Source organism: Acomys minous, assembly GCF_964271855.1.
Source record: "Acomys minous genome assembly, chromosome: 3".
NCBI lineage: Eukaryota > Metazoa > Chordata > Mammalia > Rodentia > Muridae > Acomys > Acomys minous.
The window spans coordinates 29,567,514-29,850,205 of record NC_140485.1 but is presented as its reverse complement, the minus strand read 5'-3'; the positions used below and the strand labels follow the sequence as shown (position 1 = coordinate 29,850,205).

The 282,692-nt window shown below is 45.8% G+C and overlaps 12 protein-coding genes and 1 long non-coding RNA gene across 22 annotated transcripts; 8 read left to right on the top strand and 5 right to left on the bottom strand.

The window, feature by feature from the left end:
- Positions 1-1,692: 1,692 nt before the first annotated feature.
- CCDC32 (coiled-coil domain containing 32) lies at positions 1,693-14,916 on the bottom strand. Of its 2 annotated transcripts, none has more exons than XM_084776403.1 (4): positions 14,831-14,916; positions 12,750-12,999; positions 6,193-6,349; positions 1,693-2,674 (listed from the first exon to the last, which is right to left on the bottom strand). In XM_084776403.1, exons 2-4 carry the CDS (start codon positions 12,991-12,993, stop codon positions 2,533-2,535), a joined length of 543 nt encoding a protein of 180 aa, XP_084632529.1. In that variant the 5' UTR covers positions 12,994-12,999; positions 14,831-14,916; the 3' UTR covers positions 1,693-2,532. The 2 variants fall into 2 exon arrangements, with proteins under 2 accessions (XP_084632529.1, XP_084632530.1); XM_084776404.1 differs by having other exon boundaries at positions 14,840-14,906.
- A 7,310-nt stretch (positions 14,917-22,226) lies between these two features.
- On the top strand, positions 22,227-27,166 carry RPUSD2 (RNA pseudouridine synthase domain containing 2). Of its 2 annotated transcripts, none has more exons than XM_084776320.1 (3): positions 22,227-22,748; positions 24,909-25,205; positions 26,253-27,166. In XM_084776320.1, the coding sequence occupies exons 1-3, from the start codon at positions 22,245-22,247 to the stop codon at positions 26,973-26,975; spliced, it is 1,524 nt and encodes a 507-aa protein (XP_084632446.1). In that variant the 5' UTR covers positions 22,227-22,244; the 3' UTR covers positions 26,976-27,166. The 2 variants fall into 2 exon arrangements, with proteins under 2 accessions (XP_084632446.1, XP_084632445.1); XM_084776319.1 differs by having other exon boundaries at positions 22,231-22,931.
- A 14,789-nt stretch (positions 27,167-41,955) lies between these two features.
- On the top strand, positions 41,956-100,683 carry KNL1 (kinetochore scaffold 1). Of its 4 annotated transcripts, XR_014778185.1 has the most exons (26): positions 41,957-42,264; positions 44,318-44,357; positions 45,549-45,608; positions 48,902-48,963; positions 52,865-52,917; positions 54,689-54,722; positions 55,875-55,912; positions 56,581-56,633; positions 59,242-63,696; positions 68,587-68,725; positions 69,321-69,388; positions 71,420-71,518; positions 78,023-78,138; positions 82,040-82,130; positions 84,008-84,124; positions 85,452-85,539; positions 88,062-88,139; positions 88,299-88,338; positions 89,544-89,645; positions 91,294-91,394; positions 95,327-95,395; positions 95,959-96,068; positions 97,229-97,347; positions 97,794-97,916; positions 99,402-99,599; positions 100,043-100,683. XR_014778185.1 is itself a non-coding variant. In XM_084776548.1 (25 exons), the coding sequence occupies exons 1-25, from the start codon at positions 42,230-42,232 to the stop codon at positions 99,499-99,501; spliced, it is 6,390 nt and encodes a 2,129-aa protein (XP_084632674.1). In that variant the 5' UTR covers positions 41,957-42,229; the 3' UTR covers positions 99,502-100,683. The 4 variants fall into 4 exon arrangements, 3 of the variants coding, with proteins under 3 accessions (XP_084632675.1, XP_084632674.1, XP_084632676.1); XM_084776548.1 differs by having other exon boundaries at positions 99,402-100,683; XM_084776549.1 differs by lacking the exon at positions 71,420-71,518 and having other exon boundaries at positions 41,956-42,264; positions 99,402-100,683.
- A 10,916-nt stretch (positions 100,684-111,599) lies between these two features.
- LOC311594671 lies at positions 111,600-112,050 on the top strand. The gene is made up of 2 exons (XR_014778188.1): positions 111,600-111,722; positions 111,911-112,050. It is a non-coding gene; the product is annotated as an uncharacterized lncRNA (long non-coding RNA).
- Positions 112,051-112,666: 616 nt separating this feature from the next.
- RAD51 (RAD51 recombinase) lies at positions 112,667-138,403 on the top strand. Its single transcript, XM_084774610.1, has 10 exons — positions 112,667-113,584; positions 116,659-116,747; positions 122,432-122,569; positions 126,255-126,372; positions 129,374-129,465; positions 131,463-131,557; positions 133,557-133,670; positions 135,290-135,419; positions 135,593-135,714; positions 137,663-138,403. The coding sequence occupies exons 2-10, from the start codon at positions 116,661-116,663 to the stop codon at positions 137,784-137,786; spliced, it is 1,020 nt and encodes a 339-aa protein (XP_084630736.1). The 5' UTR covers positions 112,667-113,584; positions 116,659-116,660; the 3' UTR covers positions 137,787-138,403.
- Positions 138,404-141,946: 3,543 nt separating this feature from the next.
- Positions 141,947-163,083, bottom strand: RMDN3 (regulator of microtubule dynamics 3). Of its 2 annotated transcripts, XM_084776552.1 has the most exons (13): positions 162,945-163,083; positions 162,439-162,632; positions 159,571-159,763; positions 159,066-159,209; positions 151,665-151,950; positions 150,638-150,740; positions 147,844-147,904; positions 145,010-145,085; positions 144,799-144,876; positions 144,106-144,204; positions 143,796-143,849; positions 143,312-143,392; positions 141,947-142,694 (listed from the first exon to the last, which is right to left on the bottom strand). In XM_084776552.1, the coding sequence occupies exons 2-13, from the start codon at positions 162,623-162,625 to the stop codon at positions 142,641-142,643; spliced, it is 1,416 nt and encodes a 471-aa protein (XP_084632678.1). In that variant the 5' UTR covers positions 162,626-162,632; positions 162,945-163,083; the 3' UTR covers positions 141,947-142,640. The 2 variants fall into 2 exon arrangements, with proteins under 2 accessions (XP_084632678.1, XP_084632679.1); XM_084776553.1 differs by lacking the exon at positions 144,106-144,204.
- Positions 163,084-173,372: 10,289 nt separating this feature from the next.
- GCHFR (GTP cyclohydrolase I feedback regulator) lies at positions 173,373-177,514 on the top strand. The gene is made up of 3 exons (XM_084776560.1): positions 173,373-173,625; positions 175,076-175,170; positions 177,087-177,514. Exons 1-3 carry the CDS (start codon positions 173,590-173,592, stop codon positions 177,208-177,210), a joined length of 255 nt encoding a protein of 84 aa, XP_084632686.1. The 5' UTR covers positions 173,373-173,589; the 3' UTR covers positions 177,211-177,514.
- A 131-nt stretch (positions 177,515-177,645) lies between these two features.
- Positions 177,646-211,069, bottom strand: DNAJC17 (DnaJ heat shock protein family (Hsp40) member C17). The gene is made up of 11 exons (XM_084776558.1): positions 210,910-211,069; positions 190,117-190,186; positions 189,585-189,643; positions 189,249-189,336; positions 187,737-187,822; positions 187,403-187,499; positions 186,738-186,781; positions 185,724-185,801; positions 185,192-185,272; positions 184,015-184,125; positions 177,646-177,835 (listed from the first exon to the last, which is right to left on the bottom strand). Exons 1-11 carry the CDS (start codon positions 210,985-210,987, stop codon positions 177,716-177,718), a joined length of 912 nt encoding a protein of 303 aa, XP_084632684.1. The 5' UTR covers positions 210,988-211,069; the 3' UTR covers positions 177,646-177,715.
- LOC311594667 (uncharacterized protein C15orf62 homolog, mitochondrial) lies at positions 177,842-181,762 on the top strand. Its single transcript, XM_084776559.1, has 2 exons — positions 177,842-180,005; positions 180,074-181,762. Exon 2 carries the CDS (start codon positions 180,316-180,318, stop codon positions 180,859-180,861), a length of 546 nt encoding a protein of 181 aa, XP_084632685.1. The 5' UTR covers positions 177,842-180,005; positions 180,074-180,315; the 3' UTR covers positions 180,862-181,762.
- An 85-nt stretch (positions 211,070-211,154) lies between the features above and the next one.
- Positions 211,155-217,968, top strand: ZFYVE19 (zinc finger FYVE-type containing 19). Of its 3 annotated transcripts, none has more exons than XM_084776556.1 (11): positions 211,155-211,217; positions 212,821-212,942; positions 213,095-213,145; positions 213,460-213,578; positions 213,675-213,820; positions 214,178-214,286; positions 216,157-216,366; positions 216,769-216,848; positions 217,136-217,234; positions 217,332-217,459; positions 217,547-217,968. In XM_084776556.1, exons 1-11 carry the CDS (start codon positions 211,188-211,190, stop codon positions 217,623-217,625), a joined length of 1,173 nt encoding a protein of 390 aa, XP_084632682.1. In that variant the 5' UTR covers positions 211,155-211,187; the 3' UTR covers positions 217,626-217,968. The 3 variants fall into 3 exon arrangements, with proteins under 3 accessions (XP_084632682.1, XP_084632683.1, XP_084632681.1); XM_084776557.1 differs by lacking the exon at positions 211,155-211,217 and adding an exon at positions 211,229-211,420 and having other exon boundaries at positions 217,359-217,459; XM_084776555.1 differs by lacking the exon at positions 211,155-211,217 and adding an exon at positions 211,229-211,420.
- Positions 217,969-219,403: 1,435 nt separating this feature from the next.
- Positions 219,404-226,171, bottom strand: PPP1R14D (protein phosphatase 1 regulatory inhibitor subunit 14D). Its single transcript, XM_084776546.1, has 4 exons — positions 225,677-226,171; positions 220,172-220,255; positions 219,927-219,959; positions 219,404-219,724 (listed from the first exon to the last, which is right to left on the bottom strand). The coding sequence occupies exons 1-4, from the start codon at positions 225,935-225,937 to the stop codon at positions 219,659-219,661; spliced, it is 444 nt and encodes a 147-aa protein (XP_084632672.1). The 5' UTR covers positions 225,938-226,171; the 3' UTR covers positions 219,404-219,658.
- An 11,260-nt stretch (positions 226,172-237,431) lies between these two features.
- Positions 237,432-250,625, top strand: SPINT1 (serine peptidase inhibitor, Kunitz type 1). Its single transcript, XM_084776387.1, has 11 exons — positions 237,432-237,703; positions 237,828-238,370; positions 246,558-246,685; positions 246,897-247,035; positions 247,130-247,300; positions 247,661-247,687; positions 247,974-248,099; positions 248,221-248,271; positions 249,104-249,274; positions 249,445-249,492; positions 249,889-250,625. The coding sequence occupies exons 2-11, from the start codon at positions 237,914-237,916 to the stop codon at positions 250,086-250,088; spliced, it is 1,518 nt and encodes a 505-aa protein (XP_084632513.1). The 5' UTR covers positions 237,432-237,703; positions 237,828-237,913; the 3' UTR covers positions 250,089-250,625.
- Positions 250,626-265,695: 15,070 nt separating this feature from the next.
- RHOV (ras homolog family member V) lies at positions 265,696-277,491 on the bottom strand. 2 transcript variants are annotated; one of them, XM_084776393.1, is made up of 4 exons: positions 277,389-277,491; positions 267,403-267,727; positions 267,171-267,229; positions 265,696-266,988 (listed from the first exon to the last, which is right to left on the bottom strand). In XM_084776393.1, the coding sequence occupies exons 1-4, from the start codon at positions 277,404-277,406 to the stop codon at positions 266,545-266,547; spliced, it is 846 nt and encodes a 281-aa protein (XP_084632519.1). In that variant the 5' UTR covers positions 277,407-277,491; the 3' UTR covers positions 265,696-266,544. The 2 variants fall into 2 exon arrangements, with proteins under 2 accessions (XP_084632519.1, XP_084632520.1); XM_084776394.1 differs by lacking the exon at positions 277,389-277,491 and adding an exon at positions 276,880-276,948.
- Positions 277,492-282,692: the final 5,201 nt, after the last annotated feature.

Sequence of the window (282,692 nt, the reverse complement as noted above, 5' to 3'; positions counted from 1 at the left end):
ACTTTGTTTTGTTTTGTTTTGTTTTCCAGACAGGGTTTCTCTGTGTAGCCTCGGCTGTCCTAGACTTGCTTTGTAGACCAGGCTGGCCTCAAACTCCCACCGATCCACCTGCCTCTGCCTCTTGAGTGCTGGGATTAAAGGTGTGTGCCACCACGCCCAGCTATATTGTGTGTGTGTGTGTGTGTATGTGTGTGTGTGTGTGTGTGTGTGTGCACTTCTGTGTGTGGGTGCCCTCAGAAGGAAGAATAGGGTGTTGGATCTCCTGAAGCTGGAATTACAAGCAACTGTGAGCTGTCTGGTGTGGGTGAGGGGAACGGAGCTTAGGTCCCCTGCAAAGGCCAGCAAGTGCTTGTAACTGTTGACCTATTTCTCCAGCCCCCAAAATGTCTATTTCTGAGGTAGAAAATAGGAGGTAGAGGAAAGAAAAGGCTAGGATTTTGCCTTAATTATAGAACTACTTTCTGCTGTTAAACAAAAATATGTCCGACTCTCCTAGGACCAGCTGCTCTTCGTGAAGAGTGTCTCGGGGCGGTGTTGAACTTCTTCCTTGGTGTTACTGGGAAGAATGGCTTTCTCTTCTCATATAAGAGGAAGAAGCACCTTAGCCTTCTCCCTCTAATCCTCTCCATTTGGCTGAAGCCATCAGATGGCCCTGGGGGAGGAGCGAGGTCTGTCATCTGACCCCCAGACAGAGATGGCAGCTTGACAGCTTGGTTCAATGCGGGATTCCACCCGTGTTCAGGCTTCCCTGAGGTGCCACCCAGGGCCACTTTTTACATCGGACATACCCATCTGACCAAAAGTAGTAGGAATAAAGCTAATATCAGTAATTAATGAAAAAAGGAGGCAAGAAAAGCATATGTGGAAATTATAAAGTATTTCTTTCATTAAGCAAGTATATGGTATGGCTTATTTGGCTTCTATCTTCAATAAGGCAAATCCTAGATTTAGAAATAGTCAAGGATTCTGGGAAAAATTTTGGGTATACTTCTCATCATTATGGATTTGGACATTGTTACCTGGCAGGCACAGTCCCAGAACCTTAACACAGAACATTTCAGTTTAAACTGCTGGAGGGTTATGCTACAAACAAGAGGCCTGGGGCTGAAGAGATGGATCAGCAGTTTTAAGAGCATTTATTACTCTTGAAGAAAACCTGGGTCCAGTTCCTAGCACGCACATGGCACCTTACAACTTCAGTTGCAAAGGATCTGGCATCCTCTTATGGTCACCATGGGCTCATGCGCATATGTGGTACACATCAACTCACACAAGCAAACACACACATACATAAATAAAATAAATAATTAAGGGCTGGAGAGATGGCTCTGAGGTTAAGAGCACTGACTGCTCTTCCAAAGGTCCTGAGTTCAGTTCCCAGCAACTACATGGTGGCTCCTAATCATCTATAATGAGATCTGGCGCCCTCTTCTGGCGTGCATGCAGGCAGAATACTGTATAAGTTATAAATAAATAAACTTTTTAAAAAAGTAATTAAATAAAAAAAATATTTTCTGTTCTGAGACAGGGTCTGTCTATGTATCCCTGGCTATCCTCAAACTCTCTCTGTAGATCAGGCTGGCAAAGGTCGCTAGCTCCCCTGCCTTAGCATGCGTTTGTCTGTCCTTCCCTCCTTCCTAGGTGTTCATGTGAGAGGAAATGGACAAGGGTACCGCCCACACCACACAGCTGTTCCAACGAGAAAGTTTTATATAGACAAGTCAAACTTTACATGAAGTACAACACAAAAAACAGGGAATATAAATGCTCAATCAGGAAAGTTGCCACAGGGCGCGAGTTTGGAACTAACCAAGAGCTGTATCAAACACTGAGCCGTGTTTAGAAGTCTGCTGTGGAACTTGGTACAAGAAGCTGAGGGAGAAGCCATGAAAAGGAAAATATATCTACACAGATATAAACACACCCACAGTTTCCTGCTTCTTTTTTTTCCCCCCTCCATTTCTGACACGAGGAACAAATCAAAAGGAAAACCCCATTTCCCTAGAGTCCTTCCATTTATGATGAGAATGTGAGAAAGCCCCAAGAGGGCTTGGACCCAAGGAGACTGACTCCACTCCTCTTGGCTACACTTGCTCCTGTCTACTTAGCTATGGAATGCTTGAGACACAGGCATGAAGACCCAGAAGAGGGCAGGGGGTGGGGGGGGGTGGGAGGATGGCTCACTTAACTGGTACATCATATACAAGGGTTCCAATGTCCCCAAGCACTTTCACATCCTGTTCTTCACTGGATCCTTACAGACCTCTAACCTGCAGCCACAGAGCTCGGTCAAGCTGTGAGACATCAAGGAAAGCAGTGTTTTGATCCAGCACACACTGGGTCAGTCACTTCATCCAAGACAGTCACACATGCCAGCTTGAAGCAAGTCCCCAGGGGCCAGCAGCTGTTTGCTTTGTGGAGTGGAAGGCTGGGCTTTTCCCCCTGCCTGGATTTCTCCTTGCTGCCGTGCTGTCAAGCTCTCCACGGTTCCCCCTGGGCCCCAGACAGCTGCTTGGCGGATGTGTGTGTAATTTATTGTTCTGCTGCCGCGGCTGGCTCGTCCCCGGCCTCCGGCTTCTCAGCTTGCGACTCTGGAGGGATGAGCAACTGGACCTCCTCTGTGCTGATGGCAACTTTATCCGGCTGGAGCCACCGTCTGAAATGTTCCAAGGTGCTACAAAGGAGTAGAAGAAAGGAACGGCTGGGTCAGACCTCGGTGATTAATTACTTAATGATTAGCTCAGTTACGGGCATACCGCCTTCCCGCCCACCACCAATTTCTTCCCACCTCTGCTTTTCCCTGCTAACACCGGGAGAGCCATGCTACTACTCTGACAGCTCCACATCCTGGGAGCTCAACAGCATCATTTACCCCCTAGTGGGCACTTGGGCTATAAGCAGGGCCTCTGCAGGCTTGATCAGAATAGCTGAAGAGCCTGGGCCTCAGTCTTAGCTTTTGTTCCCTCTAGCCTGAAGGGGAGAGACATTGTCAAGAGGTGAAACACTCAAATAAACATCAAATTATGGGTGAGACAGAAAACCTGAGATATTTCCTATCTAAGACAATGTGAAGCTTGATTACACAAACACAGCTTATTTGTAAGAACTGTAATTTCTGGGGGGTAGTGAGGTGGGTAAGATCTCAAGATAGAAACATCTGAGCAGCCGATGTTCCCACCAAGGAATGGCCCTTACGCCAGGGCTCTCTTCATGTGCTGCCGAGAGAGGGGGACTAGTTGGTTGTCAGGGTGATCTCTCTCCTACCTCCCTTAAGTACCCAGGATCCTACACCTTACAGTTATTACACATTCACAGTAAAATAAAATGGCTACAAAGAATATAAACCCATCGTATGCTCTTCAGGAACTCTCAACAATTAGGTATTGGTGGCTCAAACCCACAGTTCTCAGCACTCAGGAGGCTGAGGCAGGAGGCCTTGTCACAAGTTCAAGGCTAGCCTCGGCGACAGAATGAGACTATATCAAAGAAACAAACAAAAAGCACAGAACCATACGGCTACGTATTAAACAGTAGCATCTCTCACACGAGGAATCTCCTGGTCCTCACGGAACACAAAGTGGCCTGTTTAAAATGTGTACTTTGAGTTTCAAAACAAATGCATAGCTACTGTCTCCCAGTGCTTGTTCTGCATAGTGACAGAAGCGTTCCTGCAGACGTAGGTAAGAGGGACAGAGCCCCAGGTCAGAGGTCAGAATAAGCAGTAGGTTGACTTAGGGCCACAGCTCAAGAGAATCAGGTGAAAGAGACGTTTACTCTTCATCTTCTGCCCTTTTCATGGATCTGTTCAAATCATTTTTTTTCTTTTTAAAGATTTATTATGCACACAGTGCCCTGCCTACATATTTGCCTGCACACCAGAAGAGGGCACCAGATCTCATTATAGATGGTTGTGAGCCACCATGTGGTTGCCAGGAACCGAACTCGGACCTCCAGAAGAGCAGCCAGCACTCCCAACCTCTGAGCCATCTCTCCAGCCCCTGTTCAAATTATTTCTATAGAAAAGGGAAAGTCAAAACAAACAAGGAGGTCACTCGGCTTGATGTATGCTTATGTAAACAGTAATGTGGTTTCAGAAAGAAGGAATTCGTAATTGACCATGCAAGAGAAAGTTTTGTCTTCTGAGAACTGGAGCTGGGCATGGTGGTGGCGCACGCCTTTAATCCCAGTACTCGGGAGGCAGAGGCAGGTGGATCACTGTGAGTTCGAGGCCAGCCTGGTCTACAAAGCGAGTCCAGGGCAGCCAAGGGCTACAGAGAGAAACCCTGTCTTGAAAAACAAAACAAAGCAAAAACAAAAACAAGAACTGGAGTAGAGGGGGCTTTTCAGGAAGACAGAACATTATGCCGAGTTATGAATGGGTCAGGAATCTTCAAATCACCTGTTTGGGGCAACTTAAGACTCATTTATGTTAAGCCTTTAGAGATAGAAAAAAATTATCTTTTGAGCCTTCTGTGGGGAGTTCGGCTGACCTTAAAAATATCACCGTTTTCTGAAGGATCTGAGGGTGTGCTGACTCAAAATGTGAGACTGCAACTCAACGTGCTTTGTAAATTAAACAAAGTGTGACTCTGAGGTGTGATTTAGACACTGGCCTTGATTCCAGCAGTAGCATCTTCACACGACACAATGGGACTCTCAAAATCAGTATTAATTGTGTGTTGGGAACTTAAGTCATAGTCCTCTAAGACCTTTACTTAAAATTATAGTTGGTGCCGGGTGCAGCGGCGCAAGCCTGTAATCCCAGCACTCAGGAGGCAGACGTTGTGAGTTCGAGGCCAGCCTGGCCCACAAAGTGAGTCCAGAACAGCCAAGGCTACATGGAGAAACCCTGTCTCAAAAAAAATTATAGTTGTTACTATATCCATCAGTTTTTAAATTGTGTGTGTATGTGATGTACATGTGCAGTGTATGTGAGTGCAGGTACAGAGACCCTTGGGTATGCACTCAGAGGAGAAGAGAAGATATCTAGTGTCTTTTCTTTTCTTTTCTTTTTTTTTAAGATTAATTTATTTATTTTATGTATATGAGTGCTCTGTCTGTATGTATACCTGCATGCCAGAAGAGGGCATCAGATCATGTTATAGATGGTTATTAGCTGCCATGTGGTTGCTGGGAATTGAACTCAAGGTCTCTAGAAGAGCAGCCAGTGCTCTTAGCCTCTGAGCCTTCTCTCCAACTCAAGATCCAGTGTCTTGAGCCATTCTTCTCCACCTTATTCCTTTGAGACAAGGTGTTGCACTGAACCCGGAGTAGGCTGGCAGCTTTACAGAAGGCTACAGTTAAGAAAGAGATTGCCTTGGGTCTCAAAAGAGACTTTAGTCTTCAGAACAGTGTTGCGACTGAAAGACCATGGGGACTCTTAAAGTTAGACTAAACGCATCTTGCATTATGATGCAGTCACAAGCCTGTGAGGGCCAGGGAAGTGGGATGTGCTTGTTTGAATGAAGTGTCTCCAGTCAGTGGTGCTGTTGGGAAGGATTAGGAGGTGTGGTCTTGCTTGAAGAAATGCATCTCTGGGGGATAGCTCTGACGTTTCAAAGCCTCCCACCATCCCAAGTTTATTCTCTCTGCTCCCTGTTTGTGGTTCAAGATGTAAACCCTCAGCTCTGAGGATCCAGCTCCAGTCACCATGCCTACCTGCTGCCATGCTTTCCTGCTGTGACAGCGATGGACTCTGGTCCCCCTGAAATCGTAAGCCCCGAATAAACCCTTCCTTGTGTAACTTGCCTTGGTCATGATGTCTTATCACAGCAGAAGAGTAACTAACACTCTGTCTCCCAAGCACAGCGGCATCGCATACTAAGCCTAATAAACCTATTCGTTTGACCCACACACATTTATTGGGATGGAAGTCCATGGCAATGAAGATGAGGGGATAAAAAGACGTGGTCCTAGCTGTGGCCTCATTGGTTCTTCCCCAGTGCACTGCATACTTAGAACATACAGTTCACCCTCAAGTCTATTCATCTGTGGCCAAGACGTAGCTGAGGGTATTTACCACTCTGAAGAGCCTATGCTGGTCTAAAGGGCAAACTGAGCAAGTTTCCAAGGGCTGATTTCATCTCAGAGAGATATCGGTATCAACTGGTCCCAGCACTCTGATGCCACCACCCCTGAGCTCTTTAAGTGAGTGAAAAGTATTCTCAGTGAAACCAGCTGCCAGTCAGTTACCTCTCATCGGAATCAAGTCCATCCACAAAAAACTCTGATGCTAGCTTCTCCTGGAGGAATCGATCCCAGCATTCCTTCTTAGCTTGGGCCAGGGTGCGAAGCATGTCCTTGGAAGTCACTTCCTCATTTAAACCTTTGATTCTTCTCAGTTTCTTCTCTGAAGGGAAAAGAAATGGAGCTTAACATAGAGACTATAAAACGACATTTTAATTAAGTCTAAGGTGCAAAACGCTAACTGAACAATTCTCTCTAGCCAGGTGTGATGGCAGGAGCCTATAATCCTAGCATAGGCAGGGGGATCAGGAGTTTAAGGTCAGTATCAGCTATATAATAGCAAGTTCAAGGCTAGTCTAGGCCTCAAGAGACGTTATCTCAAATATCCAGCCAAATAGACTCCACCCTACCCCCCAAGAAATCCTTTAGCCTGGCGTGGTGGGGCAGACTCCAGAGGCAGAGGCAGGTGGATCTCAGAGAGTTCGAGGCCAGCCTGGTCTACAAAGCGAGTCCAGGATAACCAAGGTTACACAGAGAAACCCTGTCTCGAAACAAACAAACAAACAAACAAACAAACAAGAAACAAAAAGAAAAGAATACATTTATAGTTTCTGAAAAAAAACCCTCATTTTAAAAATTTATTTATTTATACAGTGCCTTGCCTGCATGTGTGCCTGCATGCCAGAAGAAGGCATCAGATCTCATTACAGATGGTTGTGAGCCACCATGTGGTTGCTGGGAATTGAACTCAGGACCTCTGGAAGAGCAGCCAGTGCTTTTTAACCTCTGAGCCATCTCTGTGGCCCAAGAATTAATTTATAGAGAAAACATGAACGTTGACTGAATATCCTTCTCCATATCTTACACTGTATTGAGTAAATGTTTAACCCTGGAAAAAGGAAGAGCTACAGGCTCTCATAAATAAATCAATGGCATGTTTTGCTTTGTCTTTTAATCACAGAATCCCAGCAGGTACCTCTCTAAGGAGCGCTTGCTGTCCCTGACTTGGCATGCTGTACTCCAGCTCCTGTTTCAACTCCCTGAAAATAGCGTCTCTGAGGAGCAAATGGCTTCTCTCCTTGTTACAAGGACATGAAGTGCTTTTCAACCCTCATGAGGGAGAATTAGAGAAAACGATGAGAGCCCCAATGGTTCATTAGATGCTAGAATTGACTTGCTGGGAACGCAGTAATAAGAGACCTTTAGAGGATCTCTATGTGGGATTAAATTCTTGATTAAAGAAAAATATCTCCCAACATTTTAAAAAGTTGCTCAATTTGTGGCCCGGATCTTGGAGCCTAATAAAAGCAAACATCTTGTGATCCTTTGAGGGTGATTCACAGAGCTTCCTGAGGAAAGGTGTTTAATTACTCTCCTTTGCATTTTAATTGTTGGGGAGACCTCTTTTGAAGCGCACAAGAAATGATATCACCATTACTTTCTGCCTTAATTTAGTCGTTACTTCAACTGTATAATTCAGGCATGTAGTCAAGGACAAGTCACATATGCCGTAGTGATTTCATAAGACAGGTGATGTCACACGTGTCTCACCTGGAAGAGTAAGTACTCTCTATCGGTGTTTGCTGGTGAAATCACCTAACATCACAAATCCTGATTGTTAAGCAATGTGTGAGTCGGCACACAAGTCAGAGAACGTGGTCCTCCGAGCAAAACGGCTCCCATCTTTAAATCAGCTGCCAGCTTACAGGAGATTGTGGCTAGCGGCCTGTTCACTGTTGACGCTGCCTTAGAGCAGTGGTTCTGAACCTGCCTAATGCTACAGTTCCTGGTGCTGTGCTGACCTCCCCACCCCCACCCAAAATTATTCTATTGCTACTTCACAACTGTAGTTTTGCTACTGTTATGAATTGTAATGTAAGTATCTTATATGCAAGATATCTGATATGTGGCCCCTGTGGAAGGGTCCCTCAGCCCCCAAGGGGGCCACGACCCACAGGAGGTTGCTGGACCATCACCTGGGATTCTGGCTCGCCTTCCTGCACTTGCAGCCCTCCTGCCCTACTTGCATGTGGGTAGCCTCAGGAGCTGCTGTATGATATGAGCTGGGGAAGGCTGACTGAAGGGAGACTCCATCTCTGCAGCTACTGGGAAGCCTTCATCAAGACTGGGTGATGTTTTTCAGGTTTAGCAGCTTTGGAGTCATCCGTGCTCCTGCAATAACCCCTCACCATGCTCTCTGAGTAAGCCTGATAAACTCATTGGTCCCCTAGGGTGAACTATGGTGTTATAGTACTTAGTTTTGTCCTTGGGACCCCATAAGGGAGAGGTAGACATCATCTTCCCAGGAAAGGATGCTTAAAACAACAAGAAAATGGTACCTGTTTGAGGGATGGAGATTAATTTTAGAACTAATATTATAATATGCAGTTTTGTTTCCATTTCTAAACAAGTGACACTTGTTAACAGCCACTGACCAAAACAATAAATACCTTGTATAAGAGACCACTGAGCCGGGCATGGTGGCGCACGACTTTAATCCCAGCACTCGGGAGGCCGAGGCAGGTGGATCGCTGTGAGTTTGAGGCCAGCCTGGTCTACAAAGTGAGTCCAGGACAGCCAAGGCTAACACAGAGAAACCCTGTCTCAAAAAACAAACAAGCAACCCCCCCCCCAAAAAGCCCACCAATGTATAAAACACTTGCAGTTGATGAATGTTAATATTTTTCACTTAAGGATATAAAAAGGATAATGTGTATCTAGCATTTATCTTGCTGAATTTTTAATTGTGGCTTTTACTGGTGGACTCTTTTTGGCACCGGTTTCTTTGGCAGTAAAAACAATCTTCAACCTGCCCAGCCTTAACTGCTCTTTGGGGCATGGAATGGGCTTCTGAGGGTGCTAAGTTCCCAAGCAGGTGTGGCTTTAACAGGCAGGCAGAACCAGGTACTGTGTGAACATTCCAAACCTGCCTGTCATTAGCACCCAATCCTTTCCTGGGCTGCAAAAAGGTTCTTAATTACCAGTTTCTTAACTGATTTTAGAAACGGCCAGTGGAGTTTTAACTTTCCAACCAATAGTCACCAGTCACCACCATCACCACCTCCAAGAGGGCTTCTTATAATAAACCTTGGTCACGTGCTGCCAAGCAGCCAAGGGATTGGTTCTTTCCCAGACTGTTGCCTTTCTCCTTATCGTCCTGCAGCAGAAGTCTGCCACAAAGAGAACTCTCCCAGCCCTTGGCCGTGAGAGGAGGCCCGGCTGCTCTCTGCTGGCTTCCTTACAAACCTCATGTGGACCCTACATCTTGTCTTCCACCTTCCCACCTGCATTTTTCTCATAATGTTCGCCTCTAGTCAACATTACTGAAATTCCCTTTGTTCTCCTGAGACATTTGTTAGCAATTATCTAAGTTCACTTCCGGCTCTTCCTTGTGTCCCTCTCCATAGGGTGGCCTCCTTCTGTGTAGCTCAGTGACAGAGTGATTGCCTAACTTCCGCCACTGTAAAAATAACACAAATACTTAAACACTCCATGGGATTGCGCTTCTTCAAATAATAATTTCCAGATTTAGTTTCCTGGACATATGGATTCCACCATAATGAAAAATATTTTTAAGGATTTATTTATTTATTATTATGTATACAGTGCTCTGCCTGCATGTACACCTGCAGCCCAGAAGAGGGCATTAGATCACATTATAGATGGTTGTGAACCACCATGTGGTTGCTGGAAATTGAACTCAGGACCTCTGGAAGAGCAGCCAGTGCTCTTAACCTCTGAGTCATCTCTCCAGCCCATAATGAAAAACATTTGAGCACTGGGCGTGGTGGCGCACGCCTTTAATCCCAGCACTCAGGAGGCAGAGGCAGGTGGATCACTGTGAGTTCGAGGCCAGCCTAGTCTACAAAGCAAGTCCAGGGCAGCCAAGGCTACACAGAGAATCCCTGTCTTGAAAAACCAAAAAAAAAAACAAAAACAAAAACAAAAAACATTTGAGAAGATACATTTATCCTGATTTAAACAGTACCCCATGTACAAATGAACTGAAATGTTATACGCCACTGATCAAAGAAATAAATACCCAGTGTTTCTTCAATGTACTAGCAAGAGCTCACCCATAACAAACAAAGAAAAGCCCTGCAGGTGATGTGTGCTAATAGCTAAGGGATTTTCAGCTTTTCTGAGGCATATATAATGTTTACCTAACTTTTAGAAAAAAGGGGGGTATGATTATTTAACACACTTCAGAAAGAGTAGTGGATGCGGCAGCAGTAGACTTGGCAATCTACTACTGCTCTTGTCAGTGGCTTCTCTACATGATAGGTTCATTTAACAATCTGCTAATATGGGGCTGGAGAGATGGCTCAGAGGTTAAGAGCACTGTCTGCTCTTCCAGAGGTCCTGGGTTCAATTCCCAGCACCCACACGGTAGTTCACAACCATCTGTAGCCTCTAATGGCCTCTTCTGACATGCAGGTGTACATGCAGATAGAGCACTTATATACATAAAATAAAGAAAATATGCTTGCTGGGCGGTGGGGGCGCACACCTTTAATCCCAGTACACAGGAGGCAGAGGCAGAGGCAGGTGGATCCCTGTGAGTTCGAGGCCAGCCTGGTTTACAATGCAAGTCCAGGACAGCCAGGGCTACACAGAGAAACCCTGTCTCGAAAAACCAAACCAAACCAAAAAAACAAACAAAAAAACCCAATCCACTAATATAGAGTTAGTATATAGAATTCTTATGGTTTTTATATACTGTTAAAATGTATATTTAAGGGCTGGAGAGATGGCTTAGAGGCTAAGAGCACTGTCTGTTCTTCCAAAGGTCCTGAGTTCAACTCCCAGCAACCACATGGTGGCTCACAGCCATCTATAAATGAGATCTGGCACCCTCTTCTGGCCTGCAGGTGTAGATGCAGGCAGAACACTGTATACATAATAAATAATTTTTTTTTAAAGGTGTACTTAAAAGGGCAGGGACACTAGTTGTGGTAATCCCCATTACTCAGGAGGTAAAGGCAGGAGGATCAGAAATTCAACATGATCCTCAACTACACAGTAAGTTCAAGGCCAGCCTGGGATATGAGACCCTGTCTAAAAAGCAAAGGCATTGGGTGGGGAGTAGACTGGGGATATGCATCAGAGGTAGAACTTTTGTTTGTCTAGTATGTATAAAACACATATAAAAGCAGCATAAATAAATATCACAGCCACAGTCAGCCTGTGGTGGTTTGAATGATAATGGCTCCCATAAGCTCATACATTTGAATACTTGGTTCCTAGTGGTGGAACTGCTTGGAAAAGTTAGGAGGTGTGGCCTTGTTGGAGGTGGTATGTCACTGGAGGCAGGCTTTGAGGTTAAAAGACTCATGCCATTTCTAGCCCTCACTCCCATCTCTCTCTCTCTCTCTCTCTCTCTCTCTCTCTCTCCCCCTTACAAGGTGTAAGCCCTTATCTGTTCCTGCCACTATGACTTTATTCTGCCACCACAGACTCTAACTCTCTGAAGTGGTAAACCCCAAATTAAACAAGACCAGGTGGCCTTGGTCATGATGTTCTGTCACACGCTACAAGAGTAACTAAGACGGTGTCCTAGATTGACAGTTCTCTCTCCCTTTGCATAAGGAAGTTTTAATTTCTTGTGTGTAGTCTCTTTAGATACTATGACCACAGTACCGGGCACTGAAAATGAGTTCATGGAATGTTTTTAAAATAGCCAACAGCGGCCTAGAGAGATGGCTCGTTAGTTAAGAGCACTTACTGTTCTTTCAGAGGACTCAAAATTGGTTGCCAGCACCCATGTTGGCCAGTTCAAAACTACCTGTAACTCAAGATCCAAGGGATTTGACACTAGCTTCTGGCCTCCAGGGCCGTGGGCATGTATGTGCACACGCTCATATACAGACACAGACACACAAAATAAATAATAAATCTTTTTTTAAAACCGCTATCAGAGCCAGGCAGTGTTGGCTCACACATTTAATCCCAACACTTGGGAAGCAGACGCAGGCAGATCTCAGTGAGTTCGAGGCCAGCCTGGTCTACAAAGTGAGTCCAGGACAGCCAAGGCTATACAGAGAAACCTTGTCTCAAAAAAACAAAACAAAACAAAAAACAAAAACAAATCGCTATCAGAGATAGTATGACTTTTCTGGCACACAATCCCATTAGAAAGCCCCATATGCTTCATACAAAAAAAAAAAAGGCCACCATTTATAAGCAAGAAGGTTTCTACAAAATGCCAAAAAATAAGACATAATTTAGATGAAATGATTTAAAGCAGAAGTAGACAAAAATAGTTTTAAAGATAGTACAAGAAAAGGGAGGGGTCTCCTTTCCAGTAAACAACCTGACATATCCCCTAGAATTGTATCTGGCCCACATGTGGCAAGGACAAAAAAAAAAAAAAAAAAAGAAAGAAAGAAAGAAAAAAGAAAGAAAACTACAGGTAATGCAGCTTGCCTTCCTAAAAAACACAGGGGCTGTGGGTGGGGGAAGGAGGGAGGGAAGGAGGGAGGGAAGGAAGGAGGGAGGGAGGGAAGGAAGGAGGGAGGGAAGGAGGGACGGAAGGGAAGGAAACAGAGTTACAGAGGACTTACCAAGAGATGCTAGATACACTTCTGAATCATGCAAGGGAGCCCAGGGCTTTGGGGACGGTTGGACAACAGAGTCTGTTGCTGCTATGCGGCCTTCACCTACAGGATGTGAATCCAGAAAGGAGTCTGAGAAGGCATTGTTGGCAACATCTTCTTGCTCTGGCCTTGGCAGACAAGAACAGATTTCAGCCCAGAGATCCCGGCCGGATTTTGTCGCTGAAGAGTCAAGGCTCTCAAACATTTTCATTTGGAGCTGGAAAACAGAAGTTCAAGTGAGTAAAGACTAGCTCCAGGACAAAATAATGCTGGATGTGGTGGTGCATGCCTTTAAATCCAGAACTTGGGAGGCACTTGCTGCTCTTGTAGAGGACTAGAATTTGGTTTTCAATACCCACACAGCAGCTCACAGTCATCCTTAACTCCAGTTCCAAGGCATCCAGTGCCCTCTTTTGGCTCTGTAGGCACCAGGCATGCATGTGGCGCATATACATACATGTAGAAGAAACAGATATAAAATAAAAATAAGTAAATCTTTAAAATATATATAATATAGTATAGCCAGGCATGGTGGTGCACACCTTTAATCCCAGAACTCCAGAGGCCGAGGCAGGTGGATATCTGTGAGTTTGAAGCTAGCCTGGCCTACCTGGCAAATTCCAGGTCAGGGCTATATAGTGAGACCTTATCTCATAAATAAATAAACACACACACACACACACACACACACACACACACACACACACACACCACAGATCCATAAAGGAGTTTGAGAAGTTCGTAAAGGAGCCCAAGGTTTTACAGTTGGCTGGACAGAGTCTGCTGCCTTGTGACGGCCTTCACCTATGGGATAAGAACCCATAAAGGCGCCGAAGAAGCCACAGTCCCAGCCCTTAGGTTTTACATCTCCAATAAACACAAGCATCTCTCTGAGGTTTCCACAGTGCCCAAGTGGCTTGCTACACTGTTCTCTACAGACCTCCAACACATAGACGTTCTATCACCAGGCAGTTAAAGTCTGTCCTCGGTGGGGCACAGACTGACAGCCTTACATAGTGTCTTACTCATAAAAAAAAAAAAAAGTTCCTTAGTGAAAAGTGTCTGTCAAAGAGTCTTATAATGCAACAGCATGCACACATGCAACAGCATGTAATGCATTCATTACAGTAGCAGCTGGGCTGTGTACTTCAAGTTCCCCCACACCTCCATTCATACTTGTTAACATTTTATTTTTACTATTACTATTTTAATTGCCTATATTTATTGCGGTATATTAATTGCGGTAAAATGTGATAACTCAATAAATGTATGCAATGTGTAGTCCCCCAGATAATTAGCACTGAATACAAATACTGAAAGAGAGGCATTTTCATCATTTTACAGACACAGTTAGGTGTAGTGGAGCACATCTGTGATGCCTGCACTCTGGAGTCTGATGCAGAAAGATTGTGAATTCCAGAAACTGATGAAGAATAAGTGGTGGTGCAAGAAAAGGACGAAGAAGAAGCGGGAAGACGAAATAACGCGATCAAATGAATAGTTTGCTCAAAGCTGCATTGCTGGTATAAGATATTCTGCTTCCAATTCGTTATTTTTACCCAGCACCAACATCCTGCCTCCTTGGGAAACACACCTAAAGCCGCCCACGCTGAGATACATGGGAGGAGCCGAGGGGCCTCCGTAACCATCTAGGTTTACAGAATAGGTCGACGCCTTCCTTTAAGAGGGCTTTTAAAGATCAGGAAAGCTGACAAGGGCAAAGTCTGAAAAATTCCAGCAGAGTCCAGCCAGCGCGAGGGCCCAAAGTAAGAGGGACAGATACGTCACGGAGTCCTTAGAGTCTCCACTGAAGTCTTCTGAATACACCCAAAGCCCAAATCTGCTCACGCGTGTCCCTGGGTGTAAAGACTTTTCCTTGACCCCAGAACGTTCAGAACCGTGGAGGAAACCGTGTGTCCAGATCCCAGGCCTCAGTCACCCCGGCCTCAACAACTGACTAGCCTTCACGATCCGGTCCCTGATACCCTCAGTTGTGTTCCGGGGTAGTAGGAGATGCTACACACTGAACACCGTGGCCCCTCACCTACCGCAATCACCTGCTCAGCAGTCTCCAAACACCCGGCTCAGGTTCGTCTCGGGGAGTCAGGAAGCAGCAGGGAGGGGCGGAGTCTCTGAGTGACGGAGGATCCCTCCAATTGATACCTGACGTTCTGGAATTCTGTAAGTTGATTGGTAGACTAGAGTTAGTGACGCCCAGAGGTGGGCAATCGGTGGGCGGAACTAGTGGTTGCCAGGAAACGATGGAATGGGCTACCCAGAGTTTAGTACCTTAGCGCTCCAGGACCGTATTGATTCTTTGCAGGCTCCAGAGTTCCAGCTGTCCACCACCCATGCCCGGCTCGGATAGAGAAGCCAATTTTCTAGACTTTTCTTGGTCCCCAGAGGTTCTTAAGCCCCTCTGAAAGAAGATGCCTGCCTATTGTATAAAACTGGAAGGCCCTCAAAGCCCTGAGGCTCTAGGTGCAGCCTTTTCAAACTGTCTTTGCTTGGACTCTTTTTTTGGTTTTTCGAGACAGGGTTTCTCTGTGTAGCCTTGGCCATCCTGGACTGACTTTGTAGACCAGGCTGGCCTTGAACTCACAGCGATCCGCCTGCCTCTGCCTCCCGAGTGCTGGGATTAAAAGCATGCGCCACCAAGCCCGGCTCCTTTGCTTGGACTCTTTCCAGTGTGTTTCCCAATATTGGGTAAAAATACAGATTTAGGAGCAGTAATATGTGTATCAGTTACCTCCCAGACAACTTTCTGAATATTTGTGTTACCTTTACTATGGTAATAGACCTTTGAGAGTATGGCTACCCCAAGTTAGAGCATGTCAAAGACATAGACCATCAGGGAGGGCCTCATTCACAGACTTCTGAACCTTTTCTTTACTCATTTAGTTGAAAAATACCAAGATCCGCCAGGTGGCGCACGCCTTTAACCCCAGCACTTGGGAGGCAGAGGCAGGATGATCCCTGTGAATTCAAGGCCAGCCTAGTCTACAAAGTGAGTCTAGGACAGCCAAGGCTATACAGGGAAACCCTGTCTTGAAAAAACAAAAAGAAAAAAAAAGAAAGGAAGGCAGAAAGAAAGAAAGAAAGAAAGAAAGAAAGAAAGAAAGAAAGAAAGAAAGAAAGAAAGAAAGAAAGATACCAAGATCCTATGTAAAAATAGCTTATTTTCCTGTTTCAATTGTTGTCTCCAAGGCTTCACTCTTCTGTCTGCTAATCTAGGCCTAGTCCTGGAAGCTTCTAGCCTCCAAACAATCTAACCTAGGCCTAGAATGTTTTCAGCCTCTGAGACTTATTGCTTAATAAGCTCACCCTTTCTAGTTCTTTCTGAGCTCTGGGCTGGTTGGTTCAACTCAGCTGTTCTGGCTCACACCCCTCTCCCAGCTGACTTACTCAATCTATCCTTTTTCTCAGCCTCTGAATTGCTCTGCTTGGCCTTAACTAACTCAAGCAATCTGTTCTAATCTCCTGGATCCTTCTCATTCTCTGGCTCATTTGGTCTTCACTTGTGTCCAGCTTGTTCTCTCCTTCAACCTCCCTCTGTCAAACTCTCCTGGTAAAACTGCCTCCTCCTTCTCTCTGCCATTGCCCCTTAAGTAGCTTCCCTTTCCTCTCTCTTCCTGTGAGAGTTAGGAGTATCCTTTTCTGTCACATCTTTCTATAAATTGTCTTTTTTCCCCCCTGCCATTCAATATACATTACTTTCAAACATGGGTGCTTCCTTCTACAAACTAAGTTTAACTTCACTGTTTGGCGTTAAAGGCACGCGCCACCACACCTGGACCTAAGTTTTTCTTTACCTGAGTCTTGCTCTATAACAGGCTGGCCTTGAACCCAGATCTGCTTGCCTCTGTCTCCCGGGTTAAAGGCCTGTTTGTTCACACAGACAGGATCTGTTGGGTCACGCAGACCCAGAAGGTCTTTGGATGTGATCTCTTGCCAGAGCAGCCATGTTCTGAATTAAGAGTCTACACTCCTACTCTGCTATAGGTATTGTAAATATGAATTCAGGACACAGGAGGCTGGGTGTGGGCCCCAAAGATCCTTACAGTTGAGTGTAGGAGGGGAGCCACGAGAGAGACAGATGAGTTAGCAAACGGCACCAAAGAGTTATAAAGGATGAGGATAAGGTAGTGTGGGGAGGGAGAAGGGAGGGAAGAAGGGAAGCACGGAAGAAAGGAGGAAGGGAAGTGGAGGGAGGGAGAGAGGGAGAGAGGGAGGGAAGAAGGGAAGCACGGAAGAAAGGAGGAAGGGAAGTGGAGGGAGGGAGAGAGGGAGAGAGGGAGGGAAGAAGGGAAGCACGGAAGAAAGGAGGAAGGGAAGTGGAGGGAGGGAGAGAGGGAGAGAGGGAGGGGGGAGGAGCAGTTGTTATAATATCTTCAATAGCTAGATGTGGTGGTACGAGTCTACAACCCCAGCATTCTAGATCTGAGGGCAGGAGGCTGTGGAGTTCAAGGCCAGCATGAACTATGTAGTCAGTTCCAGGTCAGCCTGAACTGGAAGAAAAGGTCCTATCAAAAAGTAAAACTGTCTTACACCGCCTCCAAAGATTATCAACATGTTTCTTTAGTTATTCTCTGTTCCCAATGATTAAAAAAAAAATCAGTTTACAGCCGGGCGTGGTGGCACACGCCTTTAATCCCAGCACTCGGGAGGCAGAGGCAGGCGGATCGCTGTGAGTTTGAGGCCAGCCTGGACTACAAAGTGAGTCCAGGACAGTCAAGGCTACACAGAGAAACCCTGTCTCGGAAAACCAAAAAAAAAAAAAAAAAAATCAGTTTACATGTATGTCTTTCATTCAGTGTCCAAGGCTGTTACTCTATCACAAAGAAAGATGTGTTGAAAGACATCAGCCAATCAGCAGTACCAGCAACTTGGCTGAGGATATTGTCTCAAGATGCATCGAAATCTCATCACTGTGGCAAAAGGAGTAGCAAACTACTATCCCGAGCAAGTGTCACCACAGAGTACTCTGTTGCTCACATCTGTAAGCATTCTTAGACTAGGCATTGAAGGAAGTGGAAAAAAAGAGACTAGAAAACAACAAAATAAATAGCAGGCAAGATTGTGGCAATGCGGCTGATGTGGTAGCTCACGCCTTTATTCCTAGCATCCATGAGGCAGAGGCAGGTGGATCACTGTGAGTTTGAGGCCAGCCTTGTCTACAAAGTGAGTCAAAGATAGCCAAGGCTATCCTGCTGGAATTAAAGGCGCCCACCACCGCTGCCACCACTGCCTGGCTCACATGCTTGATTTCTAATTTGCTCTCTCAGATACCTGGATACCACAACGAGATGCCTTTAAACAGTAGCTGTGAATAAGCCAGTTACTGAAAAACTACGTTTTCTTACATTTACAATCATAAATTACAGTTTACAACCCGACCAGTCCACCCAAGTCCTGCAAATCTGATCCCTGTGCTGGAGCCTGGTGTCCATTGATGACGGTTCAGGCTTCCTTCTTCTTCTGTTGCTATTCCATCTTGAGCAGATGTCTTTCCCTCTCCATTTCTGTGCCATGTATCAATCCCGCCTGGAAATGCCATCGCTAACATACCCAGAACTGTGCTAGATTTGAACAGACTAACCTCCTGGCTGTCTCTCAGTCACATAAGGTTGCAGCAAAAGGAACCATCATAGCCAATTTATGGCTTCTACCGCTTGGAGGCAACAATGTAATACCAGAAGTTTCTCTATACAAAAAAAGGGGGACAGCTTAGTGGGAGAGCACTTGCCCAGTATGTGCAAGACCCTGGGTGTGATCTCCAATACAACAAAACCTCAGTCGTATTAAAATGTGTAGGTGTGTTCAGAAGATGACAGATGTCTACAAAGCACAAGACATGCTGGCGGATTCTATATTAGTGCTTCTCAAGCCTTGCAGACAAATCACTTGACAATCAGGCTGGAGTGCAAGTTTCTGTTCAAACATCAAAAAGAGTCAGGGAATAAGTTTTTGCATCCCACAGTTTTGCTAAGCGCTACTGTAAGTGGTTCAGTTGACTTAGTAATTCTGTCCCAGAACAATCCAGCATGAAAAATCAGGCTCCAGGTCACATGAGACTGAAGAAAGAAAGAGGCAGAAAGGCCCCAGATTGTATAGAGAGCAACTTATTAGGGACTTGCTGATGGAAGTGGGGTCCTGTCTGGCAACAAAGCCAGTGGATACCTGTAATTTCATCCACAAGAAGGGAGACTTGTATTCTGGTAAAAGCAAAGGTGACTCGAAGGTAGAACATACCTGGTCTATGTAGCTCAATGCCAAAGACATCCAGCACTGGCTGTGCTGCGACTTAGTTTATTTACAGTGTACTAGGAAACTATGTGGGAAAGTCAACCAAAGTCACTCAGGGGCAGTCTTTCCTTTCCTTGTCCCTGTCTGTCTATCTCTCTGTCTCTCTGTCTCTGTGTCTCCCTCCGCCCCCACGCTCTCTCGTCTCACTGTGTAGCCCTGGCTGGTCTGGAACGCTCTATAGATCAAGCTGACCTCAATTGAATCCACCTGCCTCCTGAGTGCTGGGTTGAAAGGCATGCACCAGCCCTCATTGCAAATTTCTTTTTCTCTTTTTCATTGCAAATTTCTTCTTCTTCTTCTTCTTCTTCTTCTTCTTCTTCTTCTTCTTTTTCTTTTTTCCTCTTCTGAGACAGGGTTTTCTCTGTGTAGCCTTGCTGTCCTGGACTTGCTTTGTAGACTAGGTTGGCCTCGAACTCACAGCAATCCACCTGCCTCCTGCCTCTCAAGTGCTGAGATTAAAGGCATGCACTACCACGCCTGGCCTGTAAATTTCTTAATAAGGCAACTCACTCAAGAATTTTTCCAACCAGTGGAAAATTCAATCTCTCTCCCTCTCTCTCTCTCTCTCTCTCTCTCTCTCTCTCTCTCTAGCAGACAATGAGGAATTTGGCATTTCAGCATAAGGATCTCTATAGCTTCAGATACCTCAGTCTGCTCTGGAGTAAGACCAACATCTACAGTCCTTTACTTGGTTTGCTAAGACTTCTGTTTATAACTTTGAACTCACTATGTAGTCAAAGATGATTTTTAAAATTCTGCTCTTTCTATGTCCACCTCTCAAGTGCTGGGGCTACAGGTATTCACTGCTATGCCTGGCTTTGTGGGCCTTTTGATAGACAGAAGAAATTGGCTGAAAAGCTTCTCTTGATCCTCTCCAGAATGCTAATGCACAAGATAAGAAGTCTAAACCAACATTAACATTCTATGATAAATGCCCATGAGATAGTTCATGCTCACGCTCTTGAACTGGACTAGACAGTTGTCCTGTTTAGACCTAGCATCCAATTGTCTACTTTTTTTTGGAGGAATCCCAGTGAGAAGAATAAACAAAGTAATAGATTATTTACAGGTTCTCTGTAAATAAAGACAGACCTAGTCCCTTCTTAGTGGAAGGAAGCTCCCTTGTAGAATTCTGGATCTTGAGATAGAAGCCCAAAACCTTAGATATTTAGAGGTTTTCAAGGGACAAGGGGTTGTGAGACAGGGAGTCTTGGCACACTGCACGTCTCACAGCGGAAGCATCCCAACCGGGTTTCTTCTCCAGCAACAGCTACTTTCCAGAGGCCTTCCTTCCCTTGCGTTGGTCTCTTTGCTGAACCTATACTTTAGCTCTTTTATGAATTCTATGAGGCACCAATATCCTTTCAGTAATTCCCTCTCTGATGAAGCAGCCAAAGGTAGCTTTCAGCCGTTTGCATTTGAGAACCCCAGCAGGCTAGAGAGATAGCTCACTTGGTAAAGTGCTTGCCGTACAACACAGACCTGAGTTTGATCCCAAGAACTGACATTAAAAAGGTGGATATTATGGGCTGGAGAGATGGCTCCGAGGTTAAGAGCACTGTCTTTCCAAAGGTCCTGAGTTCAATTCCAGCACCCACACGGTAGCTCACAACATCCATAAAGAGATCTGGTGTCCTCTTCTGGCATACAGGCATACATGCAGCTAGAATACTGTACAAATAATAAATAAATCTTTTTTTAAAAAGTGGGCATTAGTCAGGTGGTGGCAGCGCACGCCTTTAATCCCAACCTTTGGGAGGCAGAGGCAGGCAGATCTCTGTGAATCTGAGGCTAGCCTTGTCTACAGAGTTCCAGGACACCCAGGTCTACACAAAGAAACCCTGTCTTGAAAAAAAAAAGTGGGAATCGTAGTGCAAGTTTGTAAAAGACTCTGTCTCATAAAACAGGATGGGTAACACCAGAAAAAGGACACCTGAGGTTGATGTCTTACTCCCACACACTCACACGTACAATTGCATGTAACCGGCACACACGTACACACAGAAGACCCTGGCAATAAATTTCTGATCCATTAGCAGTTCTATTGTGCAAGTGGTTCTGGATAAGAGTTCATGGAAGCCAAATAGGAAATATCTAGTTCTCTTGGTGCTGTTACTAAAAAGAACAGTTATGGGAAAAATTGCTTCTGGGGAGTGTGTCTATAATAGACACACACACACACACACACACACACACACACACACACACACACAGAATAGCTTTACTGAGGTATGTAACATACTATAATTCGCACCATTTTAAGTCATAGTAGATATAACTAAATGAAAGAGTGCCTGAGACTCTAGGATTCCCCAACATTGCCCCTCAAAAGTAAAAGCAAAGTAAACAAAACCGTTATTAGCACAGTCACAGTCTAGCAATTTTTTTCTGCTTGTTTGCTTTTTATTTGTTTGTTCGTTTGTTATTTTACAGTATTCTGCCTGCAAACCCAAAGAGGGCATCACCAGATCTCACTGTAGATGGCTGTGAGCCACCATGTGGTTGCTGGCAATTGAACTCATGACTTTTGGGAAAGCAGTCAGTGCTCTTAACCTCTGAGCTATCTCTCCAGCCTTTGTTGTTTGTTTGTTTGTTTGTTTCAACAATTGTTTTGTTTGTTTGCTTTTATTTTGAGACATGAACTCCCGATGATCCCGCCTCTACCTTTGGAGCACTGAGACTACAGGTGTGTGCTTCCTGGTCTGCGGCACCTGTTTTAAGTAAACTTTTGTGTGTTTTACAGACGCAGGGAAATAGTGTGTCCCTAAATGATATGTGTACCATCAAAATCTTCTGTTTTGTTTTTCAAGACAGGGTTTCTCTGTGTAGCCTTGGTTGGGCTGGACTCTCTTTGTAGACTAGGCTGGCCTCAAACTCAGAGATCTGACCACCTCTGCCTCCCTAGTGCTGGGATTAAAGGCGTGCGCCACCACGCCCAGCTTCATCCAAGTCTTTTACGTGGAGTACGCCAGAAGATTTCCTTTAGTAAATAATGTCTGATCTCTTCGCTGAGGGGAGTTTATGAACAGTTGCTTTCTGCGCAAGGTCACTCGTGGCTACGACTTCCTCAGCCACCAAACTCTTAATTCAACTCACCCACAATCCTTCTTGCAAACCCCGCCTCTGTAATGGACCTCCCTGATTGGTTGCTACCCTATGACGCCATCAGATTGCGACCCCAGAGCTGCTAGCCCCGCTGTCATGTGGCGGGGTGTACCCGGCTGGCTACGGGTTCTTGTGCATTGGCGGGTGGCGCTCTGGTCCCATAACTTTGCCAGGACTTGGGGTGGCTGTCGGAAGGCGATGGCCGAGGCAGTGTCTACCGAGGCCGAGGCTGCGGCCGGGCTGAAGGCTCTGGTTCAGCAAAATGGAGACGCTAGTAACGAATCGAGCGGAGATGTGCGCCTGGAGCAGGCGGCGGTAGGAGAACAGGTCCCGGGGAGCGGGGAGCAGGCCCAGGGAAGCGAAGAGCTGGTCCCGGGGGACGGAGAGCAGGCTACAACTCCAGCTCCAGTCGCCGAGTCAGGCAAGAGGAAGAAGAGGCGGGGCGCCACCGGGGACCGGGTCGTGCCGCCGCCGAAGAAACGGCGGACTGGGGTCAGCTTTGGTGATGAGCACTTTGCAGAGACCACCTACTACTTTGAGGGCGGCCTGCGCAAGGTGCGGCCCTATTACTTTGACTTCCAGACCTACTGTAAAGGTCGCTGGGTGGGCCGCAGCTTGTTGCACGTCTTCAGCACCGAGTTCCGATCCCAGCCACTGGCCTACTACGAGGCTGCTGTCCGGGCGGGACGCCTGCATCTCAACGAGGAACCAGTTCAGGACCTCAGCATCGTGCTCAAGGTGGTGTCCCATGGGCCGGCCAGAATTAGGGTTTGGCGAAAGGAGTAAATAGGTTTTTTGTTTGTTTGTTTGTTTGTTTGTTTCCAGGCTCAGCTTATAAATGCCGGTGTAAAGTGATAGCAATTGAGAAATAATCTCGTTTTCCTCCGGGGATTCGTTTGGTCCCTGCTTCCCACATCCTCAAGAAGACAGCCTCCATGCTCTAAAACTCAACCTACTCTTCCTCCCCAGAAAGGCATTTGTTTCCAAGAAACAGAAATGGAAATTTTCATGTTGCGTTTATATTTGTCTTGTGGCAAGTGCACTGCCTACTTTGGACCCTGTAAGATAGACATCTGTAAAAAACAATAGTAGTAGATATGTCACTCATGTATGTTTAAAAAAGATTTATCTGCTTGCATGTACACTTGCATTACAGAAGAGGCACCAGGTCTCTTTATAGATGGTTGTGAGCCACCATGTGGTTGCTGGGAATTAAACTCAGGAACTCAGGGCCTTTGGGAGAGCAACCAGTCCTCTTAACCTCTGAGCCATCTCTCCAGCCCACCCCGTCTCCCATTCTTTTTTTTCTTTTTAAAGATTTATTATGTATACAGTGTGCCTGCCTGCCAGAAGGGGGCACCAAATCTCATTGTAGAAGCTTATGAGCCACCATGTGGTTGCTGGGAATTAAACTCAGGACCTTTGGAAGAGCAACCAGTGCTCTTAACCTCCGAGCCATCTCTCCAGCCCCCTGCATTTTTTTAAAATATGATCTTTTTAAAAAAATTTATTATGTAGCCAGGCATGGTGGCACACACCTTTAATCCCAGTACTGGGGAGGCAGAGGCAGGTGGATTGCTGTGAGTTCAAGGCCAGGCTGGTCTACAAAAGCGAGTCCAGGACAGCCAAGGCTACACAGAGAAACCCTGTATGTGTGTGGGGGGGGATATTTATGTATGTGTTCTGCCTGCATGTACGCCTACATGCCAGAAGAAGGCACCAGATCTCACTATAGACAGTTGTGAGCCACCATGTGGTTGCTGGGATCCTTGGAAGAGCAGCCAGTGCTCTTAACCCTATGAGGCACAAAGTTATGCATTTTGTGTGCTCTAACACTAAACCTTTGGGGAGTATTGCAACAGTGCAGTTATCAAAGTTTGTGCTCATATTAACACTTAAAGTATTTGTCATAGATCCTGATCTGTATAGAATTAGGAATTCGGGGATAGATACTAGGCAGGTGCTTTGGGTTTTGTTTTGTTTTGTTTTTTAATTCCACAAGATCCCTGTCATTAAAACTGGCTTACCATGGTTGTAAGGAGAAAAGGGCAATTTCCAGATTTGGGAATTATCTCTTTCATACTGACTTTGAAAACCACAGGTCTGTTGTAATCTTCACATTTGCAGGTAAGAAAATTGAGTTCTAGAGAGTTTAAAGTGACTTGCCCAAGAGTATGCACTGAGCATGTGTCAAGTGTAGGTGTAGAGCCAGGGCTCTGGACTTACAGCTTGGTGTTGTCTGTTGGAGGTCATAATTGGTAGCGAATAGAGGTTTCCCCCTATTTAAAAAGGCATTTGCTTTGAAATATGAATTTGTATCAAGATGTTGAGATGGCTCAAAAGGGAAAGGTCCTTGCCACTAAGACTCAAAACTTCTTGTCACATGACTCAAAACCTTTACACATGCACACGCATAAATAAATGTAAAGCATTTTTACATGCAGCTTTATTGTAAAGATTATGCAAAGAAGCAAAATCAGAAAACACCCATGATCTCACCACCAAGAGATTTAATCAACTTTGTGTATATGTCAGCACTAACTGCCTGGGTGTGTTTTTACAAAGTGACATCATTACCACACCCACTTCCTTTTCTGTTTAATGCTTTACTGTGACCGTTTTTCCGTGTCTATAAAGGACAGAGGAACCAGGATGTATAGTTGACTATCTATAGGGTACCTATAGGCTATGACTGGTTACCTGTATTTTTGACAGGACAATGATTTCTTGCGGAACACAGTGCACAGACACGAGCCGCCGGTCACAGCAGAGCCTGTTCGTCTGCTAGCTGAGAACGAAGATGTGGTCGTTATAGACAAGCCATCCTCCATTCCTGTCCACCCCTGTGGCCGCTTCCGGCACAACACGGTCATCTTCATCTTAGGCAAGGAGCACCAACTGAAGGGGCTACACCCGCTGCATCGTCTCGATCGCCTTACCTCAGGAGTGCTCATGTTCGCCAAGACGGCTGCGGGCTCCGAGAGGATTCATGAGCAGGTTCGGGATCGGCAGGTGAGCCGTGTCTGCTGTAGACCGCCTCCTGGGCTCACATGTGCTTTGTGCTAGAGAGGTGTCATGAATTTCTTGAATGAAGGGCACCTACAACCTTCCTACACCTAAAGTTCCAAAGTCGGACTGTCCTGTATGTTTCAGAAGGTCTTTGGAAAATGGCATATTACTGTTTCTTGGTAGTTCTGAAAACATTAAACCGTGTCAAAGGTTTTGAGGCGAGCTCGCTTAGCAGGAAGACTGGACGAAGTTGGAAGAGGTATGGGTAAGATACTAGTGGTGATTATGGTCTTGAGACTTGGCATTCCGGATCTGGATCATAATGCATTTATTGAGCACGTGCCAGACTCATTCCCCAGCACATTAGAGTGTGTGTGTTATATATGTACCACATGGGTGTGTGTGTGTACGTGTACGTGTGCTGCATATGTGCATGGTGCCTTTAATCATCAGGAGAACAGATCTCCTGGGGCTGGACTTAGGGATGTAGAGTGTGTGTGTTATATATGTACCACATGGGTGTGTGTGTGTGTACGTGTGCGTGTGCGTGTACGTGTACGTGTACTGCATGTGTGCATGGTGCCTGCAAATGTCAGGAGAACAGATCTCCTGGGACTGGACTTAGGGATGTAGAGTGTGCGTGTTATATATGTACCACATGGGTGTGTGTGCGTGTGCGTGTACGTGTACGTGTACTGCATGTGTGCATGATGCCTGCAAATGTCAGGAGAACAGATCTCCTGGGACTGGACTTAGGGGTGGTTGTGAACTACCGTGTAGATGCTGGGAACTGAAGCCAGGTCCTCTGCAAGAGCAGCAGTTGCTCTTAACTGCTGAGCCATCTCTCCAGCCCCTGATTTCATATTTTCTAGAAGAGGTGTGGGCTGTGCAGAGCTTAAATAATAAGTAACTTACCCAGAATGGTGAAACTGACTAAGCTGCCATTTGCTTTTGAATCATCCCCTCTCGGGTGCATTGGTGTGCTCTGCAGAGGATGTGGACTCTGCATTCTCACTTTCGTCTGACTGTTTTCCTTTTCCTCCTGTGCAGCTGGAGAAGGAATATGTATGCCGGGTGGAAGGGGAGTTCCCTGACAAGGAGGTGATTTGCAAGGAACCCATCTTAGTGGTGTCTTATAAGGTAGGGGTGTGCCGTGTGGATCCCCAGGGCAAGCCCTGTGAGACTGTGTTCCAGAGGCTGAGCTACAATGGCCACTCCAGTGTGGTCCAGTGCCGACCACTTACAGGACGCACTCATCAGATCCGTGTCCACCTCCAGTTTTTGGGCCACCCCATTCTCAACGACCCCATCTACAATTCAACTGCCTGGGGTCCTTCTCGAGGCCAGGGTGGCCACATTCCAAAGACAGACGAGGAACTGCTCCGGGACCTAGTTGCAGAACATCAGGCCAAAGAAAGCCTGAACATGCTCAATCTCTGTGAGGGTGACCTGGCCGCAGGACTCGTGGACTCTACAGCTTGCTCCTCAGAGTTAGCCAAGGACAGCCTAGAGGAGTTGACTACAGCATCCCAGAAGCTAGGTGGAGCAGCTGATGCAGCCTCTCAGCACCTGGGCACAGCAGAGAAGGCCGCTAAAGCAGATGTTACGACTCAAGAAACAGACCCACTCTGTGCAGAGTGCCGGCTGTTGAGACAGGATCCCTTGCCCCAGGATCTTGTGATGTTCCTGCATGCCCTCCGCTATAAAGGACCAGACTTTGAGTATGTCTCGCCCATGCCAGCCTGGGCACAGGCTGACTGGCAAGAAGGCTGAGGGATGTGGACACTGGAAGAGTAGCTTCTTGGGTTGGAACAAGGGTGGACCTCAGGCTGGGACTGACCCCATCTGTTAATGCTCAGGGTTTGGGGAGGGGCAAGGTTTCACTGTAAGGAACCCACTTGTACTTGCTACCTCTTTCCTTCTAGCTTGTTTGGGGCTTTCAGATCGGTAAATATATCATTTTTGTCTAATGCCTTGTACGTCTATTTTCTTACAATCCCTCCCTGCTTCACCCAGAGCTTACTATCGAATCTAGGTCCATTTGCAAGGAAGGCAAGTGTAAATGCCAAGCCCCTCAGTATTTGTGAGTTTCTCTTTGTAGCTCAGGCTGCTCTTGGATAGCCTACAGCTGCCTCCAAAGCAGGAATACAGGCTTGAAGCACCATGCCTTGCTTTTTAAACAATTAAGATAAAAATTCACATAGCATAAAATTAACCACATGCCAGGCAGTGATGGTGCACACCTTTAAATCCCAGCACTTGAGAGGCAGAGGCAGGCAGATCGCTGTGGGTTCGAGGTCAGCCTGGTCTACAAAGCAAGTCCAGGACAGTTATGGTTGTTACACAGAGAAACCCTGTCTCAAATAAAATAAAATAAAATTAACCACCCTAAGATAAACACTTTATTGGTACTTACTCTGTTCACAGACTTGAGCAACCTTATCTCAAGATATCAAAACACATGCTGGGTGTGGTGCTGCGCGCCTTTAATCCCAGCATTCAGGAGGAAGAGTTCAAGGCCAGCCTTGTTCAAGACAGCCAAGGCTATACAGAAACAAAACAAAACGAAATAAACCATATTTCCCATCCCTAAAGAAAGCAGTCATCCCTTTTCATCTCTCTCAACTTCTTTATTACACATGAATGGAATCATAGAGCTTCTGTGTCTTTTTTTTTTTCTTTTCCTTTTCTTTCTTTTTTCCAGACAGGGTTTCTTTGTGTAGCCCTGGCTGTCCTGGTAGCCACCACCGCCCAGCTCCCAACACTTACCCTTTTCTGTTTGTTCTGTTGATCATATCTCTCCTAGTGAGTGTGAAGTAATAGCTCACAGTAGAGTTTAGGTTTTTGTTGTTGTGTTGTTAAAGTTATTTTTATAAAACTCTATCTATAGGCTAATCTGGTTCCCACTCGCACTTTAGCTTTTCTCATTCCAGCTCCTCTCCTGATGTCTCGGGGACCTCTCCAGATGCATCACCCCCTACTTCCTCCACTAACTCCTCCTCCCGGGGCTGGGAGGCAGTCCAGCCTTATTCTCCCAGCTGCTTAGCAATTGACTGTAAACTGTTATTGGCCTATCAGGGGACATTTGGGGAGCAGTGTTAACAACGATTTCAAGATGTGGGGTTACAGAAATCAGCATTTGAATTACATGACAACCTTATGCCTACATTGTTTATTATTTATTCTGGACTTGAGATCTTTCTCAACAACAAAAGAATTAACAGCCAATTTAAAAATGTGCAAATGCCGGGTGTGATGGCGCACGCCTTTAATCAATCCCAGCACACAGGAGGCACAGGCAGGTGGATCGCTGTGAGTTCGAGGCCAGCCTGGTCTACAAAGAAAGTCCTGGACAGCCAAGGCTAACGCAGACTCTATTTCAAAAAACAAATAAAATAAAATAAATTAATAAAAATATGCAAAGGGTTCTGGTTAACACCAAAAAACAAAAACAGTCAAAGAAGGCTGGAGGCTGCTCCACCATGCTTTGCTCAGAACTAAGTCTTAAAAGAGCTGTTGACGTATGTCACTCAGCACTGACAATTCTTCCCTGATAACTTCCTAATCAACAGGGCGGGAGTCTTCCTGAACCTGGAGCCAAGAGGATGAAGACCCATTTCTTGGCACTTAAGCAGTAAATGCTATTAATTTTTGTTTGTTTTTTTGAGACAGGGGTTATCTGTGTAGCCCTGACTGTCCTGGACTCCCTTTGTAGACCAGGCTGGCCTCAAACTCACAGCGATCTGCCTGTCTCTGCCTCCTGAGTGCTGGCACCCAGCGCTAGTAATGTTTTAATTATGTATTTTTAAAAATATTTATTAGGTATACAATATCCTGCCTGCCCACCAGGAGAAGGCTGTAGATCTCATAGATGGTTATGAGCTACCATATGGTTGCTAGGAATTGAATTTAGGATCTCTGGAAGAACAGACAGTGCTCTGAATCTCTGAGCCATCTCTCCAGACCCAATTATGTATTTTCTTATCAATCCTTCCTCACAGTCTTTCAGAGACTGGGGGTTGGAGTGTTCTGTCCAGAGTCATGTGAGGAGTAACTTTGGTTTCTATGGAGAACGCTCTTTTGAGCAGAGGCCTGTTGATGTAATTTAAAAGGTTTAAAAGTTGCAACCGTTCTTCTCATCCAAAGCTGGAAGTTGTGACTGTTCCAGCAGATGGCACCTCTCGCTCTTTTATCACTCCAATATTTATACTTTTATTTTTCTTTTTGGTTTTTCGAAACAGGTTTCTCTGTGTACACCCTTGGCTGTCTGTGGACTTGCTTTGTAGACCAGGCTGGCGTTGAACTCACAGTGATCCGTGAGTGCTGGGATTAAAAGGCGTGCACCGCCATGCCTGGCTTGTTTTGTTTCTGTTTTTGTTTTTAGTGACAGGGTTTCTCTGTGTAGCCTTGGCTGTCCTGGACTCCCTTTGTAGACCAGGCTGGCCTCGAATTCACAGAGATCCCCGTGCCTCTGCCTCCCGAGTGCTGGGATTAAAGGCGTGCGCCACCATGCCTGGCAGGATAAATATTTTTTCAAATGGGCTTCCAATTCATTTTTTTTTTCACTCTTGGTTTTTATGTTTAATCATTTTTGTTTTGTATGTGAGTGTTTGGCCTGTAGTTTTATAAGTGTACTGCATGAAGGCTTGGTCTCCAGGGAGTCCAGACCCCCTAGAACTGGAGTAACAGCCACCTAGTGTAAGCTGCCATCTGCATGTTGGGACCTGAACCCAGCCCTCTGCTGAGAAAGTTACGTGCTCTGAACTGCTGTGCCATCTCTCCAGCCCTAGATTTTTCTAGTGTATTATAGTTTTCAGAACACCACAAGCTTTTCCTTTGTGAAAATATCTCACCTGGAGCTGGAGAAAGGATTCAGCAGCCAGGATGATAGGCTGCTCGTTCAGAGGACCCAGGTGTGATCCTCACAGAGGACCCAGGTGTGATCCTCGCAGAGGACCCAGGTGTGATTCTCGCAGAGGACCCAGGTGTGATCCTCACAGAGGACCCAGGAGTGATCCTCACAGAGGACCCAGGTTTGATCCTCGCAGAGGACCCAGGTGTGATTCTCACAGAGGACCCAGGTGTGATTCTCGCAGAGGACCCAGGTGTGATTCTCGCAGAGGACCCAGGTGTGATTCTCGCAGAGGACCCAGGTGTGATTCTCGCAGAGGACCCAGGTGTGATCCTCACAGAGGACCCAGGAGTGATCCTCACAGAGGACCCAGGTGTGATTCTCGCAGAGGACCCAGGTGTGATTCTCACAGAGGACCCAGGTGTGATCCTTGCAGAGGACCCAGATTTGATCCTCGCAGAGGACCCAGGTTTGATCCTCGCAGAGGACCCAGGTGTGATCCTCGCAGAGGACCCAGGTGTGATCCTCGCAGAGGACCCAGGTGTGATCCTCGCAGAGGACCCAGGTTTGATCCTCGCAGAGGACCCAGGTTTGATCCTCGCAGAGGACCCAGGTGTGATCCTTGCAGAGGACCCAGGTGTGATCCTCGCAGAGGACCCAGGTTTGATCCTCGCAGAGGACCCAGGTTTGATCCTCGCAGAGGACCCAGGTGTGATCCTCGCAGAGGACCCAGGTGTGATCCTCGCAGAGGACCCAGGTTTGATCCTCGCAGAGGACCCAGGTGTGATCCTCGCAGAGGACCCAGGTGTGATCCTTGCAGAGGACCCAGGTGTGATCCTCGCAGAGGACCCAGGTTTGATCCTCGCAGAGGACCCAGGTTTGATCCTCGCAGAGGACCCAGGTGTGATTCTCGCAGAGGACCCAGGTGTGATTCTCACAGAGGACCCAGGTTTGATCCTCGCAGAGGACCCAGGTGTGATCCTCGCAGAGGACCGAGGTGTGATCCTCGTACCTACATGGTCGTTCACAGCCATCTGTAGCTCTAGATCAAGAGAATCTGATGTCAGCTTCTGGCCTCAGTAGGCATGTGGTGCACAGGTGCAGGCAAAACACCCATACACATAAAGTACAAATCAAATCTTTGAAAAGCATCTGTAGTGATGGCCCTGGAGTTAAGAGCTCAGTGGTCAAGAGCACAAACTGCCCTTCAGAGGACTTGAGTTTGGCTCCCACCATCTAAACAGAAGCTTAGAATCATCTATAGCTCAGTTCTGGAGTATCCAACACCTTTTCTAGTCTCTAAGGGTACCAGGCATGCACATGTTGCACAGATGTGCAGCCAGGCAAGACATTTATACACATAGAATACAAATAAATAATGAATTAAGAATAATTAACAAGACCTACCTGCTTTTTTGTTGGTGGTGGTGTTTTTTGTTTGTTTGTTTTTGTTGTTGTTGTTGTTTTCGAGACAGGGTTTCTCTGTGTAGCCTTGGGTGTCCTGGACTCACTTTGTAGACCAGGCTGGCCTCGAACTCACAGAGATCCGGCTGCCTCTGCCTCCCAAGTGCTGGGATTGAAGGTGTGTGCTACCATGTGCCAGCCTATCTCCCACAAAGTAGCTCGGGCAGGAATAGGACTCCTAGGCCATGTTCCTGCTATTTCAGCATCCTTAAATGCTTGGTTTACAATTCTGCAACTGCCCCTTCCCTGGCTTCAACTACCTTGAGACCAGGTGGCATGGGAATCAGGTTGAGTCTGGTTGGCTAGCTCAGGAGACTGCCCCCAGTAAAAAGGCTAACAGGCTTATACTATACAGATGTCTCTGTGCCTTTATTAGTGACCCCCCACACACACAAAAAAAAACAAATTCCCAAAACATATATGGGTGCTAGTATTTGAACTTGGTTAATTATTTTACCAGCTAAGTCATCTCTATACAGTCCCATTTTATTTTTATACAAGGCCTCACTAGTTCTCCGGGCTGGCCTTGAACTTTTTTTTTTTTTTTAACCCTTGGGACATTTTTCCTGTCTCAGAAAACTGCTTTTCAAACAAATCATATTGGAATGCAAAAGCAACTATAAATGTTGGAATACAAGTATCTTTTTTTTTTCTTGAGACAGGGTTTCCTAGCACTTGGGAGACAGAGGCAGGTGGATCGCTGTGAGATCAAGGCCAGCCTGGTCTACAAAATGAGTCTAGGACAGCCAAGGCTACACAGAGAAACCCTGTCTTGGAAAACAAACAAACAAACAAAAAATGTGCACCACTACCCAGCTTGGATCAAATTTCTGACACATGAAATTTGACAGATGCATTCAAATCATAGTAAGTCTAAAAGTAACAATAATAGAATACAAAAACTGCGTTCATGGCCAGGCAGTGGTGGTGCACGCCTTTAATCCCAGCACTCTGGAGACAGAGGCAGGTGGATTGCTATGAGTTCAAGGCCAGCCTGGTCTACAAAGTGAGTCCAGGACAGCCAAAGCTACGCAGAGAAACCCTGTCGTGGAAAAAAAAAAAACAACCCAAAATCAGAACCCAAAAATGCATGCTTTCTATTGGTGGCTGAAGCTCATTGCTTTATTTAAAAATGTTTTCAATCAGAGGTTATGAAAATAAGGATCCTCCCCTGCCCCTCATCCACCCCCTCCCCCACCCCCACCCTCACCACCCATAGGCTACTGAATTGTCTGCCAGGACAGAACATGAACAGGAAGACATGGCTGAAGATAACAGACTCAAAGTGCTCAGGCTACAGAGGTGTCAGCACTCTCAAGGGATTTGGACCTAAAATGGAGGACCCTGGGGGGTGGGGAGCATATAGGTTTCTTGAGCACTGGGCTAGGCATGCTCCTCATAGGAGCATATAAAACCTCCACCCCAGGGGAGCACTAAGAACTCTCCACTACCTGGTACCACACAGGACGGGGGTTAAAAGTCATGGAGTCAAGAGCTTTGGGTTCCACTGTCCTGTCTGCAGCTTGGAAGCTGTTATAGCCTTGGAGGAGTTAATCCTTCCGTGTAAAATAATAATAATAAAAAAAATAGAATATGAAACTGTCTGCCATGACCACAGGGTTCTGCAGAGGCAAAGGGACATACTCCACATAAAATGCACGGTGCTTGTAGTTATATATAAAAGATGAAGGCCAAGGCTACACAGAGAAACCCTGTCTCGAGAAAGAACAACAAAAAGATAAAGGCATTTAAATGAATTTGCCTGATAATTTTACAAGAGGAAAATCTCTGTTCTTTTCTCTATTCCGAATGCTTTTCTCTGGTTAAATCCAGAAGATTCGGCTTCTTGTCTTGTGGAAAGGCAGTCCTGTTCTTGTGCTCGAGTAGTTTCCAGATCTTACCAAGATTTAAAATGTCATGGCCATCTTGGTGATGTATACACTGAAAACAAAACCCATAGCATGCTGGAGGGCTGGACGAGGCAGCGTTTGTAATGCAACACGGTACTTCAAGATCAGAACAGGCAGCGTGGTGGGATAGCCTTGTAATCCTGGCATTTGGGAAGGTGAGGCGGGCTGGTTTTGAATTTGAGGCTAGCCTGGACTACATGGTGAGACTGTCTCAAAGCAACAATAAAAACCAACCACCTCCAGCACTCGCAGATTAAGAGCTTATTAAATAACTGAAACCTCTTATCTCAGAGCTGTCACTTTCTGTTCCAGACCACCGCTGAACAGGTTTGCTGAAGTTATGTACTTCGTGCTGGTTTTACTTTGTAAGAAATCCAGTACATTTTCTGATTCCTAGAAAGTCTCTTTATCTTCATCGGTGCGATCATTACGTTCCAAAAGCTGCCTTTCAAATATTTCATTCCTTCCAATCCCAATACTACAAACAAAAACACCTCCTGAGACTAATGATGTTAGATAAAATCTAGTAGGAATTAAAATCCGAAAGAGTATTCCAGTATTTCCATCCTGCAAATTACAAATTCATATTAATTAGTGAAAGCCCGAGGCAAAAAGAAAAAAAAAAGCGTACCCGACGAGGATGGGATTCGAACCCACGCGTGCAGAGCACAATGGATTAGCAGTCCATCGCCTTAACCACTCGGCCACCTCGTCCCAGAAGCTCATTCTTTCCTGACAGATATAGGGAGTAGTAACAGAGGGCTGTGACGCAATATCACGGAAGTCGCCATTTTGTACGGAAGCCAACAGTACGATTGTTTGCTGCAAACAATCGAAAGAAGATGGCCGTTCTCAGAATAACAGAGGCGAAGAAAATTCCGTAGAAAACGAGAAAAGCTCGAGTCCCTTAAGTCAGCACAGAAAAGTTTAAATAAGTCTTAGGGGTGGGGCCGGTCTGGAGCCGAAGGGGTGGGGTCGGCGCGGCCGGCCGCATTGCGCACGCGCGCCGCTCTGGCGGTTAGATTTGAATGTTTCACGGACACTTGCGTTGTGAGGTGACGTCTAATTCTGAAGCGCGCGCGGACACCCCCCCCCCCCCCAAACAAGTCCAGGAAGTGGACTGTGGCGGGTAAGAACGCTCCTTTCTGTTCTGGGCTCCTGAGAGGGCTTGGGTTTGGTCTGAGCGCTGAAGGGCCGGCGCGGGCTGGGGAGGGCGGTGTCGGAAGGGCCCGGAGCGCGCCGGCACCCGCGGCCCGCTCGCCTCCTCCTCCTTCTCCACCTCGACCGGCGCCGTTCACTTCCCCTCTCCTAACGGTGCTCCATCCCGGCCCGGGCCCTCCCGAGGGTTCCTCGTGTAGGCTCCCGGATCTTGCACCACCGCCTTTCTTCCTCCTCGGCTCCCGGTGCTGTGTGTTTCTGACGGGGTTTCCCTGGCTGCAGTGTTGGGAGGCCGTGAGTGCATGTTAACATTCTAGGCTCGCCTGAGCGCAGTAATAAGAGTTTCGGGTTTCTGCAGGTCCAACATTACGAGAGTCAACATCAGCGTGGCACAGATTAGATTATAATACTCCCTTTCCATCATCAGCCTTTTGGGTGGGAATAAAAATATTGCTGACTGCGAGTTTTAAAATGGATTAGACGTCCTGGCTTGGGTAAGGATGGCTGCCGGAAGATCATGTATTTGAGTGGCTCGTCACCAGACCGCGGCGCTGTTTGAAAGAACTAGAGGGATTAGGAGGGTGTGGGCTTGTTGGAGAAAAAGTGTCAGTGGCCGTGGGCTTTGAGGCTTCTGCCTGCTGACTGTGGAAGCTCTCGGCCACTCCTCTAGCGTCGTGTTTGCTGCCACGCTAGTCTCAGAAACTGTAAGCAAGCCCCCAATGAGCTGCTGCTTCCTATTATAAGACTTGCTGTCGTGGTCGTGGTGTCTCTTTCTTCACAGCAGTAGGACAAGTGACTAACCGATGTTAACAGAGATAGAGGCTCTCGCTAAAAGCCAAAGCACTTTAGTTTTCACTTTAATTGAAATTGGTTTCAGTTGAGTTTCTCTTAGGCCTTGTACTAAAATAGACTTCAAGGGGATGGCATTCCATTGGTCAAATTGTTGGAGGGACAATTTATAGATATGGAAGGAGAGGGTATTGTAAGACTTTTGGTCATTAAAGGTTAGGTTCCAGAAATGTACTTCGTTTTTTGTTTGTTTTTTGAGATAGGGTTTCTCTGTGTAGCCTTGGCTGTCTTGGACTCGCTTTGTAGATCAGGGTAACCTCGAACTCCCATCAATCCGCCTGCCTCTGCCTCCCGAGTGCTGGGATAAAAGGCGTGCGCCACCACCACCCGGCTCAGAAATGTCCTTCTTGACTGTATGAGTGGCTGGAAACCTTTACAAGAAGATGAATGCATGTAAATGGAGTGAAGTGTTTGGAACGGTGCTGTGAATGACGTGTTTGATACTAAGAGAACAAGGGAAGACGCTGACTCCCAGTACTGCATAGGGTGACCCTTTCCAGTAGAATTTTCTGTGAAAATGATAATATTTTATATTTGCACTGTCCAACTGGTCTCCATTAGCAATCATTTTTGAGCACTTAAAGTATAGTTATGGTTATCAAAGAAATGTAGCTATGGTTACAAAAAAAAACCCTGAATTTTAATTTGTTTCATTTTAATTTCAGTGTATATAACTATTGAATTTGACAGCATAAGTCTAAAGTCTATATCAATGGAGACTGGAAAATATTTACTGTAGGATTTATTTTACTGTATAAATTCAGGAGTGGACAAAGAGGCAGAGAGTATATTAGGCTTGGCTGGCTGCATTCTGTGTGATGTTCTTTGTCACATGATTTAAAAAAAAAAAGATTTATATATTATGTTCTTCCTGCATGTACACATTCACACCAGAAGAGGGCATCAGATCACATTGTAGATGGTTGTGAGCCACTATGTGGTTGCTGGGAATTGAACTCAGGATCTCTGGAAGAGCAGCCAGTGCTCTTAACCTCTGAGCCATCTCTCCAGCCCCCTGTTGTTATTTTCTTCAATTAAAAAAAAAAAAATTCTCAAAGACTGTTTTGGTCCAGTGTTGAAGCTTTGCAGACCCCTAGATTATTTAAACTAGTAATTCTCAAACCTTTTTGTTCAAACAATCGAAAAGAAATACCTAACAGTTCCACTTATTATATAGCTAGGTTCAATAAACTTAATAAGTATGTCTTAACAATTTAGTAGCCATTTGATAAATATAAGTTGAAGGAAAAGATAATATGCTTTTTTCAAGCTAGGTGTAGTGGTACACACCTTTAATCCCAGTACTCTGGAGGCAGAGGCAGGTGGATCACTGTGAGTTCAAGGCCAGCCTGGTCTACAAGGTGAGTCCAGGGCAGCCAGGGCTACACAGAGAGACCCTGTCTTGAAAAACAAGACAAAAAGATGAGCTGACCTTGAAGCTATTCCTAGAAAACAGTGGCTCTCAACCTTCCTATTGCTGCAACCCTTTAATATAGTTCTTCATGTTGCAGACACCCTCAGTCTTAAAACTGTGTTGCAGCCAGATGTAGTGGCATAACTCTTTAATCCCAGCACTTGGTAGGCAGAGGCAGGTTCTAGGCCAGCCTGGGCTACACAGGGAAACCTGTTTTTAAAACAAAAACAAACAAACAAAAAAAGTTGCCACTTCCTAACTGTAATTTTGCTACTGTTATGACTTGTAAATATGTGATATGCAGGATATCGGATATGGGACCCCTGAGAAAGGGGCATTTAGTCCCCAATGGGTAGTGATCGATAGGTTGAGAACCACAACAGGTTGAGAAGAGACAAATATCTTTGCTAGTAGCTGTGGTGCGACATGTTTCCTTGTGAGGTATACTTATTCAGCAGATCGTCACTGAGCTCCTGCCATTTAAAAACATGGCTATACTGTAACAGGAAACTTAGGACACAACACCCTATTTCCACTTTTCTGCTTTGGCAGAGGTACTTTGGAGAGGTGATAGAAGCACCTATTAATTTATATAATAGAATTTTGTTTGTTTTTCAAGGCAGGGTTTTTCTGTGTAGCCTTGGCTGTCCTGGACTCGCTTTGTAGACTAGGCTGGCCTTGAACTCACAGTGATCCGCCTGCCTCTGCCTCCCAAGTGCTGGGATTAAAGGCCTGTGCCACCATGCCCGGCTCTGTCCACACTTCTTCACTTGCAAATATTCATTGCAATGAGACATTGGTCTGGTTCAAGGTCTCTGGCTTCTGTGACACCATCAATATTGGACCATCATTGGGACTCCTCCCAGTTATCTGGTTGTTGCCCTGTGTCATGGAGATCCTGCAGCTTTGGAACAGCAGGACTGGCCCTTTCACATGTCCCAAGCATTCACAGATGATATAGATTTTGGGGTGGACCATTTCAGAGCCCTGGATCTGAGCCTGGGTGGTAGCAGAGATGGCCAGCCCACTGGCTCTCCTGTGTCCACACCATCAGGGCAAACTCTCTAGTGCTGGTCTGGCTAGGCCATTCAGTGTGGCCATCCACAGGAGGCAAGGTCAGCTTTCCTCCTCTCATGCCCTCGGGGCTGGCTCACCTGCACCCAAGCCTCCAGAGCTAGCTCCACTGTGCTGCCCGGCAAGACGCAGGGCCCACTTTCCCAAGTGCTGCAACCTGTGAGGGGCTGGGTCAGCTCTCACTCTCACCCTTGGGGCTGGCTCACCTGTGCCTTTGTCATCAGGGCCAATTCCACTGTGTTGCCCAAGGAAGGTGCAGAGCCCACTCTTCCAGGTGCTGTATCTAGTGAGGGGACAGGGCTAGCCTTCACACTTTCATGCCCTCAGGGCCAGCTCTACTGACTACTGCAGGTGGCGGTCATCACCCCCACACCATGCCACCTCATGGAGATGAGTGTTGGGGCCAGCTCTCCCATAGTCTTGCCCCTGAGCCTGGTTCACCTGTGCCTCCTTGACCAGGGCCAGCCCTACTATGCTAACCAGGTGAGGTACAGAGCCTGCTCTCATGAGTGCTGCAACCAACAAGGAGCAGGACACTCTCTCCAGAGCTCATGACCCTGTGGCAGCTTTTCTGACTGATGGAGGTGGCAAGGAGGTAATATGAGCCATGGACATTGACACTGACCTTTGACACTGCGTAGCCTAGGACACAGACATGGCCCTCAGCTGCAGCTCGGGCTGGGAAATTACCATGGCCCCAGGTGACAGGGCTGGCCACTCACAGCAAGCTAATCCTGTCTACCCTTATGTCTCCAGTTCCATCTTTCTTTAGGATGCTCAAGCTGCTTCACTTTTTTTTTTCTTTTCCATCTGACTACCACATGCTCATACATTGTGGTGGCTCCAGCTGCAGGCTGTCCACTCGGCTGCCAGGCCCCGAGAGACACCCTCCCTCTATGCTGCTGCGTGAGGTGTTGGCAAGCAGGTGTCTATGGCCTGCCTGTGCCATGCACTGGAGGGTAGGACTGTGGGTGGCTTGGTGGTCTACAGGTCTCTCTCTGTCTTCCTCCTTCCATGCTGTGCTGCCTGGATTTTATTTTATTTTATTTTTATGAGTCCTAGGCATAAGACAGCTTTGGTCACCAAGTCAGGCCTCAAGCTAGGGTGAGCAAAGGACTGCCATCTGCTCTGCCTTTGACTGACATAAGAACACCACCACCAAGGTGGCTGTCTGCCCATTGCCAGGGGGTTTGGTTCAATTTCTGGTACTCACATGGCAGCTCACAACTGTCCATAATTCCAGTTCTAGGGCATTCAATTTCCTTTTCCGGCCTCCATGGACACCAGGAATAAATGTAGTGCACAGACATACAATCAAACAAAACACTCATGTCATTTTTTAAAAAAACAACCAAACCAGTTGTGAGGCACTCAGGAGGCAGAGGCAGAAAGATCACTGGTTGAAGTTATTCTTATAAAACAGTGGTTAATTCAGTAGAGCATGGGACTCTTGATCACAAGGTCGCAAGTTTGTCCCCCACACTGGGTGCCGTTTGTTGAAGTTATTTTTATAAAACAGTGTTTCTCTGCCAGGCATCATGACATATGCCTTTAATCCCAGCACTTAGGGAGGCAGAGACAGGCGGATCTCTGTGATTTTGAGGCCAGCCTAGTCTACAAAGTGAGTCCAGGACAACCAAGGCTCCACAGAGAAACCCTGTCTCAAAATAAATAAATAAATAAATAAATAAATAAATAAGAGAGTGTTTCTCTTAGCTAATTTCTTAACTCAACTATAACATAAATATTGACTATTTATTTATTATGTATGCAGTGTTTTGCCTGCATGTATGCCCGGAACAGGGCACCAGATCTTATTATAGATGGCTGTAAGCCACCATGTGGTTGCTGGGAATTGAACTCAGGATCTCTGGAAGATCAGCTAGTGCTCTTAACCTCTGAGCCATCTCTCCAGTCCAAAGATTTATTTATTTATTATTTATACAATATTCTGTACTGCATGTGTGCTTGCACACCAGAAGAAGGCACCAGATCTTATTATAGACGATTATGAGACACCATATGGTTGCTAGGAATTGAACTCAGGACCTTTTAAAGAAGAGCCAGCACTGTTAACCTCTGAGCTGTCTCTCCAACACCCAAAAGACTCTTATAATACAAGGCTTTACAACATAAACTGAACAGTTTGTCTGTTCTTAACCCTCTATGTTGTTTTGTCTTACTCCCAGCAAATATCCCAGCAATACTTGTAGCTTTCCTCTGCTTCAGCTCCTTCCTCCTGATTTTTCTTGGACCTCTCCCAAGTCTGAACCCCTACTTTGTCTCCTAACTCCTCCTCCCTTGGCTGGCAGGAAGTCCGGCCCTATTCTCTCCCATGCTCATCAATTTAGACAGTAAATTCTCAGAACAAAGCTTGCAACCAGACATGAAGAGTACAAAACTCAGCATTTAAACTACACAATAACCTTATGCCTATAACCACCCATGAGTTTGAGGCCAGCATGGTCTATATAGTGAGTTCCAGGCCACAAACAAACAACAAAACTCAAACCCACACACTATTTCAGACTTATTATGAGATCTGATCCCTACGGCCTAGAAAGATGGCTCAGCAGTTAAGAGCACTGTCTGCTCTTCCAGAGGTCCTGAGTTCAGTTCCTGGCAACAACATGGTGGCTCACAACCATCTCTAATATGATCTGATGCTCTCTTCTGGCATGTAGGTGTAAATGAAGATAAAGTACTCATGTAAAATAAATAAATAAGTCTAAAAAGATCTGTTCCCTAAATTTGTCTTTTACTATATATGAAAAAATGTATAGAATAATATATTATCTTTTAAGTTTCTGGTTTTTTTTCTTTACTGTTAAAAGTAAGAACATGGACTGTTAGTAGTTCATGTATATGGTATTCATTTAATGCTATGGTAGAAGTGGCTAGCAGTGGCTGTCAAACTTTGTAGGTATTATCTTTAAAACTGAGATGACATCTTTTCTTACCTGGAAGTAAGGTTCTAAGTAATGCATACAGCAAAAAGAAAACCTTACATGTGTTTACTGTGTGTGTGTGTGTGTGTGTGTGTGTGTGTGTGTGTGTGTGTGTGTCTGTGTTAGAGGTCAGAGGCTAACTGGATGGCAGTCTGTTCAGGTTCTCTCTACCCTGTGGGTTCCAGGGATTGGCCTCAGCAGTTAGGCCTAGTGAAAAGTACCTTTACCTGCTGAGCTGTTCAGTTGAGTAGATTTCCATTTCCATTTCCACTCAAATACTCATTGAGTAAAATTCCAGTTTGAAATAATTGACTGTAGTATGTAAAATATTAATATTGTTGGATATGGTGGTACTTTTCTGTAATCAAGCTTACTTAGGAGACTAAGAGAGTCAAAAGTTCACCAACAGCCCTGTACAGAGTGTAGAGAATGTGAGTTGTCCTGTCTCCCTTTGGTTTTTCAAGAAAGGCTGAAATTATTGTATGAGATGAGAAAAATCTTGAGATTTTTGCAATTTGGGGAATTAACTAAAAAATTAAGTATCATGTCTATGCTAAAAATTAAGGGCAGGTGTGGTGGCATATGCTTTTAATCCTAGAACTTGAGGCACCTCTCCTTGCCTCTTATCTCTTGAGTACTGGGATGATGGGTATGTGCTACTAAACCTAGCATAGTTCAATTTTCTTAAGATAAATCCATTTAGAGGTTGAACTGTTATGCAATCCAAGTAGTATATTATTTAATTACTTTTGAAACTATGCCACATTTTTATTGCAAAGTCCCTATCATAATGCTCAGAGTTAAGTCTATAAATTTTAGCTTGATTTTTTTTTCCGGGGGAGGGGGGAGGCTAAAAAGGGATGAGAGGGCGGCTTCTTTTGGGGGTTGTCAAGACAGGGTTTCTCTGTGTCGCCTTGGTTGTTCTGGACTCAATTTGTAGACTAGGCTGGCCTTGAACTCTCTTCAATCCACCTGCCTCTGCCTCTGAGTGCTTGTATTAAGGATGTGTGCCACCACACGCCTCTCGGGTGGCTTCTTGATATGGTCCCGGCTGTCTTGGAACTGCATATGTACCTGAGGCTGGCTTTAAACGCTCACTCCTCCTCCTTCCACCTCCCACGTGCTAGGGTTATTGGAATGATCATAGTACCTGGCTTACATTTTTATCTTAAATTGAGAATTTCTAGTATTAAGTATAAGCTGTCATGTTTTAGAGTTCACAGTGTCTTTTTTACTTCTTGTTTTTGGTCTTCTTTACAATAACTAAATTCATACCCATGTTCCTAGTCTCCCATAGATTATAATATTTCACCTTTCTTATTAATATTATATATTTCTTACAGAAAAAAGTTTCAAAAATGGATGGACTGTCTTCAGAGGCTAATGAAGAGAAGTAAGTTCATTCAATGCTGCTAAAGTGTTATTCTCTATCATAGACAGGTATTTCAAACTAATGAAGAACTATTAGTAGCCGGGCAGTGGTGACACATGCCGTTAATCCCAGCAGGAGCATCTCTGAGTTCAAGGCCAGCCTGGTCTACAGAGTGATTCCAGGACTGCCAGGGCTACACACGAGAAACCCTGTCTCAAAAATGTAAAAAACAAAGCAAAATAAAACACTATCAGTAATATCTGAAATTGTTTTCTATTTTGTCCCAAGTAGAAGAAGTCAGTGTTAATAAGTGATACCCTTTTTGCCGTGCCTTTGTGTAAATTCATTTAAAGTAAGAATTTAGGACTTGGAGGATGTTCATAGACACCACTTCCTATTGCATTAAGGCCTTAGGAGATGAAATGATTTTTCTAAAATTGGCACCTTACACTAGTGATCTGTTGCCAGCCTACAAAATAATGTTTGAGCCGGGCGTGGTGGCGCACACCTTTAATCCCAGCACTCGGGAGGCAGAGGCAGGTGGATCGCTGTGAGTTCGAGGCCAGCCTGGTCTACAAAGTGAGTCCAGGACAGCCAAGGCTAACACAGAGAGACCCTGTCTCGAAAAACCAAACCAAACCAAAACAAAACAACAAAAAACAAACAAACAAAAAAAATGTTTGAGACAGAGTCTCACTATAAAGCCCTTGGCTGATCTGAAACTCAATATGTCGACCAAACTCACAGATTCACCTGCTCCACCTTCAGAGTGCTAGGAGTAAAGGCATGCGCCACCACATCTGCCCTCCCCCCACTTTTTATAAAGATTTTAAAAAGATTATACAATATTCTGCCTTCATGTATATCTACACACCAGAAGAGGACATCGGATCTCGTTACAGATGGTTGTGAGCCACCATGTGGTTGCTGGGAATTGAACTCAGGATCTTTGGAAAAACAGCCCGTCTTAACTTCTAAGCCATCTCGCCAGCCCCTGTCCCTAATTTTTAACATATACATAAAACTTAATTTTTCAGTTAATTGCCTAAATTGCAAATATCTCAAGATTTCATGCAATAATTAAATTTTCAGTTTTTCTTGAAAAACCAAGGGCAGCAACAAAATGCATCTCTTTGCTTGGAGCAGCTAAGTAGTAGCACATAATGGCAGTGATCTTTAGACTAGGCAAGAATTCTCTAGATCATTTGCGTCTCTATACTGTCTTATTTTTCTTATACCTCAGAAGTTATCTGTTTGGCGTAATAAACATTTGGGAATTTCAAAATCTAGTCTGAAAAAAAACACATCATAGTAACCAGAGGTAGTGTCTGGGGGCCTTTGAAGATACGATAAATTATGTGTTACTAATTATTATTTAAGGGATAGTCTTACAGAGCATGTTCCCCTGCCCCCCCCCCCCAAATAATGCTTTCTTTGTGTAGCCCTACCTGTCCTGGAACTTGCTCTGTATATCAGGCTGGCCTCAAACTCAGAGATCTGCCTGCCTCTGCCTTATGAGTGCTGGGATTAAAGGTGTGTAACCACTGCTCTGTTTAAATCTGTGATTAAAAAAAAAAAATATATATATATATATATATATATATATACACACACACACACATACATACATACATACATACATGCATACATACATACTCTGGGTGTAGGAACCTTCAGCATGCTAAGCATACACTTAAGCATGAAACTACACTCCCAGTTTTTTCCACTCCCACCCCTTTGGTACTAGAAATTGACTTAGGATGCCGTGCATGCTAAGCAAGTGCTCTACCACTGAGTGTTAACCGCAGTCTTTTACATTTACTGTAAGACAGAGTCTTATTAAATTGGTATCTGAGTCAGACTCTAAATTTGGGATCCTTCTGCTTCAGCCTCTCAAAAGTTGTCATCACAGGCCAGTGCCACCAACTCTGACCACAATATGCCTTTAACACATTGAATTCTTAAATACAGAGTTGAAGTCTGATAACACAAAAGGGATAAAGTGATGACAGTCTTTAGAAATTTAGTTGTTTATCTACATATACATAATTTTTCCTTTTTTTCCTTTTTTTAGTGACAATACACAGAGACCTGTTAGAAGACGGCATTCTTCAGTAAGAAATATTTTTATTTAAGTTAATAGATGTTACTTTTTACTCAACTTTACAGTAACTTTGATTGTGGCTTTACCTTACCTTGGTATCCTAGCTAGCTTCTATTATTTTCTAGGTAAAAACTCAAATAGTTAGTCTGGCTATGTGCTTCAGTAAATGTTATAAAATTCATGCTTTTGCATTTTTTTTGTAATTTAATAAGTTGTTTTGCTTTACAAGACAGGGTTTCTTTGGTTAAGAGCCCTGGCTATCCTTTGTATACCAGGCTGGCCTTGAACTCAGAGTCTGCCAATCTGCTTCCCAAGTGCTGGGATTAAAGGTGTGCACCACTATGCCTGGCTAAATTTAATAAAATTTTTATATAGCATATTTCTTCATCATTGTTATTTTTAAAATTTGCTTATTTAATAAATTTTATCCTATAGAATTATGTTTCATTATTATAAATGCTTTAAAATGGATATTTTTCTTCTCTTTAAAAAATATATTTAACCTGGCATTCAAACTATTGCAAGACATGGTTTATCTAAGTTGATTTACATACTAAATTCGTGTTAGATTATGAAACTGAAAAAATACAGTGGTATAGGGTGCCTATGTGCAAAAGTTACCCAATAAGGAATTCTAACATAGCCCTGCTGAGATTTTCTTTCTTTTTTCTATTTTGACTTCTTTTGGGTAGTTTTTGCTGGCAGGCATACTTTAAGTAATTATCTCTGATTGCTATGAAATATCAAGCCCTTCTTATTTCTATGTTTAAGTTCTATGTGAAGAGTTTAATGTATTTTCTCAAGTTAGGAACGCAGGACTTAGAACTCATTTGTTTTAGTGTGATTATCTTGTTAAGACATGCCCTCGGGGGCTGGAGAGATGGCTCAGTGGTTAAGGGCACTGACTGCTCTTCCAGAGGTCCTGAGTTCAATTCCCAGCCACCACATGGTGGCTCACAACCATCTATAATGTGATCTGATGCCCTCTTCTAGCCTGAAAGTGTATATGCAGGGAGAGCACTATATACATAATAATAAATAAATAAAATTAAAAAAAAAAAGACATGCCCTCATTTCTGAACAGTATGACTATGAGGAATTTCAGGGATTTTAATGGAAATTTTAGCTTTCTACTCATAACATAAATTGACTAGTAGCTATGTTAGATTTTCTTGAGTAACTCTAATTATTGCCTCTATAGATTTTGAAACCCCCAAGGAGTCCTCTTCAGGACCTGAAATGTGGAAATGAAACAGTTCAGGTAAATCTCTAGTGCAAATGCTTTGTAAATTCAATGATTTTTGTTTTGGAGAAGGACTTGGTTTGCTGAGATTAGGTTTCACTTACATATCCTAGAGTGACCCTAACCCTGTGGCAGTTCTGCTTGGGCTTGCCAAGTGCTAGGACTGTAGATTTCTATCATCATACCTGGCTTCAGTGATCATCACGGATTTTATTAGCTATGCAAAGAGATGATACTGCGAAAAATTCCCATTTAACTGTGTACAAGTAAGTATCTCTCTGCTTCCATGTTATTTATCCAAATACTTCTGGGCTAGAGATGTAACTCAGTGGTGGAGTGCTTACGTACTGCGCATGAGGCCCTCAGGCACAGTGTTGAGAAAAAAATTCCTATCCTTTTTTCTTTTTGGTTTTATGAGACAGGTTTTTTCTGTGTATCCATGGCTGTCCTAGAACTCAGTCTGTAGACCAGGTTAGTCTCAAACTCAGAGTATCTGCCTGCATCTGCCTCCCAAGTGCTAGGATTAAAGGTGTGTGTCACCGCTGCCCAGCCCAAATTCTTGAATAAACTGGCATATTCTTAAAATAGCTGGCATTTATACTTTTTTAGAAATAAAAACCTTGTGCCATAGCCAGGCAGTGGTGGCGCATGCCTTTAATCCCAGCTCTTGGGAGGGAGAGGCAGGTGGATCTCTGTGAGTTCGAGGTCAGCCTGGTCTACAAGGTGAGTCCAGGACAGTCAAGGCTACACAGAGAAACCCTGTCTCGAAAAACCAAACCAAACCAAACAAACAAAAAAACCCTTGTGTCATTTCCAGTTCACTCTCTCTTTCTTTTTAAAAATTATTTTATTTTATTTGCATCAGTGTTTTGCCTCCCTGCATGTCTGTGTGAGGGTGTCAGCTCCCCTGTAACTGGAGTTATAGGTAGTTGTGAACAGCCATGTGGGTGCTGGGATTTGAACCCAGGCCCTTTGGAAAATCAACCAGTACTCTTAATTTCTAAGCCATCTCTCCAGCCCTAGTGTTTATAATTTTAAAACTCTATTTGTTGCTAATAATTTAACCTCTGTGGGGATTAGAATAGGGAATGGTATTTTGACACTTTAACCTGGTGTAGCATCTAGTACATGCCTTTACCTGTTGAGCTGATTATCCAGTCTACCTGTATAGCTTTTAACATGATGTTAGGGATTAGAAATTCAGTCTTCTCACTTATATGGCAAGTGCTTTATCCACTGTCTGTCATGCCTACTATGTCTAATTAGTCCTTTGACTATATAGACTGCTTAATTATAGATGGCATACTCTTCTTGTTTTTTTTTTTTTAAGATGCTCTTTTAATTTATGTATATATGTAAATACCTGCACTTCAGTGTGTAGTTCATGTGCCTGGAGCACACAGAAGCCAGAAGAGATAGCCAGATCCCCTGGAGATAGAGATACAAGCAATTGTGAGCTTCCCAATTTGCGTGAGGGGAACCAAACCTGAGTTCTCCGCAAGAGCTGTACATACCTTTAGCTACTGAGCCGCCTCTCCAGCCCCCCTTAAAGAGATACATAGTCACAGCAACATCATTCACAGTAGTCAAGAGGTAGGAAAAAAAACAAGTGTACATCCATTCTGTTTAAATAAACAAAATATGGTATTTGTAAATAATGAAATTCAGGTGTAGATGTGGTACACACCTTTAATCCCAGCACCTGGGAGGCAGAGGCAGGCAGATCCCTGAGCTCAAGGCCAGTCTGGTTTACAGAGCAAGTTACAGGACAGCCAAGGGTACACAGCCTTAGAAAAACTAAACAGACAAGTGTTAAGATAAGGCTTGTGAGATGACTCAGTGGGTAAGAGCACTTTTTGCTCTTGCAGAGGACACAGATTCAGTTCCAGTTGGATGGCTCACAACTACCTGTAACTTTAGTTCTAAAGAGTCTAACACCCTCTTTTTCTTTCTTTTTTCTTTTTGGTTTTTTGAGACAGGGTTTCTTTGTGAAACAGCTCTGGCTGCCCTGGAACTCGCTCTGTAGTCAAGGCTGGCCTCGAACTCTCAGAGATCGCCTGCCTCTGCCTCCCAAGTGCTGGGATTAACGGTGCGTGCCACCACTGTCCTGGCCCAACACCCTCTTTTGACGTCCATCGCGTTTACATGTATGTGATGCACACAAACTCAGACAGGCACACTTATACACATCTTTTTTTTTTTAATGGTAAAGATGGCAAATTTAATTTTGTGTGGCTGTTACCACTAATAAAAAGTGTAAGTTAAGTGTCAGGGCAGAATGACTAAGATGATAAACTATCTTATAGCTGGGTGTGATGGCACAGGCTTGTAATTTCAGCACTAGGAAGATAAATCCTTTGGCTTTATAGCAAATTTGAATGTAGCCAAGGCCATGGAAAACCATATCTAAAATAACTACAACAGTCATAAAAGATAGTAACTTACGTCTATTTTACCACAATGAAAACTGGTTTTTAAATGGGGGTGGTGCTGCACGCCTTTACTCCCAGGACTAAGGAGGCAGAGGCAGGCTGATCTCTGTGCTTAGCGTTCCACACTAGTCATAGCTACATAGTAAGACCTTGTTTTAAAACAATCAAAAAGCTGATTGTAATTTTAGAAGAATACGTTGTAATAAGATCAGTACAGCTGGCCACATAGCTCCTGTTTTGTCCCCAGTCTTTCTTGTTATAGTTGTTTGTGTTTAATATGCTTATTTTACACTTGATTTTAGCCAAAAGGCCAAAAAAGCAATACTATGCTTATTTTAACTTTTACTGAAATTCCTACTCAAGCAGTAGTAGTAAACAACTATAATTCTAGCAGCCAGAACGCTGAAGCACAAAGATTTTGAATTTGAGATCAACATGAGTTATATATTGAGACATTGTCTCAATAAACAGAGCAACAGAAGAAAATCTTATTTATATGACTTCACGGGTTCAATTCTTAGCACTGCCACCACCACCCCCAAAATATTTGGAAAATCATATGCATGTTCATTAAGTGCTTCTATATTAGGCTGTTTGGAGGAATTTTTGTTGTTGATTTTTTTCCCCCGAGACAGGGTTTCTCTGTGTAGCCTTGGCTGTCCTGGACTCACTTTGTAGGCCAGGCTGGCCTTGAACTCACAGCGATCCGCCTGCCTTTGCCTCCCAAGTGCTGGGATTAAAGATGTGCACCACCACAACCCGGCAGGAATTTTTATTTCATTAATCCAAAATAAGACTTGATCTCTGCCTCTAATAGTCTGGAGACCTAATTCACAGTGACTTAAATTAAGTATTGTATCCTATATTTTTTTCTCTTAGGAATCTAATGCTCCAAGAACTAGGAAAAGCTCTCGTCGAGTCAGCTTTGCAGATACTATAAAGTAAGTTGAAAAGAAAAGTAGGTAAAATGTTATAGTTAATGCTTTTCTCCCAGTCAGATATGTTGGTGGTAACTTGTTTTTGTGGTTTATTTGGTTTTTTGAGACAAGGTTTCTCTGTGTAGCCTTAGCTGTCCTGGACTCACCAGGCTGGCCTCTGCCTCCCTGAGTGCTGGGATTACAGGTGTGCACCACCATGCCCAGCCCGTGATAATTTATTTGGATAATTTGTTTTGCATAAATAAACATTAAAGAATTGTGTGTGAGCTGGCAGTGTTGCACACCTTTAATCCCAGCACTCAAGAGGCAGAGGCAGGTACATCTATCTCTGTGAGCATAAGGCCAGCCTGGTCTACAGTAAGAGTTCCAGGATAGCTATGGCTCTTATTACACACAGAAACCCAGTCTTGAAAAACAAAAAAGAAAATAGAAAGAAAAAAAAGAAAGAAGTGGGTTTAAATATATTATTTGATTTACTGTCAGTTGCCACTTCTAAGCCAGGTGTGATGGCACACACCTGTAATTCCAACACTTAGAAGTCTGAAGCCAGGGTCACTCCAAGTTTAAGGCTGACTTGGCTACATACGGAGTTCAAGGGCTACCTGATACATAGTGAGACCTTGTTGAGGAAAAGTTGTGTTGCGACCCTGAGGGGAAGTCCCCAATGCTCATGATGCAGCGATGAGGGGAAAGGCTTCCCCAGTGGAATGTTCCAGCTCTTTGGGGAGAGGTTTCTGCAATGGAAGTGTTACACTGAGGGGGGAGGTTTCCCCTATGTGAGCGTTACAGCTCTGAGGGGAAAGGTATTGTTAGGGTTCAGGAATAGCCATTCAGTGACCACTGGAACACTAGACTTAGATTAATAGAAGTTTATTTGAATGCTGAGCAAGAACGGACCTGTCAGCACCACAGTCCAAATTTGGGAATTGGACTATGACATTGGTCTGCTTCCAAGGTAGGAGTTTTATAAGAAAAACTGTAACCAGGTAACAACCAGGTAGCCAGGGAGAATCAAGAAGAAGACAGCATTACATCACGTTTATTTAGCTAAACATAAGAACTGGTTTTGTGGGCTGGAGAAATGGCTCAGAGGTTAAGAGCACTGGCTGCTCTTCCAAAGGTCCCGAGTTCAAGTCCCAGCACCCACATGGTGGCTCACAACCATCTATAATGAGATCTGGCGCCCTCCTCTGGTGTGCAGGTGTATATACAGACAAGATCACTGTATAAATAGTAAATAAATCTTCAAAAAAAAAAAAAAGAATTGGTTTTGTTCAGAGCACAATGTCCAGGTGGCTAGACAAAGCGTTTTAAGCTGATTGAATAGAATACAGGCCTGGGGACTTCTCAGTTCCCCACCATTCCAGGAGAAAGGAACATAGCAGGTGTGGCTTTGTTTACATAAAACATAAATCATTAATTCAAGCAGAATATTCAACAAGTGTTGAATTGTAAGTCATGGTATTCCAGCTCCCAGGCAGGTAGAGCCTGAGAACCAGGACTTAATTTCACCTTATGATCAAAATGGAGACTGAATGCAAAATGTCTTCTGATATGCTAAGAACAGCAGCTGGTGTTAGCAGAGGAGCCACAGTTATGCTAGGAACTGAAATAGGTCTCCACGGAGAGGCTATGGAGTTTAAGCAAGTTAAGCAGGTCACAACAGTATCCTGGCAGTCGGGAGCCAAGGTAGATACACCAGAGTCACACTGCACAACAAACTCACACAGGAGATTCGTTGGAAAAGACACAAAGGGTGGCTGCCGGTGCTGAGGTGGGACGCAGCAGGAACTGCGCAGGAGACAGGCTTTTATAGGGCTGCTTGGGCGAGGACTGTCCAGTGGATTTCCAGGGTGGGGACTGGTGCATTTCAAGCCAAGCCCAGGGATTGGTGGGTTTCTATGCTCAGGGATTGCTGGATTTTCATGCTCAGGGATTGGTTGATTTTTGGTAGGTTTTTCAAACCCAGAAGTGGGCTCATCTTTTACCCTATACCTGTCTCAAAAGACAACAAATTTTATTTTATTTTTTTAAAAGATGTATTTATTTATTATTATGCATACAATTCTCTGCTTGCCAGAAGAGGGCACCAGATCACATTACAGATGGTTGTGAGCCACCATGTGGTTGCTGGGAATTGAACTCAGGACCTCTGGCAGAGCAGTCAGGGCTCTTAACCTCTGAGCCACCTCTCCAGCCCCAACAACAAATTTTAAAAGCCACTAGTAAATATTTATACTTTGACAGATACTATATTGACTGCATGCATTGCCTTTTTAAGATTTATTTCTTTATTATTATGTATACAATGCTCTGCCCGCATGCGCACCCGCAGGCCAGAAGAGGACATCAGATCATATCATAGATGGTTGTGAGCCACCGTGTGGTCGCTGAGAACTGAACTCAGGACTTCCGGAAGAGCAGACAGTGCTCCCAACCGCTGAGCCATCTCTCCAGCCCCCTACATGCATTGTCTTATTGGATATGTGCTGGGTGCGATATCGCAAGCCTCTAATCTCAGCACTATGGAGGCAGAGGCAGGCAGGTTTCTGTGAGTTCGAGGCCAGCCAGGGCTACAAAGCAAGTCCAGTCCAGGGCAGCCAAGGCTACACAGAGAAACCCTATCTCAGAGAGGAAAAAAAAAAGGAAAGAAAGAAAATTCACAAAAGACTACTTAGATGCAAAGTTTATTGTTTTTGTTTTCAGTGTTTTATTCTCCTTTCTTCCCCCATAGGCTCCTCTGTGTAGGCATAGTTGTCCTGGAACTCAGAGACCCTCCTGCCCCTGCCTCCCCAGTGCGGGGAATGGAGGTGTGCGCCTGCCCAGCTGCTCTAAATACCAAAGGCAGGTGTTGGTAACAGCTCAGTGGCGGAGGTACTATATTGTTGGCCAAGGGCTACTGGGAATGGCATCTAAATAGCTTCATTCTAGAGTTTGGTTTGGTTTATGGTTTGATGAAATACAGTCTGCCATGGCAGCTGGAACCCGGGGTGGCTGCTCTTCTAGAGGCCAGAAGAGGGCGCTGGATAACCTGTATCTGGAGTACATTACTGCTTATGGAATTAGCTTGTAGTATATTTCTAGATCTATTTGGTTGATACTGTTCTTGTTCTTTGATTTTCAACTTTGCTAGGCCTATTTTTAAATATTTGAGGTTTTTGAGACAGGCTCACCATGTAACTGAGTACCTTGGAACTCACTAGTAGACCAGGCTGGCCTTAAAGTAAAGAATATCCACCTGCTTCCCAAGGATAACCCCCCCCCCCAGCATTGGGGTTAAAGATGTGCTCTCCTGCATCCTGCCAGTAGTTAGGAGGCACAGGCAAATGGATCTCTTCGTGTTGAAGGCCAAGCTGTTTTTGTTTGTTTGTTTCTCTATGTAGCCCTGGCTATCTTAGAATTTACTCTGTAGACCAGCCTGGCCTAAAAGATAGAGATCTCTTGCCTCTGCCACCAGAGTGCTGGGAATCAAAGGTGTGCGCTCCCACGCCCTGGCTCAGCCTGTTCTACATAGGGAGTTATAGGTTAAACTAGCTAAAACTACATAGCCCAAGCCCATCTCAAAAAAAAAAAAAAGCAGCAATTTTTCATATACATATAATTATAGAGCTTTAACATTTATAAAGAGAAAAGTATTTGCACCCTAACAAGTACGTCACATAGTCAATAGTAAAACTGTAGTAAATATATATATATTTTAATGTTTTCCCATGGGCATGGTGGTGTATGCCTTTAATCTTAGCACTCAGGTGCCAGAGGCAGGCGGATCTGTGAGTTTGAGGCCAGCCTGGCAACAAAGTGAGTCCAGGACAGCCAGAACTGTTTCGAAAAACCAATCAACCGACTAACCAACCAATAATCAATAAATAAATGTTTTTTCAGTATTCTTTTTTTTCTCTTGTAGAGTATTCCAGACAGAGTCTTATATGAAAACAGAGAGAAATTCAGAAATTGCAGGTAAATATGTGATATAAGTCCTGCTAGTGTTTTCTTTACAATTTTTCTGTGGTTATGTAACCATAACTTTTCACGTGTGTGCGCGCATGCGTATGACTGTGATATGAGCATGTATCCTAAGATGTGTGGAGGTCAAGAGACAGTTGAAATTCTGTTTTCTTTCAAACATGTGGTCTCTTGGGATTGTATTTGGGTCCTATTTGGCAGCAAATGCCGTTACCTGCTGAGTCATTTTTTCTAGCCCTATCTTACTATTTAAATAATTTATCCTACGGATAGAAAAGTAGCTCTGTTGGTAAGTTGATTGCCATACTTGCGTGAGGACCTGGATTGGGCTCTTCAGTACCCACTTAAAAGTCAGGTGGAGACTGGTGGTGGTGATGTGGGGGCGGGAGCCAGGTGTGATAGTGTATACCTTGTATTAGCTACCTTCCTACTGCTGTGATAAAGCACCGTGACCAAGGCAGCTTATAGAAGAAATAGTTTATTTGAGGTTATGGGCCCAGAGAGATTAAAAGTTTATCATAGGGGCCGAAGAGATGGCTCAGCGGTTACGAGCACTGCCTGTTCTTCCAGAAGTCCTGAGTTCAATTCCCAGCAACTACATGGTGGTTCATGGCCATCTATGATGAGATCTGGTGCCCTCTTCTGGCGTGCAGGCACACATGCAGTATAAATAATAAATACATCTTAAATAATAATAAATAATAAATAAATCTTTTTTAAAAAAAGGAGTCTGGCGCATGCCTTTAATCCCAGCACTTGGGAGGCAGAGGCAGGTGGATCTCAGTGAGTTCGAGGCCAGCAGGACTACAGAGGGAGTTCCAGGACAGCCAGAGCTGTTGTACAGAGAAACCCTGTTTTGCCAAAAAAAAAAAAAAAAAAAAGAGCCTGTCATGGCAGGAAAGTGGCAGGCATGGTGGCTAGAGTAGTGACCTGAGAGCTTACATCTTGAACTTTGACCATGATGTAGAGAGAGAAGCTGGCGTAGCTGAGCCTTTGTTTTTACTCTGAAAGCCTGCCACTAGAGACGCACTTCCTCTGGCAGGCCACGCTTCCTAAACCTCTCAGACATGGCCACCAGTTGGAGACCACGTGTTCAAATGCACAGAACTATGGGGAACATCTCTCATTCAAACCACAATATGCCTATAATTTTATCGCTGAAGAGTCTAAGACAGGAGGCTCCCTGGAACTCATTGGCTGAACTGTGCCCTCCAGGCCAGTGAGCTGCTTCAGGTTAAGTGAGAAGATGCTGCCTCAGAAAATGAAGTGGGGAGTGGTAGAGGGTAGCACCTAACATTGACTCCGGCTGACACATGCATGCCCACACATGTGCATATGTGCATATGTACATACTCCCGCATGAATGTATATATAACCTCCCCTCCCCCACCCACCCCCACCACAAAAATATATCCTTAGCTGGATGTGGGAATTTACATCTGTAATCCCAGCATTCCCAGGGCTGAGGCAGAGGGATAACAAGTTCAACTCCAGCCTGGGCTACATTGCAAGTTCTAGTCTCCTTTGAATTTGAAACTCTATCTCAGGAGGAAAAAAAAAATAAGAGCACGAGACCCCTCACCAAACAACAACAACAACAACGAGAAAGCAGAGGAAAGAGAAATGAAGTATACTTGTAGTCATGAGGGCAGAAAGGTTGAATAGCACCTTTTAAAAAAAATTTTGCTGTTAACATTCTTATATAACTTTTCTAATACTTGACCAAGTATCCTTTAACAACTTTAATTTTTTACTTTATTTTTAGAGACAGAAGCCAGAAAAAATGTGTCGACTCTACAGTAAGTAAGGGGCATGTACTAATTATATTCCTATTAACTGAAAAAAAATTAAATGTTTTTGTTATTTAACCAACTCTTCTGTCAAATACTTAGCATTAATTTAAAATAACAAACTGTAGAATTTAGTATATGTATGGCTATATCTGAAAAATAAGTGTACAATATAGTCTTTTTTGTTTTGATTTTTGTTTTTCAAGACAGGGTTTCTCTGTGTAGCCTTGGCTGTCCTGGACTCACTTTGTAGGCCAAGCTGGCCTCGAACTCACAGCCATCCACCTGCCTCTGCCTCCCAAGTGCTGGGATTAAAGGCGTGCGCCACCACCACCTGGCTAAATGTGTTTTTCTTTGTATTGTGTGTATGAGAGTGTTTCCAGCACGCATGTGTACCCTGTGTGTGCAGTGCCTGCAGAGGCCAGAAGAGGGTGTCAGACCCCTAGAACTGGAGCTACAGACAGGTGTGAGCTGCAGTGCGTGCGCTGGGAATTGAAGCTGGGTCCTCTGCAAGAGCTGCCTGTGCTCTTAACTACTGAGCCATCTCTCTAGCCCTTGTTTACTTTTTTTGAGGTTTTGAAAATGAATTGATTTACAGATCTTTTTTTTTTTTTTAAATAAGAAGCATGCCCTTAATCCCAGCTCCCAGGAGGCAGAGCAGACATATCTCTGAGTTCAAGGCCAACATGGTCTACATAGCAAGTTCCAGGATAGCCAGTACTGTTACACAGAGAAACCATGTCTCAAAAGAAAGGAAGGAAAGAAGGAAGGAAGGAAGGAAGAGAAAGCAGCATATATTAAAGCATATTTATATAGTGTTCTTAGTTTAACACACTATTAAGACCATTCAGGTAAGGGTCTGTAATTTCCTGCTAGCCACCCTATGAAAACCTTTCATCTTCCTTAGTCTTTTTTGTTTGTTTGTTTGTTTTCTTGCTTGTTTGAGACAGGATCTTACTGTGTATAGGTCTGTCCTGGTACTCACTGTGTCAACCAGGCTGGCCTTTAACTCACAGAAATCTACTTGACTCTCCTAAGTGCTGATATTAAAGGCGTGGGTCACTATGTCTGTCTCTGTTCCTAAGTCTTTTAACTGTTGTGATTCTTCATAATTATTTGGAATATAATTTATAAAAATGCTCCCCCCCCTTTTTTTTTTAGCAATAAGAATTCAGATGATAATTATTGTGCAATTACTGGTGAGTATGACCAAATACATTTATTTTTTTTGGTTTGTTTTTTGTTTTTTGTTTTTCAAGACAGGGATTCTCCCAGTAGCCTTGGCTGTCCTGGACTCAGAGATCCACCTACCTCTGCTTCCCAGTGCTGGGATTAAAGGTGTGCACCACCACCACCACCACCACCAATCTTAAAGATGATTAATTCATAGTCCTTATGAAGAGCTTAGTAACTAATTGTTTTAGTTAGGTTTCTAGTTTTCTGTTAAGCACCATGACCAAAAACAGTGTGGCAAGGAAAGGATTTATTTTTGTTTATAGTTGTTTCATTATGATGGGAAGTCAGGGCAGGAACTCAAGGCAGGAACTGAAACAGAGACCAAGGAAATGCTGCTTACTAGTTTGCTCAACATGGCTTGCTGAGCCTGCTTTTTTATACAATGCACAGGTTCATCTAGTCAGGAATGCCACCCCCACCAGTGAGCGGGGCCGTCCCACATGAATCATTTATCTGGGAAGTGCCCTACAGACTTGCATATTCTCAACTGAGGTTCCCCTTCCTAGATAACTCTAGCTTGTGTCAAGTTGACCACCATGCACCCAGAATACTGTAGATACTTCTAACTGATGAAGGTTCTAAAAAAGAAAATCAGACTCCTGGCATGATGTTTTTTTTTCTTGTTCCATAGGTATGAACACATTACTCTGTGCTCCTATTCAGACTCAGATGCAACAAAAGGAGGTATGACATCATGGAAGTATAATTTAATCTTTCACAGTTAAATAGCGAATATTTATGGTAATAGTATAATTTTGAGATAACTTACCAAAGTAAATTATCAAAGCCTATAAAAACTTCCTAGATTTCCACTTAATTGAGAACAATTAAGTCATTGCCAATTTAAATAATACTAAGACCTTTCAAATTTTAATGAACACATAAAATATCTCAGAATTTTAATAAAATAGAAGTTGTTTTTTGTGGTTTTTTTGGGGGGGCCTTTTTTTGGGCTTTTTTTGGAACAGGGTTTCTCTGCTGTCCTGGAACTTGCTTTGTATACCAGGCTGGCCTCGAACTCACAGAGATTCACCCGCCTCTGCCTCCAAAGTGCTGGGATTAAAGGCGTGTGCCACCACCACCTGGCTAAAATAGAGGGGTTTTTTTTTAATTGAAGATTCAGCTCAGTGGTAGTTTGTCTAGCATGTTCAAGGATTTGAATTCAGTATCCACCATCACACACATGGGAAATGTGTGTGTTGTATGTAGGGAGACAAACATATTTGTATCTAGTTGAAATGGGTAAACTCTTCAGAGATTATATTTCTTAAGTATTTGTTGCAGTATATATGAGTGTTTCTCTTCATGTATGAATCTGCACCATGTTCATGCCCAGTGCCCAGAGAATCCAGATGAGGACACCAGAGCCCCTCCAACTGCAGTTAGAAGCAGTTGTTAGCTGCCATGCAGGTATTAGGAACTGAACCTTAGTCCTCTAAAAGAGTAGAAATGCTCTTAAGTGCTGAGTCATTTTTCCATCCTTAAGAATCTATATATCTAACCATGTCTTGAATGATACTGGCATGCAGGTACACAGAGTGTATTTTGAATAACAAGAAACTAGAAATTATATCTTCAAAAACAAGACTCTTGAAGTACAGAGTATAATATAAATTAGCAGCCAGGGGTGGTGGTGCATGCATTTAATCCCAGCACTTGAGAGGCAGAGGCCAGAGAACTTCTGAGTTTGAGGCTAGTCTGGTCTACAAGTGGGTCTAGGACAGCCAGGGCTCTTACACAGAGAAACTCTTTCTGGGGCGGGGGGATACACACACACACACACACACACACACACACACACACACACACACACACACGTATATAGACCTAGATATACACACACATATATACATACATACATATATTTATACTTATATATACATACTCACACTCACACACACATACACACTAGCCTAGCCTTGAGCATACAGAGATCCACCTGCCTGTGCCTCCCTGAATGCTGGGATCATAGGCGTGTGCCACCATGCTTGGCAAGACATTTTATTTAGGGTTCCAGTGACTATTCAATAGAGTTTTGTGGGGGTTTTTGTTTTTTGTTTTTGTTTTGTTTTTCAAGCCAGTTTCTCTGTGTAGCCCTGGCCATCTTGGACTCGCTTTGTACACTAGGCTGGCCTGAAACTCACATTGATCAGCCTGCCTCTGCCTCCGAGTGGTGGGATTAAAAGCATGTGCCACCATGCCCAGTTCTCAATACAGAATTTTTATTATGGTTGCATTTCATATGTTCATTGCATGCAATTAACTTTTAATTTTTAATTTTTTCTAAACTATCAAAAAAGTAATTTATTTATAGACTTTAGCTTTTAAAAAAGTATGAGACAGGCTCTACAGCTCAGTCTGAACTCAAGAATGATCTTGAACTTTTTTGTTGCTTGACACAAGGTCTCACTATATTGTGTAATCTTGGCTGTTTTGGAGATTACTGTGTAGACTGAACAAGCCTGGAACTCACAGAGATTCCCCTACCTCAGCCTCCCAGAGTGGTGAGATCAAAGGCATGCACAGCTATGTGGGACGTCCTTGAATTTCTTATCCTCCTACCTCCACCTCCTGGGTACTGGGATAATATGTGTGAATTAACATATCTACTCTATGCTGTGCTGGGGATTGATCACAGGGCTTAATACATTGTAAGCAAGCACTCTATCAGCACTACATCCCTAATCCTAGGGAGAAAAAATAAATAATAACAAATTACATAAAATATACTACACCATTGATTTAAGTAAACCAATATAGCTTGAAACCATTACTCATTGTGTTATATAGTACATTTATAAAATTCCTTTTTCAAAATTTACATTTCAGGCTGGAGAGATGGCTCAGAGGTTAAGAGCACTGGCTGTTCTTCCAAAGGTCCTGAGTACAATTTCACAGCAACCACATGGTGGCTCACAACCATCTATAATGAGATCTTTTGTCTCATTATACATGCAGGTGTACATGCAGGCAGAATGCTGTATACATAATGAATAAATAAATCTTAAGAAAAAAAAGTTACACTTCAGATTAGAGAAGTGACTCAGTTTTAAGAGCATTGACTACTTTTGCAGAGGACCTAGGTTCAATTCCCTGCACCCACATGGCGGCTCACACCCATGTGTAACTCCACCTCCAGGGACTCTGACACCTTATTCTGGCCTCCACAGGCACTAGGCATGCAAGTGATTCATAGGCATACATGTCGGTGTACCTAAACACCATACATCAAAGAATAAGTTACAGAAATACCCTACACTGATCTAACTTTTCTATTTTTCTTTCATTATAGTTTTCAGTTATAGACCACATCCATGAAAGGAAACATGCAAATGACCAGACAGTCATCTTTTCAGATGAAAACCAGATGGACCTGACAGCAAGTCACACTGTGATGATTTCCAAAGGGCTTTCAGAGTGGACCAAAAATGAAAATTCCACAAAAATAGATACTACATCCTTTCTGAAGAATTTAAAGTATCGTGCTGAGAATTCAAGAATTACAAAGGAATTAGAATGTCCCCTAACTTCCATAAGTAAAAACACTTTCTCAGAAAAAAATTCTGATAACTTCATAAAAAGATTAAAAACAGGAAAATGCAGTACTTCTCTTTCTACAGAGCTTGACAAGGAAAATTCTGAGATACTTGTATATTCCAAAGAATCAAACAGCCTCTCTTCTACACATCCAATGCCTGTATCTCATAATGTAGATGAAAATAATAGTAATAAGCCTAGAATCTTTAGAGAACAAGATGATGGAATGAACTTGACCGAGTGTCATACAGCCTATATTCAGACTTGGAGTCCTCCATCTAGCAAAGCCAACTTAGGAGAATTTAAGGGTGATAATACAATTTATGGCAATGAGTGTATGGAGTTGACAACTAACTGTAGGATACAAGTTTTGCCATCAGAAAGTAACTTATCTAAAAGAGAAACTCAAAATCAAAATGTCATGATGAGTATTACAACAATGGATAGAACTGAAGGGCCAGAGAAGAAAGCAGTTCTTAAGGATAAACTAATAGCTGCTTTGCAAGACTCTTTCCCAAACCCTGAACACAAGATTTATGTTACCAAAAGTCACACTGTGGTGGTAGAAACCCACACAGCCACACAGATTTCTAATCAAGGTGCTAGCACATTGGCTGAAACCTCAGAATCTGCATGTTCCAATCCAGCTATCCAAGGTTATAAGACAATTTTTTATACTAGTAGCAATGATGCAATGGAACTGACTAAGTGTCTCTCAAGTATAAGAGAGGAAAAAAATTTGCTGAACCCTGATGGTAAATATTCCAAAATATGCGCAAATCTAGATGCTGATCCACTGGGAGCAAAAGAGGATAACATGGACATTACCAAGAGTCACACAGTTGCAATAGATAATACAATATTCAAGCAAGGTCAAGGAAACACTAAAAAAGAAATAACATCTATACCAGTATTTGAAAAAGAAATGATGCTCCAAAATCATATAACTATGTCAGAAGATGACAAAATGAATGTAAATTATAATACAGTTCCTCAAGTATCTAAGGAAAGATTGCAGCAGAACCTGACAAACACTTTATCTGTTTCCTTGGCTGACAGAAGGACTGAACTCTTAGCAGGTGAAGATATGGATTTGACTGAAAGTCACACAAGTAAGCTAAGAAGCCAATTTTTTCCTACTTTGGACATAACATCAAAGAATGTCACTAAATCTTACTCACACAGCCAAACCCCTTCAGAAGAATGGGGAAAGCTGGGCAAACAAGTACTAGGACGTGCAGTACAAGACCAGCGGTCTAAACTTCTTGAACCACAGAGGAAAAACATAGATGCTCCTGACTATTCTCATGATAAGATGATAATTTCTTCAGAGGAGGAACAAACCATGGATCTGACAAAGAGCCACACTATTGTAATTGGGTTTGGTCCTTCTGATGTACAAGAAGATAGTAATACTAGTTTAGAACACAGAAACATCCAACTCACAGCAGGAAGGAAACAAAGAGCTGTGAACATTCCTGTAGAAAACAGAGTAGGAGCAACTAATGATATGGACGTGTTAAAGGACAAAAGTCAGCATAAGCCTGAATTTCTGAAGGAAAAGCAAAATACCAAAATTTGTGGAAGAAAAAGTGCTGGTGGACTGAAAATTGATAAAACTATTTTATTTTCAGAGGGTAGTGAGAATGATATGGATATCACCAAGAGTCCCACAGTTAAAATAAACCATAGATCTTCGTTAGATAAACATGATTCTCGCTTAGTACCTTTGGCAGAAACTTCCAAAACCATTTTGTATTCATGTGGACAGGATGAAATGGAAATCACTAAAAGCCACACAACTCCTTTAGAATGTAAAATTATCTCACCGCATGAAATAACTCCTGGTCATCTGGACAAGACTATAATGTGTATAGATGATCATGAGGAACTGGAAATGACAAAGTCCCATACTGTTTTCATTGACTACCAAGCAGAGATGTCAGGTGTACTTCCCAACAGACATCACTTTGAATTATCCAAAAAGGAAAACCTACAGAAGCCAAAAGTGATGTCTATTCCTGCTGAAGAGACTGTTTCTGTTTCAAACAATAGTGAAAGCAGGCAGCCAGCAGCAAAAGGCAGCCAGCTAACGACGCTAGAGGAAAAGTCTAATAGTGGGCCTAGGGAAGACACTAATGATGTACAGAAGCCTAGATTTCTGAATGAACTTCTGTCAGGCAAAACTCAGAGAAGAAAAAGACTTAGGCTCCAAAACAAGACCATTACATTTCCAGAGAATGATAATAGAGATGCCACTCAGAGTTCTGTGATGGAAATGTGTAATGAAAGTAGGCTGGAAGATAGAGAGGGCTTCAATTTTGTACCATTGACAGGAACTTCTAAACCAGTTTTGTCTGCACACAGGCCAGAGGACATACAGATCTGTAGAAGTCAACCCTCTGCTTCAGAATATAAAACTGTCCCACCAGATGAAATAACTACTGTACCTGTGGACAAAACTATAATGTTTGTAGATAATCTCAGTGATCTGGATGTCACCAAGTCCCATACAGTTTTCATCGATTGTCAAGCCAAGGAGAAATTACTTCATGACTATACTAAATTGGGGATGGCAACAACAAACTTGAGTGGTCCTGAAGGTGATACCAGTATTCAAGCAATCATCACAAAAACAGTAGTTGAAAAAAACCACCATATGACAACAGTTATTCCTCCTAATACATTATCAAGTGATCAAAGTACAATGGAAATCATCAAGTTTCATAAAGCTGATCTAGATGAGGTCATAGGAAAGGCTGTGGAAGCCAATACATTGAAACAAACTAAACTTGAAAGCTGTCCATTAAATAGAATAGATGGAAAAAATGTGGATTTTACAGGCAGTGATGTAGCGTATAGATTCAGTGACAAGTATTCCTCTTTATCAAATGTTACCTCTGATAATTTGGATGGTAATATGTCCTTGTGTGATAAAAATAAGGAGAAAGCCAGTAATTGCCAAGTGCCAAGTGAGTTTGCTCATGCAGGTGTTTTACCAAGTAGATATCACATGGAATCTGAAATACTGTCTGTCTTTGCACCTTGTCCTTCAAAAGAAGCTACTCAAACTGAAAGTACCACAGCACTGCTTAAAGATCAAGATCTGATAAAAGAGCCTCTGAGGGAGATGACTAAATCTAACTCAGAGCAGGCATCTCCTAAACTCTCAAAGGATCAAATGGAGGCCTTTGTAGTTGATGTTAGTGTTGCTTCTCAGCCTCTTCTCTCAGCTCAGCAACATCTATCAACTCAAAAAGACCAGGGTGCTGCCAATAAAGATGAAAGAGTATTGTCTAAGGCTGGAATGAAGACTTTACCTTTACTTACAGGAAATTTCTCTGCACCCTCATATGAAAATGAGTCCGAAATGCTCACTAATGCAGAACACTTTGCTATAAACTACAAAAAAGAACTGAAGGAAAGTATTCAAGCAGATAAATGTAATGCAGATATAGATTGCCATAGTAATTCAGCCCTGACAACACAAGTCATTCAAATCCATGCCAACGCTGCAGAAGCATCAGACCCTACAGTGCCATCTAATGTTTCATGTTTTAGCAGTGTCAAACCAAGTCTGAGTAATTTGAATAGAAAAACTGAGGACAATTTAGACTTTCAGACTGTTCATACGTTACCTCCTGCAAAACAGTTACTTGAAGTAGGAAAACAGGCACATGGTAACATGACTATGGGACAAGCTACAGGAATACATAACCTAGGTTCCAGTGATGATAGAGATGAAGAAGGTATATCTATACCACTAAAAGCAGTTAAGGACAAAATGAGAAGATGTTCATTGGGAATCTTTTTACCCAAACTACCAAGCAAGAAAAGTTGTAGCATCACTGGTGTTGATGACCTGGAGCAAATTCCAACAGATGCAACTGAGTTAACTCACTTAGAAGCTCAGCCAATATCTAGTAAAGATTCAGGCATTGGATCTATTGCAGCCAAACTGAACTTGAGTCCATCTCAGTATATAAATGAGGAAAATCTCCCTATGTATCCTGGTGAGATATTTTCATCAGATTCTACTAGCTTAGACATCGAAGAAAATGCTATGATTGACACAGATCACAAAGAGATTTTATCATCTGAAAACAAAATAGAAACCTGCAGTGCACAAAAAAGAGCCTGGGCACAAGATGATAATGTTACAAGTGAGAAAAAAATCAGAACACATGATGATGGTACACAAGATCATGAGGTAAGCTGTCCTGAACCAAAAAGTGTTCTTGAATTTTGAGTATTTTTGTTTTTGAGATAGATGCATTAGAATCCTATTGCTATAAATTTTTCAGGGTTAGGATTACTACTTATATATGATATACCTAGTATATACTACCATACTCAGCTGTAATTTTTTAATAATAAATGTTCTTGGATTTTATGTTTCTAAGCAAATAGAAACTATTTCTATTTACTATAGGTTAAAGGAATATTCCTATGTAGAATGATCACAGGTCAGTTGGTGAGAGACTTTTAAGACAATAACATGGTGGCCTACATCTGTAATCCTAGCACACTGAAGGCTGAGATAAGAGGACGGCTATGACTTAGAGGCCAGCCTGGGAGATAGATATATATAACAAGACCTTATCTCAAAACAATAATTTGTGGTGGCAAATGCCCACAAAAATGGAATTAAAATTGTACAGATATCTAGTATTAGAATTGTGTCTTGAATTTTTGAGACAGCATTTTACTTTACTGCCCTCAATAGCCTCAAATGTGTAGTCCTTTTGCCTCTACCTCCCGTGCTGAAATATCAGACATACTGTATAATGCCAGATCAAATTTGTATAATCCTAAATACTCAGTCACTTTTGCTAGTAATTTGTCAGTATTACTTTGTGTATAAGAATCTCTTTGGTTGGTTATGAATTTGAAAATTATTATTCTCATTCTCTCTCTCTCTCTCTCTCTCTCTCTCTGTCTCTCTCTCTCTCTCTCTCTCTCTCTCTCTCTCTCTCTCTCTCTCTCTCTGTGTGTGTGTTGGGGAAGGGGTGCACAGCACTTATAGGACAGAAGACAACTTTGTGGAGTTGGTTATCTCCTACTGTGTTGTGGGTTCTAGGGATCAAATTGAAGTCATCAGACTTGGTAATAGTCATCTCACTATCACATTTGGTTTTTAAGATAAGTCTAACTATGTAGTCCACATTGATTTTATCTCCTTGTGCTACCATATATACCTTGAAAAGAGTCTTCTGTATTATAAATATTTGAGGAATAAAAAGCCTTTTCTTCTATTCAAAATGCTAAAAGACAAGCTTGACAAGGTTACATTGGTGTATCAGGATATGTTAAAGAGCCCATTTCTCTAGTGACTGGAAGAATGCCTAGTACTTGGGTGTGAATCAAGATTGGTTGATTGATTTGAGTTTTTCAAGACAAGATTTCTCTGTGTTGCCCTGGCTGTCCTAGAACTTGCTCTGTAAACCAGGCAAGCCTTGAACTCATAGATATCTATCTGCCCCTGTCTCCTGAATGCTGGGATTTAAGGCCTGAGTGCCACCATGCCTGAGTGTTGTTTTGCTTTTTAAAGAAAATGCTTCATTTGGGTATCTTGGAAAGAACAAAACTTGCTAGTCAAATCCAGTTTTATAGGTGGGAAAATGAACACTAGTGTGGAGGAATGCTGAGTGAATGTATCAATCGCCAGTAAAGCACTGTTTAGCCAATCAGCTGTGCAGAAGGACAGGAAGTGGAAGGCGGGACTTCCTGGAGAGGAGAAGAGAGTTTGATGGTTGGAGGAGGAGGAGGAAGGGGACTTGACGAGGACCAGCCTGGTCAGTCATAGTGGCAAGTGCTTGGAATATATGTATGTTATAAGGTTTAGAGTAGTTTGTTTAGTTTACAAGTAGATTAGAATCAGTTTAGACTCTGTGTGGAGAAGTGCTGGCAGCTTTAAAGTGCGTTTCAGTCTCCCTGTGTCAGTTATTAACATTGTAGGCTGAACGGATACAAATTACACTAACAAATTGGCTCCCAACGTGGGGCACAAACCCATGACCCTGAGATTAAGGGTCTCATGCTCTACCGACTGAGCTAGCCGGGCACCAATTTTATCACAAGACTGTACATCTTAGGTTTAGTAGACAGATAAGATAAAATATTTAGATCAAGTCTTCAAAAACGTCAGAGACCTACAGAATATGGCATTTAAAGAAATTTTGTTTTGAGGATTTTGAAAATGAGACAGGTTGACTCCTGGCAGCACCCAGCCTGCCTCAAAGAAGGTAATGAGCATCAGGAACCTACATATGGAGATGGCTTCAGATGTGGCAAACCCGCCCCTGGGCAAAAAATGTCCTTGTTTTCTGCCACAGACAGAATTCTGCCTGAAATGGGCAAACTTGGATGCAGGTGGAGTTGATGGCCTAACTCTGCCAAGACAGGGTAAGCAAGTCCTCAATAGTCCCTGCTTCACAAACATGTCTGTCAGATAAAGTGGGCCAGAGGCTGAAGATGATGCTCCAATGTGTTAAGAGTTTCGAGTGACTGTTCAGGTAGCAAAGTGTCTCTGTCATCATTTTCCCACCCCCCACCCCCCATTTTGGAAGCTGCTAACTTGCACTTCCTATTTACTCAGCTAATTAATTTTATTCCTTCTCAAGTCTCTAATGGGGTTGAAGACAGCGAAACATTATGAGTATAGCATAAATATAACGATTGTTTTGTGGTTCTTGTGTGTGCATATTGGTGCAATGATATAAATATATAGGTAAAAGGTTTTTTTTTTTTTTAAATTAGACTAAAAGGGAATTGTGGAGGAATGCTGAGTGAATGTATCAACTATCAATAAAGCACTTTTTAGCCAATCAGCTGGGCAGAAGGACAGGAAGTGGAAGGCGGGACTTCCTGGAGAGAGGAGGAGAGTTTGACTGTTGGAGGAGGATGGTGGGGACTTGATGAGGACCGGCCCAGGGGTCATAGTGGCAAGTGCTTGGAATATATGTGTGTTATAAGGTTTAGAGTAGTTTGTTTAGTTTACGAGTAGATTAGAATCAGTTCAGACTCTGCCCAGCGAAGTGCTGGCAGCTTTAAAGTACATTTCAGTCTCCCTGTGTCAGTTATTAACATTGTAGGCTGAACAGATACAAATTACTGTAACACACTAGAAATGCTGAGTTTTATAAACTCTTGCTAAGAACCACATAAAGGGGGTTGGAGAGGTGGCTCAGTGATTAAGAGCACTGTCGTTCCATTCTCAGCACCCACATTAGGTGCCTTATAATTGTCTGTAACTCCAGGAGATCCAGTATTCTTTTCTGGACTCCTCAGGTACCTACATTTACATGTATGAACCTCCACTCAGGCATAAACACATATACAAAATTAAAAATGACAATAAATCTTTAGAAAAAGAACCATAAAGTAATATTCTAGCCTAATATCCCATGCCTGATAGTCCAGCACTCAGAAAACTAAAGGCGGGGGTTACAAGTTTTAAATCAGGCTAAGCCATGAGTTCAAGTAAAGCTTGGGATAGTTTTATATATTTTTTGTTCAAGACTTGGTCTTAAACAAAACAAAATAAAAATAAATAGAGAATAAGTAGAGAAGATGATTTCTGTGGCTCTGAGGTAAGGTGATGAGAAAATAGCCAAGGCATTGAGAAACTACTAATAGTAATATAACACTTAAATCTGACTAGATTTTATGAAAATTAGTATTTTGTTCAACAAATATTGAATATCTACTATACACTTGATCCACGGTTCTCGACTTTCCTTAATGTTGTGACCCTATATTTATGTACTTTGTGTAAATATATTGGTGTTTTGACTGAATGTACATTTGTAACCAGAAGAGGGCATCAGACCCCATGGGACTGTAGTTACAGATGGTTGGGAACTGCACCCAGCACCTCTGAATGAGCGTCTCTGAGCCATTCCTCCAGCTCCTAGCTGCAACCCTTAATACAGCTCCTCTTGTTGTTAGTCCACCATAAAATTGTTTTCATTGCTACTTCATAACTGTAATTTGCTACTGCTATAAATCATAATGTAAATATCTGTATTTTCTGATGGTGCTAGATGACCCCTGTGAAAGGGTCTGTTCTACCCTACAAAAGGGTTGTGGCCCACAGATTCAAAACCAAGCAGGAGATACTTTTTTAACAATCTATTTAATTTTTTATTTATAAAATAATTTTAAGCCGGGCATGGTGGTGCATGCCTTTAATCCCAGCACTCGGGAGGCAGAGGCAGGTGGATCGCTGTGAGTTCGAGGCCAGCCTGGTCTACAAAGTGAGTCCAGGACAGCCAAGGCTAACACAGAGAGACCCTGTCTCGAAAAACCAAAAAAAAAAAAAATAATAATAATAGTAATAATTTTATTTATAAAAATAAAAGGTTATTATTTTATCTGTATGAGTGTTTCCCTGCATGTTTGTATCTATATCAAGACATCATGTGTGCCTGATATCTGTAGAAGCCTGAAGAAGGCACTAGATCTTCTTGGAACTGGAGTTATAGATGACTGGAAGCTTCCATGTAGGTATTGGGAACTGAACCGAGATCCTTTGCAAGAGCAGCAAGTGCTCTTAACCTCTGAGCCATCTTCAGCCCCTAGATACTTTTATTTAAGAGAGAGTCTCACATAGCCCAGACTAACCTGGAACTAACTGATGGCCTTAAACCATCTGTGCTGGAAAGATGGCTCAGTGGTTAAGAGCACTGTCTGCTCTTCCTGAGGACCTGAGTCAATTCCCAGCAACCACATGGTGGCTCACAACTATCTATAATGTGATCTGATGCCCTTGTCTGGCATGTATGTATAAATGTAAGTAGAGCACTGTATACATGAAAATAAAATAAATCTTGAAAAAAAAAACCTTTGCTTTTCTGACTCTACATGTGGAGTGGTGGGATTGCATATGTGCAACTCCATACCTAGTTTGATGCAGTGCTGGGGCTTACTACAGTCTTGAAAACTGAGCTATGTCCCTATCCCTGCACTAGACACTATTTGAGGTGCTCAGATTACATCCAAGGAATGGAACTCAGGCCACTAGGCTTACATAGCAAGTGTTTTTACTGACTAAGCCATTTAACTGGACCCTTTACTGATATTTCTTTGGTAATTTCAGATTTTTGATCATCATACTGAAGGAGATATCAATAAAAATGTCAACAGTGTATTGACAAAAAGCCTAAGCAGGACACCGTCTAGTTGCAGCAGCTCTCTGGATTTATTCAAGGCTGATGGAATCTCTTTGGATGTCAGCAGTAAGATCTTTATGAACGCTAAATAATAACAGTTATTTGAATCCTTGATTAATAAATATATTCAATTTAGGAAGTATTGAATGTTATATAAATCCTTCCATGGTTATAGAGTTAATAAGTAAAGTAATATTTCACTTTTGATTTTTTTTTAATTTAATGAAATGACAAGTGTTATATTACAGAGGAATGGTTCATTTCCTCCAAAAGCTTATAATTAGTGAGGAAACATTGAATAGAGCCTTAAGACTTATATTATAGATACTTTGTCTTACTAAGTGAACAGCTTCCCAGAAACATCCTAGTTCATGGGTACATTAGGATCATGACTTTACATTTTGGTTTTCCTTCATTTGTTTTTCATACAGGGTCTCACTGTGTAGCTTTGGCTGCCTATAATTGGTAATGTAACCAGGCAGGCCTCACTGTGTAGCTTTGACTGACTACAATTGGTAGTGTAGATCAGGCTGGCCTTAAAATCACAGAGATCTGCCTGCTTCTGCCTATCCAGTGTTGGGATTAAAGATGTGCACTACTATTCCAAGTTTTATAGTTTAGCTTTGACTTGCTTATTACATAAATTTTGCTTTGCTTCTAGCACAGCGTAACAGCCAAATGGAATCACAGTTTCTCGGTGACCCTATCTGTGAAGAGAGTTTGAGAGAGGTATGTTAATGTGTTCCTCACTTTAATTATTCTTACATTTATTATTTATTTTGTGTATATGTGCATGAGTGCATGTATGCCACAGTACACATATGGCCGTGAGGACAACATGCAGATATTGGTCTCTCACTCTTTCTCTCAAATGGGTCTCAGGGATGGAACTCAGGTTGTCAGGTTGGTGTTAAGTACCCTTACCTATTGAGCCATCCCATAGCCACTGTTTCTCACTTTGGTTTTTGATTTGTTTGTTCCTTTGTTTGTATTGAAACAGGGTCTTATGATGTAGCTCTGGCTGGCCTCAAACTCTGAGATTTATCTGCATCTGACTCCCAACTTCTGGAATTAAGAGTGTGTGCCACCATATCTGGCTTATTTCTTAGTTTTTCTTTTTTTTTTTTCTTTCTTTCTTTTTTCTTTTCCTCCTCCTCTTCTCCTCCTCCTCCTCCTCCTCCTCCTCCTCCTTCTTCTTCTTCTTCTTTTTTTGAGACAGGGTTTTCTATGCATAGCCCTGGCTTACCTGGAACTTCCTCTATAGACCAGACTGGCCTCGAATTCAGAGAGCCATTTGCCTTTGCCTCTTGAGTGTTGATAATCAAAGGCATGCACCACCACTGCCCAACTTTATTTCTAACTTTTAATACACTAGTTTGTTTGTTTCTCTAGTTTTTGTTTTGTTTTGTTTTTGTTTTTTAAACAGGATTTCTCTGCATAACAGAGTTGTGGCTGTCCTGGAACTCACTTGGTAGACCAGGCTGTCCTTGAACTCACAGAGATCTGCCTGCCTCTGCCTCCCGAGTGCTGGAGTTAAAGGCGTGCACCACCATGCCCAGCTAAATTTGTAAAAATATTTTATTGTCTTTTGAGACAGGATCTCAGGCATTCAAAGCTAGCCTTAAACTCTCTAATGCTAATGCTGGCCTTGAATTCCTGATCTTTTTGCTTCCACCACCCAAGTGCTAGAATTATAGATGTGTACCACCATGCTTGGCTTAGTTTTTTATTTTGTTTTTGAGGTAGCTCCCACATATCCCGGCTGTCCTCAAACTTATTTGTGTCTGAAAATGACCTCAAACTTTGATCCTTCTACCTCTACCCTTAGAGTGTTAGGATTACATACAAATGCCATACACCAAATTGTATGTGGTACTGGAAATCCAACCCAGAGCTTCATAAATGCTGGGCAAATGCTCTACCTACTGTGTTTTCTCTCCAGACCTCTAATTTTTTATAATTTTAAAGTATTTCAAATATATAGAAGACTAGTTTTCTTTGTTAAGGATTCAACTTAGTATATGAAATATTATCTGAGTCTGTTCTCTGTTGTAGTAACTGAATACCACAATGGGTAGTTTACACAGCCAGCTTGTGGTTCACTATGCTTTGTAAAACAGCACCACTGCAAGGTCAGCGTGTGGTGAGGCTGCCAGGTGGAGGCACTCCTCAGAAGCTCTAGGTAGCCCATTAGGATCTCATGGCAATAAAGCAAGCTTGCCAAAACGAGTCCATTTTCCTCTTATAAAGCCATCAATGCAGTCCTGCCTGGGGCCCTAACATTATAACCTCATCCAGTTTTTGTCTACTTCCACATACTATTAACATATGAATTTGGGAATTAATGTGAGTTTTGGAGGGATCAAACACCCAAACCTATGTAAGTAGAAATTAAGAGACAAATGTTTTGCTTTTGGAAACTATTTTAAATAACCTTTAAAATGTTAGACTGGGTGTGGTGGTCTATACCTTTCTTTCAGCACTAGGGAGACTAACATTGTGAATTCCAGGCCATCCTACACTGCATAGCAAATCTGAGCTACAGAGGGATACCTTGTTTGATAATAATAGTAGTAGTAATCTTGTATAAAAATCTAGTGTTTGGCTACTTCCATAACTCAGTACATTAGGCTATTTAGAAATGAATGAAGCAGTTGTGGGCCCAGCACGCTTCTGCTGTATGATGGCGAATGGTGTAGTGAGAGTCAAAGTGAGTTGACTTTTGAGTGTTCATATAGTTCTTCTTCTTTTCTTTTTAAGAAACTCAAGGATGGCCAAATAACAATAAAGGAGTTCTTCATACTTCTTCAGGTCCATATCTTAATACAGAAGCCCAGGCAGAGCAATCTCCCAGCCAAAGTAAGTGTAATTGCTTGGCAAAATATTCATCTCAGTTAAACTATATTATATATATTTTTTTTAAATTAAGTTGCACCAGAGCAAGCATTTTAGAAAAGACAAAACCATGAGCTGTGGATGTAGCTTAGTTGGTAGAGGCCTGCCTACTATGTGAAGCCTTGCAGCTGACAAGTCTAACAACCTGAGTTCGTATCCCCTGGTGATGCTCCCTTTCCTCACATTGATGCACTTGTTGTAATACCAGCTGTAACCTCTCTCAAACCCTCCAGTGATGCCTTTGGAGGTGAGATTTTAAGTCAGTACCCAACTTGACAGCTCTGCCAGTTTGACATCTATGAGGTATTTTTTTTTCTCCCTCAGTGGTATAACTGACATAGTCTTCAAGTCTTGGTGTCTACAAAGCTAAGCCATGCTCAAAAACAAAAGAGATTTGAAAAAGTCTTAAAGTAGACAGAGTCCAAAAGAAATAAAATATATCAGATCATGGGAAAAGGGGTTTGCAGCTGTGGACATCTGCCTCCAAGACCTGGATGGCTGAGTCTCTGGAGAGTAAAAGTGGGTAACATGTTTTTGGCGGGAGTGGAGGTATTGCTAGCCTTCATAGACAATGTTTGCAGCTGCATTATATGTCTATATGTTGTAGTAGCTCAGCTGACTGGACCAGCAGAGGGCGCTTTGATAGTCATCCATCATCTTTGCATGTTTGTGGAGTGATATAATCGGAGTTTGCTGCTTTGTGGGCTCTTTCTTTTTCTTCCTCCTTTCTCTGCCCCTTTACTTCTTCCCTTTCCCCACCCCCAGCCCCCAACACTAGATAGGAGAGAAAAGAATGAGAGAAGAAAGGGGCGAAGTTATCATTAGACTACTTTCTGCTGATTAGAGGTGCAGAGTTCCTTGGGGCAAGTTTGATCTTTGCCATCAGGATATCTAATTTCTTCGCATTTTCTTTACATACAGCTACTTGACAAACCACAACAAATTGGGTTGGAGAGATGGCTCAGAGGTTAAGAGTACTGACTGCTCTTCCAAAGGTCCTGAGTTCAATTCCCAGCAGCCACGTGGTGGTTCACAACCATCTATGTGATCTGGTGCCCTCTTCTGGAGTGCAGGTGTACATGCAGGCAAAACACTGTAAACATAATAATAAATAAAATCATTAAAAACAAAACAAAACACATACAACAAACTGCACCCAATAGCATCCAACCACAAGCCAGCCAACAACAGCCACCCTGCCTCTTGGGGCCCTAACATTTATATCCTCTGAAAAGTTCCCAGAATTGCAAATGTAACACATTCTCAGAAACTATCTGTAGCTGGCAAAACCAATCCCTTGCTAGAGCATGAGCAAATTACAGTCACCTGCTGTGAAGCAGCCTTTTATTCCCACCCCTGGGATTAAAACAAAAAAACATTCCTATAACACTTATGTGGGGTTTTTTTCATTAATTAATTTATTCACTTCACATTCTAATTGCACCCCTACCACCTCTTCTCGTCCAAGCCCTACCCACACAGCTCTCCTATCCCCATTCTTCCCTCCCATTCTCCTCAGAGAAGGAGAGGCCCCCTCCATGGGTACCAACCCACCCTGGCACATCAAGTCACAGCAGTCCTAAGTCCATCCTCTCCCACTGAGGCTAGACAAGGCAGCCCAGCTAAGGGAAAGGGATCCAAAGGCAAGTAGCAGAGGCAAAAACAGCCCTACTCCAATTGTTAGCCCCCACGTGAAGTCCAAGCTGCACATCCGTACATATGTGTAGTGGTTCTAGGTCCAGTCCATGCATGCTGTTTGCTTGGTGGTCCAGTCTCTGTGAGCCCCCATGGGCCTATGTTAGTTGACTCTGTAGGTCTTCTTGTGGAGTCCTTGATCCCTTTGGCTCTCCTAATCCTTCCCCTGGTTCTTCCACAAGACTCTTCAAACTCTGCCTAATGTTTGGCTGCCGGTCTCTTAAAGAAACCATAATTACAAAATTCTCACTATAGAGTGGTTCAAGCTTGTTGGTGTTCATTTAATGGTATGGCCTAATAAATGGTTATTATTAGGTTTATAATTATTTTTTTAATTTATTTATTTTATTTTATGTACATTGATATGTTGCCAGAATTTCTAAGAGATTGGATCCCCTGAAACCGGGGTTACAGATTGTTGTGAGGAACCATGTGGACACTGGGAATTGAACTCAGGTGCTCTGGTTCTCTAGAAGAACAACCAGTATCCTTAACCGCTGAGCCATCTCTCCAGCCATACATTTATAATTATTACGGCAGTCATATCTAAGCCACTATCTTAATAAAAAAGACACAGACACTTGTTGTATTTTAGAATAAGCCTTATTTTAACTGGGGCTGGGCAGATATTAACCCCCTAAACTACCTTCCAATATCTCTCACCTCTATCCCATGCCATCTGTTCTAACAGTTTCTATCTGGGCTGCCTCCCATCCATAATTCCAAAATACTTGCAAAGATTGTTCATCTGGGCCATTTTTTTCTATGTGGAACTTCAGAGTTCCTCCTCTGGAACCATCTGCTTCTCTTTCCCAAGATCCTCTCTGTCCCAAAAGCCCAAGAACCTTCACCACACCTACTTACCCCCAGCCCTGCCCAGATATCTGTTCTCTTTATTAGTCAAACAGGAAGGCAAGGTTAAACAGCAGTATTTGGGTTATGTGGCAGTCTTCAGAAAGGATCTTTGGAGCAAGCAAATCACTAATACAAAGCATCAGACCATACTCCAACAATTCCTTTTTTCTGTCTAAATAAATAAAAAGGCCATTTTAAAAAACATAATAACATACAGTAAGAACAATTATGAAATAGTTACAAAAACCAGTAGGTGTGGGGGCTGGAGAGACGGCTCAGTGGTTAAGAGCACTGGCTGCTTTTCAGAGGTCCTGAGTTTAAATCCCAGCAACCACATGGTGGCTCACAACCATCTGTAATAGGATCTGATGCCCTCTTCTGGTGAGCATGATAACATAATAGGCATATACATTAAGATAAATAAATAAGGGATGGAGAGGTGGCTCAGAGGTTAAGAGCACTGACTGCTCTTCTAGAGGTCCTGAGGTCAATTCCCAGCAACTACATGGTGGGTCACAACCATCTATAATGTGATCTAATGTCCTCTTGTGGCATGCAGAGTACTGTATATATAATAATAAATATTTTTTTAAAACTTTGCTTTTTAAAAAAGATAAATAAATCTTTAAAAAAGCAATAGGTAGGTTTACATACATAATGTCTAGTTAAAAGGTATTTGAAGCCTTGAAGAAAATATTATCTATCCTGTCTTGATGAGTCTAACGTTTTATACCTAAATTAATTTCTATCATATCTTATATTTAACAGTCTAAAAACATTTATCTATACCGTAATATATTTTCTTAATCCCTAAACAACTAAGCTTAATTATAAAACTATAATAATCTAGTCTTCAACCCCATCAGAGACTTGAGAAGAAATAAAATTAGTTACCTGAGTAAATAGGAAATGCAGGTTAGCAACTTCCAAAATTAAGAAATGACAGAGACAGTTTGCTGCCTGGACAGCCACCCAAAACTATAATGTTGGAGCATCATCTTCAGCCTTCTGGCCCAGTAGATCTGACAGATGTGAAGCAGGACTTGCTTACCCTATTTTGGCAGAGTTTGGCAGTTGACTTGGCCTGCAATTAAGCTTGCCCATTTTACGCAGAATTTTGTCTGTGGTAGAAACAAGGGCATTTTATTTTTTATTTTTATATTTTTTGGTCTGGTGGCCTTGCCACATTTGAAGCCATCTCCACAAGAAGGTTCTTCAATGTTCACCATCTTCTTTGAAGTAGGCTGGGTGCTGCCAGCATTTAACCTGTCTTGTTAAAGAATCCTTAAAATAATAGATATCTGAGGTATTTGAAGATTTTTTTTTTTAAGATTTATTTATTATATACAGTGTTCTTGTCTGCATGTATGTCTGTGCACCAGAAGAGGGCACTAGACCTTACTATAGATGGTTGTGAGCTACCATGTGGTTGCTGGGAATTGAACTGAGGACATCTGGAAGAGCAGACAGTGCTCTTAACCTCTGAGCCATTTCTCCAGCCCTTTGAAGATCCTATCTATTTATTTTTATGTCATCTATCCATCTATAGAATCATATCTACTGTTGACCTAGGATGCATATTCCTGTGCTAAATTAGACTAGTATTTGGCATGACCATGAATCTGATTGACTGTCCATTGACTTGTATTATTTAATTATCCTCAACAGCCTGCAATACTGCAATAATAGTTTATTAGAATAGTATTAGTAGTAAACTTTGTTGTATGTTTGTTTGTTTCGAAACAGGGTTTCTCTGTGTTGCCTTACCTGTTCTAGACTCGCTTTGTAGAAGTAAGCTTTGTATTATAAATGAGTTGTATAGGCACAATACCTTATACTAGACTAGAAATATATATAATATATGTCAAGAATAACCTTAAAATTGAATTCTATACCAATGAATTAAAAGTAATTTTATTTGAGAGTAACAGTTAAAGCCTTAAATTAAGAAGTAGATTCATTAATCTACCTTTTGTTCTATCATCTCTATATATTTTTCTATATTCCCTCTTCTTTCTTTTCAAACCCTAACTCCATACCTGAGAAAGAGAAAAGAAAAAAAAGAGAGAGAAATCTCTGAGTCTAACCTCATTGTCCCTCTGAATAAGACCATTAATAACTTATAACCAACTCCCAATGACAGTAAACATCCATAGCTCAAGAAAACAACCAAAAACCTACCCCACCCCCCTTAAGGGAAATGGAGCATCATTCTCTTAAGGTTGGTTCTCACTGATTTGGGGGCATAGAATGTAATGTAAAGTAATGTATCTCATAATTATATTAGATTGAAGAACTTCTTGGCCCGAAGTACCCAAGCATTTATTATATATAAGTTGGACACTTGAATCAACGTGAGTAAAAGTGGCTTGTACAAATAGTTGTAATTCAAGATGCAATGAATCAATCCACCCACTGAGCACAATAATAACCATGCAGCATGTTCCACAGCGGATGAACCTCTTATCATTTGGCACTTATGATATTTTATTAGCTATATAATTGTATGTTTTACTTTTTAAATGTTTATTTTAATTTTATGTGTATTTATGATTTTTCTGCATAATACTAAATGTATCATAAAATAAAAAATAACTTTGCCAGTATGCTGGATGCCCTGGCACAGACCTATAATCCTAGTTCCTGATTGCTACAACCAGGAGGACCAGAAGTTCCTGGTTATCCTTAACTATATATATATTTCAAGGCGCACAGTGTCTATGTGAGACCTTGTTTAAAAATAAATGTCTAGGACCCCAAGAAGATGGCACAGGGGTTAAAAGCACTAGCTGCTGTTTGAGTCCCAGCACCCATGGTGGTTCACAACTGTGTAACTTCACTCCTTGGGGATTTGATATCCTCCTCTGGCTATCTAGGGCACCAGGCATGCCCTAGTGCCTGCCTACACGCATACATGCACACAAAATATATACACACAGTCTTCATGCTTATGTAGTAAACACTATGTTCCAGCCATTTAATAGATCAGCCCTAAGTTTAGAGTGCCTGTGGTGCTTGTCAATAAGGAATGAAGTGTTATTTGGTGTTTTCATAAGTAATGGAATGAAAAGCTGATTCAGTTTTTTTCCAAAACAGGATTAGATACATTCATTTGTCTATAAACTAGGGTTGCAAAACATAACAAAATTGTTTCTGTTCTTTGATGAGTGGGTGGGTGGGCTGATTGGTTGGTTAAGGTCTTACTCTATTTCAAACTAGCCTGGAATTTACTATGTAGCAGAATATGGCTTTGAGCTCACAGAGACAAGATCCTTTTGCCTCGATCTCCTAAGTGCTGGGATTCAGGTATGACCCACTGCCTTGATTTTCTTTTCTCCTTTCTATTTTAAGTAAAGTGGTTCCTGGTAAGCTTAATTTTTAGTGATTGTGTTATTTGGGTTTTGGTTTTGGGTTTTTCGATACAGGGTTTCTCTGTGTAGCCTTGTCTGTCCTGGACTCACTGTACAGACCAGGCTGGCCTGGGACTGACAGAGATCCACCTGCCTCCGCCTTCCAAGGGCTGGGATTAAAGGCGTGCACCACCGGGCCTGGATGTGTTGATTTTTTTTAAGTTACAGTTACATATTGTGTGTATATGTATATGTATATGTGTACATGCATGTAAATGCTTAGAGATCAGAGGACAATTTATGGGAGTCACCTTGCCAATCCTTAATTTTCTTAAAATAATTCACAATCATTTTAAAGCCACGTTCAGTCCTGTAAGTCAATGCCCTTAACTCAGCTGAACACCTGTGGAAGAGTGGACTTTGAAGTTAGAAACCTGAATTCATGTTTGAAGTTCCAGGCCAGCCTAAACTACATAGTAAGGCTCTATCTTAGATTTGAAAAGAAAAAGGTATCAATTCTGATTGATTGATTGATTGATTGATTGATTGACTACTTTTTCTTTTTAAGTTTACTATAAACACATCACCTACCCCAGAAGATCTAATGTTGAGACAATATGTTTATGGACCCAAGATACAGATTTACAGAGAAGATTGTGAACTTCTTCGACAAAAGATTGAAGAGTAAGAGTATTTTAATTTTTTTTTCCTGTGATTGTTTCTGGAGGGTTATAATAAACAAATGATCTGTGTGGTATTTTAATTAGAACAACAGCAGCATGGGAAAAATGAATAGAATTAACTGGCAGTATGACTTGAATGGAAAACAAGTTCTATTTACAATACTGTGTAGCTTGCATGAAGTCATTTACCCTTCTTTTTCACTTAAGGTAGTGATGATATCTATTCAACAGATACAATGAACAGCAGCAATTATTTGCATAAAACGTTTCATATCATGATGAATAAAAAATAAACCAAAATTATTACATTATGATATAAATTAGTTGAAAGAGAACATCTTCAAAAGGATATTATATGCCCTTTTCCCCTCATGACAGGGTTTCTCTGTGTTCCTGGCTGTCCTGGAACTCTATGTAGACTAGGCAAGCCTCAGACTATGAGATCCCACTGCCTCTGCCTTCTGAGTGCCAGAATTAAAGGCGTGAACTACCACAGTTTCATTTGGGGTTTGTAACTGTGTCTTATTGTATGTTGTACATGACTGTAATCTCAGCATTTGGAAAGAGCCTAAACCACATAGTAAAGCTCTATCTTAGATTTGAAAGGATAAAGGTATCAGTTCACCCCCTTTCTGTTTCATTATGTGGTGATATGAGAGTCGGTTATTGAGGGAAGTTTGGGAATTGATGTTTTTCCCAGGGTGGGATGACTGGAGTTTGATCTAAAGGCACAAACAAAGGCTGAGGGTCTCAGTCCCCAGGACTCTGAAATCAAGTCTTTGCACTTTTTGCTGAAGACCCTAGTAGCCTGAACCATAGTAATTCAGGAATTCTTCATGGTCTGGTTCCTCCAAGTCCTGCCACCCCTAAAATTACCAGTGCCACCTATGTTCTCCAGTGAATTTTGGCTTTTCTGACCCTGGGATTCGTTCCAAGTCTTAGCATCACTGTAATATTCTCTTTGTTTCTTTTTTTTCTTTCTTTCTTTCTTTCTTTATCTATTTATTTATTTATTTATTTCAAGGCAGGATTTCTTTGTGTAGTCTTGGCTCTCCTGAAAAACTCTTTGTAGACCAGGCTGGCCTCGAACTCCCTTAGACCCACTTGCCTCTGCCTCCTGAGTGCTGGGATTAAAGGTGTGCGCCATCACGCCCAGCTGTTTGTTTGCTTTTCAAGACAGTGTTTCTCTGTGTAGTCCTGGCTGTCCTAGAACTCAATCTGTAGACCAAGTTGGCCTCAAAGTCAGAGATCTGCTTGCCTCTGCCTCCTTAATGCTAGGATTAAAGGTGTTCATAACCACACTCAGCTCATTGTGACATTCTTTTCTTTGTTTTAGTTTTAGTTTTTATTTTGAGACAGGGTTTCTCTGTGTAGCCCTGGCTGTTCTGGACTCCCTTTGTAGACCAGGCTGGCCTCTAACTCACAAAGGTCCACCTGCCTCTGCCTCTGCCTCTGCCTCCCGAGTGCTGGGATTACTGACCTGCACCACCCCTGCTGGGCTCTCATTGTGACATTATTGTCTTCTGATCTTTAAGTGTTTAGTAATCATGCTGGCCATGTTTCTTGAGTGAATTCCCACCATCTGTGTAGAAAAAAATAGAAATAATTAAATTAGGTTGTATGTTTAAGCTAGTTTGTGTTATTGCCTGTGTTGTGCAGGTGGAAGAGTGTCCACAACTCTTAAGAGCTAGGAAGATATCCCAAGGGTATCCTGAGGCACGGGAGCCCAGGAACCTCACAGCTCTGAAAGGAGGCCTCTTCAACAGATACCATGCAGCTACCAGGGAAGGGCTGCCTCTAACCCTGAGGAACTGAGGAGCGTTGGAGCCTGAGCCCTGCGCCTCCTTCATTTCTTCTCCTGGGATGAAAGAGTCACAGCAGGCAGTAAATCTGTTAAAAGCGATTTATTAGAAGGATGAATCCTAGAGTGCCTGTCTCCAGGAGACAGCAGAGGCTGACACAGGCTCTATATGGGATTTCTTAGGGGGTGGAGCTTTCTGGGGCAGGGATTTCCAGATTGGTGGGATTTCAAGTCTGAGATGGGGGAAGCTTGGGGATTGGTGGGTTTTTGTCCAGACGTCTCATCCCAAATTAGCATCATCAGGAAGGAGCCCTACTAAAGGGACTGGAGATGGCAGTCACAGAGGTGGGGCGGGGGGAGCATGCTGCTGGGCTGGGGGAGCTTTCTCAGGCAGAGGTCTGGCCAATTGAGGAGTAATGAGTTTACAATGTGTCCAAAATTTACAAAAAGTCCATTGTGAAGGCAGCAGACTGAAACAGGAAAGGTATTGAGATATCAGAAGAACGAAAATTGGATTTCAGGGTAAGTGGGACAAAGGTTAAGAAATAGGCCTACAAGAGATAATCTGACCAGCTGCAAAAGCAGCCTCCACTAGAAATAACATTGCCTAGTGACTGATTCAAAGTGTCCCACTGGAGATAGAATTGATAAGAGACCCAGTTTTATGGCCACATTCCTTCCTGCCCACCAGAGATAGCACTACCTAACAACTGAGCCATCCTGTGGGGGAGAACAAAAAAAAATTAAGCCGTGGGTGGTCTTGGCGCTCATTTCTGCTTACAGGACACTGAAAGGATAAAAGGACCTCAGATCACAGCTCAGCGTGCTCCTGAGACCTAACATATGGGGGATCAGGTGCGACCCAGCTCGGAGTTGGATTAAAGATTCCTCTTGTATTTTACAGCGGTTTCGTGTGTTCTCTGGTTCTTTTTCTTTTCTTTTTTTTTTTTTTAATCAAGCTGGGCATAGCATTTGGGGGCTGTCCGGGATCCCCAAAAGAGTCTCAGAAAATCCAGACACTGGAGGATCTAATTCTGGATAAGCGTTGTCTTGGTCAAGTGTCTGTCATGTCCTTGTGTCTTTGTTCTGTGTCCTCTGGTGAGTGCTCAAAGCAGTGTGAGCTCGCAGCAAGTGTGGGTCTTACAGATAACGAGGATGTGTTGCGGTCGCTAATAGACCCTAGAAGACGGTCTAGGGTACCGCTGCCACAGAGGATCTTGGGGATGCCCTAGATTCTAGGGGGACAGAGAGCCCCAAGAGTGTAAGGCTGGGTCCCCAAGACAGTCTGGTTGCCTGGGGAAAGGGAAGCGGGTTGCCCCCGCACTCGCCTGGTGGAATTTGTTATCTGGCTTTGTGTTTTCTGGTTCTTTTTTTTTTTTTGCATCAATCTGGGCATAGCAGTATGGCGGCAGCAGCAGGCTTTCTGAGGCAGAAAGGATGTCCGGTTTTCAGAGAACAGTCGGCCGAAGCAGGACTCATTAGCTACCACAGACAGTTCCCATGGAGTCTGCAGGAGGCGGTTGAGGCAGGAATAGTCACCATGGACACCTCCCACCGAGCTGCTGCCTTTTTCTCCCCCTGTCTCCATAGCTCCAAGGCAGAAAGGAAGACTACGTTTTAGTGGTCCACTGCTAAAGAGCTAAACATAGCTTTTGGGGGTGGTGATATTGTGGGCTGAAGGACTGAGGGGAAGTGGCAAGTGGACTCCCCAAAACTTGCCGAAGGTATCCTCTTACGTGTTGCAAGTGGTGGTGATAGTGTTAGGCACTTTGAGCTCTCTCTACCTAGGCAGCAGCGGCCATGATCAGCTGTGGCCACAGCCTTGGCAGCAACAGAGAAATTCCTAAATGTGAGTGTGTGTGTGTGTGTGTGTGTGTGTGTGTGTGTGTGTGTGTGTGTGTGTGTGTTTGTGTGGGTCGGCAGTGGCGGTGGCAGCAGTAGTGGCTTTAATCTAGCCGTGGCTGCAGTGGTGGGAAGGGTGGCAATGACAACAGGGGCCTGAATCTGGTCAAGGCCTCCCATCGCCGCTCCAGCAGCAGAATCCCTACAGTGTATTCAAACAGAATTCTAAATCCTGTATTAACTTTTTTATTTATTTTAGGTTAAAGGTATCTGCATTGAACCAAGATAAACTATTGATTGAAGTAAATAGGAACTTGTGGGAAAAAATGAAAGACTACTCTGATGAAGAGGTATTTTTATGTCATTTTCTGAATAAAAATGGACACATTTGAAACTCTTCTGGCCTTCTGTGGTGGTACACACCTGTAAAAGTAACTTTCATTCTCCTGGTGTAATTGTTGTCTTGAGGCTTATTGCCTCCATCTGTTAACCTAGGCCTAGTCCTGGAAGCTTCTAGCCTCCGTACAAACCAATCTAGAATGTTTTCAGCCTGAGACTTACTGCTGAATAAGCTCATCCTTTGTAGCTCTTTCTGAACTCTGGATGGCTGCTTCAACTCAGCTGTTCTGGCTCAAACTGGCTTCTCTCAGCTTCTGATTGAATTGCTCTGTTTTGCCTCAAACTAACTTTAGTAATGTGTTCTAATCTTCTGGCTCCTCCTCATTCTCTGGCTTGTTCTGTCTTCACCTGTGTCTAGCTTGTTCTCTTTTTAACCTGTCTCTGTAAAACTCTCCCTGCAAGAACTGCCTCTTCTCCCTCTGTCCCTGAACTGCTATCTTTCTTTTTTTTCTCTCCTGAGCTGTGCTCTTTCTTTCTCTCTCTCTCTCTTTTTAAATTTTTAAAAGATGTATTTATTTATTATTATTTTACAGTGTTCTGCCTCCATGTACACTTGCAGGACAGAAGAGGGCATCAGAGCACATTATAGAGGGTTGTGAGCCATCATGTGGTTGCTGGGAATTGAACTCAGGGCCTTTGGAAGAGCAGATGGCGCTCCTAACCTCTGAGCTATCTCTCCAGCCCCTCAGCTGCTCTCTTAAGCCCTCTCTTTCCTCTCTCCTTTCATGAGAATTGGGCGTATCCTACTTCTGACTCTGTCAGATCTGTCTCTGATTTGTCACTTTGTCTGCACTTCAGTGAGATGTCACTTTCAAACAAAGATGCTTCCTTCTATTAACTAATTTTACCTTCATTGTTTGGGAATAAATGTGTGTGCTAAGGGTGTATGTGTCTGCATTCTATCCAGATCACACAGACCTTCTAGGTCTTCGGACTTGATCAGAACAGCCATGTTGCTGATTTAAAATCCTTTCCATACTCCTTTAATTCTAGCTCTTGGAAGGCAAGTAGATTTGTAAATTCAAGGGCTGCATGAACTACAGTGCTAGCTAGTTCTAAGACAGCCAGAGTTACACAGGGAAACTCTATCTCAAAATACCTGTCTCAAAAAACAAAAACAAAATAAGAACTGTTACTTACTGGTATGGAATTATTTAGTTTATTCTTAGATGTAATGTGCCTCTGTGGTCTTATCTAATTATTACCAAGTAACTTTTAAATACAACTTTCCCAAGCTGGTTGAGGTGGTGCACACCTTTAATCCCAGCACTCAGGGAAGCCAAGGCAGATGGATCTCTGTGAGTTCAAGGCCAGCCTGGCACACAAAGCAAGTCCAGGGAGGACAGCCAAGGCTATGGAGAAAAAACCCTGTCTCAAAACAAAAAACAACGGCAAAACAACTTTTCCAATGTGTGATGACTAATTTAACATGTTAAAAAATGATAAATATATATACATATTAGTGGTTTTTTAAAATTACGAGCCAGTCATTACTAGTTTATAAAATGAATAAGTGAATTAACGGCAAGAATCAAAACTGAAGTCTTTGGTTATATTCTTAAATAGATATGCAGAAGCTAGGTGTGGTGGCATATACCTGTAATCTCAGCACTTTAGAGGCAGAGGCACACATTTAAGACAGCCTGGTCTATATAATGAGTTCCAAATTAGCCTGGGAATTAAATTTGCAAAGGAAAAGTTCTTGCCTTAGGTAGCAGGATCTAGATTAGGCAAATCGCAGCACAGGTAATTGAACTTTTCTTCCCAGACCTTACTTATCTGGCTTTTTGTTTTTTACTATGGTGTATTCTTTAACTCTCTCTTACAGCTGAAGACCTATGGAATTTACCTTAACAAAATAAAGTCACGTTATACCAAGATGACAAAAGTCTTCACCCACCAAGGCAAAGTGGCTCTGTATAACAAACTGGTGCATTCAGCTGAGGTAATTTGAGATGGTTAATATATAGTAATTTATAGGAACTGTGAAATATGAAATGCTTCTTAGGAGATATGTAAGTAAGGCTTGGCTTAAAGCTTGTTTATAAAAATGTGAGGTTCTATTAGTCAAAAGCTTTAAACTTTGGCATTATAAGTAAAATGGGATACAGTTACTAATATGGGCTATGTCTCATAGTTACCCATTTTACATATTGAAATAAATTACTTGTGATTCTGTTTCCCCATTATGCACGCATTTATTCTTTTCCTTTAAAAAAGTCTCTACTCATAGGGCTAAGGATATAGTCATGGTAGAACATTTGCTTAGTGTTTGTTCAATTTCCCATTTGAGAGGCAGAAGTGGGGGTGCTCATGTCTGTGAGCCTGAGCATATAGGCATGTACATAAGAGCAAGCCAACAAGGTAGTTCTGCTTAACAAGTACTAGCAAATAAGTACAGGAAGTGTTGCATATAGTATCATCTTTTACAGAAATAAAAATTATGATTAGTTGTGCCTGGTACACATATATATAGGAATCTGAGTCATGATTATTGCCATAAGTTCTGGACCACAGAGCAAGAACCTAGCACAACAACAGCTCCTGCAACAACAACAAAAACCTATACACACTAAAAGGCTGTAATTCTGTTTGATCAGTGTTTCCCACATTTATCTCATAACAGAAAAAAAAATCAACCCTTTTTAAAACAATAAATATTAATATCTATATAGCTCATGAAACACATATAGAAAATGTTATAATAAAGAGAAATACAAATTAATTTATTTGTCTCTTTAATTTAAATTTTTAAAAATTTAAGTTAAGACTAAAAGTCTTGGAGCTGGAGAGATGGCTCAGAGGTTAAAGGTACTGACTGCTCTTCCAAAGGTCATGAGTTCAATTCCCAGCAACCACATATTGGCTCACAACCATCTATAATGAGATCTGTATACATAATAAATAAATAAATCTTTTTTAAAAAAAGACTAAAAGTCTTGACCTTAATTTTAAGATTTGCCTGTTCATGCCAGTGTGGTACCACAGGCCTATAATCCCAGATACTTGAAAGTCTAAGGCAGGAATATCTCAAATTCAGGGCCAGTCTGGGCAATTTAGCAAGAGACTCTGTTTTTAAACAAAAATGCTTTTTTAAAAAATGGATAGGAATAAAGGGTTGCAGTAGATCATGTGACCAGCACATTCACTCCCTCTTATTGCCAAATAAAAAAGAAAAACAAGATTTTTTAATTTATGGTAAGGACAGTAATTGAACTATTAAAGGATTGTTCATAGGTTAAGCTTTATAATTTATAATATTTTGTATTTAGAATGAGAAGAAGAAACTTCAGATAAAAATAAATGAGATGGACAACATACTTAAGAAGATCAATAACTGCCTCGTGGAAGTGGAAATTGGTAAGGTATTTAATGCTTTCCTAGGGCCTGGGGAGAGAGCTCAGTGATGGAAAACTTGCCTTAGTCTAACCCCTGGAACTACACAAAAGTAAATGGTAGTTTTCTATAGATGCTTCTATAAGGTAGAAAATTTGATCTTGCTATGCTATTTTAGCAGCTTGACTTCTTAAATTGGAGCAAATAAAATCACCCTTTTGGGCTAATGACACCACGGCTCAGTGCACTAAGATGCTGGCCACCAAGCCTGATGGCCTGAGTTTGGTTCTTGGGGCTTACATGGTGGAAAAAGAGAACTGATTGCTACAAATCTTCTGATCTCCATAGGCATGTTGTGGTATATACCCCTCTAACACAGAGTAAATAAAGGTAATAAAAAATGTTAATAAAACTTTGTAAGCCGGCTGTGGTGGTGCGTGCCTTTAATCCCAACACTCAGAAGGCAGAGGCAGGTGGATCTCTGTGAATTCGAGGTCAGCCTGGTCTATAAACGGAGTCCAGGACAGCCAGGACTATACACATAGAAACCCTGTATTAAAAAACAAAAGAACTTTTTTTGCTATCTATAATCATCTATAACACAATAAAGAAGTGATGCCCCCAAAACTGTTATTTTGCAAAACTATTCATAACCTATACCATAACCTTGAATGGTTTTGCTTATTTAGAGGATAGTTTGTATAGTTCAAGCTGACCTAGATTTGCCTAAGAATTTGTGATTCTTTTGCCTTGTCTCCTCTGCAAAAGTAATTTTATAATAAATTCTGTAGAAGATGTTATATGGTACTGAGCTACTTCAATAGAAATCTGACCTAGTTAAAACATCAAAGCAGCTTTTCAGCTAAATTCTGAAAAAAGAGAGACTTTTCAGCTAAAATCTGAAAGATGAATAGGAGTATAAAAAAGTAAAAAAGAGAAACCAGGCATAGCTCACACCTCTAGTCCCATCACTTGAAAAGCTGAAGCAGGCCAGGTGGTGGTGGCACATATCTTTAATCCCAGCACTCAGGAGGCAGAGGCAGGCAGATCTCTGTGAGTTCGAGGCCAGCCTAGTCTACAAAGTGAGTCCAGGATAGCCAAGGCTAACACAGAGAAACCCTATCTTGGAAAGCTAAAAAGAAAAAGAAGAAAAGTTGAGGCAGGAGGGTTGTTGTGAGTGTGAGGCCAGACTGTACTACAGAGTGAAATGGTTTATTTAAAACGTATACATAGATACATATACACAGAACAACAGACTATTGAGAATTAATACATGTAGAAAATCCTTATTTGGAAACAAATATACCAACTACATGGGTTTGAGGATAAAGATGAAGTAAAATAGAGAACAAAAAGGAATGTGATGTAAAATAAAGCTAGATTTGTTATTAGGGCTAGACATAGGATAGCCTCATAAGGAGCTCTAAATATTTTCATGAACAGTGAACCAGCCATGTGTATATTAAGTACTAATGGTGGTATAGAGCTTGGGTTATAAAGATAAAATGTAAATGCAAGCCGGTTGTCATAGTGCACATCTGTAATTTCAAACATTATTAAGCCTGAGTAGAGTCTGCGTAATGAGTTCCAAACCAGCCTTAGCTACATACTGAAACCCTAACTCAAGGGGGTGGGTGTTTTTGAGGTAAAAATTAAGCTTAGAATAGGCATAGTAACAATGCCTTTAATCCCAGTCCTTAGAAGGTAAAGAGAGAAGGGTCAAGGGTCATCATCAGCTTACTCAGTGAGGCCAGCTTGGACTACATGCTATTTTAAAAGGAAAAAAAGTTAAATGCTAACTTGAGACAAGCTGGGCATGGTGACACACCTAATTTGCCTAAGAATTTGTGATCCTTTTGCCTTGTCTCCTCTGCAAAAGTAATCCTAGTTACCTGGGAAACTTTGGCAAGAAGATCACAAGTTTATGCTGGCCTGAGCCGTGTCTGAGCAAGACCCTGTCTCAGAAGCCCTAGAGAAGGGCTACAATATTTGCTGCACAAGCTTGCTGACTTCAGTTTCCAATCTTTGGAACCCATGATGGGAGGAAAGAACTGACTCCAAAAGTTGTCGTCTGACCTCTGGTGCTCACTCACACTCACTCATACGCAAACATATCCTCACACTCACACACACAAACAATAATAATAAATCAATAAGTTTTGTTTCTTTTCTTTCTTTCTTTTTTTTTTTTAGATACAGTTTCTCTGTATGTAGCCTTGCCTGTCCTGGACTCACTCTGTAGACCAGGTTGGCCTTGAACTCAGAGATCCACCTACTTCTGCCTCCCGAGTGCTCGGGTTAAATGTGTGTGCCAACACCACCCAGCAAATGAATAATTTTTTAAGTACAAAATGAGATCACTGTCATTGGCTCAAAGTTTACTTATCTGCTACCAGAAGTCTATAAAATTATAATTCAGGACTTTATTGGCAGTAACAAGTTATTTGTGAAATATTCCCAATACTTCATTCTGAGCTATCTATTTCTCTCATATTTAATGAATTACTTTTGACTGGAGTTTCTCTATTGCTTCACCTTTACCTTAGAAACTAAGAACTTGGAGAATGAAGAGAAAGATGATCCTATGGAAGAATGGGACTCTGAAGTGAGAGATGCAGAGACAGGTAACTGACTTAGTTGAGATAAGTCCTGAGAGAAAAGCACTGTTGAGTTCATTTACATGTTAGGTGAGATTGGGTCAGAATTTTCAGTAAACTAAATGATTTTTGTAGCAACTTTCTACTGGTATCCTTTTTATGCTTGGTTTGTTTTGTTTTTCACAGAACTGGAACAGCTGAAAGCTGAAGAGGAGGAGCTTCAAAGGTTAGCTGACCGCGTGTGAACTTGCCAGATATGATGAGTCATGATTTAATCTCTGTGTGTCTTAGGTTCAACTGGTCCACATGGGGAGCTTTCAGATGGCAGATTAGAAAGTAAAACACTGATACTTTCTGTGGGGAAGAATACACACACACACACACACACACACACACACACACACACACACACACGGCCAGGTTGACCAGGAACTCACATAGATCCACCTCCCCAAGGGCTGGGATTACAGGTGTGTACCACTGTGCCCGGCTGCTAAATAACATCTTACCTCCAGAGATGTACAAGAAACATGAACCTTTTATTTGTTTATTTATATGACACTTTAATTCCATTATGAATTAGATCCTGGAAGACATGTCAGCCAACGATGGGTTTTTTTGGTATAATTAATATTTTATAAGGCAATCGTCTAAGGCAATATTTCTTATATTTGAAGTATTAAAGAAAATCAAAAATTTAACTATATATTACCTTTGTATGAGACTTTTATGTTTTATTCTTATAATAAAAATAAAGATAATTATGGTTTAAGAACATAGGACCCCAAAGGTATCTTCTTGGGTCTGAAATTAAGTGACAATAATATATACTGTTTCTAATGAGATCTATATTAATTTTTAAAATTATCTCATTGACAGCTATCTTACTCTAACTGATCATAAAACATTTAGTGTATAGTTATTATGTGTGTGTGCACATGCACCTGCATGTATATGGAAGTCAGATCTCTACCTTTTTTTCTCTTTCTTTTTTCTTTTCTTTCTTTTTTATTTCAGTCTAGGACTCATATGTAACCCTATCAGGCTTGGAACTTACTCTGTAGATGAGCTAGGCTTTGACCCCATGAAGATCAGCTTGCCTCTGCCATCAATGCTGGGGTGTACCACCATGGCCAGCCTCTACCTTAGCTTTTAAGACAAAGTCTCTCATTGAACCCAGAGTTCACCAAATGGTCAGGAAGCACCAGGGTTCATCTGTCTGACAGATCTATCCCCAATACTGTTACAGACATACATGTCATAGCTTTGCCTTTACTTGGTGCCAGGGATTCAAATTCAGGCCTTTATGCTTTCATGGGGAAACTTTTTTCATTGACTGTGTCATCTCCCCATCCCCAAAACATTTTGTTACTATGCTGAACTCACTAACAAATACTTTGTTTTTCTGTGGATACCTGATTTAATTTGCAGGAAGCTCATAGAAGTAGAGGCACAGAAAGTGCAGACCCTTGCTCAGATAGAATCTGCAAAAGAACAAACAACTAAAACTGAACAATTGCTGGATCAATTGAGGTAAGAAAAAGCAGGTGTCATTCAGTTTCTGTTCTGTCCTGTACCTTATATATTGCCCTAGATTTTTAGAGGACGTTGGGGTGTATTATTGTTGTTTTGAGTTAGGCTTTCCCTATGTTGCCAAGGCTGGCCTAGAATTTCTGAGTCTAAGCGATTGTCATGCCTCAGCTTCTCAAAAATACCCACACTCCCACCACCACAGCACCCGGAAATTTCAACAGGCTTTAAATACCTACAGTCGTGTTTTCTTTCCTTCCTAAAGTTCCTCATGTTGTGTGATCACCCCAACCTTAAAATTATTTCATTATTATATCATAACTATAATTTTGCTACTGTTATGAATTGCAATGTAAATATCTGTGTTTCACAATGGTCTTAGGCAACTTCTGTTGTCATTTGCCCCTCAAAGGTTGAAATATGCTAAATTATACTATGGTACAACCTCCCCACCTCCACCCACCTCAAACTCAGAGATCTGACTGTCTCTGCCTACCTGAGTGTTGGGATTAAAGGAGTGTGCCACCATGCTTAGCTGCCTTTTTAAAAAAGTCAGTGTTCTTCAAAATTAAAGTAAAAACATGTAGGGCCACGGGTTAAGTTTTAAATACTTAAGTATTTTTGACACTGGAGAGCTGGTTCAGTGGTTAAGTGTACTGCTCTTGCAGGAGACCCAGTCTACTTCCTAGCGCCTACATGGTGGCTCACAACTATAACTTCAGTTCTAGAGTATCTAATGCATTGTGTGACCTCAGCAGGCTCCTACACTGCATGCATGTGGTGCACACACATACACTCAGGCACATACATACACATAAAATAAAATAAGATGAATATTTTAAAATGTCTTTAATACTTTTTATCAAAAAAGTCCCCCTCTCCCCCAATATGTGACTCAAGATTGAATCTAGATTTCTTTTAAACACATAAGATTGAATCAAGTGTGGTTGAATAATGCCAGCACTTAAGACTTAGAAGCTGTATGTTCTTGATCAGCCTCATCTACATAGCAAGTTCTAGGCCAATTTGGGGTACACAGCAAAAATTTGACTAACACAAACAACAACAACAAAAAAAAATCAAGCAAACATAAAGCACAAGATTGTGCAGTCATGTATTTCTTGAAGGTTTTGTGTTGTTTTTCTTTACAAGGTCTTTAATGCTTCCAAGGATGATCAGTCTCCATATGTCCATGCACGCGCGCGCGCGCGCACACATACACACACACACATACACACATATATTAACATATATATGTATGGAATGTTTCACAAATTTTTGTGTTATCCTTGCACAAGGGTCAAGCCAATCTTCTTTGTATTGTTTTTATTTTACTATATGCATTGCCAGAGTACTTGTATTTTACAACAACATCTCACTGTGTCACACATGTCAGCCTAAAACTCAAGGTGATCTGCCTGCCGCAGCCTCCTGAGGGCTAGGATTGAAAATGTGTACCCTCCCCATATCTGGCCATTCAAACTATTTAAATTAAAATATTATTTCCCAATCCAATGGGGAACAAAAATAGTAGCTGCTATTAGTGCTATCCAAATGGTACCAGGAGTTCTCCATTTGGCTTCATTCCCAGCATTGGGAAGGAAGGAAGGAAGGTTAAACTTACTTAGTTTTCTTGTTTATCCTTCTCTAGTCTGACTGAGTGGGATGTCATTGAATGGAGTGATGACCAAGCTGTATTTACCTTCCTTTATGACTCAGTAGAACTCATCATCACCTTTGGAGAGCCAGGAGGTAAGTAGCAAAGAGAAATGAATGGCCTCACACTCCAGTGATAAAAATCTGCTATTATAATAGTAAATACTGACAAAATGATAATGCCGCTAAGAATCTTAGAAGGGCAAGTTACTTTAGTGATAATAGTGTAGGGAATTTTGCTAGAGATTGAACCCAGGGACTCCTGCATGCTATGTTTATGCTCTACTGCTATTCTAGCATGAAAGACTTTTATGTTATTGAACAAAGAATACAGTAGAGCTGAGGATGGGAGAATGGCTGGGCAGGATCATCTGCTACATAGTGAAACCCTGTCTCAGAAGACAAAAACAAACAGTAAGAATGAAAGTACAGCTGGTGTTGAGTTCTTTTAGATATATTCTATCCAAATAATGTTCTTTTCCCCACACACGGGGTGTGTGTGGGGTGTGTGTGTGTGTGTGTGTGTGTGTGTGTGTTTTAGAGATTAGACATTATCAGAAACAACTTATGGACCTGAGCCTGAGGATGTAGCTCAGTGGTACTTGTTAAATGCCCAAGGCCTTGCATTCAATCCTAACACACACTCCCTCTCTCTCTCTCTCTCTCTCTCTCTCTCTCTCTCTCTCTCTCTCTCTCTCTCTCTCTCTCACAGACACACAGACACACAAATACACACACCTTGCCATGACCTAGGCAACTCTTTTTTTTTAAGAGGACAGTGGGGGTTTTGAGACACGGTTTCTCTGTGTACCCTGGCTTGCGTTGTAGACCAGGCTGGCCTTGAACTCATGGAGATCCACCTGCCTCTCTGCCTCCCAGAGTGCTAGAATCACAGGTGTGCACCACCACACCTGACTTATGGGTGTTGTTCTTGATTAATTTTATTTTTATGCTTAGTAAGTGAAGTCTTGGCCTATAGATATAGCTCAGGGTAAGGCACTTGCCCTGGTGTACTCAAGGCCTCTGGGTCCATCTGGAGCACTGTGGGGAGAAAGGGGGAAAAGTAATCCCCTTACAGGTTCTCTGCGTATACCTGTCCCAGAGTAGCTAGAAATCTCTAGATACTACATATAGTCACTACACAGGATATGGCATGAGCATGCCTTTTTGTTTGTTTTCGTTTTTTAAGTTTGACTTTTAATGTATGTATGTTTTTCATCATGTGTGTGCATGAATGTGTGTGTGGGCACCCACGGGGGCCAGAAGAAGCCACTGGATCCCCTGAAGCTGGAGTCACAAGAGACTGTGAGACTGAAGTGGGTGTTGGGAAACAAACTGAGCCGTCTCTCACGTGTGTTTTCTCATGCCATCTGTCATACCTAATATATAGTAAATACTTAATAAAACATTCAACAAGAAGAATCAGAGTTTGAGAAGCAGAAAATATCTTAGAGTCTAGAGGAATTAGCACCTGTCCTAACCACGGAATCTTTAATAACTAGAATTTGTAAATGAGCAGCTCTTCTGGCTGTCTGAAGTCATTATAGCAATGCTGAAAGCATTGGTCATTTATACTGCATTTGTTTAGAGATAGTAAATATGGAGAAGTTTGAGCCACTTTCCTTATGAGGTTTAATTTGATGTTTTACTTGTTTGAGACAAGGTCTTGAAATCTATATGAAGTTGGTCCTAAATTCTCAGAGCTCTACCTGCCTCTGCCTCCTGAATGCTGGGATTAAAGGTGTGCACTTAGAAAAACATGATCTTTGCATAGAAGTTATAGTTGAGGGAAGAACTCAACATATTTTTCAGTTGTAAAAATATATTCTTTGGGTTCTGATGTGACCCAGGACCCAGATAGTGTTGGCTTTTTCCCCCTTCCATCTTGTATTTTTATTTTCCCAAGAAATTGGGGATGGGGGTTGAGTGGGAACCAGGGGTTGTTATTTGGTTTATGAAGACAAGCTCTCTGTGCGGCAGTGGCTACGCTAAAACCCATCTGTAACGCAGGGCATGGTGATGCACACCTTTAGTCCCAGCACTTGGGAGGCAGGGGCATTTGAATCTCTGAGTTCCACGACAGCTAGGGCTATTACACAGAGACTCTTTATCTCAAAAACAAAAACAAAAACCCAAAACAACAACAAAAACCCAAAACAACAACAACAAAACCTCACTCTGTAGACCAGGCTAGGCTCAGATTTAGATTTGCCTGACTACTCCCAGAGTACTAGGATCAACGACATGTGTCACCACACCTGCCTCATAAATTGGATTTTTATAACCAAGTCTGAAGGCAGGCATGGTAGTACATGCCTTTAATCCTAGCACTCAAGAGGTAGAGACAGGGTCTCTGTGAGTTTAAGGCCAGCCTGCTATATGAGTTCCAGGACAGCCAGAGGTACATAGAAAGAACTTGTCTTTAAAAAAAAAGGAACAGAACTAGTGATAATCATCCTGAGTGAGGTAACCCAAACCCAGAAAGACATGCATGGTATATAGTCATTTATAAGTGGATATTAGCCCAACATAGATGTCCTCTGAGAGACTCCACCCAGCAGGAGATCAGGACAGATACTGAGACTCAAAGCATGACTCTTGGTTAAGAGCTGCAAGTTGTATGGAAGAGATAGGGGATGGAAAGGAGGCGGATGGTCAGGGTCAGAAGCTCCGCAAGGCTGGCGGATCTGGATCCAGGCGGCCTGCACAAACTGATGCACCAACCAAGGACATTGCAAGCAAAGAACCTAGATGCCCCTCCTTCTCCCCCTGACCACCATCCCCACCCACCCTCCCCTTCCCCCCCCCCCCCCCCCCCCGTTCAGATGTAGCCAATGGACAGCTCATTCTCCACATGGAGAAGAGGAGGGAAGAGCAGGGGACAGCCTCTGACAGGAACTCTGGTGCCTGCGATTTGATTGCTGACCCTTAGTGGAGAGGCCTCATGGGAACACAGAGGAAGGGGATGCAGGCTATCCAGATGAGACCTGATAGGCTGTGGTCAGATGGTGGGGAAGGAGGACCCCACCGGTCAGAGGTCTGAGGGAGGGGAATAGGGTGGAAGAGGGAGGGAGGGCGGGAACAGGAAGATAAGAGCGAGGGAATTACAATTGAGATGTAATGTAAATAAATAATAATAATAGTGATGAACAAAACTGAAGATATACCCTAGTCTAAAGTTTCTTTAAAAAGGGGAAAAAGTGGGCTGGAAAGATGGCTCAGCAGTTAAGGGCACTGACTGCTTTTCCAGAGGTCCAGAGTTCAATTCCCAGCAAGCACATGGTGGCTCACAGCCATATATAATGTGATCTGGTGCCCTCTTCTGGCCTGCGGGGCTATATGCAGGCAGAGCACTGTAGACATAATAATAAAAAAATAAAACTTTAAAAAAAGGGGCGGGGGAAGTGAACCAGACATAGTGGCACATGCCTTTGATCTCAGTACTAGGGAAGCAGAGGAAGGCAGATCTCTGTGAGTTTGAGACCAGGCTGGTCTACAGAGCAAGTTTGAGGATAGCCATGGACTCTGTTACACAGAGAAACCCTGTCTCAAAAAACAAAACAACAACCAAAAGTCATGTTCTACCCTTTGATTTCTTTCAAAGGCCTAGTAAATCAACATTATTGAATGATATCAGAGGAGCCTTTACCATATACAGAGAATAACATGAGTCAAGATAAACCTTCAGCTGCCTATGAAAAGGATCCTACTACTCTAAAAGAATACAATTCTAAAGTAGAAAAAAATATTTATGACTGGGAATATAGCTCTGTTCCTAGAATGCTTGCCTAGCATTCATGAAAGCCCTGGGTTCAGTCCCCCAAACTACATAAACCAGGTATGATAATATGTGCCTATAATTCAAGAGATGAAATGAGCGCAAGAGAATCTAAACTCCAGGGCTACCCTCAGCTACGTATGATTTTGAGGCCAGCATAGGCTATGTAAGATTCTGCCAAGACAGGGGTAGGGGGAAGAGGCAGTGAGAGAGGAGAGAAAGAAAAACCTCTTTTTCTGGTTCTCCTTAGTTGGCCTCCCTTTCTTGGACAAGGCTTACAGGAAGATTAATGAGCTCAAATTTCAGTCTCTGTTAGATGGTAAGTTTGAAACATTTCAACCTCTAAATTTTGTTGGTAATTTTTAGGTATAATAATTTGTCCTTAAAATGTGCTTTAGACATAAAACTGCTTGAATAGTATTCTAAATATTGAGTAAATTTTAAAAGGAATAATTCTGATACTTTTAGATATCAAACAGTGATTAATAATAGTTATTTCTATATTTGAAATTAGCACTATATATACTTGGTCTATACCACACACTTATATTACTTCTATCAGTGCTATGACTAGATATTTTCTGTCTTACTAGTTAAGAAATACAGATGCTTACAATTACTTAGAAAGTAAAGAAAGCCTAGATTTGAACTCAGAAATGTGTTCCATTTAAATGTATGCTTTCACAAAACATGGCTATATATGTTCAGGCTTAAAGCCTTATAGAATGCCAGATATAACCACAATATATTTTTTGAAAATGAAAAATAAATATGTAGACATCTAGTTTGAAAATAGTTCTAGCTTATGAAATATAATATTCATATCTTAATAAAATATATGAATAAATAATACCCTTATTTTGATTTTTTTTTTCCCTTCAGAAGATAAAGCTCCTCCTTCCTCCCTTTTGGTTCATAAGCTTATTTTTAAATACATTGAGGAGCAGGGGTCCTGGAAGAAGAAATGCACAACCCAGCATCAAGTACCTCAGGTAAAGTCTGGTGAAGCATTTAAAGGAAATCTTGCCCTATTTGTCCCAAATAGCAGATGAAGTTTTACATATATAATAGTATCCTAAAATTATAAATATATTCAGTCATTTAACATTGTGGGGATTATAATAGCCATTAAGCATCAAAAAGTTTGCTTTCTTTTTCCTTCTTTTCTTTTCTTTTTTTTTCTAATTTGTTTGTATGTGGCTGTCCTGGAACTCACTCTGTAGACTAGGCTGGCCTTAAACTCAGAAATCCATCTGTCTCTGCATTCTGAGTGCTTGGTTTAAAGGCATGTAGTGGTTTTCCTTTTTAATTAACATTTTTAGCTCACATTCAAAATAATGTGGGTGTTGTTTCATGATTTTGTTTTGAGACAGGGTCTCAGTAGCCTCATCTGATTTATCAAAGATAACCATGAACTTTTTTGTTGTTGTTTTTGTTTTTCGAGATAGGGTTTCTCTGTGTAGTCCTTGCTGTCCTGGACTAGCTTTGCAGACCAGGCTGGCCTCAAACTCACAGAAATCTGCCTACCTCTGCAACCCAGAGTGCTGGAATTAGTATGAGTGCTTTATCTGCATGTACACCTGTATGCCAGAAGAGGGCATCAGATCACATTATAGATGGCTATGAGCGACCATGTGGGTGCTGGGAATTGTACTCAGGACCTCTGGAAGAGAAGTCAGTGATCTTAACCTCTGAGCCACTTCTCCAGCCCCAACCATGAACTTTTGATCTACTTGCCTTCACTGCTGCTCAAGTGCCAGGATTACGGCCATTCACTACCCTGACTCATTTATACAGTGCTAGGGATCAAATCCTGGGCTTTTGCATGCTATGCTCAGGCTCTTTATTTTTGTTTTAAAGATTTATTTTATGTATACAGGTGTTTTGCCTGCATATATGTCTGTGTACCATATGTATTGATTGTCTGAGGAGGCCAGAAGAGGACATCAGATTCCCCTCATGATCATTGGCCCTCATATTGGTGCTAGGATTCGAACCAAGTCCTCTGAAAATGTAGCCAGTCCCTTTAACTATTCTCCAGCCACAGGCCTGAACTCCTAACCGAGCTTCATCCCTAAACCCCAAAAGATGGTGTTTTGGTATGATATTTTCATACACACACACACATTCACAAAGTCATTTCTTTTTCTAGATGCTTCAAGAACTCTCACTTGTAGTGAACCATTGCAGGCTTCTTGGAGAGGAGATTGAATTTTTAAAGAGATGGGGGCCAAATTATAGCCTAATGGATATAAGTGTGAATAATACTAAGTGAGTATCAGTTCCCTGGATCTTTTATAATAAAGTATTATAAATTGAGTGGCTTAAATAGCGGAAACCTAACTTACTTAATGTTCTGGAGGCTAGAAGTCTGAGGTCATTTTAGTAGGGGTGATGTGATCACGAGCCTAGCATTTGGTGACAATCCAGACCTTTGAGAGACTCTGCCTAAAACAAAAGGTGGAAGGTGGCTAAGGATCATTCCCCAAGATGTTGACCTCCACACATATTGAGCATGTGCATACCTGTATAATCTCTCTCTCCTCTGAGCAAGTAACTATTACATCTTACTCCAAATGATTTACCTTCTTTTTTATTTGATAAGGACAAAAAAATAATAGTCACCTAAGTTTGTTATGCAAGTACAAAAGAAAATATCTTTGTGTCTTTAACTATATTGGTTTTATCTTTTTAATTGTGGGTTTTGTCTTTCACAGATTGGCACTTTTATTCTCCAGTTCTGCAGCATTTGCAAAGTTTGAGATAACTTTGTCTTTCTCAGCCCATTATCCCTTGGTCCCACTACCATTCACCATTCAAAATCACCTTGGGAACACTGGGTAGGTAAACATCCAGCTCGGTGAGAGTTCCAGTTACTTTTTGTACTCTTCTTACTTCATTCCGATGTCCCTTGACAGTGTCAGCAAATACATTAAGAGATAAGTATCACTTCTTTCTGATTTCCTCTTCCAGGATTTGTTTTTTAGAGTGGTCTTATTACTGTCACAGTGAATGCTGGAGTCCAATCTTTTAAGATGGCTTCAGTTTTTCTTTCTTTTGTTTTTCTTTTTGCTTTGTCTTTCTTTCTTTCTTTCTTTCTTTCTTTCTTTCTTTCTTTCTTTCTTTTAAAGATTTATTTATCATGTTTATAGTGTTCTGCCTACATGTACTCCTGCACACCAGAAGAGGACACCAGATCTCATTATAGATGATTGGGAGTCACTATGTGTTTGCTGGGAATTGAACTCAGGACCTTTGGAAGAGCAGCCAGTGCTCTTAGTCTCTGAGCCATCTCTCCAGCTCTCTTTGTTTTGTTTTTCAATACAGGGTTTCTCTGTGTAAAAGCCCTGGCTGGTTTGGAACTCACTCTGTAGACCAAGCTGGCCTCAGAGCTCTTCCTGCCACTGCCTCCAGCCTGATCTACAGAGTGAGACTAAGTTAGTCAAGGCTACACCATGAAACTGTGTCTCAAAACCCAAAACAAAAAAAGATATCTGGAACCTGAAAGTCACTTGCTAGCCAGTCTAGCCAATCAGCAAATGACCTGTCTCAAAAAATAAGTTGGAGAACAACTAAGGAAGACATACTTTGTCTATACACACACACACACACACACACACACACACACACACACACACACACGTACAGGTGGTGCACATGCACCTAGACGAAAGCATGGTGGTGGAAGTGGGATAGAGACTAGAGAGATGGCACAGTAGTTAAGATGCTTGCTGTTCCTCCAGAAGTCCTGGGTTTAGTTCCTAGCACCCATATAGGGCAGCCTACAACCACCTACAGTTCTAACTCCAGCGGGACTCAATGCCCTCTTCTGGCTTGCTCCAGTTCCTGCCCTCTCATGTGCACATTCCGATACACACAGATATACATAGTTAAAAATAAAGTCTTTTTTTTTTTAAATCAACTAGGGGGTTTGGAGATACAGCCAAGTAGCAGGGTCCAAGACAAAGCAAGTCCAGGACAGTCAGGGCTACACAGAGAAACCTGTCTCCAGGAAGAAAGAAAGAAAGAAAAAAAGAAAGAAAGAAAGAAAGAAAGAAAGAAAGAAAGAAATAGCCAAGTGATAGAGTGCTTACCTAGCCTCTACAAGAGCCCAAGTTTAATCTCTACACAAACAACAACAAAAGCAACCAGGTCTAGGATACTTTGCAGTTATATATAGAATTGGTTATTTGGCTTTATTTTAGAATACAGTTTCTAAGTTCTGCTTATTTCTAGTAATATCCATTTGTACTTCTTAAGAACTTAAGAGAATGTACCCAAGGACATGAGTACACAGGAAGAGTAATACCTTTTGTCTTTTCCAGCCACGATGAAATTGCTGCCGTTATCTCTAAAGTGCCCTTGGGAGACAACTACCTGAAGACTATAGTTAAGCAAATTTACCAAGATCTTCTTAAGGACTAAAACTTTTGCCATAAGACTCTCAGATCACAGCTGTCACAGCTAAGGAAAAATGTGTTCACCCCGGCATAGAGCTGAACTCTTGTAACCTCAGGACTTAGGTGAGAGAAGATTACAAGATCAAGGCTAGTCTGGACTGTCTATGAGACCTGGTCAAAAAATAGACGAATAGAAAAAGTACTTAAATGATGCTTCATAGTCACTATTGTCTTAACATATAAAACTTGAAAAATTCCTCCTGATGATATCATAGTTAATTTGTATCATTAGTTTTAAATACCTTGTAAAAAAAAATGAGGTCTCAAATAACATGTTATCAACTCATTTACTCTTAAACCCAAGGTTAAGTAATTGAACAGGTGAGAAATTTCCCCAATGTAGCTCACTGATAGAGCATTTATCTTGTTTGTATGAAGCCCTAGATTTAATATCCCCTCCCCAAAAAAGTGCTTTTTGCCTTAATACAAGCTCTAAGGAGTAACTTTTAAGAGGAACCTTTAGTTAGGACGACTAACACAAAGATTAATCATTTCCTCCTATTTAGAGCTGTGTATTTATGGCTTTTGCCTAGCACATATGTCTAGAGCAGAAACATGTCTGTCAGCTTGTGTTGGTACATACTGATGACCCCAGCTACTCAGAAGCCTGAAACCGGAGGATCACTGGACTTCCTGACTTCAAGACCAGCATGGTCAACATAGTGAGTGAGATTTGTCTCAATAAAAACAAAAGAACGTATCTATCCACATCCTTCTCCATTTCAGAGGTGCTGTAAAGAGAAAGCAGAAACAGCGCTATTGGAATGTTTGTCATCTTTTCTTGAGAGTCTTGTTATTTTCTTTTCAGTGTTTATTAGTGTTATCTTAAGTATGTTCTTTGTAAGAAAATTTCATTCATTTTGTTTTGATAAATTATGTAAATATTTGAATTTTTATATTTGTGATATATGTTGTAAATTCAGTTTTTTTTTAAATTAAATAGTGACAATATCACATTGCATCACTAGTTTCTCACAATCATAAAAAGAATTAGTGCTACCAGGGCACATTGGTGCATGCCTGTAATTCCAGCACTCAGAGAGGCAGAGGCAGACTCTGTGAGTTCAAGGCCAGCCTGGTCTACAAAGTAAGTCCAGGCCAGCTAGGCTACACAGAGAAACCCTGTCTCCAAAAAAAACAACAACAACAACAAAAAAATATAAAACTATTGCTTCCTGAGACCACATTTTTCTCATATACAAAAAATGAATGTGAAAGGACTTTTCCCTGAATGCTAGTCAAATCCTAATCATGGTAACTTTTGTTTCTTTTATATTTAATTTTAAACTATGTTTACATTTTATAATTAATTTCTTAAATTTTTACTTTTTATATCAGTGTAAAGTCCTTTTAGTCCCACAAATGTTGTTATATTACATTTTTGCTAGTTTTCACTTCTGTTCTATACATCAAAAGATCAAACACTCTCTTTCAAAAATCAACACAAAAAATTTTTAACTTAAAATTTAAGCCCTAGATAGCCATAAAAAAACTTATAAAGTCATCAATATAGTCTGTTTCCCATGAAGTTTAATTTATTCTTCTTACTGGAGTTATTTTTCTCTTATATGTCTAAAAATTAGAGGGTTTTTCTATTGTTGTTGTTTTATTTTTGTTTTTGTTCTCAAGATAGGGTTTCTCTGTGTATGGCAGTCCTGGACTCACTTTGTAGGCCAGGCTGGCCTCGAACTCACAGTGATTCACCTGCCTCTGCCTCCCGAGTACTGGGATTACAGGCATGTGCCACCACGCCCAGCAGAGGGGTGTTTTGTTTTTTTGTTTTGTTTTTGTTTTGTTTTAATATATATATATTAAACTTGAACAACTGCTCTAAGAATGATTTGGCTTACAATGATGGTATCTGGTTTCTTGGCTTTAGAGTATATATAATTATGTTTATATAGGTGTTTGTGCTTCCTTATGTGCATACTTATGGCAATTTTTATATTTTCTAAGTTTTTCTTTTACTCATTTTGAATGCATTATTAAAGTCCATTGATTACTTGAAATCCTTTATAATTAGTATCTCTATTAAGAGTATTTTAGGGCTGGAGAGATGGCTCAGCGGTTAAGAGCACTGTTTGTTCTTCCAGAGGTCCTGAATTCAGTTCCAAGCAGCCACATGGTGGCTCACAACCATTTACACTGAGATCTGATGCCCTCTTCTGGCATGCAGGTGTACATGCAGATATAGCACTCATAGATAAAATAAACAAATCTTTAAAAAGAAAAAAAGATTATTTTATAGTGGAGCTGGAGAGGTGGCTCAGTAGTTAGGAACACTTGCTGCGTGTGCCTGGCGCCTTTAATCCCAGTACTGAGGAGGGAGAAACAGGTGAATCTCTGAGTTCAAGGACAACCTGGTCTACAGAGTAAGTTCAAGGACTACACAGAGAAACCTCATCCCAGAGAGAAAACAAAGAACATTTGCTGCTCTTACAGTTACTTCCCAGTACCCACGTGGTACCTCACAACTGTCTGTAACTCTTTATCTAGGATATCCCATGCCCTCTTCTGGCCCCCATGAGCAGTGGGTATGCACAAGGCACACATGCTTACATCCATCAAAATACTCATACACAGGAGGCAAAAGTCCTTTTTAAGACGGGTATTTTCACCCTTGTCAGTGGTACATGCCTTTAATCCTAGCACTCAGGAGGCAGAGGCAGAGGCAGGTGGATCCCTGGTAGAGGAATTTTAATCCAGCAACAGACTGCTCTGGTAAGGGATCACATTCAAAGCCCTTCTATATGATCTGGCTGAAATGCAGAGCCATGCCCTGTATTACAGTATAACTGGCTGGAATACAGATATACCTTTAGTTCACACCTTTAATCCCTAACAACGAAGGTAAGATTAGTTTGTAGAAGGAAGCAACCATGTTTCAAAGTGACAGCTAATTGAGGGGCAGACAATGTGACGAATCAAAGAAAGATTTGACAGAGTGAGTCAGAAATAGGATACACCCAATGCTCATGAGAACAGATAGGAAAGAGAAGAAAGAGAGCAGGACAATTGGTGGAGACAGCACAGTAGAGTTCAAGAGTACAGTACAGTGCAGTTGAGTTGATGCAGTTCAGTTCATAGAGTTCAGAGGCAGTTTTTCCAAGCAGAGCAACTCAGTGAGAAGCCAATTTGAATCAGTCAGATTGGAGAGCAGTTTAAGCAAGAAGAGCTGAGTTAAACCAGCCAGCCATAGAAAGAGTTAGGGTGAGCTTATTCAGTAGTAAGTCTCAAAAGCTGAAAACATTCTAGGCCTAGGTTAGCAGACAGAGGCTAGAAGCTGAAGTCTTCAAGGTCTGGGCTTGCAGAAGATTAGATTGTACGGAGGTTAGATGCTTCCAGCTGTAAAGGCCTAGGGATAGTTGGATAGAAACGCTCTAGGCTTAACCCAAGCCATGTTTTCGTAAAGCTTGAGTACAGCTCTCATCCCATCCTCTGGGGAAATAAAAACATTTACATCTCTGAATTCAAGACACCAGCCTCTTCTACAGAATAGAGTTCTAGGATAACTAGGGCCACACAGAGAAACCGTGTTTCAAAAAACAAGACAAACAAGCAAACAAAAAAAATGTATTTTTGTCGGAGGTTTGTATGGTGCTATGTAGTTTGATACTAATTACTGGCTCCTAAGATCTAGTTGCTTCCCTCATGAGCACACTCTCATGTACCCCAAGTATTGCTGTGGAACCTTGCCTCCCTGATTGGCCGAATAAAGGGCCTACACACATACCTGGGCAGCGCAGAAGAAAGGGGCTGAGTGAACGTTCAAGAGTCGTTTGCTTGTTTATTTGTTTGTTTGTTTGTTTTGAGGGGGGAGAAAGATCTTAGGAAGGAGAAGCAGACAGGTACCACAGGAGGAAGAAGGAAGAGGATTGCCATGGAGGAGGAAAGAGCCAGGTAGGCTAAGAGGAGGAACTCCGAAGTTCCACATGGGAAGAAACAGCTCAGATGAACAACATTAGCGAGTGTTTTAGGATTATGGACTGGAGGTCCCAGTAGGAACTATAGGAAGCAGATGGTGTGGGATGGAGGCTGGGAGAGAATGGAAGGCAGTTGCCATGTCCCAGTGAGAAGGCCTGAACTATATCAGATGTCTGTGTCTTTATTGATTGTGAAAGTGCGTTAGAGAATGCCTCTGTAATAATATAAGCCTAACAATAAACATTTTTAGGACATACTTTTAAATTAACAGCAACATATTTTATAGAGGTGCCTGCTGGTACAGATCTTTAATTTTGAAGGAGAAATATCATATATCTAAGGCTAATTTGGGCTATAAAATAATTTTCAAGCCAGTCTGGGCAACATTTTTTGGTTTGTTTTATTTTGTTTGGTTTGGTTTGATTTGTTTTTTTCCGAGACAGGGTCTCTCTTGTGTAGCCTTGGCAGTCTTGGACTTGCCTTGTAGACCAGGCTGGCCTTGAACTCACAGTGATCTGCCTGCCTCTGCCTCCCGAGTATTTTTTTAAATATTTATTTATTTATTATTATGTATACATAGTCGGGCGCAGTAGCGCCACCTTTAATCCCAGCACTCAGGAGGCAGAGGCAGGTGGATTGCTGTGAGTTCAAGTCCAGGACAGCTAAGGCTATACAGAAAAACTCTGTCTTGAAAAACTAAAAATACTGATCAGCACGGGAGTTTTGACCTGCTCCATTTCCGACCTGGGCCGGTTTACCCTGGTGATCCCCTGCTCCCGTGAGGTCACCATATTGATGCCTAACTTAAATAAAATATTATGTATACAATGTTCTGTTTGCATGTTCACCTGCAGGCCAGAAGAGGGTGTTAGATCACATTATAGAGGATTGTGACCTACCATGTGCTTGCTGGGACTTGAACTCATGACCTTTGGAAGAACAGGTGGCACTGTTAACCACTGAGCCATCTCTCCAGCCCCACTCTGGGCAACTTAGTGAGACTCTTATCTTTAAGAAAAAAGAAAAAAGACTGGGGATATAGTTCAAGGGTAATGCATTAACCTCATATGCACACACATACAACACCTTATGTTTAACCTTCAATATCACTAAAAAGAAAAGGCAAAGAAAAAATGTTAATCATTTGAGGTATCACAAGCCAATAATGTTTGGACTTGAAACCTCAAAGGTCATCTTCACCTACATACCAAGTTCTATGCCAGCCTTGATAGAAAAGTTGCTGTCTCAGCTGGGAATGGTGGTGCATACCTTTAATCTCAGACTCAGGAGGCAGAGGCAGGTAGACCAGGCAGTTGAAGATCAGCCTGGTCTATAAAGTGAGTCCAGAGTCTATTACATAAAGAAACCCTGTCTCCAAAAACAAAACAAAACCAAAAAAAAAAAAAAAAACCCTTAAAAACAAAAGAAAGAAAAACCAACAGGTGCTGTCTCAAAAATAATTAGGTGAGTGAGGTGGTGTATGCCTTTAATCCCATCATTGGCAGGTGGAGCTCTCTGAGTTCCAGGCTAGCCTGGTCTACAAAGCGCATCCAGGACAGTCAGGACTACAAGAGAAACCCTGATGCTCTCTTCCAGCCTTCACAGGGGCAAGGCACACATGTGGTAGACAGACAGACATGCAGGCAAAACATTCATACAATATAAAAATTGACATCTAACAAAAATGTAAAATCTTATTGTGCCATGGTAGAATGGTGTATTGTAAGCCATGGGAACTTCATTTGGCCTCAGACAGTCCTTCCACGTCTCTCCCCGCTCCCCCCACAGGACTGAATAGAAAGAGTTGCTTGCAGAGAACTTCCTGGGAGATGGGACCCTATTAAAAGGTGGCCCAAAAAATGATGTGCAAAGTAACTTGTAAACAATCTCTTTAATGCTGCTTCTATATCGTATCAGTATGGATTTGGGCAGTAACTAAGGCCAAAGCCAATCAAAATCAGGAGACCTTGCAGTGTCTGGGTGGCTGTCATTTTCCTGAGTAAACCTCTGGGTGTGACCCTGAGTATTTGCCTAAACTTATTGTGGTGGTGCACACCTGGAATCCCAGCACTCATGAAGTAGAATCCAGAATATCAAAAAGTTCAGGGTCATGCTTGGCAATATAGCAAGTTTGGGCTACATGAGACTAACAGCAAACAGACAGACAAAAATATCCTCAAACCTATAATCACAGTGGCTATAGTTTTCATTGTCATTCAGCCACCTTGTCAAGTTCTTCCATCCATAGACACACACCTACAAGCTGTTATATGAGCAACACATGGATATTGCCAAACAAATTAGAGAACAAATGTGACAAGGTTTGTGTTGACCCAGAATTCCTAGTAAAAAAAAATCTGAAAGGCCAAGCATAGTGATGCACATCTTTAATTTCAACACTCTAGACCCGAGGTTCTCAACCTGTGGGTCTCAACTCCTTTGTGTGTGGGTCAAATGACCTATATTCTGCATATCAGATACTTACATTATGATTAATAACAGTAGCAAAATTACAGTTATGAAGTAACAATGAATAAATTTATGTTTGGGAGCCACCACAACATGAGGAACTGTATTAAAAGGGACACACCACTAGGAAGGTTGATAACCACTACGTTAGAGACAGAGACAGGTATTCCCTGTGAATATGAGGCCAGCCTGGTCTATACAGTAAGTTCCAGACCAGTTGGGGCTCTATAGTGAGAGTGACTCAAAAACAAAGAGAGTCAAATACTACAGGCTAGAGATGCAGCTCAGTGGCAAAGCCTAACACGCACAAAGCTCTGGGCTCTATCCCTAGTACCACAAAACAACAAAACTACTGTGTAATGTAAAAATTTCCTCTGAAAATATGTGCTGGGCACAGTGGTGTATACACTAATTCTAGCACTCAGGAGACAGAAGCAGAGAGATCTCTGAGTTTGAGGTCAGCCTGTTCACATACCAAGTTCTAGGCCAGCCACGGCTACATAGTGACACCCTGTCTGAAAAAAAGAAAGAACACAGGCAAATGCTGTGCTTGTGAGCCTCTTCCAGAGGCCCTCGGGACAGAATGGTAGTTCACTAAGAAGAAGGGCAATGGGAGGCATTATAATTCTCACTGTGCTAGTTCCTGAGGAGGATGAAGATCTTATGGGGTGGAAACATTAACAGTTGCTTCCCTGATGGCTAAAGTTCCAGGCAAATGGGGTCCTCCTGTTGGACTGCAGATTTGTCCCCACTAACATATACTTGGGTTTCGGAAGACGTTAGGGCCAGTTGTTACTTGATCCCTGGCAGCCTTGGGAGCATCAGGGATGGATATGGCAGTATAGTGAGTGATACAGCTATAAAGATTGCTCCAAATAGTATGGTGTGCACATTTCTCCCCTAGGAGTTGACTATTCATCCAACCTTTTGAGTAGCCAGATGTGGCATGTGAAGATGCAGCAGCTTTGAGCCTGACCTGAGAGCCCAGTAGATAGAAAAGCAAGAGCACAAATGTGGCCACCCTCTCTGATGCCAGGGCAGGCCTCGCAGTATGAATGAGCCCTTGGAGTGGGCTCCACAGCTGATAGAGAGTGAAGTACTGCCTTCCATCAAGTCCACCGAACTCAGCATCCCTCTTATAAGGAAGCAATGGCTAGAAGCAATGGGATCCTTCCATGTGTGTTGGACCTTGCTGTTTCTTTCATTTCCACAATTGCAATGTAGCTGAGGTTAGCCTCAAACTAAGCTCTTCTACATACATACATACGTGTGTGTGTGTGTGTGTGTGTATGTGTGTGTGTGTGTGTGTGTGTGCACCCCTGTGGTTTTTCAAGGTAGGGTTTCTCTTTGTAGCCTTGGTTGGTCTGGACTCTTTGTAGACCAGGCTGGCCTTGAACTCACAGAGATCCTCCTGCCTATGCCTCCAGAGTGCCACCACGCCCAGTGAACATTGATTGTTTAATGCTTTATATGTATATCTTTGATACGTTTGGAAAATTTTTAACCATAAAGTATAATGAACTAGAACCTAAATGTTTTCCCATGTTGTAACTATACTGACAGAAATGATTTGTGCCCCTTCTCATGGCTATCAGACTATTGAATCAACGAGGCCATCAAAATTGAAATTTCCCTAGGAGTCTCATGCTAGTAAAAAGGAAAAGGTCAACTAGAGAGGCTGGAGGGAGTGGGGAAGTGGTATTGTTTCTCTTATAAAGAGTTTTTATCCAATTTTGACAACTTGTCAGACCACCTCACCAGAAAGACTGGGATTTAGACAAAAATGGGTCAATGATGGGTTGAACTAACATCCTAACCAGGATATCTTTGTTATGCATATCTTTTGCCTTCTAATTAAACAAAATTTCCTGTCAGCACCCCAAAGATGGACTTGAGAGCTTACTGGATGTCTTTGTTCCTGTTTCCTATGTGATTGTATTAAATCTCCCTTTTCTGTTTTTCACAATGACATTTTTTAAATGAAATTCTTTTTGTAAGATTTTTTTTTTTTAATTACGTATACAAATACTCGGCCTGATTTGCACCTGCAGGCCAGAAGAGGGCATCAGATCACATTATAGATGGTTGTGATCCACCATGTGGTTGCTGCAACTTGAACTCAGACCCTCTGGAAGAGCAGTCTGTGCTCTTAACCTCTGAGCCATCTTTCTAGTTTCACAATTACATTTTTAATTGGCCCACTGATGTCACGGACAGCTATGCAAGCCAGCAAAATGGCTGAGCAGGTAGAGTGCTTGCCCTGTCCCCCACCCTCCAGCAGGGCGTGCTGAGATACCAGAAGAACTAAAATTGGATTTCAGGGTTATAAGGGCAAAGGTTAAGAAATAGGCCTACAGGAGATAATCTGGCCAGCTGCAAAGAAGAGCCCCACTAGAGATAGCGTTGCCTAGTTACTGACCTGAAGGGTCCCACTGGAGATAGAGTTGATAAGAGACCCATTTTTATAGCCACATTCCTTCCTGCCCACCAGAGATAGGGTTAATAAGAAACCAGATACTTTCCTGGACAAAGTAGTGAACAAAGAGAAGAAAGCTAAGCCATGGGCGGTTTTGGTGCCTTTTTCTATAGCCTGTCACTAGACGTTCGACCTCTTTATGTTACTCAACCAATAGATGATTACCAGGCTAGGACACTCTGCTTTGGGGCGCTGGGAGGGATAAGAGCCTATAAATTTACCCTCAGCTCAGAGATCAAGGCTCTTTCTGGATATTACTGTGTTGGTGACCAGCCAGAACCCTGCTAGAGTCCTCATGTGTATTGCATTGGTATAGAGTCCTGGTGGTCTTTTGGGGTGGTCTTGCTATCTGGGCACAGCAGTGGTGGTGCATTCCTGTAATCCCAACACTCTGGGAGGCAGAGGCAGGTGGATCTCTGAGTTTGAGGCCAGGCTGGTCTACAGATTGAGTTCAGGATAGCCAAAGCTACACAGAGAAATCCTGTCTTGAAAAACAAAAACAAACAAACAAATAAAAAAGTGTTTGCCCCCAAGCCTATGGACCTGAGTTCAGTCTTTGGGGCCCACAAAGTAGGAAGAAGGAACCAACTTTGGTAACTTTTACTCTGACCTGCACCAATGTGTTGTCACATGCTGATTTCAGTGCCCTGAGATGTGGTTACCACCCATGTGCATTGCTATGAATGTTGAACCAACTCCTGTATCCATGTAGTGTAAGGAATGTTCCCCAGTTATCCTTTATTGGTTAATAAACATGCTGAGCCCTGTGACTGGGCAGGAGAGAGGTAGGCAGACTTTAGGTTCCCTGGCTCGCAGTCCAGAGACAATGAAACATGAAGAGGAGAGGGAGGGGAAGATGTAGCAGGAGAGGCCTGAGACTGCAGCTGGATAGGATGGATTAGGGGCACAAGGTCAAGGGAATTCCCCCATGGGGACAGACTGAGGGAGCAGAAGCCACCTAGGAGTCATCAGATTGTCAAGTTATTGGATTTTATATGGATTTTAAGTGTAGTATGGTTAGAATAGCTCTGAATCTGCCCAGCACAGTGCCTACAGCTTAATAATAAATCATAGTCTCTCAGTGCTAATCACTGGAGAACTAGCTGGTTAAAGAAAACTGCTACTGTAATAAATTTCTATATTAATTTATACAGAATAATTCATTATACATAAATGCACCATGATGTGCACACCAAATACGTTGTGAGGTATCTCCTGGAAAAGACTACTGGGGCAGATTCAAACCAACAGAAAATATTAGCAACTACAGTGGGTGTTCAGGACCACCCAAGTGCAACCCTGAGCCTTTCTCAGGGTGGGGTTTTAGCGCGCGCACGCACACACACGCACACACACACACACTACATTCTGGGTTGACACACCTGAATGAGACAAAAAGCAAAATTTGTATATTTAGGGACTTTCTTATGGACATTGAGGGATTAGGTGGTCTTTGGTTTTTTGTTGTTGTTACTTGTTATTTGTTTTGTGCAGGTGTTGCTGCCTATGTGTTGGTTTCCAAGGCCTAAATGGAACTTCCATCATGGTATCAGTCGTGCTAAGGCCTGGGACCTTGTTACAGTAATAACAAAAAGATGGCTAGCTATGCAACTCTTCTAGCACAATTTAATAAGATTTTGCCACCATTGACTTTTTTTTTTTTTTTTTTTTTTTTTTTTTTTTTGGTTTTTCGAAACAGGGTTTCTCTGTGTAGCCTTGGCTGTCCTGGACTCACTTTGTAGACCAGGCTGGCCTCAAACTTACAGCGATCCGCCTGCCTCTGCCTCCCAAGTGCTGGGATTAAAGGCATGCACCACCACGCCCGGCTGCCACCATTGACTTGTAATACCTTGGTTATCATATACTAAATTGTTAGTACTTGTGTCTATTTCAATTTGTGGGAGGCAGAATTACGAACCCTCAAGAATGTGTCTACATTGTAACCCCTGGAATGTAATAATGTTATTCTATTTGGTCATACAGATTTTGCAAAATATTAGCTCGGTAAGTAGGGTGTTAACCCCAGCATTCAGGAGGCTAAGCACATAGGATTGTTTCCTTGGCTACATATTACTTTCAAAAACCAAAACCAAAAAACCACAACAGTTTCTTCAGAGAAAAGATTACATTCCTGCTGGCTTAATTCTGGTTTGATTAGAGCTTGGTTCTCTGGGATCTCAGGTCATTTGACTGCAGATGTTGGTCAGTTGAGTGCTTACCTAACTTCATGAACAAAGTTTGATCCTAAATACCACACACACCAGTCACAGTGGTGAGTACCCAGTAATCCCAAAATCCAGAAGAACCCAAATTTCCAAGTAATCTTCAGCTACATAGCAAATTTGAGGCCAGCCACAGTCACTAAGATTGCAGTTAAGAATATTCATGAGTTGACTCTTTACTGTTAAGAACTTGTCATCTTTTTTCCAAGTTCTTAATTTTTTTTGTTTGTTTTTGAAGAAACAAAACTACTCAGACTAGTTTAAGCATTGTAAAAATGGAATTTAGTTCACTCATTCTATTTTAGATTGTATTATTCATTGACCTCAAAAAGCCTACATGCTGCTGGACATGCGAAGAATTGGAAAGATCTGAAACATCAGAATGCAAAATAAGTTGTTTTGTTTCTGCTCCCACTTTCTATCTCACTTTGCCTTCTGGGGATAAACCTTTGGTTCACAGCCATGAGTATCCTTTGCTCTTTAGTTTCTAAGCTTAGTTTTGCCTAGATTCCAATTCTACATTTCCAGAAGCAGCTCATTATTCACCTGCTATCTATTTTAGTTTATTTCTACAACCAAAATGCTTCCTGAACTATTCTGTTGTTGTGCAATATTTAGTGCAAACCTCTGTCTCACCTGAAATGTTTTCAGTTTCATGTAGAAGATGGCAGCTGTCACCAATCCTGACAGCCTGAGTTCAATCTCCAACACAGAATGAAGGGGGAAAATCTGTCAAGTTGTCTGCTGCTCTCCACACAACAGGGCCCACATTCATGTATGCACAATAATTTTTTTTTTTTTGGTTTTTCAAGACAGGGTTTCTCTGTGTAGCCATGGCTGGCCTGGACCCGCTTTGTAGACCAGGCTGGCCTCGAACTCACAGCTATCCACCTGCCTCTGCCTCCCGAGTGCTGGGATTAAAGGCGTGCGCCACCACACCCAGCGCACAATAAAATTTTTAATGGGTTGTGTTGTTGTTGTCATCTCCTGAACTCTATCCTTTGATACAACAATAGCATAAGGATAAAATAAAAACTTTTGTAAGGGGCTGGAGAGATGGCTCAGAGGTTAAGAGCACTGGCTGTTCTTCCAAAGGTCCTGAGTTTGCCGGGCGGTGGTGGCGCACGCCTTTAATCCCAGCACTCGGGAGGCAGAGACAGGTGGATCAATGTGAGTTCGAGGCCAGCCTGGTCTACAAAGCGAGTCCAGGACAGCCAGGGCTACACAGAGAAACCCTGTCTCGAAAAACCAAAAAAAAAAAAAAAAAAAACCAAAAAACAAAGGTCCTGAGTTCAATTCCCAGAAATCACTTGGTGGTTCACAAAATCTATTATGAGATCTGGTGCCCTCTTCTGGCCTGCTAGCTCACATGCAGGCAGAACACTGTGTACTAATAAAAAAATAAATCTTAAAAAAAAAAAAACTTCGGGAGGCAGAGACAGTCAGAACTCTGTAAATTCACGGCCAGACTGATCTACAAAGTAAGTCCAATACAAAAACTTTTGTCAACTGCACCCCACAACTAGCTCTGGTGGCACATGCCTGTAGACCTAATAAGGCAGGAAGATTCAAAGTTCAAGGTCTCCTTGGGAAATTTATCCAGAGCATCCTTCAAAGTAAAAAGTAAGGGCCTGGAGAGATGGTTAAGAGCACTGAATTCAATTCCCAGCAACCACATGGTGGCTCACAACCATCTATAATGAGATTTAGTGCCCTTTTCTGGCCTACAGGTATACACGCAGGCGGAGTGCTATGCATTCAATAAATAAAAAATCTTTATATATATATATAATCAAGCATGGTGGCTTATTCCTGTAACCCCAGACCCTAGCAAGCCAAAGAACCTGTCTCAAAAATAATTACCAGATGGCATGCAGCTAAGTTGTTGAAGTGCTTGTCTAGCGTGCATGCAGTCCCGAGTTCAATCCCCAACACAGAGCATAGTGATGGATCACCCCTACAATCTCAGCACAGAAAACCACGGCGGGGTACGGATTAAGGTCACTCTTGGCTACAAAGAGTTTGAAGAGTATGAAATCCCATCTGAAAACACCTAGATATAAAACAAACGACAGGTTCCTGGCAAAAGACACATTCACTTTATTCAATTCTGTGCCTTCTTTTCTGGAGTCCAGTAAACACTACAAAGCGAGGGAAAACCCTAGAGAGTGAGCTATTTTGCCTTAATTTTTGGTAGTTTTATAAATGTATATAATATATACACCCGTCCCGACCCTCCGCCCAACTAAAAGTACTTTTTCCCGGACACCTCGCTGAGTCCCACACTGATTTGCTAGACGCTGGCTCCGTTCGTAGGTTTTATCTTTATTCCAGATTCTTCACCTGTTCCGCCTACAGAGACGTGGTTCCGAAAGCATCCCAAATGCCAAAGGGACGTTCTGACAAAACCGTACTCCGGGAAGACCTTTCCGACCTAAACACACACTCAGTGCGGAAGAATTTTACAGAGCGGCTTCTGCAGCAGTGCATTCTGGGTGACGTAGTCCCGGGCCGACCACAACGCCTCTGGACACTTGTACTTAGCAGTCAGGTAACAAGAAGGCCTGGTCGGAACAGTCATACAGGGAGGGAAGCGTGACCTACGGAATCACTGGGCTTCAAAGTCGTCTGGCCTGTCTGTCAGGCTCTGGGCAGAAGCGGAAGTAGCTAGAAGGCGGGTCGGAGAAAGGCGTGATGACGTCAAGGGACGCGGGCGTGTCGTGCGGCTTTGGCGCGATTTCTGAAAGTCGCGCGCGCCGCTGCGGGAGCTACGTGCCTGGGCAAAACCGAGGCGTTCTCTGAAGCGCTGCTGGGAGGGCTGAGGTTCGCTCCTCTTCTTCATAGACGACCTAACGGAGGAGCAGCGAACTGCGTCCGAGCGAGTGACTGGCTGGGGGAGCGAGGTGGGAGCCGAGCCGGCCGCCGGAAGGAGCGCGCCGCCCACGGCGGCGGCACTGGTGAGTGTGAGGCGCTTGCCGACCCCTCCCACGGCCGCTCGCGTTCTCTAGGGACTCGGGCCGGGGCTCCCACTCCGTGCTGAGAAACCCACGGAAGTCGGAGCAGAGCGGCCAACCGACCACCGCCAACTGACGCACTTGGGTTCGTTGTGGAGCAAACCGAATCCTACTTCGGGCTTTTGTTTTGAGACCTGGGCTCACGCCCAAGGCTGGGCTGGCTACGAACTCCCGCCCTTAGTCTTCCCAAATGCTGGAATTCCAGACTTCCATACTCATTTCTGTGGCCTGGACGCAGGAAGCCGAGATCCAGAGAGAAAAGTGCCCACAGCTGTTAAATATTAGGGCTGGGACTAACAGATTTCTTGGTTGCTTTAAAGTAGAGCGTACTGGCTGGCTCCAGATGGCTACTGAGTTCAAGGATTGCCTAAGCAACAGAATAAAGACTGAAAAATGTAACACAGATCTCTTTCTCTGTCTACACAAATTTCTAAAGAGAATCTTGACTAGATTTCTTTCTTTCTTTTTTTTTTTTTTCTTGGCTAGATTTCTTACCTTTCCTACAATCCTAGCACTCGGGGGAGGCAGGAGGATGGTAATTTCAAGGCTAACCTGAACTGCATATGGAAGAGCATGCCTCAGGGAGGAAAAAAAGTGAAGTAGAGGGGCTGGACAGATGGCTCAGCTGTTAAGTGCACCTGTCGCTATTGCACAGGACCTGAGTTCAGTTCCCAGCACCTACATGGTGGTTTCCAACCTTCCATAACTCCAACTCCGGGGCATCCAGTGCTGCCTCCGGACCTTCACAGACACCAGGCACCCCTTGTGCTCCACATACAAGTATGCAGGCAAAATAGTCATGCTCAAGAAAATACATCTGAAAATAAAGAGAAGTATAAAATTAAACTCACAAGTGTATACATGAATTACTACAAACTGAATATATCTGTAGTCAGCAAGTAAAATAAATAGAATGCTGTTGCTGCCCTAAAAACTTGTTATCCTTCCTTAATATTTCCCCCTCACCCTAACGATTAAGCAGTGATTTCTAATACTGTTGGCTAACTTGGCCTTCTTTTTTAAAAGACATTATTATTTAGGCAGGGTCTGACTGGAACTCAGGATCCTACTGTCTGCCTCCTAGCTGCTAAGACTACAGGAGAGTGCCACCATGCCGGCCATTTTTTGTTTTTATTTATTTAGTTTTTGGTTTAGGATCTTGCTGTTTAGCCCAGGCTGACCCTGAACTCACTCTCCTGACTCCCTAGTGCATCTTTGCCTGTCTTTGAACTTCATGTAAATATACCAGTAGTATTGAATGTTTAATGTAATCATTCCACATGCTTGCCAACACTTGATTTTTTAAAAAAATAATTTATTTTATGTGCATTGGTGTCTTGCCTGCATGTATGTCTGTGTGAGGGTGTCAGATCTTGGAGTTACAGACACTGGTGAGCTGCCATGTGGCTGCTGAGAATTGAGCCTGGGTCCACTGGAAGAGCACCCAGTGCTTTCAACCAACACTTGATATTTTATGCTGGGTATATAGTAATACCTTGTGAACTTTGGAGTGGTGGTGGGGCCTGCTTTTTGAGATAGTCTAACTATACAGTCCAGCCTGTCCTTGAACTTATGGTAGTCTTCCTGCCTCAGCCTCCTAAGCACTAGGGCAAGCATGAGCCACCATACCAGGTTTTTTTTTTTTCCTCCTCTGTTGTTTTTTGTTTTTTGAGACAGGGTTTCTTTGTATAGCCCTAACTGTCCTGGACTTGCTTTGTAGACCAGGCTGGACTTGAACTCATAGAGATTCTCCTGCCCAGTGCTGGAATTAAAAGAGTGCACCACCACGCCTAGCTGATGCGTTCCTCTTGAATCTGATTTCTGTTGTCTTTTTCCCCCCTGATTTGAATGAGTTCTTTGTGTCTGTGTTCTTATTATTTCCCTTTGATTGTGTATGTGGCAAATATTTTCTCTACTGTTATGATCTGGCTTTTTTTTTTAAGCTAGGGTCCTCAGAGCCCGGCATGGTGGCGCACTCCTTTAATCCCAGCACTCAGGAGGCAGAGGCAGGCGGATCTCTGTGAGTTCGAGGCCAGCCTGGTCTACAAAGCGAGTCCAGGGCAGCCAAGGTTACACAGAGAGACCCTGTTTCCGGACAACCAAAAAAAAAAAAAAAGGGTCCTCAGTAATCCAGGCTAGTCTCAAACTTGCTATGTAACATGTAACAGAGGATGGCCTTGGATTTCTAATCTCCCTATGTACCGCCTAACTGCTGGGATTAGAGACATGACCGCCATGCCTGGTTTTTTGCAGTGCATAGCATCAAACCCAGGGCTTCATTCTTGGTAGGCAGGCACTCTACTGATTGAGCTACACACCAAAGCCCAAAGTTATGTTTAAGTGTAGTCAGAGCTGAGGGTTTATTTTAGTTGTGATTTAACTTGTTCAGGGACCTAACTCCATCCTCAGTGCTGAAAGTAAATAAACATAGTCAGTTTCTTGTTTGTGGTGCTGAGGACTCAGGTGTCTTTTTGTCCGCTAGACTGTACCACAGGCTGCTGTATTTCCAGCCTGTGTTTTCCTGATAGACTGTTGGTATTTTATGGATCTAGCTCAAGAATTTTTCTGTTCCCAAAATATGAAAATATTGTGTGTTTTGGAATTTACTCACCATGTAGTATAGAAAGGTTTGCAGCTTGCTGCCTTGTGAAGATATATTATTTTTTTAATTTGTTTTGTATAAACTATCCTTGACTGCATGCAGCCCACAGCTGTAGGTTAGACACACCTGCTTTGTCTGTTTTTTAAGCTTATTTTATTTTATTTTATGTGTGTGAATGTTTTATGTCTGTGTCTGAAAGCATAACACTCATGTCTAGTGCCCACATGGTCAGAAGAGGGTGCTGGGTCTCCCGGAACTGGAGTTGTAGGCAGGAATGTCCATGTGGGTGCTAAGAGCTGAACCTGGATAGGCAAGGCAGCTGCAGTCTTCAAAGGTGCGTGGAAGACTCAGCTTGCAGTTCTTTACTGTCCCCAAGTGTTTCTCTAGAGGTCATCCTGTGCCTGTCTAATTTTAGGAATGGCTATGCAGATGCAGCTTGAAGCAAATGTAGATACTTCCGTGGAAGAAGAAAGCTTTGGTCCACAGCCTGTTTCCCGGTTAGAGGTATGTTCTCAGTTGCTGCTCATTTACTTACAATGCTGTAATACATCCTCCTACCCAATGGAACAAATTAACCTTTACAGAATTAAATTGGGGTTGCAGGAGGTTGTTAAGCTTTCTACAGAAAAGCACAGGATTGTTGCTAACCCTGTCTGGGCAAGTCTTGGCAGACAGTTCTCTTTCTGCTCTATTTTCTCCCTAAGCTGAACTTTAGAAAGTAAGGCGTGGAGCCCATGGTGCTACTTAATACTACATATAAAAATGCTGCAGGGGAATTGGTGGTGTGACCCAGCAATGCATGTAGGAAAGGGGAACAGTTTCTCTCCATTGGTCCAGGCTGTGGTTAGGCAGGCTGAAGGGTTAGGGTTGTTAAGATGTAAGACCCAGCTCTATTTCAGGACTAAACATTAAGAATACCAAACAACCCCCCCCCCCAAAAAAAAAAAGAATACCAAGCATGAGACCCTGTCTCAAAGGAAACAAAACCAGGAAAAAACCCTAAAACATAACAACAACAATAACAAATAGACCATCCATCCCTTCATCGAATTCAAGACCAGCTGGGCTGCATGAGTCCCTGTTCCAAAAATTGAACAAAATGTATTTAAGGTCAGAAGTATAGTTCGGTGCTAGAATGTTTGCTTAGCACACAGGCTCTCAGTTTGATTTCTAGAAAAAATAACTAGATTTAGTCAATAAACTTGATACATTTGTGATAAAATACAGAAGCAAACAAGCCACAAAAAAAGCAGAACAAAAAGATGGCTCTGAGCAGGGCATAGTGGCGCACGCCTTTAATCTCAGCACTTGGGAGGCAGAGGCGGAAGCAGGCGGATTGCTGAGTTCGAGGCCAGCCTGGACTACAAAGTGAGTCCAGGACAGTCAAGGCTACACTAAAAAAATCCTGTCTCAAAAACAAACAACCAGATGGCTCTGTGGGTAAAGTCCATGCTATGCAAGCAATGAAGACCAAGCACCCATAGTAGCCAAGCAGAATGGCATATTCATGTATTCTTAACCCTGATGAAGTGGAGACAGGAGCATCACTGGGGGTTTTGGCCAGCCAGCCCAGCCAATCAGTGAGAATCAGGTATAGTAACAAGCTCTGTCCCCCAGAATAATAAGGTTAAAAATGACTGAAACAGACACCTGGCCTCCATGCATGTACACACAAGCTTATACACATGAGTACATGCACATATACCACACGCACACAAAGGAAAACAATAGCAGGTATTTTGTACAATATTTTTGTTTTTTGGGTGGTTTTGTACAATATTTTTGCCGTTGTGCAAAGGACATTGAGAGGGAATGCCTTGATCTTCTGTCTCAATTTGTATAATTTTCTAATCTACCCAAACTTCAAGACTCTGGAAACCACTTAGATGAGCTGAGCTTGGTGACATTTGCTTCTGAGACAGAGCAAAAAGAGTCAGTGGTACAGCCTGGTGGTGGTGGTGGTGCACGCCTTTAATCCCAGCACTCTGTGAGTTCAAGGCCAGCCTGGCCTACAAAGTGAGTCTAGGACAGCCAAGGCTACACAGAGAAACCCTGTCTTGAAAAACAAAATAAATAAACAAATAAAAAGAATCAGGGGTTCCAGGTTATTCTTTGCTCCTCATGAGTTTGGGCTGCAGGAGACCCTTTCTCAAGCTCTGGCACTGCTTTTCTCTTTCCACCATCATGGAAAGTTTTGGTCATAACTTTAAAAAAAAAGATTGTTTCTATATATTTGTATAAGCCCAGAGAGGTGCTTGAACCTAAGGAGGGGAGAAGAGGGAGTCAAATCTATTGGACCTGGAGTTGGAGGGGTTGTGAGCCACCAGACGTGGGTTCTGAGAACTCAATTCCAGTTCTCCACAAAAGCAACAAGCACTCTGAACCACTGAGCCATCTTTCCATCGCCCATAATGTTTTTTGTTTTGTTTAAAATTAGTGGGGGGTTTTTTGTTTGTTTGTTTGTTTTGTTTTTCGAGACAGGTTTCTCTGTGTAGCCATGGCTGTCCTGAACTCACTTTGTAGACCAGGCTGGCCTTGAACTCACAGCAATCCACCTGCCTCTGCTTCCTGAGTGCTGGGATTATGGTGCACCACCTCCACCCACCTCCCTACCCCCACTGATCCGCTGATGTACTCATTTTTTAAATAGGAAGATGAAGTAAATTTTCCACTGAGTAATTTTTTAAATAAGACTTTTTAAAGACACTGGGGTTAGTTCTGCACAATCAAAGTTTAATATATTTGTTTAAATATATTGAAATGAAAGTTTCTGGAAGGAAATGGTGCTAGGTAAACAATTTTAGTTCCTAGCTCTTCATTATAATTATCTCTAGCAGGTTGTATTGTCTGCAGATTATTTGATTCATCTTGCTGAGATTTTTGTTTGTTTGTTCTTTTGCTGCCTTTACTTTTTCACTTTTCTTTTTAGGCAGGGTCTCTACGTAGCCCTGGCTACCCTGGAACTCACCCAGGCAGGGTGGCCTGTTCCTCTGGGGTTTCTCCCCCCTCTCCCCCATCCCCCCTTTAATATGAGACAGGTTCTCACTATGTGGCCTTAGCTGGCCTGGAACTCACTATATAGAATAGACTGGTCTCATACAAATCTACTTGCCTCTGGTTTCCCTGCTGGAAACCACCCTTGGCCCTAGAGTTATCTTTTTTTATTTAATGCATGTGCTGGCTAGTTTTAGGTCAACTCCATACAAGCTATAGTCATAAGAGAAGAGAAACCTTAATTGAGATCTCCCCGCATGATCAGGCTTCAGGCAGACCTGTAGAACATTTTCTTAATTAGTGATTGATGTGGGAGGGCCCAGTCCGTGGTGTGTTCTGAGGCTGGTGGTCCTGAGTACTAAAAGAAAGCAGACTGACCAAGCCAGTAAGTAGCCCTCCTCCATAGCCCCTGCATCAGCTCCTGTCTTCTAGGTTCTTGTCCCTGTCTGAATTCCTGTCCTGACTTTCTTCAGTGATGTGGAAATGTAAGCCAAATAAACCTGTTCCTTTCCTAGTTGCTTTGGTTATGGTGCTTATCACAGCAATAGTAACCCGAAGACGATACGTATGAGTGTTTTGCCTGCATCCCTGTCTACCATGTGAGTGCCTGGTGTTTGTGGGAGTCAGAGCGGGTATGAGAACCCCCTATAACTGGAGTTAACAGGTTTTTGTGAGCTGCCATGTGGGCTCTAGATACTGAACTTAGGTTCTCTGCAAGAACAACCAATGCTCTTAGCCTCTGAGTTACCTCTACAGCCCCCTCCCCCATGATGCCTTAATGCTTTTGGCTTTGCTTTCTAGTAGCCCTCGACTTTGAACCTGGGCCTCTTTTATTCAAGGCAGGTGCTGGCTAGTTTTTAATCAACTTGGCACAACCTAGACTCTGGGAAGAGGAAAACCTCAGCTGAGAAAGTGCCTTCATCAAACTCTGCTGTAGCCACGGCTGTGGGGACATTTTCTTACTGCCTGATGTGGGAGGGCCCAGCACTGTGTGTGTGCCACCCATGGGCATGTGGCCCTGGGTGGTAGACAGAAGCAAACTGAGGAAGCCTTTAGGCACATGCCAACAAGAAGTGCCCCTCCATGGTCTTGCCCCATCTTCCCTTGAGAACAGACTGTATTCTGTAAAGTGAAATGAGCACTTTCTCCCCGAGTTGCTTTTCATCATGGTGTTTATCAGTCAGAAAGTAAAACTAGGACAGCAAGTATTCTACCAGTGAGCTTCAGCCTAGGTATCTGTTCATTTCTATTTTAAGACAAGGTCTTGTGTAGCCTAGCATGGCCTTGAATTCACTATGTGGCTGAGGATAGCTTGACTCATAATCCTAACTTCACCTCCCAAGTGTTGGGGTTATAGGCATATACCAGCAGACCTGTTTTTTGTGTGTTGTGCTGCTTTATTTTTTAATTTTTAAATTTATGTATATAAGTGTTTAGATTTCATGAATAATGCACCACATATGTATGTGCCTAGTGCCCACAGAGGTCAGAGTGAGCTTCAGATCTCACTGGAACTGGAGCTACAGGCAGTTGTGAGCCACCATGTGGGTGCTGGGAACCCCAGCTGGACGGAGAGACAGTGTGTAGCTGATATGCTACCTAGCCTGTTTGCTATATCCCCCTTTTGGGGGGTGATTTTTTTAATTGGCATATGTTAAGTGTGCATAATAATGTGTTTTGTTATGTCTTCTACATATATATAATACATTTTGATCATAGTCACTCCCATCTTTCATGTTTTTGCTTGTTTGTTGACCCAGTGAGTTTAATTAGGGTGGCTGCTTACTTGAGCTTGGGAGAAGGGTTATTTACAGTAATAATGGCAATTATCAGTGGCTATATTGCTGAAAAAAGTCTCCTCCTTCCCCTAGTAACCATTAACTATGAATACCTCCAGGAAGGTGGGCACTGAGGCCAATAAGCTCCTAGCTACTATTTTCTCAATTAAAAAATTGTGTTTATTATTTTGTCCTTTGAGTGCATATGTGCTACAGCACACCCAAGGTCATAGTACAGCTTTCCTACCTCTGTGGGATCATCAGGCTTACAGGCAATCCTTCATACCCACTGAGCCACCTCCCCTTTTAAGATTTATTTATTTTTATGTGTATGGGTGTTTTGCTTGCCTGTATGCATATCACATGGAGAACCTGCAGAGGTCAGAAGAGGGTGTCCAGTCCCTTGGAACTGGCATTAACAAAGGTTGTAAGCTCCATGTAGATTGTGGGGACAAGCCCAGGTCCTCGGCAAGAGCAGCAAGTGCTCTTAACTGCTGAGCCATTTCTCCAGCCTCCCATTTTCTCTACCCTTATGTCAGTTGTTAGAGCAGCGCTAGCCACAGGGCTCTTACTCTGAGGCAGTCTCGGCTGTTTGTCCTAGCATTGACTGAAGCAACATTTTCTGTGTTTCTGATAAGGGAAGTGTTGGCAAACACTGGGTTAAAGTTGTACACAATCCCAAAGGTCATTTCCAAGTCATAGTACAAAGGTTAGTATTTACTCATTGTTTTATTTTATTTTATATACTATTTATGTGGCCACTAAAACAATTTAGTTCAATGCCAGCCTGGACTAAGAGTAAGTTCCAGGGCAGCTAGAGCTGTTACACAGAGAAATCCTGTCTCAAAAAACCAAACAACCAAACAAAACAATTTAGAAGAATATTAACGCCACACTATACGGTGCAAGCCTATAGTTCAGGCTACTACAGGGTCTAACAGGAAGTTAGTAGTTAGTCTTTGCTTCAGAATTTTGGGTTTGGTTTTTCTTTTGTTTACTTAACTTACTTATTATTTATACAGTATTCTGCCTGCATGTGTGCCTGCCCACCAGAAGAGGGCACCAGATCTCATTATAAATGCTTATGAACCACCATGTGGTTGCTGAGAATTGAACTCAGGACCTTTGGAAGAACAGCCAGTGCTCTTAACTTCTGAGCCATCTCTCCAGCCCCTATGGTTTTCATTTTTTTGAGGCAGGATTTCTCTGGGTAGTGCTGGCTGTCCTGGAACTCACACTATAGACCACGCTGGCTTCAGACTCAGAGATTCACCTGCCTCTGCCTCCTGAACACGGGAAATAAAGGCGTGTGCCACCTCCACCCAGCTGATAATTTGTTAATTTTCGGGGTTGCATGTGTTGGTGGGAGATCCATGTTAGACAAGAGGCCTAAGTTTACTCATTGTTTTCTTACAGCAATGTGGCATAAATGCCAACGACGTGAAGAAATTAGAGGAAGCTGGTTTCCATACGGTGGAGGCTGTTGCTTATGCACCAAAGAAGGAACTAATAAATATTAAGGGAATTAGTGAAGCCAAAGCTGACAAAATTCTGGTAAGTGTAGCTATGTGATGCTAGAGAGGACAGAGCCACTTTAATGAGAATAATTAATACAAAATGGCATACAGTCAAAGATTGTTGGCTTTTTTTCATTCTCTTGTCATTTTGTTTCCTTTCCAAAAGGGACTTTTGGCAGTTTTTGTCTTAAATTCCAATTTCTTGCTTGATATAAATACTGCCAAAACCCAGTTCCCACTATCAGTGTTGTTGTATGCCTTATCATTTTGAATATGATTTCACCACATAGATTTTTTTAAATTTTTTTTTTTTTTTATGTGTATGGGTGTTTTACTTGTGTGCATATCTGTGCACCACATACTTGCCTTTGAAGGCTAGAAGAGGGTGTTAAACCCCTGGGACTGGAGTTAGAGATGTGTGGGAGCCACTGTGTAGGTGCCAGGTATCAAACCTTCGTGCTCTGGTAGAATAACAAGTGCTCTTAAACCATTTCTGCAACCCAAAAATATGTTTACTGTGTATGCAGCCACTAAAGCAATTTAGACGAATATTAATGCCACACTATAATGTGCAAGCCTGTAGTTCAAGCTACTACAGGGTCTGACAGGAAGTTGGAGGCTAGTCTCTGCTTCAGAGTGAATTCATTTAGGCCAATTTGGGCGACTTACTTGAGTGAGACCCTGCCTCAAAAATAAAAAGAGAGGTTGGGTATATGGCTCAGTGGAAAGTACTTGCCTAGCATGTGCTAGGCCCTGGTTAACTATCAGTACCACCAGAGAGAGAGAGAATTTAGCGCTCTTTTTTAAACTCTACTTTATCTGGGGTATTCAGGCCTCAACCTCCCAGCCCCTACGTAGGAAAGTTAGTGGGGAGAGGGGGCCCCTTTACTTATCCATGCTGTTTAGCGTCAAAGGGTCTTTGGGTCTATACCAGTCTCCATCAATAGCAGATGTAGCCAGCAATCTCCTCCAAGCCGCTGAGCCCCAAAGTGTTTCTCCCTAGCTGTCTGCCCCAAACTGTCACACCATCCATCTCTGGTCTCTTCAAACTGCTACATGCCACATGCCAACACTGCACACCACACCACACTCTCTCTCTCTGAGCTCTCATTTATATCCTCAGAGCCCTAGACCATGCCCTTCTGCCACACAAGGAAGGCCTTACCAGCTGGCAAAAACCATGCCCCGCACAAGACAATTAACAGCTGGACAGACTAAAGCTCAAACTGAAATCCCACACTTGAGATTAAAACAAAAAAATATTTATATAACACAGCTGAATTTACAAAGAAGCCAAAACTTCATTATAGAGAATGAAACTGGTAAAATGATATAAAAAGGCAGACGTAAATTGGGGATGTAGCTCAGTGGTAGACTGGTAACTTAGGGTGCTCAAGGCAATAGGTTCAATCCCAACAACTAAAATATTAAGATAACAGTATACATTCACATGATATATTTTAATACTTTAATTAGTCTATACTAATGTAATTTTTTTTTTAATCTTTTTGGTGTTGGTTTTGTTTTGTTTTGTTTTTTGAGATGGCTTATCTGTATAGCCTTGATCTGTGAGCCTCTGTCTCTGGATGCTGGGGCTAAAGGCATACACCACCACGCCCAGCTCTCATTATTATATTTTCATAACATATATATAATATACATTTTAGTCATGTCCCATGATCTTCAATTGTCTCCTTCCCACTCTTGCTCTCATTCTTCCCCACTAGCCAACCTTCTACTTTTATGGCCTCTGGGGCTTGGGGTGATGCAGTGAATTTCACTCAGGTTGTTTCCAGGAACATGGAGGAGGTTTGTGCATAACAGCTATACCATAAGGAAAATATATATGGCCCAGTTTCATCCTGGGACATACAGTTCTGGGCAACCTAGGCTACAGAAGGAAATCTTATTTTTAAAAAACAATAGATAAAAACAACTAGATGCAGTGATACTCACCTAATAACCCTAGCCCTCAGGAGGAGAGTTGTGAGTTGGGGAAAGTATGAAATGTACAAGATCATGTTTCAAAAATAAATAAAAAGAAATCATGGGATCAATAGCCCTTTTAAAAGTAGTATTTAATGCTTTCAAAGACTCAATTTTTTTAAAGGTTTTGGTACTGTTGCTACTGCTGCTATTATTTAGACAGGGTTTTGTGTACCTCAGGCTGGCCTCAAACTCAAAGACAGCTTTGAATTGGTCATCTTCCTGTTTTACTTGTGGGGGTACACTATCATACCTGTTTGTATGCAGTGCTTAGGATGAGCCCAAGGCCCTCTATCATATAGCCTTATTTTGCCTTTATAATGAAACTATGATATGATACAGAACCAATATTTTCTGTTTTACAAATAAGGAAGTCAGCCAGAAATGGTAATACAAAGAGTGATTTGAGATATGCAAAATTTAAATGCCATTTTTCTATCACCTTGATTTACACACATACTGTGAACTTCAGGTTATTATGATTATGGTTTTACTTGATTTTGGCAATAGAAACCATTGAGGATATATGAGTGACAGAATTGGAGCCTTAGAGAAGTAATTAAGCATACCATTTAGTTTTACAGTAACAAGTTGACAAAGCAGAAGGTGTACACTGTAGGAAATGTTCAACTGAAGTATTAAACGTGTGTGTGTGTGTGTGTGTGTTTAGAAAATAATATAAGCTTATTTAAATGGGAGTGTGTGTGAGAAATTTTAAGTTTACAAGTTCAGTGCTAGGGAGATATCTCAATATTAAAGACTGTCACGAACGCACGAAAACCTGAGTTCAATCTCTAAAAAGCTACGTAGGGTGGTATGCATTTGTAATCCCAGCAGCACTGGGGAAATGGAGATGAGGAGCCCAAGGCACACTGGCCAGCCAGAATATCCTGTCTCAAACAATATGGAGGCTGGAGAGATGCCTCAGAGGTTAAGAGCAACATCTGTTCTTCAAAGGTCCTGAGTTCAACTCCCAGCAACCACATGGTGGCTCATAACCATCTGTAATGTGATCTGATGCCCTCTTCTGGCATGCAGGCACACATATGGGCAGAATGTTGTATACATAATAAATAAATCTTAAAATAAAATAAAAAGTGGATGGTGGTGGCAGTGGTGCAGGCCTTTATTCCCAGCACTCAGGAAGCAGAGGCAGGTAGATCTCTATGTTGCAGGACATCAGAGCTACACAGTGATACCATGTCTCAAAAAAAAGGAGATCGAAGTCAAGCACGGTGATACACACCTATAGTCTCAGCAGCTTACTTTTCTTGGATTATGACATTAGTAGAGACCAACCTTAGCCAAATGATTGACACAGAGACCTATTAGATTCATTCAGTAAACTTTACAGCTCCCTAACTGGGTAGATAATCATCTATTCTAACCCAGTTATGCCAGTCTGGCTATCTCTTATGGTGTTGAAGCACTCCTATCATCCCAGCACAAAAATATTTTCCTATTGTGTTCCTGGGTTTGTCTTACAATACATGTAGGTTGAGCATCTCCAATGTGAAAAGAGGTGAAATATGCAAAAGCCTGAAATTTTTTTTAATCAGAAACCTGACACTCAAGGTTCAGATTTGGGGATTTTCCATGAAGGATGTTCAACTGTTAGTCCAAGTACACCAAAATCTACAAAAATCACAGTCTAAAGCATTTTGGGCCCAAACGTTTCCAGATAGTGGTTTCTTTACCTGTGTTACGTTACTGGTTTAATTCTTATTTTTTCCTAGACTGAGGCAGCTAAGTTAGTTCCAATGGGTTTCACCACTGCAACTGAATTTCACCAACGGCGGTCAGAAATCATACAGATTACTACTGGCTCCAAAGAGCTTGACAAACTGCTCCAAGGTATAGTGACCCTTGTTCTATTTTATAAACTCTAGGTAACACATCTTGTGGGTCAGAACAAAAGCAGAGTATTAGTATAGAGTTCCTGTCAGCTGTGAGCACGGGATAGAGAGGCGGGAGCAGTACATGGTGGGGCTCCACTGGCTGCTTCTATAGATTTGCTTTTGTAAAGTTTTTTAGGTTTTGTTTTGGTTTTTTCTAGCTTGTGTTGAAAGATGTCACATTCATATTCATTTGAGTGTATTTTAGAGTTTATGAATGTCAGCGTTCTCACAGGAGGTGGTAACATTGGAGAAAGCTAGGTGAAGAGTATCTAGAACTTTCCTGTATATTCTTTGTAACATTCTACAAATCTAACATGTATTTTTTTAAATAAGCGATATTTATTTATTTATTTAGGTGCTTTTAGGAACTGAATCAGGAGTTGAGAATGTCCTTAAATTCCTGGTCTTCCTGCTCCTGTGCCCTAAATTCCAGGATTTGAGATGATAGGCATGCGATAGGCATGCTGGCTCTGATTTATAAAATACTAAAATTGCCAGTAAGAAGCTGGAGAGATGGCTCAGAGGTTAAGAGCACTGGCTGCTCTTCCAGAGGTCCTGAGTTCAATTCCCAGCAACCACATGGTGGCTCACAACCATTTATAATGTGATCTGATGCCCTCCTCTGGCCTGTAGGTGTACATGCAGGCTGAACACTGTATGCATAATAATAAATAAATAAATCTTTAAAAAAATAAAATTGCCAGTAAATTAGACAAAATTTTGTTTTGTTTTGAAACAGTATCTTGCTTTGTAGCTCTGACTATAATTAAATAATTTAATCTTTATTATTGTATTTAAAGGATAAGTTCCCTCTGCTTAAAGAAATAAGTGATTTTGTATATATAATATAAATATATACGTAAGCATAAAAAATATATATTTAATCTAACACAAGATTGAAAATCTGATGACTGGTTGAATACAATGGAAGAAGACAGAGAGATAGCTCAGCAAGTAGTTGCCTTACAACCCCGATGACCTCAGTTTGAGCCTTGGAACCTACAGTAGATGGAGATTACCCATTCTCCAGAGTTAACCTCTGCCTCCACATGTGAGCTATGGTACATGCCTGCCTACATTCATACATACACACAGTGCTAATAGTGAGAAATTTTAAAGCAAAAGACATATGGGAAGGGATTGAGCCCAGAGACTCATGTCCTCTACCACTGAGCTATACTACCTACTACAAAATACTTTGTTTAAGTACTACTCAGACTATAGTGCATATTAGTATTATCTATTTATTGTGTAGCACCTACTAGCCTGGAAGTGACTCTGTAGACCAAGCTGACTTGAAACTCACAGAGATCCACCTGCCTCTATTTCTTGAGTGCTAAGATTAAAGACGTGTGCCACCTTGTCTAGCTGCTTGTGATCTTTTGAAAACATAGTTGTCTTCATTGTTGAAAAGTGAAGTTTGAGGGCTGGAGAGATGGCTCAGAGGTTAAGAGCACTGGCTGCTCTTCCAGAGATCCTGAGTTCAATTCCCAGCAACCATATGGTGTCAGATCCAGGGGATCTGACAAAGCATGTAGGCAAAACACCCAAACACTTAGACATAAAACAAACAAACAAATAAATATTAAAGAAAGAAAAGTGAACTTTGGTTCTTGCTGGTTTTCTAGTTATGTTGGTTGTTGACTTTCTCTTCCCTTTTTGGGTGCAAAATAGTATGGGTTCAGGAATCATACTAAAATGTAAGTGTTAACCCCTCCAGAAAGATCCCTTTTCCTCTAGGACAGCCAGGGCTATGAAGAGTGACCCCCATCTCTGAAAAAGAAAAAGGAAAAGAAAAAGAAAAACGATTCCCCTCTGGATATAATGGCCCATGCCTATAATCCCAGCGCTTGGGATATGGAGGGAAAGGGATTAGATGTTTAATGTCATCCTCAGCTATAGAATAAGTTTGAGGCTAGCCTGAACTACATAAAACACTGTGTTACAAAAACTAAATAAAAGAATTCTCATTTCTTGGATTAATAGTGAAAATAATGTTCCTGGTAACAATTATTTAATGTGCCTATGTCCGTTTTCTTCAAGATGAGGATAATAAGGCTTCATTTCTCCTAGGCTTTTAGAATTACACAAGTAATACATTTAAGTACATTGGTCAAGGAGGTTCACAATAAATAGTAAATACAGGCTTGTAATAAAACTGCAGAAGCTAGCCAGGTGGTGATGGTGCATGCCTTTAATCCCAGTACTTGGGAGGCAGAGGCAGGTGGATTACTGTGAGTTTGAGGCCAGCCTGGTCTACAAAGTGAGTCCAGGACAGCCAAAGCTACACAGAGAAACCCTGTCTCGAAAAACAACAACAAAAACCCCCACAGAAGCTGCTTGTCAGCTTTTCATGGTTGAGTTCTATAACTCAAATTGTGTTAGCAATTATATGAAGCTATATGTGGGATAAAATTGCCTTAAAACTATAGCAGCATAAATGAGTACATGTATAACTGGGGAAATGTGAACATACTGAGAATTGAATAAATGCCAGCTTTATTGTAAAATTGCCACTGTGGAGACTAGAGGATAAATGCCCCGAAGCTCCTATATACTAAATAGCCTGTACCTAAAAGTAAGTGGTGGTGCTTATTTATCTATTGTTTTTATTTTATTTTTGGTGATATTGGGGATTGAATCTAGGGCTTTTTATGCTAAGCAAGCATTCTACCATTGAGCTTCATGCCCAGACCCAGGGCCTTAACATAGTGTGCAGGCTGATCTTGATCTTCTGTGCCCAGACAGCCCTGAACTCTTGATGCTCCTGCTTCATCTTCCCACAGCTGGCCTACAGCTGTGCACTAGTGAGCCTAGCCAAAAGAAAAGAAATTAACAAATTGCTGGTTACTGAAAATGGGAGTTTTAAATGAAAGGAAAATTCACGTGCTCCAAGAACATGTCTGTTTATAGTTTCCAAACAGTTGTTTAATGTGAGGCACTTTTTACTTTTGTAGGTGGAATTGAGACTGGATCTATAACAGAGATGTTTGGAGAATTCCGAACTGGGAAGACACAGATCTGTCATACATTGGCTGTAACATGCCAGGTGAGTTGTTGGGTTTGGGCTAATCAGATCAGAAAGCATTGCTTGACTCATGATATCTGCAGGAATCTCTTAGGATGGACATAAAAGGCACTTCCTCTACACTCCCATAGCTAGTTAGAAGATAATTCCTGCTGAAAACCATTCTACATCATAGAAACTTCCAAATGCCTGATTCAAAGTATTTCCTACCATTTCTTCTTCTCCTGGATTTACTTGCCTTTTTTCTTTTCTTTGTTTCTCCTAGACAGGGTTTCTCTGTGTAGTTCTATCTGTATCTTGTTCTGTAGACCAGGCTGGCCTTAAACTCATAAAAATCTGCCCAGCCCACCTGCCCTTTTTGATTGGTCTAGTTTTTTTTCCCTAATAAACACTGTATCTGGCCCTTTTCGCTCTGTGAAGTGTATACATGTGTGTATCTGAAGGGGAGTATGCCTATGCTCTCTCAGAGACCAGCAGGCACCAGGTGTCTTCTCCGTTACTCTCCCCTTATTAAAATAATACAAATGATAAATAGCATGCATCTCTATAAAATAGAGGTAAATGACAATACTAAATATTTGTGGAAAACTTCTAATCTAGCCAAGCATGAATGTCCGCATCTGCACTTTATTCCTTTGAGACAGTCTCTCCTTAAATCTGGAATCGCTGGATTTGTTGTTGCTGTTGCTGCTGCTGCTGCACTGACAGTCAGCAAGCTCATGTACTCTGTTGTGTCTCCGCTTCTCACAGCACTGGGATTACAAGTGCCTTTGAGCTACCATACTCGGGGTGGATGGGTTTATTTTGAGGCAGTGTCTCCTGTTACCAGGACTAGCCTCGAAGTTTTTATGTAGTTGACCTTGAACTCCTGATTCTCTTCATATGTGCTGACATTAGAGAAGCGGCCATCGTTTCCTATTATCAAATGTTTGACCTTTGCACTGATCAGTCTTAATGCTCTTTTGTTGTTGTTTTTGGATTTTTGAGACAGGGTTTCTCTGTGTAGCCTTGGCTGTCCTGGACTCCATTTGTAGAACAGGCTGCCCTTGAACTCAGAGATCCTCCTGCCTCTGCCTCTGGAGTGCTGGGATTAAAGGTGTGTGCCACCACCACCCAGCTTTAACATTTGGTTTTATCTTGTACTTGGGACTGTTTCAGAGCAGTTCAACTGTGACAAAACACTAGCTATGTGTGCTTCATGTCTGCTTTTAACTTGTATTTCTATCAGAAGAGAATATTACCCATTACCTCTGATTGTCATTTTTGTTGTTTTAATGTGTATGGGTGTTTTGCCTGTGCATATATGTCTAGTGCTCATGAAAGCCAGAATAGCAGGCTGGACCCTGGAATTAGAGGTACAGGATTGTGAGTCATGAGGTGGTTTCTGGGAATGAAATGTGGGTCCTCTAGAAGTACAGGCAGTGCTCTTAACCACTGAGCTCTGCTGTTTACAAGCTCTGCTGTTTTCTTCTCTCTTTTAAGTTACTTATTTTGTTTGTTTCTTTTATGTGTTTTGCCTGCTTGTATATCTATATCTATATGAAAGTGTCAGATTACAGACAGTTGTGAGCTGCCATGTGGGTGCTGGGAATTGAACCCAGTTTCCTCTGGAAGAACAGCCAGTGCTCTTAACTTCTGACCCATCTCTCCAGGCCAAGACTGTTTTATTTTTTGATACTATAACCCAGGCTGTCTTGGAACTTAATATGTGGTCCAAGCTGGCTTCAACTCATGGAGATGACTATGCCTCCTAGATGGGACTACAGGTAGGTGTGAGCCACCACTTCGAGCTTATTATTTTAAAAGGTTTTTTTTTAATTATTAAGTTTTTTTAGACTCTAATACATTATAACAAATTAATAGTTTTTTGAAATCATATCTATGTTATATAATATATGTATACGTTTTAAGTGTTTTAACCCTTATGTGGAGGGGAGGAAATTATGTTTGTCGTAGGGAAGTTGGCATCTGTGTTGGAAGAGTGGTTGTTTCCACTGTCCCTTTTTTGTCTCCTCTAGCTTCCCATTGATCGAGGTGGAGGGGAAGGAAAGGCCATGTACATTGACACCGAGGGCACCTTTAGGCCAGAACGGCTGCTAGCAGTGGCTGAGAGGTAGGCCACTAATTTAGAATACGGTTAACCTGGTACCAGAGTATTTAGTATGGTCAGTTTGCCTGGAAAGTGTCTCGTTACTCTACATTCCAGTTGTATGGCTTAAAAGAACAAACTCAGTAATGGAAAACATTCTTTACTCAGCAGTATATACATTCTCTCAGGCTGAATAAAAAGCTAGATTCACCCAGTGTGGTGACACGCCCCTTTAGTCCTAGCACTCGGAAGGCAGAGGCAGGTGGATCAGTTTGAGGCCAGCCTGGTCTACAAAGCGAGTCCAGGACAACCAAGGCTACAGAGAAGCACAGTTCTGAAGCACGCACGCATACACACACACTAAAAAAAGAGGTAGAAAGGCAGGCACGAGAAGTTCAAAGCCACCTTTTTTTTTTTTTTTTTTAAAGATTTAAGTATACAGTGTTCTGCGTGCATGTACATCTGCCCACCAGAAGAGGGCACCAGATCTCATTTTAGATGGTTGAGAGCCACCATATGGTTCTGGGAATTGAACTCAGGACCTCTTTTGGAGCAGCCAGTGCTCTTAACCTCTGAGCCATCTCTCTAGCCACTGTTCTTAACCACTGAGCCATTTCTTTAGCCCAAGCTAAAACTTAAGCCTCAACTTAAAACTCATTATAAAACTACAGTAGCCATTCAATTGACTATGACTTAAAATAGATATGCAGCTAGGGATATAGCTCAGTGGTAGAGTATTTTATCTAGCATACATGACACCTGAAGTGCAATTCTCTCTGTACTAGGGAAAAAAAAAGTATGTGTGGGCAAAGTTACTGAGTAGGTACAGTGGCAAGAGACAGAGGCAGGCAGACCTCTGTGAGCTAAAGGCTATCTTAGTCTGATGCTACATAATGAGACTGTCTCAAAAAAAAGAAACAGTAAATAAGTAGATAACTAAGAGCATTTATATTTATGTCTTCGGTGGTAGGTGGTAGTTACAAAGTTGAAAAATACAGATCATTCTGTGAAAATAGGAAATACATACTTTGAACTTTTTAAATGCAAAAGAAAATAATTATCGAGGCATAAGAATTATTAAAGTGTCTTTGTTTGTTTTTTAAGATTTATTTATTTGTTTTTTTATACAGTGTTCTGCCTGTAGGCCAAAAGAGGGCAGCATATCTCAGTATAGATGGTTATGAGCCACCATGTGGTTGCTAGAAATTGAACTCAGGACTTCAGCCAGTGCTCTTAACCTCTGAGCCATCTCTCCAGCCCAAAGTGTTGTCCTTTTAACATAATGAATCTTTAAACGATTTGTTATTTTTGTTTATCCTAATTCTGACTGTAGTTCTTAGCTTTTCCAGGAGAATATTGTTACCTCATAGTTGGAAATGTCTAATATTTATGAGGCCTCAAAAAATAAATTTGAGGGCTGGAGAGATGGCTCAGAGGTTAAGGGCACTGACTGCTCCAAAAGAGGTCCTGAGTTCAATTCGCAGCACCCACATGGTGGCTCATAACCATCTATAATGTGATCTAATGCCCTCTTCTGGCTTGCACCTGTACATGCAGGTAGAGCACTGTATACATGATAATAAATAAATAATAAATCTTTTAAAAAATAAAAAATAAATTTGATTTATTCTTAGGTTTCACTTCTTTTTTGTTTGTTTGTTTGGTTGGTTGGTTGGTTGGTTTGGTTTGGTTTTTGGTTTTTTGAGACAGGGTTTGGCTGTCCTGAAACTCGCTCTGTAGTCCAGGCTGGCCTCAAACTCATGGAGGTCCGCTGCCTATGCCTCCCAAGTGCTGGGATTAAAGGTGTGCACTGCCACCACCCAGTTCTTAGGTTTCACTTCTAGTCTACAATCATTGGTGCTGTTATCTCTATATATGGCTTGCCTATATCTCTAATAGAAAGAGAATATGGGTCTTGAAGCCACTCGAAATGATACTTTTTCTCTATTTAGGTCATAAAAATATTAGGTATTTTTCACTTGCCTGAGTTCTGTCTGCAGCCTAAAAATGTCCTCTTTTCTAGGTATGGTCTCTCTGGCAGTGATGTCCTAGATAATGTAGCATATGCTCGAGGGTTTAACACAGACCACCAAACCCAGCTTCTTTATCAAGCATCAGCCATGATGGTAGAATCCAGGTATGCATTCAATAAAAGATATGAAATGTGTCCTCATAGCCCTTTCCCTGAATCTAAGTAGTAGTTTGAATAGAAATAGATTTACATTTTTTTTTAAAAGCTATTTATTTATTTTATTTTTTGGTTTTTTGAGACAGGGTTTCTCTGTGTAGCCTTGGCTGTCCTAGACTCACTTTGTAGACCAGGCTAGCCTCAAAACTCACAGTGATCCGCCTTCCTCTGCCTCCCGAGTGCTGGGATTTAAGGTGTGTGCCATCATGCCCGGCATAGATTTAAATTTTAAGAGTTGTTTTTTGCAGCCAGCACTTAGGCAGAGGCAGGCAGATCACTGTGAGTTCGTCGCCAACCTGGTCTACAGAAAAAAAAGAGTTGTTTTTGATTCTCTCTATGTAGTCCTGGCCTTCTTAGAACTCATGTATACCAGGCTGGCCTCAAACTCACAGAGATCCGCCTGCTTCTGCCTCCCAAGTGCTGGCATTAAAGGCATGTACTACTATGCTTGGAAGTCAATGGCTTTTTGTTTTATTTTGTTTGTTTATTTGTTTTTGGTTGTTGGTTTCTTAATTTTAAGATTTGTTTTTACTTCTACATGTGTTTCTGTGAATGTTTGCCTCATGTATTGGGATACCTGTATAGGTCAGAAGAGGGCATCAGATCTCCTGGAGCTGGAGTTACAGGCAGTGGTGAGCTTCCCCAATAAGGGTGCTGAAAACAAACTTGGGTCGTCTGAAAGAGCAAAAAGTACTCTTAGCAGCTGAGCCATCTCTCTAGCCCCAAGTTCTTGTCTTTTAAAAAAAAATTTTTTTTTTTTGTAAAAACACTTTTGTGTGTGTGTTGCATGTTCATGTTATGTGCACACACGTAGATTGTGAGTGTGGGGATGCATATGAAGTGACTCACATGTGCAGGCTAGAGGACAACTTCGGGCTCCAGTTTGTTTGAGACAACATGTCTTCATTGTTAGCTGCTCTGAATACCAGGCTAGCTAGTCCACAGGCCTCTAGACACACGCCCCAGCTGACTGTAGAAGCCCTAAGGCTGCACACACACTAGCTTGACTGGCTTTATGTGGGCTCTGGGTTCCCACGCAGATCCTCCCACTTCTGTGGCAGGTACTTTACCCACTGTATCATCTTTTCTGCCCTTCCCTTATGTTGACATGGTTGCTTAATGATTTCAGCCACATCACTGGTGAGAAATGAAGCTATGACTGGAGGTACAGCATTTTTTTTCTAGAATGCACGAGGCCTTGTGTTTAGTCTAGTATTGTAAAATAAATAAACAAATAAACAAAAACCCCTAGAGCTGCTTTTGATCAAGTCTGTCAAAACCAAAACAGAAAATACCTACCAAAGGGTGCCTCAGATTGGTCATTTTATAAACATTTTAATAAAGTGTATGGTGTGGGTGGGGTGTGTGTGTTGTAGGAGGTTGGTATTACTGACTCACGTTATCCTAGAGAGACTGAAGCAGGATCATAAATCTCAGGACAGCCTGGGCTACATAAGTAACAAGTCCCAGTCTCAAAAAGAAGAAAAGTAGAAATATGCAATACATGTAAAAATTTATGTTGGGCAATAAGGAAGAAGAATTTGACAAAGAATTCATGTTTGTTATAGGTACGCACTGCTTATTGTAGACAGTGCTACTGCCCTCTACAGAACAGACTACTCAGGCCGAGGTGAGCTCTCAGCCAGGCAGATGCATTTGGCCAGATTTCTGAGGATGTTGCTGCGACTTGCCGATGAGGTAAGCTGTAGAAGAGAAACCAAGAATGCTTACTTCACGTGGCTGCAAATTCCAGGGTCTCATACACAGTACCTCATTTTGTCAGAGATGAGCATTAGTTAGCCATTGCTCCGTGAGCAGTAAAGTGGTTGGTGTGTCTGTGGTCACAAAACTGACATTGTTTCCCTCATCAGTTTGGTGTAGCAGTGGTCATCACCAACCAGGTAGTAGCCCAAGTGGATGGAGCAGCCATGTTCGCTGCAGATCCCAAAAAACCCATTGGAGGAAACATCATTGCCCATGCATCAACAACCAGGTAAGATGTTCCAATTTCTGGTGCTCCTACTTTTCTTTTCTTTCTTTTTTTTTTTTTTTTGGTTTTTGGTTTTTGGTTTTTTTTGAGATGGGGTTTCTCTGTGTAGCCTTGGCTGCCCTGGACTCACTTTGTAGACCAGGCTGGCCTTGAACTCACAGCGATCCACCTGCCTCTGCCTCCCGAGTGCTGGGATTAAAGGCGTGCCCCACCACACCCGGCTGGTGCTCCTACATTTTACACTGATGCCAGTGAATCAAAAAGAGCAGGTTATAAATCAGAAAATATAAGTGAAGTAGTTGAGAGTCCTTATGATTCTGTGCAAAAATTAAAATTATACGCAATTCTACTGGTCTTATCAGAGTTTGAAGACTCTCTTAACATAGTTACTGACTCAGTATGCTGAAAGAGTTGTGCTGAATATAGAAACAGCTGACCTAATTCAGGATGATTCTGAATTAACTTCACTATTCAATTACAAGTGATCGGAAATAGAAACCATCCATTGTATATAACCCATATAAGAACTCACATGGGTCTACCAGGACCTATAGCACAAGGTAATGATGAGATTAATCAACCATTGATCAGAAGTGTGTTAGAGGCTTTAGAGTTTCATAAAAAGCCCCATGTTAACTGTAAAGAATTAAAAAAGGAATTTTCTATCACTTGGCAATAGGTCAAGGAAATTGTGAAAAAATGCCTTACTTGTTCTATATATAACCAAACTCCATTACCTGCAGGAAGTAACCCTAGGGGTAATCAAAGAAATAAAATTTTTTAGATTAAAAGGGGGAATTGTGGAAGAATGCTGAGTGAATGTATCAACTGTCAATAAAGCACTCTTTAGCCAATCAGCTGGGCAGAAGGACAGGAAGTGGGAGGCGGGACTTCCTGGAGGGGAGGAGAAAGTTTGAAGTTTGGGGAAGGGACAGGTATTTGGACAGTTGGGGGAGGATGGTAGGGACTTGACGAGGACTGGCCCCGGGGTCATAGTGGCAAGTGCTCGGAGTATATGTATATTGTAAGATTTAGAGTAGTTTGTTTAGTTTACAAGTACATTAGAATCAGTTCATACTCTGCCCAGTGAAGTGCTGGCAGCTTTTATTGACGGTTGATTCATCACTCAGCATTCCTCCACAGTCAGGTGATGGCATAGGCGTCCTGGAATGAAAGTCATATAACCTGATATAGACATAAAGATAGAATACTTCCACTTAAGCCCTATAAAAATTGCTACAGGTTTGACACTTAGGAAGCCTCACTAAATTTCTCCTGCTTTGGTTGATAGAAGTGTTTGCTTGCAGCTAGAGAGATGGCTCAGTGGTTATAAGCACATGCCACCACTCTTGTAGAGAACCTGAGTGCAGTTCCCAGCACCCTGACAGGTGGCTCACAACCTCCTCTAACTGCAGCCCCAGAGATCCAACAACTCTGGCCCTCGTGTGCACACACCTATATACACAGGCACAAACATGTGTAATTAAAGTCTTACAGTTGTGAAAAAGATACCTGAATAGTTGGTACGCCTCCCTAATTATAAAATAATGTTTCTTTCATAGAGCTTTTCAACAGGTGAGTCAGGGCTGAAGAGATGGCTCAGCGGTCTGTTCTTCCAGAGGCTCTGAGTTCAATTCCCAGCACCCACATGGTGGCTCACAACCATCTATAATGTGATCTGATGCCCTCTTCTGGTGTGCAGGTGTATATGCAGAGAGAGCACTTATATATATAAAATAAATAAACAAAGGAACATTCCATCCTGGATTTTAAAAAAAAAAGATTTCAATAGGGAGTCATGGCAGAAATGGATTCCTCCAAGTTAGAGGTACACTAAATCACCAAAAAGGATCCTAAAAATACTTTTAGAAATTACATGTATCTGAAACAGTTTTGTCTTAAGAGTAGAATTGTTTATAGCTTGGTATTTTTGTCTGTGTCTTTGGGTCAGGCTGTACCTGAGGAAAGGAAGAGGGGAAACCAGAATCTGCAAAATCTACGACTCTCCCTGTCTTCCTGAAGCTGAAGCTATGTTTGCCATTAATGCCGATGGTGTGGGAGATGCCAAAGACTGAGTCATTAGGGCTGCTCTCCTGTGATGCACTTGTAAATGCTGAGTAGCCTAATGCAGAGGCCCACTCCCCAGCCTTCCTCATAGGCTCTTCTGCTGTGACTGCTAGGACATGGCTTCTGGGAAAACAACTAGTGTATCAGCTTTCTGGTGGCAGAAACAGGTCAGTATTCAAGCTGATCTGAAATGTTTATTTCTTCTATAGTACATTAATAGCTGGTTTCTTTGGTGTTTGGAGGAGAGGTATAAAATAACAAGTATGGGACAATCTTTTGTCTTCAAGAGAAGTAAAACTGAAAAGCTATGAGTCTTGTGTAACTGGGAATGGGTGTTTTTACACATTTCTTTTTCTCTATAAGTAAGATGCAAACTTTAAAATTATATTCCTGAACTGTCACATAATTTAAGATTCTTTTGGTTAAGGTAAGGTGTCTTGCATGTGGCATGCTAGACAGTCAGCCCTTCAGTGCGTGCTTGTTCTTCTCATTACTAAGACTTCATGTGAGCAAACCTGTTCTGCAGCTGCTAATAAAGTAGTTGTATGCAGTGAGTATGTTATTTACTGGAGATATTCTGGTACAAATTGGATATTGCAAAATAAAGTTTCTGTACCATCTTTCAGTACTGAGTAGTTACCATCAGCCACTGTAGTTTTAAGGTGTGAACACTAAAGAGAGCTGTACATTCAGATCGCTGCACTTGTGTCCTTTAGCCTAAGAGTAAGAGTTCCAGGCTGATCTGGGCGTGGTGCTGCACGCCTGTAATCCTAGCACTGGGGAGACAAAGGCAGGAGGATCTCTATGAGTTCAAGGACAGCCTGGCCTACAGAGTTCCAGGACAACCAGAGCTACAACAGAGAAACCCTATCTTGAAAAAAAAACAACAACAACAAAATTCCAGGCTGATTTAACAAATCTTTCCTGTGGTCTTTGTTTTATTCTGTAAGTCTTGTATTCCAGAGGTCTGACATTACCCGAGTGATTCTACTTTAGGGTTATTTCCAAAATTGTGGTCTCCTTTTGAGTTCTTAAGTCTCCTTAATAAAAGAATTTCAAAACAGATTTAGAAGGAATCTCAAAAGCTATTTTATGCAAGTTTAAGAGAAAAACAATAGAATGGGTAAGATGAAAATGTTAGCAACTGCCAGGAGGTGAGAGGTGAAGTCATCACATATTTTAAGTTAGTTATGGATAAAAGAGAAACAGTAAGGAGGCCCAGAATGTCAGGGAAAGGACTAAAGTTCAGTTCCCACCCATATCAGATAGCTCACAAGCAACTTCCACTTCAGCTCCAGAGGAACCTAACACCGTCTCTGGCCTCTAGGAACATGCACCAGTACATATTTTTTATGTGAAGGAATGTTTTTCCTGCATGTGTGTATGTATAGCACATGTATGCCTGCCTGCTATATGGACAAGTCATCAAATGTCCGAAAACTGGAGTTACAGGCGGCTATGAGTCATCAGCCGAGTGGGTGCTGAGAACTGGGCCTGGGTCCTCTGTAAGAGCAGCGCTGGAGTCCTGCCTCAGGGTGAGGTCTGGGCTTGAAGAAGGGTGGATGAGTCAGGCAAGGGGATTGGGGGGAGTTTACAGCCTGACCAACTGGCCTTCAGAGTGCTTCTTTATTTATACAGAACTCAGGAGGCAGGGATAGATGCATGCTGTTCCAAAACATAGATCAGATCATTTTTTGTGCCCAAATACATGTTTTAACTTCCACTTGGTCATAAGTTTAGTCAACATTGGTAAACAGTGACAGAACAAAATTGTTTTTTACACTTATTTTTCCTATCAACCCCATAACCAAACTTTTTAACAATATTGAAGCTTCAAGGGTGTATTTTGTGAAAACATGACAGCCTGTTCTCAGGCTAGTAACTCTTGCAGTTTCAAGAGCACTAGACAGAAAGAAAATCTCCAAGCCAGCCTGGGCAGATTGTTGTCTCAAGCACTGGATTATCAACTGTTAATAGTCAGAGTGCTAATTGTCATTAGGCCCAAGAAAAATCTTCAGCCAAAGTTGCTGCAGTTATTGTTCAATTTCTGCCATAATACAATGTTTCTACTTTATATAATTGTAGAATGTATTTGTTTGCTTGCTTATTGATTGGTTGATTAGGATTTTTTGAGACGGAGTTTCTCTGTAGAATCTTGGTCTTCTTTTGTTCCTTGGTCATATGACACCATAGTGGCCCTGTATGAGTTAACTTTTTCTAGGAAAGTCTTAATGTTTTATTCTTTTATCATTTATCCATACCCTTCTTTGTCTATCAATATAAGAGGCTTTTTTAATATGATCAGCTGCCAACTTCTCTAGCCTACTGAATAGTGTTTACCCTTATAAATTTACTTTGTTTTGATCATCTTGTTCCTGAGTAAGGAGCATCCAGGGGGCAGGTGTGCCAAAGAGCATCTTTTTCTTTGGTTTTTCTATTTTTTTCTTCAAGACAAGGTTTCTCTGTGTAGCCTTGGCTGTCCTGGACTCACTTTGTAGACCAGGTTGGCCTGGAGTCGGTGATCCACTTGCCTCTGCCACCAGAGTGCTGGGATTAAAGCCATGCACCACCACGTCCAGCTTCCAAAGAGTATCTTTGAGGCAGAGCCTCATAAGGAGGTCTCCCGGCATACTTACTTGAGTCACAGCCTCCAGGCCATAAGGAAGACCTTCAACTAGGGCCAGATAAAGTTATTTCCCTATAAGTGGAGGGGCAGTATGGTCAGGACAGTCCTGGGGGAGCTTAGAAGCAGTACTCCAGAGTGAGGGCAGAAATGATTTCTAAGAAAATTTCCATCAATCCAGTATCCCCAAATTATACAAATAATAAAAGCTCTCCAAGCATGGGACACAGAGACCAAGGCCAAAAAGTATGAGACCTTATCACAGTAATTACATCACTCAGCTCAACTTTTCTGGAGCTCTGTCATCAGCTGTGTTGGCTCTATGACCTTCTCTGTTCCCATCAGATATGGCTGTGCAAAAAGCCTAGTGACTCAATTACAGCTTGTCAGCTTTCAAGTTTTCCCTAAGTTTTTCTCTTTGAACAATTTCTCAGATCCTCTATTTTATGCTTACTAATATCATTAATAATCTAACAAAATCTAAAAAGAGTCTATGGAAGACTCAATTTTTTGCATAGTTGTTTTTCCCCAGGGAACCACCATTAGTTTTATTAATTTTTATTAACACCAGCTTTTGCTCCATTGTTTCCACTCCAACCGTCAAAGGGGGTGGTGAAGTGTAAATCCAAGGTGTCCAGGCACTGGAACTTTGTCAGGCAGTGCCTTCAGGACACGTGGTTGTTGGGAACCTGGAACTTTGTCCAACATCGCCCCCAGAACTCTTGGCCTCCCTTGCCAGAGCAGCAAGTGCCTGTAACCACTGAACTATTTCTCCACCTCTACTGGGGATGTTTTTAATCTCAGCAGGCAGGTGGATCTCGAGTTCCAAGGCAGCCTAGTCTACATAGCAAGAGGAAAGGGAGGGGTCCATGCTCTAGGCCACTGTTCCTGGAATACAGTCGGGGACCTTTGTCTAAAGAAAGGTTTTACTGGGTCGGGGGAGGCAGGCAGATCAATGTGAGTTCAAGGCGAGTCTGGTCCAGGATAGCCAAGGCTACACAGAGAGACCCTGTCTCAAAAAACCTAAAACATCTGCATAAGATTTATAAGGTTTTTTGAGACAGTTTGTGTGGCCTTGGCTGTCCTGGACTCACTTTGTAGACCATGCTGGCTTCTAACTCACAGTGATTCACCTGCCTCTGTCCCCAAGTACTGGGATTACAGGTGTGCACCACTGCACCTGGCAAACATTAGAATTTGTCCTAACCCCAGATTTTATAGTATTTGATAGGGGGGGGGGGAACCCCTTTCTTATTCCTAAAAAGATAGCTCAGCGTTTAAGAGCACTTGCTGCTCCTCCAGAGAACCCAAGTCTGATTGCCAATACCCCTGTCCGGTGGCTCAGAAAGCTTATAACTTCAACTCCAGACCTGATTCCCTTCCCTCTTCTAGCCTCCTTCACCCATACATATACACAGACACACACACTCTCTTTATTTTGCTGAAAAGATAAAGAACTCAAAGTGTTTCATGCACTGTTTTTGTCTTCAGTTTCCTCTGTGGAAGGAAAAAACTCAAGTCAAAAATAACAAAACCGATGACATATCCTTCTAATCAAATTTAGTTTATTTTAAATTTGTACCAAAAAATATTCCAGGCACCTCTTCAGATCACTTTCAACATATATTTACAAACCCTTTGCCAGTGCTGTCATCCCCAAAGCTGCCAGATCTCTGGAAGTCAAGTGGCCCAGCCCCTCACCCCAGGAATACAGGTAGCATCTACATGATGGGTGTAAGAGGGCAGTAACTGTGGGCTGTGCTGGCAGCTCCTTTTGTGCTTGTAGGGAGGGTATGACTTTATGGGACAATAAGTATGTGTTGGATATTAGCAAAGAAGATTCCAAGTCCTGTGCTTTGTTGCCATGGCTCTTTGATGTTCATCTTCCTCACTGGCAGTTGGAAGACAGTTCTGCTCCTTGGTTCTCTCAGCTCTGGGCCTTCTGGGCTGTGTCCACACTAAACCATACGGCTATACTGTCTTGATTGTTCAAGAATTCATTTAAGAGGAAGAAAGCAGAAACCTTAGCTACAAGTACATCCTCAATTTTAAATTAAGGTAGGAGATTAGAATAAATTAACTGATAACATAGAAAGTTGAGGGATGATGGTAGTAGCAGTCAGACCTTGCTTGGCTTCCTGAACTCAGGGAGGTTGGGGGTGGGGAGCGGGGGTGCGGGGAAGCAACTTGATTTTGTTTTCCACATTTAAGTAGAAGCTCCCAATTAACTGAAATGTGATTATTTTCCTAAAATTACTTCCAGTTCCTCCAGGTCTTTTTGGAAAGCTGAATCCTGAGAGACAAAGAAAACAAATTGAGTATAGAGTCAGAATTAAGCTCTTCTCAAATCACTAGAACCTGACACAGGACCCTTTCCTTCCTTACTGAGTTGTTGCCAGTCTTCCTAACTTTTCCCAAGATAGCTTAGAGTCTATGCAGTCTCTCTCCTCCCTTAGGGTGCACGTAGGTGACTCCGCACAAAAAGGGAAACTGTCTTTCCTGAGAAAGGTGAGTCTGTGGCAGAAATGAGTATTTGAAGGCTCTTAAGTAAAGCATTTGCCATTTGAGTATTAGGGTGTGAGTGAAGACTCAGAACCCACGTCAAAGCCAAGTGCAGAAGCACAGTTGGTGTAGCCACTGCTCCTAAGGGAGATAAGAGGGGGACTCCCCTGAAGCTCTCTGGGCAGCCAGCTCAGCGTGCACATCGGTAAATAACAAAGCGATCATGTCTCAAGGTGGAAGGGGAAGACTGACATTTGAGGGTTGTCCTGATCATGAGTCACTGAAAACACACAACATCCTCACACAAAGTATTACCAAGCTAGTTCTCGGGAGGCTCAGACAAGATGGTCAGATGAAGGCCAGCGTAAGCTACATTTTAAAGTGCTGTCTTTTTAATTACTATTTTACCTCATTAGTGACATCTGGTAGCTCCTGAGCCAGCTTCATCCACTTTCTAGCTTCAGAGTTTTTTCCTAATTCTCTATAGCACTGAGAAGAAAGAACAGTAAAACATAAAGAGATTGGAAAGACCCATGTGTTTGTGTGCCCAGAGCTGAGAATCCCAGCACTCAGGAAGCATAAGCAGGTAGATCTCTTGCGTCCAAGCCAGCCTGATCTACACATCAAGACTGTCTCAAAAAAGCAGGAAAGGAAGGGGGGGCTCATGAGATAGTGGCTCACACATATAACCTCAACATTTAGGAAGCAGAGGCAGGAGGATTGCCATGAGCTAAGACTCTGGTTACTACACACCTCAGTACAGCTCTCAAAAATAGGAGCTTAACAGGGCAGATGGCTCAGTGGCAGAGCATAGAGATTGTTCAATCCTCAACACTAAAAGATCCCAGAAATACAACATAAGTATTTCTGCCTATGTTGAAAATGAATTTACCTTAGAAATATATACCCGTCCAGCTTTTGAAAATCCTGGCTGTAATTCTTCAACCTGGAGAAAGAAAATTACTTTATTAAGAAGTTCATAAATTCAATTTGAGCTGAAGTTTAGGTATGAGAAGCTCTACTATTAACCACAAGATTGATTCAGTGTTTCTGGGAACTAATATTTTAATAAATTCCAAGTAATTCTGATTTTCCCTCAAAATATGGCAAATACAAAATCATCCACAACCAGGAAACACATCTTCCCCTCTAGGGTTCCAGGAACAAGCCATTGTGGCTTCCACCCACCCTTCCCTTAATACCTTTAAGAAGCTCTCGAGTGCATCCTGCACAGTGGCACTAAGAGGGCTTTCAAACATAGCTGTAGCCGTTTTTTTTTCCAGCCAGCTCAAGTGAGAGACCTGCCATCAAAAAATGATGGTGCGAATTGTCATGAACCTGTAATCTCAACACTCTAGATACAGGGGAATCAGTTCAAAGGCAGTTTGGGACTACATGAAATCCCATCTCCAAAACGAGTTTCAGGTTACCAGGATGGTTCAGCAATGTAAAGCCATGGCTGCCAACCCTAGACCTGAGCAGTACCCATGTGGTTGAAGAAGAGACCAACTTCCTCAGGTTGTCCTCTGGCCTCCACATACTCCCATGCCGTGTACGTACACACACACACACAGACACAAGGCTATAGAGTGCCTAGTACATGTGGCTCCCTAAATTTAGTTGCCAGTGCTGTCAAAAAGTTTCTTTGTGAATGGTAAATAATGTTCTGCATTAACAGCAATATCTAGACATGGTGCCATACACCTGTCACCTCAGCATTTAGGGAAAGGTATAAAGATCATGAGTTCAAGGCCAGCCTGGGCTATATACAACAGAGTCAGCTACCAATAGCATGAACAACTCAGAGGAAATAAGAGCCAGACTAGTAAGAATGTGGGGACCTTGCTGGAAATTGGTGTGGCAGGGAACAGTTCAGGCCTTAGACTGTAGCTCACCTGGTAGCACCACCTGCCTAGAAGAAAGTGACCCTTGGGATCTTCTGGCTGAAGTTCAATGGCTTTGTCCACGTGCTCCTGAGGAGAAAAAACAAAGCAACATTCAGTTACTCAGAAAACAACAAAGCACTGACACTGGGGGAAAGCCAGTCTAAGGGAGCAGGGAGCCTGGCCTGAGCCAGCACAAGGGAAGAGAGACACCTGTCCTCACCTTGAAGCTAAAGCCACTCTGGATACGCTTCGCGATGCCCTCATGCTCAGCCAGCTGACCACAAAGCACTGCATACCTAAGGGGGGAAGCAGCAAGCTCAGGGACAAGGACTAGACTGTCAGTGCAGGAAATGTGTGTATCACCAGTACAGCTACACCTTCCTCTGCTGAAGTAAACAATTCTCTCTTCTTAGACTCATGGTCCCAGTTAATACTTAGTGATAGGCTTACAATTCTCCAGAGTAAGTCTAGGTTTGTTTGTTTTTAAGGCGCCTTCTCTCCCTGCCTGGATGCCCCACACACCCAGAGTAAATCTCTCCTTTCTGCTTTAGAATATTTAGCCAGGTGTTATGACACATTTCAGTAATCACGTCATTCACAAGGCAGAGGCAGAAGGAATTTAAAGCCAGCCTAAGCTGTACAAGTACCAGACAAACATAAAAGCAGACACGGTCTCAATCTGGTAAATGCCCCTATCATCATAGAGAATAGTCACAAGTATCATAAAAACATGGAAAAGTAGATTACAGCTTAGTGATTTGCCACCATGTGAGCCTCTGGTTTGACTTCCACACTGCAGTCCGAAAAATTGGCATCAAATTATAAGGTCTAAGTGAGTTCTGGTTATTGACTTCTGTTTCTCTTTTACAAGCCGGGCGTGGTGGCGCACACCTGTAATCTCAGCCCTCCGGAGGCAGAAGCAGGTGGATCGCTGTGCGTTCAAGGCCAGCCTGGTCTACAAAGCGAGTCCAGGACAGTGAAGGCTACACAGAGAAACCCTGTCTGGGGGAGTAGGGGGGACGGGACTCTTTAAGAAACATAGAGGTGGTGTATCTTTAGGCAGGTGGAATCTCAGTATAGTCAGATGAGACATAAATGATTTTTGTTACCTTGGGAACCAGTGGAACAGAGGAAGAAAGACCTATTTTACCCTTTCCCCACATCCTCCCTGCCTTGGAACAACCTTTGTCTTTGTCTTATAGAGGCTAAGAAATACAGCTCAGGGCTAAAGTACTTGCCTAGCATATGTAAGGTCTTTGTTCAGTGACAAGTGCCATTTGAAAAGCCAGGAATATCCAAACTTTCTTTCAAAATTGTTTCTCTGTGAGGCCCTGGCTATACTTTGTAGACCAGCCTGCCTCTGCCTCCTGAGTGCTGGGATTGAAGGCGTGCACCACCAGGCCCGGCTAAAAGATTTTTTTTTTTTATGTGCATCTGTGTATAGCCATATGCATGTAAGAACAGTATCCATTGAGGCAACAAGAGGGCATCACATTGCTTGAGTCAGAGCTATAGTCAGTCATGAGCCACCTGAACTTGAATCTTCTGGAAGAACAGTATGTGCTTTTAACCCTGAACTATAACTTGCCATCCCTTTAAAAGAAGTTAATTTAAGCCGGGTGATGGTGGCGCACACCTTTTAATCCCAGCACTTGAGAGGCAGAGGCAGGCGGATCGCTGTGAGTTTGAGACCAACCTGGTCTACAAAGCGAGTCCAGGACAGTCAAGGCTACACAGAGAAACCCTGTCTCAAAAAACCTAAATAAATAAATGGGCCTAATTAGAAAAAAAAAAAATAGCTTAATGTGTGTTAACAGACACATTCTGCGACACGATGTGGAGATCAGAGTACAACTTTGAGAGTCAGTTCTCTCCTTGCACAGGTATTAGGGGTGAGACTCCAGGCTTGCTCTCTTAAGTGCCTGCATCTACTTAGCCATCTCACCCCCTCCACCCCAATCCTAATTGTTAAGGGCCTGTGTGGGCAACTTCGTTCAGTGATAGAATACACAGTACAAGACCCTGACTTCAGTCCCCAGCACTACACACACCGTAGAAACCAAAAGAACTGACTACCTGAGCTCTGCCCCAAAACACCCAGTAAGGTAGACAACAGATGTCTTCCCATGCCCATGGCTCTTTTTCATATATTTGCTGAATAGCTTGGGTGGTATGCTTGTATAAGACACTCGTGGGGGCTCGTTTCCATGTACAATCCAAATAGCTGTTCCTTAGGACTGGGTTTTATCCTTCAGAGCCCAGGGAAAGCAATGGCACCTAGAAAGTTACCTGGCTTCTGAGCAGAACCTTTTTGCACGCAAAGTTTCAGCCATAGATGGGAAAACACAGCCTCTCAGTTTACAATCTGGGGGTAGAGATTTGAAAAGCAGAGGAAAGTGGAAGAAGAACAACCCTTTTTAAAAAACTAAAACAGATGCTGGAATCAGGGCACAGGACCTGAGTTGGCCCTGGCACATGTCAGTTAGCAGAACTTGTCTCCCATGAGACCACAAAAGGACTCATTGGGGGAGTCTTGCGTTCATTTTTGTGTGGTGCTGAGTATGGAACCCAGGGCCTTCGTGTGCTAGGCAAGCATTCTACCCCTGGCTGTACTGTCAGCCCAATAAGCTAAAAAAGTTGATCACTGAACTTCCTGGGTGTAAAAGCTCAAAATCTTTTTCTCATGCAAACCAAGCAAAAGAAGCCAATGTCGTCCACCAGCCAGGGATCACAGCTGGGGAAAAGCTTTTGCAGGACAGGAATTGCAAGTTGTCCCAGCTTCCCTGAAGAGCAGAGAATCTAGTTTGTGGCCAGAGTGACTCTTGGGAAGATACCCAATCCTTTTATGCCAACAGAAAAAGCTTGTATGTTCCCTCCACGTCATCTCCCAAAGCACACCTCCCTGATGCCTGACTAGGGTACAGTGAGGCCTGCAGAAATTCAGACTAGTGCTCCCCCTTCTGGTTCTTGGGGCAAATGCCTCAAATGCTTCTGGCCAGGGTAAAGACGAGGGTCTGCTCTGGCTCTTCCTAAAAGCCTGCAGGATAGCATTACCACTGGTGACTCTCAGCACTCTCATCTCCTTTCTTCAGAGCAGCCTCTGCTTCTTCTTTTCCTGGAAGACAGGTAGATCCAAAGTTAGCACAGGCTCCTGTGCACACGTCCACAAGCAGCAGTGCAGGAAGAAGGAACGTTTCAGTTGCACACAGCTTCTCCCTGTCTCTCTACCAGCATAAGCCTGAACTATCTCTATGTTTTGTTTTTGTTTTTAGGTATGGGCTCTCCATGTAGCTCAGACTGGCCCTGAACTCCCAAGATTCTGCCTCCACCTCCCAAGTACTGGGATCACAGTATGTGTTGTGCCTAATTCCAAAATACCATCTTTTTAAACCTATTTGATGTTTTTGAAGTCAATTTTAGCATTTTAAACCACACTGGCTCACAACCATCTATCATGAGATCTGGTGGGCAGTCATACATACAGGCCCAACATTGTATACATATTAAATAAATCTTTAAAAAAAAACATTCAGGGCAAAACTCACTCCATTTCCATTACATATTTTGGAACAGATTTGTATTTCCTATGAAAAAAGAACTAACAGAAACTGTCTCCAACAGACCTTATTATGAAAAGTCTGTACACAGGCTTAGAACATTTATGTATCAATAAGATTGCATAGGCCAGGAGTGGTGGCGCATGCCTTTAATCCCAGCACTCGAGGCAGAGGCAGGCAGATCACTGAGTTCTAGGCCAGCCAGGGCTAACACAGAAAAACCTTGTCGTCGTCGTTCCCCCCCCCCCCCCAAAAAGATTGCATAGAAAGCTAGGTGTGACTATATATATATATATATATATATATTTTTTTTTTTTTTTTTTTGGGTTTTTCGAGACAGGGTTTCTCTGTGTAGCCTTGACTGTCCTGAACTCACTTTGTAGATGTGACTATATTTTATTCCAAAAAGTGTTTGTGATTTGATAAAACTCTGTTTTGTTTTTTAAGACAGGATTTCTCTGTAGACCAGGCTGGCCTTGAACTCAGATCTACCTGCCTCTGCCTTCTGAGTGCTAGGATTAAAAGTGTATGCCACTACCCAGCCAATAAAATTCTTAAAAACAAAAGCCAGTTGTGACAGCAAAAGCCCATACTCCAAGCATTCAGGGGCTGAGGTAGAAAGGTCATGAGTTCAAGGTTACTCTGGGCTACATGGTGAAAACTCTGAAAGATCTGCAGGGAGCAGGGTAAAGTGCTTGCTATAGAAGTGTGGGGACCATAGTTTGGGTCCACAGCAATCTGTAATTCCAGCACTTGGGAGCAGAGATGGAATCCCTGGGGCACATGTGTGTACCCTCACTCTCATGGAGAAAGAGAGATAAAAACAAATATAATGGTATGTAGGCTCAAGAAATCAAAATTACATCCAATGGTGTCAATAGTCTCATGTTCAAAATGAGTCTTACAAAACAGCAAAGCTGCATTTAAAAAACTCATTCAGGGGCTGGAGAGATGGCTCAGAGGTTAAGAGCACTGTCCGCTCTTCCAGAGGTCCTGAGTTCAATTCCCAGCAACCACACTGGCTCACAACCATCTATCATGAGATCTGGTGGGCAGTCATACACACAGGCCCAACATTGTATACGTATTAAATAAATCTTTAAAAAAAAAAAAAACTCATTCAGGGCAAAACTCACTCCATTTCCATTACATATTTTGGAACAGATTTGTATTTCCTATGACAAAAGATTCCGTGGCAAGGTGATGTCAGAACATGATTAAACACCCTAATGATATCAAGACTTCCCATGGAGGGGCAACAAGATGGTTGTGCAAAGCTTGACAACGTGAGTTTAATCCCCAGAGCAAACATGGAAGGAGAGAAAATGTCTTCTGATAACCACAAGTGCACCACAGCACACACATGCATGCATGCAAATGCCTGTAATCCTAGAACTTGGAAGGCTAACGCAGGAGGATCTCCAGAACCAAGACTGTTTTTTTTAAAAAAAAATGTTTTGGGGCTGGAGAGATGGTTCAGAGGTTAAGAGCACTGGCTGCTTTTCCAGGGGTCTTGAGTTCAGCAACCACATGGTGGCTCACAACCATCTGTAATATAATCCAATGCCCTCTTCTGGTGTGCATGATGACAGTGTACTCATACATAATAAATACATACATTTTTTAAGTTTTTATAGAAAAAAGACTACCCATGGTTATTTGGCTTGTTCTATCTTGGATTTACTTAAAAATTCAACTATATCTGGGTATAGTCGTATGTACCTGTGATCTGGACATTTGAGGGATGGAAGAGAGTGGATCAAGAAGAGTTCAAGCCCAGGCTGGCAGTGGTGGCACACACCTTTGATCCTAGCACTCTAGAGGCAGAGGCAGGTGGATCTCTGTGAGTTCAAGGCCAGCCTAAGGCCCTGTCTCAAAAACAAACTTTCAACTATTAGGTATTTCATGTTGATGAGCACCAGCAGGTCTGTCAAATCCAGGAGATGATGGTACACTGAGTTTGAGGCCAGCCTGGCTCAAAAAACCAAAGGGGAGGGGGAAGGGACCCCTTCTTTCTGGTTGAGAAGTCAAAGCAAAGAATAGTATGACCATGGCATAAACATTTAAAACAGGAACCTATGCTACCTGGTTACTATGAAGAGCAGAAAAGCAGACCATGCTGTCTTCAGAAGCAGCAAGAGGCCTTGGAAGCCAGTTTGTCCCTGCTGAATAACTATGCTATTCCTGTCCTGACAGCATCTTGGTGGTTCCCCTGGGCCTCAAGCAAATGGGCCAGCTGTGCCTACACAATCAGCTGGTTGTACTCCCCTCGGGTACCTGTCAGCACTTACCATTTAGGGCATAAGACTTCTTCTCACTCTCCTCCTCAGTTAGCTCAGCCATGTCACTGTAGGCCCGGGCCAGGCGCCACAGAAAGTCTTGTCGGCTTCCATACTATAGACCAAAAAGAAATAAATGAGTCTCCTCAGCCGTAAAGAATGGGGACCCTGGTTTCTCTCCCCACACTGCAGGTTTGTTTCCAAGACAGTGATATAATCACTGACATCTGGCACACCCTGCCCCACCCATGCACAGCATTCCCACTCCACAGCCAGCCATGCGCAGTTAACTAAAGACATTATCGCCAGTTGATAGCTTGCACAATTGCAGGATAAGAACATTTTGGTCTCCTAATATTGCCAGGAGGAAAGGTCAACTCCAACCCAGCAAAAGAAGTCTTAGGCTGAAATATGAAACTGCCCATAACAAGGGAGAACTCTGCTGGGCATGGTGGCATGCACCTTTAATCCTAGCACTCAGGAGACAGAGGAAGGGGAATCTTTATGAGTTTGAACCCAGCCAGGGCTACTTAGACTTTCCTCAAGGGGTGGAGGGGAGTGTCTAATTTCAGGGAAGAATTTACAGAATAAATTTGGCTTGTGAGCCTGAGGGAATTGTTGACTGACCTAAGCAATGTCATTTGTAATAGAAATTTCAAGTAGGGCAGGCAGATTCATCTCTGTCTCAAGGAAAGCATGAAATGTGGGCAGAGTGGGGGTAGGTGCAAATATTCTGGTCCTTTGCACATTTCCCCCTGCAGAGAAGTAGAGCTCCTTGGAGTTCTACAGGAGGCAAAAGAAAACAAAAAGAAACCCCGCCCCAAAAAAAGCCCCCTTCTCAAGGGCAGGAAGCTGTGGGGTAGGTGTGTACTAGCTTGGGACGTCTTTGGGAAAGGATGAGCAACCTGGGAATATATAGAGAAGCAGCCATCTCACCCATCTGCTTTCCCATGGTGTTCTGTTGGGTTAGAAACCACATGGGGTTTCAATCCCTGGGAGCTTCAGATTCAAGGGAGGAGCGAAGGAGAAGGAGCCTCACCGCCAGCTTATTGTTGAGCAGCAGCTGGAAGCCTTCCCGCTTGTTCTGCTCACTGCCCTGGTGCAGCTCATCTGCCTGCTGCAAGAGCAGCAGCACATCTTCAAGGCCTGAAGAGCCATCATCCTCCAAGGTACCAGACACTGGACTTGAAGCTCCCTCCATATCAAGGTCCAAAGAATCCTTTCTCCCCATCTTCACAGTCTCACAGCTCACTTCGTCCTCACCATCCTCGCTCTCCTTGTCAGAGTCCCGTTCATAGTCAGATTCTGCGTTGGCTGTTGTGTACCTGGCAGAGAATTAAGTGACAGGGTTAAAGAAGGGCATTATTTAGCTCACAAGCAGGATTTCTACAACCACAGAAGAAGGACCATTCAGCATTGCCCATTAAGCCAGAACATTTCTTATATAAGGGCAGAAACCAGTCTTCAAGAGAAAACTTGAAGCCGGGTATGCTGGCTCAGGCCTTTAATCCTAGCACTCAGGGAGGCAGAGGCAGGCAGATCTCTGAGTTCAGGCCAGCCTGGTCTACAAAGCAAGTCCAGGACAGCCAAGGCTACACAGAGAAACCCTGTCTCAAAAATCAGAGTGCTGAGCGTGGTGGCACACGCCTTTAATCCCACCACTTGGGAGGTAGAGGCAGGTGGACCTTTGTGAGTTCGAGGCCAGCCTGGTCGACAAAGTGAGTCCAGGACAGTCAAGGCTACACAAAGAAACCCTGTCTCGGAAAAAAAACAAAAAACAACAACAACAAAAAAAAAGCTGCAGTCTGAGTGTGGTGACATACATTATCATCCCAGCACTTGGGAAATAAAGGCAAGAAGATCAGGAATTCAAGGTAATCTTTGGCTACATGGCACTTGGGAGGCAGGGGCAGGCATATCTGAGTTTGAGGCCAGCCTGGTCTACTGAGTGATGAGTTCCAGGATGGTGAGGGCTACATTGTGTTGGAAAAATAAACACAACACCAAGAAGAGACTTGATGCCCTATGAGCATATACAGGGGGAGGAGGTCCCCCCCTCAGTCACAGTCATAGGGGAGGGGAGTAAGGGGAAAATGGGAGGGAAGGAGGAATGGGAGGATACAAGGGATGGGATAACCATTGAGATATAATATGAATAAATTAATAAAATAAAATTTAAAAGTGTTAAGACTTAGCTATACACATTATGTTTGGATAGTTTTCAAATACTATAGACCTATATAGAATTCTTATTTAAAATAAAAATTCAATCTGAGTAAAAAAGAAAAAAAATAAACACAACAACAGAAATATTGGTTGGGGAGGAGGTTGGAAATGACCTTACAAATACAGGTAGAGCTGATCAGAGCTATACTGATGAGCTAAGGGTTTGTTAATCATCCTTATCAGCCAAAGACATCTGCCAGAAGCCACCTGCGTGGGTGCCAGCCTCTGAGTCATGAGCAGCAGCCTCAAATTTCTTCACTCTCTTTCTCAAACTTGTACCTGTAACCAAGTCAACAACCAAACTCAGCGACAGTAGAGGAAGCCTTGGCAATGTGGAAGAGTGGCAGAGGTCACTTGAGGAAGAAGATGCAAACACCCTCGCCCCCAGAATAACATCTCTAGGGCTACTATAAGCCAGGTGATTTCTAGGAGCCCACACTGCAGAGGAAGCCAAGTGTCCCTTAGTTCTCTGCACTAGCAGCTAACTGCTAGTTAAATCAGACAAGAAATGAACCTGGGACAAAGGAGGATTTCCAGGGACCAGAACCAACACCAGAGAGCCCTCCAGAAGCACAGTGAAAATTTCACTTATTTGGGAGCCATCCTTCTTCCCTGGAATGAAGAATAAAGGCAGGTTCCCTGTGACTAACAGAAATCAAGTAAGATTCTCTGCCCATGGGAGACAGCCTAACATCTGGCTGAATGCTGTAGCCAAAAGCACTGCCATCAAGAAAGCCTCACGGATGAGACTCCAGAGGGCACTAAGTGAGTAAGCAGAGTTGGAGCCTCAGTCTAAATAGTTGACTGCTACTGGTTAGAGCATCAACAAGAACGTGTGTGGTAGTGCAGACCTTTAATCCAGGTTCGAGGCCAGCCTGATCTATAGAGCAAATTACAGGACAGCCAGTGCTACACAGAGAAACCTTGTCTTGAAAAAAAAACAAAAACTGATATTTAAAGACCATGCTAGTATCTTCCTTCTAGCAGTAGATTAAGGCACCAAGGAAAAGTACCAGACTTCATAAGCAATCTGACTATACAAGGGCAAGCTAGAGAAACTACAACTGAGTTTGGACAATAAGCTGCTCAAATGAAAAAAATCAAGGCAGGGTCTACTCTGCCCAGGCAGGGTCCAAAGTAACCTAACTGGTGTGTAGAGCTTGAAATCCTAGTGGGTCTCTGTTAGGAGAGAACACATGCTGAGGAAGTTCAAATAGGAAAGCTAATGGAGCAACAACAACAAAAAAAACGGAGAGCTTTGCATCTCAGCTCCACCTCAAGTTCTGTCACACCATGAAGCCTCTAAGGGCTAAAAGAGAGCTGCTGTATGCCAGAGTTACTCACTCTATTTACAACATTCCCTTCCCTTCTACCTCCAGCCCTTGTGGAAATCTACCAGGAGGATTTCATTTGGTTGTCATGCCCCAAGGCTTTTGAGGTCAGCACACAAAGAGAAGCAAAGTTCCAACTGGACAAGAGACTAGGCTACCTGCTCTGTTCCTGAGAGAGCTGAGGAGCTAGAAATTAAAGAGTCAGTTCCCCACAGGTCTGTTCCTGCTGCCTACAACTTTCTTTGACATCCTAATTCTCATTAGAGACCCAAGCCTGGGACATTCAGACGTGACCAGGCATGGTACACCTAGGAGGCCCTCAGAGGTAGAGATAAGCCACATTAAGACCTGAAGTCAAGGAGATCAGTGCTCAAGGAGTAAAGATGAAAATGCTTAGGTGGGCCGGGTGTGGTGGCGCACACCTTTAATCCCAGCACTCGGGAGGCAGAGGCAGGTGGATCTCTGTGAGTTCGAGGCCAGCCTGGTCTTCAAAGTGAGTCCAGGACAGCCAAGGCTACACAGAGAAACCCTGTCTTGGGAAAAAAAAAGAAAAGAAAAGAAAAGGCTTAGCTGAGATGCCTGGGAAGCTGGTGTTTAAAGGCATGTTGAGTTCTTCAGGGAAAATAGCAGGCCATGTTCGGTACAATGTGCAGGGAATAAGTTCACAGCCTGCACAATGATTCTCTGCTCACATTTGTTATTTGGAAAAAAGAAAGAACACAGGGTAAATGAGACAGTTTGGCAAGTGAAGGCACATGGGGCTAAGCATGAGGAAAGGCAGAACCAATTACTGAAAGCTGTCCCTCACCTCTTCCTGTGCAATCATGGCACACACCAGAAATTTAATACTTGGAAAATGATTGTAAATATGTTTTTAAAGAGACTGGTAGCAGTGGCAGCAGTGTAGCATGCCTTTAATCCCAGTATTTGGGAGGCAGAGGCAGGCAGATTGGCAGATTCCTGAGTTTAAGGACAGCCAGGGCTACACAGAGAAAACCTGTCCCAGAAAAGAGAAACAGAGAGATTGCAGCTCTCAATAGAATCATACCTCCCCTAAGGTACACATGCTAAAAGCCATTTCAGAGTTTGTGACCTCCCAGAATTTCCCCTTGACTTATATGGCACCTACCATGAAGAAAATATTCTTCACTATGGCCACTGCCCCAGATAGCAGGCAGCTAAGCCACAGAGTCTTGCACCAGCTTTCACGTGCCACAGGATCAGTAGTCATGGGGCTGAGCCCAGTGAAGCTATAATTAAGAAAGCCATCTATCCCTCTGCTGCCCTACCCTGCTCCTTGTGGCCATGGGTGCCCCAGTGAGTACCCCATGCAGTAAGGCACCCACTCTGCCCCACTCTTTGAGACACAGGGTCTTACTAAGTAGTCTAAGCTAGCCTCAAACTTACTATTATAATTCCAGGCTGGCCTTGAACTTCTGATCCTTCTCCCTCAGACTCCTGAGTGCTGAATTACCAGTATGTACCACACTTGGCTGAGCCCACAAGTCTGTATAATTTCTTTATATCATCAGTTAAGAGGGCTATTGGTGGTGTTCTTGCTACTGCCCAGTCTTTCTTCTATACTAAACTTTTCTTTAAAACATAAATAAAAGCAAATAAAACCTCATGAATGGTCTGAGGTTTACATCTTGGGCTTGAGAAAAGCTCTCCTTCTGTTCTTCCTTCTTAAAAAGGTCATCACAGGCTGGAGAAACGGCTCCCTGGCTAGGATACCTGCTGCTCTTATAGACAACCCAGGTTTGTTCCCAGCACCCACAAGATGGCACAACTGTCCATCAACTCCAGTTCCAGGAGACCTTATGACCTCTTACCTCTGTAGGCACCAGGCACACAAATGGTGTACAGAAATACATGCAAAGAAAACATTCCTACATATAATATTTTAAAAAATAAGGGCTAGAGAGATGGCGCAGAGGTTGAGAGCACCATCTACTCTTCCGAAGGTCTTGAGTTCAAGAGTTCAATTCCCGGCAGCCACATGGTGGCTCACAACCATCTGTAATGAGATCTGGTGCCCTCTTCTGGCCTGCTGGTATACATGCAGGCAGAACACTGTGTACATAAATAAATAAATCTTAAAAAAAAAAAAAAAGGGCAAGGTCCTGAGTTCAATTCCCAGCAACTACATGGTGGCTCACAACCATCTATAATGAGATCTGGTGCCCTCTTCTGGCATGCAGGGGTACATGCATGCAAAAATGTAAAAAATAATAATTCAGATAAAACAGTTGGAGAGATGGTTCATCAGTTAAAAACTCTTAACTGCACTTGCAGAAGACTTCAGTTCCCAGCACCCACATAGCCGCTCACAACCCACTTTAACTCTAGTCCCAAGGGACCTAGTGCCCTCCTTCTGATCAACACAGGCTCCTCATATAAGTAATGCATATAAATTTACACAGCTACAAACACTCAACTGATAAGTGTGCTTGGTGCAGCTTGGCAGTAGTGGCACGCCTTTAATCCCAGCACTTGGGAGACAGAGGCAGGTGGATCGCTGTGAGTTCAAGGCCAACCTGGTTTACAAAGTGAGCCCAGGACAGCCAAGGCTACACATAGAAACCCTGTCTCAAAAAGAAAAGAAAAGAAAAAGAAAAAAAGAAAGAAAAAGAAAAAGAGTGTTTGGTGCACAATCATGAGGACCTCAGCTCAAATCCCCAGAAGCCAGATGATGTTCTGTGTGCCTGTAACCCTTGCTGCAGGAGGCAGAGACAGGAAGTCACCCAGCCTAGCCCTAGGTTCAGTGAGGGGCCTTGTCTGGAGTTAATAAAACTGAGTGGTAGAACAGAATACCCTTAGCCCGCCTCTAACCTCCAAGCACACACACACACACATAGATCATACACGTGAAAAATAAACTTCAACCATCAGTCTCTCATCCATGTGGAACCTAGTTTTTCAGGTGTCATAAAGATGGTCCATAGACCTAGTTAGTATTCGCTATCAATTCTTTTTTTGCAACTCAAATGTGTTATTTCTGTTCCCTCCTCTAACATGGTGTAAGGAAGCACCTCTTGGTAGAGACTACTTCTACCTCAGCACTCAGGAGGCAGGGCAGCTGATCTCTGAATTCGAGGCCATTCCCCAAGAGATCCAGTTCCAGGATATCCCGGGCTACACAAAGAAACCCTGGGGGAGGTGGGACTCTGACATTAAAGACCAATCGCAGGAACATGAAAAAGAACAGTAAAACTTATCTTAATTTTTGGGCACTTGGTTAGCACATGGGAGGTCCTGGGGTTGATTCCTAGCATGAAAAAAAAAGGAAGAAGCAGGGAAAAACAAACAAAAACCCCAGCCTCTTAACAAGACCTAAGAAAGAAGAAACCTAATTAGTAGTGCAGCTCAGCCTCGGCTGGGCAGTGAGTGTGGCATCTGAGTCAACGACAAGAGCTCCCGAGGGCTCCATGCCACCTAAGTGCCTTCGGGAGCCCCGTGTGCCCTGAGGACCAAGCCACTCCTCAGATCACAGACTGCATGGCTGCAGATAAGTCGGCCCGTTAGGACGACGGGATTAGCAGCAGCCAGGCTAAGCCTAAGCTTGGAAGTTGCATAACCCCGGTCTGAGTGTCAAACTTCAATAAGCTCAAGTTCTCCACCTGAAAAACAGAGGAGCAGAACCTGGGTCACAGGATTATCATGAGGATTAAGAAAGAAAATGCTGCTAAAGTGCTTAACACCATATCCTCGGAAGTAAAAACAAATGGTAGCTAGTGTTACAGAGGGAGCCTGTTAAAGAGCCAGATCTGCTCCAGAGACTCCTGAGGCTGACTTTAACCTGTGCCTGCCCATGGGGGTGTTCTAGCTAACTCAGCCACTCTGACCTAACAGAAGCATGGTGTTCTCTGACGCAGTCTATTCCTTAAGGAGGAACAGAGGACAACAGAGGCACCCAGTAGAAAGGTCACCCTTTAACTCTGGCAGACCAGCTATGGCACCAACAGCATATAAGAATAGATGCTGCCACCAATAGCAGCAGACTGTCCTTGGGACCAAAGTTTCAGAATGGAGCTGTAGTTCACAAAATTTAAAAGCTCTTCCCTCAACCAAGTCTAAAAGAAACTGTGCTACCTGCTGCTGTCCCACCTCATAGTAAATCCTATCATCGGATTTGCTGAATACTTGCAACAGTCACCTCCCCGCTGTCCAGATTCAAGAGCGTGTGGGCCAGACACCTGAGAGGAGTGACAGGAGGGAAAGGGAGCACACGACAGGCTCACAGATTGGGCACATCCTGCTCCACCATTCAGGGAATGAAGTTATAAACCACGCTTAGCAAGTCCTTGTGATGACACCAAAAGATGCCCATAAAAATGGTGCAAAAAACAAAACAAAACAAAGCTCTAGGCTGAGAAGATGGTTTACAGAGGACACAAGTTTAGTTCCCAGAACACATATGGCTGTTTATAACCATTTGTAACTCTGGTTTTAGGGTGATCTGGTGCCCTCTTCTGGGCTCTATAGGCACCAGGCATATACGCAATGCACTTACATACATGCAGGCAAAATATATAAGTAAAATAAAATGTGTTTTAAAAAACATTATTTAAAAAGTCAACTTAAAAAAATAAGATATATTACAGCCATTTGTCTAAGCCAGGTGGATCTCTGAGTTCAAGGCCAGCCTGGTCTATACAGGGAGTTCTAGGACAGCCAGAGTGATACAGAGAAACTTGTCTAAAAAAACAAAAGACAAAAACCATTTGTCTGAATGGCATAAACTGGAAAGTTGTTTTCATTCTTCATACATCTACTTTTCTTCAAAAATTATTTACACCACCTTGGTTTGGACTTTGATAAATAATATTTTGACAAATACAATGAAGCTGCAGCCATAACTGCCTCTAGGAAAGACAACTCACCCTCCTTCACTCTCCGCATCTGTGAGCGCAGCCCCCGAGGAGGCAGTGAAGTAGACGGAGCTGGAGCCGGTAGAGTCACTTCTCTCCCTGGCAAAAGGGAGCCGGCGCCGCCGAGCCACTCTCTGGTTCTCCTCTATGTGAGATCTGGAAAGCAGGTACCATCCCAGAGGGCACATTAGGACCCACAAAGCCGGTCCTTCCCTCACTCCTCCCTCACTAAAGGATCAAGAGAGGAGAAAACTCTGGGTCTTAGCTCTCAGGGGAGCAAGGGTATTGGGAGGAACAGGGTGAGCTGCCACAATAGACCAGCAGGGCACATGGGCAGCAATGCACTTGGGAACAGTAAGGAACAAGATGTGCAGCCTCCTCTACACTAGGTTAGCAGCTATTAAAAATGGCTTGTTCCTTAGAGAGACCACAAAGAGCAGAACACCCCCTAGCTGAAAAAGCACAGGAGCCAGGAAACGTTGAGGGATCACTTAAAGCAAGAGACCAAGCCACTCACCGGACCTCCCCCGCGATCTCCCCAGCCAGCCCTTGCAGGCTGCTGCGAAGCTCCTCCACCTCCCGCCGCAGCGCCGTAAGGCTGGTCAGCACGAAGTCCAGGCGGTCCAGCACCTTCTCCTGCCCTTCCTGTGGGAAGCTGGGCAGCACTGCAGCATCTCCAGCTTCACCTGGGATAGCTCGCAACTGTGTCACTGAAGCAAGGGGAACAGGGGACAGAGACACCCATGGGACACAGGAGGAAAAAAAAACAAAATCAACTCAAACTTAGAATTCTAGAGCATTTGCTTCTCTTGTTCTTTAGGTCCATGTAGCCCTAGCTCTCCTAGAATTACATAGGGTTTAAAAACATGAGACGGGGCCGGGCGTGGTGCGCACGCCTGTAATCCCAGCACTCGGGAGGCAGAGGCAGGAGGATTGCTGTGAGTTCGAGGTCCGCCTGGTCTACAAAGGGAGTCCAAGACAGCCAAGGCTACACAGAGAAACCCTGTCTCAAAAAACAAAAAACAAAACAAAACAAAAACATGAGCAGAGAACTGGAGAGATGGCTCAGTGGTTAAGAGCACTGTCTGCTCTTCCAAAGGATCCGGGTTCAATTCCCAACACCCTCATGGCAGCTCACAACTGTCCAGGTAATCTGATACCCTCACACCAATGCACATAAAATAAAAATTAAATAAATTATTGAGGGAAAAAAAACATGAGACACTACACTGGGCCATTTCTCCTCCTGGAGTTCAATTCACAGAGAATTTGAGCTCCTGAGAGCCTACATTTCACAGCAAAGTCATATTACAAGTTGCAAGTCACTATCCAGAAAAAAAAGAAAGGAAATGTAAAAGTCTGGAGCAACCATATGACTCACTGGGTAAAAGTACTTGCTGCTAAGGATGATGACCTAAGTTCAGTACCCAAAATCTACATGGTGGAGGAGAGAACCAACCCCTGCAAACTGTCCTCCTACCACCACACAGAAGGGCTATGGCAAGCCGGGTGTGGTGGCGCACACCTTTAATCCCAGCACTCGGGAGGCAGAGGCAGGCGGATCGCTGTGAGTTCAAGGCCAGCCTGGTCTACAAAGTGAGTCCAGGACAGTCAAGGCTGCACAGAGAAACCTTGTCTCAGGAAGAAAAAAAAAAAAAAAAAAGGAAAGAAAGAAAAGAAAAAAAAACCTATCTGCCTGAAGAACCTTTGGAACACAGATAATGTAAAATGGCTGCAAGGGTGTGGTGTTTGGAAGGCAGGACAGCTGATATGCTAGAGTTAAAGAAAAACCTTTGGCCGGGAGTGGTAGCACCTCAGAGGTAGAGGCAGGAGAATCAGGAGTTTAACACTAGCTTCAGCTACACGGTGTTTGAGGCTAGCCTGAGCTATTAGAAAAACCTGTCTCAAAAACACAAAAAGAAGTGTCTCTGGCCTTACAGCCAAATACCAGGCAGTCAATACCAACTATACAGTAAAACAAAAACTGAGTTTGTTCAAGTCCTGACCTCTCAATGAACAGTAACTGCCTCTCATGAGGCCATAATTAGCATTATCAGAGAGGAGCAAAAAGAAAATAGGCAGTCACCAAGAAAAGGTACGTGGGGGAAAAAAAATGGCAAAACTCCATGAAAAGAACAACAAAAAACAAAAAACTAAGATCAATCCCAGTACTCAGGAGGCAGAGGCAAGTGGATCTCTATGAGTTTGAGGTCAGCCTGGTCTACAAAGAGTCCAGGACAGCCAAGGCTGCACAGAGAGACCCTGTCTGGGGGATGGGAGGAGAAGATGATCAATCTGCTCACCTTGAACTGAGCTCAGTGAAATATTAGGAACTCGGGAGCCATTTAAAGCAAGTGGACTAAGAATATGCAACAGGTAAGAAGCCAAGGAGCACACAGCTGGCATGCTTATATCCCTTGTCAAAGGAGCTCTAGTGGCAATCTAGGCCAGCGCTGCTCCAGGTACAGCAAGGAAGACACTAAAATGCACAGGCTTTCTTCCAACCTCAGGGGAAGACAGACCACTACTAAAAAATTACAAATGAACAAAGCGCAAAGGAAGGGGCGAAAGACAGGACATTGGACATTGGACATGCCACACTACCACCATGTTATCAGACGCTGACAGCTGCGATCTAGGGTGATAAGTCTGGAAAATACTCTTGCAGGACTAACATTTCCAGTTAGCACAGAGTAAGAGGCCATCTGACTACAGTGGTCAGAGCACACACTTTCAATCAACACGCAACGAGAGGCTGTTAGCCAGCTGCGGGGAGTGATTCGAAGCCTCGGATACTTTGCTTAAACGAGTTAACCAGAAGGTGTTCTTTACAAAACTGTACCCATTTCACCTGTCACTGCTGGCTTTCAACCACTCGGCTTCAGTTGCATGGCTGTGCTCTCAGCCCATGATGTGGAAAGTACCCTGGACCAGATGCCCAAGTCCAGCTTTGCCACTTGCTCTGTAACAACCTTGAGAAAGTTACACAATCCCTCTGAATTTTCCTTCATAAAGAAGATCTTTAAAACTTGGATTACTCTCCAAACGCCCTTCATATTTGGATATATAATATATTCAAGCCTCCAGAAGTTTTAATTCCTACAAGATAATTCCTTTTTTCAGACTCTTGCTCTATCGCACCCCTCACCCAACACTTCTCAAATGCCCTCTGTGCACACTCATGAACGTGATCAGAACTAAAAGTGAAAGCTACACGGTCTTCTTGCACTTGGTTTTCCTGAAAGCGAAGGAAAAGTACAGCTTTCCTTTTCGAAACGTTTTCCTAAAAGAGTGAAACGGCCCTTCCAGTACCCCGACCACCTTGCTCTGCCTAAAGAGAACCCGAGCCCAAGGGCCACCTGTAAGTAATGACCTGTGCTCTTACCCTGGCGTCCGCGCTCTAAAGCCTGCGCATAGTCCAGGGAGTTGGGCAGACTGTGGCTCCGGCCATGGCGCAGCGCCCGTTTCCATCGTTGTCTGTAAAGGACGCACAGGAATCCGAGGCCCGCGGCAGTACCAAGTAACAGTCCCAACCCGGCGCGGCTGCCGCCCAGGGCCCCCAGTCTAGACATAGTGCACCTGCAGCCAGGGTGAGAAACGGGCGAACCGAGAGGGAGAGACCGTCATGGGCCCGGCCTTCCACCCGTTGCCCACAGCCTCACCCAAGTCGGGCCCCTCGGGTGCCGCGGCCCCCGGAGCAGACGGACGCCCTGGCAGCCAGCGGGCAGCAGCTCCTGTCCCACGCGCCCCCGCCGAGTGCCGCCCGGCTTCTGCGCCTCCGGCCTCCCAGCACTACACGTGGCAGCCTCGCAGCCAGCCGGCTGCACACTCTCGGCCTCCCGGCGCCCCCGAAGCCAGTCCGGCCCGCCGGACACCAAGCCAGACCCTTACCCAGCCGCCAGCCACCATGGCAGCAGCAGTCACCACGGCTTCACGCTGTCAATGATCGTGACGCACTTAACCGCGCCATCTACTCCAAGCACGGTGCGAGGCGCGTGGAGATGACGCAAATGGCTCCGCCTCCCACCCGGCTGGCCTCTGAGGCGGGGTCACAGCTGCGGTCGGATGCAGTACCCGTACCGGAGCAGACGACGGTGGATCGGACTAGGATGTGCCCGAGCCTCTGGGTGGACTTTACCTTGCCGTGGGTGCCCCGGTGCTGCGCCCAGAATGTGCTCCGCAAAATCTCACGCTGTCTATACCTGGAAGACGTCACCCCTCACCACTTCCTAACTGTCTTTATTTCCAGCTGATTTAGTCATTTACGGATTGTCTTTTCAAACTAATTACTAGACCCAAAACAACAGCGCCATTGCCAGATGAGATTAGAGTAGGTCAGTTGTTGGTTATTCATAAGACGTCCCTACATCTCTGGGATCTGATTCTGCTAGCTGACAGAAACCTGGAGCAGAAGGATCACCACGAGTTCAAAGCTAACCCGTACTACATAGTCTACAGAGCAAGCTCCAGGACAGCCCAGGCAACACAGCGACACTGGTTCTGAAACCAAGCCATTTCTGCTATCTTTGTTTTGTTGTTGCTTTATTAAGTCAAGGTGTCACTGTGTAACCCAGACTGGCCTCCAACCACCCCCTTTCCCCATCTGGCTTTAGAGACAGAATCTCAGGTCTCACAAATGCTAGGCAAATGCTGTACCACTGAACCACATCATCAATTTCTTTTCTTTTCTTTTTTTTTCTTGTCTTTCTTTTTTTTTTCTTTTTCTTTTCTTTTTTAAGATTTATTATTTATTATTATGTATACAGAGCTCTGCCTGCATGTACACCTGCAGGCCAGAGGATGGTATCAGATCACATTATAGATGGTTGTGAGCCACCATGTGGTTGCTGGGAATCGAACTCATGACCTCCGGAAGAACAGTCAGTGCTCCTAACCGCTGAGCCATCTCTCCAGCCCTCTCTCTCTCTCTCTCTTTTTTTTTTTTCTTAAAGACCAGATCCTAAGTTGCCCAAGTTAGTTTTGAACTCGCTCTGTGGCACAGACCGACCTTGAACCTGTGATCTTTCTGAAGCCCTGCTCTGCCAGCAGCTGGGATTGTAGGTCTTTGCCCTAAGGCCAAGCTCTGGCCTCTCTGGCCTTCTGCTTTGACCTCCCAAACTCTGAGATTACAGATTTGTCTGGCTCCAAATGTATTCATATATATGTAAACTATTTCATGATTTAAAGATGGACACAGGGTTAAAGACTGGTAGATAACTAGAGTTCAGGAGTTTTGGAGGACTAACCTCGATATTTCCTCTGTCTTCTTTATTTGTTGTGGGTTTTTTGTATGTTTTTTGAGATGGGGTTTCTCTCTGTAGCCTAGCTGTCCTGGAACTCTCTTTGTAGACCAGGCTAGCCTCAAACTCACAAAGATCCTCCTGCCTCTGCCTCTCGCCTTTAAAATGTCATTAAATATTTTGGAGCTGGGGGTTGGGGGTAATATCACAATCTTTTAATCCCAGCACTTGGGAGGCAGAGACAGGAGCATCTCTGAGTTTGAGGCCAGCCTGATCTACAAAATGAGTTCCAGAACAGTCAGGGCTACACAGAGAAACCTTCTGTCAACACCCCACACACACACACACAAAAACAACAACAACAACACTGTGGCATGGAAGTAGAGATGGCAAACTTGGTAACATGCTTGCTATACAAGCATAATAGCACATGTTAAACACCAGACCTATGTAAAAGCTGGGCATGGTGGCGTGTGTTTGTAATCCCAGCTCTCCTACCAGCAGAAACCAGTGGAGACAGGAGACTCGCCAAACCAGCACCAGAGACCCTGTCTGCAGCGAGACAGAAGACAAGGACGTACAGTAGTTAGCATAGAAAATAGTAGGTTTCATTATGACATTTTTGTACATGTATACAATTGTTTGCTTGGTTGCTTGCTTGCTTGGTTTTTCCAAGACGGTTTCTCTGTGTAGCCTTGGCTGCCCTGGACTCAATTTGTAGACCAGGCCGGCCTCGAACTCACAGAGCTCCACCTGCCTCTGCCTTCCGAGTGCTGAGACTAAAGGCGTGTGTGCCACCACACCCGGCCCTACAATTGTATTTTATTTTTATTCTCTCCTCCTTTGTCTTCTTTCATACTCACTTTCTCCTAAATTGAGGATTCTTAAACACTGAGCCATATCCATTTTGTTTGGTAATGTACCCGGGGCTGGAGTGAACCAGTCTGGTGTCCAGGTCACTCCAAGGGCCACTCCCCTGGAGCACTGAGAAGCTCTGCGGAGTCCTGGGCTGACAGGCCTGACCTGGTAGAAGCCTGCCAGGCACCCTGCTCTCCTGGTCTCTGAGATTCCCTTTAGGTCTAAGGAGCCAGCGCTGTTATCGGGCTCCAGTCTCCTGCCGCAGACTTGGCGGGACCTGATCCCCCATGTTGCAAGCAGGGGAGGCAGGGATCCCAGAGCTGTGGAGCCGAACCCCATATTCTGTGGGCCACAGCTTCCCTCTTCGTATCCTTTCTGCTGGGCTTGCAGGCATTTTCCACGAGGTGCTGAAACGGACCGTGGGATGGCTTCTTCTACCCACGGAACACTGTCTTGTGTGGGTTTTTCCTGGGAGGAGTGGCAGCTGACCTGGTTCCGACCGAATGGCTGTATGGAGTCTCAGGACGGAGAAGTTCTACCTCCCTGTGGCCCTGGGATACATCCACATAGTGACCTGAGAGCATCTCCAAGCCAGAGCAAGCAGAAGTGCAGATGTTGCATCCGGGTTTTTCAGATAAAGTCTGGGAAACTAATGACCAGGCGGAATAGCGTCAAGAAACAGAGTCCAACTGAAAACAGGGCAGAAAGCTGTGAACGTGCAGTGCTTGGAGAACAGGGTCTCAGTACTAACTGTGCTCAAGACAAAAAAAACTTGATAAATGTGGTATACATGGGAGGGATTTGAAGCATAACATGGATTCTACAAGTAATTTTTTAAAGATTTATTTATTATGTATACAATGTTCTGCCCGCATGTACAGCTGCAGGCCAGAAGAGGGCACCAGATCTTGTTATAGGAGGTTATGAGCCACCTTGTGGTTGCTGGGAGCAGCCAGTGCTCCTAACCTCTAAGCCATTCACAATTTTTTTTTTTTTTTTTTTTTTGGTTTTTCGAGACAAGGTTTCTCTGTGTAGCCTTGGCTGTCCTAGACTCACTTTGTAGGCCAGGCAAAGTCACAGCGATCCGCCTTCCTCTGCCTCCCGAGTGCTGGAATTAAAGGTGTGCGCCACCACGCCTGGCTCTCTTCACAAATAAATTTGATGGAAGAAATCCTAATGGTTTTCATGTGCAGGGGACATCATTCCTTCATTCTAAATGTGGGGAATTCTTATTGGAATAAAATACTATGAAAGGAATGAATCTGGAAGAAAAATGGACAGGTATTAAAAAATAAAATGAACAAAAACTGACACATAGCAACTGTGCGTATTTATGACACAATGTAATATAAGAGCCTATTTCAAAAAAGAAAAGGAGGGCCAGTGAGACGTTCAGTAGGTTAGGGGGCTTGCTGCTGAGGATTTGCCCGAGTTTGATTCCTGGAAACCACACAGTGGAAAGAAAGAACTGCCCCCTGAAAGTTGTCTCAAAACTCAGAGCTCTACCTGTGGGCCAGGGCTGTGGGGATGGTGGCTCCTCCTGTAATCCCAGGCAGAAGCAGGAGAATCAAGCCAAGTTCAAGGCCAACCCGGCCTACATATTAAGACTCTGTCTCGAAAAGACAAAGGAAGGGAACAACAGGGCAGGGGAGGGGAGGAAAATGAGCTCATGTGCTATGTTCTTCTCCAGCGCCCCTGTGCCCTGCTCCAGGAGCCACCCGTAAAAGCTGACAGGAAGAAGGGGCCAGGGAGCCCAGGCAGGAAATTCATTTCCTCCTGGATATTAAAGATGCTATCTGGCAGGAGTAAGTCTGCCTGGGCAGCAGGCGCAGTGGTGGGCCGTTCAGACAAAGCTCTGTGCTAGGGTGCATCTGCAGGCCAGTTCTTGTGAATGCAGTAAAGCAAGCCCTGCATCATCCTCGGCCTCCTTCCCACACTGCCATAGCTCAGGACATGAAGCTGGCTCTGCCCAAAGAGGTGACACTCTACTGCCTTGCGATGGTAGCCTTACCTAGCGTCTAACTTCTAAGGTTCTTAGCGCTCTCTCTCTCTCTCTCTCTCTCTCTCTCTCTCTCTCTCTCTCTCTCTCTCTCTCTCTCTCCCCCCCCCCCCTCTCCCTCTCTGCCTCTGTGTGTGTGTCTCTCTCTGTTTTCCTGTGTGTGTGTGTGTGTGTGTGTGTGTGTGTGTGTCTTGGGGCTGGGGAGATGACTTAGTTAAGTGTCTATTATGCAAACATGAGGAGCCAAGTTTGAATCCTCTGCACCCGAGTAAAAGCTGGCCAAGGTGACCTAGAGCTGGTGGGGAAGATGGCGGCCAAAGGCAGGTCCCTGGATTAACTGGCCAGTCAGCCTACTTGAATGGCCTCAGTTAGAGGTCATGTCTCAAAAAATAAGGTGGAAGGATTGGGGAAGAATGCTTGTCGAGTTTGGATGCCAGAACATCTCCTTTGACAAGCCAGATTCCAGCTATAGCCCCAGCTCTGAGTGGATAGCTGAGAAATCAAGGAGAGGTTCAGGAAGAGAGCCCGACTCAAAGGGATAAGCAGAGAGTGGCAGGGAAACTCCTAGTCCGCTCTGGCCTCTGCGTATGCACACAGCTCATACACCAGCACACATATGTGCATACACACACAAGGACATATTTAGAAACAAAGACTCAGAGAGGGAGAAAGGCATCCAGCATTGACTTCTAGCCTCTAAAGACAGGCATAATACCCACATAAATGCACAGAGAGAGAGAGAGAGAGAGAGAGAGAGAGAGAGAGAGGAGTGAGACAGACAGAAAAAGAGAGAGACGAGGGGGGGGTTGTGTTTATATTTTTAGGGCTCAGGTGTAATTTTTTTTGTTTTGTTTTGGCTTCTCTGTGTAACAGTCCTGGTTGTCCTGGACTCACTTTGTAGTCCAGGCTGGCCTCGAACTCACAGAGATCCACCTGCCTCTGTCTCCCAGTGCTGGGATTACAGAAACCACCTGCAGTGGCTTGCTCTTGTTATCTCAGGATTTGGAAGGCCAAGCAGAAGGATTGCTCAGAGTTCAAAGCCACTCTGACTACATAATGAGCTCCAGGCCATCCTGGGCTACATACAGTGAGACTTTGGCTGAAAAAAACCAAACATTTGTAAATCTCCCACCCCACCTCCACCCCACCCATTTATTTTCTGTCTCAGAGGTAATGGCTCCCTGGATAGTATACTTACTTCTATCCTTTAAAAAAAAAATACTTTACCACACATTTTTGTGCAAATAAAAGGGACACCACTATGGAAACAACACTGAAGGATCCTTTCCCAGCCAAACTGTGAGGGCTCATAACTATAATCTTCAGTACTAGGGGCTGAGACAGGAGGATGGCAAGTTCTGGGGTATCTTGGGCTCGCTAGAAGACCTCCTGTATGGAGAAACAGAGAGAGGAGGAGCAAGAGGGATGTGGGAGAAGAGGAGGAGGAGGGGGAAGGGGGGAGAGGAGAGATGGAGCAGGGAGAGGCTTTCAAAATGAAGTCAGGACGCCATTAAGGACTCAGGATTTAGGCAGGTCCCAGGCTTCTAAGAACCTGAGCCACGCCCTTCAGCTGCAGTCCTCTGGAACAGCAGATAATTACAGCGTGCCCAGAGATCCACGATGCCTATCAGGATGCTACTGGACTCTCACCTCCGAGACATTTCCACTGGTTCACACGGTCCATGTCAAACGACTTCTACATTCTTTCTCAGCTTCAGAAGTAGTTTTTCTTTAAGTAATTGTTTATTGGCCTGTTTATCGTCTGCTTTTTTATAATATTTTTTATTGTTAATTGTTTATGCCTACATGTGTGCATGTCTGTATTTGTGCATGCGCATCCCTTGGAGCTGGAGTTACAAGCAGTTCCAAGCTGCCTGATGCGGGTGTTGGGAGTGGAACTCAGGTCCTCTGTAAGAACAAGACATGGGGGCTGGAGAGATGGCTCAGTGGGTAAGAGCACTATCTGCTTTTCCAAAGGACCCAGGTTCAATTCCCAGCACCCACATGAGAGCTCACAACTATAATTCCAGCTCCCAGGGATCTGACAACTCCCACATCATTGCACATAAAATAAAATTATTTTTTTAAAGAACAATACATATGGCTGGGCATAGTGGCGCACCCCTTTAATCCCAGCACTCCGGAGGCAGAGGCGGGTGGATTGCTGTGAGTTCAAGGCCAGCCTGGTCAAGGGCAGCCAAGGCTACACAGAGAAACCCTGTCTTGAAAAACCAAAAATAAATAAATAAATAAATATAAAAATTAAAAAAAGAACAGTACATGTTCTTAACCATGGAGCCATGTCTGCAGCCCTTCTGTTTTTATTTAAGATGGGACTTCACTTTGTAGCCGAGGCGATCCTCTTGCCTCAGCCTCCCAAGTGCTTTGTTTGTTTGTTTGTTTTGTTGCTTGTTTGTTTCTCTATGTTATCTTGGCTGTCTTGAACTTGCTTTGTAGACCAGGCTGGCCTCAAACTCACAGCGATCCGCCTGCCTCTGCCTCCCAAGTGCTGGGACTAAAAGCGTGCGCCACCACGCCCAGCTCCTGCCAAGTGATTAACTAAACAATTTTAGTTATGGCTACAATTTGGTTGCGTGTCCCTCTAATGTCTATGTGTGGATGACTGGATGTGGAAGGTGGCATTACCAGGAAATGGCGAAGCTTTAGGATGTGGGGCCCAGGGAAGGTCTTCAGTCAGAGGGGCAAGCCCTTGTGGGGAGGAGGAGACCTCAGCCTCAGTCTGTCCGTCACTCCCTGTCTTCTGAGCCCTTCATCCTGCCATGGTGGTGCGCTGTCCTCACCTGAAGCTCACATTGATATATTGATGGGGCTACCTGCTCTTGAGGTAGGACTCCACAACTCCAGTAAAAGTGTCCCTCCCCTTCCTGGTGTGTATCTGTCTATGTGCACTCAGGGGGGCAGGGGGGTTTTAGGGAGGGGTGGAGGGTGGGCTCCCCCCCCCCCCAGGAAGACACTGAGTGCTCTCTAGCTGCCTGTTTCTTTGAAGCAGTCTCTCCTGGAACCTGGGTGAACTTACATCTTCTCATCTATGCTGGAAGCCAGCAAGGACCAGTGATGCCCCTACGTGTGCCTTCCTTGCAGGTGGGCGCCAGGCAGTTGTGGAGACATCTAGCTGGCTACATAGGTTCTGGTATCCGAACTAGAGTTCTCATGATTGCACAGCAGTCAGCCATGCTCCTCACCGCACAGCAGTCAGCCGTGCTCCTCATTGCTAAGGTTTGGGTTTGTTTTTTGAGATAATCTTTCTGTTTGTTTGTATGAGACAGGGTTTTTCTGTCCTTTAGACCAGGCTGGCCTCGAACTCACAGAGATCCGCCTGCCTCTGCATCCTTTTTCACTGTTGCTTGAGATAATCTTCCCATGTGAACCAGGTTGGCCTGAATCCCCCAATCCTTCATCCTTCTACCTCCTGAATGCTGGACCTTTTCCCTTTATAAGTTAAGTATCTCAGGTGTTTCGTTACAGTAACATGAAGCTGGCTAATATAAAGATCTTGTAGTGAGTTAAGACCTTTTTCTCACTGTAAGCTTTACTTCTGCTGTGCTGACTCAGAGCCTGTCTAAACCCACGTCTCCCAAGTTGCAGTTCCCAAGACCAGAAATAAGGCTCCTTGGTGTTTGTATTATCAAAGCTTAAGCTGACGTTTTTATCTACTTCAAACCACAAAACAAAATATTTCGTTTTACATATCTCGACAATTCGTGTAAATTTTGTTTTGTTTCCATTTTTCGATTTGTTCTCCTTATGTAGCCCGGACTGTCCTCCCATCCAAGCTCTCAGCAGATATGACTCTGATTAGCTTCCGAGATGAGATCAGGCATTTTCAGAGTGAGGTGACCCAGCCTGCCCTCACACGCCATCCTCATGACTCAGCCTGCTGAGTGCAGGGGTGATGGGTGTGCATCACCCCTGGCCTGGTTTATCTAGAAAAGGTTTGGTTTGTCACAAGGGGTGATAAGGTCAGTCCCAAGCTGTGATCTCAACAGAAGCATTCTCAGCTGGCAGACAGTCCCAAACCCTAGCGCCTCACCCACACTTGGGTTTTTCTTCCTCTTCATTTTTGTTGCTGTTGTTGTTGAGAGGAAATGCTTTCTTTTAGGGCTTATTTCCATTTGTGTGTATGTGAGTGAGCAGGTACCTGTGGAGGCCAGGAGAGGCCATTGGCTCCCCTGGGCAGAGTTACAGGCAGTTGTGAGCCATCTGATGTGGGTTCTGGGAACCAAATGAAGGTCCCCTGGAAAAGCAACAAGTAACCTCTGAGCCATCTCTCCAGCCCCAAGAGGCAGGGGGCCCTTTTTTGTTTTTTGTTTTGTTTTGTTTTTCGACACAGGGTTTCTCTGTATAGCCTTGACTATCCTGGACTCACTTTGTAGACCAGGCTGGCCTCAAACTCACAGTGATCTGCCTGCCTCTGTCTCCAGAGTGCTGGGATTAAAGGAGTGCACCACCACCACGCCCGGAAAACAGGGGGCCTTTTTTGAGACAATACTTCAGACTTGCAACACAGTCTGGCTTTGAACTTGAAGCAATTCTGCCTCCTGAGCACTAGGATTAGAGATGTGAGCCACCATGGCCCCCACTGTGGCATCTCACTATTGTGCCCCCCCACCCCCCACCCCCACCCCACCCCCGCGTTGGTCTTAAACTTCTAAGTTCAAGTGATTCTCCTGCCTCTATCTCTGAAATAGCTGGTACCACAGCTGTGCATCACACAGCTGGCAGTCTTAACAAAGTTTAAGTTTCTTCTTTTCTTTCTTACCTGTAAGGCAGTGTCTGGTGGGTTAAAGATGAAGTTTAGGGGACATTGGGATGGCTGCCAAGCCCTGGGACTCCCGGGGTGGGCGGAGAGAGCCAGCTCCTGAGAGCTGTTTTATGACCTCCGTGAGTGACCCACGGCAAGGTCTGGGAACAGACACAGGCACATGATAAATACCTTGTGTTCCTAGGACTCGGAATGGTTTTGAGGCTCTGGTTATCTGTTTATCTGTTTATCGATCATTTCCTCTTTCATGGAGTGCCTAATCAAGTCAGTTGCCGATGTTGTTGGTCCCCCCCAAACCCCCCGCCCATCCCCCCACCCCATTGGTTCTTTTTGTTACTGATGTGTGAGGGGGTTATTTGGGGGGGGCTTGCTTATTTGGTTTTGGCTTGTTGTTTTTGAGACAAAGTCAACGCTCCCCCACGCCCTTTCATCTCTCTCCTTCTCTCCTACCTTCGTTCCTGTTGCTGGGATAAAATACTCTGACAAGAGCAACTTGGGGAGAAAGGGTTTATTTTATTCTAGCGCACAGTTCAGGCTTACAGTGTGCATCTTGCCTGCCTTGTGTGGCGCTGGGGTTCAAACTCATTGAACCACTGAGCAGACTGAGCTACATGCCAGGCCCTGTACGAGTTCTTTTTAGGTCCTACAATGAGACCTTTATTTCCCCTTCCCAGTACTGGGGGTTTAACCCGGAGCAGCCTTTGCCCTCTACGGAGTTACAGCCCAGCCCTTTCTGTCCGTTTAATGAGCTCTTTGTTAGACATAGATGCTCTTTAGCCCTCTAGCTAAATTGTTGGGGTGCAAGAGCTGGTACCCGGCAGGAAGGGGACGATATAAATAAATCAGACCAGTTAGGTAAGAAGTGCAGGTTTCCAGGCCGGGCGTGGGGTGTGTTCCACGATGTTTTGTTCTGCGTTGCTTTTTAGGGAACCAATCACACTTCGTGTCGATTGAAGAATGTTGAACTGTCAGCTTCTAGACGAGGGCGTGGACCAGCCGGCAGTGAACTTGACGCCCTCCCTTGGGTATCAGGTTCAGGGATCGACGTTTCTGTGCCCCAGGTGTTACCTCGTGATCTCGTGTGCTCCCGCGGCTCCCAGCAGGAGGACAGGGTTCCGCGCCTTTACAGCCTGGCACCCAGGCAGCTGCACACGTGCTGCACAGACTTAATTTGCAGGGCAATAGGCGTGCAAGGACCCGCAGCTACACTGAAAACGACAGATCCCAAGACGCAGGAATGTGCGCAGGAATCTGACAGTCGGTTCTAGCCTAGCCTCCAGCACATAAATTCTGAGGACGCATCCTGGTGAGGGCACGCAGTCCCCGCGTCCCTGTGGACCTGTAGCCGGGTCCACAGCTCAGTTTTCGCTCTGCACCCTTGTAGGGCGGGACCGGCTGGCATCTGCCGGACTTTGGAGCCTGAGCGTGGAGGTGTGCAGGAAGAGGGCAAAGGGGCGACAGGCGCCGGGGCCGCTGCGGCCACAGCTGCTAGTGGAGTCCATCGGGACACGCCCGCTTCCAGGTCTTTGGGGGCGGCGGGACCGCGGTGCCCGCTCCTGATTGGCCCACGCGGTGTCCGCACGGCCGCCAAGCGCCGCCGGGGGACAGAGCAGGGAGTAACGGGACTGTGGTCACGGGCAGCCCCAGCCACGCACCATGCCCTATATACTCATTAGCACCCAGATCCGTATGGTGAGTACCTGGCATGGGTGAATGCGACAGCCACTCTGAGGGACTTTCCTGATGGCTCCGCCACCGGTTCACCATGTCCCCCGCGGCGCGGACACCAGGCAGGGTCAGCCGGTTGGGTGGGCAGGCAGCTCCGTGGGGGACACCCAGGACTCGCTTCACAAGCGCTGCAGCCGGGCTGGGCCGAAGGCAAAAGCCAGGCTAAGCCACAGGCACAAAGGCTGCACCTGTAGCCCCTTCCAGGAAGCGCTAGTTCTGATGCACAGAAAGAGAAAAAGAAAAAGAGAGAGAGAGAGAGAGAGAGAGAGAGAGAGAGAGAGAGAGAGAGAGAGAGAGAGAGAGAGAGGGCTTCAGGTGGCCTGGAGAAAGCAACACGCGGGAGTCTGAGGCCACGGTCCTCGGCTGGGGCAGGGTGGTGGTGGGAAAACGGCACTGGAGGCTTCGAAGGCCCCGTGTAACTTTCAAAGGATACGGGATGCCCCCTCTCCCAGCTGAACAGCAGGGCGCGCTATCGTCCTCTTCCAACCTATCTCCCAGGGGATAGCTAGGGGCAGTGGCTCATCACGGAACAGGAGAGGGCGGGGCAGTGGTTTGAAAACCTGTTCAGTGTTAAAATCTGGATTGCTGGACGCTTTTCCAAGATCTTCAGAAACGCTGGAGAACGTGGGGATCCAAGCTTGGAAATCTCCTCCTCAAATAATAATGATTCTTTTAATTCTTTTCTATTTTTATTTTTCCCCTCTGAGACAGGATCTCATGTAGTACAGGCTGCCCTCAATTTTGTTATATATTGGAGGCTGGCCTTGCTTCCCAAATGCTGGGATTACAGGCATGCCCCACCAGGCTTGGCTCTCTTGGATCGTCTGGTTGGTTTTTGTTTTTTGTTTTTGTTTTTACAAGACAGGATTTCTCTGTGCCGCCCTGGATGTCCCGAAACACACTCCGTAGACCAGGCTGGGCAAACTCACGGAAATCTGCCTGCCTCTGCCTTCCGAGTACTGCGATCAAAGACACGGACCGCCGCGGCCTGACTAAAGCGTGCCACGTTTTGCTTCCGTGCTCATCAACTGACGAGCACTGGGTTGTTTCTGCCTCTGGATTGTTACATAGTTCTGCTAGGAAAGTTGCTCTTGTTGTTTTTCATTTTGGTGTCCGCGCACCTGCCTGTGTACAGATTTTTATGTGGACAGGCGTTTTCATTTCTTTCATTCTCCAGGGGATGCCAATGCACGTGAAACGTGGCTGGTGCCACCAGGGGGGCGACATTTAGAGGCGCTGGGACGCTGTCTGGGAAGTCAGGGAGGAGCCACCCTGCTCCCCCTCTTTGCTTGTGTGCCCTCTGCACCCACAGCTTCCTGGGGGGAAAGGTAGTGGGGAGGGGAGAGAGAAATAGGAAGGACTGCCCGCTCCTGCCTGGCAGCCCGCTAAGCAGCTCCTGGGCCTTATCTTGCAGGAGGTGGGTCCCACCATGGTGGGTGACGCGTATTCGGATCCGGAGCTGATGCAGCACCTGGGGGCCTCGAAGAGAAGCGCCCTGGGAAACAACTTGTAAGTAGTTACTGGCGTCCTGCAACTCCGCCTTCTCCCTGGCAGGGCCTTTACCCAACCAGAGGCAAGAGCCGCTGCAGGGCTTGGTCTCATCTCTTGTCCCCGACAGGGCCCAAAGTTTCCCTGAGAGAGCCTCCCACACCCCGCTCCCCCCCCACCCCACCCCCGGCACCGCCCCCCCCCCCCAGCCTACCTTCACAAAGCAGCTCAACCTTAGTGGAAGTCTGGGACAGCCTGTACTGTGTTTGGGGCTCTGGGAATGAACTGTTTTTGCCTCGTCCTCTCATTGGATCCATCTTGTCAGTTAAGACAAAGCTTTGCCTGGAAGAGCTGGCTGAGTAAGAGCCCAGCCCCAGAAATGGAGCAGGACACGTGGGTCCTCTTCCCAGCTCCTGGCTGCCTGGCACTTGGCACTTTGCTTCAGGAGCCTTCCTGTCACCGCTGTGTTAAACAACCCGGCTTCCCTTGCGGCTTCCTCGCCCCGCTGTCTTAGCGTTCTGTTGTGTGAAGAGCGGGCATGGCCAAAGCCCGCTCTCAGAAAGCACTGAATTGGGAACCTGCTTTAGAGGAGGAGCGGCGGGAGCGGCGGGAGCACGGGAGCAGGCAGGCAGGTGCTGGAGCCGCAGCTGAGAGCTTTAGATCCTGACCTGCAGGCAGCAGGCAGGGAGACCCTGGGCTTGGCGTGTGCCACACCTCCCACCTCCTAATCCTCCTAATCCAATGGGTCCCAACCTTCCCAGTGCTGCACCCCTTTAATACAGTTCCTCCTCATGTTATGGTGACCCCCAACCATAAAATTATTGTTGCTACTTCAGAACTGTAATTTTACTGCTGTTGTGAATCATAATGTAAATATTTGATATGCAGTATAGCTGATATGTGACCCCTATGAAAGGGGTCATGACCTACGGGTTGAGAACCATTGTTCTATTCCTTCTCAAACAGTTCCACTCCCTAGTAACTAAGCCTTCAAATGTACAAGCCTTTGGCGGCTATTTTCATTTGAGTCACCAAAGCAACTTATAAAAGGACGCATTTAATTGGGGCTTGCATTGAGTGAACCCATAACCACAGTGGCAGGAGCACAGCAGCAGGCAGGCAGGTGGGCGGGCATAGTGCTGGGGCAGCAGGCAGGCAGGCAGACGGGCATAGTGCTGGGGCGGTAGCTGAGAGTCCATGTCCATCTAATCCGCTAGCAGAAGGCAGACACTGGGCCTGGAGCGGCCTTTAGAAAATTAAAAGCCCCGCCCCCAGTGACACACCTCCTCCGAGGCCACGCCTTCTAATCCTTCCCAAACAGTTCCACCGGCTAGAGACTGAGCATTCAAATGTATGAGCCTGTGGGGGCCACTCTCAAACAATCACACCCTCCCCACTATTGGGGGAGAAACACCAAGTGGGTTCATGGATCCTTAGAAGAGCTGCCAGGGTTCAAGTGCAGGAAGGGAAGACAGACTGACCCCAGCACCTTGCTTGGCCAAAGCAGGGAGAAACCAGTTCTATTTCTTGCCATGAGACATTTGCTTCAAAGTGACAAGCTTGGGGTTTGGGCCTCTTATCTGCTCCGTGCTCTTTGTTTGTTTGTTTGTTTTTAGAGCCAGAGTTTCTCTGTGTAGCCCTGGTTGTCCTGGGACTCTCTTTGTAGGCCAGGCTGGCCTCGAACTCACAAGAGATCTGTCTGCCTCTGCCTCCCAAGTGCTGGGATTTCTCATGCATCGACAGGAATAGCAATGGTACTTCATTGGACTGTTGGGAGAATAAAACAGAAAGTCTGCAGCAAGCTATAGGCCACAGCATGTGCGCTTTCGCCTGTCACCAGCGACTGCCCAGCAAACAGGCCCGACACTAAGGAGACACTCGCTTTGTACAGGTCCTTGCGCTGTGTGCCTCATGCCACTCCCCTGGTCTCTTTACAGCTATGAATATTATGTCAACGACCCTCCTCGTATAGTCCTGGACAAGCTGGAACAGAAGGGTTTCCGTGTGCTAAGCATGACAGGGGTGGGCCAGACGCTGGTGTGGTGTCTGCACAAGGAATGACCTGCCTGAGCTGACCTGGGAACAGAGGGACCGCCATGTGCCCTGACCACAGTCCTTGCATCACTATCTGCCCTGCCTATCTCTTTCCTGACTGTCCACGTCCTTGCCCAACACTGGTGTGCTGTCAACAGCCTCAGGAACCTTGCTCCAGTTGGTTGGGCACAGCAGGCCCTCCCTCACCCTCCTGCTTTGGGCTCACCCCAGCTTTTGCTGTAGGGCATGTGCTGAAAGCAGGCGATGCAGAGAACAGTCCCTGATCCTGCACACCTAGTCCAAGCCAATAAAGGACTCTCACAAGTGGCTGTTCCTCGGTTCTGTTGGGCAGTGACTCGTGCGATGTGCGTTCCTTACTGGTCTGTCCCCACCCACGGATGAAGCCCTTGCCGTGGTGTCTTCTCTCAGATAGAGCCCAGCCCAAGATGAAGAAAAGTAGACTGATTTTTTTAAAAAAGTTTATTGGTCATGATTCAGGGGTAGGTGTGGGGTGGGAAGGCTGGAGCTGGGGCTACGTGGGCTGCCCCTCATCTTCCTGCTGCATCTGGGCGATGAGTTGCTGGCGCTCAGCGGCTTGGCGCATGCGCATCATGACAAGACTCTCATAGTCCCTTTCTGACAGCACTGAGCCCTGGGGACAGAAGGGACAGAGAGGCATCAGGACACCGGGGCCCAGCCCCACAGATTATAGACTCAGTCTAGGGCCTAGACAGAGCCAAGTCTAAAAGCCCATGAGGAAGAAGGGAAGGCCAACTCCTCCAGGAGCCTTCGGAGAAAGCAGGCCTAAGCTCCCTGGCGGCTCATCACTAAGGTGCTGCCCTCAATCTCCCTTCGCCCAGGACGTCACATCTGTCCACATCCTGCTCTGGCTCAGCTCTTCCTTGTGAATCACTTTCCTATGTGCTGGCCTGGCCCTCCTGCTTCATTTCCTCTCAGCCCTTTATCTGACTCTTTCCTTCCGCCCATGGCTTCTGCCTGGCAGGTTTCCAACAGGACCCTGCTGGACACAGACCAGAGCACTTCCTGCTGTGGTGGATACAGGAGGGGGCCTTGCCCCTCACAGCCTCCAAGTGCCCCCCCCCTAGATAAGCAGAGCAAGTGTGAGCCCACCTTGCCTCAAAAGGACACAGACCCAGACTACCACAAGGCAGGGGCCTCAACTTTCTTTTTCTTTTTTTTTTTATTTTTATTTTTTTTGGGGGGACAGGGTTTCTCTGTGTAGCCTTGGCTGTCCTAGACTTGCTTTGTAGACCAGGCTGTCCTCGAACTCACAATGATCCACCTGCCTCTGCGTCCTGAGTGCTGGGATTAAAGGCGTGCGTTACCAGGCCTGGCTTTGACTTTCTTTTATGATCTTTTGAGCTGTGCAGGGGACCCAGGGAGGCTACACTTTAATGGCCTAGGAACAGACAGCCTCCAGCATGCCAAGGCTGTGTGAGGTGAAGCAGCCTCAAGGCAGAGCACTGCGCTGCCCACAGCCCATCAGGAGCAACACTGAGTCAGAGCACTGCCTCCCTTAGCACAGCTGGAGCTGTGATACCATCACAGCTGATCAGAGAGGGAAACCCACCAGAGCTGGCATGGCCACAAGCCAGAACAGGGATTACAAGTGTGGTGGCCCATCGGTGACAAAACAGTTGTGGAGTCTCCTGGGGACACCCCACACTGGTGCCTCCCCCCAGAAGAAGGCTTGGCCAGCCACCAACAACTCAGGGAGTAAGATGGGAGTGGTTAAGTTGTTGATATTAAGGGTGCAGATAAGCAGGAAGTGGTACCCAGCTGGGTCTCCCTGACCTTATACCTCCTCCATCCACAGTCATGCCCTCTACCGCCACCCTCCCCCCAGTTAACGGCAGTTCATGGCAGGCTCACACGTCCTGACCCTGTCCACAAGAAGGTCCCCAAATGAGGCCCATGAGCCAGAGGGAAAGGATGGGAGCAACACAGGAGCAGCAGGGCACTGGACTCCTGCTGGAGTGAGGAAGAGACTAAGAAGCTGAGCAGCCATGCTGATGCCCCAGCTGTGGGGAGGGCAGTGCTCCTTCCCCACGTTTGCATTGCTCTTCCAGGAAAACTTCAAGTCACCCCTGGCATGCCCCCAGCACCTCGGGAGGAGCAAGCCCTGCACAGGCACGGGGCTGTTCCCGTTACCACACCCTCCACATCCTTCCCCACCACTCCTGTGGCCTGGTTAATGAGGGCCTGTCTTCCAGCCCGGGGCTGAGTCACCCACACCAGCAGGTCTCTTCTCTTTCTTCCCCAGCAATTGTTCCAAAAGTTGCCTTTCAATTAGCATCACCTCCCTGGGCTCCTCCTAGAGACTTCTGGGGCTGGAAGCCAGGCAGGCCTGCTGGGGTCAAGGTGGCTGTGGAGCCTTTACTAGAAAGGAAGTAGCCTGGTGACACACCAAGCAGGGCTGTCCCCAGACCAGTCCCCAGAGGAATCTGAAGCGTCCTACTGCCTTGGGGTGTTGGTCACAACTGACCCAATCCCAGCCTGCGGATGCTGCAATTACCTCAGAGCACGAAACCAAACTGACTTCCCACCTGACTGAGTCAGCTGAAAACAAAACACATCTCTACCACACGCTGGTACAAACAGCCAAACCACTAATCAGTCCCCAGATGCTGGCACAGAGAGCACAGCCCTATGCTGGCCAGGAGATCGGCACATGCCAGGAGCCATCAGAGAGAAGGTGAGGAGAGCCCGCTGCTGCCTGCCTGTGGAAGGAGTGCTGCTGCCCTGCTAGAGGTCTGGCCAGCCCACCAGCCCTCAGCTTTGTTTTGCCCCTGCTCTGCCTGGTAAGTACTGCTGCTTCCTCTGGGTTTTTTCCACATGCTGATCAAGTAACCACGCCACTCTTATCCAGGTGAATTCCCAGCACCCTGATCTCCTGGACAAAATCTCCCTGCTACTAGTCTTGCCTCACCATCCAAGACATAAACCAAAGGACCACATTGGGCAGAGCCCCACAGCCTCTGCTGCCAGCCCTTGAGGGGTGGGTGTCTCTGGTTCCTGGCACTCAGCACTCAAGCAAATGGTCACTTGCTGCTGCTGCTGCTGCTGCTGCTGAGCCCCTCTGTGGAGCTCCTCAGATGCCAGGCCCACTGGATGAGTCTTGGGAGCTCCATGGAGACCTGGCGGAAAGGCTCCTTCCGCAATGCCTCCTTTTTCAAGCGAATGACCCTGGGGCGGCCACGGCGACTTCGGCGACAGGGCAGCATACTTAGCCAGGCCAGCACTGCTGGCGGTGACCATGAGGAGTACAGCAACCGAGAAGTCATTCGGGAACTACAAGGGAGGCCAGATGGCCGGCGACTGCCCCTGTGGGGGGATGAGCAGCCCCGCGCCACTCTGCTGGCCCCACCCAAGCCCCCTCGCCTCTACCGCGAGAGCTGCAGCTGCCCCAACATTCTGGAGGCCCCAGCGACCTACCCTGCTTCCTACTCGGCCACCCTGCCCTCAGCAGTCTCCCTGACAGGCCCCCTCCACCCGTGCTCAGAGGAGGGCCTTTTGAACACTCCCCACTTCCCGAGGACACCTACTCCAGAGCTCAGTGACCCTTTCTTTTCCTTCCAAGTGGACCTGGGGGTCTCACTTCTGGAGGAAATCCTACAGGTGCTGAAGGAGCAGTTCCCCAGCGAGCCCCACTTCTGACCCTGGTGAAGACAGACAACTGGGGTGACTGGCGGAGTGGAACCTGTGGGACCCAGGCAAGGAAGGCGCAGTATGGGAGTAGGGGACAGGTGGGGACAGGAAGCCACAGTCCTGCTTGCCCTCTGGCTGCTGACCAACCCTCCAAGCCACCCTGAGTGAAGGGACAGAAGCCAGCTGGGAACGTATGGGGTCACTTTCTGGCAGGAGTCTAGAAGGAAGCTGGAGAGGCCAGGAAAAGGAAGCCACAACCTGCAAACGCAGGAACTAGTCAGTGGAGAGGCAGGGCAGCACAGGGACAAGCTGGCAAGTAGGACAGACAGTGCCTCGACTGTGACAGGGAAGTCACGGGACACGTCTAGGAAGAAGCAGGAAGGTGGGAGGCCAGAGAGGAACAGGAATGGACAAGTCACCAGTGACTTCATATGATTGTTTAATGAAGTAAAAGCAAACTGGAAATTCAGTTCCGGAGGCTGGAGGATGGCTCCGTGGGTAAAGTGCCTGCTGCGCATGCAGGGGGACCTGAGTCCAGACCTGCAGTACTCACACAGAAATGCTGGGCAGGTGTGCCAGCCACCTGACAAGAGACCCTGCCTCAGTGCTGGGAGTACAGGCATGTGTCACCACACCCAGGTATTTTATGTGGCACTAGGGATCAAATCCAGGGCTTCATGCATGCTAAGCAAGGACTCTACCAAAATGAGCCACATGCCAGCGCTCTAGCCGCATTTTAAAGATGTTTTTTAAGAATTCTTTTTTAGCCAGGAGGTGGTGGCGCAAATCTTTAATCTTAGCACTTGGGAGTCAGGGGCAGTGGATCGCTCTGAGTTTGAGGCCAGCCTGGTCTACAAAGTGAGTCCAGGACAGCCAAGGCTACACAGAGAAACCCTGTCTGGGGGGGGGGGGAGGATTTTTTTTAAAATTGTGTGTGTGCATACACATGCACGCAAGTGCATGCAGGCGCCTGCAGAGGCCAAAGGCGTTGATGCCCCCGGAGCTAGACTTACAGGCAGTTGTGAGCCACCTGATGTGGGTGCTGGGGACTGAACTCAGGCCCTCTAAAGAGCAGTGTGTGTTCTTAATTGCTGAGCCATCTCTCCAGCCCACTTAGCAACATTTTAAATCAACAGCCACACCTGACTGGTAGCTACCTGCTGGACAACAGAGCATAAACACTAACTGTTAGACCAAAGTCTACTGGACTGTGCTGGCCAGACACTAGTGTGGAACCATCAGACCCATGCGTAAGGAAAGGAAGATGCTAGCTCCAGGCTGCAAGTGCAGGGGCGGCTGGCAGGCAGAGGAGATTGCAGGGGAAAGGCAAAACATCAGCAGCAAAGCAGAGCATGAGGCTCGAGCAGCCCACAGATCTGCAAGGTGTCCTGGGAACATCCATGGGCCCTGTGAATGGGAGCCTCTGGCTCAGCTGCAACAACAGCAGCCTTCCTTCCCAGCAGAGCGGAGACCCAGACTAGGGAAAGGACAAGGCACCACCAAGAAGCTCCAGAATCCTCCACCAGGCCTGGGGAGCTCTGCCTTGCCCAAAACAGGCCAAGGGTACCAACTGGACTACTACCCCGTCCACAGCCCAGGAGCACTGGGACCACGTGGGTCTGGCCTTTGGGCTACTCAAAGTGTGAAAGAAGAACAGAAGGAAGCTGTGACCCGCGCTGCCGTCACAGACCCACATCTGTACGTCTTTTTCCTGCTCCTGTGCAGAGGTGCCCAGCGGCAAGCCTCCTCTAGATACAGGAGGCAATCAATAAAAGTTTTTCTAATGCAACCTACGGAGTATGATCTGGGATGGAAATGCTGAAACTTAATGGTGGGGTACCAGGCTTCTTTCAAGCCGGGATCCTGAACTGGCCTACACTACTTCATGCTCTTTTCTATGCAGGGTCAGGGGCCCTGTGGTGATATGAATGAAAACGGCCCCCTTAGACTCATGCTGGGATACTTGGTCCCCAGTGGGTGGAACTGTTCGGGAAGGATTAGCAAGTGTAGCCTTGTTGGAGGAGGTGTGTCACTGACACCAGGCTTTGAGGTCTCAAAAGCCTGTGCTATTCCCAGGCACCTCTGTCTCTCTGCCTTGTGGTTGTCATCTTAGCACATAAGCTCTCAGGTGCCTGTCCAGTGTCCTGCCCACCTGCCTGCTGCCACACCCCCTCCACGATGGTCATGGGCTCTACAACCTTCTAGAAGTATGAGCCCCAAATCAAATGCTTTCTTTATAAGTCACCTTGGCCATGGGGACAACAGAAAAGTAACTAAGACAGACACACTCCCCAAAGCTTCCGCTCTCTCAGGCAGGCATGGGGACAAGGGACCAGACAGAGTCTGATGATTCTCTGAGAAGCTGTGCACATGCCAACAGGTACCCAGGCTGTTTCAGAGAAGGGAAGAGCCAAGAGCTCCTGCCCACAAAGCAACCATCCCTCCAACATGAGTGAAAAAAGCCCCAGGTCCCAACCTCTGCAGCCAGGCTATAATAAGCGGGACCAAGAAGGACAGAGTAACACAATCCATTGTGGTGTCATACAGACTAAGGCAGCCCTGGGCCCAAAGTAGCTAGAAAGTGAACACTTCGCCACAAGTGGGACACCACATATGGCACCCCAGGTTCAAGATGAGACTTGATGTTATTCTAGGGGAGATGTGCTCTTCAGAGGCAGTTTGTCAGTGGGAAGCCAGAGACGCACCTGGGAACACCCACTGCTCTAGTCATTGCCTCCTGGCCCTCCTCACCCAACACTGGATTTCCTAAACTACAAGTCCTTCCCAGCACGACCAAGAGCAAACACACAGAAGTCCTCTCGGTAGGGATGAGCGCTCCAACAGGAGACACACAAAGCACATTCTGTGTAGTTCTGGAGGTGTACTTCCCCTCCAGCAGAGTGCGGGCTAATTATGAGTCGGACCCTGGGTTTGATCCCAGGCCAGAAAAAAGTAAATAAGTAAGTAAAATAGAGAAGAAAAAAACCTAGGATAGGGTCTTCTGGTACCTCAGAGAGAAGAGAGATGAGCAGAGAGTCAGGCCTCTCAGCTGGGCTGCTGAACCCTCCACCCCATCTGCTCTTATCTGACTTGGAGAAAGGTGAAGTGCGAGAGGGTCCCACACCCCAGGCAGACCCAGCTACGTGACGCCCGGGTTTTTACCGTTGGCAATCCTGGGTGGCTGGGGTCCACTGTGCTCTGGGGCTGTCCCTCCAACCAGGAAATCCTCAGAGGGTTGTCCACCAGGCCCACTTCATTTCTGACAGCCAGCTCCTGTCAAACAGAGTACTCAGGCTGTCCAATCCAGTCCAGCTCTAAGGGGCTCTTTCTAGCCCACAGAAAAATTAAAGCCAACATTCTCATCCTCCAAACGGATCTGGACAACCTCAGCAACCTGCAAACGACGCTATGCTCAAGTTCTCTCGTGCTCGGGAGCAAGTGGAGGAGATGCACCTTCTGATTTGGAGACAAAAAGGAACATTCAGGGTGGGAGGCCATGCTGGTGCAGGGTGGAGGGAGGCCATGCTGGTGCAGGGTGGGAGGCCATGCTGGTGCAGGGTGGGAGGCCATGCTGGTGCAGGGTGGGAGGCCATGCTGGTGCAGGGTGGGAGGCCATGCTGGTGCAGGGTGGGAGGCCATGCTAGTGCAGGGTGGGAGGCCATGGTGGTGCAGGGTGGAGGGAGGCCATGCTGGTGCAGGGTGGGAGGCCATGCTGGTGCAGGGTGGAGGCCATGCTGGTGCAGGGTGGGAGGCCATGCTAGTGCAGGGTGGGAGGCCATGCTGGTGCAGGGTGGGAGGCCATGCTGGTGCAGGGTGGGAGGCCATGCTAGTGCAGGGTGGGAGGCCATGGTGGTGCAGGGTGGAGGGAGGCCATGCTGGTGCAGGGTGGGAGGCCATGCTGGTGCAGGGTGGGAGGCCATGGTGGTGCAGGGTGGAGGGAGGCCATGCTGGTGCAGGGTGGGAGGCCATGCTGGTGCAGGGTGGGAGGCCATGCTGGTGCAGGGTGGGAGGCCATGCTGGTGCAGGGTGGGAGGCCATGCTGGTGCAGGGTGGGAAGCCATGCTGGTGCAGGGTGGAGGGAGGCCATGCTGGTGCAGGGTGGGAGGCCATGCTGGTGCAGGATGGAGGGTGTAAGGTGGGGCTAGCTGGAGTGAAATACGTCAGCACATTTTCTCATCCAATCTTAAAGCCAGGAGACCTCTTGGAGATATTTAGCTCTTGAGCTGGCCTAAAGATCCACTGGCAGTACGGATCACCTAATATGAAGGACCCATGAAATTGGGCCCCTGCCCAGAATCACAGGACTATTAGTGGCCCTCAAGGCCCACACAGTACTCACCGCAGCCTTGACAGTTGCAAACTCCACTATGGCGTTGCCTGCCTTCTTTCTGGACAGCACCAGGTTGAGAACCTCCCCATACTGTGGGGACAAGAGAGCCAGAATATGACTGAACACGCAGCGTGGCCCATTATGCTACAGTCCAGCCTTGGAATAAGCTATTTCTAGGGATGCAGAGGAGCAAGACTGGAGAGGAAATGAAGTTGTTTCCATTTCCTCAGGTACACAGGACAGCAAAGGTGCAATGGGCAGAACACTGGGACCTAGGCTAGCACACGGCACAGCTGTCTCAACTTCCCAAAGCAGGAAAGCAGAGGGAGCTCTCATGCTAGGCAGCCACCTCGGCACATCCAGCTAAACCCTGTGCTTCAAGGAAAGGGAGGGCAGGGAGGGAGAGCTGGCCAGAAGGGCACACGGTAACTCTAACGAGGGGTGACCTGGCCTAGGGGAGTCTCTAGGCTGATCATGGTTATGGCACAGACAAGAAAAGATGGAGCTCAGGGGCACTGTGGCAGATGCCAGCGGAGCGTACCTTCTGTAAAAGCCTGAGGAGGACATCTCTGGAGTAGCCACCCTGGGACTCGTCCTCCTTCTTACACTTCCACTTTAGCTACAAAGACGACAACAGCATCACCTACATCGCCCCGCACAAGTCAGCCTGCCCCTCTGAGAGGAAACCCTGCTGTTCGCCACCCAAACCATGCTTCCTGTGGAAACTTGTGGGGCATGTAGGCTGGGCGACTGGAGAAAACAGGCAGGGAGCTAGAGTGAGGTCAGAGACGTGTCCAAACCCCAAAAATCTCAACTTGAGACCAAAAATCCCACCCTGAGACCTGCAGGAGCCCATGTGTCTGTGCCTACATGCCCCAGGGCACGTAGCCTGGTGACCCCCCCCCTCCACACACACACACAATTCTCAAGGTAGTCACAGGTAGTCATTGGCCTGGCATCTGGATGCAAATAGAGCATCACCAGCATCCCAGCCCCAACCAATGACATGCCCCCACCCTGGAAATCCCTTCCCACTCCCCAAGGCTTATATATGTAGTTCTTGTCCACCTTGAATAAACAGGCATTAGTGATTTCCCTAAATGACATCTAACAAGTTGCTGTTTCATTGGGACAGCTCTGAGCTGGGAAAAGCTTTAACACCAAAATCTCGAAGGCCTCCCCCACCCCTCCCAGCTAGACCAGGGTCCTGCAGACCCCACCTGTTCTGGGCTCTGCTTCATCCTTCTCTGCTCGGTGTCTGGCAGGGCCTGGACACCCCAAGGGACAGAGCAGAACGTGGAACCACAGAAACTGAGTGGAAGACAGCCTGATCAGTCTTAGTGACAACGTGGCACTATTAGAACATGTCTCAAAGGGCTTCTGAGGATGCCTTGCCCACACCTGCCAATGTTACAGCCACTTGGTGAGGCAAGCTCTAAGAGACTGTCCTAAGGTCCAGGCCCAGGATGATGGAAGAATGTAACAGTTGCCCACAGAAAAGCACCTGTTCTCACTGAGAGCTGCTGTGCTGTGATATCAGATCCCACAGACTCACCTTTAGTTTGGGGGTTCCTTTGCCTTCAATATTTTCTGTTCTTCCTAAAAATATTGGGGGGGGGAGTAAAATTTCAGAGAGTCCAAGGTCTCCCACTAGAGAGGTGGCACCAAGCCAGAGGACTGACATAAAAGGCTCCTCGTGTGCCAGGGAAATGCCTGCCCTTTCCTGGTGAAGGGTCTTAAGGGGAAGCTAGACACAATCCCACCCCATCCTTGGATAGCTGGCTCAGCCACTTCCTGAAGGTCACCTGTTAGCTCTCCCAATTGAGAAGCTGGGAACACATCCTAGGGGCCAGAGGCAGATACAGACTCCTCAGCTCCACTAAGGCCAGGTACCCCAAGGCCTTTCCCCCAAGATCTGGGATTGAGACCTGTAAGAAGCTTATAAGGCTCCTACAAACTAGTGTGTATCACCGCAGGACGCTGTGGAACAGCATGGGGTATCACAGGGTTCTGGCAGGGGGGCCCCTCCACAGGCACTGCAGGAAGCAACCAGGGCAGGCACTGCAGGAAGCAGCCAGGGCGAGCACTCAGGAGACAGGGGGCCCTCCACAGGCACTGCAGGAAGCAGCCAGGGCGAGCACTCAGGAGACAGGGGGCCCTCCACAGGCACTGCAGGAAGCAGCCAGGGCGAGCACTCAGGAGACAGGGTGCCGTTCTCACCTCTCAGCCTCTGCTCTCGGTCCTGGCGGATCTGCTCCTGGACCAGCCTTTGCTGCTCCTCCAACTGACGGGAACCCTCTTCTCGAAGGCGCGCAATCTGCAGAGCGGGAGGCGGAGGGGTGACAATTCTGTGCAGATCCGATTCCAGGTTGGCCCACCTCGTAAACGTCCCTGGGAGGTTCCACCTGCAAGCTAGGGCCCAGCAACCTGTGGGTGGGACAAATCACCCAGCTCCCACAGAAGACAAACAGAGCAAGCTCTCCCCACACGATGGCTACTCAGGCACCTCGCCCTCCAGCAGCGGTGACCCTCAGGCCAGGGTCTGGGTGCTCACCTCCTGTTCTAGGGTTGTGGTGCTCCGGCTCTCCTCGTCTTCCCCACTCCCCTGGGCCTGGGCCTGGCGCTCCCGGGCCTCCAGGTCTAGGCACAAGGGTAGAGTGGTCCAGTGTCTAGGTTGTATGTCTATTACAGCCTCAGACCACCCCAGCTCTGGCTGTCCCCCACCACCTCAGACAGGATGGGCGCCATAGAGCAACCCAGCCATCTCTTGCAGTTACTTTCCACTGCAAAGGGACACACACAGAAGAGACATGGGCTCCTGCCAAGCAGCCACGGGTCTGCAAGAGTTAAAATGGCTCACACTGACCAAGCAGGTTCGCTCCATGAAGTGAACAGAGAACAGGTGGGTGCTGGGTCAGCAGCCTAGGGCCTTGTGTCAAAGATGCCTGTGGGTGGAGCAGCTTGCCTCTGTTGCTGTGGTTTGGCATTACATCCTGACTTGGCCGAGTCTCAGCTTTGATTCATTTCCCATCACAGAACTCAAGTTCTCACTGTGTCCCTTCCTCCCTCTCCTCTGGCAAGCTTCACCGTGGCCCGAGTTCCCGTGGCCTCTCCTCAGACAGGCCGACTGCTGCCGGTGTACTCCTACATCCCAAGGCCTGTGCCAGGACAATGTTGTAACAAACCCTTCTCTCAGGCTTAGGACTCACTTTCCTCTCTGCCTACCTGACTTACCCAGAAGTGCCCCCTTCTGCCTCCCATCCCTGCCTTGACCTAAGCAAGCCTTCTCCCACTAAGCAGGCCCTAGCCCATCTGTTTGTTTGGTAAATTCACTAAACATGACCAAGGTGGGGCCGGTGAGGGGACCCAGCACAAATCCGCTGGCTGCCAAGCACGATGACCTGAGTTCAACTCCAGAACCCACACGGTGGAAGGACAGAACTGGTTCTTGCAAGTTGTTTTCTGACACCTAAGAGTGCTCAGTGGCATGCACGTGCACACCCACACACTAAATAAATAAATGTAACACACATCTGTAGACGCTGGACTGTATTCTGCTCCCTGCATCTCTGAGGAAGCTTCTCAGAATGCAGACTTAGTAGGAAGGGGCTAGAGTGAGTAGGAAAAGCCAGCCTCCGCCGGAGGTAAGGACTCTGTGTGAGTTCCCACTCCAGCAAGCTTCTAGCAGTATTTACTGTTACTTTTATGTGTTTTGTCTGCATGCACTACCTGCATGCCTGGGACCTGCAGAAGTCAGAAGGGAGTATCAGCTCCCTGGAACTGGAGCGCCACATGATGTGCGCTGCCAAGTGGGTGCTGGGAGCTGAGCTCAGGTCCTCTGCCTGAGCAGCAAGTGCTTTAACCTCAGAGCCGCAGCTCCAGCCCGAGGAGTCTTAACTTTAGTAGTACATCAGTAGCTGATGCCATTCCTGAAAGAGCCTTTAGGGCCTCGCCTCTCCACACAGTTCTGCCAGGAAAGCTCTGCAAAGGCTCTAAGGAGAAAGCCGAGACTAACAGCGAAGGCCGCGGGAAGCCAGAGGCCGGCCAGCCTGGCGAGGTCACCTACCAAGCTTCACTTTCTTCCTTTTCTCATCGAGCCTCTGGGTCCTCTCTGCTGCCTGCTTCTTGGCTTTCCTCACCTTATCATAAGCAGCCTGGAAAAACCCAAAACACAGCAGAGTCAGCCAGAGGAGATCCGGAATCTTCCAGGCCCCTGCCCCCAACCCAGAACCATCAGGATCCCTGGAGCTTGGCCAACAAGTAGGTACCGCAGGGCAAAGGGTCAAGGACCTCGCATCCCAGTGCTAGCTAAGCCTGCCCAGTTAGCATGAGATTAGGTTTTTCTAGACAGCAGCAGTCTCTAGTCCCTGGGGACAATTCAGATAAAGAAGGTGGCACTTACCCTGGCTGCAGCATCAGTCAGTACCTCCAAGGCCTGGGAAAGCTGGTGGAAGAGTTCAGCTACACACAGGGACAAACATATAAAAAATAACAAGAGAAAAGAAATGAAGCTGGATGTGACACTCTTTTTTTTTTCAAGATTTATTTATTATTATGTATACAGTGGTCTGCCTGCATGTACAACTGCATGCCAGAAGAGGGCATCAGACCACATTATAGATGGTTTGTGAACCACCATGTGGTTGCTGGGAATTGAACTCAGAACCTCTGGAAGAGCAGGTGGCGCTCTTAACCACTGAGACATCTCTCCAGCCCGGATGTGACACTCTTGTGCTTTCTCAGCAGAACCCTTCAAAGAAGCCAACACCAGCACACCACAGGCCAACAGTGAACAGTAAGTACACTCACAACCAACTGGATACCCCTGACATGTGAAGCCAAGCCCTACGCTGCTCACAGCGGCCACATGCATCTACACCCACAGCACAGACACACAGAGCTGAGGTCAGGTGAGCAGGTCTCGAGAGTCTCACCTGCTCTGGGGTTATCCGGGTTTTTGTCTGGGTGACAGGAGAGCGCTTTTTGCCTGTATGCCTTCTTCACCTAGAAGAGTCAGAGTACAAATCAGTCACCCTCCCTGAGGGACAACAGGAAAGCCCATGCCACCTAACAGAGACTCTAGCTCCCTTTTCTCAGCCACCATGGCACTTGTAATAAAGAAAGCGAAGGCCATGGAGGGAGCTGGCCACTGATGTCCAGCAGGGAGGCAGGGCCTGCTTCTAGCAGAGCCCAGTCTCATCACTTGGTCCTAGTGTGTCAGTACAGCCATTTGCAAACAGCTACTAGATACACTGCTGGTGGCCATGGAAACCGCAGCCACCTTTCTGAAGGAAACCTTAGCTGCTAAAGCTTCGTTATTACACACTTACTTGTTTTTAATTTATCTTGTGTTCTTGTGCCATGTGGGAGTCAGGATAGGAGGTGGAGTTGGTTCTTTATTCCACCACATAGATTCCAGACATGACATTCAGGTGGTCTGGTGAGGTGATCTTATCAATTACATTTTAAAATGTATTTTCCCAGCCAGGCCTGGTGGTACACACCTGTAATCCCAGCACTCAGGGAGGCAGAGGCAGATGGATCAATGTGAGTTTGAGGCCAGCCTGGTCTACATAGTAAGTTCAGGACAGCCAAGGCTACATGGAGAAATCCTGTCTTGAAAAACAAATGAACAAAAAACAAACTACACACACACACACACACACACACACACACACACACACACACTTTCCCTTTGATCCAGCCTACAAATTTGAACTTGAGAGAAATGACAAAATAAGTATATAAAGATGCTCAATGCAACAACAGTAAGTGGAACTAGCAAACTTTCTCTCACCAGGAGACCCATTAAAATATGACAATGGCCGGGCGTGGTGGCACACGCCTTTAATCCCAGCACTCAGGAGGCAGAGGCAGGTGGATCCTGTGAGTTCGAGGCCAGCCTGGTCTACAGAGTGAGTCTAGGACAGCCAAGGCTACACAGAGAAACTCTGTTTCCAAAAACCAAACCAAACAACCAAACAACCAAAACCATGACAATGGCTTGGTGTGGTGGTCCATGCCTGCAAACTCAGAAGCTGGAGATCAAGAGCTCAAGGTTGTCCTGGCTGTACAGTAAGTTACAAAGCCAGCCTGGGCTGCATCAGACCCTGTCTCAAATCAAATCAAAACAAACAACATAACCGCTACAGGGGCTAGAGAGATGGCTCAGCGGGTAAGGGCACTTGCTGTCAAGTCTGACAACCTGAGTTTGATCCCTGGAACGCTAAAGTGAAAGAAGAGAACCAAAACCCACAGCTGTCCTCCCAACGTCACACGCACACCATGCACATATGCACCCCTACACACAACACACACACGCACACCATGGCACATATGCATATGCACCCCTACACACAACACACACACGCACACCATGCACATATGCACCCCTACACACAACACACACACGCACACCATGCACATATGCATATGCACCCCTACACACAACACACACACGCACACCATGGCACATATGCATATGCACCCCTACACACAACACACACACGCACACCATGCACATATGCACCCCTACACACAACACACACACCATGCACATATGCATATGCACCCCTACACACAACACACACACGCACACCATGCACATATGCATATGCACCCCTACACACAACACACACACGCACACCACGCACATATGCATATGCACCCCTACACACAACATACACACGCACACCATGCACATATGCATATGCACCCCTACACACAACATACACACACACTCAATAAATAAATATCATTTTTAGTTCATTTTTATTTTTTGGGACAAGGTCTCTCTACATAGCCCTGGCTGTCCTGGACTTACTATGTAGACCAGACTGTCCTGGAACTCACAGAGATCTGCCGGCCTCTGCCTCCTTCCTGAGTGCTAAGATTAAAGGTGAGTGCTACTGCATTCAGCTTTTCACATGTGCGTACATGCGTGCATCTGTTTGTGTATTTTTTTCCAACATAGAGTTTCTCTGTGTAGCCTTGGCTGTTCTGGAAATCTGTAGACCAAGCTGGCCTCGAACTCACAGAGATCTGCCTGCCTCTGCCTCCCGAGTGCTGGGATTAAAGGTGGACGCATTTAAAAGCAAATAAATCAAACAGGTACAGACACCTGGTCAGGCACACCGTTGCTTCTTTCTCAGCACATTAGAGGAGTTCTGAGAAAGTGATGAGGAGTGACATTCAGGCCTGGAATCCAAGCAGTTGGGAGGCTGAGGCAGATCGGTAGTTCATATTGAGACAAGACTGGGGTACATGTTGAGTTCTGAGACGCCCGTCTCAAAACAAATCTACTTCTGGATGGGCGGATAGCCAGCTAGAGAGGTAGCTAGAGCAAGAATCACAGGCATGCACAAAAAGGAGGGCTGAGTTTTTTTCCAACAGTGTCTTGATATGATGTAGAACCAGGCTACCTGAACTTACTGTGTAGTCCAGGCTGACCTTAACTGCTCCCTGCTCCTGCCTCAGCCTCCCAAGCGCTGCAATCACATGCATTCACCACCAGGCATTTCTTTTTTTTTTTTTTAATTTATTTATTATGTATACAGTATGCATCAGATCACATTATAGATGGTTGTGGGCCACCATGTGGTTGCTGGGAATTGAACTCAGGACCCCTGGAAGAGCAGTCAGTGCTCTTAACCGCTGAGCCATCTCTCCAGCCCCCTCTAGCAAAAACGAAAAAGCAGGGCCTGGAGAAATGGCTCAGTGGCTAAGAGAAGTTGCTGCTCTTGCAATTAACTAGGTTTGGTTCCCAGCCCCACATGGTTGCTCACAACCATTTATAACTCTTTTGGCCTTTTCAGGCACTGCCTGCATATCGTGCACAGACACACATGCAGGTAAAATATGTAAAGCAACAGCTACCATACGGCCTGCTTACTCATTTCCAGGTTTCCAGTAAAGGTGGTAGAGCCAGTGTCTGGCTGCTTCTGCGGCTTCCGCATCTCATTTTGTTCTGTACAGGTAAGCTGCTGCTCCCGTTCCTGGAAGGAGCACCTCAGCACTCTGGCTCCCCGGTTTCTCAGAGGGAACGAATGCCATCTCTACACTCAAGTGAGCTAAATAAGGACCCTCAGAGGCAGGCAACCAGCATCTCCAGGGCGAGAGGCCACCAGGCAGGTACCTGATTCCAAGTACCTCCAGCCACCGAGCCTAGGATCTCTGGGATTGTGCTGCCACCTGCTGGGCTGAGCCAGTCCCACACCTACACGTGCCAGGGCTAGCCTGGCTCTCCAGATGCAGCTTGAAGAGACAGGTGACCTTGGGCATCCATGGAGGGAGCAGGTGTTCATCCTGTTGTTCCGGCTTTGCAATCGCCTACTTCTGCAAATCCCAGCCCACATGCTCATTACCCCGGCTCTCTTATTAAAGGATGGCAAGGAGCTGGGCATGAAGGCTCACAGCCATCAGGACAGTGGGAAGCTGTGGACTAGCCGAGGCTACAGAACGAGGCCGCATCCCCGGCCTCCTCCCCTCCAAAACCCCAATACAGTGGTAAGGCCAGAGACAGCTTGCTAGGTAGCTGTGCATGTACAACCATGGTCATGAATCCAGGCGCCATGTCATCTGCCTTCTCGCCTCCACTGAGCCCACAGCTGCAGCTATTTTTATTTAGTTGGTGTTCTTGAGACAGGATCTCCCTTGTGCTTGCTGGTATTAAAGATATCCACCGCCAGACCTGGCCCCATCCCTTTTATTTTCAAGCCATACTTTACTAAGCTTTTCATATGTAAGCATATATATATGAAAATATATAGAGTATTTCTTTTTTTCCAAGACAGGGTCTCACTGCCCTAGAAGCTCACTATGCAGACCAGGTTGGCCTTGAACTCACACAGATCCACCTGTCTCCAAAGTGCTGGGATCAAAGGTGTGTGCTACCACGCTGAACTTTTCTGTTTTAAGGATCTTTATCTGATTTTTTAAAAGTGAAATACTACAAAAATATCAAATGAAGCCGGTAGCTAGGGGTGGCGGCACACACCTATCCTTCTAGTGCGAGAGAGGCACAGAGGACTGCCAGAAGCTCCAGGAGCCCGGGGCTTACCTGCTCGACACGATGAGGTCAAACCATGCAGGCTAGAATTACATGGTGAGCCTGAGAGGAGGGGAAACCAAAACAAAACAATACAGGTGGAGACAGGAGGATCAAGAGTTCAAGGTCATCCTCAGCTAACTAGTGAGTTTGAGGCCATCTAGTGCCCCATATCTCCAGAGAGGGAAGGAGGGAGGGAACTGAGAAAGTGAGGAAGAGAAGAAGCAATTCATAAAACAATAGAAAGGGCTGGGTGTGGAGGCTTGGGTGTGGTCAGCAGGCACAGGCAGGAGGATCTCTGTGAGTTCCAGGCTAGCCAGGGCTATGTAGTGCGACCCTGTCTCAAAAAGAAAAAAAAAAACATAAAATATGATTAATAACAAGAAAAAAAATCTGTCCTCACACACACAAATTAAGAGCTAGGTTTTTTTGTTTTGTTTTGTTTTTTAATTTCAGAGCTGAGGCCCAAACCTAGGGCCTTGTGCTTGCTAGGCAGGCACTCTACCACTGAGCTAAATCCCCAACCCCTTAAGAGCTGTTTTTCACCTATTAGTTACAAGGACAAAAGGATGTTAGGCAGCTGGGAAGGTTCAGGAGTTAACAGCACCTGTTCTCAGGTAACAAGATGGTTCCATAGTTAAGAACACTCTGTTCTTCCAAAGGATCTGGATCCAAATCCCACCATCCACAGGACAGCTAACAACTATAGCTAACTCAAGTTTCTGTAAGTGCTGCATATGTATGGCAGCCTGTGCAGGTGAAGGACCAGAACACATGCAATCAAAAGTAAAAAAAAAAAGAAAAGAAAAGAAAAAAAGCCAGGTATAGTGGCAAGGCAGAGGCAGGCAGATCTCTGTGAGTTCAAGGCCAGGCTGGTCTACAAAGTGAGTCCAGGACAACCAAGGCTAACACAAGAGAGACCCTGTTCCGGAAAAACAAACAAACAGACAATCACTATGGATTAAAAAAATTAAAATAAAACCCTTCGTGGTAGATATTATTGCCCTCATGTAACAGATGAGGATGAGAAAACTGGTATAGTGAGGAATTTATTATAATACATAAAACCCATCAGCAAAAGCATGCAACTGTTAGAGCCAACAAAAGCTATTCTGGCTGGAGATACAGCTTAGCTTGCCTAGCATAGGCAAACCCCAGCACCACACATGTACAAAATCCACTCCAGTCAGGAACAGTAACGACTCCTCCCAGCCTCATCACACCTTTTACCCCAACAGATAAAAATATAAAAAAGGGGGCTGGAGAGATGGCTCAGAGGTTAAGAGCACTGGCTGCTCTTGCGAAGGTCCTGAGATCAATTTCCAGTAACCACACGGTGGCTCACAGCTATCTATAATGAGATCTGGTGCCCTCTTCTGGTCTGCAGGCAGAACACTTACACATAATTTAAAAAAAAAAATCTTTAAAAAAAAATTGGCAGCACTTGGGAGGCCGAGGCAGGTGGATTTCTGTGAGTTCAAGCCAGTCTGATTTATGAAGTGAGTTCAGGACAGTCAGGGTTACACAGAGAAGCCCTGTCTCAAAAAAAAAAATCCTTAAATAAATAAGGCTTTCTTTCTACTATCTTAAGTTAGGAGGCAATATACGTCAGCAAGAGAAGGTTCTAGAATTGTGAGAGATGTATTTTCAAATTCAGAATCTTTCTTATCCTAATAGTAAGAGTTCACTGGCTCTCAGGCTCTACAGCGCCCGCCCCCTAGGGCTACTGGAGGGGTTAAAGGAACCAATATGACACTCTACACAAGTTCCCAAACCTAAAGACGATGTGCTGGCACATCCCTGTGATCCTAGCATCTGAGCTGTGGGAACAGGGGGACCAAAAGTTCAAGGTCACCCTATACCTTGAGCAAGTTCGAGGCCCTGTCTCAATAATAACCCCAAAGCTGGGTGTGGTAGCACACACCTTTAATCAAAGTACTGGGCTACAAAGTGAGGACAGTGTTGAAACCCAAACAAACAAACCAATCTGAATGGTCTGGGTGGACAGCAATGGTCCATGGATGCCCCAGGAGCTCTGAAATATTCTCACTGAGAAAGTGGAGGGCTTGGGTACTCAACCTGAGATCCACCAGAGTAGCCACGAACCAACTCGCACTGTTCTAAGAATGCTGGTCAGTGTGTCTGTCTGGATTGACTAGTTATTACTATACTTAGCTGCTAAACCTGTCCTGGGCAGAACTCGCCCCTGAGACGAAGGCTGGAGACTGGTTTTGACCATGAACCAGTTGGTCTGGACTTTGGTGCTTCCTTACAAACTAGATCCCAGCTCTGTCCAGCCCTCCTGACACTCCAGCAGCTGGACAATTTCTCACCAGGTAAACAACTCTCCTAAAGCCATCTGGCCTCAATTCTCAATGCTGCTTTTTCAAGCTGGGCCTGGTAGCCTTTATTCTCGGCTACTTTAGAGGCTGAGGCAGGAATAGTAAACATTCCAGGCCTAGTTGGGTGTGATGGCTCCTGCCTTTAATCCCAGCACTCAGAAGGCAGATCACTGTGAGTTCCAGGACAGTCAAAGCTACAGAGTGAAAGCCTGTCTCAAAAAAGACAAAATAAAATAAAACAAAATTCCAAGCCTGATTGTGCAATTTTGTGAAACCTCTCAAAAGAATAAGAAAATATTAAGGACTGCAGATCGAGCTCAATAGTAGAACATTTGTCTGGCATGCAAAGGCCTTAGTTTCAATCCCCAGCAAACAAATATACATATATGTATATTTCTTTTCTTTTCTTTCCTTTTCCGAGACAGGGTTTCTCTTGTAGCTTTGGCAATCCTGGACTCACTTTGTAGACCAGGCTGGCCTCAAACTCAGAGATCTGCCTACCTCTACCTCCCAAGTGCTTGAAATAAGGCTATATTTGAGGCTAAAATGTCCAACAGAAACCAGCAAGACGGCTTAGTGGATAAAAGTACTTTCCAAGCAGTCCTGCAAACCTGGGTTTGATCCCAGAACCTACAGTGGAGGGAGAACCAACTCCCAAAATTGTTCTCTGAGCTGCACGTGCATCCATCTCTCTCTGTCTCTCTGTCTCTGTCTCTCTCTCTCTCTCTCTCTCTTTCTCACACACACACACACACACACACACACACACACACACACACACATACACACACTTTGGATTTTCAAGGTAAGGTTTCTTTCTATAGTAGCTGTCCTGGAACTCGCTCCGTGGACCAGGCTGGCCGTACAGAGATCCATCTGCTGTCTCCCAAGTGCTCACTGGTTCAACTCCAAGCACCTCCTCTGAAAATGGAAAAGGTCAACGACGCAGTGCTTTTCCCAAGCTTGGTAAGACTGGAAGGAGAGGAACTTTCAGAAGGAAATATCATCTAAGGTGCAGGATAAAGGCAAGACTAGACACGGGGAATCCAGCTTGAAAGCGGCTTCCAAGGACACCAGGAAGGCTCAGGCAGAGTTCCGGCAGCCACAGAAAGCTGCCAACGACTCCTGTGTGCCTCTCCAGCTCTTAGGAACACCTGCATTCCTGAGACTTCACAAAAAAGAGAAGCTGGGTGACATCAGACAGTTCAGGTGCCGCCCCCCCCCCCCCCCCCCAGCGCAGAGCACAGTTCAGAGGATCAAGCTGTCTCCTAGGCACAGCTCCTGAAGGACAAAGATCTCAGGTAACCAAAGGCCCCAGAGGACTTTAAACTTTTCTTTTTGCTTTGTTTTTGAGACACAGTCTTACTATGTAGCCCTGGCTGGCCAGGAACTGACTATATAGATAGACCAAGCTGGCCTAGAACTCACAGAGATCCACCTGTCTCTGCCTCCCAAGTGCTGGGATTAAAGGAATGCACCACCATGTCCAATTATAAACTTTAATTTGCAGAAGATTTGGGGTTTGTTTGTTTGACACAGGGTCTCATGAATCTCAGACTGGCAACAAATTCAACTACATAGCTAAGAAATGACCTTGAACTTCTGATCCTCCTGCTTCTACCCCCAAATGCCTTAAAAAAAAAAATCACTTATTTATTGGGGTGTGTGTCTGTCTCAGTGCAGGTACCTGTAGAGGCCAGAAGTCACCCGCTCCTCTGGAGCAGGAGTTACAGGCAGCTGAGAACCAACTTTCTTAGGCCCTCTGTTGGAGAACTGGGGTCCCCTTGAAGAGCAGGAAGTGCTCTTAGCCACTGAGCCATCTCTCCAGGCCCCCAGGAAGGGACGCCTACTAAGTGTTTATTGATAGTGGTGGCAGTAGTTCAATTTGGTTTTTTAGATAGTGTCCTCAGGGCCCAGAGCATCAAATAGCATCTAGTAGGCATACAAATCTGTCCCATGAAAAGGGCAAACATTCATTTGCTTTCAACCAAACAATTAGAAAGCCTCAACCAAGTCCACTAGTTCAGGCAGAAAGAAGAGCAGAAGGAGGCGAGCACTCTCCTGCGCCCAGCCACTCGCCACTATTTCAGAACTCCACGTTCCACCTGCTAACACTTTCTCTGTCAAAACCCACATCTGAGCCAGGCCAGGCCTTAAATTCCAGCACTCAGGAGGCAGAAGCAGGCAGATCTCTTGGTGAGCATAAGGCTAGCCCAGTCTACAAAGTGAATTCCAGGACAGCAAGGGCTACACAGTGAGATCCTGGCTCAAAACAAAACAAAGGTCTAGAAAAGACAACTTACTGAGGCTGGGAGCCAGAACCACCACAGTGGGAACCAGTTGTTACCTCCCCGAAGCCCACACCACGGGGAGGGGTGGGCAGGCAGAAGGAACAAGGCCGCCGCAGCACGCAGCCCCGCCTGGAGCTCCATAACTGTTTCCAGGATGTTTGGCTGTGTATCGTGAGCATGGAGGCCAGAAAGGGGCGTCATATTGCCTGGAACTGGGGTTACAGACTTGTCCGCTGACGTGTGGGTGCTCGGATTCGAACCTGGGTCCTCTGGAAGATCGGCCAGTAGTTCTTCCAGCTACTGACCTATCTCTCCAGCCCTTGTTTGCTTTATTTTATGAGACAGGGCTTCATGATGGCGCTCGGGTTGCCCTTGAACTCTCACAGAGGGGATTCCTAGAGCTGTGTGCCCAGAGCCCGGGGTTGCTTTTCTGCCCGTGACGTCAGGCAGTCGTCACATAGCCCCTGGTGCCCCTGCTAGCAAGGGAACGAGAAGGCTTGGGGAGAGCTGAGTGCCCAGGCTGCGATCACAGAATGTTCCCGTTTCTGACTGGCTGAATCGCCCAGACGGTTTGCTCGATCTGCCGCTGTAGTCACTGCTCCCCTGTGTGCCCGCATCTGGGTGCTGCTGCTTGGCCTGGCTTTTGAGAGCTGGGTCTAATTACTTGTACCTCTTACTTACCCGGCTCCAAGTTTTACTACAAGAAATGACAGCTGCCTTTAAGAAAATAATGATGTGTTCTTTGTAGGGCACCTTCCTTTTAAGTTAATGATGGCTGTTTCTATTCATTGGATCCCTCAGCCCTTGCTTTCCTGAGTGAGTCAGGAGTGCCTTCACTTCAAGAAGTGAAACTGGAGGCAGCAAGACTCTGTTGGGTGCCTGGGGCAAAGTACCCAGAAGGCCCCGGGAGCTCTGCTGGGGCCACCCCTGCGGGCTGCATGCTGCAGTGGCCTAATTCCTTCTGCCCACCCCTCCCCCGTGGTGTGGGCTGTGGGGAGGTAACATCTGGTTCCCACTGTGGTGGTTCTGGGCCCGGCCTCAATAAGTTGTCTTTTCTAGGCTTCTGGTTTGGTTCGGTTCGGCTCAGTTCGGTTTGGTTTGGTTGAATAGGGTCTCACAGTGTAGTTCTGGCTGGCCTCAAACTCACAGAGCTCTATTTGTCCCTGCCCCTAGAGTGCTAAGTGTAAAGGCATGTACCACTATACTTAGCCAAATAAAATAAAATTTAAAAGATAAAACAAACTGCCAGGTGGTGGCAGTACATACCTTTAGTCCTAGCACTCAAGAGGCAGAGACAGGTGGATCTCTGAGTTCGAGGCCAGCCTGGTCTACAAAGCGAGTCCAGGAGAGCCAAGGTTACACTGAGAAACTCTGTCTCAAAAAACCAAAAAAAGAAAAAAAAGAAAAAGAAAAGAAAGAAAGAAAGAAAGAAAGAAAAGAAAAAACAAAACAAACAAATAACAAATAAAAAACCAAATAGTTATGTTGGCACACGTTTGTGGTACTACCATGTAATGTATAATGCTGAAGCAAAAGCAGCAAAGGGTTAAGGCAGCCTTGGCTATATATGGAGGCCGCCATGGGCTATGTAAGACCTGGTCTCAAAAAGCAAACAGCAAAAGAACAACAGGGGAACTACTGAGCAACAGTCCCCTCTGCCTGAAAGACCAGCCACGATTATTTCTTTTACCCACACAGAAACAATACTGAAAACCTCAACTGTCTGGACACCCAGAGACTGTGGGCCATTCCGATTAGACACAAGCAGGGAAGCAGCCATCCTGTACCATCCTCGTCAGCTCAATATCCCCAAAATGGAAGCCTGCTGGTGGGCTTGAGGTGATTCTGGGGGTGCCTAGACCCCACACCAAGGTCTTTCTAGTGCTAGCCATGGACTAGAGTCAGCTGAAGCTCGCTCGGCCTGGCTGTGTTTTCCCTCTAGCGCACTCAGGATGTGGGTGGGGGGTCCTCAGTCCGTCTTGTTTGATCTTCCCATCCCTTGACTCTCACTTCTAAGTCCTCCTTTTTTTTCAGTCCTCCCAACACTCCTTCCTGGTCCTCAGCTTGTAGCTAAGCACCTGGAGCCCTCGGTGCCGCCCTTCCTTCCTACCTCTAACCTCATCTCTTCCTACCTTTCTAAGCACCTGGATCTCAGGCTCGCATCCCAAAACCCTTCTCACCTTCTTGTCTCAGTCTGTTGATCCCCAACCCCAGAACCACAAGACACCCTGGATCTGCTGCCCCATTCTTCCCATGGCCTGCTGTCACCCTCAACCCCTAGAGATCTGGGCCCCAGACCAAGAGCCATTCTGCCTCTCTCTCTTGGGGGCAGAACTCTGCTCTTTGAGCTTGGGCCTTCCCACAGTGAGTTCATCCCATACCCCTTTCATGAACACAACAAGTTTCCTTTGTAAACACACACACACACACACACACACACACACACACACACACACACACGCTGAAATGGAAACTGTAGTATCTAACATTTCCTCAAGCCTCCCAGCTCAGTTCACACCTGCTGGGCTCACCATATCAGGTGGCTTTGCTCACAAGGATCAAGTCTCTGTCACTCCTACACAGTGTGTGTGTGGCGAGGGGCGGGGTGGGGGGGCAGGGGTGCTTCTGGGACACACAGACCATTTCTGGCTGCCCTAATTGCTCCTGGAGTGTGGAGAGCAGTGTTCAGGTCTGGGCAGGGACTCTGGCATTTATTAGTTGCCTTATGCCAGGCAAATCAATTAACCCCTTTGAGACTTGGTTTTCTCATCTGTAAATTGGAGTTAATAGTTCTTGCCTGCCTCCTAGCCTTGTTTTGAAGATCACATCAAATGAAGTAGACATGGGAAAGCCTCTGGTAGCATATAAACGTGAGGCATCACTGTGAATGCTAATGAACAGCTTCTGACCACGAGCTTCTTCCTTCGAGTGACTTCAGAACTCCAGCACTTCAGCCAGCTGAGTCAGACAGAGATCCCCTCGACAGAGGCTGTGCGTGAGCACCACCACCACCACGCCTGCGCCTTGATGAAACCAAGTCCTCCAGTGGACAGTTCCAGTATCTATAGCCTAGAACGGCTCTCTCTGGACATGGCCTATCAGATGGACCTCGAATCCACAAGTGACCCAAAGATACCCAAAGAATCCAATTTAGATCAAAGCCCACAGATTCCTTTCCTGTCTCATCCTCAAATCTAGGAAAGCCCTGTTCCTTCTTTATAAGGCACAGTTGCCTCCTGCCACACCTCCATCTCACCTTGCTCCTTCAAGCTCTTTTCTGGCCTCAAAACTGATGGTTTTATTTTTGTTAATTTATTTATTTAGCCAGGTGGTGGTGGTGCAGGCCTTTTTTGGGGGGGGGGGGTGTCGGGGACAGAGTTTCTCTTGTAGTCCTGGCTATCCTGGACTCATTTTGAAGACCAAGCTGGCCTTGAACTCACAGAGCTCCACCTGCCGTGGTAGCACACACCTTTAACCCCAACACTTGGGAGGCAGAGGCAGACGGATCTCTGTGAGTTCAAGGCCAGCCTGGTCTACAAAGCAAGCCCAGGACTGCCAAGATAATACAGAGAAACCCTGTCTCAAAAAAACTAAAAAAACAAAAAACAAAAAAAGAACTTTGCTTTATCTAGTAATTCTTGTTATACCCTTCGAACGGCTTCAAATGAAGGGCCAGGTGCTTAAAAACAGGAGGAAAACCACAAAGGACTGAAGAACTATACAACAGAGGCCTGGTCCCAGCCTGATGCTCCGTCACGAAAGGTCTTGACATGGTTCAGAACCTCTGTAGATCAATGACAGCAAATCAGCATGAGGATTCCCCTCAGGTGTGTTTGTTTGCTGGTTGGGTTTTTCTCCCATTTTATGGGCGTTTTGCCTACATTTACGCCTGTGTGCCATGTGTGTGCCTGGTGCCGTGTAGGTGAGAGTTATAGATGGTTGTGATGGTTGTGAGCCACCATCAGTGTAGCCAACCAAACCCAGGCCCACAAGAACAACCAATGGCCTTGACCATCGAGCCCTCCCCAGCCCCCAACCATACTGGTAATTCTTTGTTCCCTGAGGCTTTGGAAGCTTTCCTTGATCCTGTCAGTCATGTTTTTCTTTTTCTTCCTACATTATTTCCCTTGCATAGTGCCACTGAGCCTCCTTCCACCTTCCAGCTCATGAGTTACTGTCAGAGCTGACGGGAACAGGAACTGACAGTTTATTCAGACCCGCCTCCCAGCATGAGCACCTGGGGCTTAGTCTATGGTGAAAAATTCCATCGATTTGATTTGCATGAAATACTGAACTCTGGTAATGCTCAATCTGTTTCACGTGGTGCTGTCTCCCTTCCATAGTGACCTCTGCCTCCACTGAGATCTACCAGAGGCCGGAGGACAACTGAAGAAGCTGGCTCTCTCCTTGTGGGGATCACACTGGGCCATGGGGCGGCAGCAGGCACTGTTACCTGCTGCTGCCTTGCTGGCTTTCGGTTTTCTGAGACAGGATCTTGAAATGCAGCCCTGGCTGGCTGGAACTACGGATAGCAGGATAGGCCCAAACTTGTGGACTGATTTTCCTGCCTGTGCCTCCCAGATGCTGAGACTACAGGCGAGCACCTCATAGCTAAATACTTAACTTTAAAACTTGCATGATCAGGTGTAGTAGTTCCCAGTATTTGGGAAGAAACAGGAGGGTCGGGCATGCCTGACCAGTCTGGGTTACAAGAAACCTTGTTTCAAAAACCAAAACCCAGAACTTGCAATGAGAACACAAAGAGCAACACCGGCCGGGAGCGTGCCAGGTGCTGTAGTAAGTGCTTTGCACGGGTCCAGACGCACCACAGTGCGACTTCCACTGGGCAGATGGGGAACCAAAGCCCAAGGAAGTTAAATATTTACTCACATTACCAGTGAGGTAAGTCACGACTCCAAAGTCCCTCTCCTTAGCCGTGACTGCAAGTGAGTACAAAGACCACTGACACACTTACAATTCACAGCAGTGAGTGTCCACGGCCTCCAAAACATGACAGCCATGATGAACATTAATTCTTGACCTCACTGAAGATTAGCTGGAAAAACTCTTATTTCCAAGGCTACACAGAAAAACCTTGTGTCAAAAGACCAAAAAGAAAAGAAAAGAAAACCTCTTTCTTTATGCACGCCATGTATCTGTAAGAAATCCCCATTCAATTTAGAAAATGTAAGCTTTGGGGCTAGAGATGGCTCAGCAGCCCAGAGCACTTACTACTGATCTTGTAGAAGATCTGAGTTCAGTTCCTAGCACCCACACCAGGAGGCTCTCCAGCAGATCGGATGCCTCTGGCATTCCCAGGCACCTACACTCATGTACATGTGCCCGAACAAAGAGACACAATACGCACAATTTAAAAATAAATAAAACTTTAAAAAGAAAGTGTGAGCTTCTAAGAAAAGTCACCTCTAGCCTCTCAACTGCAAAATGATGAGGAGCCCAGAAGCAAGAAACAAAACAGAAGTGGCCACTCATCAGGGACAACTGTTCACATTTGTACCAGCACCAGGTACAGCCTGACGCCCAGGAGGCACTTAATAAAAACGTTTGCAGGCTGAGACAACGCAGGGGAAGAGTGAGGGCTCCCTATGAACAAGGCCTGGGTGCGATTCCCACAGCAAAAGAAACATTTACAGGAACTGTTTCTATCCTCTTCAAACAAGTGTGGTTCTATCTAAACATGCAAGGAGGAAGGAAAAGAAAGTTTGACTTCTGTGAAGGTTCCGGACGTGCCTGTCCTAGGCAAGGCACTGGGTACCTAGTATGCTGCCGCCAAATGTCAAGGATTCAAGCCGAGAGACCGGCAGGCGACCTTGTACCTACTTGGTGGGGATATAAATCAGTACAGCCTTTCTGCAAGGCAGTTTGCTTTCTGAATCATAGTCTTGGAAATATATTAACTTTTGGTCTACTAACTTTACTGTGCCTGAAAACAACACTGCGTGCTCATTCACTCACTCACCGAGTGTTTACTGAATGTCTGTGAAGGACAGGTATTGTTCTAGGAGCTAGAAATTGTAGCAAACAAAACAGGAAGTCCCTGCCACGATTTTTTATGCCCTGATGGGAGAGGCCAAAAGTGAGTAAAATGGCATTAACATGACACGCAGCTCTGAGGGCTCACACCTGGAGGACAGGCCCAGTGAGGGTGTGGGACAACTAAAAATTAGATGGCCAAATGCCCAAAGTAAAGGCTATCCTAGCAGAAGTATTAAGTATAAAAGTCCCTGAAACAGCTATGTTTGGTGAGTTTTAAAAAAAGAAAACAAACACACACACACCACACAACACAACACACACACACACACACACACACACACACCCTGGATGCAGCCTGGCAGTGGTGGCACACACCTTTAATCCCAGCACTTGGGAGGTGGAGGCAGGCGGATCTCATGAGTTCAAGGCCAGCCTGGGCTACAGAACAAGTTCCAGGACAGGCAGAGTTGTTACACAGAGAAACTCTGTCTCAAAAGCGCCTCAGGGGTGGCCCAAATCATTGCTAAAAAAAAAAAAAAAAAAAAAAAAAGGAAAATAGTAACACTTTTGGCTTTGGGTTTTTTTTCTTTCTTTTTTCTTTTGTTTTTGTTTTTTTAAGACATGGTTTCTGTGTATAACCCTGGTTGTTCTGGACTCACTTTGTAGAGCACCTGCCTCTGCCTCCCAAGTGCTGGGATCGCAGGCCTGCACCACCACTACTGGCAGGAGGAAGAGGAAGTGAGGCACAGCTGGAGAGACCACACGCAGAATCGGCACATGGCTCTGTATTCGGGTTATACCCATAAGATGTTTGTTGGGTTTTGGTGGTGCTGGAGGTCCTTGCTGCTCTTGCAGAGGACCTGGATTCAATTCCCAAGACCCACATGGAGGCTTATAACATCTGTGACTCCAGCTCCACGGAATCCAACTCCTCTGGTCTCTGTGGGCACCTACGTTCATGTGCATACACTTACACACAATCACAGATATATAATTAAAAACAATAAAGGTAAATTTAAGATAATTTTTAGAAGTCTAAATTTGGGGCGGGAGTTGTTTGCTTGTTTCTCAAGACAGGGTTTCTCTGTATAGCTTGGCTGCCTGGAACTCACTCTGTAGACCAGGCTGACCTTGGACTCAGAGATCTGCCTGCCTCTGCCTTCTGAGTACTAGGATTAAAGGCATGTGCCGCCACCACCCAGCTTAAAATCTAAAAAAAAAAAATTTTAATCAAAATCATTTAGGGGCTGGAGAGATGGCTCAGTTGTTAAGAGCACTGTCCGCTCTTCCAAAGGTCCTGAGTTCAATTCCCAGCAACCACATGGTGGCTCACACCCATCTATAATGAGATCTGGTGCCCTCTTCTGGTGAGCAGGTGTACATGTAGATAGAGTACTGTATACATAATAGATAAATAAATCTTTTTTTAAAATTACATTTACAAGCCGGGCATGGTGGCGCACACCTTTAATCCCAGCACTCGGGAGGCAGAGGTAGGCGGATCACTGTGAGTTCAAGGCCAGCCTCGTCTACAAAAGCGAGTCTAGGACAGCCAAGGCTACACAGAGAAACCCTGTCTTGAAAAACCAAAAAATAAATAAATAAATAAATAAAATTACGTTTACTGGGGCTGGAGATGCGGCTCAGAGCTTAAGAGCACTGCCTGCTCATCCAGAGGTCCTGAGTTCAATTCCCAGCAACTACACGGTGGCTCACAACCATCTGTAATGTGATCTGATGCCCTCTTCTGCAGATATATACAATAAATAAAATAAATAAATCTTTTTTAAAAATTACGTTTACGTGTGTGTGTGTGTGTGTGTGTGTGTGTGTGTGTGTACACATGTGAAGGTCAGAGGACAACTTTCAGGAGTCAGTTCTTCCACCATGAGGTTCCTGGGATTGGACTCAGGTCATCGGGTTTGGCAGCAAGTACTCTTCTCCTCTGACCACACCACTGACCCTGATTCTCCATCTTACATTTGGGGAAAGGCAGGCCTGAGAGCAGCCCCGACTGCTGGAGGTCACCACAGTGGGGAAAGGCAGGCCTGGGAGCAGCCCTGACTGCTGGAGATCACCACAGTGGGGAAAGGCAGGCCTGGGAGCAGCCCTGTCTGCTGGAGGTCACCACAGTGGAGAAAGGCAGGCCTGGGAGCAGCCCCGACTGCTGGAGGTCAGCACAGTGGTCTCTACAGTGCTTTTTCATTCCCTCACCACATATTAAGAGCCTACTAAATGCCTGCCACTTACTAGGACTCCTACTGCCGTGAGTTCATCAAGCAGCTCTGCTTCTCAGAGGTAGGAGCACAGAGAGGGGTCGGGCATAAGGCAAATAACGACAGAACTGAAGATAGCTGCAAACCAACATAAAGTGCTGGAAAGGAGGGGACCCAGCTGCTATAAAAGGGAGTAACAGGCAAAGACTGGGCGTAGCTCAACAGGACACCAGCCTAGCAAAGTCCGAGGTTCACATCCAGCATGGAGGTTGAGGCACAACAGGCAAAACCTCTCTGAGGGGGCCAATTAAACTGAGCTGGGTTCCTTTTAAAATACATGTCTGAGTCCTCGGGTGTATGTGAGGCTATGGGTGCAGACGTCTGCAGAGGCGATCGGCTACAGATGCCCCAAACTCAGAGTCTCTGGAAGAGCAGTGTGTGCCTGCTTACTCTCCCCTCCACTGCTGTTTGTGGTTTTTTTTTTTAAAGATTTTATTTATTTATTTATTATGTATACAGAGCTCTGCCTGCATGTACCCCTGCAGGCCAGAAGAGGACGTCAGATCTCATTATAGATGGTTGTGAGCCACCATGTGGGTGCTGGGAATTGAACTCATGACCTCTGGAAGAGCAGTCAGTGCTCTTAACCGCTGAGCCATCTCTCCAGCCCGTTTGTGTTTTTAAATAGGGTCTCTGTGTTGTTAGTTTTTACCGTCCATCGGACCGAAGCTAGAGACATCTGAGAAGAAGGTGCCTCAAGTGAGAAAAGGTCCCCATTATATTGACCTGGAGGCAAGCCTGTTGGTCATTTTCTTGATTAATGATTGCTGTGGAAGGTGCCCAGCCCACTGCGGGAGATGCCATCCCTTGGCAGGTGTCCTGGGTTGTATGCTAAAGCAAACTGAGCAAGTAGAAGGAGTGAGCCAGTAAGCGATGCTCCTAGGCTCTCTGCTTCAGTGACCGCCCTGACTTCCCTCAGCAATGGACTGCTGCCTGGAAGACTAAGCTCAAACAGACCCCGTATTCCCCAGGTTGCCTTTGGCCATGATGTCTTCCAAGGTAACAGAAAGCAAACTAAGAAAGCCTCTGCCCCAGGCTGATCTCAGACTAGCTATATAGCGAAGCAGGACCCTGAACGTCTGACCTTCCCGCCTCTACCTCCCAAATGCTGGGATTACAGGTGTGCAGCACAGCCTGCCTTATGGACTGCTGAGGGCTACATCCAGGGCTTCATGCACGCCAGGAAAAGACTCTCCTCAACCCTAAACTGAGTTCCGAAGGATTCCTTAAGTAGAAGCAAGATGGATTAACAGCCTGACAACTCACGCCCCTGGGGGCAGAAGGCAGGTGGATCTCTAAGTTCCGAGGCCAGGCTGGTCTACAAGGTAAGTTCCAGGACAGCCAGAGCTACACAGAGAAACCCTGTCTTGGGGAAGAAAAACAAAAACAAGCAAACCAAAACACCAAAGATAGAGAATTGCAATGAAAGAACAAGTTTAGGCAAAAAAAAAAAAAGTTCAAGTTCATTTTTGGATGTTGTAAGATCAAAGGCCTTGATAGACAAGGTGGTGCCCGCCTGTAACCGCAGCACTGGGGAGGCAGAGGCAGGCCGATCTCTGTGATTTCTAGGCCAGACTGCTCTACAAGGACAGCCAAGGCTACACAGAGAAACCCTGTCTCTCAAAAAACAAAAGCAAACAAGCAAAAATATTAAAGACCCCTGTGAAGGGGGCTACAATGGTTAAGAGCAGTGACTGCTCATCCAAAGGTCCTGTGTTCAATTCCCAGCAACCACATGGTGCCTCACAGCCATCTATAATGTGATCTGATTCCCTCTTCTATCTGATGTTCTCTTCTGTCATGCGGGCATACATTCAATAGAGTGCTTATGTACATAAATAAATAAATCTTAAAAAAAAAAAAAGACCCCTGTGAAAATATTCAACTAGAGAGCTCCAACAGGCAAGTGGACTCACAGGTTTGTGATTCAGAGAAAGAACTAATGGAAGTTAAGTGTGGTGCTGGTGTTCCTCAGTGTTATTGAACTATACAAAAAAACACAACGGAAGGGGCATGGGCCCAAGCCACACATCAGGGGACCTGGTCTTCGTCCTCCTCACAAGTCCGTTACTCAGCACCGTCTCTACTGTCTGCTTTGCTTTTCAAAGTCTCTGGAGTCTTCTTAAACATTATAGTCAAGCCGGGCGTGGTGGCGCACGCCTTTAGTCCCAGCACTCGGGAGGCAGAGGCAGGTGGATCACTGTGAGTTCGAGGCCAGCCTGGTCTACAAAGTGAGTCCAGGACAGCCAAGGCTACACAGAGAGACCCTGTCTTGAAAAAAAAATTATAGTCAAAGGTGACACTGAACTCATGACCCTCCTGCTACTACCTCCCAAGTGCCGGGATTATCTGCGTGTGCCATCACACCCAATTTTATAAGGGTAACAAGCCAGGGTTTCATGGATGCTAGGCAAGCACCCTACAAGCTGAGCTACAGTCCCAGGCCCCCTGAAGCCTTTCTATGGACTCCAAATTAGGAACATTTGCATGGAAAATCACCATCTCCCATCCACTCACGCTAACTGCAGCTTTATTCACAATCAAGCAAAGTGTCCACTGACAGGTGAATTGGATAAAGAAATTTGGGCACACGCGTGAACACACACACACGATGAAATATTCTGCCTAAAGGAAAAAAGAGGGGAGTCCCAAAACTAGAGGAAGGGGGAGGAATCCCACCCTCTGAGACAGGCAACAGGTGGGAAACTCAGGCTGTTGATTGGCAGCACTTACCTGGAGGGCATTCAGCCTGGGGGGTAGTTTTGGATGGATTTCCTGTAGCTTACAAGAATCTTTTTTAAGTTTTTAAAAAAGATTTATTTCTTTATTCATTTAATGTATATGAGGACACTGATCCCATTGTAGATGGTTGTGAGCTACCATGTGGTTGCTGGGAACTGAACTCAGGACCTCTGGAAGAGCATCCAGTGCTCTTAACCTCTGAGCCATCTCTCCAGCCCCCTTTTTAAGTTTAAAAGGAGGTAAGTTTGTAAACGTGTTAGCATCACCATGGTTTGTAATCAGCAGTGAAATACACACTGCAGAAAAAGCAGTAGACACACATCTTGCCAAGCACAGCAGAGGCTTGGGAAGTGATTTTGGGTCAAGAGCAAGAACACTCTTTAAGATGAGCTCAGGGAAGACAGAAGCCTTCTGTGAAGTAGAAGACGCAAAATAAAAATCTTAAGTACACCTTGCACTGTCTCAGCCCCGGCACGTTAACCTGCACGTGAGAGGTGGAACTACACACCACCTGCTTTAACCTCCTGATCCCACTAAGGAGCACACACTGAGAAGAGCAACACCTGACCACCTGAGACTTAAAAGGAGGAAAAGAAAACCGATCGTTCTAGGTCCTAGGCCTCAACGCCAAATCCAGGGAAGAAGGGGGTGGCTGCTGAGGGAGTGAAGAGCCTAGAACGCTGACTTGAACTCCTGGGCTCTTCCTGAAGTTTAGAGACTGACACTGGTAAGACGGTCAGCGTGCAACTCATGCTGCGCAGGCGCAAGAAAGGAAGCCTGGGTCTCAGGTTCGAAGCGGTCTCCACACACACTGTGACAGCAGGGACAGCGAAGTCACACAGTTCCTCAGTGCCTCCTTCCCTAATGAGGTCCTCAAACCTTTCAGGAAATGCCCGGAGCCCCCCCCCCCCCCTTTTTTAGTCATTGCCGGGCCCCCGCCCCTCCTCGTTCCCCGGTCCAGTACAGGGCGGCGCCTAGAAGGCCGGAGGCAAGCGCGAGGACTGAAGAAACGCCATGTCTCTCGGGTTCTCACCTCTTTATCTGCCGCCTTCTCCTCAATGCCTAGCAGCGCGTACAGATCCATTTGTAAGAGCTCTTTGGTCACCGCCATGGTTCTGGCCTAGACCGAATTAACACTACAACTCCCAGGAGTCTGAGCGTGAGTGCGGTGGGGTGCGGGGGGGGGTGGGTCGGTACTAGCTCGGAGGCGGCCCAACGGCGCGCTAAGCCCCCTGGGAATCGGCGTGTTCCGGCTCAGGTCTGTCTGACTGCGGAGGGGCGCGTCGCGAAGAATGAACTACGACTCCCAGCATGCTCCACTCCGCTGCCACCGGCGCAGTGGTGAGTGGAAAGAGAATTCCCCGCGCTGGGCCGCAGTTGGTTGGCGCCGGTGGGCGTGTAGGGCTGGGCTCCACATCCTGAGGGTCTGAGAGGCCTGCGCTGAGCTGGTGAGAGGCTCTCCTACCTATCTTGCGGCGCCCAGAACCGCTATGGAGAGCAGGTGCTACGGCTGTGCTGTCAAGTTCACCCTCTTCAAGAAGGAGGCGAGTGTTCTCCCCAGAGAGCTGGAGGGCCAAGGGAGGACGCGGGGCGAAGGGGAGAGCGCTGGACCCGCAGGGCAAAGACCCAGTTTGACAGGTTCTTTCCAGGATTGTGGTTTTGATGAAGTAACCCAGTTCATATTTCTGGAAAGTGGGTCTGATGCCCATTCCCTTTCGGGGTTAAGGTGATGGTCTGATGAGGGTAAAGGCACTTGCTGCTAACCCCGATGACCTCAGTTCGAACGTCAGGACCCACACGGCGGAAGGAGAGCACTCCCGCGAGTTATTCTCTGATCTCCACACACATCCCGTGACATGCACTTGTCTATACGCGCACACTCACAGAGAAACAGTGTAATTAGAAAGATTTCGGGTGACGTTGGCGAGGTGCTGGGGCTGAAAGTACCTTGTAAATTTATAAAGAGCGTATAACGGGTACTACTGTCAGTTTCCAAAAGCTATGCTTTTGTTCTGTTTTGTTTCTGTTTTTATCTCCAAGTAGAGCATCTGCTTCCTACATCCTCACCCCTCCACTTTCCTCCATCTCAGTGTTTTAATTCCCTGTGACCGCTGTGCTATCACACCATGCCCATTACCCTCTGCTCTGAAACCTGCCTCAGCCACAAGCCTGCCCTTACCCGGCTTTTAGTACCATACTTCCTCTCCCCCGCAGGCCACAATGGAAAAGGCTTCTCAACCCACACAAGTCAGGCCCTCCTTGTAAACAAGCTATAAAGGAGTTGATGGAAAGTAAATGGGATGAATTCACGGTATATAGCCTTGGAGTACTTAAGAAACATGCATTTTGGTGTCAGAGTTCAAATTTCAGCTGCCTTATTCAAAGAAGGACCTCAATTGAACTACTCACATAATTTCTCTGGCCCCTAAAATTAAGACATTATTGGTGGGCATCAGGATTAAATATGATGACCCGTGTAAATTATGATGGTTACATCCGATAATGAGTTTTAAGGTCCAGGCTTAGTGCCTGGCACACACAGAGTGCTCAGTGCTTGAAGCTATTGTTACCAAACTGTCCTGAGCCAACCCTCCCACCACGGGAAGCATGGAGTCTGCATCTGACTCTCTTTTGTTGACTAGCCAGTGACCTGACACACAGGGCCCTGTTTGTCTTTGCACTACACCCCCGTGGTAAGAAATGGTAGAAAGCATGTGAGTTTTGCCTGAAGTTTTCTCCTACTTGACTAAGTCTCTGGAAAGCAAGGAACTGTGTACCCTGTGCACCTATCTCTGCCTAGACTCTAGGGAATCTCACTGCTCTTCTTCCTCCAAAATTCTGGTCACACCTCCAAGGTCTTCTTTCTGTGAGTGCTTAGGTAATCCCATAGAAGAGCCAACAGAGCTGGTAAGAGCCGGATCCTCCCGCTTTGTGTTTCTTATAGTACGGCTGTAAGAACTGTGGCCGGGCCTTCTGTAATGGCTGTCTTAGCTTCACTGCTCTGGTTCCTCGAGCTGGCAACACTCAACAGAAAGTCTGCAAGCAGTGCCACACAGTCCTGACCAGGTGAGAGATGGGCATGCGCAAGGGTTCTGGGACAGTTCTTGTGCGTTGTGGCCTTGTGCCCCATGGCTGAGGATCTGCCTGGGAGGTATTTAGGGTACAAATCACTGGTGGGTAGGAGGGCAGAACTTCTGACACCAATGTCCTCTCTCTAGAGGGTCTTCTGACAATGCCTCCAAGTGGTCGCCACCTCAGAACTATAAGAAGTGAGTACTGAAAAGAAGACAAGTGGGGTGGGTAAGGACAAGGGAGGTCTCTCCTTCCAGACCCCAGATCAAATGGGTGCAGAGGAAAAAGAACGCCCACCTCCAGGCTCCTGGTGTCCCTCTTGGGCCCCGAAAGCAGCTCATTAATTTGTTCTCAGAAAAGGCATCGGGAGCTCTTTCCCTGTCAGGCATACCCTACAGCTGGTCAGCTGGATCGGGCCATGGAATGTGGCCTCTAGAGGCCCAGTTTGATTTGAATGGGTGCCTTTAGTTGTCCCAGTTGCCTTAAGAGTCTCTACCTCATATCCTGCCAGGCGTGTGGCAGCCTTAGAGGCCAAGAAAAAGCCCAGCACTTCCAAGAGCCAGGGCCTGACCCACCAAGACCAAGCCATCGCTGAGCGCCTAGCACGCCTCCGTCAGGAAAACAAGCCCAGTGAGTACCAGTGGGCCAGGGGCCCTGAGAGGCATGGGTCAGGGCTGAGGACCGAGCTTCCTCTGCCCTTACAAACCCTCTCCTTGCCAACTTCAGAGTCGGTACCCTCACAAGCAGAGATAGAGGCACGGCTAGCTGCACTGAAGGACGAAATCCAGGGCCCCATCCCTTCCACACAGGAGATGGAGGATCGGCTTGCAGTATTGCAGGGCAGAGTGCCACCTTCTCACACCGTGAGGCCGGTGAGTGTGATGGCTTGGGAGAGAAGGGTTTCCTAGGGCAAGCACCCTACAGAAGCCCAGATACATGTCTGATCGTGTGCTTTGCAGGAGTTGGGAAAGCCTCCCACCCCTACCTCCTGAGCCTTAGGCCTGCCCCCAAGCCAAAGACCAAGTGCCAGGCCTGAGTGTGTCAGCAAAGAGTGGATACTCAGTCCTGCTGGGAGCTTCCAGACCTACTCACCTCTGTGGACTTGAATTCACTCCTTTCCCTGAGCTTTGAACTCTTCAGCATCCATCCCTGACTCAAACCTCTTCTGGACTCCTCCTGTGACCTTCCTCATACCCCTCTTCCCCACTGAGGCTCCCTCCTCTGCACAGGCACACCAGGCACCAGATGCCAGGACCCAGGCCCAGCAGACACAGGATCTGCTGACACAGCTGGCAGCTGAGGTGGCTATTGATGAAAGCTGGGAACAAAGAGGCCCAGGTAACCTGTCCATGTGGCTCCTCCCAAGTCATACCCTGCCTCTGCTGCCCATGCTTTTGGAAGGGGAACATAAGTCACAGAATAGTCAACCCTAAGGAACTTCTGTTTATGAGTGCTTGCTGCAAAGGGAGCCAGGGTGGGCCTCACACTGGTTCTATAATCAGATGGTGAAATCCACTTCCACCATCTGCAGGAGTTTCTTCACCTATCTAAATCTTTCCCATCTGCAAACTCAAGCTCTGTGTGCTAAAATTCCATCTCCTGGGAAAAGTCATGAGGAATAAATGAAATAATACAGTAAGTGATTGGGACTGTTCTTGGCTCATAAGTACTTAGTGAATATTGTCTGCAGTGAGTACACTGAAAATGAGGAAGAGGCTTAAATTAAAAGATTCAGTTGCCTCCTCTCACCAGTCACATTTCAACTATTGCGCATGAGCTATGGGCTACATTGTGGACAGCATAAGGCTAGGACATGTTGTGCAGTGTTCCCGGCATCATGGAAGATCCTTGGACAGTGAATATGAAGGCTCCAGAGCAGTAGCTCTAAGTAGGGATGATTTTTACCCTCGGGGCACTTTTAGAAATGTTTAAAGGCATTTTTGCTATCACAGTTCACAGATACTGCTGGCATCTGCTAGGTGGCAGTCAGGGGTGCTTCTGGGCATGCTATGCTATTGTACAGATGCCAGCTCTCCACCACCTGAAAAGAATTGTCCCCTTAAGTGTGTCCGTAGAACTAGGGTTGATAATCTGCTGTGTAGACATAGTCTCCGTGGCTGTCCTCCCTGGTCTGGCCTATGAGCCATCGTCCTTATGTATAACTAAAGAAACAGACTTGGTAAGCTTAGAGAACGTGGCCATGGCAACTGGCAAGGATGAGCCCTCAACATGAAGCTACTTTTGTCTTTCTTTGCTCTATTTCGTGAGACAAGCCCTCATGTAGCCCAAGCTGGTCTCAAACTTCCCATGACCTTCAACTCCTGTCTCCACCTTCCAACTGCTGTCATTCTAGGCATACACTGTCATGCCTGCCCTGAAGCTCTAGACTAAAGGTGACCACGGCAGAGCCACATCCACTCCAATAAAACCAAGACTTCATGACCCCTCCCTGCTGCTCCCAGAAAATGTTAATTCCAGCCCTGAAAGGCAGAGGTTAGCTAAGTCTCAGCCTCCCATATTCTGATTCTTTAGGGCCATAGAATAACCACCCTATATTAACTAGGTGAGTGGAGGTTGATGCATCTGAAAGACACAACTAAAATTGCTAGTTTTGCCATGCATGATTGTACACACATGTAATTCTAGGAACTATGAGGCAAGATCAAGACTTCTAGGCCAGCCTGGATTCTATACCCAAATTATTTTCTATTGGAAAAGGGGGAAGAAATAGTACTTTTATTTTATTTTGTTTTTTCTTTTTTTTTTTTTAAGAATTATTTATTTATTATGTATACAGTGTTTTTCCTCCATATATAACTGCGCTATAGAAGAGGGCACCAGATCTCATTACAGATTGTTGTGAGCCACCATGTGGTTTCTGGGAATTGAACTCAGGACCTTTGGAAGAACATCCAGTGCTCTTAACCTCTGAGCCATCTCTCCAGCCCTATTTTGTTTTTTTCTAAACAGGGTTTCTCTCTATCGCCCTGGCTGGCCTGGAACTCAGAGATCCAACTGACTCTGCCTCCCAAGTGATGGTATTAAAAGTGTACACCACCACCTGGTGTAATTTTGTTTATAATATAAGCCCAGTACTGAGCAAAAATCAATAATGTATGGTTAAAGAATATTTGAGAAATGGGTTCAGTGGCTTCTGGGATGAGATCTTGGAATTCTTCTGCTTTCCTAACTGCGTTACCCCTTCCAGCTGCCCCCCTCCAGAATGACCTCAACAAAGGAGGTACAAAGTACCAGTACACAAATTCCCATGGGCAGGCCAGCCAGTCCGCGGAGGAAGAGAAGAGCAAGCTGCTGGCTGAAGCAGCTGTTGAGCTACGGGAGGAGAACACCAGGCAGGAACGGATCCTGGCTCTTGCCAAACGGTTGGCTGTACTGCAGGGACGGGACCCTGACAGAGGTAAAGGCTCTAGCCAGCCTCCTCACTCAGTCCCTGTGGCCAGGGCCTGCTTCCTGACAGTGCTAAAGCAGATACTGAGGGTCTCTGTGCCAAATGATATGTCATGTGCTATGCAGCGCCATGAGTGAGGTACGATGGGCAGAGCAGAGAATGCAGGCTCTGAGGCAGCTATAATGGGGCAGTGGAACCTTCAGCCTCCTCAGGTGCTAATGCTTCTCAAGCTACCCTCTACTGTCAGGGCTGATGGTCCAGCCTTGCAGAGTTGAGGTAGGGAGGCACAGCAGCTTGATTCTCAACTCAGAAATAAGTGCCCCCAGGGAAGCAACACTTAGAAGGCAAGAGAAAGCTGTTCATTAACATCTCTCACCTACTCCTTCCTCTGTTCCTGCCCCCTCACTCAAGTGACCCTCCAGGACTATCGCCTCCCAGACAGTGATGAAGATGAGGATGAAGAGACGGCCGTCCAGAGAGTCATGCAGCAGGTAGCCTTGTTATCCCCCCAGTCGCCCTTGTTCTGCCTCGTGGCTCACTGTTGCAGCAGCTGTCTGGTCTCATTCCCCAGCTCTGCTCCTGAGCCCCGTGAGTGATCACTCTGCAGCTCCCCTTCCAGCCAGGGTCCTTCTTCCTGGAGCCTTAAGATAGACAGGAAATGCAGGCATGGCCAGGGATTAAAGGGCGAAGAGCTGAGAAGCTAAGGCCACAAAACAGAAATGCTGGGAGGGGAGCCTGGGCCTAGAGCAGGAAGTAGTTCTCTCTTCCCTGTTCACAGCTCACTGAAGAAGCTGCCCTAGATGAAGCAAGTGGCTTTAACATCCCTGTGGAACCAGCTCCCAGACCGAGGGCCCAACCCCGCAGGGCAGAGACCGAGGTGAGAAAGGCCTCCCACAGGCCTCCATCGCCCACCTCCCCACAGCCAGCCTACCGCCTGGCTCGCTGCTCCACTTCCCCATTCCTCTCTTCCTAAGCCCCAGTTTCTGCATCCTGGGCCCCAGGCTGAGGAAGAAGAGCTCCCCTGGTGCTGCATCTGCAATGAGGATGCTACCCTGCGCTGTGCTGGCTGTGATGGAGACCTCTACTGTGCTCGGTGCTTCCGGTGGGTGCTGGAACAATGTTCTGAGGGGAGAGTGATCTTGGATTGAGGGTTGCCAAGATCACTGCCATCCGCCCCTTTGCTCCACAGGGAGGGCCATGATAACTTCGATCTTAAAGAGCATCAGACTTCTGCCTACCACCTCCGCCCTCCTGGCCGAGAACACTGAGGACAACCCTGATGATCCCCTGAGGTGGCAGTGCCACATGCAGCCAGCAGGCTGGGATGGCCACCTGGGCCCAGTCTCAGGCCATCAGTGGGATAGCAGATCCCTCTCTGCTGATGGAAAACACGCCCTTTTGTGAGCTTCATGGTCCCTGGAAGGAAGAAAGAGTCCGTTGAAGATAACAACTAGAGAAGCCAGATGAAAGGAGCAGCCAGGCCCTTCTCTAAGGGGCTGGCCTCACATTGGTTTTACAGACTGAACCTGGAATGAACATTGAACCTGGTCCCAGGTCCAGCCCTGGCCTATAGTGGATCTAATGAAATATGTTGTTGAGTCATTGGCCTCAGATTTTTTTTTCCTTCTTTCTTTTTCTTTTCTTTGTTTTGTTTTTCGAGACAGAGTTTCTCTGTCCTGGTTTCTTTTTGTGTAGCCTTGTCCTGGACTTGCTTTGTAGACTGGCTGGCCTTGAACGCCCAGTGATAGGCCTGCCTCTGCCTCCCGAGTGCTGGGAATAAAGGCGTGCACCACCACACCCAGCACTTTCTTTCCTATGCTGGGGATTTATTGAATGAAGGGTCTCGAACATGCTAGAGAAGGGCTCTACCACTGACCTACATTCCTCAGTCCTGAACCTTTTCATTTGTGTGTTTGTTTCTGGTAGTGCTAGGGATTGAACCCGCATCCTCATATATGCTAAGCATGTGCCCTACCACTGACTTATACCTCCAGGCACTCAACACCATCTGTACCCAGAACCCATGGCCCCTGAGCCTGGGGCATGTGAGACCTGCTAAGAACACAGCAGGTTGCTGGGTGTGGTGTCGAATGCCTTTAATCCCAGTTTTGGAGATGCAGAGGCAGGTGATCTCTGGGAGTTTGGAGATCAGCCTAATCTGAAATCAAGTCCAAGATAGCCAGGACTATTACACACACACACACACACACACACACACACACACACACACACACACACAAAACAAAAAATCCCTGTCTCAGAAAACAGACAAATCCCTCAGTAGGTTAGAAGCAGACTCCTGGGCATTCACAAAAAGCTTGAGCTATCTTTAATCTCCTAGCAAGGAATGTCCCACATCCTGGAGGCCTAGCTCAAATATGAATAGTCACCTTTGTGAACTGTGCCTTCCACTCAGCACAGCTCACCTCAGCTGTAAGACCCTTCCAGGATGGCTTTCTGTCTCTCTAGTCCTTAAGCAATGCATATAGAAACTGCATACATACCCTGCTTCCAGCCTACCTCAGAGGACCTACCTCCTGTCCCAACATGCCTACCTCAAAGACCCAGTGGCTGTCTTCCTACAACTTGGCCCAAGCCCTGACACTCCCTTTCACTTCTCTGTATGTCCTCTGCTTCTTGCCTTCCTGACCTGGCAGGAACTAATCCAAGAAGAGAGTACCATCTAAAGATTGCTGCTACACTGAGTGGAGGAAGGATCAACCTCCTTGGATGCTTCAGATGCAGTGAGCTGTTTCCTGTTGCCTCCTTGGTGGAATTCAAAACTTGTCTTTGCCAGTTAGGCCCCTCTTGGTGATACCAGGATACTGTAAGCATCAGCCACATGGCCTTAGGCCTCACTATTCCAGTCTCCTTTAAGCCAAGTTGTGATCTCCATCTTTGGATTCCAATGCCTGTGGGGATGAGGCTGGTAGGTGGCTGGACAGCTGGATGGATGGTGGGTACAGCCAAATGACTTAGAATGTTGGTCTTCCAAGACATCACTTTCCCTCACCCGTCCCCCAGCATAGATACACGCCACACTCCATTTAGCTGGGCTCCCAAAGGTTTTATCCTGCCTGTCAAGGAAAGCATTAGGCAACAGCCACAATAGACTCCCAGGCAGCACAGCTGAAAGAGCCCAGCTGTCTACATACACACTTGGGCTATACATGTGTCTCTCTTTGCCTTCTGCATCCCTTGTCTGTACTGAAGACCTTTCAGCCAGTATCCAGGTCAGAAGTGTGTATCCGGGTCCTGTATCCTGGAAGTGCTGAGGCCACAGAAGATGGTATCTCCAGGACTATTTCAAAGGCCTGCTGAGTCTCCGAAGTCTCTTGAGTTGACTGAGCAGCTCGGAGATAAAAGGCTGAGGGAGGAAAAGCAGTGGGATCAAGACAGGAAATCACAGTCACTATGCTGCCCTCCTTATTCTGTCTTCCAACTTTTCCCCCAGAGCAAGAAAAGGGAAGAGTGATCAAGAGCCAGGCTTTCCTCTCAAATGCCGCTCTTTATTTGTCGGAGCCACCCCTTTAAGCCTCCTGCTAAAGCAGGAGCATTATATGCCTTACCTCTCTGTCACGGGGGCAGTCTTGGAGAATGGCCTGGGTAAAAGAAAGCAAGGTGAACTGAGCCACGGCACTTCCTCACAAGCCCCATCAGTCTCCCAAGAACCCGGCCCTGTCAGCTGATTCTTGGCAGCTGGCAGTTATCTTGCTAGTTAGTGTGCTGCCAAGAGTTGGTGCTTTTCATGCTATGCAAGGAAGCAGGCCCTAGGCTCCAAGACAAGCTTCCAGGCCCCAGCTTCCCACCCTACCTCCAGCTGAGTCCTCTGCTCTTCGGTGGACAATTCCATGAGAGCTTCCAGATCAATCTCAGGCTCAGAAGGATCGTCTTGACCCTGGTTGAGAGTAGCACAGGGGTCTGAATGCTTGTTCTAGAATGGCGGTCATTGCCGGGCGGTGGTGGCACAGGCCTTTAATCCCACCACTCAGGAGGCAGAGGCAGGCGGATCGCTGTGAGTTCAAGGCCAGCCTGGTCTACAGACCGAGTCCAGGACAGCCAAGGCTACACAGAGAGACCCTGTCTCAAAAAACCAAAAAAAAAAAAAAAAACATAAAACAAAATAGAATGGCGGTCACTGTCAGGGACTTGCCATCTCTACCTTCATCAGCTGATCTCCATATTGATCTCATCCTCAGCTTACTCAAAATAACTATTGGTTTTCTTCTTTCATTTATTTATTTATTTTGAGAAGGGTTTCTCTGTGTAGCCTTGACTGTCCTGAACTCACTTTGTAGACCAGGCTGGCCTCAAACTCACAGCAACCCACCTGCCTCTGCCTCCCAAGTGCTGGGATTAAAGGTGTGCACCACCACTGCCTGCCTTTCTTCTCCTCTTTAAACAAAACAAACAAACAAAGCCAAGGTCAGTCTTGGTGGCACACACCACTGGTCCCAGCACTCAGAAGGCAGACCCTTCTCTGCATTCAAGACCAGTCTGATCTACATAATGAATTCTAGGTTAGCCAGTGCTGCACAGTGAGATCCTATTTTGAGGGGGTTGGGGAAGCTCAGCAGATAAAGGCATTCACCACACAAGGCTGATGACTTCAATGTGATCCCCAGATCCCACAGTGGGAGGAAAAGGCCAGTTCTCTGAATGTTGTCCTCTGATCTCTAAATGTACATGATGATATGAGTGCACACATTCAGACACAAATCGCACACACAATAACAATAATTTTGGAGAAACAAAAATAGCAGGCAGGATAGAACATGCCTGTAATCCCAGCACTCAAGAGTCAAGGCAGGAAGATCAAAAGTTTAAGATCATCCTTGGTTCCACAGAAGGTTTGAGGCTAGCCTAGGCTACACACGACTGCTTCAAACAGTACAGAAGGTGAGAAGATAGAGTATCTAAAGAGCTTTCTACACAAGCATGAGGGCCTGAGATGGATCCCCAGAAGCCACATAAGAGGCTGACCCGGGAGAAGTGTCTGTAATCCCAGAGCTGAGGCAGAGCTAGGAGGTGAGGCAGAGCTAGGAGGTGAGGCAGAGCTAGGAGGACCCCCTGGAACTGGCTGGTCTGCCAGCCTTGCCTAATCAGCAAACATGAAGTCCCAGGGAGAGACCCTGTCTCAAACATACAAGATATGGACAGATATGGGCTGGAAAGATAGCCCGGTGATTAGGTGAAACTGCTGTTCCTACAGAGGAAGCAGCCCACAAACTCCTATAACTCCAGGATCTGTCTATCTCTCTCTTAGTATCTTTGGGCATATGCCTGTGGTACATAAGTATGAATGAAGGTAAAACAATCCTACAAATAAAATAAAAAGTAATGCCTTTAATCCCAGCACTTGGGAGGCAGAGGCAAGAAGACACTGTGAATTCGAGGCCAGCCTGGTCTACAAAGCGAGTCCAAGACAGTCAAGGCTACACAGAGAAATCCTGTCTTGAAAAACCAAAACAAATAGATATTAATATTTTCAAATGTATTAATTGTATTTTATGTATATGAATGCTTTGTCTGCATGTGTGTACACCATGGTGTCTGCAGAGGTCAGAGGACTGTGCCTCGTCTCCAAGAACTGAAGTTATATGGATAGTTATAAGCAGCCATGTGAGTGTTGGGAACTGAACCTGGGTCCTCTGAAAGAACAACAAGCAAGCTTAAACTCAGCCATTTCTCCAGACTCATAAAAATTAATTAAAAAAAAAAAAGGCATCTCCCTGAGGAGTGAAAGCTGAAGCTTGTGCGCGCGTGCGCGCGCGCGCGCACACACACACACACACACACACACACACACACACACACACACACACACACACCACTATCGAGTATCCAGTAGGGAAATAAGAAAAATAGAAGATAAGGAAATCCAAATGAACCTTAGGCATGTAGTACATGCTTGACATGTTAGCCCTCAGGAAGACTGAGCCAGGAAGATCAGAAGATCAATGAGGCAGTCTGGAGAATTTAGCGAGCCTCTTTCTCAAAATAAGAAGTTAAAGACTGGACAAAGGGCTGGCCAGGAATGTGCACAGGCTCCAGGTTTACCCCCAAGTACCTCAGAACCCAGGCATGAGGATCCAGGCCTGTAATCCAGCACCCAGGAGCTGGAGATTGGAGGGTCAGGAGTTCAAGACCATTCTCAGTACCGTAGAGAGTTTGAAAGCCAGTCTTGGCTACATTAGATCCTATCTCAAAAAAAACCAACATAGCACAGATAGATGGATAAAAGCAGATGGAGTTTAGAGGTAAAGTGCTGGTTTTGGCTCATATGCATGAGGCGTAACCTTCAGTATATCCCATAGTAATAATAATAACAATAATAATAAAAATAATAAAGCTGGGCAGTGATGGCGCACGCCTTTAATCCCAGCACTCAGGAGGCAGGGACAGGTGGATTGCTGTGAGTTTGAGGCCAGCCTGGTCTTCAAAGCAAGTCCAGGACAGCCAAGGCTAACACAGAGAGACCCTGTCTCGAAAAAACCAAAACAGACAAACAAACAAAAGATAGTGTATGGACTGGTTGTTAAGCAGGAGTCTCCTTAAATGTGCAGCTGACTAAGTCCCTGCCTAGAAGCCAAATCCTCAGACTACTTTGAGAGAGCAAGTGGGTCAGGGTCCCCAGACTGTGTACACCCCCAGATTTATTTCCTCATAGACCCTAGGCGAAGCTACAAACCCAGGGGGTCATTGGTTCCCTGAGGAAGGCAGGTTGAACACCATTAAACTAAACAAGCGGCCATCCCTGTAGCCATCCCCAGTGGTGCCACAGGGTAAGGTAGGCAGGACAGAGGAGTAGAGGTCAGCCCTGTGAAGACAGAGCCAGAGCTGGGTAAGCTAGTCTAGATGCCCAGCCTCCTGGAGCTTCCCAGGCACTTAGCTGCTTCCTGCTGGTGCCTTTGGACAACTGCCATGGCAACTACAGGCATTTTACGCCAGTCATCGCCTGGGAGCAGCCCTCCACACACCTTGTTTTCCAGTATTATGGGCATATTACTATACAGCCTCCTCCCTTCTTCCCCTTGTAAAATAAGGTTCTTCCTTCCTCTGTTGCTTGGCGGGACTTGCCCTGAGGTGTCTGAAATATGAGACTTTTCATTCAAGCGCACCAGAAACACTTTGAAGTGGAAACACAGCCAGTGTGGAGGAACCAGAAGTAGTAAAGTGTGGGTGGCTGGTGGCGCCCTGCAAAACCAGAGTGGGTATGGGCCAAGAAAGTTTACCTTTCGGCAGGATCCCAGCACTCGGGGAGGCAGAAGCAGGTGGCTCACCGTGAGTTCAAGGCCAGCCTGCTCTACAAAACAGCCAAGGCTACACAGAGAAACCCTGTCTCAAAAAAACCTAAACCAAAATCCAAGAGAAAAAAAAAGAATAGAGTTTATCTCTTTAGCTCTCAAGGCATCTCTCTACCCTCTACAAGTAGGCTAAGGATGATTTGTCAGACAAGAGCAACGTGTGTGCTAGTCAGTCACAGGCTATTGTGAGCTGAGAGACGGACCACGCCCCATCCAGCATCCTTTCCTTTTCCCATAGGAGGACAGCTGAGAAGCCTCACTTTGGAGAATCACAGGCCTGAACACAGGACCTAAAGAAGGAAAGAAGGGGGCAGGAGAGAGGGAGGGAGGGAGAAGGGAGGAAGAAGGCAGGTAGGCTAACAACCCCTTTTTTCATGTATGTTTGTTTGTTTTGTTTTTGTTTTTGTTTTTTGAGACAAGGTTTCTCTGTGTAGCCCTGGCTGTCCTGGACTCACTTTGTAGACCAGGCTGGCCTCAAACTCACAGCAATCCACCTGCCTCTGCCTCCCGAGTGCTGGGATTAAAGGCGTGCACCACCACGCCCGGCTACATTTATTTTTATTTCATGTGCATTGGTGTTTTGCCTGCATGTATGTCTGTGTCAGGGTGTTGGATTGCCTGGAACCAGAGCTACAGACAGTCTTGAATTGTCATGTGGCTGCTGAGAAGAGCAGCCAGTGCTCTTACCCACTGAGCCATCTCTCCAGGCCCCCTGAGGGTCTCCAGGGACCAGCCGTGGGGCTTATTTATAACTGGCCAGTGCTTGAACCCATTTTGGTAGATTTTAATTCTCATTGGCTGTTCAAACACAAGTACCCAAGTTCTCCAGCCAGGGCTCAAACTACAGCTCCCAGCTGCGTGACGTTGAACAAGTCACTTAGGTATCCCAGGTGGCCTTGAGTTCACTAGGTAGCTGAGGGTGACTGAAATCTTGACCCTCCAGCTTCTGCCCTACCCTCCTGTAGCAATGTGCCACCATGAGCCAGTGCCATGGTGGGAGCGCAGTGCCAAAGCTGGGCATAAGCAGTACCCAAGGGGCTGGCTCTCCAAGCCTAAGCTGTAAGACGGCACCTACCCAACGGAGTTAGTGGGGAGGGTCGAATCTAGCAATGCATGTCCAGGCTTGCCCTGTGGCTGAGGCACTGTGAAGAGGTCAAAATCTCATTCTTGGTGGAGCAGTCACTCTGAGATCAGAAGTGACAAGAGTCTAACAGAGTACCCCTTCCTGCGCCCAAGGACTAGACCCATCCTTGCCCAGGCTGAGGCTGAAGAAAGGCAGTGAGAGCCACACAGGCAAAGCCAGCTGAGGCCCTGCTGACAGCGCTTTCCCTTGGCTGGTCTGTCTACGTCTGCATGCCCATTCCGAGACAGTGGGGTTGGCCCACGTCTGCTGGCAATGTGGTACACGAGACAGTCAGCGCTTTAACCATGGCTATGTGATATGGGACTTAAATTTGTTTTCTTTTGTTTGAGACAGGTTTTCTCCGGGTAGCCTTGGCTGTCCTGGAACCCTCTCTTTTAGACTCTAACACGTAGAGATCCGCCTGCCTCTGCCTCCCAAGTGCTGGGATTAAAGACGTGCGCAACCAGTACCCGGCTGGGACTTAAATTTTAAATCTCATTTCATCTTAATTCATGTAAGGCTAATAGCCACAGTACTGATAGGGACAGTACTGGACAATGTGGTATGGATGCACACTGAAGAGACATAAAACAAAGCAACATAGACTGGCCAAGCATTGACCCTTCAGCTGTCGTTTAAATCTCAGAAAGTCTTAGCAAACAGATACATCAGGCATGGATAGCCCCAGAAATCGAGTCTAGGCAATTTCCATAAATGGAAAAAGGCCTTTTCACGTGGCACAAAGAGGATAAAGACATGGTTGAGACTTGTCTTCCATCTGAAGGAGGCCCACGCTCCGTGAGAGCATCTCACACCAGCCCTCCGGCTCCTCTGGAAGCGCAGGTCCACAGTCTCCAGCAGCCTCCGTCGTCGCTGCCGCGCTACCTACCTGGAAGAGTCCCTGAAGCTGGGTGTCTATCCACTGCTCCATCTCCAGCCAGCGCTGCAGATGACCGCGGTCGTACTTCACCGTCAGCCGGCTGGGTCTCCGGGACCGGGGCAACTTAGAAACGTCCAAGTGACTCTTAGATTCTGAATCTGTGGATGAAGTCCTCCTCCTCCTCTCCTCAGCAGCCCAGCGGACCTTCTTGTCTGGGTTGTCCGTGTCAGGGTTGGGAGATGTACAGGGAGCAGGGCTTGAAGAGAGCATGGAAAGACAGGACTGGGCAAGGAGCTGGGGGAAAGTGCCAGGCCAGGCAAGAGCACAGAGGAAAATGAGGGGACAGAGAACGGCGGGAGGGAGAGGCCCGCAAGGAAGAAAGGAGGCGGGAAGAGGGCCAAGGCGCTTGGGAGGGGCAGGGGTCAAAGATCAGTAGGCCTTTGTTTAGTGCTGGGAATGAGTCTCCTGGCTTCTCTCTGCCAGCCAGTGGCATTCAGAGCTGTATCCCCAGCCTTTCGTCAGCTGCTGGGGCCCACAGTCACATAAACCTCAACCAAGCAAAGGTCAAGGGCTGCCAGGCCTTGAGAGGAGGAAGGAAGGAGCCTGGACTCCTGTTGGGGGCAGGGAGCTCCCACCTGTATTTCACGCACAGCTGGAATCATTCACCTGAAGGCTCTTGGACCCAGATCCAGGTCCATTGCAGGCCTGAGCAGCAGTGGCCAGACAGTTCTGGTGCCTGCAGAAGTAGGATTCCTTCTCAGAGTGAGGCACCTCCAAGGGCAATCCCAGGCCGTGGGAAAGAGTTGGCAGAAGGCTACCTCTGACTCTGTGGGCCCTGTGCCCCGAGTCTGGGTGTGTCTGCTATCGGTTCTGCTGCTGTGATTGGTAAAGGCAAATTTATGCTGTCTGGCCTAAACGGCCCATTCTTAATCTTGGAAGCCATGTTTACTGTCATGTGACCCGCTGGAGTCTGCTTCTTCCTGACACAAGCAACCCCAGCCGACCTAACTCCACACAGGTGTTAAGACTCAGATTTGTAAACAAGCTTGCCGTCTGAAAACAGAGTATTTTCATCTATTCAATCCCTTATAAAAAAAAAAACCTTTTAAGTGGCACACACCTATAATCCCAGCACTCAATGCAGGAGGATTACTGTGAGTTCGAGACCCTGTCTTGAAAAACAAAAACAAAACAAAACAAAAAGAAAAGAAAAAAAGAAAAAGAAAGAAAAGAAAAATGGAACTGTCCCCTGTTGGCAGAGTCACCCCAAAGGAACGGAGAGATCAGTAGTCATGCCAGCTGCTATAATAATCAAGGAAATGTTTCCAAACCAACTTATAAGTGATGCCCAGATGAGCTGGGTGGTGGTGGCGGCACACGTCTTTAATCCCAGCACTTGGGAGGCAGAGGCAGGCAGATCTCTGTGAGTTTGAGGCCAGCCTGGTCTACAAAATGAGTCTAGGACAGTCAAGGCTACACAGAGAAACTCTGTCTTGAAAAAACAAACAAACAAACAAACAAATAAGTGATGCAAGGTCAAGGAATCATGTATTCATTAAAATATGGCATATTGAAGAAAAATAAAGTACCTTTGAAACCTTAAGAAAAAAAGAAAGAAAGAAAGAAAAAACAAAATAAGGCCGGGTGATGGTGGCACATGCCTTTAATCCCAGTACTCAGGAGGCAGAGGCAGGTGGATCACTGTGAGTTAGAGGCCAGCCTGGTTTACCTAGTGAGTCCAGGACAGCCAGAACTATACAGAGTTTGGTTTGTTCTGTTTTTCTTTTTAATTAACAGCTCAGAAGATAAACAAATGAAGAAAAGAAAGATTTTTTTTTTCTCCCTTGTCCAGATGTAACTAACTCTCAACTCCCACCATCATTTTTGGCTTTAGTTCTCTTGAAATGATTGTCCAGTCATGCGGTGTCATTTGTTGTGTGTGTCGCTGTGTGTGCTGAGGGAGCTCTACCACTGATCAATAACCAATTAAACTTTGGGTCTTGTACCTGCTAAGCTAAAAAATATTTATTATTGTGGGCAAGTGCAGGTGAGCACACACCACAGCATATGTGTGGAGGTCACGGAACAGCTAGCTCCCTTCCTCCCTCCTTGTTACTGAAGCAGCACCCCCACTTCATTCCCCCCACTTCCTCCCCCCCATGCTGTTTCTGGGGCGCTATCTACTCCCAGCCAGCTGGCCTGTGATCTGGGTGAATCTCCTATCTCTGTGTCCAAGTCACTGATAAGAGTGTTGGGTTACAGGTGTGTAGCACTGGGGACAGCTTTTACATGGGATCCAAGGATTGAACTCAGGTCATCAAGCTTGCCCAGTAAGAACCTTTGTACACTGAGCCATCTTGCCACCTCTATGTTTTTGTTTTTGTTTTTTTATTTATTTTGTTTTTTTTAAGCCAGGTCTCCTGTATCCCAGGCTGGCTTCAAACTTGCAACATAACTGAAAACATTCTTGAACTTCTGTTGTGGAAGTTCTGGTTTCTATGGAAACACGTTTTTGTTTTAATCCCAGGTGTGAGATATGGGGGCTGCTCCAGTTTGTCCACAGCTAATAACTGCCTCTTGAGAGGATGTGATGTTTGTTAACTGGGAACTACTCATGGGGGGTCGGGGGGGTGGGAGTGGCAGCGGGGGAGGGGGGAGATGGTTTTTGCCAGTGGGAATAAATGCCAGAGCCAGAAGGAGAGCCTGGGGCTCCTAGAAGGAAGGAGACTGCAGGTGCTGCCCCCTGCTGCTCCTGGTTGGCGTTAATGCAGTGTGATGAGACCAAGTCTGACGTTTCCTGAAATGAAGATTGGACTTGGTACCAAGGAGCAAAGACCTTGAGCAGCAGGAAGTAGCTAAGGAGAACTACGCCCTCTCTCCCCACTAACTTTTCTCTCCTACCTGGTGTTGGAGTATTGGAAGGGATTGGGGGAAAAAGAGATTTAAGGAACCCAAAACAGGGTTGGAGAGATGGCTCAGAGGTTAAGAGTATGGCTGCTCTTCCAGAGGTCCTGAGTTCAATTCCAGCAACCACATGGTGGCTCACAACCATCTATAATGAGATCTGGTGCCCTCTTCTGGCCTGCAGGTATACGTGCAGGCAGAGTACTATATACATTTTTTTAAAAATAGATGTTAAAAGTATGGGAACAAACCTCTCTTCTCTTGCTCTGGTTTTGGTGTTTTGGTTTGGTTTGGGTTTTTTTTTTTTTTTGGTTTTTTTTGAGACAGGGTTTCTCTGTGCACTACCATGCCGAGTTCAAACTTCTCTCTCCCTCTCCCCCCATCTTTTCTTTTTCTTTTTTTTTTTTCTTTTGGTGTTTCAAGACAGGGTTTCTCTGTGTAGCCTTGGCTGTCCTAGATTCACTTTGTAGACCAGCCTGGTCTTGAACTCACAGCAATCCTCCTGGCTCAGCCTTTGGAGTGCTAGGATTAAAGGCATGGGCCACCACGCCTGACCTCAAACTTTTTATTTATTTATTTTTAATTTTTTATTTGGTTTTTCAAGAAAGGGTTTCTCTGTGTAGCCTTGATTGTCCTGGACTCACTTTTGTAGACCAGGCTGGCTTTAGACTCACTAAAGCTCACTAAAACAAAACAAACTGCCAGGTGGTGGTGGCACAGGCCTTTAATCCCAGCACTCGGGAGGCAAAGGCAGGTGGATCACTTTGAGTTCGCGGCCAGCCTGGTCTACAAAGTGAGTCCAGGACAGCCAAGGCTAACACAGAGAAACCCTGTCTCAAAAAACAAAAAACAAAAACAAACAAACAAACAAACAAAACCAAAACCAAAAGCCTTACACGACAGACTGAAGAACTAGTTAAGGGCTAACTTCTCTGAGTCTGTTTCTTTGTTTTTCAGGCAGCGGATGGTGAAATTCTATCTGAACATGCTGCGTGAGCTCCGTGCAACCCAATGGCAAAGGGAGACAGAGAAGACGCAAGACTGGCAGACGGACGCTGTCCATCACAATTTCCTGGCCTGGTACAAGTTCAGACTAAAGGTGCGCCACCACGCCCGGCCTACAAAATTTTATTATAAAATAAAAATGCTATTATGGTAACTTTTCTAAGATGGTGTCTTATTTTTCTATGACTGTGACAAAACATCATGACCAAGGAAATTTACAAAAGGAAGCATTTAAAGCCTACTTTGGCCAGGTGATGGTGGCACATTCCTTTAATCCCAGCACTTGGGAGGCAGAGGCCGGTGGATCTCTCTGAATTTGAGGCCAGCCTGGTCTACAGAGTGAGTTCCAGGGCAGCCAGGGCTATACAGAGAAACCCTGTCTTGAAAAACCAAAAAAAAAAAAAAGAAAAAAAAGAAAAACTACTACTACTACTACTACTACTAATAATAATAATAATAATAATAATAATAATAATAATTTGTTTTCCTTTTCAAAAACAGTATGCAATCTGGACAGCTGAACCATCTCCTAAACCCCTTCAATTTTTTTAAGTACCAGTGAAGGGCTTTTTATTGGACTGTCAAGGTCTTTTATTTTTATTGGGGTGTATTCATCATACATAATGATGGGTTTTGTAATGACATTTTCAGTTAAATATATCATGTACTTTGACCACATTCACTCCTCCATACCTTCCCCTTTCTCTCACCTTTCCTGTTAGTCCCCCTGAACAGTAACCTACTAATTTACTTTCCACTTCATGTGATTATATGTGTGTGTATACATATGTGTATATATATGTATATGTGTATTTATATAATTTGTGGGGGGTGTATGTGGTGCGTGTTATTTTGGGGGGCTGACTTGAAACTCACTACATAGCCCAGGTTAGCCTAGAATTTACTTTTCTTTTTTTCCTTTCTTTCTTTCTTTCTTTTTTTTTTTTCTTGAAATGATGGATGAGATTTCTGGCATGCATCTCCCACTCAGTCTCCTATTCCCTTTGCATGAAAGTTAATGACAGTGGCCTGAGGTGGTTTCAGTGAGAACTACCCCTCATAGGCTTCGGCATTTGAACACTTGGTTCTCAGTTGGAGGCGCAGTTGGGAGAGGTTCAGGAGGTGTGGCCTTGCTGGAGGAAGCACATCACTAGGGGCTTTGAGAGCATCTCTGCTCACCTACTGATGCTCTCTCTCTCTTTCTGCTCCTTCCTTGTGCTGGAAGATGTCAGATTCCTACTCCTACTTCCAGGCCTTTTGATTACTGCCAGCTGCGCCTCCTACTGGGCCTGTTGCTTCCTGCTAGCTATGCCTCCATGCTATTGCGGGCTCTAATTCCTCTAGACCTATGCTCAAATGCTCAAATTAACTCCTTCCTTCTAGAAGTTGCTTCTGGTTGTGGTGTTTTAGCATAGTGACAGAAAAGACTTATCACATGGTCTAATCTCGGAGAATATTGCATTATGTTCCCTATAATTTATTATTAATTAATTAATTTATTTGTTTATTTATTTATTTTTTGAGACAGGGTTTCTCTGTGTAACAGCCCCGGCTGTCCTGGACTAACTTTGTAGACCAGGCTGGCCTCGAACTCACAGCGATCCACCTGCCTCTGCCTCCCGAGTGCTGAGATTAAAGGCATGTGCCACCACTCCCGGCATTATTATTATTTTTTGTTTGTTTGTTTTTCAAGACAGGATTTCTCCGTGTAGCCTTGACTGTCTGGGACTTTGTAGACCAGGCTGGCCTTGAACTCACAGTGATCTGCCTGCCTCTGTCTCCCAAGTGCTGACCTTAAAGGCATGGGCCACCACGCCTGGCTCCCCATAATTTATTATCAAAAATCCTTAGTTGGACCTGGTGGCACATGCCTATAATCTCAACACTGGAGACAGAAGGATCAGCAGTTCAAAGTCTTTCTTAGTTATTTAGCAAGTTCAAAACTTCAAGGCTAGCCTGAGCTACATGAGATCCTATCTACACTCTACCAACACATACATAAAACTAAACCAAAGGCAGAGACAAATAGATCTCTGGCGCCCTCTGGCTAGCCTGGCCTACTTAGTGAGTTCCAGGTCAGTGAGAGACCATGGCTCAAAGTATAAAGTGGACAATGCCTAAGGAACAACTGAGGTTGTCCTCTTGCATCCACACGTGTGAATGTGTACTTGTTCCACACGTACACACACACACACACACACACACACACACACACACCTTGTTTCTACACTAATCAAGAAAATTAACAATAGGCTTTTAGTTGGATCATTAGAAGAAAAAGAATCAATCAGGTTTCAAATCACTATGTAGCAGAGAGCTGGGATTACGGCTCTACCTGTAAAGGGTTAACAAGGGAGCTGGATAGGGGAGTGAAGAGAAGGCACAGTGGTTAAAAGCACTGATGCAAGCTGGGCACAGTGGTGGGCACCTGTAATCCCAGGACTCAGGAGGCAGAGGCAGAGTTCAAGGCCAGCCTGGTCTACAAAGTCCAGAACAGCCAAGGCTACACAGAGAAACCCTGTGTTTAAAAAAAAAAAAAAAAGCACTTGCTGCTTTTGCACATGATTGGGGTTCAGTTCCCAATACACACATGGCAGGTAATAACTGTTCATAACTCCAGTCCATGAGGATCAGACATCCTCTGCTGCAGTGCAAGCACACAGTGAACTTAAAAATACATGCAGGCAGCTGTGGCAGCACATACCTTTAATCCCAGCACTTGGGAGGCAGAGGCAGGTGGATCTTTGTGAGTTCAAGGCCACCTGGTCTACAGAGGGAGTTCCAGGACAGACAGAGCTGTTACACGGAGAAGCCCTGTCTCGAAAAACCAAAAGAAAAAAGCAAAGGGAGCTGGATAGGATGTCTTAAAACTATAATCTCAAACTGGGCGGTGGTGGCACACTCCTTTAATCCCAGAACTCGGGAGGCAGAGGCAGGCGGATCTCTGCAAGTTCGAGGCCAGCCTGCTTTATAAAGCAAGTCCAAGACAGCCAAAGTCATCATAGAGAAACCCTGTCTTGGAAAAAACAAAAACAAAAACAAAACAAAAAAACGAAACAAAACTATGATCAATCTCAAATTGGGCACAGTATCACAAGCCTGTAATCCCAGCACTTGGGAGGAAGAGGCAGGCAGATCTCTGTGAGTTCGAGGCCAGACTGGTCTACAAAGCAAGTCCAGGACAGCCAGGACTGCTACACATAGATATCCTGTCTCGAAAAACAAAAACAAAAAGAAACCCACAAAAAACAAACAAACAAAAAAGGACTGTAATCCCAGACCTTGAGAAATGTAAGCAGGTGGGTTAGGTCAAGGCTATCTTCAGCTACAAGAGACCCTGCCTCAAACAAATAAACAAAAAAACTGAAAAGGTTGTGCTGGAGAGATGACTCAAAGGTTAAGAGCACTGGCTGCTCTTCCAGAGGTCCTGAGTTCAATTCCCAGCAACCACATGGTGCCTCACAACCATCTGTAATGAGATCTGGTGCCCTCTTCTGGTGTGCAGGTGTGCATGCAGGCAAACACTGTATACATAATAACTAAATCTTAAAAAAAAATAAAGTCAAAGGACAGTTTTACTTTGTAATTATGCTAGTCTTCTGTTTTGTGTATTATTGACATGTTCTCCAGTTAAGTCAGGTCCTGGAACCATACAGATGAGGATACAGAGAGACCAGGACCAGGAGATGTAAAAAGGGGGGCGACTTGAGGCTAAATAGAATGAATATGGCGGTCTGTGTTCCCGTGGTTTTTTTTTTTTTTTAATTTTCTTTTGGTTTTTCAAGACAGAGTTTCTCTGTGTAGCCTTGGCTGTCCTGGACTCGCTTTTGTAGACCAGTCTGGCCTCCAACTCACAGAGATCTGCCTGCCTCTGCCTCCCAAATGCTAGGATTAAAGGCGTGTGTCACCACTGCCCAGCTGTTGATGTTATTTTTATAAAAGTGTTTGTTTCTCTTAGTTTCTCTCTTCTTGTTTTGTTTTGTTTTTTTAAAGACTTATTTATTATGTATACAGTGTTCTGCCTGCGTGTGTGACTGCCCACCAGATCTCATTACAGATGGTTATGAGGCACCATGTGGTTGCTGGGAATTGAACTCAGGACCTCTGGAAGAGCAGACAGTGCTCTTAACCTCTGAGCTCTCTCTCCAGCCCCCTTAGTTTCTCTCTTAACCCACTGTCATGCAAATAACTGAGACTCTTTTATATCTGTTTATAAGGTTTTGCAACATAATCTTGAGCAGTTTTAGTCTGTTCTTAACCCCCTATGCTATCCTGACTCCATCTTTACCACAATCCCCAAGTCACTTGCTTTTCAGTTCTTTCCGGGCTCCAGCAGCTCTCCTGCACCTGCCTGAGGCTGAGCCCCCTCCCCCAGCTGGACCCTCACTTCCTCTAACTCCAGGAAGTCCAGCCCTACTGGGGGAGGACTATATAAATCAGCATATGAATTACACAATAACCTTATGCCAACCCCCCACCCTCCCACTTCCCCACCCCCTCTGTGGGCACACAGGGGTTGAGGGGGGAAAACAGAAGAAAAATCAAAGTAAGGCAGCAAGTAACTGAAGAAGACACTCAGTATTAACCTCTGGTTTACACACACACACATACATATACACACACATACATATACACACACATACACACACACAAATACATACATACACACATACATATGCGCACACATACACACACACAAATACATACATACACACATACATATGCGCACACACACACAAATACATACATACATACACACACACATATACACACATACACACACAAATACATACACACACACACACACATACACACACACACACGCACAGAGCACATGCTTCCAGAGACTCAAAGTCCAAGATCTGACGCATCTGGCGGGAGCCTGACACAGGGTCATAACAATAATGGAAAAGGAGAAAGGTGAACGGGTGTGCACAGAGGAGGAAGAACCGTGCAAGGGGCAGCCTCCCTCCATAACCTGTTCTCATGGTAACTCATCCAGTCCTTCCAGAAAGAACCCAGTTCCTTTTTAATGATCTAATTGTCGCCGAAAGGCTCCACCTCTGGACACCACCGCAAGAGCGGATTTCAACACAAGCTTTCAAAGGGACCAAACCGTATCGAAACCGCAGCAACAGGCATCACAAAAACAAGCAAATAAAACGGCTGCTCACCACTTGAAATGATTTTTATTTCAGGCAAGGTGCATCTGAAGTAAGAGTGGAAGCTTCCAGATGAAGTCAGAACAGCGAAGCAGTAAAGCCCAGGCTTTAGGTACTGAGAGGATGAAGCTGGCCTGCCCTGGAGCCCAGCCCCACTCTGCCCCTTGGCTGCCGTAGGACCGAGCGTGTTAGCTCACCTGTCTGTTTGCTCACCAGTACAATGGAAATAAAACAACCTACTTCCTTGGTTTGGTTGGATTACATTGGGTAATTTGTAGGCAGTGCTTAGGAACAGGGTTTGGCCATTTTCCGGGCCAGATAAATGTGTTTGCTTTGTTTTTGCAGTGCTAAAGAACCAAACGCTAGATTTTGTGCATATAAAGCAAGTGTTCTGATCACACAGAGTTATAGCTCTTGCCCAAATACAAGAGTTTTATTTTGCCTTATCTCACCAACATCTCCACACACCCCCTTTTAAAAAAAGATTTATTTATTTATTATCATGTATACGGTGCTCTGGCTGCATGTACACCTGCATGCCAGAAGACGGCATTAGATCGCATTATAGATGGTTGTGAGCCACCACGTGGTTGCTGGGAATTGAACTCAGGACCTCTGGAGGAGCAGTCAGCGACCTTAACCTCTGAGCTATCTCTCAAGCCCCCCTCCTGCCCCCCCTTTTTTTGAACAGGTCTCATATATAACCCAGGCTGGACTCCAACTCAATTTTTAACCAAGACTTGCCTTGAACTCCTGATCTCCCTGCCTCCTCCTACCAGATGCTTGGATTATGAGCATGTATCACCACACCCAGCTTTAAATATAGGTATTTTAAAAATCGTGCTCATAATGAATGTAATCATAAACTTCTGGCAATGTGGTATTATGATAAGGTGATGGTCTCCTGTGTTAGTATTCTTATATATAAGCTATTTGGGAAGGTAGAAATCGAACCGTGTGTGACACAATCCATCCTTCTGAGGACCTGCACAGTCACTTTTTTCCCCATGTATCATCATGGCCATCACTATGCCAGGGGCTGTGGAACCCCAGACTATCCAGAGAGAGGCAGACATCCACTAGTTTCTGCTCCCGGTATCTGTAAGGTGAGCAGCCAGAGGATTTGCAACTCATAAAGTGATCCTTGGCTCCAAGATCTACCACAGGAAACTACTTTAGGTGAGCAATGGGGAATTTTATTTCATGGTGGGGAAGGTTAAAACAGCATGAAAAAGCTGGGCGAGGTGCCCACGCCTTTGATCCAAGACAGCCAAAGCTACACAGAGAAACTCTGTCTTGAAAAACAAAAAACAAAAAGAACTTTGCTTGGTTCCATGCCCAGCACCCAAATGGAAGTTCACAACTGTCTGTTACTCCATTTCCAGGAGGATCCAACATCTGGTGCACACACATAGAGGCACTCATACACAGAACATTAAAAAAAAATCGTTCTATTTTATGTGCATTGGTGTTTTGTCTGCATGTATGTCTGTGTGAAGGTGTCAGATCTTGGATAGACAGTTTTGAGCTGCCATGTGGGTGCTGGGAATTGAACCTGGGTCCTTTGGAAGAGCAGTCAGTGCTCTTAACCACTAAGCCATCTCTCCAGCCCCCACACATAACATTTTTTACAATCTTTTTTTTTTTCCTGAGACAAGGTTTCTCTGTGCAGCCTTGGCTGTCCTGGAACTCACTCTGTAGACCAGGCTGTCCTGGAACTCAAAAGAACCACCCGCCTCTGCCTCCTGAGTGATGAGACTAAAGGCGTGTGACCCGACAACCCAGCCAAATTTTTTAAATCTTGAAAAAAAAGTTTCATGAGTGTGTGTGTGTGTGTGTGTGTGTGTGTGTGTGTGTGTGTGTGTAAACAGCACACAGGTGCTTGGTGGTAGCTAGAAGAGGGCCTTAGACCCCCAGGAGCTGGCATTGCTGGAGACTGGGCCTTGCTATGTGGATCCCGAGCAGCAAGCGCTCTTAACTCCTGGGCCATCTCTCCTGTCCTCCTTTTGGGGGGGAGGGGGGCTAGGAGCATAAATAGGCCAAATCCTGCCAGATGTAGTGACTTCTCTCGGTAATCCCAACAGTTAGGAAGTGAGGCAGAAGAAGGGAATGAACTTCTGTGGGTGAAACAGGGAAGCCAGGACTCCAGGAATCACCTGTTGCTCAGCTCAGGGAGAACGGAAGGGCTGTTCTGAGCTGCACCAGTGCAGGAGTTGGTTTTCACAAACGCAGCCTACCCAGCTTTGGGGTTCTCTTCCTACTGGGAAACTGGAAATGATGTCCCGAGGGCAGGACACTGGCAGCGAAATCGTTTGCATAAGCTTTCCTCGACGTTTCTTCTCCAACCCCTTCCCAAATGCCTTCTGCCAAGGGCAGAAAAGACCGGCTCAAACCGGAAAGGGAGGCCCGAGGCAGCCGCATCCGAGCCACCTCGCAGTGTGGCGTCGGGGCCCAGTGTGGGCTTTTAGGATGCCCTTCTGGTGGTACTCTGGGACCCAACGAGTGGCTGGACTCTGTGGAGCCAGTGTAGAGCCGCCTCCAGGGCAGGCGAGCCTCACCCACGCCGCCGGGCGTCCAGATACCAAGGGTGCTGTGGTTGGGTCTGGGGTGGCGGAGCCACCTGGCGGGTCCAGCCGGAAGTTCTGCTGGGCAGGGTGGGTGGGAGTGCAACCGGCGTAGGCGGGGCCGGCGGCGCAGGGGTTAATGTCCGTCCCGCCCCGGCCGCTCTGACTCAGTTTCACCAGAAACTAGACGAGCCGGGGGGAGGAGGCAGCAAGTCTTCCGCGCACCGGGAGCCGGGCGGAAGCCGGGCGGGATCTTCTGCAGCTCCACCCCGTTCACCTGCGCAGGTAGCCCGGGCGGAGGTAGGCTCCGGTAGGCGGAGGCCCATCGGGCTCGGAGCATGTTCGGCAGCCGTCCGTTCAGTGTCGGGGTACGCGAGCTCCCGAGCCGTGTTCTGCCCGAGGTCGGCGATCGGGTCCTCGGAGTGTGCGTGGGTGGATTGGTCGGTGTGCGCCTCCTCGCTCCCAGTGCCCCGCGCCCCTATCGGAGCTGATCAGGTGTGTTTCCTCTGTCTCCTCCCCTCTCAGGTCACAAGCACCCTCGGAACCCAGAGGCCCGTACTGTGAAGGTGACCCCCGCCCTGGGGAGGAGGGCGACGGCCCCTGGGAGCACGATGGCCGGCCGCCGCCTGGCTCAGGCCAATATCTCTACGGTCGGCGTGTGGCTCCTTTGCGCGCTTGGTCTCCAGGGTACTGAGACCGAGCTGCCCTCCGCACCCGCTGAGCTTCCCGGGGGAGCCGCCTGCTTGAGCCGCTTTACTAGCGGGGTGCCAGCTTTTGTGCTGGACACCGAAGCTTCGGTCAGCAACGGGGCCACCTTCCTGGGCTCCCCGACCGTGCGCCGCGGCTGGGACTGCGTGCGTGCCTGCTGCACCACCCAGGACTGCAACCTGGCGCTGGTGGAGCTGCAGCCGGACGGCGGCGAGGACGCCATCTCTGCCTGTTTCCTCATGAACTGCCTGTACGAGCAAAACTTCGTGTGCAAGTTCGCTCCGAAGGAAGGCTTTATCAACTATCTTACTCAGGACCTTTACCACTCCTACCGCGAGCTGCGGACTCGAGGCTTTGGAGGTGAGGAAGGTTGCCGGCCTGAAGGGATAGGCAGGTTATGGAGTCTTGTCGAAGAGACAACAAAAAAAAGGAGTTGGGGAGGAGCGCCCTTTGAAGTAGGCAATATTTAGTAACCAACGGGGAGGAGGCGGGTGAGGGACGGCATCCCGGGGCCCAGGTTCTGGCTCCTGAACTAAGGATGTTCAGGGTTGGTTACAGATGGGCTGAAGAAGACCTGGCCCGGGCTGTGCCTATGAGAGAATGATGTGACTCTCTAGGTTGTCCCTACGTCTGTCCCTGATAGTGTGAGTCAGGGAATGTTGGTGCGGACAAGTGACTAGAAAGGCTCTGTGGCCAAGCAATGTCTTGGGCACTTTAAGGCCTTGACCAATGAGCCTGACCATGGTCTCCTCCGATGTCTGGATAAAGGACAAGGTTAGTGTCACCGCCCTGGGAATCTAGATTGGCCTTTTGCAGGTGGGCCAATGGCACAGCCAGGCCCCAGACAATAAAGAACAGACTCGGGGGCAGAGGTGTTCCTGAGGGAAAGGGACAGTGTTGTGGGTACGGCCTCCTAGAGGCTCTCTGGTGAGGCGTGAGGAGGGCCGCTGGGTGAGTCAACCTGCTGGTATTTGTATCTGGTAGAAGGATGTCAGCTGCCCTGGCAGGTGTGCGCGCCTGTCCTCGTGAGCCAAGCAGGGCTGTCCCTGCTTAGGATGCAGCAGCCTAGCCGTCTGTCCGCCTTGTTTACTTCCAAGGATGAAAGAGGCAAAATGGGGAACAAGGGAGGATCCTCCCCCTTAGTCTTCGCACTGACTGAGCCGGCAGACCCGGGACTGCGAGCAGGGCTGGAGCGGCCTGGCTCACCCATCATTCTCCCTGCCTGGTCCTTTCTGCCAGGTGGGGCTCCCCGACAGGAAGGGGGGTCCCGGCCATAACTTCTGCTGGCTCTTCATGTTTTACTCGTTGTGTGAGTCCCTGTCCCTTCTCCAGCCGCAGGTGCTACTCGTGTCTGCTCTGCAGAGTAGGTAACCGAGCCTCCTGTGTTAAATCATTTGCCCATAGCTGGCGAAGTAGCGCATGCCCTTGATCCCAGCACTCTGGAGACAGAGGCAGGTGGACCTCTTGAGTCCGAGGCCAGCTTGGTCTACAGAGTTAGTTCCAGGACATCCAAGGCTAGGCAGAGAAACCCTGTCTTGAAAAACAAACAGAAGCTGGGGGGGGGGGCAGGGGGGCCCTAGGTGGAGCAGACCTTTAATCCCAGCACTTGGGAGGCAGAGGCAGGCAGATCTCTGTAAGTTCGAGGCCAGCCTGGTCTACAGAGTGAGTTCCACGACAGCCAAGGCTATATAGAGAAACTTTGACTCAAAAAGCAAACAAACAAAGAATAATTTGCCTAGGATAACATCCCTAAACGGTAAGCCTAGGGGTCTAATCCAAAAGTGGTGTTGTTTCGCATGAGACCACCTCTCTCGTAGAACCCCTGTCACTCAAGTCTTACCACCCAGCAGCTAACAGAACCAAAGCCATAGCTGGTAGTTTTTGCAGGGAACAGAGCCAGTGCAGCAGGGATCTTCGTCTCCTATCTTTTTATTTATTTATTTATTTTCTGACCTTGTACCTGTTGCAGACTAAGGGTCTGCTCTTCGTGCTAACCTCCCAACAGCTCTCCTTGGTCTCTGGGAAGGCCTGAGGTGGGGATTCTGGGAAGTGAGGGATGCTCTCTGTGGGCTAGGCTGGTCCATGGAGTCTCCTTTGGTCTGGGCTGGAGCCTGTTCTACAAGGAAGCAGCGTCAGTGTAGGTGGTGATGACTCCTATTGGTTGTGGTGCCTTTCTACTCTTCCTGGAGTCCTGTTCCAGGGCCAGAGCGGAGCCTCTGGATTTAGGCCACTCAGTCCTAGGGCTGGCCTTCCTCTTTCGGAAACCCCCAGAAATGGCCCGTCTGATATGAGATAGGATGGAGTGGGGATTTCCTGGCACACTTACGGAGCTGGGTAGGGCTCGGGTTGTGTGCACTTCAGGTCGTTCTGGGCCATCTCAGGATGTTACGGTACTTTAGGAAGTAGGGACACTTCTGTGTGTCAGTGGCCCCACTGTCAGTCAGGGCTGGCTGGTAGACTAGAGGGGACGTGTCAGGATATCTAAGCCATTGATTCCTGTGACGATTGATTGAATCTTCCCAGAACAGGTGGCTTTGATCCCTTTTCCCAGCCTGTGCTGGTCAGGTCTGATTCCAGGCCAGTACTTGGTCCTTTTATCTCATGTACCTGTGCACCTCCACCACGCCTGTCGGCTTAGGAGGTGGAATCTGCATTTCCCTGGATATGTCCTGAGGCCTGGTTTTATTGCCGTTCCAGCCCTTTGCTCTCTTGAGGGTAGGAAGAAGGGAGTGGTAGGTAGGGTAGGGCATTTGCCCCTTGGTCTTGCTTAGTGAGAGCAGATAAGCAGGGGGGCAGGACACGGGATGGGGGGGGATGGGATGGGGGGGGGACACGACTGCTCCTGCCACTTCCACTTAGTGGGGCAGGGGGTGGATGGGTGGGGCTTGTCATCTGCTTTCCTCTTTCCAACAGCTGGTAGCTTTTGGAACAGTGAAAACAGGTTCCTCCTGGTCCGCATTGTTCCAGGTGACCACTCGGTTCCTCTTTTGCCTTCTTGCTTCCCTGCCTTTTTGTGTCCTTCACATTCCCTGCTTTCTCTCTGGTCCTTTTCCCCCTCCTGCCCTGTCTTTCACCCTAAATCTAACCTCGAGCCTTGCATGTTGAGCAAGGCTCCCCCTGCCCCCGCAAGCCACGTCCCCAGCCCTTTTTGTAAAGCTTTGAGACAGGCTCCCATTAGGCCGACATTGAGCTAGCGTGGTAGCCCACATAGCTCTTGAATTTAGATCCTCCTGCCTCTGTCTTTCCAGTAGTTGGAATTACACAGACCTGTGACACTGGGCCCAGCCAACCCTGCATTCTTTTCCCTAAGTCCCTGGAACCTAGGTCCCATTTTCTCAGATTGTAGGTCTTACTACTATTTGGCATGTGTTCCTGTGAGTCCTTGTCGCTCTCATCCGTTACCTTGTCACGAAGTCTTCTCATCTCTGATGTGACTCAGCCCCCTGCAGCCATCCTCATCTCTGTGCTCTTGGAGTACTTTTTTTCCTTTTTTTTTCTCCCCCCCCCATCTTTTTGGTGTTTTTTTTTTTTTTTTGAGATCTCTCTGTATAGCCTTGGCTGTCCTGGATTCACTTTGTAGACCAGGCTGGCCTCGAGCTCAAAGTGATCCCCCTGTCTCTGCCTCCCCAGTGCTGGGACTAAAGGCGTGCGCCACAGCCCTCTGTAGAGGCACCTCTACGCACAGTTTTACTTGCAGGCTTGACATATACATTTGTGCAATAGCTTGCCAGCTAGGATTATTTATAATAATGAAGAATGGGAAACAACTTGAGAGTGTGTCAGCACATCTTTTAATTGAATGCTGTGATGTTATTTGAGTAATAATAAAAACCATGCTGGCCAGATAGCCCAGCGGGTAAAGATGCTTGCCACCAAGCCTGGCAGCGTGAGCTTGTTCTCCGGAGCCCGTGCCACAGAGGGCGGGAGCTGAGCCCCAGAGGTTGTCCTGGGACCGCCACACACGTGCCTTGGCCTGCCCATGCCCACACACATGCACAACATATGCACACTAAACACACAAATAAGTGTAAGGTAATGATACTAGACCCTAAGGCAGTATGGGTTAGGAAGGAAATGAACCTAAATACTTTCCCTTGGCCCGACATGATAGCTCAGATCTGTAGTCTCAGCCCTGGGGAGGCTGAGGTTTTCAAGTCTGAGAGCCCAGCCTGGGCTAAGTTTCAGTGAGACTCTGCCCTTCCCCGACTCTACTGAAACCATGCCTTCCCTTTAAGGAACTCTGGGGTGTTCGGGTTTGTTTGTTTGTTTGTTTTCTTTTGACATCTGTTCTCACTTGCCCCCGTGAGGTCCAGGGGATCAAACTCAAGTCATGCTTGGTGGCAGGTGCCGTGTCCGTCCCCCCCCCCCCCCCCCCCCCCCCCCCGGTGAGCCATCTTACTGGCTCAAAAATGGCATTTTAGATAGAGTATGAGCAGTGGAGACACACAGATCTGGCTTCAAATCTCACTTTTTTTTTTTAACATTTAGAAACTGAATCATGGTGCCAGAGTTCAGTTCCTTATGCCTGTGTTGGATAAAAACTGAGTCAGGTGTCAATTTTCCCATCCAGTCAGTGAAGATGCAGCCGTAACGGGGTTGTGGGGGGTTATGAGGGTAGGTGGTCTAAATGTTAAGCATTTCAGGCTCTCTGTGCCATACACAACATAGTAGGTGTGCCGACCACTCTGATATGGCAACGGGCAAGCAGCCATAGGCAACACAGAAATAAAGGCAAGGCTTTGTTACGATTTGCAGACACCGAGCCGGGCGCCTTTAATCCCAGCACTTGGGAGGCAGAGGCAGGTGGATTGCTGTGAGTTGGAGGCCAGCCTGATCTACAAAGTGAGTCCAGGACAGCCAAGGCTACACAGAGAAACCTTGTCTTCAAAAACCAAAAACCAAAACCAACTTGCAGACACACACCCAACCCCCACACTGCTGCAGAGCAAGCCCGGGGCCAGCGCCGTGTGCTAGGTGAACACGCTGCTGCTGAACTGCCCCTCCTGCCCCACAGATTTTATCCTATATGATTCCCACAAAAAAGGTTTCCTTACCCCCCCCCTCCCGCCCTTTATCCATTTAAAATGAGGACAGACGGTGAGCCTCGTCTCTGCCCACTCATGCTAACCCCCATGTAGCCTGCTGTGGTGTCCACGCTCACTGCAGCTTTATTAGTACATCTCCAAGTTTGTCTCTGTGTCTCTAGCCCTGGCCTCTCTGGTGTGTGTGTGTGTGTGTGGGGGGGTGGTCTTGCCTCAAATTCAGCTTTTCTGTGACTGAACCAAAACAACTTTGACGACCTCTTTCTTAGTCTCCTTGCTCTTCTGCTTAGCCCTGGGCCTCCCTTCCCCATTTCCAGGGCCTTTCATAAGAAGCAGGGCGTGTCTGTCCACAGGAGTTTTCTCTCTTCTTTCTTTACTTTCTTTGGCTGCCCTGTGACTCAGACCCCTCCTGTTACATCCTTCCTGAACCTCGGGCCCGCATCACCTGCCAGCCTTCCTGCTCCACACAAACTCATCCTATCAAATGTTTAAATGCTGATGCAGAGCAACAGTACGCTAGGCCCCTCCCACAGGACTCCTGGACCTCATTGTGCGTTACAGAGGTCAAGAGCTAGGGTGCCCGGGCTTCCATCTCCAGTCCACTGCTCACAGCCGCGGTCTGCTTTCTTCCTGTATCACTGTTTAATGTTTGGCCATCACTCCTGGTGTATCCAAGCAACCTGACTTAGCACCCAGAAAACTCTGAGGTTTCTCTCTCAGAGTTGCCCACAGAAATAGCTTTGCAGTTTCTTTCTTTCTGTTGTTGTTACTTTAGTGTGTTTGTGTGTGTGGTGTATGTATACGTACATGTGTATTTAGGTGCACATCTGCAGGTAGAGGCAGAGGTGGGTAGCAAGTCTTTTCCTCAATTATTCCCTGTCTTGTGTCGTTTGTTTTGCTTTTTGAGATGGGGGTCTCACTTTGTAGCTCAGACTGGCCTCAGACTCACAGAGATCCACCTGTCTCTGCCTCTGGAGTGCTGGGATTAGAGACATTTGCCACGACACCTGGCTTCACTTTTGTTTTTCCTTTTAAAGATCTATTTATTTTGCCTGCATGTATGTCTGTAGGAGGGTGCCAGATCCCCTGGAACTGGAGTTACAGACAGCTGTGAGCTGTCACATGGGTGCTGGGAATTGGACTTGGGTCCTCTGGAAGAACAGCCAGTGTTCCCAACCTCTGAGCCATCTCTCCAGCTCTGGCTTTTTTTGAAACAGGGTCTTTTTCAGAGACTGCACCTCATTGATTCTGTGGCCATTGAGATCCAGAGATGGTCTTGTCCTTGCTTCTGGTGTCAGGATTACACATTGGAAAACCTACTGTGCCTCTTTTCTAATGGATGCTGAGGATTTGAACTCCTGCTTCCATGGTGAACCCTTTACGTACTGAGCCAACTCTTTAGCACAGTTTCTTGTTTTTTTTTTTTTTTTAACCATAACTCCAAACACCCTAAGTAAAGGACTCACTGTGCCCTTAATTGATTTAATAAGTTTGGTGATTTGCAACTTGCACGTGTGGATTATTTCACAGATGTTCCCTGTTCTTCCCCGTAACCAAGGTTACATTTTTTTTATTTCTAGACCAGGCTGGCCTGGAACTCACATCTATCTGCCTGCCTCTGCCTCCCCAGTGCTGGGATTAAAGGCGTGCGCCACCACACCTGGCTACTTCTGTTTCTTACAATGTCAGTTCAACCCATTTTTCCCCCCTGGAATCCAGCTCTGCACTTATCTCTCTGACATGACCCCTAACACTTAGGTGAAGGAATCCTTAAGCTCAAGCTGTTGGGTCCAGGAAAGTTGTGGCTCCTGGAAACCCTTTGGAGCTGATGGCAGAGGCACCCTGTCCCAGGATTCCTCACCACGCAGCACCAGGGCCATTTGTGCTGTTTCCCCTAGCACACTGCCGAAGGCCTCTTTCCAGGTTGGCTTCTCAGCATAGTTCAGGCCAGCGAGGAGTGATGCCTTTTGTTTGTTTCGCTTGTTGTGTGTGAGTGTTATGTGTCACCAGTATGCCGTGTACCACTTGAGTGCCTGGTGCCCATGGAGGCCACAAGAGGGCATCAAAAAACCTGTAACGGAGTCCTGAGCCACCATGTGGGTTAAGAACCAGTGGTCTTTTTTTTTTTTTTTTTAAGACAGGATTTCTCTGTGTAGCCTTTGCAGACCAGGCTGGTCTTGAACTCACAGAGATCCACCTAGGCATGCGCCACCATGCCCGGTAGAACCAGTGCTCTTAACTACTGAGCCATCTCCCAGGGCCACCCTACCCCCAAGCACCTGGATTTTTGTTTTGTTTTGTTTTGTTTTGTTTTCAAAATCTAGGTTTATGCAGCCTAGGCTGAGTTCAAACTTGCTACGTATCCTAGAACAACCATCTGATCCTCCTGCCTCCACCTCCTGGGTACTGGGATTACAGGTGTATGCCACTGTGCCCATCTCGATCCTGGTTTTATTTAGCACTAGGAAGTCTAGTCCAGGTATGTGTCAGTGTCAGGCAAGCAGCCTACCAGTGGAGCTCTATCAGACGAATCGTGGCTTTTTTGTTTTGTTTTGTTCTGTTTTTTCGAGACAGGGTTTCTCTGTGTAGCCCTGGCTGTCCTGGACTCACTTTGTAGATCCTCCTGCCTCTGCCTCTCGAGTGCTGGGATTAAAGGCGTGCGCCACCACCGCCCAGCATGAACGATGGCTTTTTCATCACATTTTTTTTCTTTTTGGTTTGGCTTTTAAAGAAAAATTTCAAAAGTCATTCTTTTCTTTTTTTTTTTTTAAGATTTTATTTATTTATTATTAAGAATACAGTGTTCTGCCTACGTGTACACCTGCAGGCCAGAAGAGGGCATCGGGATCACATTACAGATGGTTGTGAGCCACCATGTGGTTGCTGGGAATTGAACTCAGGACCTCTGGAAGAGCAGACAGCGTTCTTAACCTCTGAGCCATCTCTCCAGCCCCATTCTTTTCTTCTTTTAAAGAAAAATTTATTTATTTATGTATTTATTTATTATGTTCACAACATTCTTCCTGCATGTACACATGTCTGCCAGAGGAGGGAAATAGATCTCATTATAGATGGTTGTGAGCCAGGGAATTGAACTCAGGACCTCTGGAAGAGCAGACAGTGCTCTTAACCTCTGAGTCATCTCTCCAGCCCCTTTAAAGAAAAATTTTAAATAGTCAGCACAAGGACTTTCTTATTTGTGGAAAATAAAAAGCAGATTTAGATCTCCTCCCCGCTCCCAGTGTTTATGTACACGCATGCATGCATGTACACATGTAACATTTTTCCTAAGCCAGATCAGGTAGAACATAGTATTCAGTTACTTGCTTCAGACAATACACTAATCATAATGTGACTACATAGAGAGCAAGGTGCTGGCTTTGTTGAGAGCCCTCTTTGTGCCTGCGAAGACTTCTGAGTCCTAGGATGGCCGTCACCCCTTTGTTTACCAAAAGAGCCTTAGTCCACCCACTGACAGTTGACTTTTTACTTCCTTTTCTCTCAGGGTCCCAGATCCCTCGAACCTGGGTGGGCATAGACTTGAAGGTACAGCTGCAGAAACCCCTGGTACTGAGAGACGCAGACAGCACAGTATGGCACCTACTGCAAGGTGACAAAGATATCAGAGTCAAGGTGAGACACTGCGCTGGACCCCTGACCTTCCCCACAGCTTCCTGGGACTCCTTCCTGGGCTGTAGGCCAACCACTGGCTCGTTTGGTGTTGGCTAGAGAGAAGATCAGGGTTCGTTTGATATTGAGGCCCTGTGCTCTCCCGGGGGGCCCTGGGGGTAGTCCGAGAACATGATGGAAATGTCCAGGCTTCATGAGCAGTCTTTGTGTACAGAGAAACCATCCGGACGAAGTGGAGCTGTGGGGACTTAAGGAAGGGACCTACATGTTCCAGCTGACAAGAGCTGACTCAGACCAGCCAGAGGACACAGCCAACCTGACCATCACTGTGCTAACTGCCAAGCAGACGGAAGGTGACTGGTGGGCGTGAGGTGCCCGGAGCCCCCCTCCCTGCCTCCCTCCACTGATGACACTCTAGCCCGAACTCACAAGCTCTCCTCTGCCTAGATTTCTGCCTCGCATCCTACAAGGTGGGCCGCTGCCGGGGTTCCTTCCCACGCTGGTACTACGACCCCAAGGAACAGATCTGCAAGAGTTTCACCTACGGAGGTTGCCTGGGCAATAAAAACAACTACCTTCGGGAAGAAGAGTGCATGCTAGCCTGCAAGGATGTGCAGGGTGGGTGGCTGAGAGGCAGCTTTGGGGCTCGGGTGACTTTGCTCAGGGTGGGTAGGTTTTTTTGTTGTTGTTTGGGTTTTTTTTTTCTTTCTTTCTTCCTTTGGTTTTTCGAGACAGGGTTTCTCTGTGTAGCCTTGGCTGTCCTGGACTCCCTTTATAGACCAGGCTGGCCTCAAACTCACATTGATCTGCCTGCCTCTGCCTCCCAAGTGCTGGGATTAAAGGCGTGCGCCACCACCGCTGCCCAGCATCAGGATGGGTAGTTTTACTAGTCGGGGAACTGGGATGCGGTGCCCCATTATCTCATCATTGTTAGGAGTCTGGCCATGCCCCCAATTATTCCTCTGTTTTCTCCCCTAGGAATTTCACCTAAAAGGCACCATCCAGGTGGGTTTTACTTTTCTGGCCCTATTTCCTGCCCCTGTCTTGGTCTTCAGCCCATATGGCGACCCCACCCCGCACTAACCTGCGTTGGCTCAGCTCCCACCACCCCCATAATACCCAGACACCTAACCCTTCAGAGCCAGCAGCTTCCTGTCAGGATCTGCCCAGGTTACATACAGGAGGGGCTGGGGCTGGTGACAAATGGGCTTATGGTAGAGAGAGCCGGGTAGCTGCTGGCCCCTCAGTCCCCGCCCTCTGCCTGAGCTCCGTTCACTTCACCCTCACCCAGTCTGCTCTGGAAGCTGCCACGCCACCCAGTTCCGCTGCAGCAACGGCTGCTGCATTGACGGCTTCCTGGAGTGCGATGACACCGCAGACTGCCCTGATGGCTCCGACGAGGCCACCTGTGAAAAGTGTAAGCTGGGGAACAAGAGAAGGGGATCTCTCCACCCGCCCCAGCCCCACCCCAACAGCTCTCCTCTGTGCCTCTGGGTTCCCCGTGTTGGGCCCCAGGCTCTGACCTTTCACCTTTGCAGACACCAGTGGCTTCGAGGAGCTTCAGAGTATCCACTTCCTCAGTGACAAAGGTGAGGGTAACCCCCACCCCCACCCCCACCCCCCGCCCCGTTCCTCTGTCACCACTGACAGAGGTTTGCTGGGTGTGTAGGCTGCGACACAGCCAGCACCTCCTAGGCTCTCCTGTTGTGCTTTCTCGGCAGCCTTTCCTCAGCCACCACTAGTCACCCGTTGTCTGGTTGTCTCCACTACTGTAGCCTCATTGAATGTATCGCTAAATCATATGTGTTCAGGAAATTTCATAGCGCTGTCATACATGACTTGACACATTGGGCACCAAGAATTGGGATGGGGCTTAGTAGAGCACCCACCTAGCAAGAAACTGTGTTTGTGTCCTACCACCACTGGGGCAGGGGGAGGAGAGGGAACAAAAATGCCCATTATGCAAATATAACACGTACTAAAAATAAAGATAATGGTCTGGTAATGATGGCTTATGTCAGGAGGATCACAAGTTCAAGGTCAACCTCTGCTAAACAGAGAATTCAAAGCCAGCCGTGATACACAATGAGATCCTGTATTAGAGAAAAAAACTAGCCAGGCGTGATGGCACATGCCTTGAATCCCGGGCAGAGGCAGGCAGTTCTGAGTTCAAGGCCAGTCTTGTCTATAGAGTAAGTTCCTGGACAGCCAGGGCTACACAAAGAAACTCTAGCCTCAAAAACCAGAAAACTTAACAGCCCTTTAATACAGTTTGTCATGTTGTGACCCCCCCAACCATGAAGCCACAGCTGCCCTCAGCCTGGGGTAAGGGATGTTGAGCTGTAGTCACGTGGGGCCTGAAGGGAGGCGGCAGGATGGCTCCGTGGGCTCACATGCCGTCCCTTTGCTCCCTTACTACAGGATACTGTGCGGAACTGCCAGACACGGGGCTCTGCCAGGAGAACATCCCACGCTGGTATTACAACCCATTCAGTGAACGCTGTGCCCGCTTCACCTATGGTGGTTGCTATGGCAACAAGAACAACTTTGAGGAGGAACAGCAGTGCCTTGAGTCCTGTCGTGGCATCTCCAGTGAGCCGAGTGGCAGTGGCAGGGTGAAGGGGAAGATTCAGCTAGGCCCGCGCTAGTCACTCTGCTAAGTGGCTTCAGTGGCCGTGGGAGAGGGCGACAGGGGGTTGTGGCACTGGAACAGCTGAGTCTGAGGACTTAGTGCTGACTGGTTTCTTCATGTCACTTTGCAGAGAAGGATGTGTTTGGTCTGCGGAGGGAAAGCTCCATTTCCAGTGGAGGTAAGCCCTGGTCTGTCCTGTCACCTGTTCAGGAACTGGCAACACATGATTACCTGTGAATGCCCAAACCACCTGGTCTGTCCTGTCACCAGTTCAGGAACTGGCAACACATGATTACCTGTGAATGCCCAAGCCACGTTGAGAATGATCCTGAGGTTACCCAGAGGGCACCATTGAGTAGTGAGCCCTGACATAGGCAAAAGGGAGAGGTACGGTGAATGGCCTGCCAACTGCCAGCCTCGATGCTTCCAGAAGCTATTCCGGAGGTCTGAGCTGGGTGTCGGTCTGCTTCTACACATGACATCTGTGGTTTTTGTTCATTCCATAGCGTGCGAGTGGTAGGCATCAGAACCGGACAGGCCTTGGGAAGACCATATTCTCTCCTTCTTCCCCCAGGCTCTGTGGAGGTGGCCATTGCTGTACTCCTGGTCATCTGTATCATAGTGGTCATAGCTATCCTGGGCTACTGTTTCTTCAAGAACCAGAGAAAGGACTTCCACAGTCACTACGCGCCTCCCACCCCAGCCAGCTCCACTGTTTCTACCACCGAGGATACGGAGCACCTGGTGTATAATCACACAACCCAGCCCCTCTGAGCCTGGGACTTGTTAGCAGGCTCACCAGGTCCTGCCTGCCAAGACCGAGGCTGGAACCTGGGAGAACTTGGGGTCCGGACTCTGCCTGCCCGCTTCCTGGGCGCCCTTAACTCTGTCTCAGAAGCCAGATCTCTGGGCCTCTTGGAGTTGTCTCAGCTGCACTCAGGCCAGTACTGGAGAAGGCCCGAGGGTCTGGGAGGAGCAGAGCAGCCTTGAGCCGAAAGTACTGTACATAGAAGGACCTGCCTGCCTGGAAGCCGGAGGAAGTTGGTGTTTTGTGTCCTGTTCAAAGCTGCCTGTCCCCATCCAGCGAAACTAGGACCTAGAGTGATGTCAGGCTAGAGGCTGCAACTCTGCTTTCCACACTGTCTTTGCACTCCGTACAGTCCAACACTGAAGGATGTCTCTTTGTAGTTTGTGCTTATAAATAATGTGCTTTGGGGGGGGACCAGGGTCATAGCTCAGTGGTAGAGCATGCACGGTACCCAAAGTGCTCTACACAGCACCACAAAATGACATTAAATTAAAAAATAAAAATGTTGGGTTTTTTTTTTTAGTTCCTCCCCTGTCCCCCTCCTCCCCCCGCCCCCCCTCCTCCACCTGCCAGGTCCCCACCCCAGTTGTCTTTGTTCCCAATGCTGAGATGCAGAACGCCCAGGTATGCTTGGCAGGTGCTGGACCACTGAACTGTCTCCTCATCCCTGCTCTGTCGGGTTGGTGGGGGGAGGGGGGTGCGATTGGTCTGTCCTGTCCAACCGGTTCAGCCTTTGGCCACCCTGTTCAGCAGGTTTTCCCACCTCTCCTGAAACTGCCCAGGCTCCTCAGGGTGGAGAAAAGTGTCACCTTTGACCTCCAGAGTGGAGCGCCATGGGAGTAAGTTGCTGTGCAGCGTTTCTTTTGGTGGCCATCACCAGACCTTCTCAGGTGGGGTGAGGTTTAACTGAACCCTGGCAGTCACTTCCATGTTACCAGACATGGGCCCCCTCCCTGCCCATCTGAGAGCCTGTGGCTTCTTCACAGAAATGCAGCCCCTCCCCAGGCTCACTTAAGTCCCTGCCTTTAGCTGCTAGTTGAGGTACACCACTCCTCCCCAGGGCTCAAGCCACTTGGAGGTGCCAAAAAGAGTCCAACAGATTGGGAAGAGCTGTGCGCCCAGCACTGCCGGTCCGCACATATTTGATATTGTCTGGGGGAGCGCTGAAGTGCCCTATACGTGACACCATTGGCTCAGCTGGCTCAGCACACCGCCCTCTGGTGAGTGAGAATGGCATCCACAGGCCAGAAGGTGACTTCGAGGCCTGAGCTCCCCAGTTCCAAGGTTGGTATGGAAGGACTGGATGCGAATCCCGGTAGGGAGGCTCAAAGGTCCGTGTTCCAGAAGAGGTTGGAGACTAGTAAGCAAGTGACCTACCTAGCCAGGCCATGAAATGAGTTCCTCCTGCTGTGGGGATCTCCCCGGGACAGCCCTCCTCACGTCAGTGGTGCCTGTCTCTGCCTGCTCTGCTGTGTTGGGTTACTTTCCCCTTTTCCACCCCTCAGCTAAGCTCAGACCTTCCCAGCCCTGGCCCGGATGGCTGGTACGCCCTGCTCCACACCCTGGATTTGCCAACAGGACCCTGAGCACAGGCCATCCCTTCCTTTGTTTACAGACCTGTCTCCCTGCTAGATTGTGAGCTCCTGGAGTCCCAGGTGGCATCTGAGTCATGTCTGTCCCCAGCATGTGTCATGGTCCCTCTGTGACCTCAGTTAATGGCAGTCACTCAATGAACGTTAAGTACACGGCAGGGGAGGAGTTCATTTCTTTTGTTTTAGTTCACAGGGCACAGGGTTTTCTCACCCTCTACTCTGCCAGCCACTCTGAGACTCAAAACAGACCAGTCCTCTTTTTCTTGTGTGTGTGTGTGTGTGTGTGTGTGTGTGTGTGTGTGTGTGTGTGTGTGTTTCAAGACAAGGTTTCTTTGTGTAGCCTTGGCTGTCCTGGACTCACTTTGTAGATCAGGCTAGCCTCGAACTCACAGCAATCCCACCTGCCTCTGCCTCCCTGAGTGCTGGGATTAAAGGCGCGCGCCTCCATGCCCTGCTGTCCTCTTGACTCTGTATAAAGTTCTTACCGGGCTGGCATGACTAATGACTCAAAGGCTATCCAGTTCCTAGGAGAGTGATCAGCGCCTAGCAAGTGTTGGTCTGAAATGAGCCTGTCAGGGAGTGGTAGCGAGCAGGTGTCCGTGAGAGGCCAAACACCTTCCCTATAATTAACCAGGCTGCCACGGCTGGCTAGATAGAGGAGGCGGAGTCTCGCAGAGGCCGCTAGGGGGCGCGTACTTACCGTTTGCTTCTCAAACCTGCTTATCTGTGGATCTCTGCTCTCGGTTTCACCCCCACCTAAATAATGCTTTGTCATGTCTTCCTGACTCAGTGCTCGACACCAGCAATTGTCTGGAAGCAGCTGCCTATGCTTCAGGTGCTGCTTTGCCTCCAGAAAGCACCTTTTCCCCATGCAGCACTTGTTTCTAAAACTTTCAACAAACTATCCAGCTAAGCTCACTGTGGAACCTCACGCTCCAGGTAGCTCTGCAGCACCCAGGTGATTCGATGCCCTCGTACAGACATACATGACGACAAAACACCAATGTATGTAAAATAAAAATAGATTTAAAAAGAAAAGCAAGCCAGGAAGCAGCTCCCCGCTTCCCATGGTTCCTACCCTGGCTGCCCTCCGCGATGGACTGTGGTTGAGATGTATAAATTGTTTTTGACAGCCGGGCGTGGTGGCGCACGCCTTTAATCCCAGCACTCAGGAGGCAGAGGCAGGCGGATCTCTGTGAGTTCGAGCCCAGCCTGGTCTACAAAGAGAGTCCAGGACAGCCAAGGCTACATAGAGAAACTCTGTCTCGCAAAAACAAAAACAAACAAACAAACAAAAAAAGTTTTTTACCATGGCGCTAGATCACAGTAACAGAAAGCAAACTAGGACAAATGGCAATTGTGATATGCTGCAACATAGATGAAATTTGAGATTAGGATAAGTGAAAAAAAAAACTTGTTTTGTTTTTAAAGGCATATTGGGTGACTCCAATTGTCTGGGGCAGCTTAGAGTATTCAGAACATTAGAGATGCAGGGTACAGTTGTGGTTGTGGGGAAAGGTTGGGGGGGATTTAGTGGGTATAATATTTCAGTTTTGTGAGCTGAAAAGAATTCTAGGAATGGATGATGGTGATTGCATAGCGGTATGATTACACTTAATGCAACCGAACTAGACCCTTAAGGAAAATTAAAGCCAGGCATGGAGGCACACTCCTAAATCCCAGCACTTGGGAGACAAAAGCAGAGAGACTGTGAATTTAACGGTAGCCTGGGCTACACATAAGGGCCCTGTCTCAAAAAACAAAGTTTTATGCTGTTTGAACTTTACCACAATAAAAAGAATTGGAAAGGTGAGTAGGTGCATTTGAATGTGTGTGTGTGCGCGCGCGTGTGCACGCGTGCGTGCGTGCGTGCGTGCGTGCGTGCGTGTGTGTGTGTGTACTGAGGTGGCAAGTTCCAAGTATAACAAAGTCACTGGTAGACAGGGTCTCTACTGCTGAGCCCTCGGGGATTGTGCAGGGAAAGGACTGAGGCCGACTTTACAGAGTGGATGGAGGCCACATCACAAGGAAAGGGTCAAAGGAAGAGGCAAAACCAAGTCAGTTGGTCAAGATAAGATAAGCCGAGCGAAGGGCATGGGAGCCGCGCTATGAGGGCTAGCCAAAGGAAGGTTGCCCGCTGGCAGCCTGCAATAGTGCTCTCTCCCCAGACAGCTAAATGCTTTAAATAGCTGCCTGTGTTATTAAGACTCAGGAAATTTCATTAGACACATATGCACATGTCTTTCCTGCTTCCCTGGGGGACCTGGCCACCCAGAGCAAAGCATTCAATGCTAGGACCTTCATCATCTTCTGCGCCCTTGTACTGAGGACTGTCCTAGAAGTTCAAATGGACAATGACAAAATGGTATCCCTGTCTAGTGTGCTGAGACCTCAGCACCTGGGAGGTGGGAGCAGAAGCGACAGGAGTTGCAAGGCTAGCCTCAGCTACATAACGCGTTTGAAGTAAGCATGGGCTACATGAGACCCTGTCTGAAAAAACTAACTACATATGTCAATTAAAATGTAAAACCTTGCTATTTTCCTCCAAGGCAGCCCTGCCACTTGAGCAAACAGCCCTGAGTAAGGACTGGCTTTGCCCTGTTGCACAAGACCTCTCCTGTCCTCACCCAAGCACCAAGACTAGAGCCCACGAAGGTATGCTTCCCCTGGGAGGGCTTGTCAGCAGCCACACCTGGGAGCCTCCAGCCCAGAGGGGCATCTAATCCGATCTGGCCGCAGGCTCTGAGGGCGGTTTCTTTCCCCCACCTGCAGCAGCCTCGGGGGTTGTATCAGCAGAGCCTAGAACCAGAAAAACCAAAGAAAGACCAGGAAAGAAAGCGGCTCCTTACCGTGGAGTTTAAAAAAACAAACAGAAAACCTGAAAAACCATTTACTCAAATGCCTATGAACTACTTCTCACCAATAAGATGAGAAATGGTGTTTGTTCCGTCTGCTTTTTTGTCAGTTTGCATTTTGTGGGTTGTTGGTTTTTTGTTTTTTGTTTTTTTTCCCTCTCTTCTTCCTCTTCTTCTCCTCCTCCTTTTGTTTTTTGGTTTGGTTTGGTTTGGTTTTTTGAGACAGGATTTCTCTGTGTAGCTTTGGCTGTCCTGGACTCACTTTGTAGACCAGGCTGGCCTCGAACTCACAGAGATCCACCTGCCTCTGCTTCCCAAGTGCTGGGATTACAGGGGTATGCCACCACCACCCAGCACCCTTTTGTTTTTTTGTTTTGTTTTTGTTTTTGTTTTTGTTTTTGTTTTTGTTTTGAGACAGGGTTTCTCTGTGTAGCTTTGACTGTCCTGAACCCAAACTGTAGATCAGGCTAGCCTCGAACTCAGATTTCTGCCTACTTCTACTTCCCCCGGGTGCTGGTACACCAACATCACCCATGTATGTTGTGCCTACATATATGTCTATGCCCCATGTGAGTGCCTAGTGGTCTTGAGGCCAGACGAGTGCATTAGATTCCCTGGAACTGGAGTTTCAGACAGTTGTGAGCTATAGTGTGAGTTCTGGGAATAGAACCCAGGTTCTCTGGAAGAGCAGCTGCTGGTTTTTGTTGTTGTTGTTGTTGTTGTTTTTATTATTATTATTATGATGATGATGATGATGATGATGATGATGATGATGATGATGTATACAGCACTCTGCCTGCACGTACATCTGCAGGCCAGAAGAGGGCATCAGATCACTGTATAGATGGTTGTGAGCCACAATGTGGTTGCTGGGAATTAAACTCAGGACCTCTAGGAAGAGCAGTCAGTGGTTTTAACCTCTGAGCCATCTCTCCAGCCCCAGCTGGTGATTTTAACCACTGAACCATCTCTCCAGTTCTCGTTGCTGTCTGAGACGGGAGTCTCATTATGTAGCCCTGATTGGCTTGCAACTAGCTATATAGACCAGTCTGTCCTGGAACTTAGAGACATCTGCCTGCCTCTGACTTCTGTGAGATCTGGGATTAAAGGCATGTACCACCACACCCAGCTGGACATTTTTACTAAAAAAATAAGTTCCCTTGGCCTTGAATTCCTGCACTCAGGCAAGCTCCCTCCTCGGCCCTCTGAGTACCTAGTCCTATAATATAGGTACACATCACTACACCTGGATTCAGCAAGCATTTTCGAAATTGCCTGCAATAAATAGCTATTACTTTCGTGGGACAGGAAGAGTGAGATAGGTCAGGCTGGGGTAAATCTTCCTGTGTAGCTGAATCTGGCCTTGGACGCTTGATCCTTCTGTCTCTCTCTTCCAAGCATTTGGGTTTTTTTGTTTTGTTTTGGTGGTCATTGTTGTTGTTGTTTTGGTTTGGTTTTTCGAGATAGGGTTTCCCTATGTAGCCTTGGCTGTCCTGGACTCACTTTGTAGACCAGGCTGGCCTCGAACTCATATCGATCTGCCTGCCTCTGCCTCCCGAGTACTGAGATTACAGGCATATGCCACCATGCCTGGCACCAAGCGTTTGGATTATAGGCATACACCACTACACCTGGCTAAAATCTATTGCTTTTGTAATAAGCAGAAGTTTTCAGAGAGATGAGGACCAAATCATCAATGACCTCTCCATTGGGGTAGAGAGAGTGGGGATGGGAGAGATCCTGGAGCTGGATCTAATGACATGCAGTCCCAGTTGCTCAGGAAGCTGAGGCAGGAGGATAGCAAATACTAGGCCAGCCTGACCTACAGAAGAGAAGGCTGAGCTGCTGGAAGCCTAGGAAGGGAGATACTCCAAGACTCAACTCTAGCCTGGGCAGAAGGACAGCACACATCACAAGAGCCCTGGGAGCTTGGCTGTGTGGCACCGCCCCCCCCCCCCAACAGAAATGGATGGGGTGGGGCAGTTTCAGGAGAACCAGACAGAAAGCACGGGCCACAGTCAGCAGGTGGAGATGCGTTTCTTTGATCTTACCATCAGTTACTTCTTTACTTCCGCCTGGACTTATGGGGGAATGATTCAAGGATGCCTAACAGGGTTTGTAAATTATGAGATAGCACGGTATGGAGTAGAAACGAAAAAGGAAACAAAAACAAACAAAAAAGCAAACCAAGAAGGACGTCAAACACGGTCAGGAGCAAGACAAAAAACCACCCAAGTCTTTATGTGTGGGCCACATGGAGAAGCTCTGCATAGCTTTGCTGTTGGTACCACTGTGGCCTCTCTGGAGGTGAAGGGCCTGTGCTTGGCTGAGGTAGGGGAGGTGTTGGGTTTGGGGTGGGGGTGGGGGGGTAAAGGTGCAATCCAGGAGGAGGAGAGATGACTGTAGAAGGATCAGATAGATGGGTAGATGCGTGAGGGAGGAGAAGAGGAGGGCAGTGTCTTGGGAGGAGGAAGAAGATGGAAAAAGAGGAGGAAGACAAGGGAAGAGGAGGAGGAGGTCGGAGGGCAACAGGGAGCATGGTTGGCAAGAGTGACAGCCAAAGACGAGGGAATCACAGACTTCAAGCCTTGCCAGGCTGGGGACAAGGAGGTCACTGTCCACTACCCATGGCTGAAAGAGGGGCAGGGGGTGGAGTCATGGCTGGAGGCTCTTTGGTGGCAGGGAAGGTGAGAGGAGGAGGCCTCACCTTGGCTGCAGAGGGCAGAGGGTTGAGGAGAGGCCAGGGATGGGTGTTAGAAAGAGCATCAGGCAGAGGGAGGGTAGAGGGAAGAAGCGAGCACGCTGACAGAGAAGGGTCCATGGTTCACCCAGACTCACTTGGGTTGTCTTCCCTGACCCATAAATGCATGACCCCTTTTACAAATGATTTATGGTTTGGGAGTTGGCCATGTTGACCATGCTGTTTTTCTGTGGCTCCAACAGGGAAAGAAATACAGGAAATAAAGAAGGTAGATTTATTTACATGACAAGATTTTTTTTCCTGCCCCACGTAAGTGATATTAGCATTCAATTGGGTTTTCTCCTCTCTCAGTCCAGGACCATGAGGCTGTTATCCTTGAGGAGCTAAAGCCCAGAGAGGCCTAGCATCACACGGCCAGTATTTGGGATTAGAACCAGGCTGTGAAGCCAGTGTCCCAGAGCCCCAAAGCCTGCGCTGTGCTAGCCTCATCTGTAGACAACTGCTAAGCTTTGGTTTCTGCCGTCTCTCTGGAAGTGGGACAAAGAAGCCAAGAGCCAAGAAGCTGTCAGGGCTGGTCCCAAGCCCCGGGAGGCTGGGAACCGAAGCTCCACGCCCATGTAAACACAGACCAGCTCTGATACCTCTTACTTGGCACTGAAGAGCTTCCTTCAAATCAGTTCTCGGCTATTATCTTGCTTATCCCCACTGGTCCCTGGGAGCCAGGGAGGGGCAGAGAGTACTGGCCTCACTTCATAGCTGCTAGAAACTCAGACAAGAGAAGAGAGAGGGAAGGCAGTAATTTGCCCAAAGTCACCCAGCAAGTCTGAATGGGGAACTAGAGGCCGAGTCTCTGTGTGGGTGCGTGCAGGTGCGTGTGTGTCTGTGTGTGTGTGTGTGTGTGTGTGTGTGTGTGTGTGTGTGTGTGTGTGTGTTATTGGTGAAGGGAAGGATCAGCAAAGAATGCAGCCTATTGCCTGGCATAGGGAGTGGGTGAGTTGTACATATAGCCTCTGGAATAAAGGGTCCCCTGTTTTACAAGACCAGCAATCTCACCACTCCTGGAGGGACAGCTGCTGGAAACAGCTGTGCTAGCTGTTTTGGGGCTGAAGAGGAAGACCAGCAGAAACAGTTGAATCTAATCACAGAGAACACGGGCCTGAAGGAGGAAGCAGCAACAGGCAGGTGTCCCTGGGTGGGATCTGGCTACCTGCTTTCCAGTTCCAACAGGGTCCCAGTGAATTCTTTTTTTAAAAAACAGGATTGAAAGGTATTTATTTATTTTAAAGCTTATTTATTTTATGCATATTAATGCTCTATCTGTATGTACACTTGCAGGCCAGAAGAGGGCATTAGATCATATTATAGATGGGTGTGAGCCACCGCGTGATTTCTGGGAATTGAACTCAGGACCTTCGGAAAAGCAGACAGTGCTCTTTACCACCGAGCCATCTCTCCAGCCCACCCCCGCCACAGGGGAATTCTTAAACAGGTGGCGAAATGCTTTCCTGATGCCCCTCAATGCTGGGGTCCGGAATGGCAGGGGGCATCTGGATGCCTGGGGAGGGAGGCACACAGTTCCAGGTAAGAGTCAAAGAGGCATGAAGATGAAGGCGGGGGGTGGTGGGGGTCACACGGAGGTGATTATACACCCAAGCGATTCTCCAAGGCCCCATGGTGTGACCATGAGTCCCCCGGCCATGCCAGTTGTGGGCCCACCCTTTAGTCTGAAGAGAAAGCCCCACAAGTGTTCCTGCAGCAGAGCTGACAGCTCAGTGATGCATCTGTTCTCACCCTCCCCCCAGCTGTCTCCACTCCTTTGCTCCCTGCCGAGGACTACCCAGACTTTCTCTTTTCTTCCTTTTCTTTTCTTTCTTTCTTTCTCTTTCTTTGTTTCTTTCTGTCTGCCTGTCTGTCTGTAGTCTGTCTTTCTCTCCTCCTCTCTTCTTCTTTATCTATCTATCTATCTATCTATCTATCTATCTATCTATCTCTCCTTCTTTTTGAGACAGTCTCTCTATGTAGGTTGTTCTGGAATTAACTATATAAAGCAAGCTGGACTTGAACTCATAGACATCTCCCTGTCTTTTTCTCCCAAGTTCTGGGATCAAAGCTGTGTTCCACTACGCTTGGCTTGAGACCCATTTCTTAGAGCAGAACCTTCAGTCCGCCATGCAAACCTCTGAGAAGAGGCCTGGATGTTCAAGATCAGGGCTTTTCAGATCAGGAAACCCAGGACAGGCAGTTGATAGGCATAAGGTTGCCTAAGTATTGCTGCATACAGGGACAGAAAGCAACAGTGCCCAGACCCAGGAAGTCACTCCCTACTGTTCACACTGACTCATGAGGCCCCTCTACTATAATTCTGCTCACCTCACCAAGGATCTGGCCTGAGCCCAAGGAGGGCACTGTTGGCGCAGCCCTGCTCAGAGCTGGGTTTCCTGGCAGCCAGGCACAGTGGGCAGGTCTGACCTGTGCAATACCATCTGTGGTTACAGCCTGGGGCAAGGGCTGGTTGCAAAAGGGGCCGGTGCTCCTGAGGAAGTCTGCTCTCGGTCTCACGGTCTCACTGGTGAGCTGGTTCCCAGGAGAGGTGCAGGTGCGTCACCTCTGCTCTGGGCACCACGCTGTTCTTATTTGGTAGTAAGGACACAGCTCCTTCAGGTGCGCATTCACACCAAACCAGGCTGAGCGAGCTCACTTATCACAAAGATGCTCACAGACATCAACACAAATGGAATGGAGCTCTGCCACAGAGACCCAGGCCCCAGGGATGTAAAGCAACGCAGATACTTAGGTATGAGCACAAATACTCTCAAGCTTTCCCAAGCTATGGATTCAAGTCTACACAGCACACACTCTTGAGGACAGGCATATGCACTTTTAAGTAAAGATGGCCACCTAGGGCTGGAGAGATGACTCAGCTAATAAGAGCATAACCATCAAAAACTCCAGTTCCAGGCATCTAACATCTTCTTCTGGCCTTGGAGGGCACCAGGCACATTAGCTATACGTGTAGACAAAATACTCATCATACAAAATAATTTAGAAAATAAAAAAGATGGCCATCCACATTTACATGGATACTTGTGTATGTAATTGCTCAGACTTCTGGACTGAAAAACGTCCAAATACACAGCAAACTCAGCCACAGAGAAAGGTACATTGTGAAACTGTGTACACACTTGTCACTTAGTATTTATTGAATACTCATGACCCATTACTCATACTCCAACAGTGATAACCTCCTCCTGCCCCAACCACAAACATATAAACTCAAGCTGCCCTCAGGATTCACTTCAGATTATGCTCGCACACAATCACCAAGCCAAAGGTAGAGGATCTGCTTTTTTTTTTTTTGCTCTCAATGACCCATCAATCCCCTCACACACAAAAAAAAGAAAAGAAATAAAACAAACAAAATAACTGGCCTGGCTGTATTATCACTTACACTAGGCGAGTAGACAACCTAAATGTTCTGAGATCGAATCCAGGTGGTGGCAGCGCACGCCTTTAATCCCAGCACTCGGGAGGCAGAGGCAGGTGGATCGCTGTGAGTTCGAGGACGGCCTGATCTACAAAGTTAGTTCAGGACAGCCAAGGCTATACAGAGAAAAACAAAAAGAAAAACAACAACAACAACAACAAAAACCAAAACAAAATAATATTTCGAGATGGGGATCTGGCCAAGGATGGTGAAGTCAGGAGTCATGTGAAAGTCAACAGATAACTTGCTGGGATTGGTCCTCCCTACCATGTGGCTCCAGGAGATTGAACAAGGACCTGTCCTAAAAATAAAAATGAGGAGAAAAGGGAGCAGTGTGTGGGCAGATAGATGGGAATAAAGCTCAATGGTAGATCATGTGCGCATCATATACAAGATCCTAGGTTCAATCCAAAATACAGCCAAGGAAGGGAGGGAGGGAGGGAGGGAGGGAGGGAGGGGTGGTGGGACTAATTTACTTATGCTCTGAAGCAGCAGAGGCCCTCATGTCCCAGGCTAATGTGCACTATATAATCAGAATAAATAGGCAAGTAGCTTAAATAAACAAATGGCTGGAGAGCAGCTCAGTAGGAGGAGTGGCTCCTTGGTATACAGCAGGCAGTGGTTCCGTGGGTTGTGGTACTGAATCTCTGTAATCTTAGCCCTTGGGAGATGGAAGAAGAAGTGTCAGAAGTTCAGTGTCAACCTCATCCACTACAGCAAGTTCAAAGCCAGCCTGGGCTGCACAAGACTGTCTCAAAATAATAAAGATGAGGCCACCCCAGGCTGGGACTCAGATCAGTGCCTTGCCCATCGGTCATCAGAGAAGCTGCCTCCTGCAGTAAATAGGAACTAACACAGTGGCCCATAACAGGACAACATGCAGTGAGTGAGTGGCCTGGAAGTGAGGAAGAGGAGGCAGAAGGACTGTAAGCCATCAGGGATGCATGTCACTAGGAAACAGTGTCTTCCCGACACAACAGGGCTCACACATGTGACCTGACAGAGACTGCACAGCGCCTGCATGGGCCCAAGTCAGATGGAGTTCCAGTGCTGAGAGGGCTAGACACGAGATCCCATCCCTAGCCAAGATGCTATCTCCAACTAACATCCACTTGTGAAGAAAAAATTAGTTCTCCAGTGAATCTCATTAGGTGTATTAACTACACATGAGCGCAGGGCCCATGCCCAGTGTAGATGGCAGCACAAAACTAACTCAATGGTGTCTTTGTAGACTTTTTGTGTCTGTTGCTTTGTTTGGGCATTTTTCATCTTATTAGTCTTTTGCTTATATAGCACGGTTACTGATTTTGTGTTTCTGTGGGATTGTGTGTGTGTGTGTGTGTGTGTGTGTGTGTGTGTCTGGTGTTTTTATTTTTGTTGTTTTTTGCATGCCTTCTAAAGAGAGGGAGAGAGGGGTCATGGAGTTGGGTGGGTAGGAGGAGGTAGGAGGATCGAACACCAAGATCAAAAAAAGGTTTTTCAATAAAAAAGATGGTGTTCCTTTCAGCAAATCATATGCTAACATTGGAAAGATACAGAGATTAGCACGGTTCCTGTGAAAGAAGGACATGCAAATCTGTGAAGCAGTCCTTGGTGGTTTTGTTTTTTTAAGTTGTGGCTGTAGTGATGGCTCAGCTGTTGCAGCTCCAGCTCCAGAGGGATTGGATGACTCTGGCTTCCAAAGGCATTTGTGCACACACCCAACATACACACATATGCGCAATTAAAATCATTAAAATATGATGGTAGGACTTTTTCTCTTGTTTGGTTTTTTGTTTGTTTGTTTGAGACAGGGACTCTCTGTGCAACTGTAGCTGTTCTGGAACTCACTACATAGGCCAGACGGACCTCAAACTCACAGAGATCAGCCTGCTTCTGCTATCCAGTGCTGGGATTAAGGGTGTGCGTCACAATGACTGACTCCAGACGTGTTCCGCAGTGGTGTATCCACTGATCTTGTATGTACTTGTATGTAGTATATGCTCCTGAGGACAACCCTAAGAACAATGAACTCCTTGGGTCTCACACAGACACACACATACACAGACACACACACACACACATGAACACCCGCACACAGGAAATAAAACAGAGGACCAGCTTAAAACAGGAAGGGAATTAACGAGAGAGGAAAAGTAACAGTGTATGTTGAATACAGTAAAAATCCATTGTGTTCAAGTATGAAAATGTCATAAACAGCTGGATGGTGGCACACATTTTTAAACTCAGTACTCGGGAGACAGAGGCAGGTGGATCTCTGTGAGTTTGAGGCCAGCCTGGCCTACAAGAGTGAGTTCTATCACAGCTAAGGCTACACACAAAGACCCTATCTAAAAAAAAAAAGTCATAATGATACCAATTATTACATATAGCTAATACATACTGACAAAAACATTTAAAATAAACAAATAAAATGAAAAATGGAAAAACCAACCTGTGATGTGAAACTATTTCAAAAAACTTACATTGAAAGCCGGGCATGGTGGCACACACCTTTAGTCCCAGCACTTGGGAGGCAGAGTCAGGTGGATCGCTGTGAGTTCAAGTCCAGCCTGGTCTACCCACACAGGGAAACCCTGTCTTGAAAAAAACAACAACACCAAAAGAAAAAACAAAACAAAAAAACCTTACATTGATATGGACATTCTATTTACATATACATTCACATGCATATATGTATATGTATTTGTATGTAACACATGGTTTTATCCAAGTAATAATATTCCTATACATGTAGATTCCTGTAAAATGCTTGCCTCAGTTGAGCAAAGCCCTAATTTTGATCCTCAGGAAAAGGTGGAGGGGGGGCTATGTCAGAAAGTAGAGAAAGGCCATGCTACACAGAGACAGGATGAGAGTGAGCTAGAGGGATCTGGAGCTGGGCAGGCTTGTCCCTCACAAGTCCGGGCCCAAGCCTTGGTCTCTGGGTCTCAGCAACACAGACTTGAGCTGAATGTGATCCTGCTGAGTCTAAACAGTCAAGGGGCAATAGTGCACAGTGCCCAAGCCCACAGGGTACCACAGGGTCTCCCTGGTGACACTGGGAGTACCTTCAGTGTGCCTGGCCATGTAATGAGCAGCAAAGAAGACACCCAGGCAGCCCAGCATCTTCTGGACACGGGAAGTGCCGGGGAAATGGTGAGAGGAGAAACAGGATACTTGGGAGGGGCTGGGGAACATTTCCTAAACTAAACAAGATCTTGCAAGAAGCCCAAACTTGGAGTCAAAGACAGGAGATAATTGGGGATCGCTACTGTCAGATTTGGGGAGGCCTTAGAGGCCCAGTGAAGAGCTGGGAGTTTGCTGAAAACAGACCTGAGTACAGTGCTGGGCCAGGGAGAGGCCCAGGGATGGAGACGAGTCAGTGGAGAGACCCTGGCCGGGTTCGGTGACTGTCAGCTACACAGCCTCAGTGACTCAGAGATGCTTGGGACCATGGGAGAAACCAGACTGCATGTGCCATGGTGGAACCCAGGTCACAAACCAGGCTTCTTCGTCCCACTGTCCCAAGGGCCCTTGGAATGGTTTGAAGTTCTCTAGTCAGTCAAGAGTCCCGAGTATTTCACCTTGCAAATAAGGAAAGTGAGGTACAGAAACGGGGAATGAGCTGGGTGGTACGGCTGGACTTTAATCCCAGCGCTTGGGAAACAGGACCAAGCAGATCTTTTTGAGTTCTAGGCTAGCCAGGGCTATGAAGTGAGGTCCTGTCTCAAGACCAAACCAAACCAAACAAAGGAAATTATTTGCCTGATGGGTGTCAGGACTTAAACTTTTGATCTTGAACCTGGGTCTTTCTCTATCCAACAAAGCATGCCAGGTTGGCTTAGTGTAACAGCTGGCTACGATATCTGTCATAATGCAGCTTATCACCTCCACCTAAGGAAATACGGAAACAAAAGAAGGTGGCTAGTGCTCTGGGGATAGGAGGCACTCTTGGCTAAAACTAACTTGGGATTACCTAAAGTTTCACTTGGCTAGTATTTCTGTCCTTCAGTGATGTGCACATGAGCGCACAAACATACACACACACACACACACACACCTGTAGCTTCCTGGTGAGGGACCTGGGCCTCAGTGGATTGTGACAGGTATGGGTGCTCATCTGGCCCAGCAGGTGCCTAGCAGGTGTCCTAGGTGTACCTCAGAAAAGACTTGCACAGGATGCCACCCATACACCTAACTCTATGGTGCTCCTCTAAATACTTGGTAACATGCAAAGTAAGTTGTGTCGTCCCCCCCCCCCCCCCCCCCCGCAAAATGCTCTTTAAAGTGCCTTCTAGTTCCAATCCTTGGATTCCTGTTCCCCTCCATCCAAGCCTTCTACCAGTGACCCACCATGAACACAGGATTCCTGGGACCACACCTCTATTTACTTTGTCCACAGCCAGCACCCTGACCTTCAATAGGTTTGTGTGTGTCAAGGCTAAAGACTGGTCCAACCAACCCACCAAAAGCTTTGGCCAGGGTTTGAGGATTAAAGCTGTACAGGAATAGGTATTCAAGCTGGTGTGTGACATTCCCCAGTCAGACCCTGGGTCCTAAAAACTGTCCAAAGGATGGGAGCAGAAAGGCTAGAGGGCTGAGATTGTCCTGGAGCCCCAGTGCTGAGCATCATACCCTAGAAAGGAGGGGGGAGGGGAGGGGCCCCACCTACCTGGTGAGGTCATGGGAAAGCTGCTCTGGCGCTGACACCTGGGGAAACCCGTTTCCAGGCTGCTTCCCACGCTAGCTCTCCTGGGAACCAACTAAGCCAAGCCCCAAGCAGCGAGCCCCACACCTGTTCCCCCTAGTCCAGTTCCCATCACACTGTCCCATCTGATCCAGCCCCCTCCCTTCAGCCAAGCCTCAGTTCCCAAGCCATCTACCCAGGCTGTCGGGCCTTGGGAGAGGTTATGAAAGGGCATTAGGCTGACCGCTCCAGGAAACCACAGAGACAGCAGCTTCAGAAACAGAAGGTTTTATTTGCACATTGCTTGCTTACCTTCTAAGCTATGACCTTGGGGAAAGGGATGGTCCCTACCCCGTCCTCCTTCAGGCTCTCATTTGCAGCTCCTCCCCCTCCCTTTGCTGGGCCTTGACTCTCACTTCCTGCCCTCTGCTGGCCCAGCCAGTTTGGGCAGTGCCTAGGGAGCCCTGAGACCCAGTTCTTCCCAGGGAACAGATCTATCCTCCCTGGCCCTGGGGCTTGAGGGCAGCCCAGGTGTCAGCCTTCTCCACAGCTGGCCACCCCTGCTCTCTTTCCCGTCTTCCTCCTTCCAGGCGCAGGCCTCTGATCTGCCTCCAGCCACCACCTCAAGCCTCGCTTTCTGTTTCTCCTCTCAATCTTTCACTGGCTGCTTCTTCCTTCTCCATCTCAAAGCTCTCCAACAAGGCTGACCACCTGCCAGTCCTCCAAGATGCCCAACTGTTTCCCTGCTTTGCTACACCTGTGCTAGGAGAGGGCGAGGACCCCTACAAGGGGCCTGCACTCAGCCAAGCTGACCTGTGGCCCCTATGAACCTGGGAATTACTCAGGCTGCTCAGGGATACAGACACTGATGGGATTAGCCCATGAAAATCAACGTGCTGGGATTTTCCTGTGAGTCCTGACCAAAGAAATGCAAATCAGAGCCACCCCTTGCACAGGACAGAGGCTCACCCTGGCTTACCAGAGTGTGCGGCTCGAGACTCATATCCCCTGTGCTCAATAGAGAACTGAGTCCCAGGGGTTGGCCAGGCCCTGCCAGTACCCGATGTCCGAGGTCCAGAAGTCTCAGGCCACCTGCCTACCTCGTGCACTGCCACAGCTGCTCAAACAAAGCAGAAGAACTTCTTCCAGCGGCAGCGGGAGAGCGTGCGCACACCTTTTGCATTCAGCTTCTTCTCCAGGCGGGCTTTGTGCTCGATGGCACTGAGAATGGCGGAGTCAAACACCTCCTTCAAGTTCTTCTGCGTCAGGGCTGAGCACTCAAGGTAACAGCAGGCCCGGATCTTCTCGGCTAGACCCTGGGCTTGCGGTTGGGGTACTGGGCCTTCCCGTCCTCCTTGGTCCAGCTGAATTAGCACATTGACATCGTCCCTTAGGTCGGCCTGAGTGCCCACCAGCAACACAGGTGCTTGGGGGTTGTGAGTGCGAATCTCTGGCAGCCATTTTTCTGTTATGTTTTGGAAGGAGCTGGGCTGCACTACACTGAAGCAAGCCAGAAAGACATCGGTATCCGGGTAGCAGAGGGAGCGAAGCCGGTCAAAGTCCTCCTGGGGTGACAAGACTAGTCGTTAGTAAGAGCATTCCCTCCGCACTGGAACCAGCACCTGCTTCTCACTTGGGGGTGGAGACCCACGACTCCTAAAGCCCAAAGCCTGCTCCATGCAAGGATCCTCCCAGCCTCCAACCCTCCCCAACCCCTTGCCCAGGGAAGGCTACGCCAGCTTCTCACCTGCCCTGCGGTGTCCCAGAGCTCAATTCGCACAGGGGCTCCATCTACCAGGACTTGCACTGCAGAGGTGGGGAGGGGAAAGCCTGAGTTAGGCACAGCATCCTAGTCCCTCCGACCTCACCAGCGCCACCTCCGGGCCTGCTCCCGGGGTCTTCCGTGCCCCTCCCGCTAGCACGTCACCGAATGCACAACCCCACCCCAGCCTCAGGGACCCCAGGGCTGTACAACATACCAGAGAAGGTGTCCAGTGCCGTAGGCCGGTAGCGCGCGGGATACCCGTTGCAGGTGTAGCTGACGATGAGGCTGCTTTTGCCCACCGCGCCGTCGCCCACCAGCACACATTTGATGCCCAGCTCCGGAGGCACGCTGCGCCGCCGCGGAGGAGGGGTCGAGGCCGGGAGAGGCGGTGGCTCGGCCTCGCTCAGCTCCCGCGGCGGCATGGCCCGCTCCCGGGGTAGCAGAGGGGCCAGCCCGGACCAGGCTCCGCGGCGCTCGGGGAAGCAGGTTTCGCAGACAGACGCTGACAGTCGGTCCAAGCTGGGCACGCCCGCTAGAGGCTAGCAGAGGATATATATGTTGGGTCCCGCCCACCTCATCTGCATGTCCCTAGTGGCCCGGACCCCGCCCATCGACCTGGACCTCCCTCTGCAGAACAGCCAGGCATAGCAAAGCATCCAGAGAAGAAAGGGATAAGAAAACCTGTCATCACGAAGGTACAAGGACAAAGACGCGGCCTATGATATTTTGGTAGATCCATGACTTATTGTTAGTAGGAAGATGCAAACTACAGAATCCATTAATACAGCATGTTCAAATTAAACACATTAAACCTGTTCTAAGTTAAAAAAAAAAACCTTTTATACATATAGTAGTATGAGTTGTAAACATCAGTAATTTTATTGATAAAGTTGGTTTTGTTTGGTTGGTTGGTTGGTTTTTCGAATCAGGGGTTCTCTCTGTATAACAGCTCTGGCTGTCCTGTTCTGGAATCACTTTGTAGACCAGGCTGGCCTCCAACTCACAAAAATCTACCTGCCTCTGCCTCCTGAGTGCTGGGATTAAAGGCGTGTGCCACCATGACCAGATCAATAAAGTATTTTTAAATCTACTGTAAGTGCGGCTGAGGATGTAGCCTAGACTGCCTGCCTAGCATGTATAAAGCCTTGGGTCTTGTCCCAGTGCACTGACTGGCCTGCAGGGCAACCCTCTAACCCCAGCACCCTGGGGGTGGAGGTAACAGTATCAGCACTTCTTTTGTTTGTTTGTTTGTTTTTTCCAGACAGGGTCTCTCTGTGTAGCCCTGGCTGTCCTGGACTCACTCTGTAGACCAGGCTGGCCTCAAACTCAGAGATCCACCTGCCTCTGCCTCCCAAGAGCTGGGATTAAAGGCGTGCACCACCACACCTGGCAAAGGATCAGAAGTTCAAGGCCATCCTCTGTTGCACAGAGACAGACGGAGACCAGCCTGGGCTACAATGTGAGACCCTATTAGCCTGGTGTGGTGGCATGGCTTTATTTCCAGCACTGAGGAGGCAGAAATAGAGGCAGGATGGAGGCAGAAGGATCACTGTGTCCTTGAGGCCAGCTTGATCTACATAGTAAGTTCTAGACCAGTCAGGACTACAGAGTGAAACTCTCTGTCTCAAAACAAACAAACAAAAAATACACACATATATTATAGAGATTGGTGATGTAATCTGTGGTAGAGTGCTTGCTTAGCATATGTGAGGCCCCATAATTAATGTCTAGCACGTTAAAAAAAAATACCTAGGGGATGTAGAGATGACTCGGTGGCCACTGAGCTTCTACACAGTTAGAATAACCACTCAGACAGAGGCTGTGGAGCTTCGTTCACACTGGATTTTATACTTTCATTATCAAATATACTTTTAAATATTTTTAAATTTTATGTGCATTCATGTCTTGCCTGAATGTATGTCTGTGTGAGGGTGTCAGATCTTAGAGTTACAGACAGTTGTGAGCTGCCATGTGGGTGCTGGGAATTGAACCCAGGTCTTTTAGGAAGAGCAGTCAGTGCTCTTAACCGCTGAGCCCTATCTCCAGCCCATAGAATTTTTTTTTTCAAGACAGGGTTCCTCTATAAAGCCTTGGCTTTCTTGGACTTGCTGTGTAGACTGCCTGCCTTGGCCTCCCTGAGTACTGGGATTATGGGCATGCACCACTGAGCCCAGATTATTTTTAAAAATATTTATTTATTTATAATTATGTATACAGTGCTCTGGCTGCACGTACACCTCCAAGCCAGAAGAGGGCATCAGATCACATTACAGATGGTTGTGAGCCACCATCTATGTGGTTGCTGGGAATTGAACTCAGGATCTCTAGAAAAGCAGTCAGTGCTCTTAACTTCTGAGCCATCTCTCCAACTCCTATTTTTGGATTTTTTTAAAAAAATGGGCGTTGGTGTTGTGCCCGTCTGTCTGTCTGTCTGTATGATGGAGTCATATCCACTAGAACTGGAGTTACAGCTAGTTGTGAGCTGCCATAGGGTGCTGGGATTGGAAGCCAGGGCTTTTGTTTAGTTTATCGGGACAGGGGTCTCTCTGTGTAGCCTTGGCTGCCCTGGACTTGTAGACCAGGCTGACCTTGAGCTCACAGAGATCCTTCCCGTCTCTGCCTCCTGAGTGCTGGGATTAAAGGTGTGTGGCACCATGCCTTGCTAATTTTTAAAAAGTATTTTATTTTATTTGGTTTGAGACAGGGTTTCTCTGTTACACTGAGCCCTGGCTGTCCTGGACTCTCTTTGAGACCAGGTGGCCTCAAACTCAGAAATCCAGCTGACTCTGCCTCTCAAGTGCTGGGATTACAGGTATGGGCTGCTGCACCTGGCTCTGTTATCCTTTTAAAATAAACATTTTTTTTTTTTTTTGGTTATTCAAGACAGTTTCTCTATGTAATAGCTCTGGCTGGCTAAGATTTTTTTTTAAGATTTATTTTTTATTATTTATACAGTGCTCTGGCTGCATATACACCTGCAGGCTGGAAGAGGGCATCATATCACATCACAGATGGTTGTGAACCACCATGTGGTTGCCGGGAATTGAACTCAGGACCTTTGGAAGAGCAGGCTGTGCTCTTAACCGCTGAGCCATCTCTCCAGCCCTAAGATTTTATTTTTAATGAATTGTATCTTACATGGTTATGAATATGTGCATGTGGGTACAGTGCCTGAGGAGACCAAAAGAGGGCCTCAGATCCCCTAAAGCTGGATTTATGACGCTGCCGAGTGAGTGCTGGGAACTGAAGTCAGGTCCTCTAGAAGGGCAGCATGCACCTTTAAGTACTGAGCCATCTCTCCAGCCCAGGACCTAACAGTATCATTATCATGTGCCCATCATAATTACCCACCTGCAGATGCTGTTCTGGGCCACCTACTAAAAGCGACTTACAGACTCAGACAAGACTTCCCCAGGTGGAAGGAGCAAGGTCGCCTAGAGAGCAAGTGAGACAGCAGCCTGATCCTAATTTAGTCACTACTACAGCCACAGCAGACAACACCAGGCAATCATTTCTCTGATGTCAGAGGCAGTCTTCAGCTCAGTGTGCAAAGATCACTGAGACACTTTCACCCAGGCAGGCAGACATTCGTGAGTTTGTGGAGAGGCAGTGGAACGGGTAGTACACTAGCTGTCCAGGCTGATACGATGCCACTCATTTGTAATCCCAGCACACAGGAGGCTTAGGCAGCAGGGCTGCCATAAAACAAAGCCTGTCTAGTCTACATGATGAGCCAGGGCGTCCATGGCTACATTCAAGGCCCTACCACAGAATACAAACAAACAGGGCTCTCCTAAGAACTCAGCTAAGAAAGAACTTGCTGACTTGACCACTTTTGGGAAATTGCGGGCTTTCCAGTACCCACTTTTATACTCCAAAGTCTGCCTCCCCCATGCCCTTTATCCAAATATCTAAAGATGCTAATGATCTGGTTGCCTCAAAATCCCTCAGACACATCCCCGTAAGTTTACTTGTCAAGTTACTGAAAGGTGTCTTAAATACTGCCCTACTATTATATCACGCTAGCGGGTCTGAGAGCTGCTTATTCTGTTCTTCACTGTCAGTGCTATAGAATGAAATGCGAAGTGTAGTTGTCTCTGAAGGGCCTTCTGCTAACTGTTATTTGGAAATCCCAGGGATGCTGCACAGATGTGCAGGACAAAATTACTCAACACACACACACACACACACACACACACACACACACACACACACACACACCACGCCCTTGAACATACTTATTTCTTTGGAATACTATTGTTCTTTTACCTGGGTTTTTTGTGGTTTTGTTTTTTTGAGACAGAGTTTCACTGTGTATCCTTGGCTGACCTGGACTCACTTTATAGACCAGTCTGACCTTGAACTCACAGTGATCTTCCTGCCTCTGGCTCCTGAATGCTGGGATTAAAGGCGTGTGCAACCGCGTCCAGCCTTACCTGGGTTTTAATAACTTTACTGGGCTGGTGATGTAGCTGATTTGGTAAGAGCACTATCATGCATGAGATCCTGGGCTCTATTCCCAGCAGGACACAAATCTGAAGTGAAGGCACACTTCTGTAATCTAGTGCTTAAAAAGTAGTGGAGAGCAGGGCACGGTGGCACACACTATTAATTCCAGCACTGAGCAGTCAAAAGCAGGCAAATCTCTCTAAATTTGAGGCAAGCTGGCTTACTTATTGAGTCCCAGGCTAGCCAGGCTACACAGGGAGACTTCATCTCAAAGTAATAAAATAAAGAGGTAGAGGCAGAAGCCAGGAGTGCATGACTGTAACCTCAGCACTCAGGGAAGAGGCAGATGGATCTCTGTGAGTTCAAGGCCAGCCTGGTCTACAAAAGGAGTCAAGGACAGGACAGCCAAGGCTACACAGAGAAACCCTGTCTCAAAAAACCAAGAAGTTGGGGCTGGATGGATAGCTCAGTGGTTAAGAGCACTGCCTGCTCTTCCAAAGGACCCGGGTTCAATTCCCAGCACCTACATGGCAGCTCACAACTGTCTGTAATTCCAGTTCCAAGGGATCTGACACCTTCACACACATAAAATAAAACTAAATAAATTATTTTTAAAAAGCCAAAAAGCTAAAAATATAAAGTTAAGGGTGATACTTTTTTAATGGAACAAGCATGGGACATGTCTGCTGGGCATGAGTAAATGAGTAAATGTCCGGCTTTGGTCTGAGACTGGCCATTCTTCTTTGGTCTCATGGGTGGAGACACTTTCTGACCACGGTGTCTCTGTCTAAGCTGGTTTAGGTACAGTCTTGTCAGCAAGAGGGGGAGGGAGGAGACAACCTGGGAGCTGGTGAGTCACCTATTTCTCAGCTAAGGATGTGGGACTCTGGCTGCTACTCCTGGGAAAGTCCTCTTTGAAGTGCTGGGGTTGTGTTTTCTTCCTGCCCATCTGCTCCATCTACCCCAACTTCTAGACGTATTTGCTAAGATTACAACTTGGCACCAACATTATGTCTTGGATAAATGGTGCACTCTAGAATAGGGGCAGGAAACAGACAAAAGGAGCCTAGAACATTTGTGGACAGAAGGTAAAGAGGTGCTAACCAGGCATGACGGGAAGAACAAACACAGTTCACATGGGTAAGAAGGCAGCTGGAAGAGTGTGTGACGGTCCAAACTGAGCCATCTCAACAGCAAGGTAAAGCAATATTATAACCTAGTACAAGACAAATACTTATGAATTCATAACCACAAATGATTTCTATATAAATAAGCTGAGGATAAAAATTTCAAATAAGTGGTGCATGCCTTTAATCCTAGCACGTGGGAGGCAGAGGCAGGTAGATCGATGTGAGTTCGAGGCCAGCCTGGTCTACAAAAGTGAGTCCAGGACAGCCAAGATAACACAGAGACACCTTGTCTCCAAAAACAAAAGAACAAAAACGGGGCTGGAGAGATGGCTCAGTAGTTAAGAGCACTGACTGCTCTTCCAGAGGTCCTGAGTTCAATTCCCAGCAACCACATGGTGACTCACAACCATCTATAATGTGATCTGATGCCCTCTTCTGGCCTGCAGGTGTACATGCAGACAGCGCTGTATACATAATAATAAATCTTTAAAAAAACAAAAACAACAACAAAAAAGAATTTCAAATAGTTTTTTTAGATCCTTGGCCTTGAAGGAGACAGAAAGGTTTTTTTTTTGTTTGTTTGCTTGTTTTTATTTTTATTTTTGACAACTTGTCATATAGCCCAGGTTGGCCTTGAATTATCTAGAGGATGGCCTTAAACTCCTGGTTCTCCTGACTCTGTATCCTGGGTGCTGGGACTATGAACATGCACCATCATACCTAGACTAACTGCTTTTTAAAATGCACGTATGAGAGTACATACACGTGTGTGCATATGTGTGGAGGCTGGAAGATATTTTATCAGGTATTACCGCTAGGAGCATAGCCCACCTCCTTTGGGACAGACTTCTCACTGGCTCACTACTTGACAGGCGAGCCTGACTGACTAGCACCTGGCACCAACCACAGGGTTCAGGGGATGGAATTCAGGTCCTTGTGTTTGTAAGGCAAGAGCTTTCCCAAGCGAGCCACGAGGCAGAGGTAGGAGGACTGTAAATTCAACCCAGCATGAACTATATAGCAAGACTTTATCTCAATAAATAAAACACAGGGCTGGGGAGATGGCTCGGTAGCTAAGTGTTTGCTGTGCAAGCCTGATGATTGGAGTTCAATTCTCTCATATCCCCCGCCTCGTTCTTCTCTGACACACACATACACTAATAGTAAGGAATAAGAATAGAAGGGGCTGGAGAGATGGCTCAGCAGTTAAAAGTACTGGCTGCTCTTCCAAAGGTCCTGAGTTCAATTCCCAGCACTCACATGGTGGCTCACAGCCATCTGTAATGGGATATGATTCCTTCTTCTGGTTTGTGTGAAGACAGAGCACTCATATACATAAAAATAAAGAATTAATTAAAAAAAAAAAGCTGGGTTGCCACTGGAGGAGTACAGGCAGGTGGATCTCTGAGTTCAAGGCAGCCTGGTCTACAGAGTGAGTTCCATGACAGCCAGGGCTACACAGAGAAACCCTGTCTCAAAAACAAAACAACAAGCAACCAAAATGGAAAAAAATTAGCCACTATACCATACTAGTTTCATATTCATAATTAAGGTCACCAGGGTGTGAGGAACATAAGAACTGGAGTGACAAGCATGCTGTGTGTGTTCCTGTTTTTGTCACTGAAGTCCAGAAGATTAATTGTAGAATTAGTGGACTTCAAAAGAAACTAGTGACAATCTATCCCCCAAACCAACAACTCACAAGTCCATGCTAAAATGCATCATCTTATTAGGCATTTTTGTTTATTCCTTATCTTATTTAGATGTATTTATTTATTTTATGTGGACCCAGGTCCATTCTCAGCATCCACAGGCAGCTCACATGTCCCACAGCTCCGGCCTCAGGGGATTTGGCACATTCCTCTGACCTCTGGGGACACCAGACATGTGCGTGGTGCACACGTATACACACAAGCAAGATATATATCTAATAATAATAAATCTTAAAAAAAAAAAAAGCAAGCTAGGTTTTAGTGTGCACACCTTTAGTCCTAGCACTCAGGAGCTAGAGGCAGGCAGATCTCTGTTAGTTCAAGCCAGCCTGACTATAAAGCTTGTTCTAAGACAGACAGGGTTACACAGAGAAACCATGTTTCAAAAGAACATAACAAGCTGGGCATGGTGGCACACACTTGAAAAAAAAAACCAAACCAAATAAAAAAACAAAACAAACAAAAAACCCAGAAACAAACAAACCAGAAGCCAAACAAAACTCAAACCCTTTGCCACCACAATTTTCTTGCCAAAAAAAAAAAAATTTTTAAAAAAACAAAATCCTAGTTTCCAAGAAGTGTTTTAGTTCCATACAAAAGTTCAGAAAAATAAAATCCACTTTGTCCAGTCTTTCTTCTGCAGACTCCATATTCCTACTCAAGAGGGCTGTCAAGAATGAGCCCAGTTAGCCAGGCGTGGTGGCGCACACCTTTAATCCCAGCACTCAGGAGGCAGAGGCAGGCGGATCGCTGAGTTCGAGGCCAGCCTGGTCTACAAAGTGAGTCCAGGACAGCCAAGGCTACACAGGGAAACCCTGTCTGGGGGTGGGGGAGGAAACAAGACAAAAAAAAAAAAAAAAAAAAAGAATGAGCCCAGTTGACTCTGACATGAACTCTGGTCCCCCAAATTTGACCAGTTCCCCTTGGTGGGGAGGTCTGGTGGCACTGAAACAAAGAAAAGATAAGCAGGTTTCCAAGATGAGACTTAAGAGCCTATGACCATATAGTAGGAGAGGAGGTCTCCCTTGGTCATAGACATAGGGGAGGAGAATAGGGTGAAAGCAGGAGGAATGGGAGGATACAAGTGATGGGATAACAACTGAGATGTAATCTGAATAAATTAATAAGAAAATGTAAAAAAAAAAAAAAAAAAAAGAATGAGCCCAGAGCCAGGCGCAGTGGTGCACACCTTTAATTCCAACACTCTGGGACGCAGAGGCAGGCAGATCTCTGTGAGTTCAGGCCAGCCTGGTTTACAGAACAGCCAGGGTTACACAGAGAAACCCTGTCTTGGAAAAAAGAAAGAAAGAAAGGGGGAAAAAAGAATGAGCCCAGAGATCAGAAAGCTTTGAAATAAAGAACGATGAGGGGGAAAAAATCTTTCTATTTATTTATTTATTTTAGAGACAGGATTTCTCTGTGTATCCTTGGCTGTCCTGGACTCACTTTGTAGACCAGGCTGGCCTTGAACTTACAGAGATCCTCCTGCCTCTGCCTCCCCAGTGCTGGGATTAAAGGCGTGTACCACCATGCCCGGTGAGAAAAAAAAGTCTTATGGGCCGGGTGTGGTGGCACACACCTGTAATCCCAGCACTCGGAGGCAGAGGCAGGCGGAATGCTGTGAGTTCAAGGCCAGCCTGGTCTACATAATGAGCCTAGGACAGCCAAGGCTCCACAAAGAAACCCTGTCTCAACAAAACAAAACCCAAAACAAACAAACAAAAAAAATTTTATGTTCTGGAGAGATGGTTCATCAAATAAAGATGCTAGTCACCGAGGCTGAAGACCTGAGTTCAATCCCTGGGACCCGTGTGATGGGAGGAGAAAACTGACTCCCACAAGCTATCTGCTCTCCACATTATTGCTGCCCAAAAGCACAAGCGCTTACACACTAAATAAATTAGTAAGTGCATTATATTTAACATTCATTTACCAGCATTTTGATGGTGATGATGACGCTGATACAATCACTAAATGACATGATTTTTAAAGTTTCCAATTAATTGGATAATGAGAGCATCTGGGGGTTATAGTCAGAGGTCTCCGGTGAGCTGCCTCATGGTGTCATTGTTAAACCCTCTGGCTCTCAAGCTGCCCTCATCCTCCGTATTACCCATGGGCCATCAGTTCTGGGCTTCTATCAAGTCCTTCCCCTCTCCCTCTCCCTTCCCCTCCACTTTTTTTCTTTTTCAAGACAGGGTTTCTCTGTGTTGCTTTGGCTGTCTCGGAACTCACTCCACCCTGTAGGCCAGGCTGGTCTCCAACTCACAGAGATCTGCCTGCCTCTGCCTCCCCAGGGCTGGGATTAGGCGTGTGCCACCATGCCCGGCCGGCTCCACTTTTTTTTCCTTCACCCACCTCCAGCCAGCCAAGCCCAAAATAAAAATATCTTTCACCAACCTCTTTGTGTGCCCTCGAAGCCTGGCCAATACTACTGAAATGATTGCTGAAAGATGTCACTTAAAATGCTCACCCAGCTGGGACTGGTCACTCACTCTTGTGAAGAGATAGAAGGCTAGCCAAGAGTTCCAGGCCAGCCAGAGCTACTGAGCAAGGCCCTGTCTCCAAAAAACCGCAACAAGGCCATTCTTCAGCGGCCCATACAGTCGTGGTCAGGCAGAGAGAAGCATTAACATTTCCAGAAATTTCTACAGAAACACGCGTTTGAACAGAAACTCTGGCGAAGGTCGCTACCATCCCTTGGCCATTCTGCGCCCTGAGCGAGGCCTGCTGCCCCACCGGATCAGGCAAGGCCTGGACGCCCTGAAATGTTCGGTGGGCTCCCTCCCTCCCGTGACAAAACACAACAGCAAAAAACCAAACCAAACCAAACCAAAAACCAAAAACGGGTAGTGGTCCCGGCTGCCCTCGGGTTGTGTGGCTAAAGCCTACCAAAAAGGGTCGCTTACCTGGGGCGTCGAGTTCATGGCACCAGAAGCGTATGAACCAGGTGACGACTGCAACCGCGAAGGCAAACCGGAAGGAGAAGGCCAGGAACCGGAAGGAGCCTTTGCTCGTGAGGCCACGTGACGCCACGGAAACAGAGAGGTCCTCACCAACCAAGTGAGCCCCGTAAAGACTGTATGTGCCCCAAAGCGGCCTCATCTGAAATGACTCGGTTTAATTAACTGAGGGTCCCATTGTCCTTATTTCTGACGATTGATACTGCTATTTTCTCTATTTTAATGAGTAGGAAGGAACACACTGTAGCCCAGAGAATTCGTGCCAGCCGCCTGACTCCAGAGTGCAGGGTTTACAGCCAAGGCCGCTCATCTGACTCTTGCCATCTTTCCCAGTGTCTGACTTCCTCCCTTCAGTATTTTTTGGTTTTTTGGGGTTTAAAAAAATTTTTTTTTTCCGAGACAGGTTCTCTCTGTGTAGCCTTGGCTGTCCTGGACTCGATTTGTCGACCAGGCTGGCCTTGAACTCACAGTCATCCACCTGCCTCTGCGTCCAGAGTGCTGGGATTAAAAGCGTGCGCCGCCAGCATAGTACTCACCCCCTACCTACCTCTCTGTCTTAATTTTGTTCCTCTCCAGTGCGCCTAAGCTTCCTGATAAAAGAAATCTGTCACTCTCCCACTCAAAAGCCTACAGCAGAGTATGTGTGCTGGTCTCCACTCGCGACATCATGTACCCCCAGGGTGACATAGAGAACTGCACTGGATATGGCTGAGGGGAATTTTAAAAACTGGGTATTGTTGGGCATTCCCGTAATCCCAGAACTAGGAAGCGGGAGTTAGGAGATCAGGAGCTCAAGGACAGCTTCAGTCCCATTTCTAGTTCAAGGCCAGTCTTGGTTATATAGTGAGTCCGAGGCCATTGTGAATTTCCTATCTCAAAATGGAAGGACGGAAGGGGAGGGGGCAGCGCTGGCCCGGCGGCGAAGAGCACTGGCTGCTCTTGGAGAGAACCAGGATTCAGTTCCCAGCACCCACAAGGCTGTTCACAATCTGTAACTCCAGTTCCAGGGAATCTAAGGCTCTCTGTGGTCCATGTGTGTGGTATACATGTACGTGTGCAGGTAAATACTCATACGCAAAAATAATTTAAAAAGAAAGGGTGGGTGGGAGGGTAGGGAGACAGCTCAGCAGGTAAAAGTGTCTGTTTGCCACAGAAACCTGATGACAGGTGTTTGATCCCTGGAACCCACATAAAGGCCAAAGGAGAAAACTCAACACACTCTGACATCTACACTACGTATGTTGTGGTATACCTACACACACACACACACACACACACACACACACACCATGCACACATACCACAGTAATAAAAATTTAAAACTAAACAACTAGAAGTTGAAAGACAGAAAGAGGGAGAACAGAATGAAAGAAAAGGGATGGCTAAGAAGGTGAGGGAATTTTGCTCCAAGTCTGACGAGCTGAGTTTGCTGCTCAGGACACACATGGGAGAGGGAGAGACTTGACTCCCACAAGTTGTCCTTTGATCTCCACACACATGCCACAGCACCTGTGTGCCTACACATATGCACGCAAAAATAAATAATAAAAATTAATTTAAGCCAGGCATGGTGGTGCATGCCTTTAACCAGCACTCGGAAGGCAGAGGCAGGTGGATCTCTGTAAGTTCGAGGCCGTCCAGGACAGACAGAGCCATACAGAGAAACCCTGACTTGAAAAACAAAACCAACCAAACAACAACAATAATAATAATTTTAAAAGTGTGTCTCAGCACTCAAGAGACAGAAACAGGTGGATCTTTCTGAGCTCCAGGCCAGTCAAGGCTTCATAGTGAGACTGTCTAAAAGAAAAAAAAACAAACAAACAAACAAAAGCTGGGATCAGGAATGTAAGGCTATTCTCAGCTACACAGCAAGTTTGAGACCAGCCTAAGCTATGTGAGACCTGGTCTCCAAAAAGGAACAAAATGAACCCAGATGTGGAGTGCAGTGAACTAGATGACGTGCCTGTTCGCCTGATGTGTACAAGGAGCACTGACAACACCTTTCCTGAGCGCTGTAGTTGCAGGTGTGTGTCTCTATAGCTGTCCCTGGACAGTTTACTTTTAAAATAATCACACACATGTCACGCAGTACCACATGCCCTTAATCCCAATGCTCAGAAGGCAAGTAGATCTCTGAGGACAGCTTGCTCGACATAGTGAGTTCCAGGAAAGCCAAAGGTACACAAGAGAGACTCTGTCTCAAAAAAGTTACATTCTGTGTGTGAAGGATACATGCATGTATGTGGGTGGAGCTATATACGTGCCGCGTGCACGTGTGAAAGTGAGAGGACAAATCAAATTAGTGGGTTCTCTCCCTCTGCTGTGTGGGGCTTGGGGATCAGACTCAGGTCATTAGGCTTGGTAGCAATGCCTTCTCATCTGTAAAAACAATTTTTTTCAAGTCAGGGTTTCTCTGCGTAGCTTTGGCTGTCTTGGAATTCACTCTGTAGATCAGGCTGGCCTTGAACTCAGTGATCTGCCTGCCTTTGCCTCCCAAGTGCTGGGATTAAAGGTGTGTACCACCACACCCTGCTTTGCAAATTTTTTTTAAAAGAATGATTTGTTTTATTTTATGTGTATATTTTCTCTGCATGTATGCATGTCAACTACATGTGTGCCTGGTGCAGCAGAGGTAGAAGGGAACGTTGGGTCCCATAAAACTGGAGTTATAGATGGTTGGGTTCTGGGACTTAAACCCTGGTCCTCTGCAAAAGCCACAAATATTTTTAATTACCGAGCCATCTCTCCAGACCCTCACTTAAAATAAAAAACAAAGGGGTTGGGGATTTAGCTCAGTGACAGAGCGCTTGCTTAGCAAGCACAAGGCTTTGGGTTTGGTCCTCATCTCTGGAAAAATAAATAAAATAAATAATAAATAATAAATAAATTACCAGGAATTGGTGGTGCAAGCCTTCTTTTTTTCCTCCCTTGCTTTGTAGACCAGGCTGGCCTTGAACTCACAGCATTCCACCTGCCTCTGCCTCCCCAGTGCTGGGATTAAAGGCATGTGCTACCGTGCCCTGCCTGGTGGTGCAGGCCTTTAGTCCCATCACGGGGGGAGCAGAGACAGGTGGATCTCTGAGCTTGAGGCCAGCCTGGTCTACAGAGTGAGTGCCAGGACTACGTAGAGACACCGTGTCTTGGGGGGAAAGAGGTCGGAAGGAGTGTGTGGGATCCCCTGGAGCTGGATTTATAGGCAGTTTCGAGGCAAAAGCTGGTGCTAGGAACTGAACTCAAGTCCTTTGAAAGAGCAGCAGATGCTCTTAACTGCTGAGCCATTGCTCCAGTTCCTTGTTTTTATTGTTTATTACTGTGTGTCTCTCTGTGTGGCCGTGTGCACACGAGTGCAGATGCACTTGGAGGCCACAGGCACTGGAGTGCCGTGAAGCTGTGGGGCACCCATGGGTGCTGAGAACCAAACTTGGGTCCTCTACAAGAGCAGAACGCGCTCTTAACCACTCTTGGCCATCTCACTGGCCCCTGAATGTTTTACTTGTGCGGATAAAAAATGATTTGAAATTATTCTGTATGAGGAAAGATAGGAAATTCATTATGACAAGTGCTGTTGTTTTTTGGTTTGAACCCTGTTTTGAGACAAGGTTTCTCTGTGTAGCCTTGGCTGTCCTGGACTCACTTTGTAGACCAGGCTGGCCTCGAACTCACAGTGATCCGCCTGCCTCTGCCTCCCGAGTGCTGGGATTAAAGGCGTGTGCCACCACGCCTGGGGACAAGTGCTGTCGTTGTTGGCTTGTTTTTAATACTGAACTGCGGACTATGAATAGTTCTCTGCCGATTTCACCAATTCAGAGATCATTCCATAGTTTCCGTGGGTCCACCTCATGTCTCTATGAACCCGTAAGCGACTTGAGAGCAGGGAGGTTCCGCAGCGATTTGTCCATAAAACAGCTGTGTCCCACGCGACAGGAGTTTATGGTCTGCGATGTGATGAATGGTGATGGCACCAGCAGCAGTCACCACTGTCTTGGAAGCCACAGGCGTGCCATGGGGTCCAGCTTTAACACGCTCTCCTGAGACACATCTCCAGCCCCAAAACTCAGTAACTTCATAAAAAGAGGGCCCATGTTCTACTTTGTTTTTTTTTTCTTTCTCTGCTTTTTTGTTGTTGTTTCGTTTTGTGTTTTTCAAGACAGGGTTTCTCTGTGTAGTCTTGGCTGTTCTGTAATTACTCTGTAGAACCGGGCTGGCCTCAAACTCACAGAGATCCATCTGCCTCTACCTCCCAAGTGCTGGGATTAAAGGTATGCACCACCACCGCCCAGCCCTTGTAGTTTGCTTTTTACTGCTCAGATAAATACTTTCATCAAAAGCAACTTGAGGAAGAAAGGATTTAGCTGGCTTACCCTTCCAGGTCACAGTTCATCACATGGGAGTGCAGGGCAAAAACTTAAACCAGGAGCCTGGAGCCTGGAGCTGAAGCAGGGGCCATGGAGGAGTGCTGCTTACAGGGTGTCTTCATGGCTTGCCAGCTTTTTGTTTTGTTTTGTTTTGTTTTCCCCTCTACAGGGTCTCACTATGTAACTCTGGCTGTCCTGGAACTTTCTATGTAGATCAGGCTGACCTCAAACTCACAGAGATCCATCTGCCTCTGCTTTCCAAGTGCTGGGAATAAAAGCATGAGCCATGGGCTGGAGAGATGGCTCAGAGGTTAGGGGCACTGACTGATCTTCCAAAGGTCCTGAGTTCAATTCCCAGCAACCACATGGTGGCTCCATCAGAAACCAAGAGGGGAATGTGGCTGTAAAGTCATGAAGGAAAAAAAGAAGTAAAGGGGCTGTGGAAATTCCTCCACAGTTAAGGAGAGATACTGAGGCCAGGTGTGTAGCAAGGGCATCCCTGTGTGTTAGCCCTGGAAGGCTATTGCAGGAAGCTGTGAAAAGGAGCCGTGCATTGTATTGGAGACTCCGAGATGTTGGGCGCATGCCAAAGTTAAAAAACGATCTGCTAGGGAGAGCTGTGTACAGGAGTGGAATCAGCCTAAGTGGGAGAATTATGTTGTAGGCAACAAAGGCCAAAGGGTGGGGCCAGCTAAGCCCTTTGACATCAGGCACGGCACTACAGGATTTGGTCCAGTATTCCTTCACTGTACCCCACTTCTTCCCTTTTGGAAAAGTGCTGCGTATCCTGTGGCATTGTACCTTCACAGTATCTGCAAAAGGATATTGAAAATATCCCCTTCACTAGGCGTGGTTTAGGCCTATAATCCCAGCACTCTGGAGGAAGCAGCCA

Coding starts and splice junctions, on each gene's coding strand:
- CCDC32 (XM_084776403.1), bottom strand. CDS start 12,993: ATGAAAATGTTTGAGAGCCTTGACTCTTCAGCGACAAAATCCGGCCGG. Junction 6,350..12,749: donor AGTGTATCTAGCATCTCTTG/GTAAGTCCTCTG, acceptor TTTTCCCTTCAG/AGAAGAAACTGAGAAGAATC. Junction 2,675..6,192: donor GGACTTGATTCCGATGAGAG/GTAACTGACTGG, acceptor ACTCCTTTGTAG/CACCTTGGAACATTTCAGAC.
- RPUSD2 (XM_084776319.1), top strand. CDS start 22,245: ATGACGCCATCAGATTGCGACCCCAGAGCTGCTAGCCCCGCTGTCATG. Junction 22,932..24,908: donor ACCTCAGCATCGTGCTCAAG/GTGGTGTCCCAT, acceptor TATTTTTGACAG/GACAATGATTTCTTGCGGAA. Junction 25,206..26,252: donor AGCAGGTTCGGGATCGGCAG/GTGAGCCGTGTC, acceptor CCTCCTGTGCAG/CTGGAGAAGGAATATGTATG.
- KNL1 (XM_084776548.1), top strand. CDS start 42,230: ATGGATGGACTGTCTTCAGAGGCTAATGAAGAGAA. Junction 88,140..88,298: donor AGTGAGAGATGCAGAGACAG/GTAACTGACTTA, acceptor TGTTTTTCACAG/AACTGGAACAGCTGAAAGCT. Junction 88,339..89,543: donor GAAGAGGAGGAGCTTCAAAG/GTTAGCTGACCG, acceptor TTTAATTTGCAG/GAAGCTCATAGAAGTAGAGG.
- RAD51 (XM_084774610.1), top strand. CDS start 116,661: ATGGCTATGCAGATGCAGCTTGAAGCAAATGTAGATACTTCCGTGGAA. Junction 122,570..126,254: donor CCAAAGCTGACAAAATTCTG/GTAAGTGTAGCT, acceptor ATTTTTTCCTAG/ACTGAGGCAGCTAAGTTAGT. Junction 133,671..135,289: donor GCCATGATGGTAGAATCCAG/GTATGCATTCAA, acceptor TGTTTGTTATAG/GTACGCACTGCTTATTGTAG.
- RMDN3 (XM_084776552.1), bottom strand. CDS start 162,625: ATGTCTAGACTGGGGGCCCTGGGCGGCAGCCGCGCCGGGTTGGGACTG. Junction 159,764..162,438: donor TTTAGAGCGCGGACGCCAGG/GTAAGAGCACAG, acceptor CCCTTGCTTCAG/TGACACAGTTGCGAGCTATC. Junction 142,695..143,311: donor TACCAGATGTCACTAATGAG/GTAAAATAGTAA, acceptor TTTGTCTCTCAG/GATTCAGCTTTCCAAAAAGA.
- GCHFR (XM_084776560.1), top strand. CDS start 173,590: ATGCCCTATATACTCATTAGCACCCAGATCCGTATG. Junction 173,626..175,075: donor TTAGCACCCAGATCCGTATG/GTGAGTACCTGG, acceptor CTTATCTTGCAG/GAGGTGGGTCCCACCATGGT. Junction 175,171..177,086: donor AGCGCCCTGGGAAACAACTT/GTAAGTAGTTAC, acceptor GTCTCTTTACAG/CTATGAATATTATGTCAACG.
- LOC311594667 (XM_084776559.1), top strand. CDS start 180,316: ATGAGTCTTGGGAGCTCCATGGAGACCTGGCGGAAAGGCTCCTTCCGC.
- DNAJC17 (XM_084776558.1), bottom strand. CDS start 210,987: ATGGCGGTGACCAAAGAGCTCTTACAAATGGATCTGTACGCGCTGCTA. Junction 187,500..187,736: donor CCACAACCCTAGAACAGGAG/GTGAGCACCCAG, acceptor CCCGCTCTGCAG/ATTGCGCGCCTTCGAGAAGA. Junction 185,273..185,723: donor TCCTCAGGCTTTTACAGAAG/GTACGCTCCGCT, acceptor TTGTCCCCACAG/TATGGGGAGGTTCTCAACCT.
- ZFYVE19 (XM_084776555.1), top strand. CDS start 211,367: ATGGAGAGCAGGTGCTACGGCTGTGCTGTCAAGTTCACCCTCTTCAAG. Junction 216,367..216,768: donor GGGACGGGACCCTGACAGAG/GTAAAGGCTCTA, acceptor CCCTCACTCAAG/TGACCCTCCAGGACTATCGC. Junction 216,849..217,135: donor TCCAGAGAGTCATGCAGCAG/GTAGCCTTGTTA, acceptor CCCTGTTCACAG/CTCACTGAAGAAGCTGCCCT.
- PPP1R14D (XM_084776546.1), bottom strand. CDS start 225,937: ATGCTCTCTTCAAGCCCTGCTCCCTGTACATCTCCCAACCCTGACACG. Junction 220,256..225,676: donor AGCTTCAGGGACTCTTCCAG/GTAGGTAGCGCG, acceptor ACTCTCAACCAG/GGTCAAGACGATCCTTCTGA. Junction 219,960..220,171: donor AGCAGAGGACTCAGCTGGAG/GTAGGGTGGGAA, acceptor TCTTTTACCCAG/GCCATTCTCCAAGACTGCCC.
- SPINT1 (XM_084776387.1), top strand. CDS start 237,914: ATGGCCGGCCGCCGCCTGGCTCAGGCCAATATCTCTACGGTCGGCGTG. Junction 249,275..249,444: donor GTCCTGTCGTGGCATCTCCA/GTGAGCCGAGTG, acceptor GTCACTTTGCAG/AGAAGGATGTGTTTGGTCTG. Junction 249,493..249,888: donor AAGCTCCATTTCCAGTGGAG/GTAAGCCCTGGT, acceptor TTCTTCCCCCAG/GCTCTGTGGAGGTGGCCATT.
- RHOV (XM_084776393.1), bottom strand. Junction 267,230..267,402: donor GGCACTGGACACCTTCTCTG/GTATGTTGTACA, acceptor CCACCTCTGCAG/TGCAAGTCCTGGTAGATGGA. Junction 266,989..267,170: donor TCTGGGACACCGCAGGGCAG/GTGAGAAGCTGG, acceptor TTGTCACCCCAG/GAGGACTTTGACCGGCTTCG.